The sequence below is a fragment of the Pseudopipra pipra genome, chromosome 5, assembly GCF_036250125.1.
Source record: "Pseudopipra pipra isolate bDixPip1 chromosome 5, bDixPip1.hap1, whole genome shotgun sequence".
NCBI lineage: Eukaryota > Metazoa > Chordata > Aves > Passeriformes > Pipridae > Pseudopipra > Pseudopipra pipra.
The window spans coordinates 72,526,584-72,814,941 of record NC_087553.1 but is presented as its reverse complement, the minus strand read 5'-3'; the positions used below and the strand labels follow the sequence as shown (position 1 = coordinate 72,814,941).

General features: G+C 46.1%; 2 protein-coding genes and 1 long non-coding RNA gene across 8 annotated transcripts; 1 reads left to right on the top strand and 2 right to left on the bottom strand.

Annotated features, from left to right (window-relative positions):
* Positions 1 to 24,776: 24,776 nt before the first annotated feature.
* On the bottom strand, positions 24,777 to 30,814 carry LOC135415316 (uncharacterized). Its single transcript, XR_010431079.1, has 3 exons — positions 30,468 to 30,814; positions 29,402 to 29,507; positions 24,777 to 25,468 (listed from the first exon to the last, which is right to left on the bottom strand). It is a non-coding gene; the product is annotated as an uncharacterized LOC135415316 (long non-coding RNA).
* A 94,056-nt stretch (positions 30,815 to 124,870) lies between these two features.
* On the top strand, positions 124,871 to 168,724 carry PODXL (podocalyxin like). 4 transcript variants are annotated; one of them, XM_064656584.1, is made up of 9 exons: positions 124,871 to 125,006; positions 154,304 to 155,170; positions 157,301 to 157,464; positions 158,593 to 158,676; positions 164,153 to 164,309; positions 165,169 to 165,227; positions 165,333 to 165,503; positions 167,052 to 167,108; positions 168,425 to 168,724. In XM_064656584.1, exons 1-9 carry the CDS (start codon positions 124,955 to 124,957, stop codon positions 168,614 to 168,616), a joined length of 1,803 nt encoding a protein of 600 aa, XP_064512654.1. In that variant the 5' UTR covers positions 124,871 to 124,954; the 3' UTR covers positions 168,617 to 168,724. The 4 variants fall into 4 exon arrangements, with proteins under 4 accessions (XP_064512654.1, XP_064512652.1, XP_064512656.1 ...); XM_064656582.1 differs by having other exon boundaries at positions 168,422 to 168,724; XM_064656586.1 differs by lacking the exon at positions 167,052 to 167,108.
* An 11,661-nt stretch (positions 168,725 to 180,385) lies between these two features.
* Positions 180,386 to 275,677, bottom strand: MKLN1 (muskelin 1). Of its 3 annotated transcripts, XM_064656579.1 has the most exons (18): positions 275,547 to 275,677; positions 261,192 to 261,261; positions 253,418 to 253,560; positions 251,932 to 252,020; positions 245,856 to 245,965; positions 241,860 to 242,052; positions 234,579 to 234,656; positions 233,299 to 233,364; positions 225,693 to 225,805; positions 208,787 to 208,999; positions 206,811 to 207,032; positions 205,113 to 205,242; positions 197,073 to 197,220; positions 195,956 to 196,070; positions 194,087 to 194,226; positions 192,064 to 192,166; positions 183,848 to 183,902; positions 180,386 to 181,926 (listed from the first exon to the last, which is right to left on the bottom strand). In XM_064656579.1, exons 1-18 carry the CDS (start codon positions 275,642 to 275,644, stop codon positions 181,805 to 181,807), a joined length of 2,208 nt encoding a protein of 735 aa, XP_064512649.1. In that variant the 5' UTR covers positions 275,645 to 275,677; the 3' UTR covers positions 180,386 to 181,804. The 3 variants fall into 3 exon arrangements, with proteins under 3 accessions (XP_064512649.1, XP_064512651.1, XP_064512650.1); XM_064656581.1 differs by lacking the exons at positions 251,932 to 252,020; positions 261,192 to 261,261; positions 275,547 to 275,677 and having other exon boundaries at positions 241,860 to 242,055; positions 253,418 to 253,557; XM_064656580.1 differs by lacking the exons at positions 251,932 to 252,020; positions 261,192 to 261,261; positions 275,547 to 275,677 and having other exon boundaries at positions 253,418 to 253,557.
* Between the last annotated feature and the right edge of the window lie 12,681 nt (positions 275,678 to 288,358).

The window sequence follows — 288,358 nt, the reverse complement described above, 5'->3', positions numbered from 1 at the left end:
CTGGCTGATACTACACAATTTGCCACAAGAATGCACTGCTGACTCATGTGCAACCTCCTGGCTGCCAAAACCCTCAGCTCCTTCTCTGTAAAGCTGCTTCCCAGCCAGCTGGCACCAGCCCACCTCGTTGCACGGGGTTGTGGAGTGCTAGACACAGGATTTTAATCACGGCTTGAGCGGTAAGAGCAGTTAAGAGCCCTCACATTTCTTTAAGTTCTCTTAATTAAGGGCTAATTTAACTTTCAAAGCTTTGTCATCTCTTGAGATCACCTAAGGAGTGGCGTGTCCTGAAGCCCAGTGGTGCCCCCAGACCCCACTTCAGCCCCACAGAGTTCACATCAAGTGCTGAGGGAGCTGCTAAAGCACTTCACAAGAAGGTTCCCCCACCAAATTCCAGGGGGCATTGCTCAGGTGTGTGCTCAATAATGATGTCCCTGAGAAAGAACATGATTTTCCTTCAGCACAATAAACCCATTCCAAGCCACAAAGAAGCACAGACATTCTCCCATCTTATCTCCCAACAAGTAGCAATTTTTCACACAGTTGCTATCAGGCAGACTGGTTTCTAGGACACAGATGCATTGCTTGCTCAGGCAGCCAGAAGTGTCGAGGTTGGAGTTAATTGCAAATTGATTGAATGGAGGTTACATAAAAAAAATTATTCCAGAAGTTACAAATTCATTGGGTGGGTTGAGAAAATGTTTTGTGCTTGTTCAGCCCCTCCCATCCAAGCTCTCTGTTAATGTTCAGGAACCAACAACTGATGCTGTCTTTGTGTTGAGACATTCCACATTCCCACTCTTCACCAAGGGAAAAAGCTAAGCCACAGAGAAACATAAAACCATAATGTATCCCCAAAAATATTAAGATATAGTATCTTGCTCCACCTTGAGTACAAGTACCCACCTACCTCAAGAAAGGTGTCCTCTGGAATAACTCAAAGAGCTGCCTTGATTCAACAATATATTTAATGTAAATATGTGAAGAATCCAGACCAGTGTTTGTGCATTTTGCTGGATAACAAACAATCTTGAATATCTAGAGGACAGTTAACCTTAGTGTGTACTAGGTTTTGAGTGGTTTAATAACTCACTGCTTATATCTCCTCCCTTTTTGCCTGATGTGGCACATCTCTTAAATAATCTCAGCTTTAAATTATATCCTGAGTTTATTAACCATGACATCAGAGAGAAAACCATCCACTATCATCTTTTTCCTTCCTAAGGCTGAAGGTTTCTGCCAAGTCATCTCAAACTCTCTTCTTTTCTATTAAAAATAAACTCCACTGCATTAACTCCACTCCATTAACCTTTCCTCTTGGTTAAAGGTTTCTAAACCACTCCAGGGGCTGCTGCTTCTTCTTGTTTCATCCTGCCTTTAATGTGAAGTGAGAATGAGAAACAAGAGGACAGGACAGGGATGGAGAAGCTTTTCAAAGTTTATCAGGAAATGCAAAATTTTACAACCACTCAGGCCAGTTCTCAGAGCTAGGCCGGGATTCTTCCTTATCAGGAGGAGGAGTTGAAACTGTGCTAGAACACAATAAATGGAAATAAAGGTAGGCAGCCCTCAGCTAGACCATCACAGCACTGCAAACCCACAAGGCTCATCCCAAGATGCCCACTGTGGGTTGAGATTCAGCTCCATCAGGTGATGCCAGCCTATAACTCCATTCAACCATAAGCTTTTTCACAGTTTAAAGAGAAAAGTTGGCCATTGTTCCTCGTGGGAAGTGGAGCTTTAATGCTGTGCCTGTCTTTAGGGTTGGGGTTAGTGCATAGTGTAGAACGAGCAGCTGTTTTTCCCTGCGTGGATTCCATCCCTTAGCAAATCATTAATTACAGAACATGATGTTTCCAGCCCAGGTTTGGCCTGACCAGTGTTCCTGGAAAATGAGCAGATTCCAAGGAAGACTTGTAATTTATAGGTTTGCAATAGGCTGATGGATTTAACGATGATAAATTAGCAACTCAGATCCCTGTGTGCAGTTCTGGCACCACTTGATGATAATAATGGGAAAGACTGGGGAGTCCTGCTCTGATTTCTGGACAGAACTACAGAAGTAAAAGGATTCACAAGCTCTGATGCTGTACTAATATCACTGTCCTTGAACAAATCACCTCAAGGAAGATTTTACAAATGACTCTATTGATGACCGAGAGGGCTTGGCTCAAAGTGTGGGGCAGATTGAGCTGCTCTGAGAACTCAACCTCAAGTTTCACTAAGGGCTTAGAAAGCTGGACCTCAGTTCTCCAGTGAAAAAAAGTAAGTGTCATCCTCTTCCTCCTCAACCATAAATCCTTTTTGTCTGACTGAGTTAAATATTCAGTCTTAGAAGGGTACTCCTCTTCTGCTTTGTGAGTGAAGAGCAGCTACCACAGTCTCAGCCAGGACTTCTCTCAGGTACATTTGGACCAGTGGGTTCCCACACCCCTAGGTGGCACATGGGGACTTGTCAGAACATCTCACACATGCAACACCTGCCACACCTCCCATGACCTCACAGCAGGACAGCCACTTTTCAGGTGTGACCACTGGACACAACAGAACCTCATTTCACCTCCCTTTGTGCAAAGCAGAAAGAGAAACCCTTAATTTCTTCTCTGATGCGCAAGACTTCTGACAGAGGTTTCTGCCCCACACAAATATTTCTCATTGCTTCGCAGCTCTGGGCTCAAAGCCATTGCCATGCAATGTCTTGCTGCATCACTAGAGATCCTCACTGCCAGACCACCTGTACCCACCCAGGAGACAAATGTCCCCATTCTTCCCTGCTCCTGGGGGGCTCTTTGAATCTCATCTTGGTGGTGAAGCCAAGCCCCAGCTCTCCCCAGCAACAGCCCTGCTGACAGGGTTCTGCAATGGAAGCTCATTTTGGAAACATTGCTGAGGTTCAAGATCAAGACCCAGCAGTTTGCTCTCCAAAGGCATTGAGTGACTTCATTTGATTTAATGATAATTTGTTATATTCATTTCAGCAGCACAGGCTCCCTAAAGTGATGATCTGTGTTTTGCTAACAAAAAGGAAGACGTCAATAGACATTTGGGTCCAAAGCTGTCCTTTGACACAAAGGAAGTTCTGCTGCAAAGTTAATCTTATTCTCAGTTCTTTGGAAAACGAAAGTAACATGTTTTGACTTGCAGTGTGATTGATATTTTTTTCCTCATTAGTTTCTAATCTCTTTGTTAAGTGCTGGGATTCTTCTGTGATAACTCTTGCCGAAATCAATGGCCTGTGGTTTGGGTTATGGAGCTGTTCTCTCCTGCTTTTAAGTTTGTGGCTTGAGAGCATCTCCCCCTGGTAATGACTGGGAGATAACTTTAGTTTCGGAGATCCTCTAGAAATGAAACAGCAATGTAGGAATTTTCAGGAATAAAAGGCATCAGCAGAGGCAGCTCTTTAACTGGCACAGCCCATACCCACAGCCCATGGCTCATGAAGTCAAAATTCCTTCTCTCCATTCTAAACCAGAAGTCATGTCAGGAGAAAGGATGAATTGACTGAGAAGCTTTTATTCCCTTAAGTTCTTAGCTGAAATATTATGGCTCCATCGAATCCAGTGACCAAATCCATCCCAAGCATCCTGAAGGAATGTATTTCACCTCTTCTTTCCGTGCTGTTTGCTGCTGTTACCTTTTCCGTTAGAGGAATTAACGGCTGGAAAACAAAATATCTGTCTGGTTTATCAGCACAAGACTGACCTAAATATGCATTTGAGTATAAAATAATGAATCATTGTGTAAGAACCCCTCAGAAACCAGACCCTGTGATAAGTGGAGAGGACATTGCAGCCAGACAGAACACGCAGCATCCTCATTTCCCTGGGAAAAGTGCCACCTACAGATACTTCCTATCATCACTGTTAAAAACCATGCCCTGACATTTAAGTTACTGCCAGTGATTAGCTAAAGTTGCAAAGTCCCCAGCAAGGCATCCACTTTTAAGGTCAGCTGCTGTGAAGATGACTTGTGCCTCCAGTAGAGGCATTAAGGACGTTCTCAGACAGGGCTGGGAAAGCTCATCTGCCCGTGTTTGCTTTCCAGCCCATCACTCACCAGAATGGTCCCTCTCAGCTCGGAGGGAAAAGCAAACGATCCTGCAAATTTAGATGGTGAGATTTTATGCAATTGCCCAGGTAGCATTAAAGCAGCTCAATTACCTGGAAATGTGATTGATGATGCTAATGGGCCCTGGTCACAAGCCTGTGCCTGCTTCTCACATTGCCTGAAGGGGTGGAGGGCTAATGCCAGGGGGACTGAGCTGCCCCACCATCCAGAAGATGGGAAGATCAAAGGTTGAACGGCATATCCTGGGCTTTCCATGCACACTTGCACTCCAAGCCGACTCCTCTACCTTCCCTACCTCTGACCCTGACTTAGAATCATAGAATCCCAGAATAGTTTGGGTTGGAAGGACATTAAAAACCATCTAGTTCCATGGGCAGGGACACCTTCCACTAGAGCAGGTTCCTCAAAGCCTCATCCAACCTGACCTTGGACATTTCCAGGGATGGAGCATCCACAGCCTCTCTGGGCAACAGCTTCCTCAGGCAAAGATTTGCATCTGGAAAATGAATGTGCCAGTAAAGGGTTTGAAACCCAAAGGTTTGTTGCCTTTTGGAAAGCAAAGACTTCAAGTATATTCTCAAACAACACCGCAGGGACAACTTGCTCACAGCCACGGAGCGTTGGTGATCTATATTTCATACTTGTGATGTTCTCTTCAAACAACTGACAAGCTCATTTTCTGGCTCCTACAAACAATTATTTCAGTTTGGATTCAGCCATTTTCTCTCCCTCCAGCTTACAACAACAGTTCTTGGATCATGTCAAATCCACAGCACCCTGTAAATTATAAATTACAGCGGTAACACCACACATGTCCGTCAATGCCAGAGGGCTCCTTTCTTTCTAAGCTATGTTTTCTTAACTTTTCTTAGAGATTTTTCACAGACACATTCGCAGGAGTTTGGGAAATAGAAGGATGAAGGTCTTACCCAGGTGAAAGTAAGTCCCTCTAGATGTGCTTCCAGAAGGTCTTGGTGAATTCAGACAACTTGCTTGAGTAATGTTTCCCATTATAGACCAGGAAGGAGGTCCCAGAATATTTATCAGTGCCCCACATTGATGAGACAGTAATCACCAGAAGGAAAGTTCAGAAGTCGTTCCATTGTTTTCAGAGTTGACAGTGGGAAACATTTTATTTTAAAATATACTTCAAAGAATTTAAGCATATCTTGTGTTTGTTTAGTTTTGCTTCACGTTCTCTCTTTCATTTTATCTTTTGCAACACTAAACTTTTTAAACATCTCCATTGTGGAAAAGTTCTAGGTTAGAAGACTTAAAATTTCCCTTTCTTCTTTGTTTTTCTTCTTCTTTTTTTTTTTTTTTAATTTAGCTATTTCCAATGAGAGAATCAGTTGGGGGGGGAAACCCTGTTAAAATAAAGTTTTTTAAAAGGGTGTGGAAAACCAAGACAAGATTACTTCTTGTGCTAATCAGGAAGCAGAAGACAGAGGAAGGAAAAAACAGCCCTTATTTCAAAGCTGAAATAATTTTGAAATTTGGAGACTTTCTGTAGTAGGCTTCAGAAGTCTTTGATTTGAAAGGTCATTTTTGTTTCACCAGAAACATTGGCAAAGAAAGGTGTTAATGAGATAGACAGACAGACATACACTCAAATTTTATTTGGATTTATATGTATACAGTATTATACTGATTTTGCTGAGGCAAATAATTCTCTGCACTGGGGAGAACCAGACTTTACATTTTAAGACAGGAAAAAAACAGGCAATCACAATTAAGCAAACTCCTGTTGTGTTTCCTCACTGATTTATTCTGCAGTGAGCTGCCTTCTGACTCTGGTATTTTATCAGGCGAAACAATAGTTCAGCACCACTTTTCCTGCGCCTGAAATCCCAGATTATAGCAGAAAAATATGTCAGAATCCCATTTTAGCCAGTGCTCTGTGATTCCCAGGAGACTCACCAGCCTCACACAGCCAAGCAAGATACAATCAAGGGACCCACCTCCTGCTGCAAACACACTTTTTATGGGGTTGGGGGCTCCAGAAGGCTGAACAAATACGATATTTTTATTCTCTGTCCTGCAGTATATCTGAAAATCAGACCACGTGGACAGCACACAGTCCTAATTCCCCACACAGGACAACAATACAGAGGAATCAAGGAAATGCTCAAGGCCTCAATGTGAGATACCTGTGTTTGAAGGTGTTGCCTGTTTTCATCCTTTCTGGAAGGCAACCAGTGTTCCTGGGTACAGGAGCATCCTCCAGGAGCCCAAGAGCAGGAATGTGGAGTCAGAGCCAAGGGCCATCCTGGCTTCTGCCTTCTCTCTGATGCTGAGAAGCAACATGTGCCTGAGGAAGCATGTTAAGGACACAACCCCATAACAAGTCTTAAAAACAGGGCTCCATTACCGTGTTTGTGCCAAAAAAATGGAGTGTTTTGAGACTTGGAGGTCAGTGATACAAGGGGAAAAAGAAAAAGCCTTAAATCTCTGATTCCTTGAGGAAGAAGAGCTCAGTTGTCTCTGCATCTTCCTTTCAAACATCGATGAAACATAGTGGCTGATTTTAGCCAAATACCACTGAGACACAAAGCATCTTCCAAGTTTTAAGGAGAAGGAGCAATCAGGGAGAGGAGAGACTGATAAGAAGTGTTTGGTTCCCCCCGAAATGAAGTCATGCAGTTCTTCTGGAAACCAAACTCCAGTTCTGGTGTCATGAGACTACCTGTTTTTGATGAGAAAAGTGTGATTCATCCACAGAGAACTGCTCACACTTTTGTGTTGTGCCACATGTCCACCCCTCCTCCCACCTCACTTTTATTTTGCAATCTCTTCACTTTAAGTACCCTGGTAGATCTCTGGATGAATATTATTGCAATACACTGCTGCTGCTAATCTATTCATCATCCCTTTTCTGAGACTTATCTGGGGATTTAAAGTCTCCTTGATTGTAATGATCTTCAGGAATTAAGGGTATAAAGGAGATCTTAAAGTCCCTGATGCCTTCTAGGCATTTTTGTATCTCAAAAAGGAGTAAACATCAATTATGCCAAAGAAAAAATGTATCATTAACTCTTCAAATGTCCACCTGGACTTGGTGAAGTGGAGTAGAAATTTATAATACTGGGAGCTGAGAGGAGAAATTGGGTGACTGGGATAACCAAGGATTAAAAGGGAACAGTTTGACCCTTGGTCAAAGTGACTTGAAGGACTTTGGCCACACATGTGTGGCAAAATGCACAGACTTGAATGTCAATTGACCCTTTGTGTGCCAATAACCACGACTGCAGCTCTGCCCATGCCCCTGAGAGCTGCAACATCCCCTGATTTCTGGATTTCAGACCACCACTTCCACCATCATCATCCAAACACTGGGATGGGAGAGGAAGAGCATCATATCCTACACTCACTGTCCTGACAAAAAGGAAACCTGATCTGCTTGAGCAGGTTTGACCTTCTGGTTTATAGTGAACCATACGGGGATCCCAGGGAAGGAACAGGGATCAGGGAACATTCACATTCCTCCCCCAGTTCTCATCTGCCCCAAATAAGATTTCATCCACCTTTTTAGAGCTCACTGCTTCATCCCTCAGTGGGATTTAGTAAAACAGAAGCTGTGAGTGATTCACAGAATCACACAGAGACAGAATCATAGAATAGCTTGTGTCAGAAGGGACCTTAAAGATCATCCTGTTCCAACCCCCTGCCATGGGCAGGGACACCTTCCACTAGACCACGTTGCTCCAAGCCCCAACCAACCTGGCCTTGGACACTTCCAGGGATGAGGCATCCACAATTTCTCTGGGTAGCCTGTGCCAGGGCCTCACCACCCTCACAGGAAAGAATTTCTTCCTGAAATCTCACCTCAATCTCCCCTCCTTTAGTTTAAAACCATTCCCCCTTGACCTATTACTATCTACCTGTGCAAAAAACCTCTCCCTCCTTTTTTTATGCTTCTTTAGGCCCTGGAAGGGGCTCTCAGATCTCCCTGGAGCCTTCTCTTCTGCAGGTGAACACCCCCAGCTCTCCCAGCCTGGCTCCAGAGCAGAGGGGATCCAGCCCTTGGAGCATCTTCGTGGCTTCCTCTGGATTCACTCCAACAGGTCCATGTCTCTCTTGTGCTGAGGAGCCTGGACTTGGACACAGCACTGCAGCTGGGGTCTCATGAGGGCAGAGAAGAGGGGGACAATCACCTCCCTCAACCTGTCGCCTACTCCTCTTTAGCTGCAGCCCAGGATGCAGGTGACCTTCTGGGCTTTGAGCACACACTGCAGGCTCGTGTCCAGCTTCTCCTCCATCATTCCTCTTCCCCTGAGCCCTCCAGTCCCTCACTCAGACCCACAAAGGTTCCCCTTGCCCCATACATTTGACAGGATTTCAGCATCCAAGACAACCAAACAACATTCCCACTTTTCCTTCCTCACCCCAGCACAGATGTTCTGCCTCTGTGCACGACAAGGGCACATCTGGGATGCACTTGTAGTACAGGAAGCAGCAGACCCACAACTACTGGAGCTGGTTTTGGAGATGGGGGTGGAAGGGACTATTTCTCTGATTAAATCAGTGGGGAAGCTCCTCTGAGAGAAACCTGAGCTGAAATGGAAATACCAAACATCTGGTTATCACTTCTTTTAGATATATCCTTGCTCCTTTCTTCCCCCCGGGGAAAAGCAAATAATAACAAAACCAAAACAACTAATAACCTCAGGTTTAACACAAGAAGATAGAGAGTTCATAATTCCTGCCAGATGCTTGGGTGACAGGGTCAGAGATGAGCAGACTCATCTAGAGAGGAAAGATTTGCTTTCTGAGCTCACAGGGCCTGGAGTCCCATAAAAGACCATATGCTCAGGCAGCCACAGTACAAGACACAGGACCGGTGTCTGGGGATGTCTCTAATTCTTCTCCCTCTCACTTTTTTCCCTAGTGCTTAATCCAGAAAAATAACATCACCCAAGATTTTTTTCCCTATTAGCAAACTGTGAGTCAGACCCTTTGCACTAAGGTAATAATTAGCAAACTCTGCATTTAGTAATGCATTTCTAGGTGTGCTGGAAGGGCTTTCTCTTGTGAAACTCTCAAAAAATACTGGGAATACAAACACTTTAATGCAAAGGAGAGGTCTTGTGACAGTCCCATATGGAAAGGGAAGGTTTTATGGCAGAGTGGTTGATGAATCTCCAAGGAGCTGGTTACAGGTGGTGACTTCCAGGGATGGGAATTATCCTGTGTTTGTTAGGGCTGAGGGAGAGCAATAGGTTTGGAACATACTGAGGTGCCTGAGCTCCCAGTCCTGATCCAATGAGAGTTGCCAGTCTGAGAGGGTAAAGGCAGGTCCTCTTTTACTTTCCAGTCTTTACAAGATCATATTTGGGAGGACTTGAGCCACAGTGCATCTTCCTCATAAATAAAACCATCACAATTCAAACAAGCATTTCCACAACCTTTCTCTCCAGTGCCCCAGAACTGTGAAGAAGCCAACACTCCACTTGAAATTCTGAAGGCACAGGCCATTAGTTTGAGCTCCAGGTTATGAAGGACCAGGAAAACTTCCCCATCTCCCAGTCCTGAATCCTCCTAAGGTGTAAAACCAGCAACAGGTCAGATCGTGAAGGTGCAGGAATCTGTATTCACTTCCCCACATGGCCCCAATTTCTCAGTGTAACCTTGGTCAGGCTGGAAAGAAAAAAGGGATGGAAGTCCCCCTATACCTGCTTTATTTATTTAGACAGTTCTCTCCAGCTTTCTCTTCCCACAGGGACAAACAACACCCATCACACCGTGCACCCAGACCCAGACAAAGCTCAGTCCTCCACTGAGGCAAACAGGAGTGAAAGATGAGGCAGTGCCAGCATGGACTGTGATACTCCAGCTCATCACATCTAATCCTTAACATTCCTTAATAAAACCTTCCAGGTTTCCCTTTAGGGTGGATTTTTCTTCCTCCTCAGGGACATCTCATTAAGCTCCTTTTTTTTTTTTTCCCTCCCCGTGCTGCAAAACGTTCCTTTACAATAAGGTCAGGAAAGAGGAGGATTTTTAGCTATTGCTTACTTTACAGACCATTTCTCATTCTTCCTAGTGCTCCTGGTAATACTTACTGAGAGACAAAGCTATTCATCTTAGCACATTCCCAGCCAAGTGTGGTTTGAAGCAGTTCACTGGCACTGTCAGAAGAGATATTACTCGCTATAAAAAGCTGCCTTATTCCCTCAAGTTGCCGCACTCAACGCGTGACCCTTTTCTGCTGAAAGATTGGCACGATGATTGCTTACTCCTAGTCACCTGGAGCTCTTCTGGCTGCAAGACATTTTATTGAAAATCACATTGTACCAGTCAATCACCCTCCCACCACCATATGCCGCTCTAGCAGGAGTCTGTTCATTGTGCTTGTTAAACTGCGGGTTGGGTGACCTTACGAGGAACACCATCTCCACGCTCTGCAGAGGGGTGGTGGGAGCAGCTGGGACAACTTGCCTTGAATGCTTTCCCTTGTAAACTTCATGCTTGTTCTTCTTTGTCCTGTTCACAGGAAAATCCCCCCCTGGCTCGCACTTGTTATCTGACGGCAGCAAAAGCTTTTGTGGTCATTTCCAATGGGGTGACACTTGGGAGATGGTGGGACAGCCAACTGACTGGATGTATTGGTCCTGAAGCTGGGTGTGCACTCCTTTTGGAGCCAGCAAGCAGGAATAAAGAAGCGAGGGAAGATCATCCCAGTGAGCACCTCAACCTGCTTTGGAGCAGTAAAGAGAAAAGCAGGAGGTGGGATGTTCACAACATCTCCCCCCAGGCCAGGATAAGGCTCTCATTTGAGCACTGGGAAGACTCATGACAGCCCTAAAGTCCTGGAAAGAAGGGCTGCCACAGCAAGTTATGTGTGCCTCTTCTTTGAAGGAGACACTTTCTGCAGTATTTCTGTCACACAGGAGTTTTATAATAAACCCACTCAGTTTATCTCCAAGACAGCTTGGATGTGACAGCAATTTTCCTTGCCTTGACGCAGATTGCAAAGGTGTTGCCTCAGATATCAGTCTCCATCCTTGAAACCAGGACAGCTTCCCCATGCACATCCTGCAGGGATGGGGCACTGCAGAGCTGTCTGTAGTGAAAGCTCTTGGTTTGCTGTGGTCACTACAGATACAGTTTGTAAGATCCACCGTCATCTTTACAAGGTGAGTAGAGTCGTAGTTTTTTTTGTATGGCAACATCTCAGAGTGTAGTTTTGGTAAATCCACATACCTTTATAATTCAGTCCAGCTTAGGTTTGAGGAAGAGACTAAAAATACGCAGAGTCAATGCTCTCAGGCACATAGTGGGACTGTTGGGGTGTCCTGTGCGGGGCCAGGAGTTGAACTCGATGATCCTTGTGGGTCCCTTCCAGTTCAGGATTACTATGACTATGACTAAGCATCTGCTAACCAGGGTCCTAGATCTATAAGAATCCTGCCTGAATCCTACCACAGCCTTTGCTGAGTAAGTCTTCTTGTTCCCCAGGCTTTTTTATCTGCTTTTTCCTCTCCTCTGCCCTCTGAGATCCCTCCTCCCATTTAAATTCCTGCTGATGGTTTTACCTATTGGCACCGGCTCAGTCCTGCCCTCTTGCATTCATCACCTCTTGCCCTGAGGCTGTTCCTGAGCCTTGAGAGACAGCAGCTACCCCTGGAAAGGTTGGAAACCAGCCTGGGGACCGCCACATCCAGTATTTCCTTGCTGGTTTTACATGCACAGTCACAAGGAGAACTGACAGCCTTGGCTCCATGCAAATCACAAATGCACATGCATGTACAAGGAGCCTGAGCAGGCAAGTAATTACCCAAAGGAGGGAACAGGGATTTATTTATGTGCCCAGAGAAGATGGATCTGAGCACCCATGGGTTTTGGAAGGATTTAATAACTCTTTCTTGGTACAGGAACACATGCCTTGTAAAGCCAGCAGTCATTTGAGCTGAGCAGTCACGCAGGCAGTGACTTGATTACTGACTTGCCAGGGCTGGTGCACAGACAATATCAGGCTGTGCCTGTGCTGCTAAATAAAGCAGGACAGGGATCATCTCCTGGTCCAGGGAGCACAGCTCTCTTCCATATAACTAAACTTCTTTTCCTCACACCAGAACCAGGCAGCCTTGCCCATCCTGACTGATGGGGTGCCCTCAGCCTGTGTTATCCCTCAGGCTATGCTTGGATATAGGGTGTGACAGTACTTAGCTGATTTTGGTCACAAACAGTGCCACCAAGCACACAAGCAAAGCCTGTGGATGGCTGTAAACAGCACTTGGACCAGTGCTCTGGCCCTGTTTGGTTGGTTTAGGAATAGCTTTGGTGAACATCACCTCTGGCCTGTTCTCCTGCTCATCCCCATCTGGCTGCCCCAGCCTTGCTGCACCAGCCTTGGGCTTTCCTTGGCTACAGAGCTCCAGCTGTGCCCCCAGATGTACTCCAGCTGTGCTCCCAGATGTGCCTGGATACGTGTCTCTCAATGGGGAGATAAGCACACTTAAAAGAACTAGCCTCATATCTGAGCAAACCTTATTTTTTCCTGATCTCCAGACAGGTCTGATATCTAAAATATCTTCAGACAACAGGGAGCCATCAACCATCAGGTCCTGTTATACTGCAGTCAAAAGGTGTGACCCTTTCCTGCCTTGTAAGAGCAACAAGTTCCCCCAAAACCTTTTCCTGATCAGTTTAATACGTGCTAAGACAACATCTTTACCGTGTTCTTCCCTTCAGATTCCACTGAACCCCTTACCTGGAATGTCCAAAGAGTTGTCACTTGCCACCACTCCCTCCTGCTCCCCAGGGAGATGGGTGTGCTGTACTGCTGCCAGCAGGAAGCACTGGTCACACCTTGGTTCTGCTATTGACTTTCTGACAGAGCTTGGGAAAACAAGTCCTTTCCCCCTGCTTTGCCTGGCTTAATTCCTAAGACAACCCTTTCCCTCATGCACTCAGAGTCTTTGGTTACTCTCCAAACAGCACCCAGAACCCACTTTTGGTGCTTAGAGTAGGTTTTGGGCCTAAGGGTCCTCTACCTTTCTGCTACCAGAACACATCAGCTCATCTGGACTGGCATTATTTGGGAACCGGTTAATTTTGAGGGCTTTTTATTTGTTTGTTTGTTTTCCATATGTTTGCAGTGAATTCCATTTCCTGGTTCTAAAACAAACGTAGGAATTCCAATTCTTTTTCTTCAGTATCCTTATTTTAGTTTTGTTATTTCCAGACTTTCAAAAAGGGAAATAAGAAAATTATTTTCATGATACCGAAAGCAACTGCATCGTTTGTTGATAGGAAAGTGCAAACAGACCCAAGCAGCAATGCTTAGACTGAAGTCCCCCAAGGACAGGAGAAGCTCTCTCAGGTGTCTTCCCTCACATCTGCTACATGGTATTGAGCCAAAGCATGAGCCTGGCCATTGCCTTCATTAACTGCTCATTAACTGGGTGATGTAAAGGAACAAACAGGTTCATCATGTGGGTTTTGTACTTGGACCCCGAGTCTGTGTTATGTGGGAGAGTCTCTTTAAGTTGTAGATCAGCTTTGGGTCTGGACCAGGGAAGGTCAGTGAAGGGAGAGAGTGGCATTATCTGACTGTGGCAGCTAAAAGAGCCTCTCACTAACCGGCAGGAATCCAACCCACCATGCGGACCTTCCTGCCCGAGAGACACAGGGAGCTCTGCCCTGAGCAAAGCAGGAACTGGGGAGGCACATTTATTATTTTATTGCTTGCACAAGAAATGAAAATATTATTAATGAGTGTAATTTATAAGCAGGGGAGCAGACAAAACCACGCTTGGAGCGGGCTGCTGTGCTCTGGCTCAGGAGGGCAGGGGAGGAAGCGATGGGTAGATACCGGCTATTGTGTCTGGGCTTGCAAGGTTACTTGTTCTGATAGAGCTTCATTTCACATCTATCTGAGAAAACAAATTCCCTTTCAGGCCTTTTCATAATGAAGAATAAAGAGGCCTATTGTTACAGAAAGCTAATTGTGATTTTAAGCCGTTTTCTGCAGCCGAGCTCGGTGTTGCTCTGGAGCAGCCGGTGAGGTCGGGCTGCTGCAGGGGGGGCAGTGCAGCCTCCCCTCTACACCTGTGGCTACCAACAGAGAGATCTATTTGCCCAGGACTGAAAAATCACCTTCTGTGACAACTCTTAATGTTGTATCAGGAAGCTGCCTTGATTTTTTCCGTGGTGGAGCTTCTGTTATTGTCTCAGCACAGGGGTTCACACGGTCTGCAGGGACCATGCACTGCTGCAGAGATGTGACTTCCACTCCAGCTGACACATCAGGGTTTTTTCCCTTATTTACCCAAATTCATGCACTATTTGGCCTGCTCTGAGGGACAGGTAATGGTTAAAAAACTTACTGTGCTTGACTGTCTCTCCTAAAATTCCATTATATTCTTTAACGTTAGTGGAGCTGAATTATAGTCAGAAATGTTTCAGCCACGTTAGAGTGGTTTTAAGACAATTTAGAGTCAGGAAATGTTACCCAGAGGGAATACAGGAAGAGCAATCATTAAAGATGCTTGTCATTAGACTTTTAACCTTCGTGCTTTCCCTGTCTCTCCCTACCAGGCAGCTCCTGCAAGGATCATTCTTTCTACAGCTTGTTCATTTATCTCTATCCTTCTGGTCTGACTGAAGTCAAACACCAATTAATGCTATTAAAGCAGAGCTGTTATGTAGGTATCTTCAACAGAAGCTTCTTCTCCCTGCTGTCTTTATCCCTTTTTTGTCTCATAAAATCCCGGCAGTGTTCCCCAGACAAACTTCATTTTCCCAAAGTACATCAGGCAGCCTGGATGTGTTTTGCTTTTCCTGGTGACCCAGTGTGACAGGTCAGTCTGCTGCCAACTAAGCAAACAGGCCATCTGCCAACTCCACCTTCAATAGTCTGGCCAGCATCCTAAATTGAGGGTCAGATTCCTCAACATCAAAACACTGGCTTAAAATTGACTAAATAAAGATTCAAAGTGATAACATGGCCTTCTTTTATTTGCATCCTGGATTTCCACCATTAAGCTACACTAGGATAAATATTTTTCAGGCTTCTAGAAACTGGGCAGGGCAGACCATGAACCATAAAAATCTCTGTCAATATGAGAAATTTTTTGCAGGTTTTTTTTTTATTCTTATGCAAGTATTATCCCTGAACCACTGGGAACTTCAGAACAAGAGAAATCTTGAAATACTCACAAGAAAGTCAGTGATGACTTTTTGCTTCAGGTTCCTCTCCTGCACCATTGCCATCAGCAAGTTTTTAGGTAGATTCCCACATGATTCCCTGGCAGCAGAGTGCAAGTCTCATGTCCCTGAGGAGCAGAACCAGGATCTTGGATAATCCATGCACCCCTGTGAACCAGGACCAGCCTCATTTTTCCCATCACTAGGCATTTGCATGGATGAAAAGCAGCACCCAATTATGAGACATAGAATAAGGACAGTTTGATATCATTGCCCTGGAAATTTCTCCAAGGATTTCTACCACACTGTGGTCATTATTTTCCTTCCCCTCATGTATGATCCAAAAGATATTTTGGCTTCCAAGACGAGTGTTTCAAGATTGGCTGAATGGTGCCAACCAGATGGTACCAGTCCATCTGATGTCAAAGCTGAGTGTGTTTTCCATGCATTTTGGAAAAGTTCATCTGACTCTTTTAAATCACTTCTGGTCTCTGGGTGGTGGTCAAGCCAATAAACCTGACTCAGCTGGAGCCATCTCTGGATGGCTTCACCTCAAAACTGGAAACTCTTTAATGCTCAAAGGTGGTTTTTTTTCTGTGCTCTGGTTCCAGATAACATCAAGCCTCAGGAGTTATTCTGACATCTCTTCAGTCTGGGGTTGTCTCTTATCTGCTCCAGCCTGCAGCCAGTCATATCTTCCACATGGGGTCATGTCTCAGAGGAGCTGCAAAATGTAAGAGTGGGGAAAATCAAGAACTGGGAAGAAGTTTCCTAGAGAAAGCCTTTAATCCTGTAGCTTTCTGCACTCAGGGGAAGGTGGTAAAGAAGCCTTTCAGAGTGGAGAACTAACCAGATGAGAGAAGCTGAGACCTTTGTGGAGATCAGTGTTGACATTGCTGGAAGAGGGAGCACACCAGTGATGAAAGGATTTTCTTCAGGAATTATATCTCCAATCAAGGCTCCAGGCAAAAGGGAGACTTGACATCAATTCTGGAAGTACAAGTCCAACCTGACATGGCTGTGCTGCTTTTCAGCTTAGTTTGTGTCACTGCTGTAGGGCACCAAGTCGAGTTCATTGAAGAAGTGAGTGTGGCTTGGATGGAGGAACCACAATGAGACACAATAACTGTGTAGAGACACTCCACCTCAACAAGGCTTTAACCACCATCAGAAGTGACCCAAGATTCTCCAGGTCCTGCAATGACCCTGTTTTGTTTCCCATTGTCACAGACTTTCCCCAACTTCATGGCTTCATCTCACCTGAGTTGCAGTTGCTTCCAGCAGCAGGTTGTGTGTCCTCTTAAACCACTCCACCTTGTCCCTCTGTGGTCTAAGGCTCATCAGAGTCAAGAGAATTGTCTTCCTTGGCTGAAGATGAGACATAATTCATGACCCACCACAGAGGCACAAGAGACAGTGACACAGGAATTAGGGTGTCTGGATCCCTTTCCCCACCCTCGACGTGGGGGAGCCCAGTTGTGGTTCCTTCTCCATCTGAAGAACCATTCCGACGTCTTGAGGGACGGGGAAAGGGGACTCCAGCGCAGGGGTTTTTCAGGCCCCGAGCCTGGAGGGGAGAGGTGCTCCCCCCTCCCCCCACCACCCACGTGGCCCCATGGCAGGCACAGAGACAGCACACCGGGCGTGGAGAGGAGGCAAGAGAGCATTTATTGGTGGGGATGTCACATTTATAGGGTTAGGGAGAATCACAGGTTAACCAATTAGAAGTCTCAAGGGGCTTACAGGAACACCCAATCACAGGAAGGGGTTAACAAGGACCAATGGGACACCTCAGGACACCTTTCCCAGGACATTCCTGCATGGGAGATAACAGTTGCTGTGGGGGGTGTTGGGAAGAAGAAACACGTGTTTACAAAGATACCACAAAGAGCCATCCTAAGACATGTTCAAACAAGTTTCTCATCAGACTTAGTGCTACATCCCACCCTTTTTTATTCCTTAAAGATGAATATGTCTTTATTGATATATGGATTTTAAATTTACCCCATTCTCTTAGTGTCTGAGGGTGTCCCTATAAAACAGAATTTAAAAATGTTTTTATTGATGTATTCATAAACAAGTTTTTCACTTACACAAACTTCCAATTTACTGCTGAACCAAACAAACTACTTATTGCTGTTAATTTTAGTTTCATTAGAGTCCAAATGGTTGTTTTCTTCTGTTTCTCGGAGGCAGTCCTGGCGTCCGGAGGGGGGAGCGGCGGCGGCTGCTGTCTCGGCCACATGGCGGGACGGGGGGTGCTGTGTGCGGCAGGAGCAGGGCGCAGGCGGGATCGGCGGGATCGGCGGGGGCCGCCAGCAGCGCCGGGGTCTCGTCGGGGCGGCGGTACCGCGGGTGTCCGGTCCGGTCTGTCGCGGGGCGGGGTGCGCCCCGGGCGGCTCGGCCGGTGGGAGCTGGAGCGGCGGGAGCGGGGCTGGCTGATGTAGGGGCTTCCCCAGAGCCGCGGCACTGCGGGGCCGGCCCGGGGCCGGGAGCCGCGCAGGGGGATTGCTGCGGAGCTGTTTCTAGCAGCTTTAACCCTTTTTTCGCCATGCTGGCGTGGTCTAAGTCCCTTGTTAGAAACGGGACTATCTTTAAGGTTAGCAAAACAGTCTTATTAGATGACTTGCGGATGGAATTAGATATGTTCTTTAAGCTTTCTTTTTCTCTCTTAAAGAGGCATGCACGCTTCTTGTAGTTACAGGTTTACAGGGGGAGAGGTTTAGGGAGTATGCCGAAGTCTGCTTATAAGGGAATATGCCGGGTCTGCTCCTTACCTGAATGTCCTCAGGAAGGTTGAGGTATTCAAAACAGGCTGCTCTCTTGTGGTGATGCCGTCTGCTAATACCTTGACGCTTAGACTCCGGTCCACCGTTGAGCACGACTTCGCCCCAGTCTGTGCGTTAGGACTGCTCTAATCTTCACAGAAGAGTTCAAACAATCTTGGCCTTCACCACGTGGCACCAATTACGGCGGATTGAGGGGGATTGGGGAAGACTTCGGGGCGTCGGGGAACACAGATGTCGCATCTGCGCCTTAGGAATCACCTATCTTCATAGAAGAGTTCAGTAAATTCGTTTCCTCACACGGGGCACCAGTTCTGGATCCCTTTCCCCACCCTCGACGTGGGGGAGCCCAGTTGTGGTTCCTTCTCCATCTGAAGAACCATTCCGACGTCTTGAGGGACGGGGAAAGGGGACTCCAGCGCAGGGGTTTTTCAGGCCCCGAGCCTGGAGGGGAGAGGTGCTCCCCCCTCCCCCCACCACCCACGTGGCCCCATGGCAGGCACAGAGACAGCACACCGGGCGTGGAGAGGAGGCAAGAGAGCGTTTATTGGTGGGGATGTCACATTTATAGGGTTAGGGAGAATCACAGGTTAACCAATTAGAAGTCTCAAGGGGCTTACAGGAACACCCAATCACAGGAAGGGGTTAACAAGGACCAATGGGACACCTCAGGACACCTTTCCCAGGACATTCCTGCATGGGAGATAACAGTTGCTGTGGGGGGTGTTGGGAAGAAGAAACACGTGTTTACAAAGATACCACAAAGAGCCATCCTAAGACATGTTCAAACAAGTTTCTCATCAGACTTAGTGCTACAAGGGTGAGCTGGAAACTTCCTTGATCCAGGTAACACAGTCACTGAGCATCACCCTCAAGCTGTAAATCCCAGGACATCTTTGTGTTAGGCTGTTCATCCCGACAGATATTTAGCCCCAACATCTTTCCACTCCTCTTCCAAACCCCATTTGCAGAGCAGTGAAAACCAAGTCTGCTTTTACACATGAAGAGCAAGTGTTGAGACTTTTATTTCCTTTGGGAGCTGCAGCAGGAAGAGAAACAGGAACTGGCAAAATTTTGCCAGCTGAGAATTTGGTTTTGAGATTTAACCAGCTCTGCTAGAGGAAGGTGTCCATTATAGGAGGGGATGGATCTGTCTCCAGATCAGAGAGGAACTCATGCTACGAATTATGTTTATCCCTGCCATTCTGCAGGTGGATGATTTTGGAGCTAAGGCTTGTGCTCTTCCCATCTCTTCTATCAGTACAGACAAATCCTTTACAGCTTTTCCAAGTTCCCACCAACATCAACACAGAGATTTGTGGGAGGTTCAAGGGTCATCTGAAACATCGCTGAACCTCCTCGGGACTTCATTTCTTCATCAATACCTCTAATCTCACAGAGGATCTTCATTCCTTATTCCAGGCAAGCAATATTATATCATCAGAGAGGTGGCATGAGCACAGGCCAAAGTCATCACACTCATATTGGTGCCATCAACAAGCACAGACAGAAAAATCAATGCCGTGCACTTCATGCCTTTAACTCCAGATCCACAGTGACCCCTTCACAACCCTCCCTGTTCCCTGGAAATGGAGACAGACACCTCCCAGTAGACTGGATACCCCTTCCCAAAGCCCCACTCCTGTGAAATAGAAAAGAAATCAAGTTTGTAAACACCAATATATCTGTAAGGTGAGAAGCAAGGAGACAGAGGCTTATTTAAAATTAATGTCAGCCCAAAGGACGGTTGTCCTGTCCCTGTGGTTCCTTGTGGGGTCAAAGGGGACAGGACTACGAGCAGGACTTTATTGTCTTCCCATGGCTGAGTGTAGGAGTTGTAATTAAAGCAGCTGCTGATGCCAATCTGAGTGTGAAAGGTGTCAGAGCTGCCAGGTGAACTCCACCTCAAGAGGTGCCACAGCTTGGTACAAGGGTTTTGTAGCAGAACTGGAAGGTGGAAAATAAATAAGGGGTGTCTGCTAAAGGGAATTCAGTAATTCCTTCACTCTCCTTGTGGATGGACGGGTTTTCCTTTTTGGTGATCATCTAATTCCAGACACTGGACCACTGTAAGTGCCCCCATGGTCTGGGTGATCTGTAGGGTATGACAGCCTGCAGGAACTGGGTGACTTCCAGGATCAATCTGTTGCCAACACCCCTGCTGGTGTAAAAGGACATGATCCCACTGGCACCAGTGGCTGAGGCAGCCTATTACCTAAAGAAAAGTGATGAGTTCTGGGCTTGCCAAGCCTCACAAGCAAAGGTGTGTTGGAGATGGCCACCAAACATCCTTCCACACACTCCCTGGCACTCCACTACCTGTTTTCACAGGCACTACTGCTTGTAAAAAAACAGGGGTTATTGACTCCAGAACCATCTGAGCACATGTTTGATGGTCTGCTTCAAGCTGTCTGGTCTCAGAGGCACTTAACTCATCTAATGTCTCCATTTTGGACATCAAAATGCCATTTGCTGAGAGAATTGAGATGATTCTGGATCTTTCAAGGGGCTATTCCCAGGGATATTTTTAGTCCCTGTGCAATATACTTTCATTGTTTAATTCTTATCCTCCCCAAATCTACTTCACCTCTAGAGCAAATCACCATCTTTCACCCATTTTTCTCTTCTTCTTTGTCCCTTCTCATGTCAGGAAAAAGAGACAATACTTCATCTTTCTCTTCCAGGTTTAATTTTTGCACAGAATGAAGGGCTCTTCAGATTTCTCTCTCCCTGTTTTGTAGTTGGCCTCTTCTGCCTGGGCTAACTGAAAACCATTAAAAGTATCAAGTGATTCACAACCAGCACTTGACAGAAATAAAGTCACCTCCTGACTGCCTTCCATTCTCTGGTGGCATCCACGGTTTTCAAAAGCAGGCAAAGTACTGCTTAATATATCTCCCTCTTTCTCCTTCATTTTCCAAGAGTTTTGATTCTAGTGGGTCTCTTAAATGTTCTGCTCTTCACCTACAAAGTGTTTATTTCTTTTGCTTTGTTCTAAGTATCACGAGCTGCTCAGAGACCCATCAGGTGTGAGTAGCTTGGCATAGGTTACACTTTTCCCTTGGTGTCCAAACTCTCAGCTCTGCAAAGCAAAGGGGATAATATGGATTAACAAACTCGTCCCAGAGATCTGTGGTGAGGACAGAGGTCCCCACAGCTGATGAAGATGAAAACCATGAGCACCACACTGGGCGTACAGACCAGCATCACATCAACACCCAACAACTTCTTGGGGGAGATAAATCACAGCTCTACCTGGAAGAAATAAAGTAGAGATTTCCCTCCATCTCACCTCAGCCTGAAGGTGTGAATGAGCATGTGATGGTCATCACATCTAGCACAGGAATATAGGAAAATGACCCATCAGGACATCTGCTGCTCTTCCCTACATAAGGTCCCCAGCCCACCCCTCACTCTGCTGCCTCCACTCCTCTCTGCTCCCCAAACCCACCTTTTGTAATGCAAAATAACAACAGGCCTTGTTCCCTGCCTTGCCTGCTTTTCATCTGAATTAGAACTCTGCTAATCTCATTAATGAGCTCACCCTGGTGCCACCGTGTTCTTTGGATGCCCCCTAACATCATTAGGGACTTATCCAGGGAAACAAAAGGACATTACTCCATGCAGGGAATGAAGAATTAGTGCAAAGGTGGGGGGTGCTTTGCAATTGTCCCCGTAATCACTTGTTTGTGTGCAATTAGTGGCTTTAATCTCCATCTCATTGCCACTGCAGCAGTTTGCAAGTGTGGGTTTGGGTGTCTGCAGAGGTGCAGAGACATGCAGGGGACAGCAGGACACAGGTCAGGGGTGCACCAAAAGAGGTGAAATGTGTCCAGAGGACACGAAAGTGGAGTGAGGAGGTCTCAGAGTGGGCACAAACCAAAATATTTCAGCCTATCACCAGCTGGGGTGTAAATCAGTGACAGAGCAGAGCTGATGAGGAGGCCTTGGAAGGGACAACAGAGATTCAGACCATCCTCCCAAGGGACACACCTGGGTACAGCTGAGCAGGAACATATGGCAGGGACATCTCGGAGAATTTCTTCACAGAAAGGGTTGTCAAGCACTGGAAGGGGCTGCCCAGGGAGGTGGTGGAGTCTCCACCCCTTGAGGTGTTCAAGAAATCACCAGTGCTCTGGTCCAGTTGACAAGGTGGGGATCGGCCACAGGCTGGACTTGATGATCCTGGAGGCCTTTTCCAAACTAAATGATGGAGTTTATTTATGTCCCTTTTCCTTAAAAAAAAAAAAAAAAAAAAAGAATAGGGGGGATATTGAATATCAAGGAAAAAGAGGGGAAAATAGAGTCAAAGAAGGAAAAGCCTTTTTTTACACCACTTTAACAAATTCACCTGGTTAAATCACTATCCTGATATGTCACTGAGCTTCCAATTTTAATACAGTTTGACAAGCACTTCTGTGAGCAGAAGCCACAAAGTTTGGTTTCTTACAGAGATTAGTCCCATGGCTGGGTTATCTCACGTCTAATAGTGTCTGAATGTACTTTTCCAGTACTCTCAGCCTGGAGAAGAGAAGACTACAGGGAGACCTTAGAGAAGCCTTTCAGTACCTAAGCGTACAAGAAGGTTGAACATGGACTTTCAGAAGGACATGGAGTGAAAGGACAAAGAGGAGTGGCCTTAAATTGAGGGAGGACAGAGTTAAATTAGACATTAGGAAGAAATTTTTTACTCTGAGGGTGGTGAGACACTGGCACAGGTTGTCCAGAGGGGTTGTCAACTCCCCATCCCTGAAATGTCCAAGGCCAACCTGGATGGGGCTTGGAGCAGCCTGGTCTAGTGGAAGGTGTCCATGCCCATGTCAGAGGGTGGAACTGAATGATCTTCAAGGTCCCTTCCAAGTCAAACCATTCTATGATCCATGATTCTCCCCAGCAGTACCACTGAATACATCAATACCAGCTTTAATTCCTTTTCAGCTCCTAATTTTCCCAGGGCCACACTGTGTGATTGTCCCTAATACCTACTGGGGAAAGATGCAACGCAATTTGATCCATCTGGTGGCCAAAAAGGAAAGCTTATCCAAAGTCATATAATCAAACACTGGTATCCATATGCCCACCCAACCCTGCTGTTCCCATCTAATCCACTGATAGAACTTCCACTCATGAATTCAGCTGTTTCTACCACTGACGACTCTGAAAAAAAAATCCTTTTCATCTCCCTCTCTCTTTTTTCTTTGAGATTATTTGTTCCTACTTATCCTTTCAGGTAACTTGAGAAAGGAAGTTTCTTCATATCTCACCAGATTTGGAACAATGCAGATGAAAATGTTTTTTCTCTTTCAGTCTCTCCTCCTGAGAGACCTCCTGGGGGCCCTTACAATCGTTCATCTCCAAGCTTCTGGTGGCATCTCCTTGGGGCAAAGAAGAGGGAAGAGATCCTGTGTTTTGCTGTTGAGATCAAGCCTGAAGAAGTGAGGCATCCCAGCACTGATCCACTACAACCCAACTTCTTGTTTCCAGTCTGATCTTCCCAGAACCCTACATATTGTATTTTTAGTATTATTTTAGGGCCTGCTCCCAGGACACAAGTGTATTTGTCACTCAGTGGGGCTGCCAGCATCAACCACTTCAGTATTAATGTTGCTTCATCTCTAAAGTGAAACTGTGGAGTGGTGGAGTGTGGTTTTTATTGAGTTTTTATTGAGTTTCTGGGTTTGATCTGTCGGGGCTCTGTGATGAGGGGAATGTGTGTGGCTTTGGCTGAGATCAGAACCACAGCAGCATTTTGTGTATTGATTAACTGAGGGAATTGCTCTGGCTTGGCTTTTTAGCCCATTGTAGAGGAGTTTCCACACTACAGTCTCACGAAGGTTTGCAATTTTGGGGTAGCAGTGATCAAAGCAAGCTTGTTTTAGCCAGAATTTCAAATGGAAGATCCATCCCCAACACATCTCTCCTTATAATCAAACATATGGGTTTATAATTTTGGGAAATTTTGATCCCTGGGACAATTTCTCTAGAGTTCTTCATGGTATAAGAAACAGTCAGTGTTTTTTCAGTGTAGTTATTTATGTGGGTACTTCTTGCAGTAGTTTGTTAGTCAATGCTTAGCTCTTCAGGTGGTTTCCTTTATATTCTAAAACAATATGGAGATGTAAACTTGCCATGAGTTCAGTATCAGCCTGACTACAGTAAAATGTTTGAGAGGGTTTTTTCTGAGAGTTCATGATGCCTTGTGAATTCAACTGAGAATAGATTTGAAAAAAAAAATTAATAAAACCCCTAAAATCACCAACTTCTTCCTCAGTTTTCCATCCATGAAGGGAGCTTCACAAACAACTAATCCAGAATTTGGCACAGAAATCTTAGAGGGGAAAAGGCAAGAGGGAAGAGAGGAGGGACAGAGAGAAAGATGGGTCTGTCTCTAGTGCGGTGGGATGGACATATCAACATTAGAGTAAATGGTGAGCAGTTAAGCCATCAAAACACAGCTGTAAGTGGGAGGTAGGTCTACTAAAGTTAATTTTTCTCCTGGTGGAGAGGCATGATATGTACCTTGGAGCATATGGAATGTCACAGACCATTTTAGGATGTGTTTAGAGGTCTGGGGATCCGTAGGGGGTGTGCGCACCCAGAGGGGTGTGAGCGTGGCACAGCTCAGACACTCTGTACACAGACAGTCTGAAGAATATGCTTTTCTTTATTCAAGCTACAATTACACTGCCCCTCTCCAGTTCCTCTCCAAGTGCCCCCTCCCTCCTGAGACGGTGCATTAAAGCATGGGAAAAGTGATACTTAACATTGAAATTCATCATTAATTCCTCCGTCTTTTATTGTCGTAACATGAGCCATAATGAACTCTTCCTGCACTGATGTCCATTTGGTGTGTCACTTTCCCTGGAAGTGCTTCATAACTTAGCATTAATTAATGGTGACTTGCTGCAAATTGTGTTACAGAGCTGATAGCACTTCTGGGTAACTAAGTGTCACCAACTGCAGTCATCAAACTTGCCGCGGTCGCCGGGCGTCGTGCAGGATTAGCTGCTGGATCACACACCAAGACATCCCTTTTGGATCTTTCCGAGGAAAGGAAGGAAAGTTCATGGCCTGGGAATTTAACCTGGTTTAATTCTCAGCTCTGCAATCAACCTCCAGCATGGCCTTGGGCAAAACAATGAAGGCATTTGGACCATTCCAGGGAGCCACAGCTGTGGCTGCAGAAGGACTGGGGGAGGTTGTAACCCCAGGGTTTGAGTGGTTCAGCCCTGTCCATGAGCCACCCTTCTCCTCCCCGGAGCTGGCTGCACTTCCATGATGTCTGCAAAGTTCTTCCCAGTTGGAAAGGTGCTGTAGACATCAAGGTGTCTGCACTTCATGGAGCTTTGACTTCTGAAGGATCTGCCTGACTTTGCTCACCTGGACTTTGATATGTGGCTGTTCACTCCCAAATCCAGCTGGGTGCAAGTCCTTCACTGGCAGCTCAGTCAGGGGAGTTTGCCCTGAAGTTACACAGAGAGAATAACAGAGTCACAGAATCATTTGGGTTGGAAGGGACCTTAAATTTATCATCTCGTTCCAACCCCCTGCCATGGGAAGGGACACCTTCCACTATTCCAGGTTGCTCAGAATCCCATCGAGCCTGGCCTTGAAGCAGCTCCTGAGGGACAGATTGCATCCACCCTGTAGCAGCAGTGGTCAGTTATGACCTGTCCTACCATCTCTCTGTGTGACAAATCCACAGCTTCATGCTGACTGCACACCTGTGGGGCTGTGTTAATTCTGCTGCTCTCCTGGCTTCCAGAACAAGGTGCCCTCATCCAAACAGATAATCATGAATGGTGTTTGGCCTATGCCAACAATTCAGATTTTGTAGTGCTGAGACCCACGACCCAGAACTATTAAATTTATTAGAGTAGATAAAAACTGTGTCCACCACCAAAATGCTACACACAGTCCTGCAAGAGTGAAATACTGACAACTCTCTGAGTGTACTACTATATGCCGGAAAGCAGGAGCACCAGCACAAGCGATCCAGCTGTCTGGATACCCTTCCAAGGTCAGGTTCTGGTGCTTTCCTGAGCTATCTTCACCACTGACAGATTTATTTCCTTCAGACCCCTTTGTCACCAACACAGTTCAGATCACTCAAAAAAAAAAACCCAATAGGATTTTACTCCAGAAGGCAAAAAGTCACATTTGGCTGGTTATTGAAGGAGGCTGAAGGGAAAAGCTCGTTTGTAACATCTACAGTTTTGATATCAAGGGCTAAGACTTGGGTTAGAGATGGAGACACCCACATTTAGGTGTCTCTCTGTAGGTATCTCTGCTGAGCTGCTTGTTTGAGCTCTTGGGGTGGCCACTGGAGACTTGGTTGATGGTGTAGAGTCTGATTATAGAACAACTTGCCTAAGACTAAAAGATAAAATAAGAGGCCAACTTTCATCAGCAATACGAAAGACAGTAAGAGAAAAAGAAGTTTAATTTTTTCTAAGCTAGAAAAATCTGTTTATCAGTTTGAACTGGGCCTTTTGGCTTAACAAGACTGAGCTCCAGCCCCAAATTTAGCACTGCTGTGTGCTTTAAATATAATATAATGCTAAACAGGTCTGTTTTCCTCCGAGAAGGGACTCAAGCATCCTCTTCACAGATATTAAAAATGCAGGGACAGGCTGGTGTTTAATGAGTTCACTTGCAAGGTACTAAAGTCGGCTACCACCTGTCAGTGTCTTCAGATGTGCTCCTCAGCCTTAATTAAGAGCTGCTCTCTGTTTAATTTCATTCCTTCTCTCCCCAGCCCCACCTACCTCCTTCCTCCCTCTTTGGTTTGCCCTGTTTCAGAAGACAGAAACCAGCCCCAGAGAGATGCCTTCCAAAGTCAATCAAAAATTAATTTCAGGTGGCAGCTGAGTCACAACTTCTCATTTATCCATCCAAGTCTGGTGAATTCTCAATCTTCTAATCACAGAATAGCAGAATCATGGAATCATTCAGCTTGGAAGAAACCTCTAAGATCATGGAGTCCAATCATGTCCTCAGTTGTCAACTCAACCCCATCATCACCATCATTAAATTGTAGACAACCAAAACATTCCTAAATATACAAGGATGCCCCAGTGCCTCTCCTTGCCTGCCTTGTCCCTCTGAAGAATTTATTGCTATCCATTGCAGCATTCCAGTTGAGTGAGTGATCCCATCATGTTTCCATGATGTTTGTCATCCTTTTCCACGGTGCTTCCAGCCCCTCCTGTTTGCTGCCCATCAGTGGGACAAAAGCAGCCAGCCAAGCATGCAAATCAGATTAACAATTCGCACCTTTGTGAAAGGGATTAGCTGCTCTGCCTGCTGTGGATGCTCGAAGAAATCAATCTGCATCTGTCAAAACCTGTAACCTTACTTGTGTCCCTGACTCCATACTTGGGTTGGTTAAGATAATAATAATTAATTAACAGCCTGCTTTAGATTGCATCTTCTCCCGTATGGGATTAATCTTGTATTTCCTTAGGGAGCTGATTTTCCAGGCTGGCTGTGAATTTATTCTCTGCTGCTGTAATACATGATGGTGTTTGCATGCTTTCAGGGTCACAGCTACAGCCGGGAAAGCATCGGAGTTAAAGCAGTGGAGCCGGTTTAGGATTGTGTCCAAATCCCATAAATGCCACATGTGACTTCAGATAAGTCACTTAATCACCCTTTTTCATACCCTATATTTACCAGATCAGTCAAGGCAAGCGGATTTACAGGGATGATTCATCCCAAAAAAGGGCCAAGGGACATCGCTTCTATTCCTGACTCCACTCTGAAACTTCGGAAAAGTCACTTTACTCGCACCATCCCGACTTCCCAACTGCAGAGGGAGGGCAGCATCTGCTCACTGCTAAAACCTGAGGGACAGCCCTCAACCAAGACACTCTCTCACAGATATTCCCAGCCTTTGGAGAGGTCAGCTTTGTGGATGGTGGCTTTGCAGTGGGATATCATGCCTCTGATTTCGAGGAGGGAGGTGTCACCTGCGGGGAACAGCTCTAAATTGTCAGTTCCCCTGAGTAATGATTAGGTTTGAATTAAGCCTTTTGTACTGCAGGTAGGGATAAGCCTGAACTTCTACAAAGTGGAAGTAAACTCTTCTCTGGGAAACCGTCTCCTGCACGTGGTAAGGAGGAAGGAATGAATAAACCACATAAAACTCACAGCAACACTTGCAGTGCACTGTGTGGTGACACTGCAAAGAGGAGCCTCTCCAAGCCCCATTTCCAAAAAAACCCAAGACAATTATTTCATTAACTGAGATAATTAACTGAAGTATTTTGGCAAAACAATTAAATTTTCTGTACCAATGAGCTCTCCCTCTTTTTGCTTCACTGTTGACCTTGGCAGAACAATCCCCCCAATAGTAAGACAGCAACCCTGTCTGGGAGGTGCAATCTCCTTTTTCCTATGCCCTCTTGATGTGACAATCAGTTTGAGGCCAGAAAATGTCATCTTCCACAGCACAGCATCCCATACCTTGCAAAGCTTTTCCCCATGGAAAGAGTAGAAAAAGGGAAAGCGGAGGGAGAGGCAGGGAAATGCCTGTGTGGTGCCCAGTGTGTTTCTTCAGGTGCAAAAGGGAAAATCTCCACTATCCTACTCCCCCATCCCCATTTTTCCTTCTTACTGTAGCCACCCAGTACAAAACCTCCAAGATCTCCTGCTCTTTACCATGGTGGTCAAAATACAGAGGCCCGGGGATGTGAACTACACCAGCCTCTGAGATACCCATCCTAGGACTTCTGAGTTACCTCACAGGTTTCCAGGTTAGACTTTCTGCATTTCCATTCCACCTGGTGTAGAGTGGGGTGGCAGAAAAAGGCTGAGCAGCCTCTTTGGAGATACTCTTGGCATAAGGAATGGTCTTGATGGTGGAGTCTGGAGCTCTTCACCATCAGATTTACCCCATGTCTCTTTAGAGACACTTTGGGTGAGGGAACTCTGCAGCACATCCTTGTGGTGGCTGGGCACATCCTTGGCCACACAGCAAGTTTTCTTTTCCAATGTGTGCATAACATTTCCATCAGAAGTTCATTTTCTGTGTATTTAAGCTTTCAGTCTCTCCACTCAAGGTCTCAGCTGCAGTGCTGAATTCCTAAAATCACTTGAACAGTCCCAAATCCTCTGCTTCCTCTTCTTCCATGACACCCTCCCAAAGGAAGACTTGTTTCAAGCATCTCACATACCAGGAAGAGTAGACAGGGAAATTCAGCTCCATGGTGCTGCTTTTCCATGAAAACAACACCCACCACCTCCTGTTTCAGCCCGACTACTGGTGCCTTTTTGTCCTCTATTTCCTCCCAGAAGGATCCAGACAGTGCTGCAATTGAAGTTATCACAAGCCTGACTTTTCTGGCCTTGAACCTTTCTGCATGCCAGTGACAAGACCATCTTCTTCCTCTTACCACCAGCTGGTCCTGTTGGCCTGGGATCAGCAAGAATCTGCTCCTTGATACACACATGTGGCTTCTGGAATGTGTGTTCCCCTTCATCTGCAGACACAGAGTGAACCTGCAGCAAGACAAAGTTGGAATGGGGTGGAAATGCTGGAGGAAAAGGGGCAGAGCAGGATTTGTGATGACAAAATTGTAACTTGGGTCAGACATCAGGGAAGAGCAGAGGCCTGAGGGAAGTCCTGGGCATACTCACACACCCCAGCAGCTCCTGAGACTACTTAGACCTTGTCAAGCAAGGAATGACATCTCCCTTTGAGCAAATGTCTGTCTCTGGAGCCCCGGTGACGGCCCGTCCGTGTCCATCCATTAAGCAGTTTGTTATTGTGACAGATGACACGGTGATTGCTCGGTATGAATTGCAATTACTGTCCAAGCACAAGGGATCTAAACTTATAAACAGGCAGCTTTAACTAACCAACAATTCTGCTCAGAGGGACGGGTCTCCTCCTGGGAGTAAAAGGCTCCTGAGATTCCCATAGCTCCTATTCCAAAAAGGGATGTGTGCCTGGACAACAGCAGGGCTGGGCTTTTGTAGGAAGAATGCTCAGGTGTTAAACAGAGAGGATATTTTTATTTGTTCCTTTGCCAAGCACTGAGAGAAACAGGAGTACTCCTGGACTGGAGCCACCCCACTCAATTACCCCACAGGCAAACAGGGAAGGTCTCCCCCACCTCCTTTCCCCACACTGAGGGAATCAGATGCTAAACTCCAATGGAATCTGGAAGAAATTTGGATGAAAAAAAAGTGCATGAAATCTCTGATTTGGGTGGGTTTAGTCCTACAAGGTCTCCAGTCTCAAATATACTCAGGGGTCACCCCTCAGCCCCCTTCCTACGAGCTTTCACTGCAAGCCACAGGAGGGAGGGAATTGCAACCCTGCAAAGCCAAGAGCCCAAGGATGTCCCACAGAGACACCCCAGAAGGTTCCCATATGGTTGGATAAGCTGCTGGAACTGATTTCCTGGCAGCAGCCACGGTACACACTTGGAACAAACCTGTCCCAAAGCCTCTCACCTCCCTCCTGCGTGCCAAGCACAGCTGAGCCGTGGCCCTGCCTCAGAGCAGCCCAGGAGGAGCAGATGCCAGCACTGGAGCTCATCAGCAGACCTGGAGGTGAACTGGGAACTGCTTTGGTTGGACACAGGTAAATTCTCCAGCAGATAGGAAGCCTTCTTTTATGGAGAAGAGTCTCTGCAGCACAGGGAGAGTATGGACACTGTAGGGTCTTCTGATGGGCTCCTTCCTCAAGCAAACCTGTAAAAAAGGAGATGCATCCAAGCTGCCAAATGCACTTGCAGACACAAACAGTACTTTTGGGCAGTACTTTTTGCTGTCTCAGACCCAAAGGCCTGAGTTTCATCCCTTGGAGGAGTGGTGAGCCTACTCATCAAACAAGAATGGCAGGTCCTTGTCCCACCTTTCTTGTGTCACACATACCACACGCAGGCTGGTGTTGAAGGGTGACAGAAGCACTGAACATGGAATTGCAACCCCTGAGTGGTTTTATCCTGCTTACCCCTCGCCTCTCTCTCTGTCTTCTCAAAGGCCCATCTGCAGTTCAGCCCCCAACCTTGTATGCTGCTCATGGTCATGGTGGAGATGGGAAGTGACCTCTCTGAAGCCTCTGCACAGCCTCCAGCACCGACTCTGCTTCACCCTCTTCCTCAGCCTTCCTTCCTTCTTTGCCCAAAACACAATTCCTGGGATAATAATTGCCAGACAACATGTGCACAAGGAAGTTTTGTTCTTTGGCCTGATGCCACTGCTCTTTAAATTCACCTCCCTCAACAACTCCTTTCAGAGGCTTTAACTGGCCAGACAGTTTTAACCTCTTTCTTGTACTGTGCAAAGTCCACTGCTTTGATTTGCCTCGTGGGATGGGATTCATCTCACCTAATGTTTGATGTCTACCACGTTGATTGTCTGCAGCTGAGCTGGTCACCTTCTGCTCCCTTTATAGTCTGCAGAGAGAAATAAGCCCTGCCAGGACATGAGTCATCTGACCTATTTGAGATGTCTACTTTAGAATGAGATTAATCACGCTCTGGAAGCACCTGTTTTGCTCCAACTAAAGCCTGAGTCTAGACAACCAGCTCAGATGAATTCAACCTCAGTGTCTTTTTAGGTGATCATCTCCCCAGCATCAGTGGCTGTAATGAACCCTCCAGCAATTTTCTCAGTCCTGCTTTAGCCGAGCTGTACTTTGGTCCATGCTGTGTGATGGCAGCTAATGATGAGCAGTATGACCTAATGAGAGCAAGGGCTGCTGTTGTCTCCTGAAAAGAGTTTTCTGCCCTTCAGAGAAGGCGTGTGAAGGTACCAGACGAGACACCTGCACTTGGGTACTGGACATGGGTAGATTTGGGGGTATTTTTGTACTGCCCAGATGGTGAGGATCCTGCTCAAACAGTGCAGAACAGACATCAGAGAGCAGAAGTAACTTAAGGGTATGTTCAAACTGCAAAATGTTGAACATTCTGCTGGTGCTTTCTCTGCTTTTCCCGACAGTGCAGTCTGTCAGGGTTGAAACTGGGAAGCAGGAGGAAATCCAGAGCCCCAGAGCTCAATATGCTGTGGGGAACATCTCCTTAGACCATGGGGTGTCCCAGCCACACAGCATTGTGCTGGCCATAAACACCTACACAGACAAGCTTTTGAAGGAGCTCCAGTGTTGGAAACAAACTGCCATGTGCTGCCTTTATGTTCCCAGTCTGGATGGTGCAGAGAACAGGACACCCCAACACACACCTACTGAGATTTCCAGTTGAAGAACTGCAGCCAACACGTGTGCTGATTAACTGGACTGAGCCCTGCCCATACCTAAAGCATCCAAGGCACAAGATGAAGAGCTTGGAACCACACAAATGCTCGGACATGCAGGTGTGCCCTCATTCCTTCATGTATGTGAAGAACTCAGGCAGCATTTGTGTCTAAATACAGTTTGACTCCAACAGTACTGAGTCTGAGCTCGCAAAAAGGCTTTGACCTCTACTTAATTAATAAAGAAGATGTATTCTTGATGTATTACTTGCTGTCAGCATCCCTGCTTTGATATAAATGAATTTAAAGGGAGAGTGAGCTACAGTAGGATCAGTGCTGGAAGCAGGATCATGGAATTTGGCTTTGGGGTCAAGTTACAGGTTTCATTATGTCATTGATTAATGAGTATCACAGAATCATAGAATGGTTTGGGTTGGAAGGGACCTTAAAGTCAATTTAGTTCTAACCCCCTGCCATGGGTAGGGACACCTTCCACGAGACCAAGTTTCTCACAGTCCTGTCCTGGCCTTGGACACTTCCAGGGATGGGGCAGCCACAGCTTCTCTTGACAACCTGTGACAGGGTCCCACCACCCTCACAGCCAAGAATTCCTTCCCAGTATCCCATCTAACCCTCCCCTCTGTCAGTTTGAAGCCATTCCTCCTCATCCTATCACTCCAGGCCCTCATCCATGGTCCCGTTCCAGCTCCCTTGGAGCCCCTTTAGGCTGGAAGGAGGCCTAAGGTCTCCCCAGATCCTTCTCTTCTCCAGTCTGAACAACCCCATCTCAGTCTTCCTCAACCACAGGGAGAGTCTGAGCCCAGCTGAGTCTGTACTTGGTGGTTTTGACAGTCAAAAACTTGCAGCAAATCACGTCTCCTCAGCTAAAAAGATAAGATCCTCATCCTAGGAGCGAAGAAGAGGACTGACATGAAGTTTATCTGGGAAGAGATCTCATCACGTGTGAGGGGAAAAATGATGGTGGCAAGAGGACTCACCACATCTTTTCCCCATCTCCCTGAGCAATGTGGAAGCAAACCTCTCACCAGTGGCATTGGACCCCTTCTTGCATCTGCTCAGAAGTGCTCCTGTTGAGTGGGCATGAGCTGTGTTAAATGCACATAATTTATTGCTCTTGCAACCAGCCACGAGCAGGACAACACAGGAAACGAGGTTGAAATGCAGACACACACCCAGAGAAGTGAACTGCCTCTCTCCTGGCACTCCAGGCTGTTGCTTCCTGGGGAGGAAGGGAATTTCCCCTCAAGTGCCTCACATGGGCTTGTTCTCCACTTGCAAAAACAAAGCAACATTTAACATCAGACAAAATCAGAGACTGGGAGCACAGGAGTGGGGCCAAGGGTGAGATGATGTTTTGTGATATAGTGAAGGCTTGCAGCAATCTCAGTGTTCTGGGAGCAGATAGGATGGGAAAGGAGATCTCCTTCTTATAGGAGTCACTCACCCATTTGGACAAAATATTATTTACACAGCAGGAGATGAAGAAGAGGCCGAGTCCCTTTGTCCCAGAACTTGGCTGAAGTTTCAACACAGCCCTCAATAAAAGCAAACCAGTGCTGGTGACTGCATCTTTCTCAGGAGCAAAAAAATCCAAGCTAAATCAGCCAACTTGCAGTTATGCTGGTCCCCTATTTTATTTTTCATCTTTTCTTTCAGGCAGGAAGGGGGACCTGAATGTCAAAATGCAGGGAAATATGGAAGAAAAGGAGTAAGAGGGTTCAGATTGGAAGAGAGCCGGTAAATATTGTGGCCATGGGCAAGGTCTGAACCAGAATACTCTGTACTGAGCAGGAGAGACAACACTGTCCATCCTAGAGCTGCAATGATTTAATCCATCACTGAGGAAGCTGCAGAGGGGAGACAGGAGGGAAGGATGTTTTCTTTATCACAAGAACATAATCAGACAATATTTCTGAGAGAGCTCCCCTTTCTTTACCCCAGAAAGGGCTGAAGTACATCTGCTTTCTGTTCTGTTTTCCCTGCTTTTATCAGAGGACTCCAAGCGAAGTTCCCTCGGGACTGACAGAGCAAAGCAAGAAGCATTTGAAGATGTTTTTTTCCACTGGGAATATCTTTTAATGTCAAAAATAGGCTTTGGCCACTACCCCATCCTCTTGGGGCTCCTTCATCCACACCTACATTTGCACTTGAAGGTGCAGATTGCCTCTGTTGTGCTGACAAGCAGAATGCTGGCTAACACCAGCAGTTCCTCTCAGAGCCTGTTAAACCGATTTGTCTGAACCCAGTGAAGTTGGGCAGTGAGTCATTTCACCTCCATCAGCACCCTTTGGATCCATCCCTACGTTTCTGTGCTTTTCATGCCAGTTGAGGTGTTGCCCCTGCCTTGGGGGTGTCGGGGAGGTTTCTTTGACCTCCGTCCAGGTCAGGATGCAGATGCTGTTTACCAGCTCTGAGGCTCTGCAGAAGCTGGGAACCAGTGGCTGTGCCCAGCAGTGTCCAGGTGCATGGAAATCTGCCTTCCAGCACCGTCCTCCTCCTCCACAGCCACTCCAGGCAGGAACTTTCACTGCATTAATTAGTCACTGTTTGCTCTCTCCAGGTCTCCCGTTATCACTGGAATACTCATCTAAATCATCTAAATCTGATGGCCAAACAAATTAAAACTAATGAGGCCATTAGGGTCACATTAACAAACAAGGAATATGGGAGAGCTTCTGGAGGAGGTTTTGCTGCCAGACTGGGCACGTGCAGCCGGCAAAGCCTGATTTCCAAACAGCCTTGGAGAGAACGGGAACAGATGAACGAGATGCAGGGATGATCCAGTACCAAATCTGAGATGTGGCAGGACAAGGTTCCCTGCCGCCTCCTGGGGCATTTGATAATGGCAAAGGTGGTGGGAGCAGCAGGTTTGGATTTGAGTGGATAGAGAGAATTTGGCACGTCAGGGATTCTTGTCCCAGTTCCCTACACGAGCCACTTGACCTCTGCTGGTGAACGGATCTGGTGCTTCAACAGAGACTTCAGGCAGAAGGTCATCTGACTAATTCCTGTGCAGGTGGTTACCCAGCCATGAAGCCAAGGAAGCAGAGGGAATGGGATGTGAAGCCAGATGCATCCTCTCACTTCCGTGTCTTTGCCTACAGAGAGGATGCAAAGCATTCCTGCTGGCCCAGGAGCCCACTTGGAGGGAGGCTCTTGGAAGAGCCAAATTCAATGGGAAGATAAAAACCTACAGAAGAAATACAACTGATACAGAAGTGGGGATGGCTCCTCTAAGGGGATAACAGACCACAATAGAAAGCTCATCCATGCTGAGATCCATCCTGTCCTTCAGGCACTCACCCATGGGAAGTGCCAGTCCCCACAGCTCCTTGAAATCGGGGGAGAAAAGCCAATGCTACCCCTCTGAGACAAGAATCAGAGTATTCCTGCTCCTCTTCTGCCTTTGAAACACAGATGATGGGTATCATGGAATCATTTAGGTTAGAAAAGTTTTTTAAAATCATCAAGTCCAACTGTTAACCCAGCACCACCTAGGCCACCACTAAATAATGTCCCCAAGTGTCACATCTACATGTCTTTTAAATCCCTCCAGGGATAACTTCTCTGGAAAGCCAGTTCCAGTCCTTGACCACCCTTTCAGGGAAGAAATTTTCCCTAATATCCCTTCTAAATCTTCCCTGGCACAGCTTGAGGCCATTTCCTCTCATCCTGTCCCTTGTTCCCTGGGAGCAAAGCCCGATCTCCCCCCCAGCCCTCCCCTCCTGTCAGGAAGTTGCAGAGCCAGAAGGTCCCCCCTGAGCCTCCTTTTCTCCAGGCTGAGCCCCTCCAGCTCCCTCAGCCCCTCCTGCTGCTCCAGACCCTTCCCCAGCTCTGTTCCTTTCTCTGGACACACTCCAGCACCTCAATGTCTTTTTTGTTGTGAGGGGCCCAAAACTGACCCCAGGATTTGAGGTCTCTCACCAGTGCCCAGCACAGGGATGGGCACTGCCCTGCTCCTGCTGGACACACTATTCCTGATCCAATACAGGGGCCATTGGCCTCCTGCCCCTCTGGGCAGACCCAGCCTCATGTCCAGCTGGTCTCACCAGCACCCCCAGGGTCTCTTCCAGCTTTCCAGCCCCTCTGGCCCAGCCTGAAGCTGCAGGGGGTTGTTATGACCCAAGGGCAGGACCCGGCATTGGCCTTTGTGAACTTCACACAACTGGTCTCAACCACTGATCCAGCCTGCACAGATCCCTCTGTAGATCCTTCCTCCCCTCCAGCAGATCAACACTCCCACCCAGCTCTGTGTCCTTGTGACTGTGCAGGCTCTACCTGCTCCCTGGCCCTGGGCATTTGGCATTCAGCTCACACCCAGCTCACAGGTTCTGCAGCAGCTGGAGGAGAGAGGAAAATGCTCTCTGGCCTGTGTGTGTTGATCTTTGCTGCAAAGCTCATCCCCTGTGCTGCAAAGACAGCCCCTCCATGAACAGGGCATCCCCTCAGGGAGCAGCCGTAGGGATTTTCATGCTGTTCTCACCCCAACCCAAAGAACCTTGTTGTCCTCTTTCCCCTCACCTCACATCGATGTGATTCCTACAGATGAGGTGGGCTGGGGAAGTGAGCTGAGCTCCTCCACCTTAATTCACACCTGCATTTAAATTAAAAAGAAAAATTAAGACAAAAAATGCTAGTTCGGCAAAATTTTATTCCAGTTCTTGCCATCAGCCAGATCTAAATGCCTGGCAATCTTTAGGAGCACAAGCCTGGCTAGGTGAGCAAAGAGAGTGGCAAAGAAAAACAGCAGAATTTTAGAACAAGTTGCTAAAAGTGAGGACTGCAGGGATTTAGAGGAACACAGCTCTCTCAGCTCCTGATGCTTTTGCTCCCTTCAGCTCAGTTTTCTTGGCTTTCTTTGCCTGCTTCCAACTATTCCTCGGCCCCAGCCAAGGCAGCAGCTGATCAGTACCATGACTTGGTAGAGTTAATGCCAAAAACTGAGTACTTTGAGCTTCTCTGAAGAAAAAAATACAGATATTTAGATGGGGGGATGCTGAAGGTAACTGCAGGAAAAGTGATTTCTGCCTAAGCAGCACAGGGTGGTCTCTCAGAGGAAGTGACCTGAGGGGTGATGGTATTTTAAAGGATCTTAAACCAACTATCTGAGTAGAAGGGGCATCTGAGGACCCACACAAGTGTTTCAGAGCCTTGATAAGAACCTCTAGACACCTCCTTAGGTGGGTACTCTGTCCTTCTCTGCTCCTCCTTCTTCAGACATCACACCAAAGGGGCAGCTGCTTGGGAAAGGTGGGACAAAGGCTTTTAGGAGAAGGTACAGCCTTAAGCAAGGATCAGAGAGCAAGACAATGTTTTGGTTAATGTGTGTAAACAGTGACCCTTGACAGCCACATGCCTGGATCTGGGTGCTCAGCAGTGCCTTGCTTCCCAGCAGCAATTTGGAACTAGGGGGATTTGCTCACTGCAGAATTATTGGATACTGCTGTGTTTCCCTCTTGTGGAATATCGGGCAGAAGGCTGTTGTTTCCTGAGATTTATTTATTTTATCTCTTTATTTTGCAATGAATTTCTTTCCTGCTGCAGAGCTGGCACAGAGGAGAGATTATTTGCCATTCAAGCTGGTGATATACCCACCACATAACTTCCGTGGTGTCATTTCTGTCTTCTTGGATGGATGAGGGTCACCTTTAGGCCTTCTTTTTGCAGGAACAAAGACTTCAATGAGAAATTTTAAAATGTATTTCCCACAAGCATTTATGCTAATGAAGAGAGCATTTACAGAAATCTCTGAAAAAGAGCACTGAATCATCCCTACTTGTCTTGTTTTCTGGAGATCATCCAAGACTGAGCTAATGCTTGTTTCTTTGCAGGGCTAGAAGGTCTTAGAACCATCTCCAGAGGTTCTTCTGCTTTCATAACAGCACTTGGAATCTATGCATCGACCAACAAGTAGCAGTGATATTTTTTGTTAATGAAGTCACAGACAACCTTGGTGCTTGGATGGCTCAAGTGATGGTGTCTAGGTCACAAAGCTCTTCACCTGGGTGCTACCAGCCCAAATGTGGTCTCAGGTGATGTAAAAAGAGGAAGATGTTGTCATCTCATGATAAAAGGGTGACATTTTACGGGACACTAAACAGCTCTTGGGTTGACGGTAAAGAAGTCAATAATAGGCAACGGGGAATGAAATCATATCTCACTGCCAGAGGTAGTTTGTGGCTTTAAATCAACAGCAAGGCTTAAAGGTGAGCTGATACTAAGGGAAGAATTTGTAGGGGTGACATTTCCAGAGACACAGCAGAGAATATGGGAACTACATATCTAGAATGTGTGTCCTTCGTACAATCACGGAGTGGTTTGAGTTGGAAGGGACCTTAAATATCATCTAGTTCCAACCCCTTGCCATGGGCAGGGATGCCACAAAGAAGAGCAGCTCCTGAGAGGAGCAAAGCCAGCTTCCCCCAGCCATCAGCATGAAACACCCTTCCAGGACTTTAACTGGCAGAAAAGCAACACAGAGTTTAGAGAATTTGTGAAAGACACCAAACCTTCCATCAGCAACTCCACGTGCCCTCAGCCTGGTGCATGGCAGAGCTGTGAGGAGGGTTTGATATCTGCCTAAATAGCTTGTCCCAGCTCCTTGGCAACTCTAAGCAAAAAGGAGGAAGACAAAAGAAATGGGATGATGGGAGAGAGAGTTAACTTTGAGGCTGTGTAAGGAATAACCGAGCTGGGTGTCATTGTGCTGCACAAGTGACCTACTTTCTCTTTATCTGGCTTATCTCTGTTTGCATTGGTTTATTGATGGCAGGAGATACTGCTAAGTGAGTGGTGCTTCCAGCATACAAATGAAGGTCGAACGCAGCCCTTCTGCCCGGGGAAAAACTCTGCCAGGGATCAGGAGCAGGAGCAGCGCCTCCACTCCGCTCCTGTCAGTTAGCCGGCTAATGCAGGGAGGGGATGGGCTCCCAGGCAGCTGCCGGGGCAGTGCTGCTGCTCTGCTTCCTGAGGACCAGGCAGAAATCAGGCAATGAGCCCTGAAGGCGCATTGTGAGAGGGAGAAATGCTGGTTTAGTCCCACTGGTCCAGCTGGGGTGGAGTTTTCCTTGGTCATTCCTTGAGTTTCATCAGGCCGGGAGAGCACAGGGAGGAAAGATAGCTGCTGGATAACAGCAGCTCCAAGTGTAATACTGTATTCTCCTCTATAAGAGGCACAGGGAGCTGGAGAGCACCTGCATGTTTCTGTCTCCCATTTTCTGGCCCCAGTTATGTTATCCTAGTGTTGACATGGCTCTCCATGTGGGAAGGAGGCTGTGCCTCTACCATGCTCTTCATCTCTCTACAAAAGCATCCACCTCTCCTGTGAAGACTGTACAAACACAGGACCCAGGGCCAGGAAAACAGTTTTAGGCAGAGTCCCTGGTAGAGCTTTGGCCAATGCCACCAGCACTCTGAGGGTCAGTGCTCTGGCAGGGTTGAGGAGCTCACATTTATGCTGCCTGAGCCCATCAGGCCATGTGATGAAGGACAGGAAAGGGCCATATATGTGGACATAAATATCTGTCCTCTGTGCCCTCAGCCTCAGAGCACGTGCCCTGTTATGTGTCACTATGCACATGCCTGTGAAAAGCTTCTTTAGCCACATCAAAAGTTTCTTTAGCCCACATGGAAAGTAAACAGACTGTAACACCCTTGGTGCCACAACTCCCATGCTGGTGCTCAGCATCCTTTTGCCTTCCCACAGGGATTGAATCCCTACTCCAAGCCAAATCAGACTGGCAATCACTGAGACCAGGGATGCAGCCCCACACTCCTGCCCTCCCCACACTTCCCTCACCTCTATCAAGCATCAAGGAAGCACCACGCTGGCTCCACAATTTGTTTCCAGGTTCCTGCTCCCCACCTGCATGGGGCTGGTGCCAGACTTGGAAAAAGCTCCTCATCCTCCCCTCTCCTCCTCCCTTTTCCCTTGCAGGAGAGAGCTCCTGCCACACCTGTATTTGCTAATCAGCTCACAGCAGGCTCTGTAATTGCCCACGAGAACACACGGGTGCAGATGTGGTGGGGAGACGGGGGCAGGCACAAAATGAGATTCTTGTTTTCCAAACAGACACCAAAATTTAATTACAGCCTCAATAAACGGTTATTAAAACCCTCTTCGCTTTGTTGTTTTTCTTCCTCCCATTGTCTCCCGGCCCTGAGCGTTATTGAATCATCAGCTCCTGTTGTCTTGTTTGGATGCTTTCAGAAAAGGAGACGATGCAGAAAAACTGCAAACACGGTTTGGACCCAAATATTATCTTCCCTCTCTCTCTCTCCTCCCTTTTCTTTTACCATAAATTTTCCCTCTCCTGATAAAGAGAGATAACAGAGAGTCATCAACCATGTTTTCTGACTTTTGGTTCCCAGTCAGGCAGGACACAACACTTTGCATGGGAGAAGGGAGGAAGGGAAGGTTTGGGAAGGGAAGGTTAGGGAAGGTGGGAAGGTTTGGGAAGAGAAGGTTTAGGAAGGGAAGGGAAGGTTTGGGAAGGGAAGGTTAGGGAAGGTGGGAAGGTTGGAAGGTTTTGGAAGGGAAGGGAAAGGGAAAGGGAAAGGGAAAGGGAAAGGGAAAGGGAAAGGGAAAGGGAAAGGGAAAGGGAAAGGGAAAGGGAAAGGGAAAGGGAAAGGGAAAGGGAAAGGGAAAGGGAAAGGGAAAGGGAAAGGGAAAGGGAAAGGGAAGGGATTTGCTGCTGCCTGGAGGGCAAGGTGTCCCTGTGAGGTGTGTTGGAGCCCAAAAAGGCGCACAGCCTGCTGTAGCTCTCCACAATGGGCTGATCTCCTCATCCCCTGCCAAGTCTGAAGCTCCTCAGGTGTTTTCATCCCAAGGAAATGTCTTCTTGCCTGAAGACAAGGAGCATCTTCCTGCTCTGGGTTTGTGCAGCATTTGGTCCCACAGGGCCCTGTTCTTTTAGGTGACCATAATAACCCCATCAGCCATGGCAGATATCCTGTGGGAAGGTCTGGATATCCCTTTTCTACAGCCCTGCTAATTCTGAGGAGTTCAAGTACTCCTGGTTATCTGCAGAAACAACTTGCAGCTTCCCTAGGGATTTGTCCCTGTTTTACCCTCAGGGTATGAGTAAGGATTGCCATTCCCACTGCACTCCTTCAGGGAAAGGAGGAGAAAAAGTTCTTCCCAAAGCTGGAGGCTGATCTTGGTGCCTGGGAGGATTTTTTGCTGACTCCACCATCCCACCTTCCCAAGGACATGGAGAGGTTGTTGCTGTGTCTCCAAAGGGTCCCTGCACCTTTCCACCCCAGTGTCTCTGTGTAGTTCCCAGCCCTGATCTCTTCCTCATCCTGCCTCCCTAGCAGCATGTGCTCAGTGCCCAGCATTCCCAAGCACTGCAGCATGGGAAATGACAGGACTCCTGGAGTTGCTGGATAACAAACCAGCCACACAGACATCCCCTGCCACCACATATCCACCTTGGGGTGCCAGGTTCTCTAGTTATTTTATTCACATGATAAATAGGAGACCAGGCACGAGAATGGGAGCTTTCCTTCCTCCATCTCCCTGCAACACTCTGCCCTCAGCAAGAGCACTCCTCCCTCCAACCTGTGCTCCAAAGCTGTACTCAAAGAGTAGGAGTTAAATCCTGTCCATGTCCGGCTTTACTGGGAGGATGTTCAGGGCAGAGGGCACTAGGAAAGCTTTGCTGCTACCCCAGTATTCATTAGCACACCATGTTAGCCCTGGGCACGCATCAAAAATGTTAATCAGATGTTTCCCCCTTCCCTCCTCCCGGCTTTAATCCCCCTCTGTCAGGATCACTGAGGGTTTGACATGTGCACCCCAAGCTTGGTACTATCTCTGCCTCCATCAGGAGGAGCCTGTGCCTGAGCTCCCCTGCTGCCCGCTGGGTTTTCGGAGTTGATTCCATCTCCTTCCTGCATAATCCCTGCTTGTAATTACAAATACCAGGCGTGGGGGGCCATCTGTGGAGATAAAAACTGCCCTGTTTGCTGACCAGAGCAACCACAGTTAGCTCCAGCTGTTTGCCAGCTCTGTTGCATAAATCCAAAGGGCCTAAAACTGTGTATTTACATGGCTCCTTAACTCCCGGGCTTTCTACCCTGGATGGAAACAAAAAGGTGTTTATTTGCACAAGCCCTGAAGCCTGTTTGCCTGTTACATGGGTGGCAGATTTATCTCCATCCTGTGCATCCCTAGGAGCCAAATTAAAACACATGGAGATGAATCCTGAGGGTGGGCAAGGAGACCTGAGTTCAGATACACCCTCCAGAGAGCAGCTTCCCATACAGGAATTCACACAGGTAGTGCTGGAGAAGATTTAATCTGGATGAGAACATCCTGGAAGAGTGGGAGGGAAGGGTCTTGGCACAGTAATAGGATGAAAACATAGATGTGAAGTGCAACAGGACCACCCTAATGGGATGCTCCAGCTGCCCAAAGCCTTGGGTTGAATTCACTTCCAGGAGGAGATGCCTTCTTCTCCCACTGGCCTTTTAAGACTCAGCAGAGTGTTGACCCCAGTGGTTCTCTGAGTTACAGAATCATCAGTCAGTTGGTTCCCCATCTCAGTTACTCCAACAGACCATGGTGGGCCCTGTTCTCTACCAGGTTTCACAAAGATACACCAGAACCCATTTCTGCATCACCCAACACATTTCTGCAGCCACCCACCACATACTTCCAGTTTTTCCCAGTGCTCCCCCAATTACCTGCTGGTATCTTCTTTCCCCACCCTGGTACCAGACACTCCTTAAGGTGGACTGATGGACCACAGTACCTTCCCAGGCCTGTTTTCCCAGATGTGCCTTCACTTAGCTCTGCTTTGGCACTCAGACAGAACGGAATCATGGAATTGTTTAGCTTGGAAAAGCCCTCTAAGATCATCAAGTCCAACCACTAACCCAGCACTGCCAAGCCCACTATTAAACCGTGTCCCCAGATGCCACATTTGCATGTTTTTAAACACCTCCAGGGATGGTGACTCCACCCCTGCCCTGGGCAGCCTGTGCCAGTCCCTGACAAAACCTGTGGTGAAGATCATTTGACAGGAGGGGAAACATTCATTATGGGCAACAGTGTGCCTTCAGTGTGGGCAACAGTGCTTGGGCAGTGCTTTTTCTGTCCTAGGAACCAAACTGGGACTGGGCATGGCACCAAGCACCAGCCCACAGTGTCCACTCTAGTTCATTGTTGAGCCTCCTGAGACAGGTGAAGGGACCTGTTGCTGCTCTCACAGCCTCAGTCAGACTGGTCCCTTTGCCCTCAAGGCTGCAGAGCAAACTCTGGTCCGTTTTATTTACCAGCCTCAGATCCCTTGGAGTCACCAGAGATGTCACCTGTGCAGAATTTACAGTGTCAGTTGTCTCATCCTAAAACAAACACGTCCATGTGGCCCAGTGGCTCACACCCTCATCCTGCTGATGGTATTAATGAGATCCCTCTCATCTATGGTGGGAACACAAGTGCCAGCTCACAAGTCGGAGACATTTGATGAGGTGAATCCCACTTTGGCTCTCAATTCTGTCCCAGGCTGCCTGGAGATAACACCAGGATCCATCCCTCCATCACCCAGCTCCCCTTCTTGGCATGGTGAGTGGACGGCCCCTGAAAAAACAGATGTGAAGTACAACAGGACCAGCCTAAGGGGATGTTCCAATTCCCCAGACAAGGTCTTCTTGTCATGTTGCACATCACAGCTGGGCCTTGGCTCTTGCTCCTGAGGGCAGAAGGAGGCACGGATGGGCAAAATAGACTCCAAATCAGACCCAAGGTGCCCCCTCCAGCAGCTCTGGAGGCAGTGAGTTCACAACTCCTTCAAGTGGTTTTCAGAGAGGACCCTACACCAGAGTTTCTCCTCTTTGCAAAGATCTCCAGTTCCTGACCTTCCCCATGTCCTTCCCCAGCCTCTGAAATCTTTTCTCCTGCCTATGCTGAAGGAAAATTCCTCTTGCTTTTGGAAGGGTCACTGTGTGAGCAGCAGAGAGATGACAGCAGCACTCTGAGCAGTCACCAGAGATGTTTCCCAAGCATTCACATCCCCTTTCCCCCTCCCTTTCTCCACAAGTTCCAGTTCCTTTCTCCTTTATCACACTCATTTCCGTCCAACTATTTATTGTGCAATAGCTCATTACCATTCCTCCTAGGACATCTTTAATAAAAGCCTATGCTTGCATATTAAATATTAAATTTATAAGATGTATAATCCTTCTAATTAAGTTGAATTTAATCTAGAGCTCTAAATTAGAAGGAAAAAGAGAGTGGGGGAAAAAATAAGAAGGGGAAGGGAAAAAAAAAATCAGAAAAGCCAAGCATGGCACAGAATATCTGTGTGTGCCAACCACCCTGCAGTGACATTGTCTGCCAGCAAAGACCAAAGGGCTGCCCACCACGGAGATGAGAGAGGGCAGAGGATCCACAGAGCTCTTTGAAGATTCATTTCATGCCACTCACAGGCAGCACAGCCAGCGGCGAGGTGTCCACCCATCACAGGCCCGTCCTGGAGTCTGACAGACCTGCTTTCCCCTCCTTGCTCCACCACAGGCTCCCTGCCTGAGCCTGGGTGTGCAAAAAAAGGTTCAGATACACAAAGAGACTTAGGAGCCATGTCTTGTTTGAGGCAGAGTTTAGCTGCCAGCAAAATGATTCCGAAAGCTCCTGACTTTGGGGAGTTTTGCTCCACGTGACTTTCCAGCCTTTGGATTTCATACAAAGTTTGGCTTCCTTATAAAAATTAGAGAAGCTAATCCCAAAGAATTTGTGTTTTGCCTGAGTCCTGAGCTGCAGTGCCTGCACACAGGGGTAATTCCAGTTCCTCCTGCAGCCCTTTCTCAGTGAAAGCACCCAAGCCTCGTGGTGCTCGGTGATGGTGAAGGGCCACCTTGCCTGGCCTCTGTCCACAGAGAATAAGAGAGATCAGCTTTTCAGACATTCAGGCTGCAGAAGTCCTGTGGATCTGCTAAGAGCCTACAGCCTGGAAAGCAATGGGATCATGCCTGGATTCTTCAGGAATGGAAGCTCACAGAATCATAGAATGGTTTGGGTTGGAAAGGACTTTTAAAAATTGTCCAGTTCCACCCCCTGCCATGGGCAGGGACACCTTCCACTAGACCAGGTTGGTCCAAGCCCCATCCAACCTTGCCCTGAACACTTCCAGGGATGTGGCATCCACAGATTCTTTAGGAAATCTGTGCCAAGGCCTCACCACCCTCACAGTAAAGAATTCTTTTTTAAACTCTGACTTTTGTTCCTTGATTTTGGTATGTTCTTAAAACATCTGCATTTCCCATCTTACCAACCCCGCAGTGATCCAACTGCCTTTGGTAAACATACTCATGAGTTTAATACAGTTCCTGAACACCCTTCCCAGTTTTTTTCCATAGGGAAACATGGGATATTTTAAAAGCAAAAATAAGGTAACCATCATTCTTGGCCAGAAGCTGGAGAGTGGGGAATTGTGCTGTTCTGAGCAGAGTGTGTAAGTGCCAAGGCACCTCTGCCCAGTAAAAGCAGTTTTGAAAAGGTGGTGAGTGGCTGGGGATGAGAGAAGGGAAATATCTGGCAAACTGAGCACTTGCAGTGGGTTTCCTGGACTGTGGATGTCCACCAGTACAGCTGGACAAATAATGTCCTGACCTCTCTACACATCATCTGGAAGAAAACTCCTCAGGGATGTTCCCAGCACAGCCAGGCAGCTTCCAAAGGTTGTCCCCAACACTGCTGGAGGTCACCAGAATTCTTTCAGCACATCAGAAAGCAGAGGTGATTAGGATTTTCCCAGACTCCTCTATCAGTGTTTAAAGATAATCCCACCAGGACACTGGTGGCCCATCTAGAGACACATTCTACCAAGGTGCTCTGAGCACATCTGGCAGCACTAGAGGAGTTAAAAAGCACAATAACTGCAATGCTGAGAAAAGGGAACGTGAATTATCTCTCCTAACAACTTAATGTTCCTTCCTACTTACTCAGGGAACAAAACCCATGGCCTGCAAAGCGTGGAAAACTCTCCTCTTGTTGACTGCATTACACCCAAGTCGGGCTCTTGCCTTTTCTCTGTTGGTAGAAGGCCCTTGCAGGGCCAAAAAGAAAATAACATACTTACTGGCATTTTCTTCAAAGTCCATATTGTATGCATTGCTTTTCACAGGGAATTGGATTTTCAAATTCACAGACTCTAAAGGTCAAGGATAACAGGCTATCAGCATTTAATATGCATTCCAGGGAAAAGAAAAAACTATAAAATTGGAAAGAAAGGCTGCATGAAAATTCATTTCCAAAACCCCCCAGATCAAAACATCTCTCTTCCCTCCCCGTGAATTGGCATCTGCTCTTTGTTGTTGTATCTGAAATGTATTAAAAGTTTCCTGCCAGCACCATGGCTAAGTCAACATCTGTAGCATTGATTCCTGACACACAATCCTGAAGGTGAGACAGTGAGGAGGGGGGTGGGAGCCAGGACTTTTGTTCGGCATCAAAACAACAGCAACAGCAACAAAGCCCATTGTAGCTCTGTGTGTGTTCACGTGCCTGTTAGAGCTGCTGGGGTGGGTTAAGGTGTTCAAAGAGAAAGGAGTTTTTCAGCACAGATTTCAAACAACTCGCTGCTGCAAGACTGGGAGGAGCAGAGGAAAAGAAGAATACGAAGCCCTAAAGCTGTCTGTGTTCTCATTTCAGTCACACCAGCCATCCTCAGGAAGGGCAAGCAGCTACCTCAGGTTTTGCTGCATGCCAGGGATGAATGAGAAGAAAAAGGAAAGAGGAAGGAAATTTGCTGAGAATCTCTTATTCTTACTAATTGGATGATACCTTCTCCATTAGTAGGTTCCAGAGTTAACACCCCAGAAAAGGTTCCACATTGTCTTGCAGGTCTCAAGCACTGAAATAACTCCCTCCCTCCTCATTTAAGGAATTCCTTTTCTCTTTAAATTCAACATCACCTAATTCTAGCATTTGACAAGGTAGGTGTCCAAGCTGAACAGTTACTTAGGGTCTTTTGATAGCAGATGGATGGAGACAGAAGGTTTCTAATAACCAGAAGGTTATTAGCCCAGCTGGAGGACAAAAACTTTCCCTGGAAATGCATTGGTTTCTCCACTACCTCCTCCAGGAGCTCAGACAACTTGCTTAAACTAGAAATGTTGCTTTTCAACAGCTGAGAAGGGCCTCTCCCTCTGAGAACTGCCCAAATCCTGCACTCCCAAGCCTTGCTTTCACCAGAAAAATCATTCTCTGCCTTTCCATCAAAACCCACACTGTAACAGACCTTTCAGCACCACTTCCCACCTGAATCACCTCATTCCCCTGGATCAGGGACACACACACACACAGACTGATCCCAGCAGTGGAGCAGCACCAGAACCCAAACCCCAACATGAGTGTTGGGGTGCCACAGGTGCTTAATCATCTTGAGTTAAGGAAGGAACAGAGGCACAGGGAAAAGAATCCCAAAGGCCCCTTCATCCCCGTTCACAGCCTTATCTGTTGTGCCACATGTCCCATAAAACATTCAGCTTGAGGAAAACCCATTGAAAATGTGCTGAGTGACATCAATGCCACAAACTGCCCGTGGTGCTGAGTGACTCACTGTGACTCAATCCGTGGTGCAGGGAAGGAGAGGGAGGAAAACTTGATTGGAAAGATTTCCCAGTCACCCTTCCCAGTCAGCTGCAGGGTGGGATCAGTCTGCCCAAGCTCCCCTTGTCTGAGCAAGGATGTGCTTGGGAATCACCCACTCTCCTCCAGCACAGGAGCTGCTGGCATAGCTGGCTTTCGGTCCTAGAACAGGTACATTATATTCCCTTGGGATTTCCCATCCTTTATGGCCCCCAGTACCATGTCAGAAGGAGTTCTGATGGCTGCACATCTCATGGGCTGGGGCTCTGAAGCAGGGCTGTGCAGGGCATGAGAACCAGCTCTCCTGCCACCCACAACACTTCCCTGCAGGAGTCTCCTTTGGGTCATCTCTGAGGACATCCAGCTTCCAGGAGGTGACAGCTGGGTGTTGCTTTCAAGGGAATTTTGAATCTGTGGAAGCTCGCTGGTCCCATCCATCTGGGGCTTGGCAGAGAGCCCCCTCCAACCACTCCTGCAGTGGTATCTTATGGCCTACAGAGAAAACAACCCCAGATCCCTTTGGAGAGAGTCCAGAGGTTGTTTGCATAAGAAATAGTGGGATCTGAAAGAGTCTGAGTCCAGCTTGCTTTGTAGAATCAGGGAATATTCTGAGCTGAGAGGAATCCACAGGGATCATCAAGTCCAACTCCTGGACCCGCACAGGACAACTCAAAAAGTCACACCAGGATATGGTCCAAATAGAGACCACTGAGCATTTCCAAATTGAAAACATTGTCCAAATGCTTCTTGAACTCTGTAAGTCTTAGTGCTGTGACCACTTACCCAGGGACTCCATTCCAGTGCCTGACCATCCTCTGGGAGAAAGAAGAACCTTTTCCCAATACATGATATGTCCTTATACACAACATTTCCTGGGACACACCAATATCAGGAGTTGCACCAAAAAAATCTATCATTCAGGTGTAACCAGTGGGTATAAACATCTCCTGGTGTCCACCTAGGGGAGCTGCTTGTCAGTCCCCATAGACCAGGACATCATGGATAGCTTGGGCACAACAGGGACCATGTGCTTCACTTTTCCTCTTGCCCCTATGGATCCTCGGGAGAAGGTCAAGGCACTCCTCAGTGTCATTATCCACAGCTACAAGCAGGTTGGCTTTGCCAGCCCATCATCTCCAGCAGCCTGTACCTCCTCCCCATGGAGGACATCCCTTCTCCCTTCCAGCATATATGGCAGGGTGCCTTGAGGTCTCCACAGAGAAGAGGTTAACCTGCCCCTCACCAGGACAGAGCCAGACACCCAAAATCAATCTTTCAGCAGCTGACATGAATTAAGCCAATTTCTACATCAAAGCACAGGAGAAGCTGGTTGCTGTTAAGGGAAAATTTATGAGGGATCTCGGGGGTTATTAGATTGGAAAGGCTTGGAGGGGTTATTAGATTGGAAAGGTTTCTGCTTCTCCAAGATCAAGGAGAAGCTTCTGGACAGCAAGCCTACAGCTCAAAACAATACCTTGTGAGGAAAGGAAACTGCGACCAAACTGCTGGAAAAGGGTTAGAAATCAGCTGCAGTCCCACACAGGGAAGGTCTGAGGAATGAGTTGGGCTGGATTATGTAGCACAGGGCTCTCCAGGGCAGGAAAGAAACAGCTGAGGGTTTCTGAAAGCTTGTCTGGTGGGATGGACTGATACAAATTTGGCCCCATCATGCAAGGACTAAGAGTTTCCCAGTGAATCACTCAGACCATCAGCACAGCTCAAGCCAAGGGAGTTGTTTTTTTTCAGATTCACCAGAGGAACTTTTTGTCTCAGGAGACTGGGTATTAGTAAATATGTAATTCTGAAACACACCCAGCCTGCTGCTCCATCTCCAGTTAGGCAAGTCTGGCTGGATTCAGAGTTGACATTATCAGACATGGGGATATTTGATTCAGGAAAATACAGTTTATTCAGGAAAAGTCATTTATCTCTCTCACTCCACATATTTGCTTTGAATTTTGCCTGGTGAGATAAGTACTGCCTTCTTCAGTGACTGAAGTCAAGAGGCAAAAAAACCCCACCAGCAGTAAAGGAATGGTCCTGAGCACCAATAAATGTCCAAAACAACACCTCAGTGTGCAGAACCAGGCCAGCCCAGGGGCACTGACATCCCATTTGGTGTTTCAGCCATTGCCTGCTGGAAATGTGCTCCCACCTTACAAAGTGGAGGAGATCCTCTCTTCAGCGATGGAGGAAGTGTTTTAATTCACCTCTTGGCAACTTTTCTCTCTGGTGAAGTCCACACCCTTCTGTGATACAAACTTCCTCAAAAAGCAAGGTCTGGTTGTTCCAGACAGACACCATCTTTGCTGCCTTAATGCACTTTGTAAAGCCTTACCTGGAATGGAAAAGAGAGGAAATCCATTTCATCTCCATTTCCTTATCTCCAAGATGTCTCTATCCTGAAGATAAGTCTGCCCAGGCTCCTCACAGGCACTTCCTCAGTTTAGATCCACATCCTTCTCTGTGCTTTGCTTGCATTCACTGTCCTCCCACATGGCTTTCATCGGGTATCACAGGTATCCTCTTCCAGGGCATCAGGTCATCAAATTTTTGCCATTCATTGCCAGTGTAAGTGGTCAAACTTATGAAAGGTAATTGGATATATCTGAAAATGGGAAATGACAGGATAGGCAGAAATTTGGACTCCTGAGTAGTGGCATTTTCACCACATCAACAGAGACAGTGGGTCATTTTGGGAGCGCTCTGGTGGGCTCATGGTACAGGGAGGTGGGATAAGATCTTTTCCCGGCCTGTGTTATCTGCATGTTCTGGTTTCTTGAGGTTACCAAAGAACCCTGAGGTCCCCCAAGGTTTTCTGGGACTATGAGAACACTGCTGGACATCTCAGTGTCTTCTCATGACTGTCCCCAGGTTTGGTTCTCACTGGGTGAACTGCATTGGAGACAAAGAGCACGTCAGGAGCTGAGCACTTCAGATAAAAGCCCCAGGGATAAGGCTGTAACCAGGCCCTGTTGGAGAACAGCTCTGCCACAACCTGCTCATGGAGCACATCACTGACCCCCTGTGTGCCTTAGGAAGGAGGATGTCCGTTTTCCCCTCCCCTTCTCTTGTCCCCATGGGGTTTTCAGGGGGGTGATGCTTCCTGCTGCCTTTGTGTGCCAGGTGCTGTGCTCCAGGAATGCCTGAGACTCTGGAGTGCTGCTGTAATTTCTGCTGTTACAATTAGTGCCTTGTACATATGGTTTAGGCAAAGGAAGAAGTTTAACCCTTCCACTTCCACATGAAAAGCCACCACTTTTAGTGGAAAGTTGCAGGCTTTATGCTGGAGTGTCTGATGGGAATAGGGAAGGACCACGGGCATTGCAAACTGAAGGCTGGAGGTAGGCAGGTGGTAATTGCTTTGGGCTGACCAAGGATCAGGTGTCTCTTCTCTGTCTAAACACAGGCATCCACACAGATTCCAGCCTTGTGCTTACCATCTGCTCTGGAAATGCTCCCTGGTGAGCAGCCTCTCCTGCTTTCTCCCCTCTCATCATGGAGGCACAGAGCAGACTGAACCAGAGATGGTTTCCCTGGTTATTTCCTCAAGAAGAATGAGGCCACAGATGTTCCCTTATGGACCCCTGGCACTGTGTCTGGATCCTGCTTGAGTTCTGCTTCCTACCCCAGGTTTATCAGAGTTGGCTCCCATCACATGTAGGATGAAGGACACTAAGAGGGCATCATGTCTGCATTGCACAACTGGCCCTAAACATGCAAACCTGGAACATCTCAGCTCCATCAGACCCCAACACAGTCCTTTCTTTTGAAGGAAGCACAGGACCTGCCTCTCCCTGCTCCACTGCAAGCTCTTCCATGGCAGAAGGTGAGGGATAGAACCATTCCCTGTGCAGCCATCAGCAGAGAGCACTGCCATGTTATGGGGCCAAAAAATGCCTGGTAATCCTTCCCCAGACACCCCTCTCATGGCAGCCAGAAGTGCCTTTGTACTGGGATTTGACTTTCTTTGGGAAGCAGAGAAACAAGTGGCAAAAAGTGTTTTTCTTTTGCTTGGGCAAATGGGCTTTTTTCAGTTGCCTAGTTTTTTTTTCTTTTTTCTTTTTTTTTTTTTCCTGAGCAAAGCACAGTCACTCCCTGCATACTAAGCACCCTGCAGCACTCTAATTATCCACTAGCACAGACAGCCCCTGCTTCTGCTGATGGCTGGAGGGAACCACTGGGAAGGCAGGCAGAGATTAGAGGGAGACTGTGGGCAGTGGGAGTGGGATGCAGCATCCAGCCTAGGAGGTCAAGCTGAAATCCTTCCACAGCATTGAATAGCTGGGAGTGGAGTCATGCTGGAGACAGGAGGGATGCCCTGGGTGTACCACAGTCTTCCTGGAGGTCTTGATTGCTCCTTGAGGGGTTGCAAATCTCTCCCATGTTGTGGTGGATGATGATGTGATGGTGGCAGAAGGCAGTGGAGCCTCTCCTGCAGGGTTTTGGGTTAGTCCCACATCCCACCAGTCATTCACCAGTAAATGGAGGCTCTTAAATGCTGAGGACTGGGACATGATATTCCATGACCTCACTTCAAATACTGAGTTGAGTTTTGGGCCCCTCACTGCAAGAAAGACATTGAGGGGCTGGATCCTGCCCAGGGAAAGGAACAAAGCTGGGAAAGGGTCTGGAGCAACAGGAACAGCTGAGGGAGCTGAGGGGGCTCAGCCTGGAGAAAATGAGGCTCAGGAAGGACCTTCTGGCTCTGCAACTCCCTGACAGGACAGTGGAGCCAGGTGGGGGTCAGGCTCTGCTCCCAGGGAACAAGGGACAGGACGAGAGGAATGCAATCATAGAATCCCAGAATCATTAAGGTTGTAAAAGCCCTCTAAGTTCATTAAGTCCAACCTAGTTGCACCAGGGAAGTTTAGATTGAATATTAGGAAAAATTTCTTCATGAAAAGAGTTATCAAGGATTGGAACAGCCTGCCCAGGGCAGTAGTGGAGTCACCATTCCTAGAGGTGTTCAAAAGATGTGTAGATGTGACACTTGGGGACATGGGTTAGTGGTGGCTTTGGGAGTGCTGGATTAATGACTGGACTGGATCATCTTAGAGGTCTTTTCCAACCTGAATATCTCTACAATTCTATGGGGAGCCAGGAGGACTGAACTGAGCAATGGGCCACCATTTTTTGATGCTATCCCATGGGAGTTTTCTTGTGGAAAAGGTGTGTCTATTTTCAGGAATGACACCTCCAAAACACCCAGGGGCACAGGTATTGTGGAGCTGTGGGACAAACAGCCAGGAACTTCTGTTAGGGAGTTGTTCTCTCATGCTGACAGGTGAAAAGCAAGGAAAATTGGGCCATTTTTTCTCCTCTTTTCTATTCCTCAGACAAGACAAACTGGGTTTCTGCAGTGATTGTTTCTCATTTAATCTGTCCAGGTTCCTAAAGCTTTTATCAGGGCCCTACTGGGGTCACATAGGATGCTCATATACAGTCACTTCAGAAGAGGCCTAACACGTTTCCATTCAGACCAAAAAAAATACTGAAATGAGGGAACTCAGAGCTGAAATCCCATCAGGTTTCAGCCAAAGGACCAGAGAAGGGAATCCTTCTTTGTAAGAAACTCTAAATTGTAGTGGGTGTCTGCCAGAGAAAGGCAAGTCCTGCCTGCAAAGGGGGCATGGCCAGAGTCCAGTTCTGTGTGATGAATGTTTTCAGAGCAAAGAGAGCCCTGGCTGAGGCAGACTCAGACCCAGGAGATGATGGACTCTGTGGAACAGGGAATAATTCAAGGCTAGAAAGGACCTTTCAGACCACTTTGAGCTGCCACATTGCCCATAGCAGGAAATTGCAGTCACTGCTTCTTGCATAAACCATGTTGATCTCTCCAGAATTTCCTTCTACATCCATTTCTGACTAGGGGACAGCCCACAGTCCCTTGCGTGTGAGGAATGCAGTGGCTTCTTTTACAGGTTATTCTGATAGTCTCAAAATGAATCTTTAAAATTATTTCCCTGTATTTCTCATTTTCATTTTATTATGTTCACGTCCAGGAAGCAGCAACTTTGCTTTGCCATAAGAGAGGCACGAGCAGGACACACTGTGGTTTGTATCCTATTCATTAGTCCCTTTAAAGGCATGATGTTCCAAATTTTATGCCATCTACAGCTTTGATTCTGATAATTAAGTCTTGGAAGAACCTTGAGATGTGTTACCATGCAGTGCCAAGCCTCAGTCCTGCCTGGGCTCTTCCAGACTGGTGTGAATCTAACCTGCTGTGAGATCCCTCCAGTCTCTCCCAGACCATCTCACCCAGTGTCCCCTTAGGATATGATTCCCATATCTTCATCTGAACCTTCCTTGATTGTATCGTAAAGCTTCCCATGGAGAAAAGCACATTCCTTTCCTTTCTGTGCTATTCTTCAGCAGATTGAAAGGTGGTGTCATGGCCTCTCCTCAGTGGATGAAACACTCCTAATTCCTCCACCTTTCCTCATGGACAGGGAGCCCTGGGATCACTCTCCTCTTGATTTTCTCTAATGGGTCCATCTAAATGTCATAACTGAGCTGAAGGCCTCGCATTGATCCATCAAGGAGAAGAATTGCACTGAGATTAAGTAACCACAAACAAGGCCGTGGCAGTCAATCTTCCCTCCACGGAGGCATCAGGAGGGTGAACTGTCAGCTAAAATACCTCTGACCATTTTAAAACCCAAAGAGATACATATTTCCCTCTTCATAACCAGCCTTGCATGATAGATCCGAGCTCCTGTTTATTACCCTGGCGAGAGCAATCTACTGCAGTCCCAGCAAATGTAAAACAGACTGTCTCTTCTTTCTTTCTTTCTTTTTTTTTTTTGCTTTCATTTTTTTCCTTTCTTTTTTTTCCCCCTTTTCATAAAAGCAATAAGCCCTGAATAATCTCAACATCACCATTGGCTTTATTGGTTAATCAAAAGCCTTTTTTCCCCTTCTGAACTCAAGCCAAGCTCTTAACTTCATATTTAATGGGCAGATATTTTCTCCAAATGCTCTTTTTTCGTTCCCATAAGCTAACTATGCTATGGATAATGGCTCCTTTTTCCTGTTGAAGTGGGCTCTTTATCTACCCATAGGTTCCAGCTGATATAAATCCCTCCTTTTCAAGATGTGTAGACAGACAATACTCCTAAGAGGGAGACAGCAGCATCTGTCCTTGAAACCTCCCCCTTGGCTATTTTTCTTTTGTTTTTCCCCAGCCCATATGAGAAACAGAATTGTTGCCTTTAAACAATTCTATATGTATATACATACTTATTTTATTATTTATTTTACATATATGTCTATGTTGTTTATTTATTTATTTTATATTATTTATTTATGTGTTTTCTGCCTAAGTCCCAGCGAATATCCTTCACCAGGCCTGAAAAGACCTCACACTACCAAGTTCCAGACTTCTTGGGAAGCAGAGGACACCCCAAAAGACCCCTCTGCCACTCGAGGTGGGCACCAGCACCACAGTGAGTGGGTTCCCAGTGGGTGCCAACACCACAGGGTGGGCTCTCAGAGCAGCATTTTAAAACAGAGCAGAAACAAAAGTGTCAGGGAACAGCTCTGGAACAAACAAGTTCCAACCCAATCTGTGCTGGGCAGGGAGTTACCAGGAGGAAGGGGTTGGATAAGGGACCTTTGTGCTCATCCAAGTGCTGGGTCCTCGCTCAGCTCCTTGCACCAGTTCCTTTTACTCCCTTATCCCACTGTCCAGCCAAAGCCACCCACACATCTGTCCAAACACACAAGAAAAATCTCTGGGACCTTCTTAACACGAGAATTCCAGGGATAGATCGCCAGCCTGGAGAGCAGTGTCACTGCTGTGCTGTCTGGATAGAGCACATCAGCCACCAAACTTGATCTGGCTGAACCCCATCTTGGGAATTCTGGGCTCCAAACTGTCTGACTCAGGCTTTCACAGGCAAACAAGCAATGAGAATATCTGTGCTTTAGGTGGCTTCAGAAGCACCAGCCTTCTGCAAAAGAGCACTTCATAAATGAATGTTTTTCACTCACAGATTATTTTTTTCATCTCCTGTGCCTGTGTTTTTTCTGAGCTCATTACTGGCTTGGCTGTTAATCCCTTCCGCGACTCTATCCCTCATCTTCAGGGGCAGTTTAACAGTCCCTCTGCCTGTGAAAGGGCCTTCAGATCTGGGATCACAAAGCATTAATTATGGATCTGCAGTATCAACTCCGTGCCACTTGCCACATTCACAAGCTGCCAGAAATCAATGGGCAGTTTGTGAGAGCTGCTGGCTGTGATTTAAGGCTCCTTCACAAGGAGGAGTTGGGAAACCTCTGCAGGACTTTTGGGAGAGAGGTCTGGTGCGTGGGAGGTCACTGATGGCTTGTGACACCACTATTTGGAGGGAAAACCAGATCAGCTCCATTGTGGGGCTGACTTTTCACTTGAGTATCCAGGGATGAGCAAACACTTGGATCTGACCCCAGGCAGAAGTATACCAGCCCTGTGAAAGTGTGGTTTCACAAAACCACCTGAACTGGTCTAAAAATGCCTTGACCTTTCCCCTTCCTCACTCAAACCTCGCCCCTGTTGTCAGTCTGGCCCTTGCACAACAGCTCAGTGTGCCAGTTCAGGTCTCTAAAGGGGAATAAAATAAACCCAACCAGGAAAAAACCTGGCTTTCAGGCAGGTTAATGTCTTGAACTTGTCCAGCTCATGGCCAGGCAAACAACCACACCAGATGAGACAGAAGGAAACCTGTTGATATTTTTTATTATTATTTAATGTTGTTCTGTTCCAATGCTGCCTGGGGTCCTCACAGAGCCCCTCCTGCCTTGTGCAAAATGCTGCCCAAACCCTTCCCAAACTCCAATTCCAGCTCTCCAAGGCAGCTCCCAGCCCTCACAGATAATACTGGGAAAGGTTTTACAGCACGTGCATGGCCAGATAAAAAAACTGATGGTGAATTCAGGACCAGAAACCAAGTCTCCTGTGTCCCCAGCATCTTTCTTCTCCTCCCAAGGTTGGTGGCAGTGGGTCCCATCACTGTGGCAGCCAAGAGGTGTGTGCAGGAGGATGGTGGAAGAAGGCGCTGGACGGTGGTGGGAGATGATCTCTGGGGTCTGCCTGGCAGAGCTGCTTGGGCGCTGCAGAGCACAAACCTTAAAGGACTTGTGACAAACTGAGCACACGGTGCAGTCAGACCAAACCCAGAGGGTGTTGCTGCCCTCTCCTGCTGAACCAAGGACCCACCCTCTTCCTTGCCAAAGCCGAGGTGCCGGTGGAGCAGGGGCTTGGTCACAGATGTTCAGGTCCCTTTGCTGTGAAGCTCCCAAATGTAACATTTCTCCAAGGTCTGCTCCGCACAAAACCACCCACTGCCTTAGTTAAGCATCTGGGGGGAAAAAAGCAGGGGCCAAACGACGGGAACCCCTTGGGTACATCGTGGAAAAGGGAGGAATTCCACTGCAAAATGCTGCGTTTGATGGTGACTTTGCTTGTAGCGAGGAAGCAAAGTCCCATCTCCTGTCCAGCCGGGATTTCTCCTCACCTCAGCTTTGTAGTGAGGTCCCCGGGACAGGTCCGGGGGCCTTCTGAGTGTCGCCAGTCGATGTGCCCCAAGGAATGGCCGGGATGTTCCAGGAGGAGGCTGAATTCCTGGGTGGGGGAAGCCACCACCTTGTGCCTGCCTGTGCTCTGCGCAGCACGTTGCTGCCACCGTGAGTCCAGAGGCATGGACTGTATGCAGGGAACAGAGGCACCGGGACACCTGTGAAAAGGTTCTAAACGATCCCTTAGAGCAGGGACTGCATTCCCCTCATTCATGGGATAAGGAGCTGCAAGAAGAACCTTGCTCTAAATCCAAAGGATGCCGGTCTGCCCACCAGCTTTGCCTGTGTCCTCCCTAACTCAGGCTCTGGACCACCCTGACCTGTTTTAAATGTCTCAAAAAAACAAAGGAGGCTGTCCCACAGTTCAGAAGAAACCTCTAGGCAGACAATTCTGGTATCCCTCTCTTTCTCCAAAGAGTCTTGCTGTGTTCTCGAGGAGGAAGAAATCCCTCTGAGGAAGAGCTTTCCCAGACCTTCCCCTGTCCTTGCTCTGCCCTGCTCAGCTGTCTCTGATCTCAGCTCATAAACCAGTTCCTCCAGGCCACTCACACACATGTGGTTCTCTCCACTGTCCCCTTCTGTTCATGGCTGTCCCTCCCTCTGAGACCAGTGTCTGTGGTGGAGCACAAGGGTCCAGCTCCCATGGTGGAATCCAGAGCCTCTGAAGGAACAAGACACCATGACTTCTCCTGATCTAGAACATCTTTGGATAAGGCACAGTCTCTGAGAGTGAGCTAGAAAGGAAATCAGAAAAGCCTCGAGGATTTTTTCTCCTTTTAACAGCATTATTTTAATATATGGGATTTTTTTCTTTACCTTTTTAATCCTGAGGAAGATCAGCGTGGCAGGAAGCTTTTCCTTCCCTGGGGAAATATTCCTCTGGGAGGTCAAAGGCAGAAGCTCCTGATGCCTGCACAGCCTTTAACAAAGAGCCTCTGGTGGGTTTGTAGCAAAAGTGCTTCTCCTCTCAACCATCCAAGAGGCATTTCAGCTACATGCAGGTAAATGAAGAGTGCAAATTAAACCAGGGCTAAGAAAAAAAATCATCCATCCCTAAATATTAGTCCCTTCACACTTCTCAGTGTTCAGTATTGCAGCCCCATCACTTTTCCAGTCACCCGGGGTGTGAGGCACATACAAACAGGACAGGAGAGATCAAAATTATTCCTAATACAGAAGGCAAATGGGGAGAAAATCATAACCTTTCACATCAGTCTCAGATATTGTAAGAAAGCAGCAAAAAGGATTTAATTCAGTTCTGCTTTTCCTTCAGAAACAGCCCTTAAACATAAGCACTACCTGTGCTGATTTACCTGGGAACATCAATTAAGCCACTGATTTGCTGTTTTCCTATTAATCCAATTACTTCATTAGACAGAAGGGTTTAGTGAGGGAGCCTTGAGAGGTTCAGTACAGATAAGTCTGGAAAAGCTCAAATACATTAATGACATGCACCCAATGTTCAGGAGACAGCTGCTGGGGGAAAGCCTCCAACCATGGAGCAGATCCTGGCACCAGCACAGAGCTGGGGCTGGTGGCTCTGCAGGGAAGTGGACGTTCCTTCCAGAGCTCTAAAAGAATTCTTCAGGTCTTCTCTCCACCCTCTCACTTGGCTATTCCCTATTTACCTATGGAAACCTCCAAGTAAACCACTACTCTGGCTCCTACCAGAGCATCATCTCAGGGTCACATTTCCTGAGGCACTTAAAGGCAATGTCACCAGCTCTGATGGCTGATGGCTCTTATGGCTTTCTGAAAGTCTCAGCTACTGGAGGCAGGTGAATGTTTTCAGACTTTCAGATTTATTTTTTTTTTCTCTTCAAGTTTTTGGCTTCAAGTTTGTGGTTATAGAATCACAGAATGGTTTGGATTGGAGAGGACCTTAAAAATCATCCAATTCCAACCCCCTGCCACAGGCAGGGACGCCTTCCACTAGATCAAGACCCATCCAGGTTGGCCTTGAACACTTCCAAGGATGGGGCAGCCACAGCTTCTGTGGGAAACCTCTTCCAGTGCCTCACTACTCTCTGAGTAAAGAATTTCTTCCTAACCTAAACCTGCCCTCTTTCAGTTTAAAACCATTGCCCCTTGTCCCGTCACTATTTGCCCATATAAAATATCCCCCTCCCTCCCCTGTGTAAGCCACCCTCAGTTACTGGAAGTTCACAGTGAGATCTCCCTGAAGCCTTTTCTTCATGCCAAACAACCCCAACTCTTTCAGCCTGTTATGGTGAAAAGGCTGGGAATTTCAACATTTATGTGTTAAAGATCAGTTATCAAGCACCGATAGTTTGCTGGGTTCCGGAGGAGAGGATGCTGAGCACTTCCTCTCCTTTAGCCATAAATCCTGCTGGGAGTGGCTGCTCCCACCAAAATTACAGAGTGTCACTTGGTTCCTTCCCTCCCACACAGGAGACTTGGAGTCCACTGCCACGAAGGGGTTCCTGGCCAAGACACTGCTCAGGAGATCCTGGATCGGCTCCCTCAGGCCCCATGGCAAGGAAATTGCCTGCCTGGAAACATTAGGGCTTCTTTGATCCCAGCAGCCCAGCATCCTTCTCCCACCTTACAAAGCACCTGGCAAAACATCCCTGCTAGTACAACATGGATCTGGTGTCCCAGCTGTGTCTGACACAGGGTCCCAGAGCAGGAAAAAGGCTCTAAATATAGGTGGGAAGAGGGGGTAGGGACTTAAGGGGGTGTCCCCTTCAGGGCATGAGACTGGACTGCCTTTGAAAGTCAACCTGAGCAGCTGTTTAGCTCAGGCAGCCAATTTTTCCCTCTTGCTTGCACTTTCACAGAGTGTTTGGTCTGTCTCTGCAGAGAGCTTTTATTGCTGAGATGGTTCCTTCAGCCTGGTCTCAATTTGCTTTTAGACTAACAAGCAATGTAGCTGCAAATTAAAAAGATGGAAAACAACAATAACCAAAGCTCTGCCTCTCTCCCCAGCCCTCCCCACCTCCAAGAGGATGCTGAAAGATCGAGAAGTGAGTCATTGAAAGATCATTCCAGGTCACAGAGACCTTTTCCTAATGCACTGTGAATAGAGGAAGGAAGGGTTTGTGATTGCGGTGCTGGGCAGGGACCTGGGCTCAGATCCCCACTTGGCCACAGGCTCACAGTGTATTTTGCATCTATTAATTGCACAACTCCAGGGGATTAATTTTTACAAAATGGGTAAATGATTCCCCTCCTTCCTGTCTGGCTGCTCTATTTAGAAGGTTATGTCTTTGGGGCACAGATTGCCTTTTTGGGGAGAGTACAACACGAAAATACCCAGGCTGTGTCCATCAGCAGGCTATAAATCACAGCCACAATGAATAGTGTGAACTGCAAGAGCATAAAACACTCTTCCCTGGCCAAAAACCACCATTCTTTATAATTTCAGCTAAAAGAAATTTCACTTTTTGGCATTGGCCATTTCCAATTGCGATCTCCCGGGAACTGGGATTGTTGAACTATTTGTAGGAAAGGGTCTTTTCTGAGGGAGCACAATCCTGGTATCTAAAGGAGGATCACGCTTTGAGCATGGACTTAGTTCCTCAAGTCTGCACCAAAAATTGTGAGCTCAAGGAAAGATTCAGTTGGGATCCATTTTTTGTAGAAAAGGGAGATAATTTGAAGCCACGAAATGTGAGTGCAGGTCAGTTCTCCATCCCTGCAGAACCAAGGGTTTTAAACTGAAAGAGGGCAGGTTTAGATGAGATATTAGGAAGAAATTCTTTACTCAGAGAGTAGTGAGGCACTGGACGAGGTTTCCCACAGAAGCTGTGGCTGCCCCATCCTTGGAAGTGTTCAAGGCCAACCTGGATGGGGCTTGGTGCAACCTGATCTAGTGGAAGGCATCCCTGCCTGTGGCAGGGGGTTGGAACTGGGTGATCACCACCACCAAATGGAGGTGACCAAGGGAACACTACGATGGCAGCTGAGCATGAAATGGGTGTGAGCTGGACAGAGGAAGTGGAACTGCTCGGGAAAACATGAAGGGGGTTGACAGGTTAACGGGCAAGAGTGTGGAGTTAAAATATGAGGTGGCTGGGAAAAGCTCCTTAAACAGTCTCTTGGATGCTTGGCTGTTTTCAAAGGGAAATGCTGGAAGCAGCTGTTCTTGGAGATATTTTCAGCTCTAGGGAGGCCAAATGCTCTAGGACATGCTGAGGGGAACATTTGCATTAGCTGGGAGGGACAGCTCTTTCCCATGTGTTATTTATCTGCTTTGCTCCTCTCCCACTAACACTTTCTCCCTTCCTGGCTTTGAAGCCCAGTTGTGTAGAGAATTATCCCCCGGGGTTCCACAACCCTCCACATCCCTCAGAAGGGGAGTTTCCAGAGCTGAGGCAGCGTGCTGAGCCTCAGGACAGCACAGCTCTTGGGCTGGGCCATGGACATTGCTGATGGATCTACAACCTCAGGAGTTCTCCATGTCACAGGACAGGCCAGAGAAGTTGAAAAACAAGAATCATAGAATGGTTTGGGTTGGAAGGGACCTGAAATATCATTCCAACCTCCCTGCCATAGGCAGGAACATCTTCCACTATCCCAGGTTGCTCCAAGCCCTGTGCAAGCCGTTGGACACTTCCAGGGATGGAGCAGCCACAGCTTCCCTGGACAACCTCTGCCAGGGCCTCACCGCCATCACATAGAAGAATTCCTTCCCAATATCCCATCTAACCCTGCCCTCTGTCAATTTAAAGCCATTCCCCCTTATCCTGTCACTCCAAGCCCTTGTCCCAAGTCCCTCTCCAGCTCTCTTGGAGCCCCTTTAGGCTCTGGAAGGGGCTCTCAGGTCTCCCTGGAGCCTTCCCTTCTCCAGGCAGAACACCCCCAGCTCTCCCAGCCTGGCTCCAGAGCAGAGTTACTCCAGCCCTATGATCAACTTAGTGCTCTCCTCTGGGCTTGTTCCAACAGGTCCAAGTCTTTCCTGTATTGGGGGACCCAGAGATGCCTCTGAATGGGATCCTGATGATGATGCAAAAGAGAAAGGGAAAGCTGGGGAACAGAAAACATCTGCAAATCTTTGCCTCTTCCTGTGCACACGACCAGTGCTGTGCATCCAACACACCCATTTCAGCACCTCCTCGTGGGAAGAGGGCAAAGGGTTTTGAACTCTGACTAACTCTTTGTTGGAGGAAGAGGGAGCATCTTCATTTTTCTGGGGGGTTAAGTGAGACACAGAACACAGAGCACTGAACCCATGTTCAGAGAGAGCTTCACCCTCTCTCTGAATCTCAGCAGCAGATGAGATCAGGAAACAGAGCTTTAAAGGCACTTGTCAATATTATCTACACCATCCACTCTGCTCAAAGCAAAGACCCTCTATGCCCCTGTTATCCCCAGCTATTCCCAATATCTGTTGTTTATTTCTTTTAGAAGACTCAGTGTTAAAAGCCTCCGATTCTGCATTTTTCCCCCCTATTCCTGGATCTTAATTAAGTTAGATGAGCAGCAGGTACATTTCCTCTCACCTTTGCTTTTCTTTATTCATCTTGAGGACAGAAAAAACCCAAGGAGAGACACAGAGTTTTTTAATTGTCCAAAGATACCACTGACAAATTGCTTAGTTTTTGCTGCCTCTCAGTTTCACTGCTGTTGGGTTTGTTTTTTTCCTACAGAAGAAAAGGCCGTGCCAGAGGAATATTTATGAGCCTGCACAATGGGGAAATGGCTTGTAAAAGTATCTACAGCAAAGCACAGCACAGACATGTCTATTTGCTAAGGAGCAGGACCAAGTTAGTGAATCTCAGGAGCCACTGATGTATGCAGTAATAGAGTGAAATCAAGCTCCAGAATAAAATGTGCAGTCAGGCAGAGACCAGAATGAAATGCCATTGCAGGATACAAATGAAAAATTATCAAAGGATAAAATGAAACCCATCAAAACACAATGTCCTTCACTTTGTTGTTTTTATTCTAATTCAGAAACATTCGGGTTTCATCTCCAGCCAGGCCCTAAACAGAGGCAGGCTCACATGTTGTGTTTCAGGCGTTCTTTCCTCGCTCTTTTGTTCTTCTATTTTTCATTTTAATTCAATTTTTTTTTTTTTTTTTTAAGTGAATCCCAAAAAGGAAAAAAGTTCTGCCTTTGTTTCTAATCTGAGCAGTTTGCCCTTTGCCTGCAGGCTCAGTCCCCAAACCCCAACCACATTCAGACCTTGCTCTCTGACCTCCCACATCCCGGTGGCTTCGCCTTGAGCATCCTTATGTTAAGCCCAGAGCCTGTCTTGAGACAAGAGGGGCTGTGTAAGAGAGATATCCAGGCTTTCTTTGCTGAGAGGAGAATCCACCTGGTCCCTATTCTCTCCTTTCTCCTTTGCCCTCCATCAGGACAATGTTTAAAAGTGTAATTGCCCAGTTTTAAACACTCCAATGTGTTTTCTCCCTTTGTCATGGATAACAGCTGCTGAATGACCAAGCTCTGCTCTGAGAAATCCCTGCCCCCTCGAAGGGACTTGCAGAGAGGAAATCAGTGGCTTTTTATACCACTATGCAGTGGTTTTTTAACCCCTTCTGCAGCAATTAGGCTGAATCCTTTATTGAAGCCCAGGATTTCCAGGACTGGAGACCAGTCTTGTAGCACTAACAAACACTGCTGCTGCCTCTCCAGGGCAAGGAGAGGAGAATTAGCTGTGTTGTACTAACAGAGAAGGCAAATTATTTGCTAGAGGTGATTTAACTAATCAAGCACATTCAGAAGATGCAGATGTCCTTTTCCCTGTCAGTACATCACCCAGGATGTGGGCTCAGTGCAAACCATGCTTGAAATGTTGGCAAGCAGCTCTGGAGCCGTGGTTTGGGTGATTTTCAAAGGGGTTTGGGTGATTTTCAAAGGGGTTTGGGTCTGTGTTACATGTGTTACCTGCTGCAATGTGTTGCTACATGTGCTGTTCCTTAAGACAGCCCTGGGTGCTGGATGGCACTGGGGTTTCAAGGACATGGCTCTGCATCCTTGGCTGTGCTGATCTGCTGGATCCCCAGGAAAACAGTCACCACTGGGGTTTTGCAGGGATATTTTATGTGGGAATTTCTGTCACCAGTTTGTCCATGGGCATTGTAAGATGGGAGGAGGCTGAGATGGTTTGGGCAGAGCCCTGGTGGGACAAACCCCAAAACAGTGAGTCTTGTTGAGCAAAACCAAAGAGATTTAGGGAGTAGATTTAGATTAGATATTAGGAAGAAATTCTTTACTGTGAGGGTGGTGAGACACTGGAACAGCTTGCCCAGAGAATATGTCCTGCCCCAACCCTGCAAGTGTCCAAGGCCAGGTTGGACAGGGCGTGGAGCAACGTGGTCTAGTGGAAGGTGTCCCTGCTCATGGCAGGGGGTTGGAACAAGATGGTCTTTAAGGTCTCTTCCAACAAACCCATTCTATTATTTGGAGGAAAAAAACTCTCTGCTGTAGAATGTGGGAAGGTTTCCAAGCCTGACTGCTGAGCAAAGCTCAGAAGCTTCCGGGCGTTCAGCAGCTTGGCTGTTGGATGGGATGTTGTCCATCAGACACAGAGAAACATTAAAAGGCTCTGATCAGCACATCTTGTTCCAGCTGTAACTCAGGCCGGTCATGCTACAACTCATCACAGAAAATCTCAGTTGAAATCAAGGGCTAGAATACATGGAGTTTTTTCCTATCAAGGTTTTGCCCTCGGGGCAGTCAGAAACATCATCCCAGAAAGTTCCCAACAGCCACCTCTCTTAAAACATACTTCATATATTATTTTTTCATAGTAATTTCTTTGCTCTTCTAGCTGAGACATTCTGATATTCTGCTCTCTTTGACCACACAGATCATTTCAAGCACATATTATTGCGTTGCTATGGTTATATTAGGATTGCAGTTTGCCTTTGTATTTGATTCAAACCCAAAATGAGTTCTTCCTACATAACCAGTTTTCTAATATATAGATATCACAATTGTAGGTTGTTTTGTTTTGGTTTTTTTTTAGCCAATATCATTTCAGCACTTCTGTGTAATAGGAGGGCTGATGTGCCCCCAGTCAATGCAAAATTCAATTCATTCTCTGAAGGAAATTTTATAATCAGTTAAAATTTACCTGCTTACCATTAAGGTGAGTAAAATTAAAGAAGATGAATGCTGTTTGAAGCACAGAAAATATGATATTTCCAAGAGAACACGCTCCTGCAAGAGTGCATAAGATGAATGGGGAACACTTGTTGCAAAAAAAGGTGGTCAAACTATTCAAACCCTTTTCATTTTGGGTTAATTTCTTAATTAACACAAGTCCCAGCATTGGATTTGGGAGAAAGACCAATTTTTGTCAGAGATTCAAAATGCTGTCCCTTCCTGCTAAGGTGAAAATACTCACAGAGAGCAGCTGTGATACTCCTGCAAACATACTGGAAAAAAACCTTGAGGAAAATGTGACTTGGCAAACCCAAAACCCCAAAATAAGTCCAAGAGAAAGATGCTGATAAAAATCTAAAAGCCTTTAAGTCAGGCTTAAGTCAGGCTTAAAATGAAGGGTACAAGAAAAAATTTTAAGCACCTTTCCTGTACATCACCTTGGCGAGGGAAGGGAATACAGAAGCCTCACCACTGACAGTTGTTGCCCATCACAAAATCTTCCTCATTGCCTGGACAGCATCGTTCCCTCAGGAATAGGAGATGCAAGGACATCCTGTTCCATCTGAAGGGAGCCCCTTATCCACCAGTTGCTGGGGTGTGGTGGTCCCACCACCAGCCAGAGTCCATCAGCAGGGCTATTCCATCCCAGGGTTTTTGGAGGCTTTTGAGGGTCTTGGATGCTCCTCTTCATGCTTGAGGGTGGGGAGGCCCTGGGACAGCTTTCCCAGAGAAGCTGTGGCTGCCCCTGGATCCCTGAAGTGTTCAAGGCCAGGTTGGACAAGGCTTGGAGCAACCTGATCTAGTGGAAGGTGTCCCTGCCGATGGCAGGGGGTGGAACTGGGTGATCTTTAAGGTCTCTTCCAACCCAAACCATTCTGTGATTCTGTGGTGACTGGTGTAGTGCAAAATCCCAGTATCCCTTCTCTTCTACTACTGCGGCTCTGGGGTGCTCAATTCCAAAATCTCCCATCCCAGCCTCCCTCGAGGCCCTCTTTTGGGACCAACGGAGATATAAAACAGGGGGAATCAGTGCAGGAGGCACTGTTCAAGGCAGTGTTGCTTTACTCCTTCCCCCATCTCCGCTTCTTCCTTCTCAGTCAGGAACACACGAGCACAGACTCACTCACGAGCTTCTCCTGCCCTCAGCTGGCTGCTCACCGCAAGTGCCCAGTTTCCAAAATCGCAGCGATCTCGGTCGGCTCGGTTTGGGCGAAGAAATCGCCTCAGCATCACTCAGGGACTGTTCGATGCCGTCCCTCTCTCCAAACCTGATGAACAGAGGCACAACCAGCGCTGGGAGCGTCGCGGTGGAGAAAGGCTGAGCTCTCTGTGACCCGTGTTAACTCTTAATTTCAGTGTCACAGTTGGCAGGGAAAGCGTTGGAAATGCAGAAAGAACTTGTCAGACAGAGGTTTGATTTGTAAAACGTCGATGGTAAACACGGGAAGGAGTGATGTACTCTTGATAAGGGTGGTGTGTAGTGTGGGATCCCAGACCTGTGCAGGATCAGCTCCTGGGCAAGAGGAAGGCAAAAGTTCCTTCCACAAAACAGGATGTTTAATGAGGTGAGTTACTCTGGCATTGCAATCATAGAATCATAGAATATCCTGAGTTGGAAGGGACCCACAAAGATCCTCTAGTCCATCTCCTGACCCTGTCCAGGGCAACCTCAGGAATCCCACCATGTGCCTGAGAGCATTGTCCAAATGCTTCTTGAGCTCTGGCAGGTTTGGTGCCATGACAACTTCCCTGGGGAAGCCTGTTCAGTGCCCAGCCAGCCTCTGGATGAAAATCCTTCTCCTGATATCCAGCCTAAACCTCCTCTGACACAGCTCCAGCCACTCCCTCGGTTAATATTACTCAGACCTTGAACACATTTACAGCTCTTATTTTTGTCACTTATGCTGTTATTTAGTGTCACTGTGATGCCATGGGGCTGAGAGGACACGGTGTACCCTCCCAGCTGGTTGCAGGTGCACACATAAATTAGTTTAATGACATAAAAGTAACTTAAAAATGGGGTTTTTTTAGAGCAGATCCCTGGAAAAATGGAGTTTTGCCATGGTGAGTTGTTTTGAAAGCTTGCTGAATTAGGTTTCTGCACTAAAGCTTTCCATGGGTTGTTTGGTAAAAGGAACCTGATAAACTTGACACAGTCAGAAATCAATAGTTACTACACCTTCAAACAAGCACCTCAGGGTTCATTTGTTTTCCTCCCAGCTCTTGGGGCTCCCATGCCCCCCACGTGTGAAATGAAGATCTTGCTATGCTCCTCCTATGAGCATACCTGGGTAACCTGTGGGGTCCTGACCTGGGTTCTGCCATTTCTAAGGACTCTCACACCTTCTCCAGATGTGCAAAGTATCATCCCTGGCTGATTCCCCATTTCTACAGAGGAGAACTGGTGGTTTTTCCTCCTACATAGACCTCATCTGAATCAGCCACAGAAGGGTCCATGTGTTTGGCTGAGCTGCTTGGTCACCCCTCTGACACCCCCAGGCACCTCTGCAAAGGAACACAGATATGTTGCTGTGTAAGAAGCAGCTGAGATCCCTCCTTCCAGCTTCCCAGTCTGGGATTGTCACCAAGGAGAGGGCAAAATTTATCAGTGTTTAAGGAGCTATGGGTTATAGCAGGAGCAGCTGCCATCAGTTTTCCAAAAAGTATGTCCTTGATCACCTCTGACAGCACCTCCCGTGGGAATGAGCTGGAGATATCCCAGCTGGAGGAGAAGGGAGGAAATTTAAAGGTGTCCCTGGGGAAAGCCTGGCAGGAGGGGGCTGCTAAGGAGGGGATAAAAGCTGCTCCACTTTGATAAGCAGCTGTTGAAACACTTCCTGGTGATGCTGTGAGCATCTTCATGGTGGGGACAGGGGAGCTGCTCAGTCACACTGCCAGCAGGACCTGGGCTGGTCAAGTGTCTATCATGGAGAAAGGTTCATTGTGGATGTGGAGAGGGAATCTGGCCTGGCTTCTCTCTGGTCATGCTCCCAGGAGGTAATATCAGACATGCAGGCAGCTAAAGATGCCTGAGAGACAACAGTGCAGACATTTGGGGCCAACCCAAGCCTCATCTCTCTCTGGCCCGAGCTTCTGCAGAGGAGAAATCACAGCTGAGCTTTCTCCAGACCAGGGCTCTCTGAGAGCATTTTTCCTCAGGGTGGTGAGGCCCTGGCACAGGTTGCCCAGAGAAACTGTGGTTGCCCCACCCCTGGAAGTGTCCAAGGCCAGGCTGGACAGGGCTTGGAGATGGAGCTCCTGGAACTTGGAATTAGGTATCTTTAAGGTCCCTCCCAGCCCAAACCATTCTGTGGTTCTCTGGATTTTGGAGGTTTTTACCCATGTCTGTTTTCAAGGGAGCAGTCTGCCCTCAGCAACGCAAGTGGGAAAAAGGTGACACCAATGAACTCCAGCAGCATCATGAGGAATCCTCCTTCACTGCCCACCCAGATGGGGTCAAATGCAAAGAGCACAAGCTCTGACAGACAGAATTACAGGGCAGAGCATGGCAGTGCCTGGTGTAATCCCTGCCCTGTGTTGCACCTGCTATTGGAGTGGACGGAAACACAGTTTAACATTTCTCAGGGGATTCAGGAGAAAGAATAACTCCTGCAAGGAAGTCCTACAGCTCAAGACTCATTCCAGGGACAGGGGATGAATTGGTCCCAGAGCCCTGATTGTTCCCATGGCACCTGCTGACAAACCTGAGCCAAGGTGGACACCTGATACCCCAGGACATAACAAGGTAGCAGGAAAGGCAGATGCTGCACAGGAAGTTCAATATCTTTGGGGACACAAGGTGGTAGCTGTGACCTGAGCAAGTTTCCTCATCACAGGCACCCGATGAGATGTGATCTTGCTTTGCCCTGTGAAACTCTTCCAGTGTGTTTTTGGTTGGTTTGTTTTCTCTTTGGGTTTTGTTTGTTTGTGGTTTGGCATTTGTTTTTGTTGGTGGGGCTTTGGTGGGTATTTTTTTAGTAATTATTTATCTACTTTTATTTGACTAACACTAACCTGGAGTTTTGTTTCTTTCCTAGACAGCAACTGTGTGAAGTTTGGGAAATGAATATTCCTTCACTCGCCTCTTCAATCCCCAGTGCCCCTGCTGCGAACGCAGATGCGACCCAGGGAACGCCCCTCCAGAGTTTAGGTTTCTCCGGGAATCCCCTAAACTTGAGAAAGCCAGACGTCAGAAAGGGATGTTTCGTTAAAACCACCACGCGAGGGCAGCCTCTTCCGCCTTCCAGGGTTAAAAATCTTCCCAAATCCAGGATAAAAGGCTCTTTAGTTTGTTTGAGTCCCCTTGGTGATGATATTGCCCTGGTGGTACTGGCTGATTTTCAGCAAGAGATATGCAAACCCAGTGATCTTAAAGGCCCCTTCCAACCTAAATGATTCCATGATTCTATGAAATATTGTCCTACTATTAAAAAAGTCACCACAGGTCTTCCAAAAAGGATGCCTGGAGCGATAGGAATATTGCTTAAGGACGGTGTTACTATTCCCACACCTCCAATTGTGACCACTGAAAGTGTGGGGTCAATGCAAACAGGATGATTGTCATGACTGATGAGCAGTGGTTGTGTTAACACTCTGTTCCTGGGCGAGTCATCTCCAACAGGCACAAACCTGACTCTTCCAGCTCTTAGACCAAAGGCCACTATCTATAGCAGAGAAACAAAAGCTGATTTTGCTCCCCAGATTTATCAGCTGCTGTTTGATGGAGTCCCTGCTGGATGGGGACAGAACATCTCACTGAAGGGTTAAATCACACACGTTTTTCCCAGGGTAAGGTCCTTTTCTGCTGCACTCTTGATTTGTCCACTCACATCCCTGTGGAAGTAAAAGACCTGCCTTCAAAAAGAGCCAGAGTGGTTCCTTTCAGTGGCTGTAGCACCGCTATAATCCTGCTGTGTCCAAGCTGGTGCCAACCTTGCAGCCCAAATCTCTGGAGAGAGAAGGAATAGCAGTGACTATCATTAGGTAAACTTATTTTCATGAACAACCCTTAAAGACTGGTCCCAGATTTCTCCCTGGGGTGCCTTTAAAGAAGCTGATGAAATGTTATGCTTAAGCTCTGTGTATATGATTTGCCTCTGGAAGAATTCTTCCTTCACATCTCCAGAGAGAAAGGAGTTTTCCCATGAACTGAGCCTTCATCTAGCAAAGCACTCAGCATCCTCCCGTGCTTGCCACAATCCAAACACAGCAGATCTGCCAAAAAAACAGAACCCAACCTGATGAACTGTCACAGTATCATTTGACAGCATGTAGAAGCTGAATTTGTGCATAAAGTCAAGTTTTGAGCCTGATTCCCCAGTGCCTCAGCTCTGCAGACTGTCCCAGCAAGTCAATCAGGAAGATTATCAATTTACACCCACTTTGCTTGAACATGAGCAATTGCCTGAGTATCAGAGCAGTACTGAATTTGGCACCAGTCTTAACATATTAAGCAAATTAGGAGCTGGGATAAAAATCATTATATCTGACAGAGCAATTTGTGCATCAGAAGATGGTGTGGTTTTAATTCGTTGGCAAGAAGGAGGGGGAAAGGGGGTGCATCGAGTCGCTGCAAACCTGAAGATAACTGGGTGTGGTTTATTGTGGTGCCAACCCTTCCAAATGAGGAATAAATCATCAGGCAACTGCCACTGATAGATAAACATGCAAAAGAAGAACTGGCAGGGGTGTTTTTGCAGAGAGATTCATCCTGTCATCCTGGCACCACGCTGAGGGAAAATGAGGCATGGGCTGAAAGCAGATTAGCTCAGGACACCCCAGGAGTGGTTTGTTCAGGCTGAATGAATGGCTGTGAAAGTCTCTCCTACCTGACATCCTCATGGCTCAACTGGAGGGGCCCACAGCATGGAGAGATCTCCAGGGTGGGAGTAAAGGCTGAGGGATGGAGAGCTGACTATTAGCATTTCTTTGATCCAGACTGGGACCTCAAATGAGAGAGATAACACCTGATTTTCATCCTATCTACTCTTTGTCTGTGTGGGAGGACATTTATCAGTCCAGGATCATGGAATTCTAGAATCACAGAATGGTTTGGGTTGGAAGTGACCTTAAAGATCATCTTGTTCCTCTCCCTGCCATTGGTAGGGACACCTTCCACTAGACCAGGTTGCTCCAAGCCCCGTTCAACCTGGTCTTGGGCACTTCCAGCTTCTCAGCTCCTCTGGGCAACCTGTGCCAGGGCCTCACCACCCTCATAGGGAAAAATTTCTTTCTAACATGGAATCTAAATCTTTCTCTTTTAGTTTAGAAACGTTCCCCCTTGTCCTGTCACCATCTGCCTGTACAAAGGCACTCTCCCTCATTTTATAAACCCCCTTTAAGTACTGGAGGGCCATGCTGAGGACTCCTCAAAGTCTTCTCCATGCTGAACAACCCCAGTCCTCTCATCCTGTCGAGATAAATGTTGCACCTTATTTTCAGCCTTTTGGAAGGAGGCTGTTTACAGGGGCTGCATCACATTGAATAGGTTCTGCAAGGTGGGATAGAACTCCTCCTCTAGTGAGCTGCAAAATTTGGAGTCGGGGGGGAAAAAAGTGAAGTCATGAGTTACAGTATCACCATAATAAAGGACACAGAGGACAATTCATAAACCTGCCCAGCAGAGCAGCTTCTACACATCTTATTCAATCTTCTGCCCTGTTCTTTATGCTGTCCCTTCAAGTCTGAGACCCCACTGAGGGCAGCTTTCAGCCTACAGTGTCGTGATGGGAAATCTCTCTGAGGGTCAATTCAGAAACGTCCTCTGACAAAGAGGACACAGGAGGCTGCCACAGCAGCTCTCTTTGATTTAGGGGATAAAATAACCTAGAGCTTGCTCAGAGGTTAATGTTCTTTATGGAGGGATGGCAAGCAGCACCAGGGCTTTGATGAAAGTTGTGTCAAAACCTCTGCAGTACCAGGTGCTTTGAAGAGGGACAGTTGAGTCGGACAAGACATCAGCAAGTTCAATTGAAGCTGCCCTGTGTGTTAGAGCTTCCTCTCAGCTCACAGGGACCTGAAAGGAGCTGAGCTGCTCCTGCTTGGCCAGGGGTTTTCTCCTGCATTCAGGGCTTGTGAGATGTATAAAAGGGGAGGCAGGGATGGCCAGGTACGGAGCAACTGCTGAGATGTGATGCCTTGGAAGGCAGAGGGCATGACCAGGGAGGATTGGCAGCCAGCTGTTTTCTTCAGTTCTGAACAATGATCTTGAACAGGTTCAGTCCACCTTTCTCAGACAGGCTGAGAGAGTTGGGGCTGTTCAGCCTGGAGAAGGGAAGGCTTGGGAAAGACTTTAAAGCCCCTTTCAGTGCCTAAAGGGGCTCCAGGAGAGCTGGAGAGGGACTTTGGACAAGGGATGGAGGGAAAGGACAAGGGGGAATGGCCTAAAAACTTACAGAGGACAGGGTTAGATGGGATATTGGGAAGAAATTCTTGACTGAGAGGGTGGTGAGGCCCTGGCACAGGTTGCCCAGAGAAGCTGTGGCTGCCCCTGGATCCTTGGGAGTGTCCAAGGCCAGACTGGACAGGGTTTGGAGCAAGCTGGGATAGTGGAAGGTGTCCCTGCGCATGGTAAGGGATTGGAATGAGATAGTCTTTAAGGTCCCTTCTAACCCAAACCCTTCTGGAATTCTATGATTCTCCAGCCATTTCCTTTCCTCCATGTTTCATGTGAAATAAATATCTAACTGAGAGCTTTAGGGTCACTGTGTTCACCATATATACACATGTAGTAGCCTTGAAGGTGCTCTCACAAGCACAATAAATCCCTTTCACAAGAGGATGACATTGACTGATGCTGTTCAAAACCACACCCCATTTATATTAAATTTTATTCATTTTTTTGTTTTAAAAACTGCCTTTACATTTTGATATGAAATGTGCATCTAGGGCATATCCTGTGGTGCCTGCTGGCCAGAGTGAGATCCATCCAGCCTCTTGTTCTTTCAGAGATCATTTCCCAGCAGCTGAGATCAGCTCAGTTCACATTCCTGCCTGGCACAATTAATCATGGTGTCAGGCTCACCAGGGCAAAGCACTGCTTCACTCAAAAGGGAAGAATTACAGAATATCCTGAGTTGGAAGGGACCCACAAGGATCATCAAGTCCAACCTCTGGCTCTGCACAGGACCATCCCCAAAAATCCCACTATGTCCCTGAGAGCATTGTCCAAACGCTCCTTGAGCTCTGGCAGCCTTGATGCTGTGCCCACTGCCCTGGGGAGCCTGTTCAGTGCCCAACCACCCTCTGGGTGAAAAAAAAACTGAATAAACGGGCATATTCAGATAAACCTCAGCTAAGGCAGAGTAAAAGTTTAGAATTTGATCAACAAAGAGCCAGAGAAAACTTGTTTTGATGCAGAGGAGAGAATCTGCAGCATTTTAAGCTCCTACTCTGCCAATCAATCCCTGTGCATCCAAGCACTGGAGCAGAAGGAGCTTCTGCAAAAGACCACAAGGTTGTATTTCCAGGCCCTGTGACAATGCACGTGGATGTGGTACCTGGGGAGATGGTTTAGTGGTGAACATGGTGGTACTGGGTTAATGGCATTAAAGGCCATCCAGTTCCAATCCTCCTTTCATGAGCAGGGACACCTTCTACTAGACCAGGTTGCTCAGAGCCCTGTCCAACCTGGCCTTGAACACTTGAGGGATGGGAATCCACAACTTCTCTGGGCAACAAGCAAGCCAAGGTTTCCTTTTTCCTTCATCTCCTGACACCAAAGGAGAGGAGTTGTTCCTTTTTCTTCTTCTATAGCCAACATCCTTATCTTCCCCACACTGCAACCTTGGCCAGACAGAGGCTGGAAGGAGAAGGCCTCTGGAGCTGTATAGCTTTAGGAAGCATCTAAAGCACCTCTACATCATCTCAAAGACACACCGAAGCTACACAGACCTCAAGAGAGATCTCCTTCTTTTAGGAGAAGCTGGCTCATGCTCTATGCCAGAGGAGGTGGCAAATGAAGAAAGAAAAACACTGTAACTCTGTGAACTCATAAATCACCAAAGTCCTGAAAGAGAAGAAGAGAGAAAAAAAAAGAAGTGACAAAGTAACAACCCAACGTGGCCTTTCTGGTTTGCAGATAAGCACGAAGTTTGGCAGGAAAGAGATTAGGGCTTTTTCCAGTGGACCTCGCAGTCGATAATCCCCACAGCAACAGAGCCCCGGGCTGCAAACAGCCACGTGTTCCCCCTGCAGAAAACGGGAGAGACCAGGGGGGGAAACAGGGATGGGGCAGGGACAGCTCATGATTCGTTCTGCTGCCTCTAAGGGAAAGTCCTGACTGATCCCCTCCACACACCAGGGCTGTCCTCTGGAGAAGCGTTTTCGCTGTCTTTGCTGATTCAAAGCTTTTGGAACCCCTGTGATGCTTCTTGGGAAACTCCAGCCTCGCTCTATCAGCTCTTGCCAGCAGCCAAGAGTCGTTATGGTTAATGACAGCAGAAAACTGCCAATTGCAGACACGAAGAATTAAGTTGTCACCAACATTTGAAGAATTAAGTTGTCACCCACACTTAGAAATCAACGTTAGACCACGGGAGGGATGGGGGAGGAAGGTGACAGTTGTTTGATATCTGCATCTGCAGCCTCTCACACTCTCCACAGCTCCTCCTTGGGTGGCCTAAATCCATCCTGGAAAAGAAAAAAAAAATATTATAAATAATTATTTTAATATCAAACTAATTTTAGAAGTAATTTAAATAGTTAACTTTCTAAGAGAGTCATGCTTCATGTCACCAGAGATGCCCAAGGTCCTGTCAAGGACTCAGCTGCTACCCCAAAGGATGCAGGTCTTCCATGGGCCTTGTGTCACATCTGCCAGTCCTGCAGGTACCCTGAGACATCTCCAGTGGCATCAGACAGCTGGATTCAGTAGCTTGGTCAAGATCCTGCAGTTCTTCCTGGGACACCAGGAGAACCAAAGGAGGGACAACAAATGTCACCCAGGTACCAAGTGACAGGATGAGATGGCCTCAAGTTGCACCAGAGGAGGTTTAGATTAGATATTAGGGGGGAAAAAATCATTGAAAGGGTTGTAAAGCATTGGAACAGACTGCCCAGGGCAGTGGTGGAGTCACCATCCTGGAAGTGTTTTAAAAACTGTGTGGATGTGGCACTTGAGGACACGGTTTAATGGTGGTGCTGGGTTGATGGTTGGACTTGATTATCTTTAAGGTCTTTTCCAACCTTAACAATTCCATGATTCTGTGAAATTGAAAGGACCAGGAATGGTGCATAAACACAACAATAAATTCAAGCAGAGGGAATTTGAAGGAGGTGAAGAGCAAAGTGTCCTGCTCCCTGAAACATCTTCCCACTGTCCACCACAGCTGAGCCTGTGGGTTCAGAAGGCTAAGGGAGAGTCCTGGATTTGCAAGAATCCTCTAAAAGCAAACATCTTTCTCCAGGATATGTGCTCAGGGCTGGGGGATGGAGAAGAAAAGACCTCATGACTCCAGGGGGAGCATCTCAGAAATAGTGTAAATCCAAGGTGAGAAGTGCAGCTGGAACTGCACAGGAGCTTCTGGAGAAAGAGCTTCTCCCTCTTTGTGCTTCTCACTCTCACTGTGAACACAGGAGGATGAACCCTCCCAAAGCCCCTTCTCTCCATCCCCACATGCCTTGGCCATGGTGAAATTCCCACCTCTACATCCCAGTGGCCTGAGGAAGCCAGATCTTCATCCCATCATTTCTCACATCCCTGACTTCCACAGGTGAAAGATGAAGCAGTGACAGGGAATGGGACTGGGGACGGGACCTTCCACAGTTTGGGGGGTATTTTGCTATCAGGAGCTGATTAGTTTTGGGCAGAGCTCCTTCCCAGAGCACTCCTTGGACCCACAGTGGGGAGGGGGCTGCCAGGGGCCGTGTGATCCCTGATGAAACAAGAAGGAAGTGGTAACCTCGATGACATGACAGTCTGTGGGATGTCAGGTCACACTCTGTCCCCAGAGCAATCCCAGCCCTCCAAAAGGCACAGATGGCTCCTTTCTGTCCTCTGACCTCATTGTTTAATCTGACCTGATCCGGTGCCGTAATCTAAGGGCCATTTTAATCACCACTAGGGAGCTGGGATTGTTTCCCTGGGCTCCACCCTGAATTCCTTCCCTCTGAGGGCACACGCAGGGCCCAGATTCCATCATCCATCTGCGGGGACACTCTCAGCTAAGTCCTGTGTGGAGTCTCCCTGGGGGCTGCTCCCTGCTCACATAGAGGGGATGTTGCTGCTCACAACCATCACCATTGTCTGCAACGACAGGAGATTCCCATTCCTTGAGGTCTGCAGAAGTTTCGCCTGCAGTTGCTACAGGTGCTCCCAGAGAGGTAACACATCCCAACCACCCGTCCCAGGGGTTTCTAAGACCCTTGGTAACTTTTGATCAAAGCTTCTGTACTGTTGGGGAGGCCCTTTGAAAAGATCTGCTTATTAAGGAAACGGCCTTGATCACAAGGTTGTAATTGTAGAATCCTAGATTGGTTTGGGTTGGAAGGGACCTTAAAGATCACCCAGTTCCAACCCCATGCCATAGGCAGGGACACCTTCCACTAGATCAGGTTGCTCCAAGTCCTGTCCAACCTGGCCTTGAATTCTTCCAGGGATGGCAGCCACAACTTCTGTGGGTTTGCATCATGACTCTGCCAAAGAGCCCCTGTGCGTGACCTTGGTCAAGTCACTTAGCTTAAGTCACTTCACTTAAACTGTGGGAAGCTCTTCCCAATTTCCTGCTCTGCACTGTGTCCTGGTTCTGCTCTGCCTCCCTGTTCAGATGAAGGCAGCCACAGGTGATGCCCAGCCCATCATGGGAAGGCAGCAAACAGAAGCTGCAGTGATCTCCAACTGCTTTGAAGATTACCACCTTCCTCCCTCCCTCCCTCAGTTCTCTCTCTGTGAAGGTCTCATCCATGCCTGTCCAGATCTAAATCCATGATCAGTGCAGCAAAGAAGAAATGGGCAGGCACAAAATTGTGTTGAACAGGGCTGCACACACTGGTGAGTCCCAAATTGCTGCACCCAAACCAGGTCTCAGCCCACACTGTAGGATTGGTGATGGTGCTGCCTGTACCCAGGCAAGTATAGCCATCTACACAGACACACGTCCTTCCATAGAGCTAGAGAGGATTTGTTCCACACACTCCCCCCTGCCCGTGGCCTCAGAGGGTGGGAAGGGGCCTGGAAAGGTCACACAGTCCATTCCATCCCTGCCAGGCAGGATCAGCTCCCCTGCGTTCTCGCTGACAGATGTTTGTGTAACCTGCCCTCAGAGACCTCCCGTAAAGGAAGCCCCACATCCCCCCCAGCACCTCCTCCTCCTCTCTCTGGGGTAGCTCAGAGGATTTTCCCACGCTGTCCAAATTACTCTGCATTACCCTGAGCTCCAGAGAACCCCTCTGCTCTCAGGGAAGGCAGTGGCTGCAGCTCTTTTCCCAGAAACAATTTGCTGATACCTTTGCATGTGGGAAAAAATCCATTCTAGGCTGTCTTTGCCTCACATCAACACACAGCCCCTAATTCACATCCCCATCAGCATCCAGGAGAGGATATGGCTCTGCCAGGCTCGGAAGTGGTCCCAGCTGTTGTTCTCTCATGGCTCAGGGTCCTGTTTTCCCTCAATCTGTGAGAATAAAACATTAGTTCTTCTCTGTCCCTACCCCAAGCTAATCTGGGGTGGCACTTACTCAGCTGCCTCGTTCTGCACACTTTGCCCCACTGTGGTCTCCCCAAATCTTCTATTTCGATAAATTTTGCCTCCACCTCGTTCTGTATGCCTTGCTGAAAGGGTACTGACAGCTCTGCTTGATGCTCCTGCAAGGAACAGACCTCCAGTGAAGGTGGACATTGCACAGAGAAAGTCCCGCTTCTTAAACACCTTGGAGTTTTCCATCCTCTCTCCGTCCACCAGAGATAATTTACTCTAAGATTAAAGATGCTGGCAATTAGCAGGCAAATATCTTTGTCCAGAGTGATGGAAAAGCCTCTGGCCAGAATTTGAGATGACCCTTTGATATCTCAGTGTTGATCCCCATCTGCTGTTTCCCACCTCAGGACCAGCATCTCCTCTTCCCCCAGTTTAAGTTTTGCCTCTGCCTGTGTTTAGAGGACACTGCTGAGACCCTTCCCAAGACTTTTCTTTGCCTTCTGATGGTGAGATAGTCATATTTTGCCATTTTTCTCTGCAATGTAATTCTAGGAATTCCAAGACACACCATCACTGCAGCAGCTGGGACTTTACCTCAAAAACACACAAGTGATCAAGTTGAAAGACTTAAGACCACCAGTTTTTTTATTTCCTGTGGTAATACATTGACTTTCTTGCTGAAACAATTTTCACTGCAATATTCTACCAGTGAAAGTGCTCCCAGATGCCTGAGCTTAGGCTGCAGATTTGGCTGTGAAACCAGGTTTCACAAATGCTCCCAAGTGATTTTTCTATAGAGCTTGGAAATCCTGAAGGGTTTTTTTTTTCTGTGTCAAGTTCACTTTATTTGATTTGTTAGGCTGAAAAGCAAAAATTAGATCTCTCAGAGGCCCTATTTAAACAGTGTTATTTAAATATGCTGTCAAGTTGGTCTCAGTACTGCTTGAGAAATACTCCTCTGCCCCCTTGGAAAGCTGTGGTTTCAAGGGATTGCAGACAGGAGGATGATTTCTTGGTGCAATGCACCAAAGGATTTAAATGCTATGTGCTCTTTTAGTTCTGAGGCACCTCTGAATTAAGAACTGATTAAAGTTTGGGGATTGTTTTGTAACATAATCACTGTTTTGCAGGGACTGGTGCTCTGCCAGGGCTGGCTGCACCGGTTACACCCTGGGCATTCAGGCATCTCGGGCTTCTGGGACTGGGTTCTTTTAAAGGGAGATGTGTTCCATTTGCAGAAGGGGGGGTTTTGTGCCACTCCTTCATCTCTCAGCCCTGTGGTGCAGTTTGTATCCCAGGTGTGCCAGGCAAGATGCAAGCTGTGCTTGCAGAGGGGTTGGTTAAATCATAGAATCATGGAACAGTTTGGGTTGGAAGGGACCCTTAAAAGCCATCTAGTCCAACCCCCTTGCAATGATCTTACATTAGATCAGGTTGCTCAAAGCCCCATCCAATCTGACCTTATTTGTTTCCAGGGATGAGGCGTCCACCACCTCCTTGGGCAACCTGTGCCAGTGTTTTACCATTCTCATTGTAAAAATCTTCTTCCTTATATCCTGTCTAAATGGAACATCTTTTACTTTAAAACCATCACCCCTTGTCCTATCACTACAGGCCCTGCTAAAATGTCTGTTCCCATCTTTCTTATAGGTCCCCTTTAGGCACTGGAAGGGGGTCTAAGGTCTCCCTGGAATCTTTTTCCCCCAGGCTGAACAATCCCAGCTCTCCCAGCCTGGCTCCAGAGCAGAGGGGCTCCAGCCCCTGGAGCATCTTCGTGGCCTCCTTCAGACTCACTCCAACATCTCCACATCCTTCTTATATTGTTGACCCCAGAGCTGGACGCAGCTCTGCAGATGGGGCGTCACCAGAGTGGAGCAGAGGGACAGAATCCCCTCTCTTGACCTGTTACCACACTTTGACGCAGCCCAGGACATGGTGCAATGAGCAAACCAAGCTCTCAGAAACCCCAGGAACAACTCCCTCCTTTCCCTGGCTTCCCCCACGTGATTCCAGGTCAGCCTGTCCTGCCACACCGTCCAGGTGTGTCCCCTACACGTGGGCTTGTCCGTGTTGAACAGACAACAGCCACAGGGCTCCTGCTCCCCCCTCTAAACAACTGATAACCTCCACTGTGGCCTCAAATCACCTCCCAGCCCACAGCACATGTTTTTCTCCGCTTGGTCTCCTCCATTTCTCTGAACCGTATCTGCTCTCGCATCGTGGTGTTTACGTTCTTCAAAGAACTGGGAGCCGTTATCCTATCTTGGCCTTAGTCATAGTTTGGCCAGGACTTATACATTTCTTTCTCCTTTTATTTTCTAATCTGCCCTCTCAGGTCTCTGCCTCCAGGAGGCTGGTCTCACAGGCTGCTTGAGTTTTTCTGTTTGTCTTGGAGCGGGAGCAACTTTTTGAAATCCTAATAACGTAGGTTTTGCAAAGCTAAGCTGCGAAGCAAGAGACTTTCACACTCAACAAGCTCACAGGTGGCAAAGTGCCATGGGACAGCTGTTGAACTGAAGAGGGATTAGAGGAGCTAAGTGGGTGCCCTTGAGCCTTAAACCCTCAGTCTCTTCCCCTGAGGGGTGACTAACGTGGGCTGCTGTGCACACCCTGACACAACTCAGCTGTCCTGATAGTCCGGATCTTGTCAAGAAAATCCTGTGAAAACTGCATGAAAAGCACATCACAGGGCTGTAATGGGAGGGCAGTGCCTGCTCTGCAGCCCCCAGGCCGCAAGATCAGCTCGTGCCTGAGAAATGTGTCTTTTCCTGGGACTACAAGAGATTGGCATCAGCTGATGGTGTGGTAGAGTCTCACCCCTTGTCAGTCAGGTATCGACCTGTCAGAGAGGGTCCAGAGGAGGCCACGAAGATGATTTGAGGTCTGGAGCACCTCTGCTACAAAGACAAGCTGAGAGAGTTGGGGTTGTGCAGCCTGGAGAAGAGAAGGGTCTGGGGAGACCTTATTACGTCCTTCCAGTACCTAAAAGGAGCTCATAAAAAAGATGGAGACTTTTTACAGACCAGACAGTGATAGCACATGGGGGAATATTTTTGAACTCTAAAAGTTTACATTTAGATGTTAGGAAAAGGTTCTTTACAATGAGGGAGGGTGGTGAGGCCCTGGCACAGGTTGCCCAGAGAAGCTGTTGCTGCCCCATCCCTGGAAGAGTCCAAGGCCAGGTTGGACGGGGCTTGGAGCAACCTGGTCTAGTAGAAGGTGTCCCTGCCCATGGCAGGGGGGTGGAACTGAATGATCTTTAAGGTTCTTTCCAATCTAAATAATTCTATCATTCTATGATGAGAACATGCAAACTGGCTGGAAATCAGAGCTCATCCTCACAGCTCATCCCAGCCTGTCAGATCTGGCTGGTTGAGCTGCTGGAGGGAAAGTTACAGGAGGAGAGAAGGAGGGAATCAGTTCTACAAGTCCATCCCTCCTTATGTGAGAAATCACAGAACGACGGGACCAGTTGGGTTTGAAAAGCCCTCTACGATCCCAGTTCCAAACATTCACCCAGCACAGCCAGGTCACCACTGAGCTATGTCCCTAATGGCCACATCTCATGTCTTTTGGCAGGATTGGTCAATGACTGACGGGAATAACATGGGAAAAAGACTCTTCTCATTTCAGGATAAGGCTGGATCAGACCCCAGAGGAGTTAATGAAATTAAACCACTGCCAGAAAGCACTGAACCAGCACAGCCCCTGGGATTTGGGTTATGGTTTTAGGCTGCCTGTGACATTATCAGTACTTTCTGTCCATGCAAACTGAAACCTCTCACTGCTCACTGCAACCTCCTTCAAGTTTGGAATGGATGGGAAGCTGAAATGAGAGCAAATGGTATCTGGAGGTCCCCTCTCCTACGTTGCAGAGCAATGACTTTTGGTGGCACCAGCAATAGGCAGAGGTGGTGCAGTCTTGGCACGGCTGTGCCACTCAGCCAGGCCACAAGGAGCAAAAAATGGCAAAGAGCTGTGTCAGGGGAGGTTTAGGATGGATATTAGGAAAAGGTTCTTGGCTCAAAGGGTGGTTGGGCACTGAACAGGCTCCCCAGGCCAGTGGGCACGGCCCCAAGGCTGCCAGAGCTCAAGGAGTGTTTGGACAACGCTCTCAGGCACAGGATGGGATTGGTGGTGTTGTGCTGTGCAGGGCCAGGAGTTGGACTCAATGATCCTTGTGGGTCCTTTCCAACTCAGCATACTCTATGATTCTGTAAAATATGATCCCTGTAGACACTGTTTGTCTCCCAACCCTCATAAAAATAAAAGCAGGCAGGAGGGCACTGCAATCCCAAGGGAAGAGCCAGGACAGGGTCGTGGGACAACAGAAATCCCTCTCTTGGCTCATCACAGACTTGTGTTGAGACTTTGGCCAACTCCACTGCTCCTCTCCATTTTTTTCTGTGTTTCCTTTTGTGTTGTTACACTGGAATTTTGCAGGAGGGTTCCTCTGTGGGCGTGTGTGGGTGTCCACATGTGTGTGCAACATTCTGAGGTCTCTCAGTACAATGGCACTATAAATTATATCCTGTCAAATTCTCGGAGTGGTGGTATTGGCAGATTCCTCCCTCAGAGTCTTTGCAAAATAGCTACCTGTGAAATTAAATTAAACATTGCTTCTCTTGGGGTTTAAACAATACACTCCCCCTGACTTGGGCTAAGGGTTTCTTTGTGCTGTATCACTTTATAGATTAAACCAGTGCAGAAAATTAATTACATTTTATTCAGTAAGACTTTCTTTTTTTCCTCTTAGAGATTTCAGATTTTCAATTTGCAGAGAAAACTTATGGGGGACCTCACGTATGTGAGGAATGTAACCTTAAGATCTGGTTCCTGGTACCTGGTCTGCTCTGCTCCTTGGATCTGCTCTGCCTCCCACAGCTGATAAGAGCTCTGCTGGGTCTGCCTGCCACGCTCATTCCATTACTCCTGACACTGCCTTTTGTCTCTGGTGGGCCCTGGACAGGCACAAATCAAAGCTGTCACATCCTGCAGAGCCCTGGTGTGGCCCAGAGTGCAGGGATCTCTGAACTCTGCCTTGTGCAACCATTTATTACAGGCAGGAGAGGTGTGGGGCAGAAATTCAGATGCCTTTTTTGCCTTGTCCCCCAGCCCCAAACACTAACGTTGAAGGGTGAGTTTTCGCAGCACTGCACTGGCCCAGAGCTCTTTTGGTGGTCCAGGGAGTGCAGCTGGGAGGGGAAGAGCAAAGCACGACCAAGACCTTATCATAGCAGGGATTTGAAGGGCAGAACAACCTCTGTGAACACCGTTTTTTGTCCTCCAGATCATCAAACCTCAGGTAGAGACCCCGAAGGAGTGTGTGCATGCACACATACATACACAAGTGCACAAATACTCAAAATTTCTCCTTCAGGGATAAATACAAATCCCTCTGTCTCACTTTGCCAGGCCCTTTTTCAGTTTCTACTCTCGCTGCTGTAACTTGAAATCTTTTTGGAAGCAGTTTTCTCAGTGAGCTCAGTGCCCACCTGCACTGCCACCACACTTTTCTCCATGAATCCTATGAGCAGGGAAGATGCAAGAGCTGGCAGAAGGCAGTCCAGCTGGAAAGTTTTCCAGGGCTGGATTTGGCCAGCACAGGTACCACTCGGTTCCAGAGGTCACTAAGCCATTGCCAATGTTTTCCTGAGCTGGCTCAGGGAGGCTCTCTCTGAAGTGCAGAGGGCAGCACTTTTATCTCCTGCAGCTGGCTATCTTTAGACAATTTTAATAAATCAGTGGGATTAAAAACATTCCTCCCTCCAGCCTCCTTAGAGGTGTTTAACCCAGTCAGGCCATGTGAGGAGGAGGAGAGCTTTTGAAAAGTGATTGCGTTAAACAGGGAGGTCTGGGGGAGTCTGCAGTTATATCCTCTTGAGCAAGTGTTAAAGGGATGGTGTCAGCTCCCAAACCACCCTCTGTGGGGAATCATACACCACCCTCTGTAGGGAATTATACACCACCCTCTGTGGGGAATTATACTTGTGTCAGCCTTAAAGAAAACAGAGGTGCCAGGAGCCGTGCACAGAAAGAAACCAGTGTATTTGTCTCCACTGTACATTATCTCCATGGAACAGTGTCAGAGATCTTCCTGTCATTTATTTAGTGATGTGAATCATTTCCAAAGTTCTCCCCTGTAGAAGACACGGCACATGCATTTGTTCCTTGATTTTGGCACTTCGGGAAGTTTGTCTGGAGATCTGGAGAGGGATAATGCCTTGGACTTCTAGTGAGCAAAGAAGAGGCAGAAACTGTCCTGGACAAGGTCTCTGACCCACCCAAGGAAGTCCCTGCTAGGTGGTTATCCAGCTCCTGTCCTTCTGCTCACCTGACCTGTCAGGTAAAACAGCTCCACAGGACACATCGACAGAGCTCTGAACAACCTGATCTCGTGGAATATGTCCCTGCTTATTCCAGGGGAGTTGGACTAGGTGACCTTTAAAGGTCCCTTGCAGCCCAAACCAATCTATGATTCCATGATTTTAGGACCCACAGTGCCCTGCACAGTGTGGCAGCATATTTCTGCAAAACAGCCTTTGAGGAAAAATCCCCCTTTATTGCCATTGTAGGGACACAAGTCCCAGCCTTTGCATCTGGTAGACCATGACAGAAGTCCTGAGCTTGACACTCCACATTGTTCCCCAGGGAATGGTGTCACTGGAGTGACAATTTGCCTTGAGTCTCTGCCATCAGGGTATTTGCAGTCTGGTCCACACCGAAGACCTCCACAAACCATGACCCTGAGCTTGCCCGGCCATCTCTAGGCATTATCTAATCATCCTGTGAGATTGTTCCCTAAGGAAATGTGCTTCCCTTCCCAGCAAAGCCTTTTCCACTGACAGAGATGGAGCACTGGTGAATTGAGAGGTGCAGAGCTGACTGCAGAGACCTGTCACCTTCCTGCCTGGGAAGAAAAAGCTGCTCAATGTAGCTCTTTTCCCACAGTTAGGACACAACATTTCTGACATTTCTGAGACCAAAGAATGTTGAAAATTCACCAGTGTTTTCTTCTCAGAATACACAGCATATGAAATAACTAAAACTGATTTCACTGGGATTTAGAATCTAATGTTTCACTCTTTTCAGTACTTTTTTCCTAGATATTCTCAGTTCTCTACAAACAAAACTCAAGGACTTCATACAACAGTCCCAGTGGCTGAGGATGAACAACAAACACTAACAAAGTGCATAAGAATTTTCTGGAAACACCAGCCATGGGGTTGCTACCTCAGTTTCCCCTTTCCCTGCTTGCTTGATATACCATCTGATGTTTCTGGTCCATGACTATCCAGTGACATGGAACGTGTTCTGCTCCCACTTGCCCCAATAAGCAACACCAGCTGAATTTTTCCTTGAGCTCAGGGTACATTTGGAGACTAAAATATGCTTCAGATGTTGCCTCTGCAGCAGCACTTGTATTTTTCAGGTGGCTGCAAAAGGGGATACAGCCTTGAAAGGGCAGCTGTCCTTGTTGTTGCTGTCGTACAAATGGGGTCCTAAGGGGTCCAGCAAGCTCTGAAGAGCTGCAGCACCACAGTCACTAATGCAGAAGACAATAAGCAGATTTAAAATGGAGGAAAAATGTCATCTGATGGCATTATTTGTCTGTTTTCATTGCTCATTGTTCCAGGTTCATGCTCAGCTATTGTACACGTGCCATTGAGGACAGCAGATCCAGCTCTTGTTTTGAGTTCTTACCCCCAAGGATAAAAAGTGCCAAAACTAAGGTTGCAGCTGCCTCTGTGAATGCAGAAGAACTGTCAAAACCACATCTCTGTGTATAATAAACTGCTGCCAGATCCAACAAATATTAGAGGGTTGCACCATGCAAACTGACTGGGAGCAGGATCTCAGCATCACTTTTCCTTGGAGATCTCTAATCCAGATCAGTCCTCAGCGTGGAGCCCAATGTGATTTCTGAAGCGCTTTGTAGTAGAAGATCACATCCTAATTAAGTAAAGGAATGAGAAAAACCAGCTGCCCTCCTGAGCAGAGACCCTCCTTACAAATCTGGTGTTAGCAGGAGGAGCAGGAAGATGCCAACAGCTGCACGAAATCACTGTAATTAAAAAAGAGAAAAAAAAGAAAATTTTCCAGTAAGGAGATATCTGGGGGCGTCCTGCAGTGGGGAAAGGTTAATTCCAGCCTCATCTCCCAGCTGGCTCCACGAGGACAGAGGTTAAAGATGAAGCTGTAACATACACATGTCAACACAGCTCAGATCTCTGCCTAAGTCATCTTCCCAGAGTCTGCCCAAATAAACCTCTTCCCTCCTGTTTGGTGGAGAGAACCCACCTCCCAGCAAGCTTTAATGGAGTTAAAAAATAAGTGTTATTAAATATGAATGTTTAAGAGGTTGTGTCTCCACTTGAGACGTCTGGTCTCATGCCTTGGAAGACAAGTATTGAAAAGAGAGATCCCTTGGGGGCTCCCAGCTAGAGAAACTTCTGAAAATAACTGGAAGCTGAAAAATATTTGAAGGGGGATATTACATGTGCTTGCCCTGCTTGGACCTCTCCCTTGGGGTCTTCTTGGCTTTCCTCTTCCAGACAGGGTTAGGAAGAGGTGGAAAATCTGGGGGAAAAAATCACGTTTAAAGGCCAGGTGCTCCTGAAGGTGTCCAAGGAGCTGGTAGGCTGCCAAAGGGTGCTCTGAGGGGAGTCCTGGCTGGACAAGAGAACAGAAACTGTCCCTGTTGCCACTGGGATTTCCCACTCTTGTTTGCTCCCTTGCCAAGGCTGAGGTTAAAAAGGAGATCCTGTTATTTGATGAGGCCTTGGAGGAGGAAGGTGTAAATACAAAGGTGAAGGAAAAGAGCAACCAGGAACTAAAACAGAAGGTCTGGAAGAGTTGTGGCTCATGTGATGCACTTCAGAAAGAACACAGAGCAGAGGATGATGCAAACCATTTTGTGAAGACACTCACATGCCTTGCAGGAGCTTTTTTTTTCCCAATATAAACTTCCTCTAGGGTGATTTTTGGCTGGCTGTGGGTTAATACACCTGAGGAATTAAATACAGCCATGAGTCCACTTACACAGCCCAGTGATAACTATGACATAGAATCACAGAATCACAGAAGGAGGGACCTGAAAGACCACCTTGTTCTACCCCCTGCCATGAGCAGAGACACCTTCCACTATCCCAGGTTGCTCTGAGCCCCATCCAACCTGGCCTTGAACCCTTCCAGGGATGGGGCAGCCACAGCTTCTCTGGGCAACCTCTTCTTGTGCTTCACCACCCTCACAGTGAATAATTTCCTCATAATATCTAACCTAAACCTGACCTCTTTTAGTTTAAAACTCTTTCCCTTGTCCTATCACTATCCACAGATGTAAGAAGTCACTCTCCCTCTTTTTTACAACTCCCTTTAAGTACTGGAGGGCTGGAAAAGGGGAATGGTTTAACTCCCTGAGTTAGCTCACCCTCAAAAGCATTTTAGAAAGATGCATCACTCTCCCCTATTTTGATGGTAGTTCCTTCTCTCAGCCCCTGTCCTGAAGTTCTTTGCTCCTCACAAGCCTGGTGCCTCATCAGAACCTCAGGATCTGCCCTCCCCTATATTCTCAAGAATTCCAATTTAAGTTTTGGGTTTGGAAGTAGGATGGGAATGCAGGGTATACAAACATGGATAGTCTGAGGAGAAGTGTGTAAGCCATGGAACAGACTGAGCTAAATCCTTTTGAGACTTCAGAGCAACATAAATCTTACACCTACCTGAAATGTGATTCCCTACATGGGGGGTCTGGGTGACCTTTATCTCCAAAGGTTTCCTGTTGGCTCTCAATCTCTTGTACTCAGAGCTTTGGACAGCACAGGGAGTGGATTTTTTCTTCCTTCAAAGATTTTGTAAAAAAACCCCCAATGTTTTAAGTGATATTTTCCTTGGAATATGCTTGGATGATTTTTCAAGTGACCAATTTTTTCTTGCTTTGTTGATGGAAGTGTTTTGTTAGTGTGTTTTCAGTGTGGGTTTGTTTGCTTGTTTGTTTGTTTGTTTGTTTTGCAAAAGCCCCAGAAGAGGGAAGGGGGACAAAACAAAACGAGATAAACAAAAAATATGTTTTTCACCGTCTGAATTCTCTAACTGAAAGGTTTAGGGAGATAATTTTGGGGGTGGTGGTAAAAAAAATAAATGTTAAAAAATTAAAAAGCTGTGGCTGTGGGTGAAGTGTTTGTTTGCAAAGATGGGAACTGACTTTTGAGCAGAGGCTGTAGGGATATGGCAAGGGGTAATGATTTAAAACTAGAAGAGGTCAGATTCTGACTAGATATAAGGAGAGTGGTGCATATCCCACATCCCTGGGAGTGTTCAAAGCTGGGTTGAATACGGCTTGGAGTAACCTGGTCTAATAGAAGTTGTCCCTGCCCATGACAGGGGGTTGGAATGAGATGATCTTTTAAATTCCCTCTCAACCCAAACTATTCTAAGATTCAATGATTCTATGAATAAAACTCAAGGAATCTTCTTGGAGGATTCCCTTCTTATTCCCTTAAACCTGTTTAGCTGATCAGAGTGGATTGAGGACTTCCACGTGGTTGGACCCTATCTTTCATCCCCAAAATGTAGGATAGTACAAAGTCCAAAGAAGAGTAGCCCACCCTAAAATCTTCACAGGGATACATGATCCCAGATGAAGAAACTATAGGGGAATACTGTTGGATGAGGCTGGTGATGAGTGGGAAACATTCCTTTCTGTGCCACTTAGTTGTGCCACTCTGAAGGCCTGATATCACCACAGTGCCATTTCCAGGGTTGGCTGTCCCAAAAGCAGGGGCTAAGAGGCAGTGACCCTTCTGGGTCAGTTGTGATTGGTGAAGTCTCCACACACAGCAACTGAATTGGGATAAATGGTGAAAAGATAGGAAGTTCCCCTCCAGGAACCACCAATATGTGGGAAGGGCAGCGATAAGAGAAGAAAAAAGCTCTGTACACCCTCATCAGGAGGTGGTAAACCTTGAGTACTCACAGCTGCTGTAAACAAGTTGTTACATCAGACGTGTGCCCCCTTTACTCCACATTCCCTCCTCTCTCTTCACTCCTTCACTATTCTCATTTATCCAGTTTGCTTTATTCATTATTCAGCTATTTTAATGTCTAACAGCCTGATCTAGTTGGCAGCTGTGCAGAGATTCCCACCAATATCTTGTTGTCCCACCAGTGTCTCCTGGAGGACAAACTCAGCTTCCAACACCTGCCCTCTTCAGGGCTTCTCTGCCATGAGGTGGTGAAAAGCCACACACCCACACCTACCACCTGCATTTCTCTTTTCCTATGCAACTCCCTTTTGGTCCAGCAAGGAGAACTGGCCTCCCATTCCTCAGTCTTCCTTGGATGCAGCTGTGGAGAAGGACACAACCTCTCCCTCAAGATTTGGAAAGAATTGTGTGCTGTTAAGAGGAGGGTTGTGGCTATCTGTTCCTTCCTTCCTTCCCCTGGAAAACCTGATCCTGCCCATTCTTAGCCCACCCTTGGCAACCCAAGCTGTAGCACCAAGAAAGGAATTGGAGACACCAAGTTAGAGACATCTCTGCTGCCACCCTGAGGTGCAGATTTTGGCCAGGTGCAGATTACCAGCCTCTCTGTAACCTCCCCTCTCTCTAAGTACAATGATCAGACCAGTTTGAACTGAAGGCTGACGTGATGCAAAAGGATGTGGGGGGACAATACTCCTGCAACTCCTCCCTTGCAACACAACGTTGGCATTGAGTGGAGATCCACAGCTCCCTTCTTCCATCCCTACCCTGTGATATCACAACCATTCTCAGCTTTCTCTTCAATTCTGCGTCATTTCTGTTGCTTTTCTTCAAAAGAAGGAAATAGAAGGTGTGGGTTTGGCTTTTTTTAATTATTTTTTATTAAGTACTTCTTTGCTTAGCAAAGCAAGAAGTGAGAACTTGCACCAGACGAGCACGAGTAATGCAGAAAAACAGCAAAAGAAACAATTCAATCCTCTCTGAGAAAACAAGTCTGAGGCAACCTCTGGGAATCAAATAAAGTGCACATACACACGAAGAGCAAAAACCAAACATGCTGCATATTAATTCAAGCCAACTGCTTTTTCAGAGTAGAACTCGAAAAACATAAACAAGTTACTACAAAAACAGAGGAAATTGGCTGGCATTTCCCAGTCTTCCTTTCACAGCTTTTGAAGATGTTTGATAAGAGATCCTCTCAGTCTTTTGAAGTCAGGGATAGCCCAATTCCAATGCCAACTGAAAGGCAGAGTCATCGTTTTCAAAGGAAATAATGGATTCCATCCCTGGTACATAAAGACCAGACTCCATCCTATGGATCACAGCTCCCCTTCCAGTGGGATAAAGCAGATGAGAAGGTGCCTGAGAGCTCCCAGGTGGAGAGTCTTTCTGGTCAAGGGGACTGGTTAAAGAACAAATGCTCAGAGGAAATGGACTCAGACCCTGAGAAAGTGGCCCCTTCTGAAGACAGACTTTTTATCATGAGCATGACACGTTCAATACCTGAAGCCTTTTTCAGCCTCAAGTCCCGGCAGCAAAACCCCATTTCAAGCAGAAGTCTGGCTCCACCACTCAGCTATTTCCATTGATTTTCCTTGGCAGCTGCATAGATATTCCAGGGACTTGGGGCCACTGAAAGGGCTTAGCTCAGCAGCTCCTAAGCTTTAGGAAACCTTAAGGTCATTCAGAGTGGTCTGCACACACACAGACATACACAGGCAAGCTGAACCCTTGTGTGCAAATCCATAGATGTTTAAACCTGTCTTGGCATCTTCTCCTGGGGCAAACAAGCAGCTGTCTGGGCAGCAGACACAGCCTGAACATCTCAGCTTCTTCTTCCCCCTGCCCACAACGCAGTGCTGACTCAGTGTCATTGTCAGGATGCCACATTTTCTTCCTCCTGGAGGATGGTACCCCTGCAAAACAGTTTAGCTGGCAGATAAAATGACTTCTGGGTTGGATGGATACCCTCCTAAATACCTCTGTGTGACTCATAGAGGTATAAGAGAGCTCAGCACAGATATAACCACTCCCTGTAATGAGCACATGGTTCTGCTGAGGGTGTTTGTGCTCTTGCCTGGACTGAGCTGATTGATCTCCACTCTGTTCCATGGGGGTTCATTTTTTTAAGCCTATTTCCGTGGCTGTGCAGATAAAGTCTGGGTTTCCAAGTGTAGGCAAAGCTGTCAGCATCTCCTCTTGGTTGCTAGGCTGACCAACCACCGGTTCCTGTGGAAATCAAGGGACAAAGCTCATAGAAATTTCCCAAACTCATCCCAGGGACATCAGGCTCTTGGTTCCTCCTGGCTACAGTAAGAATGTGTCTCAGAAAGTGCTGAATAAAACATGCCAGTGAACCTCCACTTTATATTCCTAGTAGGTGATGTGTTGTCCTTTCTTCCTGGTGCTGGGTTAACAGTTGGACTCGATGATCTTAATGGTTTTTCAAACCTTATTAATTCCATGATTCTTCTAAAGTCATTAGCTCCTGGTGTTGTGAGTGTTTGTCTTACTGGTCATTGGTAAACATGAAAATCAGCCTTCAAAAAAACGTGGTGACAACTGCATGACAATCTTTGCTGCCTCTGTACTTCAGACACCAATTTAAGACCTCCCTTTTTCAGGAAGCTCAGCCCCTTTGCAGTGCTTCTGTTTTATAAGCAACATCTAGAGTTAATAATGCCACAAGGAGCAGAGAGAATCCATGAGCTCCCTCTTGACCTTTCGTGTGTGATCCTGTGAGCTGGCTCCTGCCAAAACTCGAGCCAAGAGCAAACTGCCTTGTACCTGACAGATCTGCTTCTCCCTAAAACAGATTTTAGGGATTTTACCTGACCAATAAGGCAATCCTTTAGGTTCCCTGCACAGAGCAAAATGGGCAACTCCAGAATTGAATTCATCTCGTACTACAACAGATGGAAAAACCTGTGGAGGTGAGCTGATCCCTACAAGTGTCTGTTCCTCCCCTTCAAATATTAAGGCAGCAAAGATGACCTGATCACATAGAGGAGTCTGAATTTAGTGAAAGCAAAACTCTTACCATTGTCCTGCCAAAACTAAAAGCCCTTTTTCTTCCTAAGAACTTGAAATTTTCTTGTAGTGCAGCCCTTGGAGATCTCTGTCAGGAAGAACAAGGCAGAATATTTTTTCAGGGTGCTTTGTTTGTTTGTTTGTTTGTTTGTTTAAAAAGCAACTTTATGCCAGTTGGTGTTACAAATGTGCTTTTTTTAGCAGATTGGATGGGGAGGTCAAGCCACAAGTCCATTGCCATAAATATTTCTCACCCTCAGCTGATGTTTTGTCAGGAGCTGGTTAAAAGCACTTTTAAGGCTCAGAAAGAGCTACACAGAGGACAAAAAGCCTTTAATAGGGACACATCCTTCCCAGGGCTGCTGGGAGGACCTGTGCTCAGGAATGCTTTATTCTTGGAGGAAGTAATTTCCAAAAAAAAAAAAATAAATGAGGAAGGGTGGAGTCACTAGTACAAGCTCTGATGTTATAAATGAGTAAAACCTCTTTCATTAACCCGTCATTTGATCTGCAGCAACAAACTACCCAGATTTGTGCCCTTAACACACAGGGGTTGCCAGGGCTGGCTCAGGCCACTTTTCCTGGTGAGAAAGCTCACCTGGAATGTACAGGTGAAGGTACAACCCACACCTGACCCCTCAGGATGTTCAGCACGAGGCACAAAGGCACTTCCAGTCTTACCTACAACCTGCACTGCCTGGGTTAATTCCATTGCTGACATGGACAGAGGAATGGTCTGGCTGAGAGCTTGGCTTTTGAGGCACAACCTGTGCCAACACAGGTGCACACAGGAACCCACAACTCCTGATCCTCATCAATAATCTCTCAGCACTTCAGGAATGTGGGCCCAGAGGAGGCAGTGAGGAGTACAAGGCTGGCACAACTTCTGTCACTGCTGCCCTGTTAAAAGGCTGCTGAGCTCTGACTTTGAGAAACTAAAGATCCTCTGGGTCACTCAGGAATACAGGAGGTAAAAAGGATGCTCTGGGAAAAGATAATTTAGGTTTCAGGCTGAGCAAGCCTGAGGAAGGAAGCTCTGGGAGCCATTTGAACTGGGCTTTGCTATTTGTTGTGCATTTCTTGTCTAACTAATACTACTCATAAGGCTGGAATGGGTAGTAGCCAGAGAGAGAGTATGTTTTCACTGTATATGAAAGCATAATAAAAACAAAGCTTGCTCCCAGAAAGCTTTAGAGACTTAGAAAAAATGTTGTTCATATTTGAGAAGGCAGAAGAAGGATTGAAAAAGAAAACAATGACACCCAGGAGTAAACAATAGATGGAAGTAAGTAAAAGTAGGAGATGAACCCAGGTATCCAGGCAACCCATTGCTTTGTCCTCTTGCCCACTCTGGCTGGCAGAATCAAAAGCTGGAGGAAGGGAAGGACTGGCACATGACAAAAATAGGCAGATGTGATTTTTGGGAAGGACACCTGTTTGCAGGAGCACCAGGCCTCCTTATCTCACTGATGCTTCTGTTCTATGAGCACAATTAGGCACTGTCCCCTCCTACCAAAAACATCAAAAGCAGCAGAAAACCACTGCCCTCTTTTCCTGTGTTTCCCAACTCCATCCATTTTCCCCTGACATTTGCCATCAGAACAGAGTGTGCAGTGCAGCCACAGAGCCCCCTGTGATGGACAGCACTTCGTCCTGTTACGTGTTTGCTCTGCCAGAGATACAGCCCTGAGCTGGGCAAGGAGCAACAAAGAGCCCATAAAGGAGATAATTTATCCTTTTACCAGACACATCCATGGAGGCAACTTATCTTCCCCTTCATCCACCCAGAGCCAGGATGTGGCTCTTATCTGTCTGTAAACCAGGCAGAGTGCAGCGTGTTGCCCTTTAAGGTCAACCTGTTGGGGGAAAAAAAGGAGAAGAAGTAGCATTTTTAAGCTTTGGTTTTTTCCTAGCAGCTTGGGGGTGTAGGACATGCCTGTCATCATGGCAATCCCTGGGAAATGGGAACTGTACCTGCCTTTCATGCTCCTCTTGGAGATTCTATCCCAAATGTTTGAGCTCTCTTTGCTCAGAGCAAGCCCAGAGGAGGACAAAAGATGCCCAGAGGAGGCCAAAAGATGCCCAGAGGGCTGGAGACTCTCTCCTATGAAGAACAGCTCAGAGTATTGGGGTTCTTCAGCCTGGGGAAGCAAAGGCTCCAGGGAGACCTTACTGTGGCCTTTCAATACAAGAATGGGGTTATCAGATGAAACAAGACTTTTTACCAGGACAGTAGTGACAGGAAAAGGGACAACAGCTTTAGACTGAAAAAGGGCAGATTTAGGTTGAATAAAAGGAAGAAATTCTTTACTGTGAGGGCGGTGAGGCCCTGGCACAGGTTACCCAGAGAAGTTGTGGCTGCCCCTGGATCCCTGGAGGTGTTCAAGGCCAGGTTGGATGGGGCTTGGAACAACCTGGGATAGTGGAAGTTGTCCCTGCCCATGGCAGGGTGTTGGATTGGATGACCCTTCAAGGTCCCTTCAAAGCAAATCATTCTCTGATTCCATGGTTCCACATACAGGGAGCTGGACAATACAGCCAGTGGACAAAGAGTTGTGACACAACCTCTGCTAACAGAAAATTCTGTAGTGGTTGAGGGGAATCACATTCCTCCCAACCCTGACTCTGTTGACTATAAGTGGAGCCTCAGTGCCCAGCTCAGAAGTGGCCTCCAGTACAAAAGATGCCCAGTTCAAGTGGGGTGAATCCACTCTTAAAGCTATGTCAGATGAATCCCACCCTGGTGACTCAGAGAGAAGGAATTGCATTAATACAGGCATGTGTGATGAAGTATTTCCTTTCATTTCTCTTCCAGTCTGACTCCTGGTCATTTTAGTGGATGCTTCTTAGTTCCTGTGTTATGAGTAACAGTGAGTAACCATTTCCTACTCACCTTCTCTGTTCTTTACACACTGTTCATAGTTCTAAAATGTGATTTCAGGAAAGAAACTAGAATGATTCCACAAAAACGACATGGATACACTGCAGATTTAAGCAGCTCCATGCTGTTACTTTCTGGTTTGTTCATTATTCCCTTCCAGTAATTCCTAACATTCAGTTCCCCTGAGCTCTGATGCTGAGATCTCTTTTCTGAGTGGAAATAGCTACTCTAGAGACCATCACTGTGTATAAATGTTTAGGGCTGCATTTCCCACATGTGCATTACTTTGCATTTACTAACACTCACTTTCACCTGTCTCTTTGTTGCCTGTTGTTGAGATGATCCTACAACTCCTGATGGGAATATTAGTCTCAATTACCATGAATAATTCTGTGTCATCAGCAAATTTCAACTCTTTTATTGTCAGTCTTTTCCAAATCATTTACAAGTGTGTTCAAGAACACAGCTCCCAGTGGAAAACCCTGCAGGACCCTCCTGGCAATGTTTTCCACCATCAAAACCCATCAATTCTTTGTTTCCTACCTTTTAATCAATTAATAATCTACCAGAGCAATCAATCCCACAACAGTTCATTTTTTTTGACTCCTCTGTCGAAAGACCTTGCTGAGAACTCTCCCAGTTCCACTACACCAGCTGGATCATCCTACCACGTGTTCACAGAGTCCTTCAAAACAGTTTGATTTGGGGGGGGATAATTTCTTTAAAATAAATTCTTTAAAATAAGTGTTGCCTTTTCCTCAACATGTTGCATTTAGGCCTGGGACTGTGGAAGCTGTTCCTTCTTGCAGATTCCACCAGTGAGTTTAATACAAGTCAGCATTACTTTCCCAGGTCCTTCGTGGTGCCCTTCTCAAAAATTCACAACACAATTGCTATTTTATATCCCCTGCAGCTAAGTCTGATTGAAGTGACAAGCTGCACATCACCATTAATAATACAGTATTTTTATATCTCCATTCCCCTGGAACCCTTGAATCATGTTTTCCTTTCTTTTCATTGATTTTTTTATAATTTATTTTACTAACCCTTCTGTTAGGAATCATTCCTTTGATTGACTTACTCCCTCTTCTTCCCCGAGATAAATGTTGAGGTAGGAACCATCTTAAACTACTCCACATTTAACATGATTGGAAGAATTCACCAAAACTTTCTGCTGCACATAGTGACCATCTCTTCCTTGCACATCTCCTTTACTCCAGTCATAATTCCCATAGAGTCCCTGACAGATTCTTGTATCAATAAATTGGAGTAAGGTTTTATTAATATTTCATTCCTTTAGTGAAATGTTTCTTAAAATCTTTTTGGGCACACTTTATCGATGCTTCGTGTTAAACTTCCAGATATTAAGTTCTTTCTACTCCTCATTTCTCATTTAGGTCTTTCAAAACATTGTCTTTTTGCTTCAATCACTTTTAGTCTTTTACTGGCCACTTATTTATCTAGATTTAGTCTCTTTCAAAATCTTTTAAGCACATGGTATATATTTATTTTCTGAGTGTCCAGCTGGTTGTCTTCAAAGTATTTACTGTACCATCTATAGGAGTTTTGCATCTTTTTCCATTTCTTATAGATTCTTTTTGAAAGCTTCCCCCTTTTGATTAAGTTAAACCCCTTTTGGACATAAAGTTTCATTAGTGGACTCTTTTTCTTTTTCTCCCTCGCAAATATTTGAGTTTATGTACATTATGTCCACTATCACAGTACAGCACAGGTTGCCTTTGGAAGCTGCTGGAATTCCCAGGCTTCAGGAACAAGGAAATAAAATCCTGTGATTCCTCCTGTGCCATGTCATTCTTTGCATAGTTTCTTTTTTAACCACTTTTATACCTCTGACAGAGAGCAGAAAAAGCACTGGTCTCTGACAGACATTGATAAGAGCACATTGGGGCATTTCCAAGGACCATCACTCAATCACAGCCTGGTAAAAGCTCTGAAAGCTTTGAACATCTAGTCCAACTTTGAACATTTCTAAGGAGATTCTGGAGCTGTTGCAATAGTCAGTCATGCCCACGGTGAGGAATTGCACCTTAAATCCAGCCAGAATTTCCTTTTCTGTAACTTTTTACTTGTCTCTTGCCATCTCACTGGTCACCTGAGGAATGTCCTCTCTGAGCAAAGTCCATCTCCATCTTCTGCATGAGCCTCATAGTCTGCCCCTCCAGTCCACACCTCTCCAATTTGGATATAAAGGCACTGTGAGACCATGTCAAAAGTCTTGCTCAAGCTGCTCTTGCCTGTCTGTAGAACCCATCAGCTCATCCCAGAAGTCCAAGAAGCTGTCCAAACACAGTCTGTTCTCAGTAAATCACGCTCACAGTCCCCTTTTTGTCCTTCCTATGCCTGGAAACCGCTTGCGTGGGGACTTGCTTCATTATTTTACAAAGGACTAAAGAAATGTTGACCACATTTACACTTCTCGGACCCTTTACCTGCCCCTTTGAAGCTGAGTGTGATGTTTTCCTTTTTTGCATCTGGAATTGCCACAGTCATTCCAAAAACCTCCCAAAGGCATTGACAGCTCCCTCATTCCCCTTGAATGTATTCTCCTCTGTCTCATGCACTTGTTACCATCACAGTCCCTAAAGTAACCCTCCTCTACTCTGGGTAGTATCTCTTTTCCTCTCTACAACACAGGTAGATCTGGGAAGTTTGGAGAAGAACTTGCCAGTAAATACTGAGGTAAAGAAAGCACAATGTGCCTCAGTTATTTCCATATAAAGAGTCCAACAGAGTTTTGTGGCAGCAGAGAAAGCAGCTGCCTCTGTGACCTTTTCCTGGAGCAGTTTCAGTCAGAGACTCTCATTTTTAAGGGTGATTTTTCTGCATAATGTCATCATCATTAGGACAGAGTTATGGGATACCTGATGATGATATCAGCTGCTTGTTTTGGAGCTAAAGCTGTTTTTCTTGACATGTTGTGCAAGGCCCCACGCTCAGTGAATTCTAACCCTTCCCACAGATGTCAGATGTCAGCAGAGCTGTGTTTACAGAGAGCCCTACCATGGGTCAGCCAGCTCTGATATTGCTGAGTAGGGGGCAAGAGGAAGAGAATCCTCTTCATCAGAGCTGCAGGACAAGGAGTCTCATCCCTCAGTTACCTCTAACCCACAGTTCAGGATTAAAACCCAATGTGCAACAACCATATGTTGAAAAATAATGTGCAGAAAGCTGAGCTGGAAGAGAGGAGGAAGGAGTGTTGCTGAAGTCCATCCTGTTTGATGGTTTTGTAGGATCAGGTTCTTACTTTTCTGTAACTCAGTCCTTGCTCCCGGTTTGTCTTGTACCCCAAAGCAGAATCCAGCTCTGAGTTTGCACAGGTTAGGACTGACCTCTGCTTGCTCAGAGAACCATGTCTAACCAACCACTAACATGGGCCAATACTAACAAGAGCACAGGTACATTTTTAACCTGTTCCTTTTTCCACACTGCTAAGCTCCTTCCTTTCCCCCAGCCCCAGTATTTCTGCCTTAAATCCAGCCTTCTCCTGTTGAGGCTCTGGTCACAGTGAAAACAGCCTTTCATTCCTCTGCCTCCCCACATGCCAGCCTCCCTCCCCTCCCTCTGCTCCCTATAATTTACTTCTCCCCCTTCATTGACACAGATGGGATTTTACTTTTAAACAATGTTCCACCATGTACCAGTTCCCCCTGATAAGTAAACTCAGTCCCAGGGTGACTCAGCTCCGGGGCATGCAGGTAATTTCTGCAGCTCCCTCCCATGGCATTCCTCCCCAGGGCCTGAAACATTCCCGCATTCTGGATGCCTGTGTGTGCCTTAGGTGACTGGATAGTCTATTTTCACCCTGCAGAGATGTAATGTGCAGATTTAACAGAAGCCTTCAGAGCTGCTCTGTATTGAAAATCCCGTAGTGCCTTCATCAAAAGTGTTCAGAAAAGTATTTCCCAGTTGCAGCCAAACACCTGCCAGCAGGTCTGTGTTGGTGCTGCTCTGAATGCAAGATGTGTTTGTGGTGTGATCCATCTCCATCCCTCAAAAAGAGGCCTTCCAGAGCCCCTCTTTGGCCATTCCAAGGTACTGATATCACACGTGGATCACTGAAGACAGTGTGACGGTCAAGGATGGGCTGGATGCTCAGCAAAAGGTTTGGACTTAAATGCTGGCTCGTCCTAGCAGAGAGCTAGGTCCTAGATATCCATAGAATCATGGAAAACACCTCCAAGATCATCAGGACCAACCTTTGACCAAATACCACCATGCCCACTAAACTGCAGAATCATAGAATCATAAAATGTTTTGGGTTGGAAGGGACTTTAATGGCCACCTCGTTCCAACCCCCTGCCATGGGCAGGGACACCTTCCACTATCTCAGGTTGCTCCAAGGCATATCCAACCTGGCCTGGAACACTTCTAGGGATGGGGCAGCCCCAGCTTCTCTGGAAAACCTGTGGCAGTGTCTCACCACCCTCACAGTAAAGAATGTCTTCATTAGATCCAATCTAAATCTCTCCTCTTTCAGTTTAAAGCCATTCCCCTTTGTCTATCACTCCAGGCCCTTGTAAACCATAATGCAAAGTGCCACATCTACCCATTTTTTGAACACTTCCAGGGATGGAAACTCCACCATATCCCTGGGCAGCCTGTTCCAGTGCTTAATCACTCTTTTCAGTGAAGATATTTTTCCTAATATCCAACCTGAATTTCCTCTTGCACAGCTTGAAGCCAACCCTTCATCTCTGCCCCATAACTATCTACACATCCATTTATGCTTCTGAATTTTGAAGATTTCTCTGTGCCTGTTTATGAGCTGCCTCAGCCCTCAAGTGAGTGGTTGAGGTGAGCTGGAATAACACCACTCCAGGACCCTGCCAACACAGACAGACAGCACTACAGAAAGAACTGTAGCTTTTTATTCCCCAAAGATATGTTCCTCTTGTTCCTGTAACTGGAATCAGCTCATGGAAGGAGCACCAGGCAAAGTGTCCCAGTTAAAGTAATAATTCACTCTGTGGATCCGACGGGTTTGCGTCAGGATTACGAAGGCAAATCCAGACAGTTACAAATCTGTGGAGTAACAGAGTGCTGATAAAAGGATAAAGGGAGGAGGATCACATTCCTCCCAGCTCCTCGGGCTGACAGTGCAAAAGCAATAAGAACACCCAGTGCTCTGTTCAGATACACAGAGTCCTCAGCCAAGCGAGTCTTATCAGCTGGACAGGGACCTCGTACCTCCTCGAGAACCTCACTGAGCCAGGTCACACCTCCGAGGAGTGATCCCCATCCTGGGATTGTTTCTGCTTTGCAGTGGAATGATGCAGCCCCTGGGAAGCCATTCCTTCACCTCCTGGTCTCTCCTTGCAGTAGGACTGGCCATAAAGGTCAGCATTTCTCAGCTGGGCACTTCCCTGTCCCAAAAAAAAAAACCCATTGGATGGGCTAAATTACCTTTATTTCTTTCCTTCCTTCTTTCTCTCCCTTCCTCCCTTTCTCCATTTCTTTTTTCTTTCTTTCCTTCCTTCTTTCTTTTTCTTTCTTTCTTTTTCTTTCTTTTTCTTTCTCTCTTTCTTTTTCTTTCTTTCTTTCTCTTTCTTTCTTTCTTTCCTTCCTTCCTTCTTTCCTTCTTTACCTTCCTTCCTCCCTTCTTCCTTTCTTTCTTTCTTTCTTTGAAAGTACACTGACAGCTCGTTGTTTTGACTCCTGGAGTTTGGGCTTAGAATACTGACAGATTTCCTTTTTTCCAGTTGCCCAAGTCAGCCTGTATGTGGAGAAGGGTCAAAAATATACTCATTAAGAATTTATCTGAAGGCTGGCAGATCTAGATGCTCCAATCCAACCACAGAGAGACATCCTCCTCCAGACAGAGTTGTGCTGATGAAAGCACTGCTGGAAGGTACCACAGATCTGCTTGTGAACCGTTCAGAGAAACACTCTCAAATTTAAAAAAAATATATATAAAGAAATGTATAAATAAGTTGGAGGTGTTAAAAACATTTTTTTAATTCGTTTCCAAATTGAAATTTTGAAGTGCTAAATTGCAAAAGTGGTTGCGATTTTAGTTGACCTTTCTGAAGAGTTTGCAGGGATAAGCAAAAAAAGCCACCTGATTTCAAGTGTTTAATTTTAAGACAAACCCAAAGTGATGACTCAACCTGATAGGATTTTCTGCCTGCTTTTCTATTTCTGTGAAGGAAAAAAAAAATGGAAAAAAAAATTCGTATCGGTTCAACCAGTATCAGTATTTTGATTTTGACTGACTACATTTTCTGAGAACAGCTTCTGAGCCAAAAATTCTCCCAGGTGAAGATGTAACACTCATTTTGACACCCAAGGCTGATTAACTGATGACCACTGGACACTGTTTCTCTGTTCTTGTGGAGATCACTTGCATTTAGATGGGTATTTTTGGCTAATATTTATGAAAATGGGAGATCTCAATTCAGAGATCTCAAATCATCAACAACAGAATCTGAAATCCCTCATAAATTCCCGTGACATCCCCCTGTGTCCAGTCTGCTGTGGGTGACCCTCTATGGACACATCTGCATTTAGGAGACCTCCAAGGTCTTCCAGAGAAGGACCTTGATAGTGAAGATGGGCCTTTGACCCCACTAAAGAGCCTGACTGAACTCCCAAGCAGCAGATATTTTGCTTTATTTCAAATTCATTTCCCATTTGACTCTACTTATTGATTTTCCTTCTAACCAGAAAATCTCATAAGCTGACTCCCTCCAAGCACTTAAGATGCACCAAAAACTGTGCAAGTGCTTAAGAGCTGTTGGCCGTGTTTGTTCTACATTCCAAGAGGAATCACTGACTTCTCACATTCCAACTTAGCCAGGTTCAGCTGCAAAGAGGAAGTGATTCTTAAGGAAGAAAACCAGGTGCACCAAAAGGAGTTTGGATCTGGCCTGGTTACCTCCACACACACTTTTAAAAAACTAGGCCAGAGTTCTGGGATCAAATTCATGAATCTGTTTAAATTTTACATTGCAAGTCCATCTGGAGAGCAGGAATGTCATGGCAGTGTCACCAGTCCATGTCCCCAATACCTGAATTGCCACAATAAATCCCTGCCAAGTCTCCCCTTAGTGTCTTTTGAAAACAGAATAGTCTGAATACACACTTAGTGTTAAACTACTTTTAAAATATTTATCCATTGTGGAGGAAAAACTTAGTCTGCAGCTCTGCTGGGGAAGATATGATCAGCTGTTTGGAAAAAGGTTATTAGATGATCTTTTGGGTCTACTAGATGATCTTTAAGGTCCCTTCCAACCCAGATCATTCTATGATTCTGTGTAAAGGTGGTGTCTGCTACCACTTTCACTCCCTGCTTGGTCTGATCAGGCTCTGGAGGAGACACACAGAGGCAGAGTGCTATTTGCCTGGAAGAAGCACAACATCAGTGACTATTTGCTTTACTTTGTGCAAACAAAGGGAAGATTCTTGCTCTGAACCTGATTCTTGGTCCCTTTCAGCATCCACCTTGCACACAGCGCAGACCCAACCCTGCCTCGTGCATTAGCAAGGGGATAACAAGGTGGGACGTGCTTTATGAGTAGTCACAAAGAAATATCAAGGCCCTAAGGCTCAGCTTTCCCCATCTGATGGCTCACAGCCCATTCCAGCAAACACTCAGGTCACTGCAGTGCTTGGCAACAATGCTTGGCACAGGAATTCGATGCTGATCACACCCTCTGAGCTTCCTGCAGCCGCTGGCACAAAGCTAACTCCCCTGTGCCAGGGTAGCACAGCAGCTCCCTTGGCCAGGCTTGAGTTTTTGCCCTCAAATCCTCCATTTCTCTCACTTAGAATCACAGACTGATTCGAGTTGGAAAGGAAAGGAAAGATTATCCAGTTTCAATCCCCCTGCCCAGGGCAGGGACACCTTCTGCTAGACCAGGTTGCTCCAAGCCCCATCCAGCCTGGCCTTGAACACTTCCAGGGAGGGGCATCTTCCACCTCTCTGGGCAACCTGTGCCAGGCCCTCACCACCCTCACTGCAAAAAACTTCACCCAAGGGGAGACCTTTGGGTGTGAAGAAGAATTTTTTACTGCTCCATCCTATGGGAAGAGGCAAGAGAGGACTTTAGGTTGGTGAGTTCACTGTTCACTCCCTTGCTTATTGTTCTGCTCTTCTCATTACCCAGCTTTTGTCCCCTTCCCCAGAATCTCTCCATCCAACAAGTCTATAAGGTCTCACATCTCTTTAAAGCTGGTTTGAAAACAGGCATTTCCCATTTCCCAATCTTCTTCCTTGAAGTGTTTCCAGTCACCCGATGAACGAGGACAGATAACAGCCCCACACAGCAGTTTTGTTGTGTTTCTCCAACTCCAGGACAGCAAATTGGGGAGCATTCTGGCCACTTGAAGACTAAATGTCATTGTTCCAAATTTACAGGCACAGGAAAGGCAGGGTGGGCATGTGCCTCACCCAGATCCCCCCACAGCAGGAGAGCTCAGCTCATCCAGCCCCTCAGCTCCATGTCAAACCACAGTATTCCTTGCAAGACCTCCTACCCTCACCATTAAGCATGAACACTTTGTGGCTCCTTCTAGATGTTTCCCTCAACCATTAATGCACATTTTGGATCATGGGGGTATTACATGTCTGTGGAATATGTTATGCCTTGATTCCCCCGAATTTTGAACTCACTTGCATTTATTTCCTGTGCTGCTGTGATTATTATTTCATCAGCCTCCCCCAAAACTCCTCTTCTGGGTCCACTTTTAAGCCACATTCACAACATAAAGTTCATTTTGGCTTTGTGTCCTTGTCTCTGAGTCTCTCAGGAGGTTCCCCTTGCAAGGAGGGGGTGTATGGGTGGGTGTAAATTATTTCCTCCTCATGAGGCAAATTTTCTTTGACTTCTGTAATAAAAATCTGTGAAAGTATAGACCAAGTCTCAGTGATCAATGTGTTCCTTTTATTTTTACATACTCATGTACCAGGAAGGGCATCTTTTCAATTTATCCAGAAAGAAACCTCTTAGCAACTACCTTTTAGTTTGAAACCTCTTTCAAGTAGCTCCACTAAAACAAAGGTTCGCTTTAACAATGCATTTCCTTATGTTCTTTAACTCTCAGGAGTATGTGATTATATAATGAAAATCCTGGCTAAACAAAAAGTTTATTTTAAATGGAAATATCTATAGAAATTGTCAAGAAGGATGTTCCTTCAAACGTCACCGCTCTTGCCAAAAATACATCTCCACTGGCATTGTATGATGGCCTCAAACCCACGGGAAGCCCTCTGAGGATAAACAATGCACTCCACTGTTCTTCCAGGCTGCAGGACAGATGGTAACACAGGAGCTGTTAGCCATGGATGAAGGGAAAAAAAATCAAAGGTCCTGAGAACTCAAAATAATTGACATGTTGGAACTTACCATAAGATAAAATACCTCAGTTTCAATGCTTCACCAGAATTGTCATGAACATCCTCACCATTTCAGGTTCAGTAGGCTGCCTGCTGGAATATTTTGCAAGTGGATTACTGTATAGAGAGCAAGAGTTTTTTTGGATGGCCCTCTGTGAGATGTCTCAGTGGGCTGGATGATCTCTGCAGTCCCACAGCTAGTGCAGCCTCAACTCTACACTGGGCAATTCTTCCCGGTCAGGACTATGGAATTTACTACCCAATCTCTTAGGTTTATGATTCCCTAGGTGTGTTGGATGAGTTTTGGTGGGTTTGAAATTTTTGGGGTGGTAGTTTTGCTTGCAAACTGTTCAGAACTGAAAATCTTATGTTTGGTTTGGTCATGAAAGCAACATGGAGAAACATGATCCTCAAGCACCTGAAGGAAGCCTTCAAAAAAGATGGAGAGGGACTTTTACAAGAGCATGTAGTGACAGGACAAGGGGAAACAGATTCAAACAGGAAGAGAGAAGGTTTAGATTAGATATTAGGAAAAAAAATCTTTACTGTGAGGGTGGTGAGTTGCCAGAGAAGCTGTGGATTCTCCCAAGCCTGGAAATGTTCAAGGCCAGGTTGGACAGGGCTTGGTGCAACCTGGTCTAGTGGAAGATGTCCCTGCTCATGGCAGGGGGTTGGACCTGGATGATCTTTAAGGTCCCTTCCAACTCAAACCATTCTGTGATTCTATGATTCGATTAAAATAAGTGTCCAGTGCAAGTGCAGGGGTGTGTACATCCACATGGCAGTACAGGGAATTTTTGCCCCCACGACTGGAATTTTCTTTCAGTGAATAAATAGAGACCCACAGGCATCACATCCCCATTGCACCAAACACCTGCTGAAGGAGTTTTAAAGCACATTGCAGCAGTTCTGACTTAATCAGTGGTGCCAAACTTCCTGACCCAACAGCCTTTTGGCTTAGGATCCACAATGACAGAAGTCACTGTAACTGTGAGGCATTAGCTTTCCTCAGCAGAAGGATTTGAAAAATAACCTTATCTTCCCTAGTTCATCTCTATCACTCAAGATGACTTTCAGTGCCACAAATACTCTGGGAATATCAAGAGTTCCTTGTCTCATGTCCACTAATTTCAATGATGTTTCTAATTTAAGCCTAGAGAGAGAGTCCTAAATGACAGTGAGTTACCCAACCACAAGCAGATGATTTAAGAGCAGATGCAATGATCTAGTTCTCAGAAGTTTCCTCTCTTCTGCCTGGCTGGTGAGTTCAAGATATCCTACAGGATGCCAGTGGAACAAGTGTTTCCTGTGGCTGAAATCAAAATATGCCTTAGAACCCTGTCCACGATACAAATTATGTTTGAGGTAAACTCTTTAATCTGCCAGAGGGCAGATTTAGGTTAGATATTAGAGGGAAATTCTTCCCTGTGAGGGTGGTGAGGCCCTGGCCCAGGTTGCCCAGAGAAGCTGTGGATGCCCCATCCCTGGAAGTGTCCAAGGCCAAGCTGGATGGGACTTGGAGCAACCTGGTCTAGTGGAAGCCGTCCCTGCCCATGGCAGGGGGAGTGAAACTGGATGATCTTTAAGGTCCTTTCCAACCCAAACCATTCTATGATTCTGTGAAACAGCTTTCCAAAGATCATTCCATCTAGTTGGGCCTAAATCTTGGCAAAATAGTATTTTTTTTTTTTTTTTTTATAAGTGAAGGGGAATCAGCTGCTCAAACTTCCCAGACCAACAGGCAAGGGTTGGGAGTTTGTGAGATCTGACAGACTTCAGATGGTGCTTACTGTTGACTCATGTTACCCGGTGGTGTAGGAGAAATACTTTTTGCCATCTATTCTCCCCCATATTCACTGGTTTTCAACACTAACGACCTCCCCAGTAAAAACTGGTCAAAACCTTTCACAGATGTCTCCAGATTTTTCAGTGGTGTTGTTGAAACAGAAGAGTTTGCCCAATATACTCTCACAACTGGCTCGGGTATAGCCCCAAGGATTAACATTCTTCACTTTCTTGCCTTCTTCTCATTCCCTTCATCCAGGAGAAGAGGTGCCAGAACCTCAAGAACACTCTGCAAACATTTAAGATCCTTTTGGATCATCATGACTCCCTCCTGAATCAGAGTTCTTTCAGCTTGACACACTTGCTCCCTTACTTTCAGCTCTTACTTTCACACTGAAAATCATCTCACTCTGTCCCATTACCTGTTCAACAGCTCTAGAAAGCCATATAATTCATTCCCTTTTTTTCTCTTCCCTCTTCCTTCTTCTGACTTTTCCTTACAGTTTCTAGGTTTCCTGCTTCCCTGTCATCATTTTTATACCACTTGAAATTATAGCACCCCTAGGCAATACTGTCTGGACCTTTGCCTTTCCCTTGTCCCAGATGATTCCCACTTCAGCTGGTTTTCTCCAAAAAAAAAGATTGCCTTTGTTTGGGGAAGATTATGACAGAGAGTTTGTGTCCAGGTTGGACACAAAATTTCTAGGAAGAAGAGGCTGTGGTAGGAATGACCTTGTGATGTCAACCAGAGTCTCGAGTTTGCACGTCAACTCTGAGGATGTGCAGAGGGTGTCACCCAGGACCAAAGCCATCCACACCCAAAATATAAGTGTCACTGCAGAAGGAGGCACTGAGATGCTGCTGCCTGCCCGGGAACACTTCCCAGGGTATCTTCCCACCTTACCCAAAACAACTGGGTAAACCTGTGGTAGGTTCAGTGGCACAGCAGCCACACCTTCGGGAAAGTAGCCACAAAGAGCAGAATTGTCTTAGAGCAGACTTGTTGAGGAATATCCAGGTCACAAAAAGCAATTCCTTTCTGTCTTTGGGTTATCATGGCCAGTCTTCTGCTGTCCAAAAAGACAAGGCTCTTCTCTAATCCCTTTGTCACAGTGGTGAGCCCCATGTAGACTGTAGGTGTTACACAAGGCACTGGGCACCTCTGTTTAGGAAACAGAATCCCAACTTTCACAGCAAAGTTAAGTCACCTGGTGCTACTAATGCCAAGGCTGTGGATTCTATCCCTGGATGGACCATTCACTGAAGAGTTGGACTTGAAGATCCTTGTGGGTCCCCTCCAGCTCCAAATATCCTGTGGTTCTGTGGGTCTGTCCTTGGGAGCTGGGTATCTAAGCTCTCATGAAAGCCAGTGGAGACTGCGAGCTTGACTAAACTGAGCTCTGGTATCAGCTGAGATGCTCTAGGATATCATAGAATCGTAGAATATCCTGAGTTGGAAGGGGATCCACTAGAATGATCAAAGTCCAGCTCCTGACTGCACAGAATAGCCTCAAGAATCCCACCGTGTGCTTGAGAGTGCTGTGTTTGAGATACAGAAAGATTGCAGATGTATCAGACACCTCACAGAGACAACTCAGATGGCCCAATAAACCTAGGATTAGGCAGCTGAATCCCACCTACTGTGGGTGGCATGGGCAAGAGTCCACAGTAATGCTCGGCTTGAGGAACAAGTGGCATGGAAGAGGGAGGATACCTGCTCTGGACAAGCTTCTTTACCAAGGGAGCAGAGACAGGTCAGGAATACCAGACATTATATGGGATTAGTTTGCATAGGCAGAGACAGTTCCCAAAACAAATCTGGTCTGGATCTCAGGGTTTTGGGGGGAGGGAGGGGCTGGTCCAAAGCAGTGGCTAATGGCATGGCCAGCTGTGTGCTGAGCCCTTTCCTGCCACTGTCACCATCCCTCCTACCCCACCTCCTCCTCCACAGGGAGCTCCTAAACCTCAGGGAGTGGGAACCCACCAGTGGTGTTTCGCTGCTGTTTGTCAGGCACCAGCAGCCCCCTGCCAGCAGCGATGGAAACTAAATATAAACTGGCTCGGGCTCCCAGATTTCATTATCGAGCTCGGAAGAGGAAACACCTGGAGCGAGGGGAGGAGGGGCCGAGCACAGCCAGCTCTGGAGCTTGCAGGGAATACCCGCCCCAGAGGCACCGGCGTTCCCATCACAGCCCCGCAACAAATAACAAACAGATAGTTTTCCATTCCGGTAGCACGTCCCTCCGGAGTCACTGTCCGACCTCAAGCTGGAATTGCTGCAGCAGGAGCCGGCCCATCCTCCAGCCCCAGGCTGCCTGCAGGCTCCTTAACGCCGAGCTCTGCAGGTCCGTCTCTCATCCAGGGACTTGGAGAGGATGAGCAAAAAACACTCTGTCCACCTGCCAGCCCTTCGTCTTCTGCTGGGGTTTCTCTCAGGGGGACAGCGATGGCTTGCAAAGGATGGCCCCCCAGTCCACCGTCCCCACCACCACCTAACTCGTGGCGTTTGCCTTTCCTCCCTCCCCAGCCACCTCCTCCATCCCCATCCTCATCTCATCAAAGGGCTCTGTGTTGTGCCTCCCGCTCCCATAGAGGTCGGCACCACAAATTATCCTTTCATTCCTGCTGTCGTCCCCTCGGCACAGCACTGAAGTCCCTGTGTCCTCTCCCTGCTCTCTCCAAGTTCAAAGCTGAAAGAAAAATAAATTATATTTTGGTTTTCCCCCTGAAAAACAGTCCACCTGCTCCGACTTTCATCCCCCACCCCGTTTTCTGCCTTTCCTTGGTATGTTGCCTGTTCTTACAGGAAAACATCCCCAAGGAAAGGGATCAGAGGCGGTGGGGAGGATAATATAGGAGCCAGCATCCATCCAGACAGCTGCTCCTGCTCCACCAGCCAGCAATAAAGATTTTGTTTTCCTCTCTCCCTTCACATGCTAATCACCCAGCAGTGATTAGAGCTGCAGCCTGACTCTAAGGGAGAGAAACAGAGCCGAGGGGCCGGGAGGAATTTTTTCAACGCCGAGCAGAAAGGGGGGAGAAATTGGGGAAGGGAAAACAAAACAAAGCAGCAAAACGGAGTAACGGGACTTGAAGAAGCCACATTCCTTATGGTTGGTCACGTCCATCCCTTTCAGCATTCAATCCCAAAGTGACTGGGCAAGGGGCCCATTAAAGATCCCTATTTTCTTATTAGTATTCCTCCTTCCCAGCCGGAGGAGGTGGCGAGGGGGGGAAAGGGAGATGGGAGCAGGTCTGGGGAGGGCGCTGGGAAATTCCTGGCATTTTTCTGCCTTTGTGTCTGGGGGCTGAACTGAAAGGGAGGGATGCCGGGCTGCATTAAGCCTCCTGCCCCCTCCAGCAGAGAAGGGATTGCGCTCCCAGAACTGAGAGCCTTTTTATCCCCTTCCATAGACGGCTTCCAAGAAAACAAAAATACAAATTTGATGGGGTTTTGAGGGAGACACAGCTCTCTAGGGAACTCTGAGTTCTCCCTGCCATCTCACTTGGTAATCCTGACTCGTTTTGATTCCTACGGGAAAGCAGATCTTCTCCTTACATCCCTGAGGGCTCAATCCCTTCATTTTTTCATCTGGTTTCACTTCATAATTGCTATTTGATGGGGCTCCCCTGCCTTCTCTTTTGACATGATGCTACACTGCTTCCTTTCACTGTCAGATCCCAGCTGGTCACATTCCTCAGGGAATAACGGCCACTCAGGGAATAACCACTGTGGGGCTTAGCAAAGCCTGGTCTGAGCCACCACCAAATCCCCCAAATAACTAGGGGTGGATAAAGAGGGAGAGTGGGAATGGAGGCATATTCCTAGAGAATACTATGAGAATTGCAGTAACAGGTGACCTCCCAGGAGCTCCAGCACAAGGATGTTGATCCAGAGCATCACGTTCATCTGCCACCCATAGACCTGGCATCCATGAAGCCTTGTAATCCTTTTTCAGTTTTATTCATGCTTCTGGTCTCCGCAGCATCCTGAGGCAGCAAGAGCCACACCTGAGCTCTGCCTGGCTTTGTCTTGGCTGAGGGACGACGCCCAGCTGCAGGAGGCAGAGGAAGGAGTGAATGTTCCTGCCTCCTCCCACTCCCGTATCACTCCAGATGCTGTGACCCAGGGGCAGTTCTCCTGCTCAGCTTTCTCTGCTGCAGACAATGGAGTCCCAGTCTATTCCCTGGGTAGTGCTTACACAGGAGTCATTCAGGGCCTAGGATTGTTCCTGGTGCTTTTACCTTTTCCAGCACTATTGTGTCCTGTTGAGGTGGGGGATCAGCATTGTACACTCCATGCAGGGCCTCAGTGCCCCAGAGATTTACTCAATGCCATTGTGGGGTTTTTTTTAACATTATTCTTTTCTCACAAGCTCTAAACTCCTATTTGACCTTTCTGACTCTGGTGCAGTGATGACTTTTCACTCAGCTCTTTCCAGCTACCCAAAGACATCCCCTCATTTGGGGCCTGTGTATGATTAGGCTACCTTTTTTCCTATGTGCAATCTTTAACACTTTTCAGCATCAAAAATGGGCTGTCCCTTTTCCCTCTCACTTCCTGCAGACTAGAAAATCCTCCTTCAGCAGTTTTTCCCACTGAGCTTTCAGTTGCATAAATCTCTACTGGTTTCATTACTCACCCCCCCCCCTTTGCCAGATCATCCCTGAACAGTCTGAGCAGAACAAGACCAGAAGAGGCCAACCAGCATCACAACTCTACTGGGAAAACCAGCCATGCATGCCTGTTCTTTGTTCCCCAGCTTTGAACACTTAATTAATCTACTGCAGCTTGTGAATAATGATGATAGGATAGTCTCTCCAGGAATTGGATCTGACCCATGTGCCAACTCGCCCATATTTTTGACATGCAAAAGAGGCCAGAAAGCTCACAGTGGAAGGGTGGCCTTACTCCTGATGTTCAGACTACTTCTTTCTGGTGGTCATGAGGGAGCAATCCCAAGAGAGGCCTTCCTTTAGTACATATTATCCCATGAGAAGATGAACGTGCCTAACAGCATGAGACCTGAGCATTGAGATAGTCATAGAACCATAGAATGGTGTGGGGTGGAAGGGATTTTTAAAGAAATATCCAGTTCCACACCCCTGAAATGATTGGGGACATATTCAACTAGACCAAGGTGCTCAAAGCCCCATGCAGCCTGACCTTGCTTGTTTCCAGGGATGGGACATCTACTACCTCTCTGAGAAATGTATTCCAGTGTTTCACCACCCTCATTGTAAAAAACACCTTCCTTATATTTAATTTAAATTGACCCTCTTTTTGTTTAAAAGCATCACCCCTTGTCCTATCACAACAGGCCCTGCTAAAAAGTTTGTTCCCATCTTTTTTATGGGCCCACTCTTAAGTATTGAAGGGCCACAATAAGGTTTGCCTGGAGCTTGTCTTCTCCAGGCTGAGTTCCCTGAGCCCTGCCTGGATTGATTTTCATTGGAGGAGTCCTCTCACCTTATCCCAGCCATCCTACCTCAAGGACACGTCTCCAGTCCTTCTCCCCTCCTCCATCTCCCTGACACCAGGAGGGGAAAATGTGCGGGATTTTACGTCATGGAGAGCTATAAACTGTGTCCAGATCTGTCCCATGGAAAGAATTACAAGGGGTTGACACATCCACACACCATCTGATAGCTAAAAATAGGGAGTGTCCATCTGAAATGGCCGAGCCCCACCTCGGCGCTCCCCTGGAACACCCAGTGGGATGTGTGTTTGCAGCCACACAATGGAAGATGAGGAATGCTAAATATAGGGAGAGTAAATATAGGGAGAGCTGCTCTCCAGCACGGGGAGGTGGGGTGGAATATGTGCCGTGCCAGGAGCTTGGCTTTTGGCTATTAAATAGGAGGTGACAACAGCCAAGGAACCCAGGCAGGAAGAACTTCATTTATTCCTGGATACATGCTGGCTTGTGCTTCTGTGTCCTGCCAAGAGTGACATCAAGGAAACAGGGAGCTCTTCACCACCTCCTGCTCCTCTCCTTCCCTAATCCTCTTTCTGTTTCTGATTGTTTTGCAAGGGCCAGTTGTCCCTTCTGTTGACCATCCTCAGAAGACGCACAACCACTGGGTAGTGAGATCCACAGAGAATCTCCCTCACTCATTGACAAATCCATGCCTCATCTCAAAACCAGAGCTCACTGGAGAGGAAAAATTCCCTGCCAGAGGAGGTTTCAGGTTTCCATTTTCTTTCTCATTATTTCCTGTGATTATTCCCTGGTGCTATTTAATGAGGAATGGGTAGTCCAACACTGCCTGGTGCTGTAGAAGCCCAAGAAGCAGATAATGCAAAATCAGTGATGTCACATCTAAGTAAGTAAAGAGAGATCCCAGCTTGGGCTGGTTACCACTGCAGCTTGGCTCTCTGGTTCTCGCTCATCTGAGGTTCAGTGCTCAAAACAGACAACTCATTTGGGTACCCACTCACCCAATTTTGAATGTGAGTTCAGGCCCACCATATTTTGTTTTGTTATCCATTGAAAATGGTCATAATATTTCCTGTTTTCCAAGTTTGCCTTCCTACATGCTGGTCTCAAATGCCATCACATGCAGACACGTTAAAGAGACAAAGAAAGCAGGGTTTGAAGAGGACAAACAGACTCCTTTTGGAGAAAATGGTTCTTTTTTCGTGATGCAGCCTGTGAACAATAATGTTACAGCATCAACCTGTTCTTTAATCCAGCATCTTGAGAACAACATTAAGGGTCAACATCTGGGTTTGTCATCTACCCTGTGACTTCAGTTGCTTTGAAGGAGGTGAGGCTCTTCCTCCAGGGAAGGTTCTCATGGGACAGCAGTTGTTTCCACATTCCTTGTTTCAGAGAGGCTTTTTCCCATTATACAGCAGGCAGTTTGCATTGATGCATACGAAGCTTTATGCATTAACTGATGATGTTCCCCAAGTCTAGGTAGGAATTAATTTCCTTCTCAAGATCTTTGAGACAAAAGGGCCGGAAGTTCTTCCGAGGTTACCTGACTCTTCCCAGTGCTGCAGCACCCTTATTACCCTTGTGAACCCACCCTGCTCCTTCCACCCTTCCTCCTGGGTGCTCCAGGATAACACCAGATAACACCCATGGATGGGCAACCCTGCCTTCACCAAAACTATTCACAGGTCATCTCAGTGCTTGAGTCCCCTGTCCAGAGGGTTAGAAATACAGAAATACAACAGGCTTAACATTTGCCTTGTTGACTTAGGATCCTAAATGTTTCCAAACATGAAGGAAGTTAGTATGGCACTACCTTCTGTGGCATGAGATGATAACTGTGCCTCATCTAACATTACCCACAACAAAGAATAAACATCCATGCTCATCCCTCTGTTTATTCCACCCAGGGCACTGTCAACTTCTCAGACTGGGGGTGGGAGTTATTTGCAGGGAAACATCTCCATCTCCACTGATTGGAGAGACCCTGAATGGAGAGACACATTTGAAAATGTCCAGCTGGTGGTGAACCAGGACCTACAGGAACTTCACAGGGGGACACAGAGCACTCACTAGCTGAGTGTTGCCTAAGCCTGTCTTCCCTTTGATTGTGACCAAGAGACTGCAGTGTAGATTCCAGTTCCACCCTGCTCTTGGCAGATTTGGGATCTAGCTCAAATCCTGGAGTAGGTCACTCAGACCAGGCATGAAAAGCACACCCTCCTTATCCTGATTTGCCAAAGCCATAAGCTTGATCCGTCATCAAAGGAATCTCTGACACAGTCACTGCTGGTGGTGGGTTTAGCTCTAGATCTTTGCAAGCCTGATGGGAGGGAATTGGAGGTTTTCTTTGAGTGGATTTGCCATTTGCTACCAGGAAGGTCAACCCCGTTCAACCTGCTGGAGAGAGGTCAAGGTCCTGTGTGTCCTTTGGCATCTTTTGCAGATGTTCTCCTCAGTGGACTGTAGCTCGCTCACACACAGGATGTAGGGACATAATGACAACTTCCTCTGGTCCCAGAGATTTCAGCAAAGCTCTCCCCACACCAGGAGCATTCCCACCATGTTCATGGCAGAGGTAGTGGTCAGGCTGGAGCAGGTCCAGCCCAGCCCCCTCTTCTTCCCGGAATTTCCTTTTATTGTTAATCTCAAGAGTGTGAAACATAGACCACATCTGGACTGCTCTTCTGGACATTCAACTTTCTAACCAGCAACCCTTTTCTGTGATGTTTGTTCCCTTCTCTGGAAAGAGAGATTTTTGCTGCCTCCTTGGCTCACTGTTATTCTAATTGATTCAGGAGGAATTTCTCTGCTTTGCTGTGCCCTACCTTGCACTTGGCACAGAACTGAATCCTGAAAAACCCTCCATGCCTCTCTGCAGTGTCTTCAGATCTTCTGCCCTTCTGTGTCCACACACCATTGCACAGCTTGCTTGGCATAAATACATTTCTCAAATGCAGAATCATCAACAAAGCAGCCACATCTTTTGCCTCCACGAGCACAGGATGTCTCTCTGGACCCTTCAATAAATTCAGTGTCCATTTGAGACAGCCCTGAGCAGCTTCCAGCTACTGCTCCATAAGGACTTATGCCTTCTCTAGTTACTGGGACACATCTGTCACTGTGGGTGAATGTCCAAAAAACTGAGGGTTTGAATCACATCCCACCCTTCACTTGTGCCTCAGAAGTGGTCACATTTCCACACAGGGCAGAGGAGGGTTGTTGGATGTGATGTGTTCCCTTCCATGTTCCTAAATCCATCCTGAATCCTCATGTAACTGGCAAGGTCTCTGTTGCAAGGACTCCCAGGGAGAGGAGACCAGGCCACAAGCCACAGATCATTGGGTAATTATTGCCCAATTTGTTAATTTTCTTCTTTACCCCTCCACTTTGGCTTTTGACTCTCCTCCTTTTTTACCTCAGTAGAGCTGCAGCCCCTCAAAGCTGCAGAGCAGGGGGTAAGCAGGGGTGTGCCTCTGACTGCTGCAAGTGTAGGGGTGCACTTGCAGAGCTCCCTCCTTCTGGCTGCTGAACCTCAGAGCCAAAACTGACATTTTTAGGGCAGAGCAGCTCCCCTGACATCACTGCCTGCATCTGTGAGCTGAAGCCTTCCCTTTGCAGGCAGCAGAGATCTGAGGCACTTGCTGTACGAAGCAGGGCTGTGTCTGATGGAAAATATCAAGGTGAAGAGTTGTGAACGCTGCTAATTCTCCTCCACGAAATGCCAGCTCCCCAGGTACCTAATTAACATCCTTAACCCAGCCTGGAGGATGTGGTTTTACCCTGTGCTGGAACAGGGATGCTCTCCAATGCCTGTTTGCACAGCATTGAGCAAAAGTCAGGTTTGAATCCATTTGAGCTTTCTTAGATCAATCCAAATCACAAGAATGAACTGTAATATTCCTTAGCTCTAATAAATCCCATTTCATTGCCAATGTGCCAGGCTAAAAGAAGAATTTCTTTTTACTAGGTAGGAGGCTGCAGGCAGATTGCCTCCAGGCTGGCTTGATCTCAAGTGGGTGAAGTGTTTGCACAAAGTCTCCTGGCAAGAATTTCCCAGTGTCTGGGCAGTAGGTTTGGAAGTGGCTTAGGCTGAATCAACAGTGACTCCATGTTTGGGGTGATCTGGGTTAATAACTCCTGCCCAACTTATCCTAGACCTGAGTGCCAGAGAAGTTAAAGCCATCACAGATGCCAGTACCCGTGTGCAGCAGGGAAACCTGCCATAAACCTTTCCTAAGGTACACCCAGGTCAGCACTTCGCTGGGAGTCCTGGCACCAGCAGGAGGGAGATGATGACAGGGTCTCACATCCTCAAGGTGTTTTCTTTCCCAACTGCTTGGAAGGCTCCGAGGTGTCTTTTCTTTTGCAAACACCACGCAAAATTGTCACGCTGGGGGCGTTGCTGATGTGGGCACCTGCACAGAACTGCAGGACTGGTGAGGAGCTGACTGCATGGAGATTTCCCCTGCTATTCTCACCTCCTTTTCTCCTTTCCTCATGACAAACCTTGCAGATGCACTTGTCAAAGTATGTGGCTGCTCTGCTCTGCGTTGTTTTTGTCACCAGCGAAAGGACAGGGACACAGGGGGGTGCAGAGGTAGGTTGGGCTGCATTACAATGAGGGAGTGAAGGGAAGGAGTAAAGGCCAAAAAAGTGCCTGATAACTGTTAGTCTGCCTCTCCTGAGTGGGCCTTGGCATCCCCTGGGAGCAGTGCTGGCTACCTGGATGTTTAGTGTGTCATGTGTCTGGAAGACGCTGAACATGATGGAGTTGCCTCCAGGAGATGGTTAGGGGGTGTCTTGGTGCAAGTGATCTTTGAAGGACTTTGCATGTCACACTGGGTCTGGCTGCAGCAGAAAGAGTCCCAACCTCACCAGTACCCAGGTACAATTAGTCCCTATTTTCCCCATTCTCATAAGCAAGCTAAATTCAGCAAACCTCCGGCTATTAATTGTGGTGGATTCCTTTGGAACCAGAGATCTAGAGAGGCCTCAGCTGTGTTCTCCTGAAGAGTTCAGTACTTTCACCATATGTTGTGACACAAGCAGGAATTCTCCTGTCTCCTCTGCACTTCTCCAGCAGGAAAATTCAGGACTTATATATCCATCCTTATCAATCTTCTGATGACATAGCATCCACCTAAGCCAGACTTAATTTATTCTCCTGTCCCAGCCAGGAGTCACCAGCTACAGTTGAGATCCATGCCAAGGAGTGAGGCTGTATGTCTTGCTGATGCAGTTTAGCTCAGTTGTCCATTAGCCAGGCCAAATCAAACTGAAACATGCTGTGATTTGTCCTCAGCTTTCTGGGGCTGCAGGGATTTCAGGGAGGACTTTGTGCAACCGATGTCCTCCTGTAATTCCCATTACTGCTGATGAGAGTGATGCATTTCCACTAACTGGATGAATGTCCTTTAAATTAGGCTTCACTAAAACATGGGAGTAGGGAAATAAAAGAGAGGCAGTGTTTCAATTAGCTTCCAGTTTGTTTTCAGTCTTGTCTCTGAATAGGAGAGCTCCTTATAAAGTATTTAAAAAACCCACACTATTATGCAGGTAAAAGAGCAAATGAGTTTATATGTACAAATCTTCAGTTCTTGGAAATAATAACATGTATTCGTTCCACTGCATGTTCTTTCTTTAAATCTCAAAACCTTTCATAGATCCAGTCCATGAATTAATCTTGTGTTATTAATCTTGTTAAAATGCAGGATGTAACTTAGAGCTTGCATTGGGAAACTGAGGCGCTGGAAGAGAAAAACACATGTTAAAAACTAAACCAGCATCACTATTAGGGCTGAGACCTACGAGTGGGGTTCCCCTCATCTGGCTGCAAAAAGTAACTCATCTGTCCCGGCTTGGGTTCCCACTGAAATTAATTCCCTTTTCCAAAAGCATATTGCTCATCTTAATCTACCACAAGCAAAGACCAGCATAAGGATTGGAGGTACTGAGGTGACACGGGATTTACAACAGCTCTGCCATGCTGATACCCCAGAGAGAAGGTTTTGGGGTGGAAGGAAGCCAGCTGTGGTGATCTGTGTCTCAGCAACCCATAGCTGCTGCACCAGACACAGGGAAGAACCAACCCCACAGAGGATATTGGAATGGGGAAGAGGATATGAGTTTTTTGATAGTACTGAAGGAAGTGGAGGGGTCAACCACTACTCTGGGACATGAGGGACATTTGACCCCCTCTTTACCCTTTATTTTTCTGCCATGTCTAAAAAAGCACATGGAAAAACAGGAGGACACCAACTGAAACACTTGAAGTCCGGGACAGGGCCGGAGAGACAAACAAACAGGGATTTTCCCAAGGCAACCTGACTCAACCCAGCCATTAACCCTCTGCTCCTCGCTCCCAGCTCACTCCAGTGCTCAGCAACCCTCACTGTCCCCCAGGCACCCTCACAAAGCCCCAACCACATCCTAAATGCTTCATGGAGGGGATCCATGGAGCCAAACCACTTACAACAAGCTCTGCCCCTTCCCCTTCCCCAGTCCAGGCTTCAAACAATTCACCTCATCCGCAATAACTCAATGAGTTTTGTTATGACAGGGCAATGCAGTTAATGGAGAGTGAAATTGGAGAAGAATGTGTGGAAGTTGCAGCTTTTATCTCTAAAACAAATAGTGAATTCCTCAGGGCTGCTGCAGCCCCAAAACAATGATCCAGGCTGCCGGAACTTCGCAGGTTGCCCTGGTAACTTCCAGGATGGTTTGGGGCAAATCCTTGTCAAAGTGGGAAGAGGAGGCAGCAAAGCCAATGGGAAGAGATGTGGAGTTGGTGTTTGGAGAGCAGTGTGTGCCCAAGTGGCCAGCACAGAAGATATTTAGATTGGAGAGACATGCTGCACTCAAGGATCATCTTGTGAAATTCCCGCTGAATCCAGATCAGGACTTCAAGGAGTTTCCCTGCTCCATCCAGAAGGAAATAATGTTGGTACATTGTCCAGCAAAATGGAGCAATCCATCCCAAATTTATTGTAGAGGTCTCCTACTGGTCCTTCCCAGTCCACAGACCTTTTCAAGCGTTTGTGGGGAGGATGAACAGAGTGGATTTTGGAGCAGGAGTGATCCTCTCACTCTGGGCTTGAACAAAGAGACGCCTGTTTTGCTCTTCACAGCTTCCCAAGGTGGGAAAGCAGAGAGGGAGGTGCTGAGCTCTTCCCCCTGTGATCCAGTGACATGTAGGAGTGATTCAAAGCTGTGTCAGGAAAAGTTTAGACTGGGCATGAGGAAGCATTTAATTACCAAGAGGGTGGTCAAACACAGGAACAGGCTTCCTAGAGAGGTGTTTGATACCCCAAGCCTGTTCAAGAGGCATTTGGAAAACACCCTTAACAACAGAGTTTAACTTGGTCAGCCCTGAGCTGCTCAGGCAGTTGGATTAGATAACTGCAGGTTCCTTCAAACTGAAATATTCTATTCTATTCTATTCTACTTAGCTGGAGACACACAGAGTGACAGGTATCAACCAGTGCCTATTTCCAGCAGTGGAAAAATGCATCTAGCTGCTGGCCTGTCCCCCCTAAAGGGCTGTTTGCTTTTTTTTTTTCCTGCACCTCTTCCTCTTCCCTTTTAATACAAAACCATCAGGCGAGCCCTGTATGAAGGACAGTGCATGACAGACGTGATGTGAAACTTCTGGATGTTTCTGTGAGCCACCCTTAGCCCCAGTGGGGAGAGGTTTGCCCCTCCACATTCCCCCTTCTAATGCACCTGCTGTCCAACAGCCATCAATGTCCTTGTGCATCCCGAGGAAGGCATTTCTAGCACCTGAGGTGCCTCCAGGCACCTCTATTCAAACACCTGCACTTTTCCAGTGACGATAATGAGCTCAAACGGAGATCCCTACAACTATCCTGGAGACACAGACACACAGATGTGGGTGTCTTGGTTTGGACCCGAATCCACCCACAAGTGGGTTTGTTTGTCCATCTGCATGTGGTTGAGGTGGTGACCAACCTCCTGGAGCAGATGCATTGCAGGAGGGTCGGCAACTCGCTGAAAAGGAGGTTCCTCCCTTTTTCTTCTTCTTCTTCTCTTAAAAAATTAAACTCAAGAGAATCAGAAATTACACTTTTCTGAACAGCGAAGTCCAAAGCAAAGTGCAAGAACAGAGATCCTTCCAAAAAGGATCACAGTTGAGATCAGGATATTATTTCAGAGCTGAAGTCTTTAGAAGTCTTTGACTAATACCTATAGGATTTTTGCCTCTTCATCCTAGGAGTTCAGGAAAAGACAGTTGGCATTGTGAGGGGTATCCTGAACTGTTCTTAGCTTTCTCAAGGCAATTCCTGCTCCTGAGGCAAAGCTGCATTTTAGTTCCTCCTGGGTCAGCTCCAGGCTAAGGAACAGACTCCCACATGACACTGCTGACTCCTCATCTTCTGAAATACAAATACAAACGTCAGACCACAGGTATTTTTGTCTCTTAATAAAGGGAGGGTACTTTGAGGGGGGTTTTTGGGTTTTTTTGCTTTCCTTCCTGAAATAACCACTTAGTGATCCTCACCCCAGGAGCCCACGTGCTGTTGTTCACACTGTTGCCCACGTCAGAGGTATCGGCTCTGTGTGTGTCACCCTTCATCCTCCCATCTTAACCCCGAATTTGAATTCCAAACGTTATTACTTTGCGCCCGACCGCACAAGGAAATGGGTGACGACATCCAATAAAACCGGATTACTGGCAAGTTGAGTGATCCTAAGCTGGATCTCAACCCGAGGATTTTCCTGCTGCGTCGCTTTCCCCAGTCATTTGCTGTGAAAAGAGGTAAATATCGCAAGGCTGCCTGGAGACGTCAGCCAGATGTTATGACGAATCTGAACACAGCTGAGAAGGAATTACAAGATAAAACTGTCATTGGGAATTTATCCACCAAGAGCAACTCCTGCTTTATGTTTTCTCCTCCTTTGCCCAGTTTACTTTTAAGTTGCAGAATAAAATGGGGTTTTCATACCCCTTTGGGGAGACGAAAGAGCATCTTGGGATTTCCTCGACAAGGAAATCTTGTATCGGGTGAAATCTCCCTCCTCCTGAGGCCATTTCAACCCAGCTGACTCACATAGCTTGAAACCACTGACTCCCTGTCCTGTTCTCTCACAGTCTTAGACAAATATTTAGCTGGTACACACAGAAACAGGCACATGTCAATCTGTGTGCAGCGACAGGATTAAAAATGATACCTGACCGACTTAAGCCCGTGAGATTTTTAAATAATAATAATGTTAATAATAAATTTTAAAGCAAATTCCTATTTTTTGCCCCCATTTCTCAGGCAGGTGTGCAGGCCATTCTCCAAAGGGTTTCTCTACACCTCAAAGACATGACTTTCATGTTTGGAGTTGAAAGCAAAAGCTTTCACATAATTTCCTGACCTTGTGATGTTGGTATTCAGGAAAACCTCCAGAGCTGGGACACTCGTGACAGAGCTCCCAGTGAGCAGTGCTGCATTGGGCATCAAAGACTGTTTACATCTCTCTGTGAAACACCTTTTTGACCTCCCTGGAAGTGCCTAGTTTCCCAAATTAGGGCTTTTTCTGACGTTTTCCCAGACTGATGGTAAAACATTGGTGCGGGATATGCTTTAACAGACCCCCAGCTTTTGAAGCAGCCATGCCAAATATCCCTTTCTCTTTTCCTTCAGCTGCTCATGATTCATAGCCCTGATCTGACACCCTCTCAGTAATTATCCCCTTTGAGGCAGAGGCGAGAGGCAGATCCTGAGCCAAAGCCTGTATCCTGCAAAGCAGTGGGAATAATGCAAGACCTTTGTGCTGCCCCCTTGGAAAAGGGAAGCTTAGCACCGTGTTTCTGGATGAATCAGTCTTTCCAAGAAGTGGAGACTCTTGGAGTGCCGTTCTTTTACCCACCATGGCAACTGCCAGCAGCCAACACTTGCAGCAAGGGAGGAGCAGCGTGTCCCACAAGTAAGTTGAGAACTGACAAAACTCCCTGCGTAAGTGCCAGGGTTATGATAATTAAGAGAAAACCCACATCCCAAATTAGCAATTTAAAAGGATTTAGGCATCAGGTGCTCAGAGGGTGAGGGTCCCTTCTCCCTGCATGAGGCCAAAGGACCAGCACAGCCCAGATCTGCTGATGGGACCAGCCAGATGGAATTCTTCTCCTACCTCTCATTACAAACATTGCACAATAAAACCAATGGCCGCCAAAACTAGGCTGATTTTTAAGTGGATTTCAGGTCATTTTGTTTTCCTTGGGTTTTCCCTGCCAAAGGAGCTCTTCTTCTGTCTGTCCTCCCCACAGCCATCATCCACGGTGGAGATCTAACCCTGGGGAAGCCCACCTCCCAGGCACTGCTATCCCAGAGTAATGTGCCCTGGGATATTTTTGCAGTGTTTTGTGGGCACTGGTGCCATAGGGAGTTTGAAGAGCTCAGCATTCCCCCCCTCCTCTCCATCCCAGGGACACTGCTATGCTGGAGCACCTCAGATTTTCCCCTGGGCTGCTTTGACTCGGCAGTTAAAACCAAAATGTGCTGATTGGGAGAGTGTGTGTGTGTGTAAATGTGACCTGTTATTAAAAATACTCTGCAGGGGGAGAAGAAACTGCCTCTCTGATATTGGCAAGATTGATAATGTGCATCAACGTGCTCATTCACTTATTGCAGCTTGAGTTTCCCAGGTTTTAGGGGCTGTGTAATGCAGAGTTGTAGTAAGAGGAGGTGAGGCTGGGCTGAGGCACAGGGAAAGTCTCTCCACTGACTCAGAACCCAAAATCAGGACAAGAAGCCTTTTCTGGGGACAAATGCAAAGCAGGTAGGGAGGGTGAGCCAGTCAACCCAAGCATCTCCTTATCTTCTCAAAGTGACCTTGCAACAAGAAGAAAGTCCACCTTTAACTGAAGGCATCAAGAAAACTGTATTTGAAAAGTCCTTTTTGGAGGGAAGGTTATTTTTGCCACCTCTGGGTCCTGGCTGGGAAGGTTCCTGGTTTAGCTGGATCTCTCAGAGCCAGGAGAGGGATTCAGTGCAAAGCTTTGAACTTATTTTTAGTTTCCTCCCAGCTACAGCCTGAACATCAGAGAAAAAACTTTCAACACCCTTCCCTCTTGCCACAAAAAATGCCAAGATCTGATAATAATTTTGTCCTTCATACTCTGAGCATGTTGTTCCTTTAAGACATTCCAAACAAGAGCAAATCTTTCCTAGAAATCATCTTGTGAAAAGGTACACTCACTGTGGGGGAGAGGAGGGATCAGGGGGATTTTGTACCATTGGGGCACTGTGTGTGTGTTCAGATGGGTGAAAGTGCAGAAAGTGATCCCAAATTAACCCAAAACTCCAAAGAAACCCCCACTCATGGTGAGAATCCCAAAATGAACCCAATCTAGATGAAAATCCCCAAGAAACCCACACCTGGATGTGAATCTGAAATCAAACCCCAAACCCCCATCCAGATGAAAATTCCAAATCCACCCCCAAATGCTCATCCTTATAAAACCCACAAATTTTCCCTATGCAGGCAGAAATCCCATATTGATCCCCAAGTCCTCATCCAGATGAAAATCCCAAATCCTTATTCATGTGGGTGGGAATTCAAAATCAACCTACAAACCCCCATCCAGACAAAAACTTACAATCCCTCACAAGTCTTCCCCCCAGTGAAAACCCCAAATTCACCCTGAACTCCAGTGAAACCTCCCAGTTCACCACTATGCAGGTGGGAATACCAAATCATCCTCACTCCTGCCATTCCAATGAAAACCCTAAACCCTCCCCAACCCCCCAGTTCCAATGAAAACCCCAAACCCCCCTATGTTCCCTTTCAAACCGCCCACCCTGACAAAACCCCCAAATCCTTCCCAAGTCCTCATCCTGATGAATATTCCAAATCCCCTCCATGCAGGCAGGAATCCCACCACCCTGATAAAAATCCCAAATCCACCTCTAAACCCAGTGTACTCCCCAAATCCCTCCATGTAGGTGAGAGCCCCAAATTCACTCCAAACCACCCTCACAACAAACCCCCAAATTCTCCCCAACCACTCAATTCCAATGAAATCCCCAAATCCCCCCATGTAAATGCAAAATCCCACCGAAACCTCTCACCCTGACTAAACCCCCAAGTCTCCCCGTGCAGGTGAGAACTCCAAATCCCTATCCCAAAGAAACCCTCCATTTCCCCCCATCAAGCCAGGAGTCCCAAATGTCACCCTGAAGTCCCCAATCCAATGGAAACCCCAAACCCATTGAAACCCCTAAATCCCCCCATGCAGGTGAGAACCCTAAATCCCCCCAAACCTCCATTCCAACAAAACCCCTAAATCCTCTCCAACCTCCCAACTCCAATAAAACCACAAAATTGCCCCATGCATTTGAGAACCTTAAATGCTCCCAAGCCCCCATCCTGATGAAAACCCCAAACCCAGTCCAAACACAATGAAGCCCCTAAATGGCCCTATCCAATTGAGAACACCAAGCCCCCTCCCAAATTCATCACAACCTCATAATTTCTATGAACTCCCCATGCTCTCCCCAAATCGCCCACCCTGACTAAAATCCCAAATCCCCTCATGCAGGTGGAACCCCAAATACAATCCCAAACCCCAATCCCAATGAAAGCCCCAAGTCTCCCCACGCAGTTGAGAACCCCAAATCTCCCCCATACCCTCATCCTAAAGAAACCCCAAATCCACACACATCCCCCAATCCCAACGAAACCCCCAAATCCTCCCATACCATTAAGAACCCCAAATCCCTCCCAAATCCCAAACCCAACGAAACCGCCAAATCCTTCCCAACCTCCCAAATCCAATGATACCCCTAAATCCCCCCATACTGCTGAGAACCCCAAATCCCCCCCAAACCCCCGTCCCAATGAAACCCCCTAAATCCTCCCCAACCTCCTCACTCCAAATCTCATGCAGCTGACAGCCCCCAGCCCCCCCAAACCCCTATTCCAACAAAATCCTCAAACCCCTCCACACAGTTAAGAACCCCAAATACCCCCTCACCCCAAAATCCCAACGAAACCCCCAAATGCCCCCATGCAGTTGAGAACCCCAAATGCCCCCATGCAGTTGAGAACCCCTAATACCTCGCACACCCCCATCCTAACGCAACCCCACATCCCCTCGGCAGGTGGATCCCCCTCTCCTCATCCCCCCCTCCATCCCCATCCCACCGCTCTCTCTCCCCGCTCCGGGGGCGGAGGCGGGGGCGGGTCGGGGCCGCTCCGCGCCTCCCCCGGCGGGGAAAGGGGGGGCCCGGGCCGGGGCCGGGGAAAGGGAAGGGAGGGGAGGGAGGGCAGTGGCCGGGGAAGGGAGGGAGGGTGGGAGGGAGGGCATCTCCCGCCCGCCCCGCCGGGATTGAGCGCCGGGAGAGCGGCGGGACGGCCGGGAAGCACCATGCGGGCTCCGGGGCTGCTGCCGCTGCTCCCGCTGCTGCTGCTGCTGCTCGGTGAGTGCCGCCTCCTTCCCCGCTTTTTGCCCTCGCCGTGCCTTTCCCCCACCTTCCAGCATCCCTCGCCTTCTCGTCCCCCTCTGTTTTTCCTTTTACTATCGGCGAGTCTGGAGGAAAACGATCCAGGGGGGGGGATGCTGAGCGCCCACCCGCCTCCTGAGTCCGGCTGATCACCCCGCTTAGCCAAAACCCGAGCGCATCCAGCCCTCCGCGGCAGCGCAACTTCGGGTGCAGGAGCCGCAGTGCTGGTTCGCTCTGCAGCGGGATGAGCCAAACCCGCTGCTTCCCGCTCGCATCCCTGCCCGGGCGCTGGGGAAACATCTGTCTTGGGAGAGCGATTTTTTAGGGTCCCATCGAGCAAGGGGGGGACCTTGGGTTCGGCTTGGTGCGGCTGTTCTTGCAGTGGTCCAGCGCTCCGGGTGCTGCACGTACCGAACACGAGCCATCACCTCTGACCGTGGAGATGGCGTGGGAAAAGAGTGCGGGGTGGGGGGGAGAAAGCAATTCCCTGTTGGAAGTTGATGGAGGAGTTGGAAAAAGGTTAAACTGGAGACCCCTCGCTGTGGGGCAGCGGTGGAGCCGGGCGGAATGTGTCGTGTCGGGGAGGTTTGGGAGTGGAAGCAGTGCCTGGGGTCCTGCGATGGTGTTGGGGTTCAGGGTCTGGTGGGTGATGGAGTGGGAGCTCTGGCTCTTTGGTGGGGTGTATTGTTGGAGAGGTGGCCAAAAAAACACATGGAAAAGTAGCAGGGAAAGGAAATGCACTGATTCTTTGGGAAGTGAATAAAGGTAGGGAGGAGTGGGGTGTTTCTTCCCTGTAATCAAAGAAGACAAGGGAGGTGGGAATCTAATAAAATGAAATAGTATAAAATAAAATAAGAAAAAAAATAGGAGAAGGTGAAATCTTGCTCCAACCCCTGTCTCCCAAAAGAGCCTCTGCTGAGCTGAATGTGCTTTTATTCAAGGTAACAAAAGCTGGAGGAGGCTCCGGAGGTAAAAGCACAAGTGGAGGCAGGGCCCTAGGGATTTAACTGTGGGGTGAATTCCCAGAGGTCTGGCTGAAATCTCTGCCTGCCTGGTTTTTTTCTGTTCCTCTCATGGAACTCACGGTGCCGGGGGTTTGGTGGGTGAGCAGGTGTGAGCCCCCATCTCTCCTGGATGCCAAGGTGGGCTTGAAAAGAGATTTCTCTTCCCCTTAAAGCTCAGGAAGGTTGAGTGTCATTAATATATTGGCATAAAGTAGGAGCAGTTAACACAATTTTCTTGTGCTGGACAGAATTTAGCTGAGTTTAGCTGACTTTGCCTTCTCAGAAGGTTTTGTTTTGTTTTTCAGAATGGGGCAATAAATACTCTGGGCTCGGGACAAAACAGGCTTTCAGTGGGAGGATGTGGGGGGACCTGTTTCTATAACACTCTCAAGCGATCCTATTACACCTTTCTCAGAAATTAATTAACTAAATCCTTGAAAACAGCATTTTCTGTCATTCGTTGCTGCTCTTAAGTTCTGAAATAAGCTCCTTAGAGATGCTTTTATGTTGCTCGCTGGGTATTGGCACCAGGATTTTCTTCCTTAGGGGCCAAAACAGGCATCCCAGTTTGCTGGGTGTTTGGGCTTGGAGTCTCAAGGCTGATATCTCTGCAATCATCTGAGCTACTCAAAGCTTAAAATTCATCTTTTTTTCCCCTCCTTAAATGGGAAGAAGTTGAGTCTGTAAGTGAAACTGCAAGATTTCGAGTATCTTAAGAAATCTTAAGAAATTGGGATGGTGCCTGCATGATTTGCTCTCCTTGAACTGGATGTGAAATGGGTGGGTGAGCGGGAAGTTGGGATTTTGGAGTATGTTTTTGGAAGGTGACAACCTCTGTGCGTGGGGCAGAGCAGAGTCAACGCAAGGTTACTGAAGTTTTTTAAAGGCAGCTCTTTTGGGCACAGCTATTTCTCTAGAAATACTGACTTCCAGGCTTGTGGCATCCCAAACCCCGGATTCTGCAGAGATTCCCTCTTATTTCCCTCCTTAAATCAGGATAAAATCAGCTTCAGACAAGAGTGTACAAGAGATGCAGCAAACATGGCACTGGGCAAATAACATCTGTAAATTCAACCAACCAGTGAGTGGCTCAGTTACCCATTACAGTGTCTTCATGGGATATTTAATTTTATTTACTCCTTCCCCATATTGCGTCTTGTATTCCCACATATTGCGTCTTGTATTCCCACAGGGGGGTCTGATAACAAAATTGCATCAGGAAGAGAAAACCAATTCTTTTTATTCACAGAGGATTCAAAAGAGCCACAGCACAAACCTGTCCTGGGGGCAAAAAAGAACAGGAAGGGGCTTTGCTGGAGATCAACCCTTCCCCGGATCAAAACAAACCTCAGATTGATGGTTTTTAAATCCTTGTTGCCAAAACACTGCTTTTCATTCCCAAAGCTGGGCTGGCTCCCTGGTACTGGGAGTTCCCTGGTACTGGGAGTTCGTGTTTGTAGAAGACAAGCTGTCAAAGATGCGCATTTTTAAAAAACCATTTTATCCCTTGAATACTAATCCTGACACGGGAGGAGGCAATTTGGGGCCATGTCTCCTGGAGAAGAAAAAAAATGGTTAACCTGAGGGTTTCAGAATCAGCAGCGAAGCAGAGTGTCTTCTTAATATATTTACTGTTGGAGGAACTTTGATAAGATTTTTGCAACCTTTTTGCAGGCTGTTTTAGCAGTGCGGTGTCTTCGATTCCCCCGTGGCAAAGCAGGCACAGTAATAGTAGCCTGGGGCCTGTTTGGAAGGCTTAATTAAAGAGTTGTTTGTAAATCATTTGAAGATCTCTGGATGAAAGGAACTGGAACCATGCAATATGCTGATTTAATTCCGGAGAGTTGCTCTAAAGGTTTGTGACAAGGAGGTTGGTGATCATTCATGTTGGCGGTGACGGGAGACCGGCTGGAAATATCTGCTCTCAGCATTTCTAGGGAGGCTGGGGTTGCACTTTGGTTATTATTTACTTTATAAATCATGTATTTTCTCTCCCCATTTGGGGGAGAGAAAGTTCTGGGGTGTTTTGGGGCTCAGGCCATGGGGAGTGATGGAGGTTATCCATGGCCAGTGAGGATCCCTCTGCTGTGCTGCGCCCCTGTGAGCGCAGAGAGGAGCTGCTGGGGTTTAGGTACCCCAAATTTTGCCCCCTTCTCCATGATGCTGGTCTGGGTGACCTCTTTGCCCTGTCCTCAAGGACCCACTGCAGTACCCAGAGCCCCCCCTGGGGGCTTTGCAGGGCTGGGGAGGATGGGGTGAGTGGGATTTCACCCTTATTACAGAGTGATGCTCTGTGGAGGTGAGATCCTGCTGTAACATCTGCCTGTGCTATGGGAGCTCAAGCACCAAGCCCAGGTGCCTTCAGCTTTATCTCCAGGGGGTCCAGGCAGCAGCAGGACCAATCACATAGCAAATCCACCTGTGGATGCACAGAAATTCCTCCCTTCCCACTGCTGATCTGATGGGGAGTGACACAGACAGAAACACGCAGGTTGTGAGCCTGAGGATCCGCCTCACCCTCAGTTCTGCTCCCAGCCTGACAGCGCTCTTGCATGACCAACAATCACCCTCAGCTCCGAGGGCTGAACACCACAGAGGGTTTGAACTCTGCAGGAATCCAGGTGGCCCGGTTTGGTCCATTCCCCATGTGCAGGAGTGTGAAATCTCCCCAAGCCTCCGAGGAGATTTCACGCGCTCCTGCCAACTTCCTTGTCCAAAGCCTGTTTACGTGCTCAGCTTCTTCCATAACTGGCCCATCTCCACCTAAGGATGTTGTTTCTGAATTCTTGCAATGCCTGCCCTTTCCTTCACACAGAGCTCCTGAGCAAACCTGGCCTTTTTTTTCCCACTCTAAGCCATGCAGAGTCATCTGGCATTTGTTGTTCTTCAGCTACCTGTGCTCTGTCTGCTGCAACCCCCAGGGCTTTGCTGGATACTCCACATGTCAGAGAGCAGTTCTTTTGGACTTGGAATTCCCAAACAAATCCGCCAAGTCTTTCTCTTGCAGTTTGTGAGACAGCCAGGCTCAAGCCTGATTCTGCATGGGAGTCTTGCAGGTCCCACTGCATGGTGGGGTTTGGGGAAGTGCCACCCATCTCCCCCCAAACCCTCTCCATCTGCCCTTGGGGCTTAACCAAAAGAAAATCCCTATTTTCCTCCTAGAATTACCTGGTGTGTTGGTGTCCCACAACCCAGAGTGAAGGTGCTTTCTCCTGTTATTTTGGAGGCTTGGGAACAGTTTGTCTGAGCTTCATCAGGTTTTATGGCTCTAATGTATATTTGTTGTAGAGCTGTGCCGCAGCCTTGTTCTCTTTGCTCTGGAGATCCTTGAGGAAACTGGGTGGAGGTAGGAGGGATGTGCTCTGCCCATATCACAGCTCCAGTTTAGAAGTGCCTAAATGTGCCATATCCAAAAACATGTTAATATTTGTGCTAAACAACCCTGTCTGAGAAGGTAGAGCTGGGGAGAAAAATACGATCTTCCCTGTTACTGTACAAAAATCATATATGAAGAGCTGAAAAGCTGTTTAAAGGACTGTGACAGAGTTTCTGCCTCTGTCTTTCCTGTTTTTTCTTAAACTATGTGCTGTTTGGTGGAGAGACCGTGTGGTGACTGGTCAGGGATGGGGAGAATCTCTCAGCTGGGGCTGCTGCAGGACAAAGAGCAGTGAGAAGTGTTCAAAAAACAACTAGGCGTGGTGCTTAGGGACCTGGTTTAGTGGTAGACCAGGCAGTGTTAGGTTAATGGTTGGACTCAATGATTTTAGAGGTCTTTTCTGACCTTCCATGGTTCCATGAAGTTCTGGTGAGCAGGGGACTGAAATGCAACAACAGCTTTCCATGGCCAGAAGCAACCGCGCGACGCTGCAAGAGCAGAAGGCACAAGCCACAAAGAGGGTTTTTATCATGAGACCCACTAAATTTGGAGCTTTGTGCTGTGATTCAGGAGGAGCTGGTGTCTTTGCACTGCTTGTTTTCTACCCCTTTATAGTGTGACAGCCTGGGGCCACCAGATGCAGTGGTATTTTTCTTCAAGGTGAACTTCCCGGGGGTGGGTATCAGTGTCCTCACCTCCTTCCACAGCCAAGGCAGAGAGTTCATCATAGAACCACAGAATGGTTTGGGTTGAAAGAGTCATTAAATATCATCCACCCCCTGCCACGGGCAGGGACACCTTTCACTAGACCAGGTTACTCCAAGCCCCATCCAAACCGGCCTTGGACACTTGCAGGGATGAGGGCAGCCACAACTTTTCTGGGCAACCTGTGCCAGGGCCTCACCACCCTCTGAGGAAACCTGAAGTTCCCTAAAGGATGATTCAGTCTCCTTCAAGTTTCTTGGTGGCTTTGAATTATAAATAATGCTGGAAATAGTGAGTGTCTGGGAGAGTCTTAGAAAATGCCAGTAGTAATGTTACTGCTTTCTGGAAGTGCAAAACTCTGGGGTGGGTTATTTTGGGTGACTTTTTGGGGGGGTGCATGGACATATTCACTTGATTTGAGCCCCAGTGTGTCTCAGAGTCAGCTTTTGGTACCAAGTATTGCTCCCCATGGAAGTGGTCGCAGCACCAAAGCTGCCAGAGTCCAAGAAGCATTTGGACAACACTCTTGGGCACGTGGCAGGATTCTTGGGGTTGTCCTGTGCAAGGCCAGGAGTTGGACTTGGTGATCCTTGTGGGTCCCTTCCATGTCTGAATATTCTGTGATTCTGTGAAATCCTTTTGGAACCAGAAAGTGCCAGGATGCCCCATCAACCCTAAAGAGAAAGAAAACCCTCTCTCCTTCAAGACTCGGAGTGAAGTTGCTCCGAACTCCAAAGGCACCAACATCCTCCAGTGCCTATTTGCTTATTGAGCCCCAGGCCTTGTTGATGAAGGTTTTCTCATCACTAAATGTGTCTGTTTTGCAGATCTCTGCAGCTCCTGCTGCTCTGCATGTTGCAGGCACCTTTTCTGTCCCGTGGAAAACGTGTGTCTCACAGCTCGCTTGGCCGCAGGCCAGGGGCGCTCAGCAGGCACCGGTGACACTTTGGTGACAAAGTATTGCAAGGAGACAGGGAGGATGCAAACATCTTGTTAAAATTAACTCAGTGTGGCGCCTCAATGCCCTGCAGAGAGCAGAAGGGGTGAGGAAGGGGAATGAGCCTTTATTTTGGGCTGAAGCACCTGCTTTTAGAATGTGCATCCACAATAAACCAGCTGAGGGAAGGCGACGTTGAGGTTTGGCTTTCAGCAATGGCTTGACTTGTGCATAACGTCCAAGGTTCCGTGTCCTGGTGTAGTGCTGGGGCTGGGTGGTGGCAGAAAGGCACTGGGCTCCAGTTTGGGATGAGCTGGCTTGTGGAGGAGGGGAAATCTGGGAGTCCCAGTATTGCCAGCTCTTCTGTAATCGGAGACAAGTTGCTTCTTCCTCCTACTGAGGGACCCAAGGTAATGCCATGTAGGTTCAGATATTTACCCAGGGTGTTCAAGGTTGGAGCTGAGCTGTTCTTTAATTCAGCTGCATCCTCTGAAGGCAATTTAGATGTGTCTTGGGCTAATTTGTCCACTAGAAAGGTTTGTTTCCATATATGCTCCTCAACATGATCCAACGTTGCACCAAAAATATCCAGAATCTGCTCCTGGAAATACTTACCATAGAATATACTGAGTTCTAAGGAACCCATCAGGATCATTGAGTCCATCTCCTGGCCCTACACAGGACACCCCAAGAATCACACCGTGTCCCTGCTGTTGTAGAACAGTGTCTGTATGTGCTTAAAAACATCAAAAAAAAAAGGTGTGTTTCAGGATTTGGAAGAACGTCTTGGTGGTGGGTCAGGAGTGCACCCTAAAGGCTGCAAAATGAAAAGGTAAATAAGAATATGATCCTTGGGTTTAAAATCCAGATCTGTGTTTGATGCCAGGTTCAGGACAGATCCTTGGAAATAGGCAGATGGGATCTGTGTTATAACCTCCTCAAAAATGGAAAAGGGAATTTTTTATCTCTGAGTTGGTCCCATTTTAGATGTTGCTTTGAGGTCCAGTTGATATTCTTAGCATCCTTAATAAAAATTGCATTAATCCAGAGCCTTTTTCTCTGTCTTACAAACTCTGTGTGCAGGGAGCTTTGGTCTGAGGCCACATGGCTCATGAGAGTGGTGAAAGGCAGAAGGAAGGTCATTTTGCAGTGGAAGAATAAGGCCTTAGTTATTAATGGCAAAGGCTGAAATTTTCTCTTGCAGCCTTAATTGATTTTAGCAAATTTAACTGGAAGAGAAGGGAGAAATTGGCTTAGAGTTATTAAGCTGTAGTGCTTAAATATATATTAAATCTATTGTAGAGAAATGAGGAGACAACCTTGTCAGACATTTATTCTAAGTGGCTTCTGTTAGATGAAGGCAAAGAGAAAAATGCCAGATCTCTAACTTTGACAAAGGGGACTTGAAAGGCTCTTCAGAAAGATTTGGAAAAACTGTATTTGAGAAAGTCCTTCTTTGAAACCTAATAGCAAAGACCACTTTTTTCTTTTTTTTTTTCCCTCCTCCCTGGAGTCTGAAGGCAGGAGAGTGAGATAAGACATTCCACCACGTAGGCAAATGGGGGGGGGGGAAAAAAAAAAGGAAAAGTTTAAATGATACTGCTGCAGGCTGAGGGAAGTGGAGAGCTCTCAGGGTGACCATTATATGCTGCTTATCAAGATACTGCAAGCCTTGGCTGTGAGAAAAAGCAGAGTAGAGTTAAGGAGATGCTCTGTGCCAGCAGGGATCTGGTTAGCAGTGGTTGTGCTGGAATAACATCAAGTAACCAAGGTCTTGGGGATAGATAGATATATTTATGCTAAATAAGCAATAAAGTTGTCTTGGTTGGACATTTCTAATTTATTAAGCAACAGAAGAAATGTTTAAAGCAAGGGTAAAGGGAGCAAGTTTCTACCAGGTACTAGGCCAGCTAATAAGTAGCACCCTCAAACCAGGCTGTGATTGCTCCAAACCAGCTTTCTCATGAATGCATTTTTTCAGTCATCACTCTCTGCTGGTGCCCTGATTTGGTTTTGGAGCCTAAAGGAATAGAAATAACAAATAAATAAATACAAATTTGCTCCCATGGGTTTCTCTTGGCAAAGTGGAGAAAGTAGCAACGTGCAGTAAAAGCACAAAACGGCCCCCTCGTGTTTTTTATTTTCCTTTTTGTTATTTTTTCCTTCTAATATGGGTTTCATTTTTACCCTGATCTGGCTGTGAGGTGTTTGTGCTCTCCACTGCCTCCTTCTGAGGCCACATGAGTTTATACCAAGTCCCAGCAATGCCATAAGCCCCCCAGAATCCCACGTGGCAATGAAAAGCTGTGATGTGTGTGCGGCAAATGGGATGAACCAACAATTCTGGGGCTCCCAGAAAAGCCTCATCCAACTGAGAGACAACAGGGCAAATTATAAGCAAAGTGGGACATGGCATCACATCAGCTGTGAAGTCAGAAAGCAAAAATCACCCCCTCGAGCCCATTTTCCAAGTATGCAAGAGTTAATCTCAGCCCATCATCACTTGGGGTAATTCCTATGCCAAAAAGGCCATGAGAGGTGTCAACCTCTTTGGCATAAGGAATAAATTTTCCTGTCCTGATCAGTCGTGTGGAATATTGTGGGGGAAAAAAAGTTTAGAGATTAATACAACACTCTATTATAGAAAATTATTTTGTTTCCTTAAAACTTTCCCAGATGGCTAAAAAAAGCCCTCAAGGCTCTCAGTCTGTGTGATTTTGGAGGCTTCTAAGATAGTTCCTGCCTATGAATGGCACCAATAAATCCCCATTAACTTCATTCAACGGGAGGACGATCTTTTTTTTTTTCTCATTAAAACCTCACAAAGGGTTCAAAACCTCATTTTATGGCAGGGTGCTTTGATTTAAATTGATGTGGCTTAAATTATGAATTTTAATCACGACTTAAAATACGGCAGGAGAAAGTCAGAATTTGAATGATTTGATTTTAATCATGTTTTTCATTTACAATTCATAGCTACATCCCTTCGGCAGGGCTAATTCTCCTCATTGTAAAACTTGGAGATTTACAGCCCACTCTTGCCTTTCAACTGTGTTTTCCAACCAGGTTGACACACTCTTGAACATATTTGTTCAAGCAATTTTATAGCCTGATGCCTCTCTCTCTTGATTTCTAATTTATGCATCTCCAAAGTCTTCCTTGGTAATGATGAATAAAACTAATTTTGGGTTTATTGGTGGAAAACGCTCTTTGCTTGTAGAGGAAATTGCTGTTAAACTGACAGATGCAAAAACAGCATTTAAAATTCCTTTAAGTCACATCAAATAACCCAGGGCCTGGTTACCTAATGAATAAAGTTTTCAACACACTTTTGAGTTCAGCGCCGAGCAATTCACTGAGCAAATCTCAAGCTTAGCGATGGGGTTTATTTCATGACTGAAATGAATTGTTTCATGTCCCTCGAGGATTCTGAACAAGTAGGAGTTGTTCCCTTAAAATTCACTTCTACTGTTTAAAACGGGAGAGGAAACAATTTTATTTTTCAGCTGCCAGTTTCCAATTGTTTTCGCAGCTCGGAATTAACTGTGGATGGAGCGGCTGGCTGTGTCTCCCCTTGGTCTGCAGAGGGAATTTCAATGGATAGCTGAGGTTTATATGTGTAACTTCTGACAGAAGAACCCCATGCTGAGTGTCTGGATACCCTGGATATCTGCCCATAGTGTGGGCAGAAGGCAATTAAAGGAAAGAGAAGCAAAAATTAACGAGGCTTCCTTTAACTGGCTGCCCGTTTTTTGTCCTGCATCCAAATCCAATCCTGTTTAGTGTTAGAAAATCCAAGTTCCTCAAGTGCCATGAGTACCCTGCTTGGGTTTGGTCTTACTGAAGTATATTTAATTTTTTTTTTAAATCTGGTCTTTTACAAATTAGGAAGAGATTTGGCCTTGACAGATCGTGGCCCATGGCAGGGAGCACACCCATTCCCAATAGGACAAGCCCAGACTGGAAAGATCCTTCTTGTGTCCAGGGGACCAACATAGCCTAGCAGATCCTGGTGGGCCTCCATCCATTCACAGTGCATGCCTATCATGGCAGTTTGGTGAGGATGGCAGGGATAACCTGAATTCCCCCTCTTCTTTCCCAAGTAAAACACTACTCATGGACAATTCCACAGAGCCTGGTGAATCCTGGATCTCCTCATCCAGCCTATTTTAATGCATCTCCTTGCTGATCCAACATGAGACCATTTTATCCAGCAAGTCTGAGAAATAAAACTTTACTATTTAAGGCAACAATCACAGGGGGTGGGAAAAAAAGAAAATAAAATGATCTTGAGATGATTGTGATGCCACTCCTGCCATCACTGCTGTGCCACTGCCAGTGACATGGGTGTTCTGTTTCTGCCAGAAAACATCAGTTTAGGCTCATAAAGTTCCCTGATAAGCTGCAGTTGAACCCAGCCTAAGGTGGAGGATGCACTAACAGACCCTGGGCAAGACCCTGCAGCCCTCACTCTGCGTTTGATTAGCCCAAATCCCTCTCAGGGTGTTGGGAGGAGCAGCATCCCATGATGGCCATGGGAGCCAGAGGCTCTTTCATAGTGAGTGGTTCTCCAAACCCGGCCTATAATTTACTATCTCACCCCAAACCTTATTTCCTGTGGAGTTTTCCAATCAGGAGAATGGGGTGGTGATCAGCAATTCCTAATGAGGGAAAGGATGGTCAAAACAACCACTCCTCTGGGCTGCACAGCGAAGCACAAAGCCTGTCACCCACCACTGCCCACGTTACCCACTTCAGGTTTCTCCAAATCATGGCTTCAGTTTCTGGGGGTGATTTAGGGCAGCTGAGCTGGGGGGAAAAATCTTTTATTTTGGCAAAGCAAGTGGCACAAAAAGAAGAAAGGCAGACCAGTGGGAGGAGGGGGAAATGTAGCCATGTAAGGTGGGTTGGTGGCAGGAGAAATAGGGGACCCCATGGTCAATATGTGTGTTGTGTGGTCCTTTATGAATGCCCTTTAGAGAAGGTTGGGGGGGAGAGACAGAAATCCAAACTGATAGGATGAAAAAGTGAAGAGATTGTTTTCTGCTTTAAAAAAATCCAATTTTTTGTGTGCTGCTGTTACCCATCTGGCCACGGGTGTGCTGGGTAAAATTCTGGGGGGTTTAAAGGACTTTTGGTGGCACAGGGAACCCCAAGGGAGCAGGGCTTTCCCTCCCCTGATCACATTAGGAATGGGATTACAGCATCTCATCAGCATCTTGCCCCACCAGCAGCTCCTGCAGAACCCTCTGCTTGCTCTCACTGGCCAGTGCAGAATGTTCCAGCATTGCAGGACATAGTGTGGACAACTGGATAGGCCTCGAGATGGGTGGAGAGCCCCAGCACGATGCTTATTGGTGAGAAAGTTGGGGGGACACTGTGGAGAGAGGGTGTATTTTGGGCCAGACCCAAAGCTCTGGAGGGTGTGGCTGCTGAGGTCCCACTGTGCAAACTCTCCGTGTGCTCTCACACAGGAAAACCCCTCTAACAGTCCTGATAAAAAACTGCAAAATGAATAAATAATAATTTTTAAAAATCGGAAAACCACCAAAAAGACGCCGCGTGTGCCTTGCGGGTTTGAGGAGAAGCGCTGGGGGGCCGGCCGTGCCGAAGGAATGCCGGCTATTTCGGGGCTGTGTTTGTGTTTGAGCTGGCGGATGAGGGTGGCAGCTCCACTCTTTGTCTTCCGTGAGAGCATTTTGCGTGTCTGGCAGGACCACTCCAATCTGATTAGGCGGGGGCTCGCTGGAGGGGGGGTGACAGCAGCGATGCCGGGATGGATGTAAAGCTGCTTTCCCTGGGAGCAGGGGCTGCCCCGAGCCTGAAACACAGCCCAGTTGGCCTTTTAGGGAGGGGTTCCTCATAATCCAGCTCAGAAGCAGTTTTGGGGCACGGGTTTATCTCTGTCTTGGCTGGGAAAATTGGTACCCTGAGGCGCTGGAGGAAGAGGGTTGATAAAGCAGATGGTGAGTGGGACTAGCACTGGGAAACCTCTGTAGGAAAACTGGCTTTGAAGCCGGATTTTGGAAAGCACTTTGGGGATTCACTTTATTTACTCCCATCCTGAAGGCTGACGCTCATCACAGTGGGGGGCTCAGGGAAGGGAAGGGTAAGAAAAGTGCAGCCCGTGAGCTGTTCCCGAAAGGATTTCGGCTCAGTCTGAGCAGGGGCACTCACCCTACTGAGGGACAGGAGAGAGAAGGGGTAATAAGATTTTGCCTCTGCCCAAATCCGGCAAGACCAGATGCTCACAGCCTGTGTCTGAAGTAAGAAGTATTCCTGATGCAGGAATTTGTTTCACAGAGGCAGGGAAAGACCCTCGGATCCCTCAGCTCCTGTTTTTAAGCAACAACTCTGTTCTTTGCTGAGGTGGACAGATGTGCCTGAGGTGCCTGTGGGCAGATTTCCCATATTTCTCCTCACAAAAGGCTTGTTACAGGAGCTTGGTGACACCTGGACCTCTCAGGACTTTCCAAAGTCTAAGAGTTGTACGTCATCCCAGCCTGCTCAATCCATGGATTTTTCCACGAAACTACCCAGAGTGGGGAAAGGAGGAGCCCTCTCCTTGATAATATAGATTAGGAATAATGCATTTGTTTTGTAGCAATGAAGAACAACTTTTGGAGCTGATTGGGTTTGGATTTGAGCCACCTTCCCAAGGGTGAGGGTCTAACATACAAAGGTCCTGCTGCTGTAACTCATCTCCATCACATTCCCTTTTCTCCAACACTATTCTGCTCCCATTTGGGAGATCTGATCCAAATCCAGCAGCAACACAGAACTTGTCCATCTGCTGCATCCCCCCCAGTCCCAGAATGCAATGCCTGGCTTCTAGCATGGGTGTCCCTTTTATTTTGCTACTGTGCTGTGCAGAAATTTGCTGGACAAAGGACTTGGTGCTGTTGATCTTCAAGGTTCCTTTCTGTGATTCTGTGGTGATTCTGTGTCAGGTAAGAGGGGCCAGGAACATGCCTGCACCAGAGAGCAGTGTCTGTAGTAGGTAGACTTGCAAGTTATTAATTATTTAAAGCAAACAGTTACCAAGAATTTAAAGCAACCAACAATCAATTACTGAGAATTATCAATAATCACTGCTAGAAGTCATTGTTTGCTTTTGATGGCTCAGCTCTTTCTTGCCTCCATGCTCAGCAGGCTCAGGGCTTGCTTTCTTAGTGGTGTTCAGCAGCATTTTGTCCAGATAATAATTTCCAGAGATGTCAGGATGAGGTGGGGCTCGGGGCAATGGGAGGGTCTTTTTGCACAGCTGATTGTGCTTCTCCAAATGTGCATTTGAAATCTGTGTGTGGATTTTTCAGTCGTCACTTCTGCCCTTCCATAGTCAGGGAAGCTCTTTTCTTGTATCTCATAAAACTGGGTGGTTTCTGCAGCAAATCCATGCTTTGATTTGGCTAAGGGTCACTTGCAAACCTGACAGGGCTGTTCATGTAGCTTCAGCCTTCCCCAGTGTAGCACATCCCCCAAGTGGGGCTGCATTTGCTCTCCCTCCAAACTCCCCACTCCTGGATTCCAACCAGCAGCACCCACTGAATCCCAGCTCAGTGCTCTCTCCCTCCTCTGCTCTGCCGATGCCCTTCTGTGGGTCCAGTCACAGACCTGACCTGCAGTCCCTGCCCTCTCTTCCCATCCCCAACCCCACTGTGACTCCAGCTCAGTTTTCTAAAGGAAATGTCCAAGCTGACATGACGGAGTTTCACTGCTGAGCCAAAAGCAGGATCTGGTCTCTGCTGTCTGGGGAACAGAGGAATTTGAATATTATCAAGCCCAGCCCCACATCCCACCCCTGCACCCAGAGCTGCTGGTCACCTCCATGGATCCCCTGCAAGGTGGGAATTCAACCTGGTGTTTGCAGACCTGATGGCTGCTTTTAGGAGAAAGAGGAGGATGATTAACAGCAGGGAGGGGATGCAGCTCCTTCTTCCTTCCTGCTTCCTTTGCTCCCTCCCCTTGCCCTGCCATGGCCTGCCCTGCAGCACAACCTCCGGGCACTGCCCTGGAGAGAAGGGTTTTGGTGGCAGGGAGATATTTTGATGGCAGGAAGATGCCAGCAAAGCCCTGAGCTCAAAAGGTGACATGGACAGGGGTCTTTTCCAACCAGGCCACTGCGGGTGTAGGTGTTGCAAGCTTTCCTTCCCATGAGATATCATTTAGGATTTTGCTCCCTAACCAGTGAATCTCTTCATACTCAAACTCGCTACCTGCACTTACCTGTCCAGGGAGTCTTTGAGGAGCTGAGTATGGCCACTGTGTCATGCTGCATTTGTATTATAGATTATATTTTTTGGCTGTGGTTTCTCAGCACGCAATGCCATTGAAACCCAGCGAGTGCAAAGCTTTGGATCCCCATCCCGGTGACATCCCGCAACTTCCCATGCTCTTCTGCTCAGCTGTAACCACGCAGGAATCTCACTCCTTGCTGGGCTGCTGGGTGGACAACATTGTTCCCCTATTGAGTCATAACAATGAGGTCACTGGGCTGGAAAGACAATGTCATTCAGCAGCCAAGAACCCAGCTGGCTGATCCCGGTTGTGTCTCATCTCCTATGACAAAGCCACATTTAATTGACTAATTAAAGCCTTTGCAGGCTCCATCTTGGAAGGGGTGAGCAAAATAGGCATTGTTCTTTGTCAGCATTAAGTCAGGCCAGTTGGTCGATTAATAAGCAAGACCTTTCTTCCTTCTCCACTTTGCTACCTGCTGTGGAGGCCTGGATTCCTGGTCCTGGCAATGGGAAAACATCCTCAGAGACAGCCCACCATGTGTTTCAGGGCAAGCTGTCCGAATGAGGACCCAAGGACCTCAAGAGAGCCCAACCAAAGCCCACTCTGCTCTGAGGTGACCCAGCTCAAACCACTGTTGTGGACTTTTGTGAAGCCTTTTGTTGAACACTCAATATTTGGGGTTCCCAGCTCCCTCTAGGAGTTTGATATTGCACCCAAACCTGCAGCACTGGGGTGCTCCCATACTCTGTACAGCCTGCAAAGACAATTTGGTCCACTGGCTGTGGGACAAAAGCGTTTTTCTCCCCATTTATGGGTCATCTTTCCCTTTATGCACATTTTGGGTGGTGCAGGCCGGGTGCCCACAGCACAGGCAGAAAGCAGGGACATGTCCAAGAACTGGCACTGTCCACAATAAATCTCTGCTTCCCTCAGCTGAGCACTCCTGCAGTGCCAGGGCCTTCACCACTCTCTGGATGAAGATGTTTTGAGCCCTGAGACCAACAGGCACTTCTGCTCTCGACATTTCTTGCTCTTATTGCCGATCCGAGTAAGATCATCCTGAAAATAGCGAATAAATGTGCCCTAAGGGACCTTTCAGGGTAAGAGCTGTTTCGTGCTGCTACGTTGCCGTTTCCATTAAACCCTCATTTTTCTTTTTCCGCCCTCAATGTGATTGTCTTACATCAGATTTATCTCCTTTCTTGCTGCCCAGGCCCAGCTGAGCAGGGTGTATGTTTACCACGGCCGGTGTCCCAGCCCTAAAGCACAGCAGCCGCTTCTTTTGAAGAACATACAAAGCAAGGAAGAGGAGCAATTGTTTGGGAGGAAGTTGAACCATAATGTAATAGACTCCCATGGGATTTACTATTAGTAATTATTTGTATTGCTCTGGCACCTCACCAAGGTTGGGGCCCCGGTTAGAAAGGTGCTGGACCAGCCTGTGAGTGAAGACAGTTCCTCTATCCAAAAACTGTCCACTCTTGCATGTAGAGATGGGGAAACTAGGACAGGGAGAGGTTAAGAAATGTAATGAGGTTTATTCTGGAGAGTTGTGGCTGAGCAAGGGTGTGAGCCAGCACATAGTGCTTCCAGGAGCATCCTTCCTCTCTGGAGGTAAATCCTAGAACGTGGAATCATAGAATGGATTGGACTGGGAGGGACCTTAAAGCCCATCCAGTTCCACCTCCCTGCCATGGGCAAGGACACCTTCCACTAGACCAGGTTGCTCAAACCCCATTCAACTTGGTCTTGAACACTTCTCTTAGTAAAAGGCCACTGAGTAATAAATATGCTGTGCTGGAGAACCTTTCGTTGGGACAGCACTGAAAAAGATCATCACTCACTGTTCATGCCTTTAATCAGTGATTCCTGTGATCATGTGTATTATTTTAAGGAGGGGAAGAGCAGGAGTTGTTGAAGAACACAAGTTCTTCAAATAGAAACTGAGTCCTAGTGGTCAAGAAAAACAAAATAAAGCAAAACAACAACAATAACAAAAAGCTAAAATGGATATTCTTTTTTCTGTAAAACCAACTGTTAAATAATGAGGCAATTATGAATTTGCCAACAATAGAAGTTGATCAGATTACAGAGCCTGTAAAGCCAGATCGTCACTGGAGCCATTTGGTGGGAAAGAAACTCAGTGCCAGACAGTCTTTAAATAGTTTTGAATAGGAGGGAGGGTTTGCTGTGTCCTTCCCTTCCTAGGCTCTCCCCACCTAAAGAATAGCACTGAGCCTCCTGCCAAGTCCTCCGTGTCCAGTCAGTGCCCAAAGGCTCAACTCGCAGGCACAGCTACATAAATATATGTAGGTGCATATGTACACATGTGTGTATATATAGAGCTCCCAGTTATCCAGGAAGACCCCACCCTGAGGGAGGTGTGGGTGTGGAACTGAAGAAAAAAAAAGGTGGGACCCAAAATAGCACCGACACACAAAGGATCCCAAGGAAATGTGGAGCTCTCCTCACGGCATTAACAGGAAATCTCTGGGCTGCTGGCTCGGTAACCCCGGCTAGCCAAGGTCATGGGGGACTGGTCGTGGTGGGGGGACAGATCCTGACATCCATCTTCTGCAGAAACATGGAGTGAGGGGGAGTGGTGGCAGCTTGTGTGTCAGTGAAGGTTTGCAGGTGTCCCAGATGCGCCCACAGACGAACCTGTCCCCAGCACGGCCTGAACGACCAGCAAATTCTCACTGGGGGGGGAGTATTTAGCTAGGAATCACCCAAAAGTTTACTTAGAGAGGTTGGGATGCTTGAGGAGGTCACCAGTGCCTGTTGGATGTGGCTCCTACGTCACTTGGCATCAGTCATGTCTTTCACCCCGTCACATCACGGCGCCTTTGAGTCTCGATAGACCAAAAATCACAGAATCATAGAATGTCTCAAGCTGGAAGGGACTTATAAGGATCATCCAAGATATTTCAGCTTATCGCCTTTGGGTCCATCCTGGCTTGGTGGTGGGTGACGTGTGAGATGGGCTGGGGGAAGCAACATGACTCACGACCCCAAAAAAGGTCAAAAATAAAGTTGCTGCTGGAGGGCGTAAATTTGGGCCGACCTGTGACTCACCAAGGGTGCTGGGAGCACAAAGGAGGGTGAGGCTTTGGGTCTTATCGTGTCCCCACCATCTCTTTTCCGCTGGTCCTTTCTGCCCTCGAGGTGGGCGAGCAACCTCTGAGTCCTGCCCAAGCCTGGCCCTGGGGGTCTGGCCACCTCCTCACCAAAAACCTCGGTGGCAGGAGCAGGCAGAGGCTGCTGAGCGAGGGCGATTCCTGCTGTAAATCTTCGGGAGAGGTGGAGAGGAAAGGGAGGTGCAAGGAGCAGGGGACACTGTGTTGCAGCACCACAGTGGTGCTGTGCCAGCACAAACTGACCTCCCAGTCACCCAGCTCCAGTTTTTTTTCCCCTTGTACTGAAGCTGCCTGTGACCAGGCTGAGGTCTCCTTATTCCTTTGGGTTTGGAGTATCTCCTCTTCATTTCTGACCTTCAGGGCTGCAGGTTGGACCTGCTCCATGCTGGGCCTGCAACAAGTGTCAGCCTCCAGCTGAGGGTGGAATCATCTGTATTGATGGCACAAGTTTGGGCATGAGATCCCTGCTGCTAATGCCAGCTTTAATGCCCCTCTGTGGTCTGGCTTTGCTGGGCTGTGAGATCCCAGGGAAACCAATAGCCCCTATTTGGTTTTGGGGTTAATCCTTTTCCTTTAAGAAGTGACCCCACCACAAGACAGGGCATGTTCCCTCCGCTCCTCTTCCTCACTGCCAGATTAGTGGGATACTCATGAAAAGTGGGGGCTTTTTGGCTGCAAAACCTCTCCACGGGAGCTCTGCTCTGCAAGAGCCCTGTGGCCCTCATCCCCCATGGATAAAGTCTAGACACATCACCGATGCTCGGCGCCCAACTGGAGTGACATGAGATGTGACAACTCCTCCCCGGTGCCCGCCAGCTGGCAGGGCTTCAGCTGGCAGGATGAGTAGCTCAGGGCCAGCTCCATCCCTGCGTGGCTCAGTGTGAACCCAAATACGAACCCAGCCAGCTGGAGAGGAGAGCAAGGCGATGGATTTCGTGTCCCCGTGCCCCTCAGCAGGACTGGGATGGTGAGCCCACCTTGCCCCTCTGTCCTCCTGCCCATCCTGTCCTAGAAGACAGTGGGTGATCCCACTGCCCTGTGCATCCACTCCCCAGTCCTGTGGGGACAGTGCTCTGTCCACTCTCTCCTTAATGTCCTGTTTTCCTCCACGACAAAAACTGAGTAAAACTGAGCTCCAGGGAGACCTTATTGTGTCCCTTCAGAGGGCTTGTAAGAAAGATGGGGACAAACTCTTTTACAGGGTCTGTTGTGATAGGATGAGGGGCGATGGTTTCAAACTGAACAAATTGATTGTCTAATCAATTTAGATTAGATATAAGGGAGATATTTTTTATTGTAAGGATGGTAAGATAGTGGCACAGTTTGCCCAGGGAGTTGATAGATGTCCCATCCCTGGAAACATTCAAGGCCAGGTTGGATAAGGTTCTGAGCAACCTGGTCTGGTTCAAGATTTCCCTGCTTGTTGCAGGAGGTTTGGACGGGATGGCTTTTTTCTGGCATCAATCAGAGCTTTCCATGCCCAGGAATCACAAAAGGCCAACCTCAGCCAGGGAGGCAAGTGTGCCCCGTCCCTGATGTTTGGTCAGTGCAACATCTGGGAGCTTTTTTCTGCAGGGACCATCACCAGATTTCTCCTGAATTAACTTCCTTAAACTTCATCAGTTCCCTCTCGTCAGCTTTCAGAGCTGAGGAGACTTTAATTTGATTTAACCTACTTCATTTTGGCTAAATTAAATAAAGAGTGATTCGAAGCTGAAACAAGAGTGGCCACCTGGTGGGTTGTGTGCACTTTGACTAATCCACTCTGAAATCATACCTCCTTTTAATTTTAGATTAATTTTTCTGAGTACCTCGGTGTAGACAACCCATCAGGCTGAATAAAGATCAGTTCCTGTCTCGCGGGCTCACGTCCTCCCTCCTCCTCAAGTTGTCTGGAGCGAAGTCCTCCAGGAAAAGCCAGCCAGGGAGGATTCATCTTTCTGGGGTGGGAAGCATGGGGAGGAACTTTTGCTATGTCTTAATGAATAAATCTGCGTCCCCAAACATCTCCACTGGTGAGCAGCAGCTCCGCGGCGGGGCTGGAGAAAGGAGGTCAGGTCCCCAGGAAGGGCTGCTGAGATGTGACAGCTCAGCCCTCAAGAGCAAAGCAGATGCTTTGACCAAGGAGCATTTAGTGTTGGCTTCTCCAGAGCTCTCCTTCCCACCACCCTGCCAACAGTTTCACAGCTCCTTAGTGCTGGAGTCAGTTCATGGCCCAGCCTTCAACTTTGGAGAGAGGTGGTGAACTCCTTCAAACCTGAAGAAAGATGGTGAAGCTCCCTCAACCCTCTGAACCTCTTCCACACCTCTCTGAACCTCCCTGGGGTTCAGAGTGAGGTGGTGAGGGAAGCTGGGTGGTCTCCTCATGGAGCCAAAGTGGAATTGTCAATCTGGTAGCTTTAATCTTCTCTCCATCCTTCTTATGGACCTGAGATTCCTCTCTAAATTCACACAAATCTAGACTTTTCATCTATTTACTTTTTGGTTTTAAAAAGGTTTTTTTAGCATTTGTGTTTACTTGACAAAAGCCTGAAAGAGCATCCTAAAGACTTACAACATTGAAGTTATGCAAGAAAACCCCCGGATATTCAGTGTATAATCAAGTCATGTGGTCTTAAGAATTTCTGCGGATTTCAGTGTTGTGTTGATTCTCTTTTGAGACAGAGGTACCTGGGCTTTACCTTGCTGCAGAAAGACTTTTCTGGCCCATTATTCAGTGTAAATGCTGAGTTTCTTCCAAAGTCCTGGGTGACTTTTGCAGGAAAAGAGGGGTCTTGGGGCTGAATGTACCAGACATGGTGTCCTTCAGCTGATGGGTGATTGATGCTCAATCACTGCCACAAATCCTGCTTCAAAGCAGCAAGGTCATCACAGGATAACTCCACTCTAATGGCATAAAGGACTCAGGAGAAGGACAGGAGCGTGGCCACATTCTGTGCTTTGAGGGTCTGGTCAGGCAGGGATGTGAGGCTTTTTTTGGCTCGTGCTCCCCACGTTTCCGCTCCAGCGGCTCCGCCACCATTTCCTCCACGATGAGGTGTTTCTGTTCAGGCTGCAGAGCCCCCAGTTCATTTTGCAGCCTGGGAAAGGTGCAGGACTGGAGCCAAGCCCCTTAAAAATCCCATCAGCTCCTGGTGGAAATAGGATGTTTCCAGGCTCGGTGATCAAAAATGTCTGGGGGTGGCGTGGACAGAGGGGCGCGCGTGTGTTTGTGTTTGTTTGCCTCCCTGGCAACCTCTTGTGAAGGATTTCAGAGCTTTCATTTTCCACAGTGGTCTTCCTGTCTCCTTTTGATTATTTTTTCATCTTTCCCTTCACTTCTTAGACAGCTACAGATTTTCCATGAGAAGAATCGTGGAGACACAATCCCAAATAGGATGTCCTATGTTTATCCTTAAGAGAGGCTGGACTGGTGCTTCCTCCCACTGCTGGCATTCCTCACCTCTGGCTGGGGCTGGCCATGGGATGGAGCACGGCCTGGGATTAGACTTGAAGATCCTTGTGGGTCCCTTCCAACTCAGCATCTTCTGTGATTCTGCGATTTGGGTGAAACGTGTCTCTCGTCACAAATTTCTGGTAAAAACAATCTTTGAGGGGAAATTCAGGAGAGCATGGCATGGAAGACATGGCAGTTCCAAGCATGGCATGGAAGACAATTCAACAAAGTTTTCAAGAGGGTGGGAGTGAGGAACACTGAGATACTCCTGCTCCCTCAAACCCACTGTGTGGTCATTAATTAGTGCAGCAAACAAACCCATTTCTGCCTCCCCAGATGTGGTGTTCAGAGGCACCAAGGGATCAAGGAGGAGATGTGTCAGGGCTGCAGGGGAAGAGGAGTGTGGGGAGATGTGCCTTGGGATGATTATTTTTAATATTTGTCATCCTTCCAAATGAAACAGCAGACAAGCTGAGCTGGCTCAAATACTTGCAGAAAGAGCTGATGGGGAATTTGTTAATGAAGCAGGTTTCTCATCAGAAAATGCCGGTTCATCAGAACCTGGATTCTGGGGACATATGTGGCAGTCCTGGCAGGAAAAGTGTATCAGGCTGTGGATGGGTTTTTTGGTTGAAACCAAAGAGGTTTAAAGGCTACTGTGTGAATTAAATAAAGTCAGGCAGATCTAACAGGAGAGACAGAGCAGCCAAAGCTTGTGTGAGGTTTGGTTCAAGTCCTGCTTCCTGGGCTTCAGGGTTACCTCTACTTGGTAGAAATAGGGACAACTTAAATTTTTCCCAGTTCTGGAAGCCAAATGGCTTTTGGCTACTGTAGGGATGTGACTGACTGCAAAATCCTGCAGACTGGTAAGAGTCCTCAGGATGATGCTGAAATACTGTGGGGACATGCCCTAAATATCCAGCCAAGGGGTATCTCCAGGCTGGCAGTAGAGGAAAAAGCCCTGGATGCTCCTCTCCATCTGGAGATGAAGCAAAATTGCTTGGGGCTTGAAGCACATCCACTTTGCCCACCTCCATGTCCAGCCAGTAAGGGTTTGTTGGGAAAGTCTTCCAGAACAGAGGCTGTGGGGCAGGTTCCTTTCATTTGACAGCAGAGAAAAGGGCAATTGTCAGCATTATTGCCTTGAGCTCTCTGTCACTTGCCTGCAAGATCTAAACAGCAGCAATTTGAAGAGTCTTTTCAACAGAGTCTTTTCACAGAGGGGTAAAGAAGGTTCCCTACTGAAAACAAACCCAATGGCTTTAAATCAGAGTCCAGGCATCCTCGTTTTAGAACCATAGAATGGTTTGGGTTGGAAGGGACCTAGAGATCATCCCGTGGGCAGAGACACCTTCCACTAGCACCAAGTGCTCCAAGCCCCATCCAACCTGGCCTTGAACATGTCCAGGGATGAGGCAGACCCAGCTTCTCTGGGCAACCTGTGCCAGGGCCTCACCATCCTCACAGTAAGGAATTTCTTCCCAATATCCCATCTAACCCTGCCCTCTGGCACTGGGAAGCCATTCCCTGTGTCCTGTTCCTCCAGACTCTTGTCCGAAGTCCCTCTCCAGCTCTCCTGGAGCCCCCTTAGGCACTGGAAGGGGCTCTCAGCTCTCCCTGGAGCCTTCTTTTCTCCAGATGAACACCCCCAGCTCTCCCAGCCTGGCTCCAGAGTATCTCTGAGCATCCTCTGGACTTGCTCCGGCAGCTCCACATCCTTCTGATGTTGAGGACCCCAGAACTGGAGGCAGTTCTGCAGGTGGGGTCCCACCAGAGCAGCATAAAGGGGCAGAATCCCCTCTCTTGACCTGCTGCCCACAGTGCTTTTAGTGCAGCCCCTTCCCAAGTGTTACTGCAGCACTAATTAGGTCTCATCTTTAATATTTTGCAGAGCAATTCTATCTAAGCTGTTTTGCAGCAGTTCTTATTCTGGCTGGGTTTTGGATAGGATAGACATCCCTGCCCTGGATAATTGGATTAGAGTCTAATGCTCTGGCAGCTGCTGTTGGACCTTTCCCCATTCCCCATTCCCTAACCCAGGAAGCCAAGTTGGTCTTTGGCCTGGGTGAAACTGTTTTATAATGCTGATGGTGAGCCTGGCAGGAAAGGGGTTGGGTGATGCTGGTTTGGAAGTGCATCTTATGAGGTGGAGAGTGCCATTTTTCAAGGGTGAAAGGTGCTGTGTACACTGACAGCATCCTCATACCACCTCCCTCACCAAAATCCCAGCAGGCAGCTCAGGAGGACAGTGCTGTTTGGATCCCACCTATCCCTGAGCTGATGGAAGGGAGAGAGCCCTCTGCACAGGCAAAATTAAAAGCCTTGTGAGGTATTTGCTCTGGTAGCCCAGCTTAATTCCAGGATAAATAACACTGCTCTGTGATATTCTGCCAATCTGATCGCTCTCACAGTTTCAAAAGGAGGTGACAAATTTCCTGTCCTCTGCAGCGACTGGTCCCTGCTCCACCTCAGACACGGCTGCATTAAAACACTCCTTTTGCCCAGGAGCTTCTTGTGATGCAAAGACAAGTCCAGGAGCCTCCTCACTGGCTTTGGCACACGCTCTTCCCTAGGAAAGGCCATCCCTGGAGCCTCAGCCCCCACTTTCCCTTTGATGAACTCAACCCGTTGCCCCTGTTCAATCAGGAAAGGCTGCAAAAAAGGGGGAGGAAAATAGGAACTTCCTCGGGCCTGGCTCACATCCCTTCCCCTTCCCCGGGTTGCTCAGGCTCCTTGGCTTTCTCATCCCGCCTTGGGAGGAGCAGGAGCCGGCTGGCGTAAGGCTCTGAGCCGGGCTCAGCCCGCCGGAGTGGGGTGTGTCACCCACCGTTTCCTAAGTTATTCTTTTGAGTTTCCTTTTCTCACTATTAATAGAATTTCAGCCAATATCTGAGCTGTTGCAACAAGGCGGATGGGGGAGGGGGGGGAGAGCCGGGGGAGGCGTTACCAAAATAGGAAGCGGGAAGCTGTTGGGCAGGGAATTAATCAGAGGAGCTGCGTGGAGAGGGAATTAATCGCTGGCTTCGGGTGGGCTGATGGGAGGATGGACAGGACGTGTCCTTTCACTTTGTGTTTTGCACTGATTTGATTCTCTTTCTGTGCTCCAAGCCATGACCTTTCCAAACAAGCTTCTCCCCCGAGCACCTTCCCCAGCCTGCAAAACACCACGTACCCACTGCACCGAGGTTACAACCAGAGCACGGTTTAACTGAAAGAGAGAAGCTTTAGATTAAATATTAGGAAGAAATTCTTCCCTGTGAGGTGGGGAAGCCCTGGCACAGGTTGCCCAGAGAAGCTGTGGCTGCCCCTGGATCCCTGGAAGTGTCCAAGGCCAGGTTGGATGGGGCTTGGAGCAACCTGGGATAGTGTGAGGTGTCCTTGCCCATGGCAGGAGATTGGAAGTGGATGATCTTTAAGATGCCTTCTAACCCAAACCAGTCTATGATTCTGTGATCAGTGGTGGTGCACAGCAGCTCAAAATTCTGCCTGTAACTGCTGTTGCAAGGAGCTGTGTTGGCACAGACCAGCACATCTTTCCTTTTACATTTGGGGTGGCTCTTCAAATCCCATCAGCTCCTGACCAGAGAACTCCCACACCAGCCCCATCCAGGAGCACCCACGGTGGCACTTCCAGCCTCCCAAACGCTGCTCACTGCGGGCCAAACAACCCATCTGGATAATTAGCAATAAGGGAAAGTTCTCTCCCCTCTGGGGCTGTCCCCATCACAGCCACACCATATCCCAGGCACAGTCATGGGATGCACATAACCGGACATGAAATCATGTTTATGCAGGGGACTCATTTCCTCTGGGCTGTTTGGCCGCCGTGCTCACGGATGCGCGTGTGGAGGGCTCACCCTCTCCTCCTGTGGGTCTGCCCCACTCCCAGCACAGAAGGTTTGGGTTTTCTGAGTGGCCCACGTGAGAGAAGAAGTGCAGACCAAAGCTTCAGACTCACTGCAACCAGTGCTCTCAAAATACCCTGGTATATGCTCTATTCCTCTCATTTTCCCCCAAATGACGAGTTGGTGACGGTCCAAAAAGTGAAATCAAAGAAGTGGCCTTGTCGTGCCAAAATGCAGCCAGGAAGGTCAGGGGCAGGTAGTATTTTTTTTCTGCCTTTTGGAAAACAGGGTGAGGGACCCTGGCTGAAATTCAAGTGAACTTTCTTTTGGAAAGGATCTCCTCTGGGTGCAGGGAGTGATAACTTGGAGGATCTCCTCTCTCATGGTATGTGTTAAATCCTTTTATCTCCGTGAAGGGGTCACTTTGTTTCCTGCAAAAAGACTTACTGTATCTTTTGTGAGTGATTTTCATGCTGAACGGGCACTGAACATAATCCTGTCCTGTCTGGTTGTTCTTACCACCAGTCTGTGGTCACAGGGCTTTTCTCCTCCTTCAACCAGATCCTTTTTGATTCCTCTGTTGAGCACATTTGTCAGGCAATACTGGCCACCAGCCCAGGCAAACAGGGGCTTGTTACCAGTTATTACCCCTGGGTCCACTGGCAAAATTTGGCACAGGTGGCCAGTGAAGGAGGAAAAGATAAAAACATCATTCTCTGGCATTTAAAGGGATACAGTACATGAGGGAAAACAGTGACTCCTGGGATTCTTGTGCTCTCACTGCTTGTTCTGTATTTGTTTCTGCTTTGGATTTACGTTTGCAATCATTTTGCCTAAGCTAGGCCTTCTGCAGGTGGTGAACCTGCAAGACACCAAAACCATGCAATTTTTCTAAGTAAAATACATTTTTCTCCAGTGCTGCAGTGAGAGAGTCCCTGGGCAAACACCTAATGTTGAGCTCAGAGCAATAAAACTGCAGAAGGGTATTGAGCCCCGTGACTGCAGCAGCACTTGACTCCTTGAGCAGCAGTGAGAAAACAGATTAATCTAATGCAGATGCAGAGAAAAGGTAAATTTGGCTGAGAGAAAGGTGCCCAAAAACCTGCAGCACAGGTGTGGGGATGGATACAGGTGTTGGTCCTCTGTGGAAGGAGGATTTTACCAACTCATAGCCAAAATCTCGCCGTTGGCTTGTTGTGAGTCCAGGCCACAGTGCTGCACATTTTCTTGGAGTGTCAAGTTTGCAACCTGCCTGGATTTCTTCTTCCTATGGCTGCTGTTCACCACAGCTGCTGCATTTCAGCCAGCAACAGTCATTCTTTAAAACAGTCTGCTTTGAGACAAGCAATCTGTGGAGGAAAAAAGGGGGAAAGGGAGAATTTGGTAGCAGCCCAGCTGAGCTGGGGTGGAGGTTATTAAAGAAACATCACCCTCAGATCAAGTTTGGGATGGGAGGTCCATCCCAATGGACCATTGGGAGGTCCGGTGGGACCATTTCCAGTGGTCCCATCCAGCCTGATAGAGCAGGAGCAGGTCTGTATGGCCACTTACCAAAGAGATGCAGGTCATTACCCACCAGAGGAGAGTGATTTCTACCTCTGTGACACTAAGCATTGCCCGAGTTTAGCCAGGGCCATGTAGTAGGATGTATAGTGTCCTACTTGCCCATGTGGTTGGCACCCATTGAGTCCATCCATCCATCCATCCATCCATCCCTCAATCCCTCCATCCATCCATCCATCCATCCCCCTCCATGGTTGCTCACCACTTCCAAGTAGGAGTGTGCTAACTCCTCAAGTTGCTTAAATCCCACTTAAATCACTGGTCCTGGCTTAACGAAGAAGAATAAATTGGTCTTTTAACATCTCTTGACCTTAGCAAAGAGGAAAACCAGGAGTGGATGCAGAAAGATAAAACACCAGTAAGTTTTGTGGGCATCAACTTGAGTCTTGGTTCTTCTCCCAGTTATTTTTTTGGGGCAGTGTCACCCTGTGCACCTCAAAAGAAGCCCAGCTAGCACACCAGCCAGGGCAAGCCTGGAGGATCCCACCAGATTCCTGCATCCTTTGCTTTGGGCTTTTGCCTCCATTTCCAGTTTAAAGTGGTAAAAAACTATCTGCAGCTCCCCAGGTCGAGGCGGGGAAGTGCTGGGGCAGGGATCCTGTTTTCTTGGACCACCAGGTCCCAGCTGGCCACTGGGCCTGGCCCAGAGCCAAAGCACAGCCCCTTCTCTTGTGGACAGGGTTGAATGGAATTGTCTTTCTGACTTCTCTTTGGTGCCTGTGCTTTCTGCCTCTCTGGGATGGGGCTGGGGCACGAAGAGGAAGCGAGAGCAGTGGGTGATTTCCCCTTTGCTTCCAACCCTTTCTTTATTTACATCTCTTTTATGTATTGTTTCTACGTTTAGGGGATATTTTTGCTTTACCTCTTTTGTTGTCAACAAAGTTTTACACCCTATTTATGGGACAGACCCATTTTGTGGCTCACTGGATGCCTGGTCTCTCTCTAGTGATGGTGCAGCCATCACTGAGGATTCAGATTCAAGGCACACAGGTTGATAATAAAACTGAGGAGGTGGGTAGATCAAAACTCCCTCCTGTCTTTGGCACTTGGGGTTTATCTGCCAGATCCCTGTGACGGTGTTTTGCTTCCTTACCTTTCCTTCTCCTGCAGACAGCAGTCAGCCTATAGGAAATATGACTTATCTCCACAAAAGCTCTTTTCCTGCAGATATGATGGAAATGTTCTCTCACAAGCCAAGTGTTTCCTAAAATAATTCATGCTGCTAGTTTCAGTTAAATTCACATCTTAATGGTGTTTCCAGGAATGGGAATGGCTGCTCCCAGAGGCTGATGGGGAAACAAGAGTAGGAACAGTATTTCAGGAGGAGGTCTGCACTTTTATGGAGTGACAGGACAAGGGGGGATGGCTTTAAAATGACAGAGAACAGGATTAGATGAGGTATTAGAAAGAAATTCTTCCCTGTGAGGGTGGTGAGGCCCTGGCACAGGTTGCCCAGAGAAGCTGTGGCTGTCCCATCCCTGTAAGTGTTCAAAGCCAGGTTGGATGGGTCTTGGAGCAACCTGAGATAGTGGAAGGTGTCCTTGCCACAACAGGAGATTGAAACTGTATAATCTTTAAGGTCACTCTCAACCCAAACCATTCTATGATTCTCCTGAAATGGTCAGGTAGTTGTATTAGCAGATCATTACAGGTCCCTTCCAACTGAAATCTCCTCTCCTCTCCTCTCCGACCCTCTCCAACCCTCTCTGACCCTCTCTGACCCTCTCCTTTCCATTCCACGGGACCTCAAATCTGTTGCAGCCTCCCCACTCCAAATCCCACTCCTCGAGTCCTTCTCAAACATAACTCCACCACGCCAGGTCCTGACATGGTGGGGTTAAGTTTTCCCATCAGAAACTTGAGCTTTCATCAGGCCCCTGACACACAACCAGTGCTAATGGGCAGGTTCTGTGAGAGCAAATCCTTTGCTGTTGTGCCGGCACGGAGGAACGAAGCAGATCTCTGGAGAGCAGCATTAGGCTGCAAATCAGATCTTGGAAGTGTGTCTCCTGTTTGGGAGGGTTGGAAATAATGTACAGATGCTTCATGAAGGAAAAAAATAGCATTCTTCTGTACAGTCACCAAATGGAAGACACCCCCCCCTCAAAATCAGGTTGTTGCCTTGACTCCGGACAGATCCATGGATAAAGTGGCTCAGTGCAGCCTGCGGTTCCTGAAAGGTGAAATATTGGTCAAACCTTTCCTGGGGTGAATTTGAGCAAGAGCCCAGAGCTGGTGGTTACCACGTGGAGAAATTACCTCTGCAGCAGTTGATGGAGCTCCTGCAGTGATTACAAGCAGAAAAATAGACCCAAGGTTTTATATTGGTCTAGCAGTGAAAGTACCACCTTTTAGAGCTGTGGGATGTTGCAGAGCTCTCTGCTGTCAGAGGGTTCTCTCTTGTCAGGAAAGCTGTCCTTCAGCTGAATCCCTCACTGAGAAACAGCTTCATCATCTAAGAACTTAAAGTATTCTTCAGAAACCAACCATAGACCTCCTTATGTAGGAAAATGGGAGGTAGTTGTTTGGACTCGATGATCTTGGAGGTTTTTTCCAACCTTAATGATTCTTTGATTCTAAGTGTCACCTAATTTATCATCATCGCTTCAGGGATGTAAGAGACCCTCATAACAGGGCTGGACAAACACACTCGGCACATCCCTTGCTGGCCTCTTGTAAGGGCTGGATCTGCTTCATTTTGGGAATCACTTGCAGGGCTTTGCATAGAAGCTGGTGGACCTGCCATGTGAGAGGGACCTGCCTTCTGGGAACCAGCAGGTCTTGTCCTGCTCACACTTTGAAGTCCTGTGAGTTTGACCACGTTTGTCATGGAGGTTCCTCGGGTCTCCTCCTCACAGTGATACCAGAATGTGGAATTTGATATGAGTTCAGAGAGCACGAGGCAAGCCCCGAGTGAATGACTCAGGGTTTATGGGCAGCGTTTATTTCTACAAATACCTGTTCTGGGTGGAAACCAAGGGCAGCTTCCTTAGTTCACGGTTTATCTTGGCATTTTTACTTTTCCGCAGGTGCCAGCTGTGAGGATGATCCAGCTCCTGCAGGTCCAGACGGAAGTGACACCATCACCACGACCACAGGCACCAGCAAGGCACAAGTGACCACCCCTACAAGCAGTGCAGGAGACACACCACCCGAGCCTAAGTCACCTACCACAGTTCAAACGACCACCACAACAGCCAAGCCAGAAACCCCTGCACCCTCTGCCACATCACCCACCGCTGCTCAAGGCACCACCACTGCAAGCACTCCGAGAACCACCCCATCCACCCCTGCATCATCACCTACCACAGTGCAAGGGGCCACCACCACCGCCAAACAGGGAAACCCAACACCTGCCCCCACCACATCAGCCCCCAGCTCCCAGCAGGCCGGCTCTGCAGCCAGCTCTGGAGCATCCACAGCCAGCCCTGCTGCAGCCCCCGCTGCTGCCGAGCAGCAGACCAGTCCTACGGGCAGTTCGGGAAGCTTGGGGACCACCACCACTGCAAACCCTGTCCTCACTCATGTGAGCAGCCCTCCAGCCACCCAAGGAGGTTTAGGGGCTGCTGCCACATCCAGGTCAGATGCTCAGGGAGGCCAGCCTCCGGATCATTTGGCCAGTACCACTGAGAGCACCGGAGTCCTGAGCAGCAGTTCTGCCCTTGGCCCCAAGGACCATGCCCCTTTTTCTACACATGTCACCAAGCAGCCTCATTCTTCTTCCAGTTCTCCAGCCCAGGACCTTGCCTCTTCCACCAGACCTGGAAGCACCAACCCTTCTGTTACCTCTTTAAGTGGATCTCTGCCCCTCCCCACCAGTAAAACATCTCCAACTTCACCACCTGGCAGCATCCACAAGAGCCCAGAGGCAGCCACCACACTGACTCCTGGAGCAGGTACTGGAAGATGAGAACCTTGATTTCTTGTGCTGGGAGGCCCTTTTGTGGTCTTTCCCTTTGTCTACCCTGAATACCTCCTGTCATTACGGGGTGTCATCACCTCGTGTCATTTTAGGACTTCCCAGCCTAGTTGTCTCTGTGACATCCTTGCATTTAGGTCCCTGTTGCCGTCGGCGGAGGTCGAGTCAGTGCAGTCAGTGAAACTCAAGGCAAGAATCAACTGGCAAAGCATTGACAGTGGCTTTTGGATGGACTAAACAGTGCCCAGGGCACCATCAACTGCAGTGACTCGATCTCCAGTGACAGCAGACGGGGGCCAGCAGCGATGGGTTCAGGGGTGGGGACCGACGCTGCAGAGCTGGTGAAACAGTCTGACAGCACCCGGAATGTTGAGTGTAGGAGATCCCTAGTACAGCTGACAGCTTAGTGAAGGCTGTCTGGGCATGCACAGCAAATGAGCTTTAGATGACTAAGGAGATTTTGTGGCTAAACTCTGAGTCTGCAACCTCTAAAAGAGTCTGAGCACTTGGGGAGGACATTCTTCACTGCTGCGGGAGGGGTTTGGCTGCTGACTTCTGTCTAAGCAGCATTAGGAGTGTCCATGTGGTGTTCAGGATCTTGCTGAACACCATTAATATGTTTTATCTAGATCTCTGGAGCTTTACAGAGTCATGTTAGTTACAAATGCCTTGCTGGGGCACAGTTTAGTGTCCCCCTTGGCATTTTCTCTGGTAGCATTCCCAGGGAAGGAGTCACCCTGTGGGAGTGTGAGAGCTCCATGGAGCCTTCCAGATTTGGCTGGGATTGTGGGTTCAGCTCCCATTTGGCTCTGAATAAAAGCTATGATGACACTGAAGCCCTTCATCATTTTCCCCTGGAGAGTGTCATTCTTGAACCAATTTCCAGTTACCTGGAATAAAGAAGCCACTGTAAAACCATCTCCATCCCCTTCAGCTGTTGGCATCACTGAATGGGCCAAGGTCTTAATCCAAGACCATCTTCACTGGATTTGCCTAAGTCATGTTTTGAGCATTTTAGCAGCCATAAGGAGGTGAAATGAGTATCACCATGAAGAATGTTTCATTCCCCTCCTGCTCCACAGGACTGCTCTTCATTAAAGGATGATATATGAAAACATGTTAATTCAAATTTGACCTCAGGCATTAAGCCTGAAGAGGTCTAAAAAACCCTTTATATTTAATAACTAGGTGAGGGAATGTAAGAGAAACAGATGGCTTTGGAATTAATTCTCTCCTGGAGCCTTCAGAATGTGTCTGGGAGAGAAATATCCCTCATCTTTTCTGTGGAAGAGGCAGGAGTCCCAAAAGCAAACAGGCTGTGAACATCCTGTGGCATTTTATTTCTCTTTGTCATCATCTAAGGCTCAATTAGGAACCCAGGGATGAAGATCCATGTCTTCAAAGGGAACAGGGGAGGCAGGAGGCTGCTATGCTCCTTGCACTGCTCCCATTGCACACATAATTCTAAGATGCTCCAGACCTTTACAAAATCTTCTGAGGTCCCTCAGATCTGAGACACCTGCATGAGGGTGGTAGACATGGGGCTTGTGCCCTTCTGGAGTAACAGGCAGGCAGGACACCCCAGGCTGTCTCACTTAGCACCAGGCACTACTTCTAAACATGTCTCCCTGGACTTCTTCCATGGAGGTGCAGCCAACAGAGGCTGTGGCACTTCATCCCCTCCTAATGGAGGTGGTTGGGAGATTTTGGGTAGCTAGGTCTGCCTCTGTTGAGGAAACCTTCACAGAAGACACCCCAGATCAAGTGAAATGAATGTCATCCCATACTTATTTTTTAGGGGATTACCCAGCTACCCACACACAGCCATCACAGCCTTTGGGTTCAGCTCTCCAGAACGCTCTGATGGGTTTCAGCAGCAGAAAGTAAAATCAGGAATTATATTCTTTCCATATCGAAGTTAATCTAAAAAAATATAAATAAATTAAAAGGAGTAACCCAAAGCCTCTCCAAGCTTTGACACAATGATCCTCAAGGCAGGGCTAGAGCTGAAAGCTTATTTTCAGCTGATCCCTAACAGAGCTGTGTCAGCTGTATCCTCTGTACTGTAACAGTGTCTCCCTGCTTGTTTTTTTTTTGGTGCATGTAGAGGACTCAGACCAGAGAAGCCACGATGTTGGACCTACATCAGCCAAACCCACCAGTGCCTCCCGGGGCCCTGACAGTGCCCAGCCATCCCCCCCAGCCCCAGGGGACCACACAGTGCCCAGCAGTCCTGGCCACCAGCACCTGAACACTTCTTTCCAAAATGAGGTAATGACACCTGTGGGAAGGTGGGCACTCTGGAGTACCTGTAAAGGTCATTTAGTCCCATCCCTTTCTCCTGTAGCTTTCCAGTGAAGAGACACAGAGGATGGAGGTGAAGGGGAGCATGTCCAGAGAAGGGAAAGGAGCTGGGGAAGGGTCTGGAGTACAAGTCTGATGAGGAGCAGCTGAGGGAGCTGGGGGGGCTCAGCCTGGAGAAAAGAAGGCTCAGGGGGCACCTTCTTGCTCTCTACAACTCCCTGACAAGAGGTTTTAGTGATGTGGGGGCTGGTAATAAGTGACAGGATGAGAGGAAATGGCCTCAAGTTGTGTAAGGGGAGGTTTAGATTGGATATTGGGTAAAAAAATTCTCTCTGAAAGGGTGGTCAGGCTTTGGAACACCCTGCCCAGGGCTGTGGTGGAGTCCCCATCCCTGGAGGGATTTAAAAGCACTTGGGGATGTGGCACTTGGGGAGATGGTTTAGTGGTGGCCTTGGCAGTGCTGGGGGAATGGTTGGACTGGATGATCTTAGAAGGCTTTTCCAACCTAAATGATTCAATGATTCTGAGATTATGGTCTGGGTGTTGAACAGGGAAAGAGTGAAATTTGGGAATGAGGGAAGCATTATGGAGAGCAGAAGCTGCCTTGGTGTGAATTTGGACTTGATGAGAGGGCAAAGATCACAACTCAGCATAAACAGCACATGGATGATACCAGCAGAAGGTGGTTTGGGAACTTTGGGGGGTCTCAAAACACAATTCAGGATAACCAAAGTGCTGGGAAGGAGATCCTGTTTCTGGATGATCATCTTTTGTGGGGCTGGGCTGCATCACAGTTTGCTGGCATGGATCTTCCTACTCCCCATGCAATTCCTGCTTTACCCCATACTGCAAATCCTAGGCCTGGTCTGGGAAGGGCATTAGCAAACATTCCATGGACAGTTGTGTCAGTCATCTGTGAAAACCCTTTCCACATATAAAGGGCTGAGTGAAGGGCTCCTGGGCCTGTCTCGTGTCCATAAAATGGAGCAGAGCTTTTGCTGGGATATCTCCTGGCTTGGGGCAATTAAATCAGGGACCAACTGTCCTTCCAACCTTTCCCAGCCGTTGAGAGTTGCTTTTCTTCTGTCTTTCCAGGTCATCTGCAAAGATGCTAAAGGTGCACCTGTAGAGGTGCAAAACAACGGGCTCACCATGTATCTGAAAGAAGCCAAAACCTGTGTAAGTACCACCTTTTTGGACTTCCATGGAGGATTAGCAGCTGAGTTGTGAGGGGAGATCAGCTGCTGCTCTGAGCACGTGAGAAAATGCTCAGAAATAAGAGTAATTTCATCCAAATAAGATGTGACCAATGTAAGGTGGTGAATGCAAACCCACGCTCAGCAGTGTCAGCCAGCGGGGGATGTTGCAGGAGGAGAAGAGGCCCATGTGGTTTTCCTCAAGCTGAAGGACAAACTGAGGCCACAGAGGTCTTACAAAAAAGTTAAATGGGAAATTTTAAAGGGTAAATCTTTCCCTGCACAAATCCTGACAGAAGAACTTTTTGCCTTAACTGAGGGGCAGAAATTTTGTTCCAAAACGTAAGAAAGGAATGTGGTGTTGCTCCAGAGTTGTTGTGTAGTTGGTGAGACCTTGCAACCTCACACTGGGTTAGGGCAGCATCCGACTGTAGAGCAACTGGGAAGCACTGGAACCTGGAGTTTGGGACTCACTGTGCTCCTTGATGCTGTATCAGCTCTCACAGAACCCTAAAGTGAGAGCAAAAAACTCCATTTCATTTGTTTTGGACCCTGTACAAGACCAGGTAGTAGCAAAATGTAGTGCCAAGGCTGGGGACAGGCAAGCCCAACACAAGTCTGCACACCAAGACCCCTTTTGATGGGTCTGCTGGTGTTCCTGAGGGATATTCACCTTCAAAGTGGTTCTTGTGGAAACTGTGAGTCTCCTGTACTAGGGAAGATGCAAAATACTGATAACTTCTAAATAGGATGAAGTTTTAGGCTGATGATAAAGGGGAAGAGACGCCATTTGGCTGGTGAGGTCCTGACAGGACACACCCGAGCTGTTGGGTGGGGCTCAGGGGTGGGTTTTGGCATTATAATGCCCTGATTTCTGACAGTCTAAGCATCAGAAAACTGGCATTTCAGGGATGTGGTCACAGGCTGTGCCATGGGCAGGGACACCTTCCACTAGCTTGGGTTGCTCCAAGCCCTGTCCAGCTTGGGCTTGGACTCTTCCAGGGATGGGGCAGCCACAACTTCTCTGGGCAACCTGTGCCAGGGCCTCACCAACCTCACAGCCAAGAATTTCTTACTAACATCTAATCTAAATCTCTCCTCTTTTAATTTAAAACAATTCCCCCTTGTCCTATGACTCTCTTCACCAAGTGAAGCCACACTGTTCATAAAACCCCTTGAGACACAGGCTGAGACGAGCACAGTCATTCCTGCTGACCACAGCAGCTCTGGAAATTCCCTGTGCCTTGGTGGTGGCCCTGCCTGGCAGCCCTGGAGAGGGCTTGGACCTCCTGACAGCACCCACGGTGCTCCTGGAGGAGGGGAAGCACCTGCTTCTGCTGCCATCTCATGGTCATCACCTTCTTACTTGGGCTGCTGCTGGCTGAAAGTGCTCCTTGCCCACACACCCAGAGAAGTGATGGTGCTCTCAGTGTTGCTGTCAACACTGAGGATGACTCCAAGGGGGGACCTTATTACCACGATGCCCCAGTTTCTCCTGGGACCACCCCTTTCCCCCTGCAGTGTTTGGACGTGGCTGCAGGTTTCATGCTGGGAAAGCTTCTTGCCAAATTTTATACTGAATATAGAAAAAAAATATTTAAAGAGATTGACAAAACCCAGTTTTGGAGCCTGAGATCAGTTATGACTGTGCTGGTGTTTAATGCTTCCCTCTTCCTTGTGGGTACAGCTATGGAGCCGCTGTCCTTCCCATGGCTTTGCTGGAGGTTTTTTGGAAGCACTGGTGAGTTAGGGAGTGGGCAAACATCTCAGCTTGGCCTCATCCATCACTCCTCTGTGCCCACTCCATCGGGCAATGGAGTGTTGGAGCTGGTGAGCAGCGAGTCTGTCGTCCCTTTCCCTTTGATTCCTCTGGTCTTAATAATGAGCTGAATCACTGTTAGTACAAAATGCCAATTATGCCTCAAAACAGCCACAGAAAGGCTCCAAGGGTGCATCCTCCCACAGCAGCGCCCTCCTGGGCTGCCAAAACAACTCCCATCAACCTTCCACTCGTTGGATTCCTGAAAATTGCGACCGGTTTTGTGCCTCCTCAGCGGAGCAGATAACAGAGAAATGGCACTATGCAGCTTCCCTGCTTTGTAGGCCCTGGTAAACATGTCCCCAGCCAAATCCTGACAGCAAAGTGAAAAAATCCTTTGCGTTTCACAGCCCGTGGGAAAACAGGAAAGTGTGTGCTATAAGGAGAAGTGGCTCCAGAAACGGCTCCAATCCTGAGCCAGAGTTGGGGCGGCGTTGTGCTGAAAATTCAGATCCAACAAGAAGCCAGGGGAGCATCGAGGGCAATGTGGGGGACCAGTGGTGGGGGACGTGTCCAGATCACACGTGGCAAGGGAGAAGGCACTGTGCAGCCACTCACCCCATGGCTGGGCTCGTGGGGCAGCAACATTGATGCAAAGACCCCAACAAACAGTTGGGACTGAACCCAGGAATTGTGGACGTTTCGCCCCATCACACCTCAGTTTCTCCAGTAAATTTAAAAATAAAAAGGAACTCAAACTGTAAATAATAAACAAAAGCCAAATATACAGTTGGTACCACTTTGTGGATCGAATATATTTTATGGGCTGGTTGGTTCCCTGCATCCTTCCTCTTCAGGTGATGCTTTGAACCAGCCCTGAACAGTTTGGTCCATGTATCCCCCACCCTCTCCTTCTCCTTCCTTCGATTAGAGCAGAATCTTAATGGTTTTTTTAATAAGGCTTATTAGCTTGATGCTTCACATTCCACAGGATGCCTTTTCCCAAGAACTGGCTGTCAAGTATTTTCAGTTGGGTTTTTGTTGGCTGCTTAAGTAACTCCCTCCTTGGAAGAGATGGATGTACGGATGGGTGGATGTACAGATGGGTGTTCTGCTCCTCATCCCAACCCCAAAATGAGTCAGGTGAAGCAAGAGGTGATGATGTCAGAGGTGGCTGGTGCAGCCCGAGCTGTGGTTGTGCCACATGACCCTGTGGCCACTTCCCAGGGAGTCACTGGTCCTCCTCCATCGTGTCCCCACCGGGTTGTGGATGTGCCCAGGGAGCTGAGTTGGTGGATGCTTGGGAGAACCTGCTGCAGTGGGGGTTGCAAAAGCAACAGCAGGAACACCTGACCTTTACTGAGGGAATTTCTGTGTGACACCCACCAGTCTGGGCACAGCAGGACATTGCCCGGAGCAGGTGGAGGGACCCCCTGACCGAGGAGGGTCGTGGTCCCCCTCGCCCTGTCCAGCTGGCGGGGCTGGTTTGTTGACTCAAGTGCTGTTACCTCATTCGGGGATGTTGGTTTTAGGTCCCCGCCAGTGTGGGAACCGGATCCGAGCTGCTCGGCAGCGCCTCTCAACTCCGGCCAAGGAATGCGAGCGGGGAGGGGAGAGCTGCCAGGGCATCCCTGCCGGCTCAGCGGCCTTACCCTGCCCCTCTCCAAGCCTGGAAAGGGTCAGTCCCTCCAGTTCAGCCTCGGAAGGGGTTTGGGCGCTGCTCACCAGCCGGCAGTGAAGTGGTTTTGGTGCTCAGTTGTGTTTTAGCCTCGCATCCAATTTCCTTTCCCACCCAAGAAAAAAACATTTTAAAAGCTTTTTTTTTTTTTCCCCCACAGAGTGGTAGGGAGAGAAGTGGGTTATTAAGGGCTGGGGGAAAGCAGAGCTGCGGGGGAAGGAGGATGCAGGGAGGCAGCAGAGGCTTTCCCTGCCTCTGCCGAGCAGAAAGCGCTGCACAGCCAGGGATTGATAAACCTCAGGACATTCCAGGCGTAGGAGCAACACCCAGCGTCCAGACGTGATAAAACCACCGCCACGACCAAGCCACAGCCCCCTCCTCCCTGTCCTGTTGGGGACCAGCTTTCTAGGGAATGCCACCTCCTCTTGCTGCCCCGGGGGCAGGTTTCCCATGCAGCTCTTTTCCCAGGAGCGCACCCGGGATGGTACAACTCTCGAGAGGCCCGAGGGAAGTTTCTCCCGGTGCGAAGTGAAAGGACAGGCGAGGTTCCCGGGGACAGCGAGTGCTGAGCTCACCCTCGCACTGTACCCGGGGCCGGCCTTCCGCCCCGGCAAGTGCATCCTGTCTCCACTGACTGCTTCCCAAATATTTAGATAAGATGGGGTGAGATTAGGTGCCTTCCTCAGCCGGGCAGCTCCCATCCTTGTGGTGCAGCAGGCGGGATGCTGCCGGCTGCCGGTGGTGTTGGAGAGGGAGGGGAAGGTTTTGGGGGGAATGGAGCTGGCAGGAGCAGAGCCTTTCCCATCCAGCCACCTTGTTTCAGCACGGATTGAGGAGTTTTACACACAGGACTCTGCAGGCAAGACCCTGTGCACGAGCACCTGCGCACAAAGGAGCTGTATATGCAGCATGTTCCATATAGGACCTGTGGAGGCCAGGTCTGTGCATGGAATCATAGAACCATTAAGGCTGGAAAAGCCCTCCAAGATCACTGAGTCCAACCACTAACCCAGCACTGTCAAATCCACCACTAAACCATGTCCTTTAGTGCCACATCCACGCTTTGTGATCTGTGCCTGCAGGAGGGTGATGGTCTCTGGTGAGCTCCCAGCTGCTACAAAGCGCTGAGCAGATACAGAAAGCCTCAGGAATATCTTAGAGGGACCATGGGCTCCACCTTTACCACTCCTCCAGTGCTGACCAGGCTACTCCCCCCAGGGACACTCCTGCTTGCCCAGAGAAGCTGTGGATGCTCCATCCCTGGAAGTGTTCAATGCCTGTTTGGATGGGACTTGGAGACACTTGGTCTAGCAAAAAATATCCCTGCCCATAGCAAGGGCGTGAAACTAAATGATTTTTTAAAGTCCCTTCCAACCCAAACCATTCAGTGACCCATAATTCTATCCAAAAGCAAAACACTGTCTCTTGCTCTTCCCCATGGAGAAGTCAGGAAGCTCTAAGGACAGGGACCCGTGTTGGTGAGGACAGATGGTAGAAATGCAGGTGGCAGAAAGGCTGAAGATGCCTGTGGGGGAACAGTGGGGCTGCACAGCCCTGCCCTGCTGCCACTGTGGCCCCTCAGCCTCCCCAGCCCCCCCGCCCTGCTTCCCTCAGGGACCTGCTATTCCTGTAACGCCGAAGGCTGCGGCTCACAGATAAGGCTGGTGCAGGGCCCCGGTGAGGAACTGCGGCCAAGAGCTCGGCTTCTTGTAAAGAAACTACTTTTAAACTTTTCCTGTTCCCTGGGAGGGTCGGCAGCAGCCAGGCAGTGCAAAGGGATGAGGGAAGATCACAGAATCACAGAGGGAATTTGGTTGGAAAAGACCTCTGAGGTAACTGAGTCCAACCTGTGACCGAACACCGCCGTGTCGACTAGACCATGGCACCGAGTGCCACATCCAGTCTTCCCTTGGAGGGGTCATTCTTAGGAGATGGGACATCTCCCATCGCTGTTGAAGGGGAGAGGTGTTCCTGGGCAGTCCCTGGGTGGGGGGACAGTGCTGACCCTCGTTGTCCCCACAGGCTGAGTGGAGGACGGCGAGCGCCAACATCTCCTTCTTCGAGAGCTTGTGCTCGACGGGCCGGCACACGTTCGACGCCAGCAGGGAGAGCTGCACGGTGACACTGCTGTCCCACGAGCCACAGTCCCAGCGCTGGGACGTGCAGGTGGTCCTGCACCGTGAGTATGACCCCGCCCTCCTGCCCGGAGTGGGACAGGATGGGACTGGCACTGGGGACCCTGGCACGGGGATGCAGGTGGAGGCTTGGCAGAACCCTCAGGTCTGGTGGGGCTTGGCCAAGGGGCTCTGTTCCTTGGGCTGCCCCATCCCATTGGCTCAGAAGACTCCAGAAATGAGCTTTTCTCTCCAAGGAAGGCACCAGATCCCTCTCCCATCCACGATGCCTAAAGGCAGGAGACCAGTCTCCAGGATGAAAAATTCCTCCCAAGTGGTTAAAATCCAGTGCCCAGTTCAAATCCTTCCCTAAGGGACCACAGAGGGGAGTTTCTTGCCCATGTCACAGCCCTTTGGGGAAATCCATCTCAGCCCTGGGATGCCCAAATGTTGCTTTAGGACCAGGGTGCCAGGCAGATGGAGACATCCTGCTGCTGTAACATGAAGACAAGGAAGGTCTGAGCTCCATCCCCCCCTTCCTCATCATCAGGGCAACCTAACCATGCATTAGGTGGGGAGTCCAGCCTCCAGCATCTGACCTAAGGCAAGGCAGCCAGGCACTGGGGACTAATCCTGCACTGCTCTGGCATGGCCTGAAGGAGCTGGTAACAGCCCCTCGTTGGCCTCGCTCATAAATCATCCACTGGAGATGCCCCCAACCCCCTGGGGCTGGGGGATGGTGGGGACTGAGGGTTGTCCCCCTTCCAAGAGATCCTGGCTCCTTGTCTGGCTGTGAAGCACCTAAAAGGGTTGGCTTCATGCCCACACATCTCCAGAAAGAGGATAACCCCACAGACCAGAGGATGGTGGCACGACCTTGCCCCCCCCCGCCTTGTGCTCATTGCAGCCTCTTTCTTCCCCCAGTCCCTTTGCACCCTGAAAACATCCTCGAGGAGCTGGAGAGGAAGGACAAGTTAGAGCAGGTAAGGGGGTCCCTGCTCACAGCACAGCTTCCCCAGGGCAGACGTGCCCTGAGGTGCATCAGTGGGTGGGTGGCTCCGGGGCCTGACCTGTCCCTTGTGTGGCAGCTGGGCATCAGCATCGCCAACGTCACCAACGACAAAACGGAGAGGGAGGCGATAATCGACGAGTTCAGCACCCCCCTGATCATCACCATCGTCACCCTGGCCGGCTCCCTGCTGCTCATCGCCGCCATCTACGGCTGCTGCCACCAGCGCTTCTCCCAGAAGAAGGACCAGGTGAGGTGGCAGGGGGTGGGACGGGTGTCCCGAGACCTTTTCATCCCCCTCAGGAGATGGAGGATCACCGGGGTTGCCGTCTCTGCTGGTGGAGACATCCTGGCTCGCCCAGTGGGCACCACCCTCGCTCAAGGGTTGCCCAAGTGCTGTGGGTGCTCCTGAGGGGCAAGAGCTGCTTCTTTGGGGGGGAAAGCAGCCAGGATGAAAAGCAGGAATAGGAGAGGCCGGGCACTCATCCCTGCTGCCACCCAGGGCACAGCACAGCTGGGCAGCACCCTTGGGTCATAATTTTGACAAGAAAGGTTTTCTCAACCCAAAACCCCCCTCCAAAACCACCTATAACCCCACAAAAAAATTCTTGAAATGAGAGTAGTGGGTCTCAGAATAAGCCTGTCCTTATGAGTAGTGGGTGCCCAGAATCACCTCGATGCCTTCCCAGGGATGCCAGGGAGCCCGAGGCTGTGTGCAGGGGGGGAGGGAGGAAGGAGAACATCCACAGGAGGGCATCGACCCTGCACAGCTCAGCCTTTGTAAGAGCTGGGCCAGGGCCAAACCTCAGAGCAGCAGCAGTAGGATTTAAGGAAGAACAGGACATGGAAAACGAAAATAATGTAATTTTTATCTCAGGAAGCAATTTTGGGTGATTTTAGTGCAGCATCCACCTGCAAGGACTGACCATTCCCACACCCTGTGGCACTGGCACCAGGGTTTTCATTGTTCCCAGCTGCTCTTGCTGAGGATTCAGCTCCAGAACAGAGAGAAACAGAAAGGGAGGGGAAAAAAAAAAAAAAGGATAAAATCAAATTATGTAATCAGGGTAAACCACCCTCTCAATGAAGAAGCAAACCCCTGCATCCTACTTCAAGTCATTTCCCCCAAAACCAGTTCATCCTTCCCTAGGGATCCCAATCTTTGCCCCACAGGGATAAGGCAGCCTTTGCTTTAGATGCAGTGTAAAGGAGGTGAACACAGGAGGCAGGAAAGAGCAAACCAACACCAGCATCAGAATTGCCTGTATTTACAAGGCTTGATTTTTTGGGGAAAAAATGGGGGAGGATGCAGGACCTCAACAGATGCTTGACCTGCACTGTGGTCCCCTTGGGTTTTCATCATCCCTTGGATGAAATCTCCCTGACTGGGATGAAAAATATCCCAGCAGAGACAGGGAGCAGTATAATAACTCTTGCCCCATATTGCTCAAAAAACAGGTAGAAAGAGGGTATTTTTAGTGATGGGAATGTGTGTCCCTCAAATATCCTGGTGCAGAGGAACAGGTACCAGTCCCAGTTGGATGTTCCAGAGGTAAATTCCCACCAGGCACCGGGTAAAGCAGCGCCACCAAAGCAAGGGATGCAAGTTCCAAAAATCAAACACATTTCTCCTTCCTGGCTTTGTTTTTGGGTGGTTTATTTTGTTTTCCTCCTGCTTCGTTTCCAAAAATGATTTGAAAGTTTTTTTTTTTTATTTTACTTTTTTTTTTTCTCCAACCCTCCCTCCCCTCCCCTCCCTCCCTTCCCCCCTCCGTTGTTTTCCCTTGGAAATACCCAGCACATCCACCCTGATCTCCCCGGGTTTGATGATGGACATGTGGCCCTGATCTTTAATGTGAGTTCCAACACAGGGGTCGGAGGGGCGGGAGCTGCATCCATAACACCCCCAGCTCTCACCTCCGGCGCTTGGTAGGGTCCAGTAGCTTTTAACAGGACTAAAGCCTACTAAAGCCCAGCTTAAAATCCCCCTTCCCCTTGCTGCATGGCCAGGGGGTGCCTTGCCACGGCGGGAGAAAGCGCTGCCCGAGCATCCATCCATCATTCTGGGGGTTGGACCAGCAATCCCACAGGGAAGCAGCCCCTGGGAGAGCCCAGGTGTGTCCTCTGCTTTCCACTCCACCGTCCCTGCCCACATCTCCCCTGCCGTGAGCGACCCAGGGGACCCCCAGCAGCGCCTCTGCAGCCCCTCTGCCAGTGCCAAGCCCTGCAGTTTTCCTTCATCATCCCTTTCCTTCTCCATGGATTCCCTCCCACGCCTGTCTCCTGACATTTACTAGGAGCACTGTAATAGATCAAGCTGTAAATCGAGGCAGATTTTAACAGGGGTGCCCACTGAGAGCTTTACATTCCCCAGAAAGGGCTCACCAAGGATTGCAGTTCCCCACTGAATCCTTCCAGGGAAGGATGGGGATGAAGGACCCACTAGGAGCCCTGCTGTCCCAAAAAGGGCTGACCAAGGACTGCAGTTCCCCACTGAATCCCTCTAGGGAAGGACAAGGATGAAGGAGCCCAAGTGGATGCAAAATTAGGATAGGTTGGGGGTCTGCCAGGGGATGAAGGGCTGAGTTGGAGCCTGAAGCACATCAAAGGACCAGGGTGATCAAGTGCTTGATTCCATCATTCCCTGCTTGGTTTCCACTGAGCTCCAGGATAAGGAGGGACGATGCTTAGGGAGGGGCAAGAGCCAGCAGCTTCTGCAAGGTGGGAGCTGCCCCTGGGTCAAGGAGGAGAATAATAATAAAACAGCTAAAAAGGGACAGGGTGGGAGAAAGGGGAGGGGAAGAGCGGAGTTGAGTTAGGCAGGCAGGAGTTGGGATGCAGGGTTGGGGCAAGGCAGCAACACTCAACCTCTTTCCAAGGTCCTGAGTGGACCAAGCTGAAGCTGGCAGCTGCTCCTGGAGGTTTTCCACATGTCTCTGGCTGCTCTTTCCTCCCTCCCATCATTAGCAGAGTCTTTCTCTTGCCAGCTCCATGCTATCCCCTCGCTGCCCCCCAGCCTCAACCTCACTGTGAAAGTCCCTATATGTAGTTATATAAATCTATAGGGGCAGCTGTCACAGCTGCCTGGGGGGTGACAGCCCCAAGGTGACATTCACAGTGTGGCCAAGGTGTTTTCCAGTGGGGTTTATGGGTTTTCTTTTCTCGTAGCAGCGCCTGACCGAGGAGCTGCAGACCATGGAGAACGGCTACCATGACAACCCCACGCTGGAGGTGATGGAGACCTCCTCCGAAATGCAGGAGAAGAAGGTGAACCTCAACGGTGAGCTGGGGGACAGCTGGATCGTTCCTCTCGACACCCTCATGAAGGAGGACCTGGAGGAAGAGGAGGACACGCATTTATAGGGTGCAGAACACGATCAAGCAAAAAACGACCACCACTCCCCCCAAAAATCCCCTTAATCCTTCTACACACGCACACACAGCTCCAAAATAAGGCAAAATCCACCCCCCCCCCCCCAAAAAAAACCCCAGAAAATTCCTTAATGGACTAATCATGGCCCCTTGTGCCACCACGTGGGTTGCAGGACGGAAGAGGAAGGGGCATAAGACACCTCTGGGGCACATCAAGTCACGACACTTTGGTGGCCACATCAAGACAAGCATCCTCCACCCCCCACCCACCTACCACACCAGAACTGAACAGCCATGGGCAAACAGGGGGGCTTTGCTCCTGAAGAGCTGCTGGTGTCTCCTCCCATCCCACATCCAACCACGCCAACCGCATCCTCCAGCTACCGAGTGACTCAAAACTGAAGAGAAATAAAGCAAGTAGGATGGGAGAGGGAGCAAATCCAACAGCAAACCAGCAGCTGGCAACTACAGCTCAAAAACCCCTCTGTTTAGTCATCACTCTGCCCTCCCCAACATCCAGGTATGGAGTGGAAAAAGCTGGAAAAGCCTGTTCTTTTTGAATCCAGTTTCCATCCTTTCCCCAGAAATCGCCGGCTAAAACGCACAAGAGCCCCTCGCTGTGCCGTGGGCAGGTGGATGCATCCGGACCCAGCAGGATGGGAGGGATGCAGCAGTGCCAAGTGATGCCCAGCCCTGTCACCCAGGGCTGTGGAACAGATCCTACACCCACGTGGAAACCAAGAGAGGTGCAGCAGCTTCTTGTGTTGATGGGATGAGATAGGGAAGGAGAGGAAAAGGAGTAATTCCTTGAGTTCGTCCCTCTTGGGAAGGGTGTGGAGATCAAGAGCGATGCCAGGCATAATGTTGGGGGTTTCGTGGTGTGGGAGGCCATCTCTGGTGCTGCATTTCCCTACACAATGATCAGTTACCTTCCAGGAATCATGCAGCAGCACCTCATGGCCTTCATCCATCCTGCAGGAGACTGTGGGTGATGTGCCCCACCATGGTTTGTGATTTTTGTGCTCATGTTTTCCTGCCTGAGCAGCAGAAGAGGTAAAGGAGCAGCAGAAACACGAGCCAGGCAGCCTGGTGGCATTCAGGCTTTTCCACCTGTACAGCCCTTGGTGTTTCTTCCCCTTGAGGTTTGTAAGCTCAGCCCAAGCTCTGAAGCTCTTCCTCACAAGCCAGTAAACTAACAGAGACCTGCAAAGCAACTTCCAGCACAGCAGCAAGGCTGGGACTGAGATTTGTCCTGCAGCCCTTGGTTTGTCATCCAGGTCTCCCTCTGCTCAAGTCTACAGAGGGGAAAAGAAACCCATGGCTGGACTGAGGCTGTTTCTGGTTTTCTGTTCCCCATCACAGCTCCTGAGTGGCTCTAAAAGGATGGGGAGAGTTTCACACCTTTGCACTGGTGCCAGTGAAGCAGCTCAGCACTGGCAGAGTCAGGGACCCATCCTCCAGCACACGGGAAAGAGAGGAGAGGACCAGAAGGTCACCTAGGTGAGCACACCTCCCACCAGGAGGATGGTGGTTGTCCCAAGCCCCCTGCAAACCAGAGGAGCTGCAGGGAAGAGCAGTGTCCAAGCACTGCTCTCCCTCTCCCATTTGCCATCAACTGTGTACTCATCATGTGCACAACAGGGAGATTTCCTTCGGGCTCTGCTACCAAGTCAACACAATTGGGATCCGCTCCCATGGCTGCCCTGAATGAGGGGAAAAGCACAGCCAAGCAATGGAAAGCTTGGAGAAATCAGGTCGAGTTGGTCCTTGGGAGTACTCAGGAAGCAGAGGGTCGGGGTGGTTCTCTCAGCCCCAGGACAGGCAGAAGACACAAGAGGCTCTTCCCCCTTCTCCCCTGCACCGAAGGGCAGAGTCTGAAGTGTTCAAAACCTTTCTATTTTTGTATGTAAATATTCCTGCTATTCATTAGCGATGTATCCTGCACACCTCACTTACCCGTGCACTGCACTATGGGGAAGTCATTTTGGAGGGGAGGGGAAATAAAAGCTAAAATAAATACCAAAAAAAAAAAAAAAAAAAAAAAAGAAAAGAAAGGAAAAGCTAAAGGCCAGCCTGGTAGGGCATCAGAATTTGACAGGAAGCAGGAAAACACCTCTCGCCCAGGTAACCCTGCGCCACAGCTTTGTCCCTGCTCTGGCAGCATAAAGCTCAGCTCAGTAACGTGGCCACAAGGCTCAGAGAACCGGTCTGGGTATCCACAACAGCTTCCATGAGTGTCTTGGCTTCCCAGTTGCCCTGAGAGACGAGCAGCAGGTCGGTGACCTCACCTTTCTGTCCTTCCCAGACAACAAACAGCAAAAACATGAGGCAGCAGCAACGCTGTGGTTGCAGGGGCTGGTGTTCCATGAGGACACCCCTGGCAGGGCATCTCCAGGCAGTCGGGCTTTGGCATGTGCCTAAAGATTCCCCCTTCCCAGCAAAGAGATGCCGAAGTGCTTTAATGAATCAGGTCCAAAGACTTTCCAGGAGAACCCTACAAAGGCTTGAGATCAAACAACCTTAAATCTTTCCGAGCAGAGACCAGTGAACTGCTCAGCAAGTGCTTATAGTGATTTATATTTGAATAGGAATTGTACATTTATTTATTTTTCCAGACATCATATTTTTAAACCACTAATATTTTATAGTAGATTTTCCTTCCCCTATTTAAAGAACTATTTCCACAGGAAAAGAAAACAGTACTTTTTTTTTTTTTTTTTTATGTTGAGAACATTCTTTTTTGGAAAACAAAAAAAAAAATCAGGTAGGAAATGCAGCAATGAGCATCTTTGGCCTTAACCCTTCCCTTTGTAGCTGTAGCCATAATTGTTAGACCAAAAATAATAAATAAAGGCATTTCCTCCCTCCCTGCCCCTCCTCCCTTCCCCACGCTCCTCTTCTCTCCCCCAGAACAGCTTTAACATCCGACACGTTGTACAAAGAGATTATTGCTCTTACCTTTGGGAGAGAGTTTTACAAGCAGCTCAGAGGTCCTTGCAAGAGACTTTTCTATTTTCAGATTCACAAGGAACGTGTAAATACTTTAGGACCATTTTATCTCCCGCTCTCAGTGCCATGACCCAACTGATGAGGTTGAAACTGTGACTGTTGCCTACAGAAGACACACAGAAGTCATAATTCATAAGGGACTGGAGAAGGAAAATCTAATTCCCAAGGTGGCTACCTGTTGAACCTTGCACATATACTAGAGCTCTTATGTACTGTGTAGCAGCATCTCTCACGGGGACAGGAGTCTGATTTACACTGGAATTTACTGAGGAACTGGATTGTAGAGATTATTCTTGCATTTTCCTACAAATATATTTTGAAAGCATCATGTATTTCTGTCAATAAACATTCTTATGTAAAAGACTCGTTTCTTGGCTGAGTGAGAAGGGGGTGGGCAGGGCTTGTGCTCCAGAGCCACAACCTTCTGCTCTGCAGATGTTACATGGGAAGACACTGAACCAGCAGGAGCAAAACCAACCCAGACCTTCATGGTAGTCAGCCATGGAAAAACTGGCATTTTTCCCATGCAGGAGGAAGTATGATAGCAGTGGAAAGCTTATCTTAATTTATAAAGCAGATGACTCAGAGGGGTGGGATGCTGGGTTGATGCGGGTGAGGGCAGCCCCACCACGGCCAGAGCACTTGTTTGAGCTGTGGGTGCCTTCAGGCTCACGGAAGGAAGGGAGAGGGAGCTCATCCTTATTTCTGCATTTCATCCCAACTCACTCCTGGTCTGCAGCCTCTCCTCACTCTCAGGTCAGGCTGTGGAGGAGGGAATCAAACCTCACATCCGTGAGCCGGGAATGGCATCACTCGAGGGCAGCAGCAGCGTGGGCAGTTCATCTCTATTTGCCTTCAAGTGCCCAAAATAAAACATTTTGTTCCAGGTTAAGTCTCTGCTCATGTAAAGAAGAAAAAACCAAAAAGGACTTTGGTTTAAGTCAAATATTAAAAATCAGTGGTTTGCAGCAGCCTATATTCTAACTCTGTGTTCCTCCTCAATAAAAGTTGTTGTAAATGTTAGGAACACACTGGATTTATGGGATACGGACTCTGCTCACCAGTGATGTCAGGGAACAAGGCCAGACGTAATGCACCACTGGTTTCACAATTTCTCCACCACTACAGCACCTTCACAGACATTTTTCCATTCTCAGAAGTGATATGTGAACAAACAGACCTTAAATAAACACCCTTGCTGGCATATACATTTTTATTAAGAAAAAAATGAACAAAATACATTCTCTCCTTATGTACATTACATACAACATAACTACATTGGTAGATATTCCTCGTGTCACTCATTCATTTATGTACAGCATGGGGCTCACACACCAACCCAGAAATCATCAAAGATGATTTATGCCAAGGAAGAAAATTAACACTCCGAGCTGAACAAAGATCATCTGTAAAGAAAAGGGTGGGATGGGGAATCACAAGAGTCCAGGAATGATTCTTGTAACCACCACGGGCTCAACACAGGACTAGTCAATATTTAACTTGCCTATTGAAACACATGAGCAGTTCACAGTGTTCATCACCCCACGGATGCTCCTTCCCAGCCCAGGGCTGTCCACACCCCTCAGCTCAGCTCTCCTGTGCTCAGGTGTCTGAGACAACAACTGCAGGACAGACACCAACGGGAATTCAGACGGACACCAGAGGCTGCAGGATTGCTGTAGAGAGGCAAATGCTTCAAGCTGGCTGCCAAAACAGAACAAAAAGGGCCAAACTGTGGACAGGGGGTGGACACTCACACTTCCAGAACTATGTAGAGATAACCAGCTTTCGGGGACCACACACAGGATTAGAGGACGAGCTAATGAACACTGAAGGTCCAGACAAACAAACCACCACACAGTACAGTGCTACCATCAGAGTAGAAGCAACAGCTCAACAAACAGCCAAAAGACCCACCACCCCAGCCAGGTGATGGTGCCCAGCCAGCTCACTGCTGTTTGATCCCAAGCTTTCCAGATCCTGTCTATGCTATCAAACTCACCCAAGAGGGATCATGGCAACAGTTCCAAAGGGAGAAGGTTTAACAAAGCTCAGTACTCCAAAATGAGACACGGTGCATCTCAGCATCTGAATACACCAGATGCACACCACCACCAGCCCCACAAGGACAGGAATGTCATCTCTAATTAACAGGGAATGAGCCCACAGACTTTGATTCTCTGCCCCCTCAGCAAAGTGGTCTGTGCAGTTTGAGGCCTCCAAGACCCAAGACTCCCATAAACACATTTGTTTGTATAATTAAGTTCGTTTCTCTGGCTTATGGTCTCCCCACCGTCCCCTCATTTCCTGCTGTGGAGGAGGGTGTGCTGGAAGAGAGCAGAAAATACAGCTCTGGTAAATAGTAACAGCTACTAATAACAAGGGGCTTGTTTTCTTTTCCAAGATCCAGCACAGCAGCTTCTGAAGTGAAAAGTGTTTCACACATCTAAACATCAACGGGAGGGAGGGGAGGAGGGATAGGAATGACGAGGGAGAGATGAAGGCAATATTCCCTCACCACTGCAAGTTTGCATTCCCGGGGACCACAGCAGACAAGAGAGGAAACCAAGTGAGCAACACAATAGTTTTCCATTTTCCCCCTAAGAGATGAATTTTTTGTCAAAACCTCAAAAAAAAAAAAAAAAATTATCACCAACCCAAAAAACTTCTCAGCCTCTAAGTGGTTTCTTTAAGGAACAGACCCTGTTCACATGCTGCAGCACTTCTGTATTTAGTGAAACACTGAGTAATTGATTGAATCCCTTGGTTACTAAGTCAGGATATTTAAAGTGTATCTTCTCATCACTGGGGAGAAAAACCTATCCACTGGCATTTGGGATGTGGAGATGACTGCTACCACCAGAGTCACTGTTGTGGTCTGGCCTCCCCCCCCCCCATTAATTAAAAAGCACCTGATCTCCCTTAATCTCACTGGCAGCTTTCACTAGAAAGCTCAGAACATTTTTAGGTTTTAACAATCTCTTAAGGCAGCCAGAGCTGATGGTGCTGTACCACCTCTGGGCTGTTGGAGCAGGGTTAAGCCCATCTGGCTTTCTTGCCATCACTGTGGAGGGACTGGAGAGAGAGTAAAATCTGTATGAGTCTCTCTGGTATCCTTGGGGTAGAGGGAGGCCAAGCTTGAGGTGAAGCTCCAGGACTCCAAGATCCTGGTATTGCATCACTTCCATTGGAAAAAGAGCCAGGGAATCCGGCTCACATGAAAAAATCAGGTGTAAACAGGAGAACTACTTGTTAAAGAGTCTTCAAAGTCCTTCCACAAAGACAGATCACATCTTACACACCTACTCACATGAGCCACTGCTGTGTTATCCCTAAGCATCTTTCTCTTCCCATTCCCCCTGCCCTGCTACACTGCAGAAATAAACCAAACCCCCACCCCAATACCAGCTGCTTGCCTCCACCAGTGAAAGATTTGGGGTGATGAAAGCAGGTCCAGGAACCTTGGACAACTTGAGGGTTGGTCTCATCACCCTTTTTCTTCTGTTGAACAACTACCACCCTCTTGGGGCCAAGAAAAACAAACCCTGAGACAGGAGGGAAGGCTTATGACAGCACTGAATGTGGGGTCATGGAGGGGCACAAGTAAATCATGCTGCAGCGGGAAATCAGCTCCCACGCTTCCCTGTCCTTACCCAGAATGAAAAACTTCCCTGGAAAGAACAATGAAGATCACAAGGATCCTCCCTGACTGTCCCAGAGGCAGCAGGAAGGAGTTTTGCAAAGGAAGCAACTGGAGGATGGTGTGACATGGAGAAACTGCTGCCTCAATAACCACCATGCAGCTCTAACCTCTAATTCTTCAGCTGGTATCCATTAAACTCAGGGAAGTCTGAAGGCATTTTAACAGCAGTGAAAAGCCACACAGGGAAAGAAAAGTCAGAGTAAATGGGGGAATAGCCAAGGAACCATGCTTTCATCATCATATCTGCTCGTGATAAGATTTTCCTTTCAAATTAATAGCAAACCAAAAAGTCCAAGCAGATAGAGCCAGTTTTGAGCCATTCACTCATATTCCTGTTTTCAGGAATGAACTGTGATGCCATGCTGGAGCTGAACAGTAGACTGATTTCTGACAGCACTCACAGTCTCCAGGTCACCAGTAAAAGCTGTGCTGACTTAGAGCAAACAGCTGGAAGCCAGGACAACATGTAGTTCTGTCTGCACCAAGTATAAATTAAGATTTCAGAGTACCCAGGTGATCCACTGACAGCAGCTCCAGCGAGCGGCTTGGAAGCAGAGCACTGAATTTGGGTCACAGCAAGTGCCTGGAGTTCAACCCTATCAAATTCAGTCCATGAAAGCAAAGGAGACAGCAGCAATGTGTTACCTTCAGGATATGTGTCTGGGGAAGATGCTGCCTTGCAGATCTCCACACCTCAGCCATACAGCTGGAATTACATCCAACCCACACAAACAGGTTCACATATATAACCAAAGCACACGTGGATAATCCCAAACTCCAGCCAGTCCTCTGACCTCTGCCAGGAATGCCAAAAGGATACCTGCTGGCATTCCCTGCGAGGTTTTCCTGGGGGACTCTCCAACAGCAATAAGCAGGTCATTAACTGGCTTCCACTCCAAAACCACACTTGGATCCACTGCCTACAGACAAAAGCATCTGGAATCAATTGATCCAAGTGCTGAGCCATGGACTGTTATCATGGTTCCAGTACAGTAAACCTACTTTTTCCACTCCAACTTTTCATTATAATAGAGGCTTTCAGTAAAAAAGGGATTTTGCCTATAAGCCATTACCACAACTCAAATCATTTCCAGTATAACCTTTTCCATGACAGGATATGATCAGGTCTCCCATTCCCACAGGAGTTTTAGATGCACTAACAAGCTTCTGACAGCACATTTACATTTCAACACTATTTACAGCTTATATGCTACTACAATCTAGACCAAGAACAAGTCATATAGTTGTTCTTAAACTCTCCTTTCACAAAATAAGACCCATTTCCAAATTATCACATGTACTTATTAAAATAGGCCAAGCTCAGAGTTTCTATAATCTTCTCCCTAAATCAAAACACCAATAATTTTAATTTTTAACTGGGCCCACCTCTGTTTCTGTAATAAATACAGCTATAAAACAACACAAGCACTTCCAGAGACATAACATGAACTGCTTTTACTGTCAGGACTTCACTTGACAATAGCCAAACATTCCTTAACTCCGAGCCAACTAATAAGCTAAAATTCAAAGCATACACGGGGACTCAAGGTTTCACAAGACATTTTTCCACTTGTAAAAACAAAGGGACCGAATGGAATCGTATCTAATGATTTCTTGCCATTTTCCCCAGAAGTGGCACAGCGTTCCACCCACAGAATTACTGCCTGCACAGAGGTGGAGGCTGCACAGAAGTAATTCAAACTACAAGCTTCACTTGATGAGCTCTACAAAAGTATTTCTTTCTCAATTCTGAAATACAGGAGGCAGCAAGAAAACTAATAATATTTGTGTTACTCTCCTGCATTTGAAACAAGCAGCACTGACGCTCATCTTTTTCACAGTAAGAGCAGCAAAACAAGTTTCCAAGTGCTGCTCGGGGCACTGCTCTGAAATCCCTCACTCCCCAGTGCAGGTTGGCACGGCAGGGCCAGATCAACGTACGACTCCGTCACACAAAAAAACCTCCCTTCGAAAAATTTGCACACATCAGGAAAATGATTCAGAAAGCAGCTGTTCCACAAAGCCCTGTGGAAAACACTCTTCCAGACTCGTTACTGGGCTTTGGAAGGAGTCTCTTCTGGAAGAAGACACGGCTAATGGAGACCTGGACGCTCGCGGTTGCCAATTAAAGGAACACACGGATGAGGCTGTGGCATTCCCTGGCCACCAGCCCCACACCTCTGCCACCTTCCTGCAAATAGGGGGGTCCAATTAATTTGCTTACTGACTCCTCAATCATTAAATTTTAGTCATTAAATCACGAATTTCCAGGCTAAGTTGTTATAATCAATGACTCAAAAAGTTTCAGCAATTTCACTTAACCCTGTCACTCCAATTCACAAAGGGAAGCTTTTCTATGCTCTTTAGGAAAATTCCCTACTTTCACTCTAGTTGCCACTGCACGAGGCTCTACCTTAAAAAAGATTTAACAATTGGGTGTTCCCAGACTGATTTTCCAAATTTAGAGTAAGATACTGCTAACATTATGTTCTGGTAGGAAGCTTCATCCTGATCCCTGAGCTAGGTAGAACATTCCTGTGTTCACACAGAGCCATCCTGGGCAAACAAAAACCAAATTCCAGATGTTTATTCACACAACTGGATCTGACTACCTTAACTACACATACAAGATGCCATCTAGGGAAAGGGCAAACTGAACTTTTCCAAGACAAAGTTCTCTTTCCTCATTATACTCAGCAAAAGGAAGAGATGATAAGAACAAACACATCACAAATATCTTTTAAAAGAGACAGAAGATAAAAACTACAATTAATTTCAGTGAACACTCTGCATCACCCTTCAGGCCTCCCTGGGATCAATATTAATCAATGGGCTCCTCAAAAAAACATGGCAAGAAGGTGGCTAAGGTCTCCTAACTTTTATCCTCTGTCCTTCTGCCACATGAAAACATTCTGGGTTATGCTGTAAGAGCAGCACTTGCTTGGAGAGGTCATTTTGGGAGAACTCTTAAGAACTTCTACCTTGTGACTACTTGGAGGGGTTGTGTAAAACAAACATTAACAAACTCAATTAATTCTACCTAATCCAAGTGACCAAAAAAATCAGTTCTGTAGGGCTTTATTTCTCTAAGAAAATGTGTCACTGAATAGGAACAATATAAAGAATAATTTCCTGTTTTCCAAAGAGATGATCTACTGAATGATACTGTAAGGGCCACTGTCAGTGAAGAACTGAAGTCATGGATCTCAAAGGATATTAAGAAAGCTAAAACAGGACTGAAGTCTGGGTGTGTGTATCAAGTTTATCCCACCCTGACTTCCTCCAGCTTTAAAAGACCTACCAGAACCTTGCAACTTTGGCTTTAAAGACCCCAGTCCTCGTGAATGAGTCCCTCTCTGACAAGGAACGACACCTTCCTCTGCAATACCTTATTTACAAGTTAACATGGAATTTACAGATAAAACTACTGTAGTGCAAAGATTATGTGGTGTCAACTTCATACACAAAGTCACCTTATAACCTAAGGTAGAGGCAAATAGAGTATGTTTGTCTTGCCTAAGCTAAAAAGCAGCCTCAGACACAGCCTGCAAGCGGTGATGGTGAGGTTCGAAGGCTTCTCACACACAGCTTGTGTATTTATAAACCTGGCATGCACTGGGCTGTGAAACACTTTCAGGTGGCTGTTTTCAGATCCAGTGGGTTTCTTTTCTGTTTGTACTTCGGGATTTCTGTAATGAGCACATCTAACGCTTTCCTGGAATATCACCAGTACCTTTAAAGATCTGCATGCAATTAAATCCATGGCTGATTTTGAAAGGAAACTTGTACTTCACTGCACAAGAATTTTTGATTAGGTTTTAAAATCAGGCAATGCAGCACACACCAATGCAAAAAAATCATTTAATTTTGATTCCTAGCTTTAAGGACACAGGAGAAGGAAAGACCCTCGGCAAAGCCACAAGAAGACTTTCCTTTGGCTTAACCTCTCTGGCCACATGGTGCCTCTGCTGCTCAACAAATACTCAGAGGCTGAGCAAATATTTTCTGCTGGTTAATCACCAGCTGCCATCCATGAACTGCACTGGTGTGAGCCCACATCGATCCGCCTGGGATAAAGGCAGGTCAATATTTGATCATCCTGAAGGGCCCTCGTTAACTGGGACTGTCAGTCCTGCAGAAGCAACTCCGACAAACCATCGATTCACACGGCGCTACAAAACACAGAGCCGAGGCTGCCAGGCTTCACAGGCACCCCCCCCACGCAGAGGACAACGAGTTTGGATCGAATTTCTGTGACACAAATCAGACCTGACACCATGCACTGCTCACCACCAACGCCATTCACAGTTTTTGGCAATCCTAAACTTCTCCTGTGCGCTCCAGCTACGTCTATCTTTTGGCTCCACATGTGGTCATCCAAGGTGGACACACATAAAAATTTATGAAGAGCCTGGCTGATTAGAGAACTGTGACAAAAAGCATTTAATACCTGACTGAAGCTGGAGGACACACAGGCAATGAGAGCAAGTGATAAGGGAGCACAACAACACTCACATTTTACGTACTAGAGGGCTGCAGCATTTTGGCTGGTTGCATTAAAAGTGATCAGTTCAACCTCAATGGAAGCAACACCCCAGCTGGAATATTCCTCTGATATCTACATTTGTACTGCATAAACTCTAATTAGTTAACAAAGCCTCAGCACAGGTAGCACATCATGAAGCCCAGCGGTAACGTAAAACTTTCCACATCACTGGAAAAAAAACCTGCCACGTTCCAAAGAAATGATTTCATCAGATTTCATTTCCTTCACTGAGTGGAGTCTTCCCCAGACATGTGATTTGCCATCCACTGAAGTGTACAATGTCTGAACGGTCTCAAGTGACAGGTTAAAAACACTGCTTTGTACAGTCCTCCCTGAAGACAAGCAAAGCCCGGCCTCTGACATATTGTTCCTTTCTAAGTGATTAAACATTAGTTATGAGGTTTTTTTAAATTTATTTCTAACGTAGCAGGACTACAAAAGTCACACAAAGAACATGATAAAGAGGCAATACAATGCAATCAAAGCAAGCAGACACTCGAGCTCTGAAAAAGACACTTGACCAACTCTTTATTTCAAGAGTCCATCTTTGCAACACAAAGGATTTTCCATCAGGTTCAACAGGGGCCACGAGGCCTCAGCGGGTGCAGCAACGATACCCAGTTGGCATGAACATTGCTGGACATAAAGCTTTGCAGTCTCATATAAATATTTACATCTGCCAGTGTGTACTGAACACTCACTGACACCAAATGCACAGTTTCTAGTGCTGGGTATGCGTGTCCTTCATTCCACTTCACAGTGCAGCACCAAGCCCTTACAGTGTGTATAAAGAAGGCTTTCAGCGAGGAGGAAGAATATATTTTCTATACATATGCATCAGCTGGCTTCCAAAGAGATTTATGCTAAGAAGGCCTCCTCATATTCAGATCTATGTCTAAAATGCACTGATGAGTGAGCTGCACTGTACAGGAAGGGACAAGCTGCTGGGAGCAACGCTCTGCACACGGACACACAGACAAACGCACACAGAAGCACATGGAAACGAAGACAATCTGCTTCAGAAATCCTACACCCAACCCAGGGTCAGGTTGCAGAGGTTTGGGGGGGGATGTGGTGGAAGACCCAGTTCTGCCGGGCTCGCCGAGGACCCCTGTGGTTTCCCAGCAGAAGAGCACAGCAGCAGAGAGAGCGATCCCTGAAAAGGGGCCCGTACGGCTGACGGCCATGCTCCCGCTTTCCAACGGTTTCTCTGAGGTTCCCACTTGCCTGCCAGGTTTAAGTGGAAGGCTCCAGAGAACAGAAGAGAGGGATGTAGGTATTCAGCTTAGATCGAGTCTCAGATGCAGTTAGACACGACTGTCAGCTTGATTCTGGGGCGAGGAGACAGACGCTTTGTAACACGCGCTCGCCGCCCCACGACACAAGATTACAAGACTCAAGACATAAATTACTTTTACCTCAATGTGTGCCAGTGTCCTGCCAGCAAGTTATTCAGCTGCTGAGGATGGAGTTGTAGCATAAAGCAATATATCATGAGATACAGATGAGGAAAGAAAAACTTCTCCCCCCTCTTCCTCAGGAAACCCAAAATAAAACCCATCATCTTTAATCCCAGATAATTCACAAATCTCAATTTTCCCCCACAGGCAAAAAGATCACTACATGACTGGGTTTTATTTTTTTTTTCTTTTCCCCCCACCTTTTCATCTTACATTTGCTAACTCAAAATCCAAAGTCAGAAAAAATATATATATTTAGTCAGAAGTACGTCAGTTACATTTTATTAACCTACTCCAAGGGAAAAGCTCCAGGGATTCACCATACAAGTATAAAACCCCTTTCAAACACCTAGGGGTTACTATATTAACTTCATCCCAGCAGTCAATCAATGCAGTAAAAAAATTAAAATACTGAAAATGGATGCTTTTTTTCCTCTTCCACGTGTCCAGTGATTGCTCCGTTACAGCGTGATGAGGTCCACCAGGTTGCCTTTAGGAGGGGTCATGTTGTCTGGAAAGAAGTTGACTAGTGTGTCAAACAGCTGAGTTCTCTGGGCATACGTGTGGTCAACATCTGAAAATCCTGGGGAAGGAAGAAACAGGGAAATTGAGTCAGTTCTCCCTATTCTAAATGCTCAGTGGAACAGGCCAGTTGTCCACCTGGGATCGATGTTAACAGTCTGCTACTTCTGTCTCCACTAACAAGGCTGCCAGCCCTCCACCCCCCACTGCTGTGTGCACATACACACAGAGTTCACGTCACCCCAAGCCAGCACTGCCATCAAAATGCCATAAAAAGTAATAAGCAAATGCCTGTCAAGCTCATTGACAGCCCTGAAGAAACGGAGTTCTCAGGGGGCTGCTCTGATGTCCCAGAAAACAGAATCTGTGCAGCTATTTTTATTTGGTGCCTCATTTCTTCTGTCCTCAGGCCTTCCTCGTTATCTTCACTGCCATAACCAGAACTGCTCCTTGGATTGCTTGGAGTTTTCCTTGAGACAAGTCCTGCTGATGGGTAAGAGTTCCAAGTCAGGTATTTACTCACTGGAGTTGCACAGGGGACCTTGGCTGCATCTCTGCACAAGGGAGCTTTGCAAACTGGGTTTCTGAAGTGCTGCCTCCCAAGAGGGGAGGGTTTGGTCTGCATTTTTTTATCCAAATCATCACACTTAAGCCATCAACAGCAAGAACAATAGGGCAGGCACACAATGATTTCCTCTGCTCTGTGTTACTTCTATCACTGGTATCTCCAAGGAATGCTTTTTCATTCAGTGAACTCACTCTTCAGTTAATCAAAGTCAACCAAGTTAATCAAATCAAGGAGGGCTGGGGTTTTTTGTTTTATTTTAGAAGCACTGCTTGACATGTGCATCCTATCTGTAAAGCCAAACTCTGGATAAAAGTACTGAACTGATTCAACAACTAATTCATCTTCTACAACACTTAAAACCAGGGAAAGGTTTTGAGGGTGGTGAGGCCCTGGCACAGGTTGCCCAGAGAAACTGTGGATGCCCCATCCCTGGGAGTGTTCAAGGCCAGATTGGACAGGGCTTGGAGTAACCTGGTCTAGTAGAAGGTGTCCCTGCCCATGGCAGGGGGCTGGAATGAGATGAACTTGAAAGTCCCTTCCAGCCCAAACCATTCTGTGACTCTACGAAAAATCCAACTTTTTTGAAACATCTGTTTTCTTTCTTTAAAAACAAAATTAATTTCACAGGATCAACTAGATGTCTTCCAAACCACGCCAGCTCAGCAGAGCTTCCTCATCCAGCCGGGCAGACAGTGCCGTGGGCTTTTTCCTTCCTTCAATTTCTTATGTTGGGAATTCTGCCTCCATGAAAAACTGAAGTCGTCCAAACTCTTAGCGAGAGCTCGGTAACGTGAGGACAACCCAGCACTACAAGGATGTGAGTTGTGCCTACAGCCTTCCTATAGCTCTCCCAGGAGTAATCTCTGAGCTCTGTAAAAGAGTTAACTGGACAGAGGAGCGAAACAAATCATGGCTTTGGCTCAGCCCTCCTGTTTCCAGCCCTTCACGCCACTGTTTTCTTCGCTCTTGACATTCTGCCCAAAGAACTCGTTCTGCAAAGAACAGGGCGAACCAAACTACTCCAGGAATTGCAGTTATCACAGCAAACAGAGCTGTAGCCATGCTGTGAGATTCCAAAGTGACATGACAGGAGGTGCTTTATTCTGACCAAAGCTTCTGTTTACTTGGGTAACAGCAACGGATCAGATGTAATAAGACACACAAAATGATCCCGGGAGGCACTGGTTTAAAACCACTGATGTTGACAGATGTTTTAAATATGGGCTCGAGGCATTGGACACTGGTCATTATAAATAACCTCTCAAATGGCTGGGTAGTGGCACTTTGCATATTCAAAATGAAAAAGGGCCTACAATGTTCATAGGAACTACAATATTTGATATAAAATCCAGTAGAAACTAACAGCAATTATCAGATGGAACATCACATAATTCCTGTGACACACAATACTCACCAAGAGTCGTGAAATCTGAGCCAGACTTAAATAATGCTGAGGCAAGAAGCTGAAACTGCAGAAGAGGCAAAAGAAGAAAGAAAGAAAAAAGTGTTATTAACCACACAGGAAAAAAACCCAAAAGATTCACAGAAGTCCAAGTGGCTTGAAAGTTGCTGTGTTTTCTCTGCACAGTGCTCAGAACTGCTGTGCCATACACATGAATAACAGCAGCAGGCACTTTCACATGAGCAATACAATTTGTCAGCTTGGCACAAGTCAGATGGTTTTTCCTAGAATTAGAGCAGTGTTGATGCAATGAAAGGTACTTGACTGAGAGCTCTAAAAATCTCATTTTTTTTACATATAGTTTTTTGCCTCTTTGGCAGGTATCACAGAGCAGAAGGAAGAGTCCCTTCCACGCAGTAACATTCCCAGGGATTAACATGGTACAGGCTCAGCAGGCAGGGATTAGATAGCACAAAAAACAGGGGAACTGCTGGATACAGTTGGAGCTGGTGCAGCATGAACTTCTTGAACACAGAGAAAGCTCTGCCCAGAGAAGTTCTGGATGTTCCTTCCCAGGAAGTGTTCAAGGCCAGGCTGGATAGGGCCCTGAGCAATCTGATCTAGTGGGTGCCATCCCTGCCCATGGCAGGGGGTTAGAACTGGATGGTCTTTAAGGTCCCTTCCAACCCAAAACATTCCATGTTTCTAATGGTATCAACCTTTCTGAACTGTCAGAGAAGCTGATATCATAAACTTAAGGCAGTATCTCTTAAATTAAAAATAAAACTTCTTTGGGAACATCAGAATCATGATTACAAACGTTTGAAGTGACACATTCATGGGTTTATTATCCCTTAATATCTCACTGACGGATGGTGACCTGTGTCATCCTCTGGCCCAGCTGCTGTTTTCAGTCACCCCCAGAGCAGCAAAGCTTAGTGCTTTGTCATGTTCCTGTAAGGAATGAGCTGATTTCTTAAAGGCTTGGAATCTTGTGTCTCCTGTGTGTCTTTTCAGCACACAGCCCAAAGGAGAGAAGAGGGGGGAAGAATCAGGATAAATACGTTCAGGGAAGGAGTGGAAAGAACAGCCAGGGATTACAAATCCATCGGTTTCATTTCAAGAAAAAATGGGAACACAGACAATTTGAAAGCATGAAGGAGTGGAGAAGGTGATGAGTAGCAGCCAATGTGAGTTTGGCAACAACAAGTTGTATCACATCAACCTGATTTCTTTTATAGGCAGCAGGTCCTATGGATGGGACTTGGCAATGGACATTGTCCATTCTGACTTTCACAGGAATTCTGATGCTTTTATATGATATTTAAAGCCAAATTATCAAGGCATCACCCAAATTAAACCAACAGGGAAAGGCAAACAGGTCAAATAACTTTTCTGTGGGTGGCCATCAGTGGTTTGACATGAAAATGGAGCCGTGAATCAGGAGTGATTCATGTGTGCCCTGGGGCAGCACTATTCTGGGTTTTCAGTCACAACCTGCTTGGCAGGACAGGGCAGGATCACTGAGCCCACAGGCCTTAGACCATGCTCAGACAGACTGACAGCATGGAGCAGACAGCCTTCCTACTGTTTTTCCACTAAATCCAGTTTAAAATGATGGATCAAGGTGTGTTTCATTAGGGCCAAGTGCAAATCAACACCAACAGGAAAAATCAGTGATACAAAACAGGTGCAGAGGCTCTGTGAAAATGCACCTAGGAGTTACAAGAGATCAATTATCATCCTATTGTAAAACTGGCAAATGCATAGAAAGTGCACAAAGAAGGAGCAGGATCTTCAAATAAATCAAGTATTCCTGCTGTTATCAAGGCTTGTAAGTCTCCTCTACAACAAGGCACCCACTTTGGGATGCCCTATATCAATTAGAAACATAGGAGGAAAGTGCTAAAAAAAAGATTTAGTGGTCTCAAAACCAAGTTCTAGGAAGAAAGTTCAAAGGAGTCAGGGCTGCAGAAGATGACAGAACAATGACCAAGGAGGAATCTGCCAAAAGTCACAAATGCAGAAAGCTGCTACAAGAAGTAAATCTACACCTAAGTGTAAGAAGCTACAAAAACACTTCAGCAAGATCAATTTCGATGTGGCATCAAGGGCAAAACCAGTCTAAAATAAGGACTGTGGTGTGCTGGAGTAAGTTTACATCTTTTGGAGAGGGTGTCCTGGGAAGGTGTAAGAAGAGGTTAGAAAGATACAGGATTGACAAACTCCAGAAGAGGGGGAGAGGGTGATTAAGCTCCCTCTTGAATGTGAGGCCTGGTTATCCCAAATCACGAGTGACTGCAACGCTCCACGTGTATTTTCCTGCAAGCTTAATTTCCCAGAGTTGCTTGGCTTCCAATCAGCAACATCCTCAAACAGCTGCCCAGCAGAAATAGCTCTAAAAGTTCCAATAAAACCCGTGGCTAAATCCATGCTGCTTCTGAGAGCAAATGCCATGTCCTGGCCACCCTTCCCTCCCACACAATTGCCTCAGGGGCATGCTGCCAAGGCAGATGCCACATAATTCCAGAGGTTTCCTTTCCTCCCATAGCAATGCCAGCAGCCTTCCCACTGGGAGCAGAAAGCCACACTCCAGGCTGGGGCTCAGGTGCCCAACTAAGAGACCATATAACCAGGATCCAACTTGTAATTCACTGAACTGAGACTAAAAATCCACTGAAAAGACCTTATGCCAAGTATTCCAGCCTCATCTGCACCAGGAAGGATGGATTTTCATGGCTACGAGTTTCTTCCCCTTAAAGCTGGAAAGAAGTATCTTGTTTCCTTCTGCACTGATGACACTGCACTTCAGTTAACCTTGAGGTTGTTTGTTTGTTTGGTTTGAAGTTAAGTTTATGTATCAGCTCGCATTTAAAAAGCACTTTCTGATAGAAAAGTCAAGCACGGGTTTTAAGAACATCAGTTACAGACAGTGCTGAGCCTAAATTGGTTCACTCTGCATTTGCATTACAATCCCAGCTTGATGTTCTCCCAAAGGATACCTTTTTTCCCAATGCATAGGATAGTTACTGCTTACTCAAGACCACTCCTTCAGTTTTCTTAATTGTTATTGTAACAGACAGCACTTTAAATTCTGATTAATTTTGGGTTCCCTCTTTGAAACTAACAGAAACTGATTTTTCAAAATAACGTTATGCAACAACTTCTGAATTCACAGAAAAAGCAAAGCCCTCAAGCAAGTCACACCTGAGATCTCTCCCATCAGGCACCAGAATGAAACACTCAATTAATGACCATCTAGGAAAAACAATTTGCTTAACATCACATGGCAACTCTGTTACAGAGGCAAGACCAGAATTCAATTATCCAGCAGAAGCATCCAACTGCTTTAATCACACACCACCCATTTTCTTCTGACAACCCCTCTGGCTCACTGGCTTCAACCATTCCAAATAAAGCCTGCACTCAAAAGACAAGTTTCCTTTGTTATACAATTAACTTCTCTCTGAGATCCAACCCACCTTCTGAACTGAGCAGGGGTTCCCTGGAGAAAAACAAGGAACTAAAATAAGGCTGTATTAGTTATATCTATTTTTGTATATTTGCTGCACACCTCTGCCTCTGGAGAAATGAAATGGTTAAGAGGGAATGAGTAACTCCTGTTTGGGATACCTGGTAGGTTGTTTGAATCAGACATAATTCCTCCTCCTCCTCCTCCATAATGTGAGTACTCAGATCACAGTGCAAACCAGTTCCTCAGCTTTGCCCAGTTCTCTGGGGCTGGTGACTCTCAGCACAGGCTCAAAGAAGCAAAGAGAGGCTCAAACTCTTTGAGGACGGAGCCGTCGCTGAAATTGGGAAGGCTGAACACTGTTTTTCTAAAGGCTCCTTGGCTCCAAAGCCTCTGCTCCTGCAGCACTCAGGCTCTGAGGCTTTACAAAGAATCACAGCAGGACATGAAGAAGAGAAACAGGCTTTTCTTAGCTCCTTCTTAGAACTATTTTTCCCATTTGGGTTTGAATTTTCCCAGAAATATCAGTCTAATGCAGACTCAAACAATACTTTCGGGCCCCGCTGGCTTTATCTGTCAAATTTATTAAAGACAAGGTTTTAAGAATGGAAAGTATGAAGCAGCCTTGAATAGGGGCCTCCAGCCTGGGTCTACAAGCAAGTCAGGCCTCAAATTGGCCTCCAGGTCCTTGCTCTTTCTCCTACTATGCTCCAAGAAAAACATTCTGCAAGTTTTCCTTGTGCTTGGTATCTGTTTTACAACAGTCATGGGATTGAGCTTCATCAAGTCACTGAATCTCCATGTACAAAACCATCTTGATCTCCTTTACTTGGAAAGCACTGGACATTTTTTTGTATCATCTTGATTTCTACTGTAGCCCATTTAAGAGCAGCAAAGTTCTGGGTATGATTCCTGCAGTGTTCAAGGAACATTTTAGCTTGGTACATGACCTGCTGATGTTTCTGTGCTTTAATAGCACCCATTTTTCCTGAAGTACACAACTCGGAATTCAACTTTTTATTTTGACAATCCTTTTCTCTTTAAAAGCCTACAGCTGTAACTATCATCAAAATCTGTGTGAGAAAGAGGAGAACACCCATGCCACCAGAAATTTTTACACCAACAAGTGACACTTTTATAGAACTTTAATCTCTTAAATCACGGACAAAATTCCACATGCTCTGGGGATCTACCCTCCTTTACACACAGGTGTCAGGGGTATTAATCCACAGTCAGTGAAAAAGATCTACTGATCAGGAAACCCTGAACTGACTAAAGGGATTTTAGGTGATTCCAAGCAGAATCACAGTTAAAGAGAACTGGATCTGCATTTATGGGTAGAGTTGCTGGCACACAGCCTGTGGCTACTAAAACAGGCACCCTTGCCATACTTGTTACTTGCAGGCATCTACTTGACTTTAGAATAATAAAAAAAAGTGAAATAAAAATATAATACTATTAGCATCCCTAAAATTCACAGCAATGGAATGAAAATCTGGGGGTATGTTTCTACCATCAATCATTCATGCTACTTTAAACAAAATTGGTTACTAACGCCAAAGTAAGTTTCAAGAACAGTCTGTTTGTTTTCCTTGGCATCAAACTCCAAACAGCTGAACAGACTTGTCTAACTAAGTTAGAAGGAATTACTTCTATTACAAAGCAAGCAAACCTCACCGCAAGGGGAAATTCTGTTTGTAATGGTATATAACACCACCCACACCTCAGTCCAGAAAACATGAAGGTCTGGTCTCCAGGAGAACTATTGCACAGGGTTGGGGATAAAACTGTTCACCTTGGTCCTTCCCAGATTTAACAGGAAGAGGGAAAACAGGCAGGAATTGCTTCCCTATTTGCCACAGTAAGAATTCTTACAGCCTTCCATGGCTGCAGCCAGCACGGAGCACGTCAATCACCTTCAATATTAAAAGACAATCTCAACTACAAATAAAGGCAGAGCATGGAGGTGTCTGGGCTGAGAGATACAATCAAACTGGTGCTTGAAATTCGATATGGAATCCAAAAAGCCTGCGTCAGTCCTTTGGAAAGCACAAGAGAGCTGTTTGAAGATGCAATGCCAGAGCAAAAAGCCAACTCGATGTGATAACCGGAAGGTAAATTGACGTCAACTGGAAATACATCCAGTCAGTACCAGCCCAGCAGCTGGCTCAGGGCCACAGCCCTGCCAGATCTGTTCCAGGGTAAAAAAGCTTTGGAAGTAAAACCTTTATGACCAGCACAATTAATAACTAAAAAAAAAAAAAAAGGAACAAAACCCAAACAAAAAAAAAATTGTCCCAAAACCAGTTAAATGATTTTTGGAGGTCACTGGAATGGAAGCTTTAATTCTGCTGAATGGTTTGTGTTGATCCGATGGACCAGCACGACAGACAGAAGCTATTGGATTTTGTCTGGATCAGACATCAGGCCTGCAGAGAAAAGAATCCACAATATATTCACTCAGCTGGACTGAGCTATCTAAGCTCACATGCTGGATCACTGACGTCCAGAACACCAGTGTGCTCTCTGAAAACGGGTAAATCTTTTTCAAACATTTTTATTCTATTTCTACCTTGTAAGATAAAGGTGTTAGATTCCCCCAAAATCTCCGAGGAGCCCATGCAGGCAGGTAAATTCCTCATTCTTACAAGTTGGACAAGTTGAACACTGTGCACTGAACTGGGAAAATGAAATGTAGAATATTAAAAGGCTTTCCTGTGCCCAATGTGCAGCATTCTACGGCAGCTCCTTTGGTCTGTGGGTGACAAGAGGCAGCAGGAATGAGGAGAGCAGCTTGCTGATCACACCACAGAGATTTTTCTTTCAGGGAATAAAAAGGCCCAGCCAGCCATGAGGTGCAAGATCTCTTCAGGAGTAACTGGCCGAAGAGAGACAGGCCACCAGCACACAGGAGTGACATGGAGAAAAAGGGAGAGATCAGAGAACACAGGACAGGGTCTTACAGGAGTGGAAGGGAGCAGAAGGAGAGAAAAGAGCATCAGAATGGGAGTCTGTACACTGTGGGTTAGTACAGGTTCAAACAGGAAGAAGAAACCTCGAATCCTGTGTCCAGTTCTAGGCCCCTCACAATAAGAAAGACATTGAGGGGTTGGAGCATATCCAGAGAAGGGAACAGAGCTGGGAAAGAGTTTGGAGCACAAGTCTGATGAGGAGCAGCTGAGGGAGCTGGGGGGGCTCAGCCTGGAGAAAAGGAGGCTCAGGAGGGACCCTCTGTCTTCCTACAACTCCCTGAAAGGAGAGTGGAGCCAGGTGGGGGTTGGTCTCTTCTCTCAAGTAATAAGCACCAGGACAAGAGGAAATGGCCTCAAGTTAAGATTGGATATGAGGAAAAAGGTCATCAAAAGGGTTGTGAAGCATTGGCACAGCTGCCCAGGGCAGTGGTGGAGCCCCCATCCCTGGAGGGATTTAAGGGACGTGTAAATGTGGTACTTGAGGACATGGTTTAGTGGTGGCCTTGGCTAATGGTGCCAGGTTAATGGCTGGACTTGATATTAGAGGGCTTTTCCAATCCAAAGGATTCCATGAAAGTGTTACTACACTGGTACAAGACAGTGAATAACTGGGGAAAAATAAAAACATAAATATCTCCTTTTTCTACCCTAAGAACAGCACAATCATCCGTTGTCTTTCCTATGCTAGAAATGACTAGAAAGGATGTCAAACAACTTGATATGGGACAATTTAAATGAGAAACCACGTAACAGAACACACAGACATATTGGATCAGATGTTTAGAAAGGTTGACCAGAATTTATGACAAATGTGACCAGTTCCAAGATCCTGATAAGAGTACACATTTTTTTCATAACTCTAACCCTACAATTCTACACTGTGCACACACAAGCAGAATATTCTCCCCCAAAAGCTTTCAGTGTCTGTATAATCTTTTTTTTATCTAAAGTAGCAGCTTAAAACCACCAGATTAAGTGATTTAATCCAGGGAGCATGGAGTAGAAATGCCCATTCTCCTATCACGATTTTATAAAAGGAGCTGCTGAATGACTTCCAAAGTCACTAAGGCAAGAAGACAGTAAGAACCATGGAGTTTTCCCCATCTCCCCCACAGGAGCTGAATGCACATCTTTCCATATGGAAATTAGTGATGAAATCAAATCAACCACTTTATGTGTCACTTCTCACTATTTCTTTAATCCGTTTTGTAAAGTGACACGTACTGCGGTGCTGGAATCAAAACAGGAAATGGGAACAAATTCCTGGAATAAATAAAAAAACATGCCTACTGGATAATATTCAAAAGGCAGAGGAAATAAGATTTTAAGGGTAGCAAGCAATGTATATATACAAATTACTTCCAGAAACACTGATCACCTCAGGAAAAACCTCTTTCCCCCTCCCAGGAGCTGCTGAATATTGACAAGCCAAAAGGCAGCATGAATAAGTTTCTACTCATTTTCTACCACACAACCAACTATAGACTTGTGACATTTCAGAGAGTTTACAATTCAATTAAAGCTCCCAAAATACACACCAGTATGCTGGAATTAAAACAAAGGCCTACTCTTCACCCTTAGGGGTACAAAAGCTGTTTTATCCGGACCTGCAGGTAAATGACTGTTTCTAAAGCAAAGTGAACTTCAGTGGGGAGAAATATGTGATAAAGCATTGGGCACTGTAGAGCTTTTGAAAACTGAATAAAAACAAGGTTTAAGAGGTTCAAAATTTTTACTGAGAACAGTTTAAACTTCTTTAAGACAAGGATTTGTTGAGCCCTTACCTCTTTTGTCTCCTCGGGGTCCGAGTGATCCACAGTCACATACAGGTCATTCTGCAGGTACTTCAGTGCACTAAGAGGGTCAGTCTGAGCTTTTTCTTCAAACCTGAAGAGACAGAAAACTTGAGCACAGCCACTTCCTTCAGGGCTAAGTACTACCAGTTCTACAAAGAGCAAAACCCATCTATCAAAACCAGCATTTTCAAAGAAAACCACCTTAGTGGCAGCTCAGCCTGTAATTTGTGGGAATACAGACTGAAACGTGGAGGAGGATTTTTTTGGGGGGTGTAAGGGAGTTACAAGAGCAAAGCATCACACTCTTACTGAAAATATTCAAAAGCATACGTACAGCAAGTTCTTGATGTATATATATAAAACATTTTAAGTTTGTTTGGTTTGTAAGGTGTGAGTAGCACCTCACGTGAGTAGCACAGTTCAGACACAGGCAAGCCCTGAGCACTTCAGTCCCAGGGATATTTATATCCCACCTCTGGAAAGAGCACAGGTACCTAAAAATCCTGTTCACCACCACCATTATTTCCCCATTGTCTTTCAACAAAGAGAAACTGTAACTTCTGTGAATTCCCTGAAGAAATTAATAGAGCCCTGAGAAAATGATTCTGGGCTCAACATCCTCAGTGAGCAGAGCTATGACCCTGCAGCATTGATTGGGTGCATAAGCCTAAAAAGGATGAAGTTTAAAATGATCTTTTCCCTTCTATTACCTATCCAGCCAGTGCAGCATCATACTCTCATCTTCTCATATTGTTATTGTTTTGTTTGGGTCATTTACTTGGCTATTTATATCACACTGGACATGTGTAGCCCAAATTTTGAAACTGGCTAAAGATGCAACTCCAGCCAAGCACCCATCACACCTCAGCTGGTCAGGTTTGGCTCCCTCACAGGGAACCCAAAAATGAGGGAGCATGGTGCATAAACCCCAAATTTCTGCCAGACAATACACAGCAACACTTCCTTTGAGTGCAATTTAAGCAAGTAAAAACAAATACTCCAGAGCTGTCCCTGGAGGCTGCACAGCTGCATTTCCATACCACCACATCTGGGTTTAATAAGCCTCCCAGATAACTGGGCAAGGCCTTTATTAATTTTTGTAGGTATTCACATCTACTGTGTGGCTGATCTTAAAAGGCCCCATCCAGCACAGTGGTTGTGAGTTGAGTGCAGAAATTTTCTTGCAGCCTCAGAGGTAAAATACCATCAGGAAAACCTGACCTCTCAGCTCTTGGCAGAACCTGATAACAAAGTATTCTCCCCAGGAATGCAGGGAGAGCTATTTATTGGCTTCAAATAATTTGCTGGGTCTTGAAAGGCTGTTTTCTGCTGCAATTTCTTGACTAAGGCAACACCCTAAGCTTGATTTTGAAAAGCTGTTGCCCTAAATAGCAAATATAAGGCAGCTCTGAAGTATGCAGAGTGCAAAAAGCGTTGCTTTGTTGAATTCTGCCTAAGTGAGCTCTTTCAGGAGTTTCTGAATGAGAAACTCTGATGACGTCACCACAGTTGAGTCTCAGATGTGCAAAGGCATCCAGCCCCCAGACTTCATTAGCATCCCTGTGAGCTGTTACTATCTCCTAGCACAGTGTTTCCAAAACATACTCCATTTCCTTGGGAGGTGACAGCACCAAAACACATGTTGATGAGCAGCAGACTGAAAAGGGAATCTAAAAATTCCCCATGACTCCCCCCACACCACATTTTTCTAGTTTTAGAATAACATAGTCAAAGCAGAACGAAGTTGATTTTGTACTTTAGTTCTGCCCTGCTGCGTTTTATTAAAATAATTTTAAAAAATAACCAAGAAACCTGCAGACCATCATAGCACAGCATCATAGAATGGTTTGGTTTGGAAGGGACTTTGAAGATCATCTACTCCATATAACCAATAAAATGACATTTCCCAAAATGGTATAAGATATTCCAAGTTTCACCAACTTAAAAAAAAAAAAAAAAAAAAAAGGAGACATTTGGAAAAGAAAATTGCAAACCACCTTTGTTTCCATACCTGTGCTTTCTGATGAGGTATTTGCAGTGTCTTAGCAGGTATTCCTTTGAAGGTCGACAGAGCTTCAGAGACCAGAAATCATCTAATCTCATCTTGGGAGAGCAGGATTTACCAGGATTCCCTCCAAATAAGTAATGAACCTAAGGAAATGAGAGGCAGATCAAAAAGGTGATTGATTGTGTACATGCACTGAACAAGGACAATTCACTACGTCAGTAGCTTTGGAGAGGTTTATTCTTGAGGGAGAAATTCTGCCTTTTAGTCAAGTTGCTCCATCTTTTTATTAGCCTCATCCTGTCCCTCAGGAGATGAAGAAAGTTCTCTTAAACCACTTACATTTGAAGACAATAAAAAAGCTGCACTGTTAGAACCTACATCTAGCAGATTCCTGAGGTATTTATAAACAAACATCCCAAACCCACACACACTCTTTCTTTAGGAAAAACCTATGAGCATGATAGATCCTTAAGCACCAACCAAGTGAGTGGGAAGTCCTAAAGATGCTCAAAGTAAAGTGACAGCAAGCCCAGTCCAGCATAATCCTGGGAGATGATCAACATTCCCACATGTCCCATAAATTCTAAAGAGCTTTAATTCGACTTGTCTGTCTCTGAAATGCAAGACTAGACTTACAGAGAGAGGTAAATTTCCACAAGAGTGAAGTGTTACAAAAAGGACTGTTTATTTCTTCACTGTATTTTTCTTCCCATCGTTTGGTAATTTCAGACTCTGAACTGTTGACATTAAACATGCTACAAAGGATCTTCATATACTGAGGTTTAACAAGTCCAACAGGCTACCTTTCCCCACAGCTTTAAAAATAATCACTCAAAACAATGTATTCTGCATCCCACTGCTGTAGGCTCTCCTTATTTATATCAGAGGAGTTTAGAAAGGTCATTGGAACAGAGGTTTCTAAAAATAAAGACTCTTCAAAACAAGCACATCAAACAGCTCGTCAGATAAAGCTGGGCAACTGCAATGATTTAGCAACCTTCAGAGTAACTTACAAAATACTACTCTCAGTCTCAGGGTACCTTACAATTAGAAGTAAAGGCAGAGCAGTATTTACAGTCAGTGTTACAAGTCTGTGAAGACAAAAAGCAATGCAAGTTCTCCATATGGAATTTGCACCTATTCCTCTTTCAAATCCCCCTTATCCCCAAAGTTTTGGGCTAGTTGGGTTTTCCAGATTTAATTGCCATCCCAGTGAGTGCAAGACTAAAATATATTTCTGTTCATCAATTCAGACTAAAAAGAATTTCTGGAAAGAGTTTAACTGGAAAATATCCATGAAAGGTTCAGTAAGTTTCTCACAGTAACTTAAATTCATGGGTTGATGAATTTATGAACCTAATCTGTGGGTTTGTGCTTTACTGGTTAATATGCACAAAACCCTAAGTTTACTGAGCAGTCAGGTACACTAAAACCAATTTTAAGTCTATTTTTAAGTCTATGAATGTGTCTGATAGTGCTAAACAATGACAGCTGCTTCTGACATGCAGGGCCCAGTCAGGCACCTCTGGTACAGAAGATTCTTAACTGAGATTAGTTAATTCAGATTTTTCCTAGAAATGTTGGTAACTGAGACCATTTAGTCACTAACAGATTGTGAGATTAAGTCCCAAATGAAGATTCATTTGTTTTGAAGTGTGAGAACAGCTCTCGTATCTGCTTCGTAGTGACATAAAAAGAAGCTCAGCATTTTATTTCAAAATATGGGAAGTTAAATGAAAGTTACTCACCATATTAATCCAAACATTAGCACTAAACAAAAAACCTATATTAATTGTACCATCTTTGAGGAAACAACTGCATCTTAAGAGCTGTAAGACTGAAAAAATCATGTATTTATCTGGACCCTCATACCTTGTGCAACTCATCATACACCAGCTGATGGGCAAACCTTGGGCAGGGCTCCTCTTCCTGGAGGCTTTTACCTGGATTCTCTTTTGCTGCTTGGTCATTCTTATAGACACATGACCTGAAATACAAAGCAGTAAATAATGGTTAGCAGGACTTAGAGGAAGTAGGAAAAGTTGCTGAAAGGCTGTAAGGTACAAATGGTGTATAACACCAAAGATTTTCTTACTTCTCTACATGTTGTCCTCTACTATCCCACCCCCATTCTTAGCTCTACAAAAGAAACACATCCAACAATCAGAGGTCACCTTGGCTGAACACAGTCCTCAAGCACAAGCCAAATAAAAAAAAAAATTCTAAAAAGTTATCTGTCATGAGCTTTGGGAGTATCTTTAGATGTTACATTATCTGCCCACAGAATTGTCAGCATGAAGTATTTTTTATTATGGAGAAAAACATCTTGGACTCAGAGCTTTAGACCATGGATTACAGCAAAGCTGTAATCACTTAATCAATCACTGATTTCCAAGCAGACTTAAGTTTTAACTGAAAATCCATTTTTAGAAAACAACATTCACACCTTTCAAAGTGATTGACCCCCACATTAGAAGAGACCTTGAATACAAAAACTCTGCCAGCTCTGAAAAGGGACATTGGAAACCAGAACACAGCAAACAGACCAGGATATCTTTTCTCAGAATAGTGGATATGCCTTGGACACTTCTCCATCACCATTCACATGCACCAGTTTTCCTTAGTTTTTAATAACTGGTACCACGTACCAGTTATCAACTGAATCACTATTATCAACTTACATTTGACTGAATTTGCTGCACTGATGATGAATCCTGGCCTTGAGCACTTCCTACAGGAAAAGCCTTTTATAACTGCTCACTTCCCCTTGTCCCCTCCACCTGGCTCCAATAATTCACATGGTTTCTCTCTCTCATTTGGAAGATTATTGCCATGGTGTATTTAAAGACTATAGGGAAAAAGAGGTGCCTCAGGGGAACTTAGTTGTCTTCAACATCATCATTCCAGGGTCAACAGAGGTTACAAGTCCTTGGGAGACAGGATTGCTTTCCAAAGAAAGTCAGTGTAGAAGTTAGAACTTATGACTTACCAGCTGTTCCTCACAATGTCATAAATCCAGAAGGAATTCCTTACATTCTCTTCCCGCTTCTCCTTGTCTTTACTGAGCCCTGACAAGACGTGGATTTCGTTCAGTTCCGGATCAATGGTGGCCCTTTGAGTGAAACCTGTCATTGGAACTGACAAAAGAAAATAAAAGTTACACGTTGGAAATAATGGAGGACTCGGGAAGGGATCCAAGCATCAGGCAAATGCATTTCACTCTCCCTGCAGCTCAGCAGATTATCATCCAGAGGCTGAATCCTTCCCTGCTAAAGCCAAGTCCACTGCAAATTCTCTTCTTCCCTTCTTATCTGTGACTCGTGGAAGGAAACAAAACATTCTGCGAGCTGCTGTTTCGTAGAGAAAGATATGGAGAGAGTTATTTGTGAGACTACAAATAGCTCAGAAATGAGGATTAAGCTGCCTGAACAACAGAGCTAAATGACCAGATGACCCTTGCAAATATGAATGGAGTTATTTTGTTATTATCCATAAAAGGAAGCATTGATTCCAAAAAGCTTAACTGCAAAAGCTGGGAAACTCCAAAAAATTCAGGATGAACTCATGATGAATTCAAGATGAACTCACAGCTCATGGCCCTGCATTGCTTACTCCAGGATGAAGATGCCAAGGAAGACTTTTGTATTTTCCAAATAACTGTGGTGCAATTACCAAACTATTCTTCTGTTCTACCTTCGGATCTGGAGACATGGTGAAATCCTGCGGATTCCAACAGTTTTCATCACAATTCCCCGAAAAAAGGTCAGCAAATTTGCTTGGCAGTCCGTTTTGTTTGTTGTATAATTCCCCATTTCCTGTTTCCCTAGGCAACCATCCTCCCAAAATGTATTTGGGAAGGGCACGTGATCTTTGTTTACAGATCCTGTTTGTCTCCTTTCTCTTTCTGGGTCAGTTCACAAAGGCTGGTGAAGGTTCCTGGCCTTCGGTCAAGATTTTGGCATGAAAAATTCTCAGAACTCTCCTATTTTGCAAATTCTTCCTTGCAATTAAACTAAACTGCACCCACGGCCTAGAAAACGGGCCCTAGGCTAATAAACCATTTAATATTGCTGTTTCAGAAGACACAAAATGGTATTTTGGAAGCCCATTCCGTCACAGGTTTCATTCTCATACCTCACTCTTTTCATTTCCTAGGCCAGGAAAGTAATAAACTAATTAAGAAATTCTGGGTAGAATTTGGTTTTCTGCAATTTAAGGCTCTCCTGAAGCGTTTGTTCACACCACAGAACCCAAGCATTTCTTTAAAAAAATTAAAAATGGTTAATTCTTATGTAAAATTAAGTAGAAACTGGAATATATTCAGATAATTCATTCTCAGCGTCCCATTGACAAAATCCTTCCTTGTGTTTTCACAAACCTGCCTAGTTTGACCTCAGATTTTGCCACAGAGTTTTAAAGGAAAATTATTCTTGTTTAAAAGCAAATGGGTGGCAGAGAAGAGGAAAAAAAATCAGGGAATAAGGCTGGAACAATGACTACACACCTTGTTTTACCTGCAAACCACAAAGACAGTAATTTAATAATTATGTCTTTTTAATAAGAAATGAGAACTGAAAGTCAGCCCATAAGGAAATTGAGAATAAAAAGACAATTATAGACTAAATATTGCCAATTTTTGAAAAGTATCATGTAATATGCTGCTGCCATAGTCAGGGACTAAATTGCTGACCCAGAAGGATTCAACTCAAGGCCTATTTGAGACATTTCTGGCAGCAGAGCCATCTAAATTTGATCAGCAATGCTAATGTAGATGGAAAATGTCTTTGCAACCCTATCTGCTGCTTTGAACATTTGAGACCATGCCGGGAATATTAGAAAAAAAAAAAAAAAAAAAAAAAACAAACCATGCAAACCTTCAGAGCATTAATACCTCAGGCTCATTGAAATGAAAATTATTATAATCATGAGGAAGACGGTCCTTCTATTACCACTGATACCAAAAGCATCTGAAACTTGTCTTTGGAAGTCCCATCCCTCCTCCTGAAATGTTGTTAAATAAATGAATGTTGTATCTCGTTTATGCTCGATTTCCTGAAGCTGAAATTATTATTTAAATAATGAAGGAGGGAAAAGCTGCCAAAGTTCAGCGCTGCTGTTTTTTTTTTCCCTCTTGATATTAAGAACAGAATTCATCTGCAGCAACTGCAATCAAACCTCAATTCAAGTCAAGTAATTTCAGGCTTCCCTCAGTCTCTTCTTGACTGTTAGAAATGCAGAATGTCTAGAAAAATAGCAGAAATATAAAACCTTACAGTTACTAAGGGCCTAAGACAAGGAGCAACTTATATAAAACTCTGTGACCTATCTAAGCAACTGTGTAGAAACCATGTTTAAGCAGTGCCTTAGGCTGGAAAAAGTTCACATCAAGTCTTCTGCAGAGGAAGACAAAACTAGAAAGTTCAATGTAATATGATTAAAAACCCCACAAGACAACAAAAATTTGGTAAACAAGTCCCTGAAGATAAATAGAAAATAAGACAAGATACTACATAGTGAGCACGAGACGCTGTGATGTTTTAAAACCAACAGAAAAAGATGTTTTCCAAGAAAGTCTGATCCTTGACAAGAGCAAAAGGGCTCCATAAAATCCTCAGGACTGAAATACTTCCACTAGAGGGTAAGAGAGGTTCATCATCTGCAAGCACAGCAGGCTGGCAGGAAATGCTGGATATAATTCAAACGAATGCAGTCGGAGTATTAGACAGGGACACGGGCTGGAAACCTTGGAAAAATACTTGGGATATTTAGGTAACAAAATGTACGTTGGGAAGGGAATTTAACTGAACCAACAAAACTGAACCTATAAAAATGAACCTGCAACAGTGGCAGTAACTGACTGCTTACAATGCATTTTGTTTCATTTTAGGACTTGGAGGAAAAAAATCCTTAACAACAAGGGGTGAGAACCAGAGCCCTGCATGACCTGCTGTTTGCAATGTATTAGATCCAAGGGGTGAATAAAGTGGTAGGAATGACCTCCATGGGAGTTCCCTCACTTCTGCTTCTTCACGGAGATGTAAGATCAGATTTGGAGCAAACCTGCACTGATTCCACACCTTTCAGGGCACCTCTGGGGTCAGCTGTGTGCAGCCAGCTCGAGGGACGAGGCAGTGACTGAGGGCTAAGGTCTGTTTTGAACACTGGCCCGTGTTTACACGACTTTAACTTGGCTCCTATGACAACAGATCACTTTGAAGAGGAAAAGCTGTAGAGAGAAACCACTAAACACAATCCCAAAAAGTCTAGTAGATGGTAAACGTTTTTCCTGTGCCTCTGCATATTTTTTTTCCCCCTTTAATCTTATCAACCAGCCCAGGGTAGAAGGGCAGTAACTAACTGAAAATAAGAAGTCTGAATCCTTATAGTATTTTAATTTATTTTTATACAGTAAAAATCAAAAGCTCATGGCCTCAATATCTGAGAACAATATTCAGCCACACGGGCCTCGAGTTCGCAGCCAGTTACATAAACAAGCAATAATTCCTGAGCAAGCTTCCATGAGATGCTGTGGAGCACTGTGCAATGTAATTTCCATTTAAATATAACACATGGGAAAAGCTTTTCTCCGAAAGCGACACCTAATCGTGCAACAGCCACATTCCCACTACCACAGTCCCTACATACAGGAATTTATTGGATCACAGTGATCATTTCAGAAAGATGAATATTTTTTGGCTCTTGTGTGCAAACAGCCACAGTCGTTTCTGGCACAGCGCTGGCTGCTGCCAGTATTGAAGCAAGAAAACAGCTTTTACACAGAGACAGAGCTTGAAAAGCAGGAAATCGGAGTTCATGGAATCCTAGGATGGTTTGGGTTGGAAGGCACCTTAAAGACCATCCAGTTCCCACCCCCTGCCATGGGCAGCAACACCTTCCACTATCCCAGGTCCCGTCCAACCTGGCCTTGAACACTTCCAGGGATGAGGCAGCCACAGCTTCTCTGAGCAACCTAAAGTGGAACTAATGGTTTCAAAGATATTCTCATGGCACCAGACAGAATTTTGGAAAGGAAAGCTCATCTCTCACATTGGAGGGAACACTACGGCAAGTTTTTAAACACGCTTTGAAACGCGGCAATGGCAAACAAATTATATAAATTTATAGTCTACAGAGCGTGTCATGAAGGGTAATTAAAGGAAGCCTTTTAGTGCCACCTGAGTTATGAAACCCTCAGAACATGTGATGCCAATCCCACTGCAAATGACTCGCAAGTACCTCCCTCCTTGTGATGCCTCGTGATTACAAAATTGGGAGAAAGCTCCATCACATGGATATTGCTGTTCACCAGAACCTGGCGCTTCCCAATGGATTAATTTTTCAAAAAGTGGTAGGTCTGCAAATTACTCCATGGCATTCCTTGTAATTCCTATAAGATGGAAGCAGCACCTCCCCTGAACTCCAATGTTGAGTGACAGCACACAGGCCAGCTGTTGACACAGCAAGATAATGATTATCCTCTTGGATTTTTCCTGATGAGACTGCACCTGGCAGCCTGCCAAGGAGCAGCTAAGGAGACCATCCGAACAGTTTGGCTGTCATGTTGCCAAAGCAACAATCCAATGTCCAATGCTCAGTTCGCTCTGAGTTTTTGGAAAAAATAGGTCAGTCAGTAAATCTGAATGGAATCCTGAGCTGTGGTATCTCTGCAGGGCATCCTTGGGATTTGAAGACTCTCCACTCTCCTCCTCACCTTCACAGGCAGAGGAAAGGATTTTGGGACTGAGAAGCACCTCACAAGATGAAAGCAGGCACAGTCCCTCACAAAACAAAAGTGCTTCCGTGGCCAGGGATGTGCTGGCCATGGCAAGGTAGATCCTGCCTGAGCACAGGCAAAACATGTCAGGTGTCACAAACAGGTGATCAAAACAGAACATTCCAGCTGTTTGGCTGAGCTGGATCCTGGCCATGCTGCTGTGCTATTTTGATTCAGGTTTTTCTGACTTTGCCTTGTTTCTAACCATGCTTTCCTGGGCTGAGCTGTGTCGCCTCTGTCCGTGGTACTTATCCATGAAATTCCCCATCCATCAGGTGCACAGTTCTGTATCTGGAACAAGCACCTGCCCAGCAAAACATGCAGAATCTTCACTGTTAGCTAAAAAACTACTTGTAGATTGCCCAAAGAACCGCTCCACCATTACAAGGAGCCACAAGAAGGTTTAAGGCTTGTTCACATTTGACTTTGGACATTATTCGATGCCAAGGGATAAAAGGTGATGTGCATTCTTGTGCAGAAGGACATTCTCCCTCTGACCAAGAGCTCTGACACACCACCTGAGTCAGGGTCAGAGAGGATTATAACAAGAACCTTGACCACAGTGTTCCCATTAGCTTCCTTAGACATGGAATGACTGTCCATGGTTAGTCATGGATTGTGCATTAAGCGAGTCAGAAATAGTCATTCCAGCCCTGGGGAGACACCTGAGACTGGTGGCATCTCTAGACCCCCTCTGTACTTCAGAGGTACACTCTGGAATATCTTCTTGGGGCTTGGTGGGGATTTTTTTTGTTGGTTGTGTGTTGTTTATGTGCTTTTTAAAGTGATTAAGAGTATAAAACTGCCTTTCCTCCAACCACAGGTTCTATCCAACAGTACTAAAATTCCTCCAGTTTGCACCACTACTGCCTTCCTTCACATCCAACACATCATCACAGTTCCATGTCTAAATTTGCTAAAATTACGTCCTTTACTCCAAGTTAAGAAAATTTAACTGCTACTTATCACTCAATATTTTCAAACATGTCAGCCGTACACAGAACTGCTTGAAAGATCAACATCACAGGCAAAAACAAAAGAAAAGAAACAGCATAAATCTCTCATCCAGAAGATGAGAGCAGCAAAACCAACACATCATCACCACAGTTTTATAGCATTGCAACAACTCTATGTTACTGATAATCCTCAGTGATACGTTTTACTACTTTTAATAAAATCTTCTCACTACTCCAAGAGATACTCGAACAAATGCACAATTAGGTTCTTTTAGAAAGGGTAAAAATCAAAATAGCTCAACTAAGAATAGAACTGAATGCCACATGTGAGCCAGGAACAAAATGTAATCATGGGACTTTATAGGAACATTTAGGTCAGGCATCCTCAACTTGACTCATCACACCGAGCAGCTTAAAACTTCACAGCGACCAGGCAGGGAATCACTTTGTTCAGACAGATCAAAATGGTGCATCAGTACCTAACAAGAGCACGATAAAGACTTGCTTTTTTGGGGTGAAAACAGTGCTGTCAACATTTGCTGTCTGAACGTAGCAAGCATTTTGTTCCCTTCCTGTTAAAATGCAAATTATTCCAGCATTTCCTTTCAAAAGCAATGGAAATGTTCAGATCTGTTTGTTTACTCCCTGCACACAGGAGAACAGTAAACTGAGAGATCGACTCGTGAATTATGTCCAATGAGTCATTTTCTTACCAAAAACAAAAAAAGATCTTCTATTCACCACTTCAGGGCCTGTGGGAATGGGGAGGAGGGCTAAAAATTATAGTCTCTCTTACTCAGCTGAGCCTTGCAGTTCATATACTCTGAAAAGCAGAGCTCAGTGTCTTCTCCAGCTGTTAAGACAAGCTCAGTATCTTTAAAATCTGAAGCAGACACAGGTGTCAGCTTAAAGCCACGTGTTTTAAGGCTTCTGGCTACGAAGAAATGTAGTTTGACAAGATCAAAATGGCAGAATGCTGGCAATTTCCTGGAAAAAAAAAAATCAATTCTTTAAAAGCTCTGAGGATAACAAACAGTGCGTGGGTGTGTGTGGAGCAGCATCAGGCAACACGCAGGCACCTGAATAAAGGAGATTGTCAACAATCCAAGCTGGTTCCTTCTTGGAAGCACTCAAGTAAATAAATGACTCCAGAGAATAAGAGCTTGGGTACTTTTCTCCCTTGTTGCCATAACTAGATTAACAAGCAAACAATAACTCGTAACCATCAATAATTCACTTCAAACATTCAGCAAAATTACTTGCTAAAAATGAAGCCTGATCAGAAGAAGGAAGGCAGCCTAAATTCAAGATAAATTAGCTTCCTGGGATTTTGGTAACTGGGAGAAGAGAAAACAAGATCAGGACTGAATATAAATAATATTGAGAAATACTCCCATGGTAGTACACAGTGAGACTCCAATTTCAAATTCTGAGTTGTATGATGAAAATCAGGGTATTTGTAACAGGAAAATGATGTGTTTATACAAGCAGAAATCCTTTTTGAAGAAACAAGAACATTTTTCTCTGTCATTTGAGGAGAAAAGGTATAAAATCAGTTCTTTATGGTTATGTTACAGGCCTTTTGGGTGTTTCTAAAAGATTTCTGTCATACAGAACTCTGCCTGGGGTATACAGCTCCAGTGGTATGAACCAAACAGAGCTGAAGCCTTGCTCCCTCCTCCTACCTTTTTTTTTTTTGGCACTTCCTGATATTTGTTACAAATGTAACAGGACAACAGGTTAGTCTCCTCTTTCTGGTCAGCTCCTGTCAGCCAAAGAACTTCTGTCCCTCCAATTCTCTGTCTCTGAGCATCCTCTCTGCCTTTCTGCATCTCAAACCAAGCAGATTTTATGGTATCTCTCACTTAGCGAAAACAGAAAAATAAAGATTTACTTTCTCCTTTCCAGATTTAAAGAAAAAACTTCTTTCAATTTTTTTTTTTTTTTGGTCTTTGCTAGAGTTTCAAGAGGTATTTTTAATTCTTATTTTGCTCTTTGTTTTGTTTGTTTTTTTATTCTTTTGAGGTGCTATATGGTTTCATGCATCAATTATTTGTATTGAGCTGAAGGTGGTGAGTGTCAAATGACAGAAAGGACAGAAGAGCTGGCATAAGTTTAACCTAAATACTGTGGAGTTTACTTGGGTATGGAGGGCTAGTTAAGGATGCCAACCTGATCCCACAAGACACTGGACCTGGCCTCTCACCTATATATTTCTCCTTTTACAATATTTCACCTTTCACAACTTATTTCTCATTTGTACCAATGGAAAGAAATGCTTATGAAGATCTCCTCTTACCCATCCCTGAATCTTTCTTCGTGCCATCTGATATAATGTCCACGTGGTCACTGTCCACATCATAGCTGAAGAAGTCATTCAAGTAAGTCTTTGATCTCTGGCCACCAAACACGTACAAGCAGCGATTTTTCTGGAATGAAGGGGGGGAAAAAAGAAAAAGTCTTTACAAAATTCAAGGAATTATGTTGGTCAACTGTGACCATTAATCATAAAATCACAGAATGGTCTGTCTTGGAAGGGACCTTCGAAATCACACAGTTCCAATCCCCTCCCATAGGCAGCGACACCTTCCACCACACCAGGTTGCTCCAAGCCCTGTCCAACCTGGCCTTGGACACTTCCAGGGATGGGGCAGCAATCAATGAATCAAAGAAGAATAGAGATGTTTCTTCTAAGTTTAAAAATCATTGTAACTACTGTAGCCCTGCCTCATCTAGCTTTAACTCCAGAACATTAAAACACCAGTTCACCTTTCAAGTTTAATATTAAAGAATTAACAGTCCCTGTGTCTAAAACCCATCAGATCATAATTTCACTGTTAAAAACAGGACAGGAACAAGAGATAGACTGTAGGAGAAACCCTCCAGGTACCAGTACATTACTAAGTTCACAACAGGCAAATGGCAAGCAGAAAGCCAAGAATAACAGGTTTATTACTTCTTTCAAGTTTGCCAAGTGGAAAGTCTGTAAGAGGCAGATTATTATTCTTTCAAATGGTTGAGAAAACAGAAAAGGACTTAAACTTCCACGACCTGTGCTTACAGAAACCAGTATTCTTACATTTATCACAGACACACACTGGAAAGATTCTCAGGTGCCTGTGCAGAATTTTGTGTTGCAATATGTTTTTCATCAGATTTTAAAGAGCTATTCAAAACCAAAATAAAATTGAAGGCTCTGAAAGCCCAGTATTCACTCTAAAAATTCTGATCTTTCATTGGAAAGGGAAAGAGAAACAAATTCAGTAATTTCTTCAAATTGGTGGGTTTTGAATTGGTGGTATCAGTAAATAATGTCACAACATTAATTTTAATTCTCATCTCCTGAATTCTCCTCTTTAACTCTCTTCTCTTAAATAAACATGTGGTTGATGAACACAGCTGGAAAGGTAATGGAAGGTGGGGTTTAATGCCTAATACTAAATAAAATGCTATACACACCCCATCCCACCAACTCCTCTGCTTTTCCATCAGGCTCTGGATGAAGTGCCCGTTATTCCATCTGTGCCCAGCTGTCAACAGCTGCTCAGGACAACAAACTGCAGCAGAGTGCTCAGCACCATGGGCTGTGAGGCCTGTGCAACTCGATGCACACCTACTAAGTCCCATTCCAGTAAGAGTATCTATTAGACCAGAAGCTTTTAAATTGCTCTACCAACTTAAAAAGAGCAATTCTTTAAGTCAAATTTAACCATAGCCTTCGGGACTATTTACTATTATTCCACTAAAATTAACTCATTAAAACTCACCTTGTTTTCTACTTAAAATATTACTCAGCTGAACTCATGAAAGCCCCAAGATTTGAATTAGTACCTCCTGCACTTACCGAAGCAGCACCAGAATGTCCAGAACACAGAACTGAGTGAGACAACACACCCCTCAGACGATTAAAGAGCTTCAAATTTGCAAGAAAAATCAAAAACAGATGTTCTCCTTAAAAGTCAGGCATCATCAGTCAAAGCAGGGCGTGGATACTTACAGAATGGAACAACATACAGTGTCCTATCCGGGACTGGATATCCTCGGGTCCAGCATTGCAGGAATCCTCTCGCAGAAGTTTCCACGTCTGGCATTGGCAGTCGAAAGCAAACAACCCACTGAACTGTGGCTCACTGGCTCTGCTGTCATCCACACTGCCATTGCAGGTCAGGATTCGGCCTCCAAAGGTATAGATCATGTGTTTTTCAGAATCCATACACATCTGCAAGGACCAGAGAAGCAGTTTTAAGCCAGCACATTGAAACTTCAACACTCTGAGGTTTAAGATTAAACATTCCTCTCCTGCAAGCCACACCTAAGTTAGCGCTCTGCACATCTCCTGAGCCTCCAACAAACAGGGAAGAACACACATCTGCATGGTCGTCAGGTATCAATCTCATAAGATTAATTTAAAATGTAATTTCTATGTGCTGTTTAATAAGGAAAAAAAAAATAAGTGTACCCTTTATCACCTACGAAAACTTATCTCTAGCTGCTGATTTCAGGGAAAAATATTTTAGAGTGTTTCACAAGAATCCACAGCCAGAGAGTTAACAGAATATCACCTTTGGCAATGGCTGTGCCAGGGAAAAATTCAAAATCCCTGCTAATTCAGTGCCCACCACTTGGTCAACGCAAAAATCAGCCTGTGATTTGTTACTCTGATTCCATCCCCAGCACACTTTTACTGTTACCCCCATTACCTGAACACAAAGGGGCATAAACCCAGCCAAAGATTCCTGATGGGACTGCAGCAGAAATATGTTTTACCCCCAAGTCTGACTTAAGTTTATGGCACACAAGAAAAGCACTGCAGCACAAATCAAACCAAACTCCCTGACTCCAGGTGATGTTTTTCAGACAGAGCATTACAAAACAGCAGAGGGGGGGGGAAGCAAACCAACAGACAAGATTACAGTAAGATAGAGATGCTACTCAGCAAAGCCTACACAAAACACCTCTAGTGCAGCACATTTTTGAAGGTTAAATAAAAACTGCTATCGCAGTAGGTGCTGAGGGAGAGGAGAGGAAGAGCTGCAGATTGATAAAGAATTTAGTGAGGACACAGGAGACGGCAAAGGGAAAAAAGGAACCATTTCAGGAGACAAACAAGGTACCCAGAGTGGCCTTGCCAGCTGACAATTTCCTTGTGCCTCTTCCCCAACACCTGGAGACTGGTACTCGTTATTAATAGAACAGAAAGACTGATTGGCTTTTGTTCTGCAGACATGGCGTATCTTTAATTTTCGGTGTCAGCAGAAAGGCACATTGTGCTGGCAAACAACAGCTTTGGTTACAAAACAGCCAGCACCAATAAAACACATCTTGGGCTGCCTTAAAAATGAGCCCTGATGTGCTGTTTCTTGGCAATGCTTTATAACAAAATCAATTGAGAACAAAATACCTTTTTCCAGTAGACAAAAGCCAGTGAAAGCACAACATAAGTAAAGCAGTTGTCAGTCTGCACACGTGGACAGGTGTGGCTTTTTAAGGGATTAGCAGCCACTCCTCTAAGGTGTTTCAGTCATGACAAAGCAAGCACATAACTTAATTTGAAGGAATAACCAAATTTTAAGGAATCCTGCTCTTGTGCTGGCCTCATTCCAGCAGCCAGCTTGGAATATTATTCCAAAGGTACCAAGCACAGCTTTCCAAGTTGCTCCCCAATGGCCTGGAGAAGGCAGATCTGCAAACCCAGCTCAAGGAGGCTGATTAAAACCAGATGAATCGTGCTTTGAGCTTTAATAAAACGTGTCTTAATAAAACGGATTTGTTTGCAAAGGTTTTTATGATTCTTCTGACTCAGTTTGATGAGAATACCAGCATTCAACAGCAATGCTGTTAGAATTTAACTGAGGGCACGTCACACCCTCCTCACCCCTTCTCTGGGTTACCTGGTGCAGCACTTCTAAATCACAGATCAAAACTGACTCTCCAGCACCGAGACCTTGCAGGAGGAGTGTGAGTGTGGCTGACCTGATGATCAAACACCAGCTTGGGGCCTCCATCAGCTGCAGTGTCCTCGCTCAGTAACATCCAAGTGTTGGTGTCAATGTCGTAGCGATAGAAGTCACTTTTCAGGGACTTGCTGTTCCTCACGGAGGAATCCAGATAACGGCCCAGCGTGTAGATCTGCCTTCGCTGGATGTCAATGCACATCTTGTGACAAGATCTGGCACTGGGACCACTCTAAGAGAGAACAAGATCACAAAAATCAGGCAATGATAGATTTAATATTGCTCCGGGGAGGTCACTAAGGGTAAATACGTATTATCAGCAACTAGAACTCAGGAAAATCTGCTTGTAATCAAAGACAGGATTAATACATAAGTAACTATAAGAAGACATCCCATTATTTGTCATTTAGAAAGACACGAGCAAAAACCTTAATGCACTTGTCACAACAGACTTGTGACTTGGATCTTTTTTGTCAGATTCCTTAGAAAAGTTTCCTCCAGAAGTGATTCTCAGAGGCCTGTGAAAGCTACTTGAACTTTTAAAGTAACAGAAGTTGATGCACATGAGAGGCCAATTAAGATGTCACAGCCTATAAATAACCACACAGGAAGAAGATTAAGAAGTGCTCTATTACAAGAGCCTCTGTTTTATTAATAGGCTGTTTTCTAACAGATCATAAGCAGACACTCCCACAAGCAATCACATCCCATAATGGGTCTGGGAAGGTAACAAAAGCACTCCCTGTCCTTCACAAATAGATATGGCCCTTCCAGCCTCCAACCAAAAGAAAGTTTCCCACGGTAAGCAAAGCTGCCCTGAGTCATGGTCTTCAAGAGAAACACAGAGAATGCCCCTGGCAAATTATTACAGGCTAATCCACCCAGGAGTGCTCAAGTTAAATCAAGGAGTGATTTATTCAATGACATTATGATGATGATACACAGTACTGGGCAGTGACCTTTCTGCTCCCAAATCTAATTTTAAGGGCCTTCATACACTTATCTTGAAGCATGAGGAGTGATATTCTGGTACTCAAAAATACTGGAAATCAAGATGTGCAGAGCCTTACTTGCAAAATATCGGACAAAAGAAAAACATGGCATCAGGAGTACAGATCAGTTCCATAGTTTATTTAGGCTTACTTTGTATAATTTTGGCACTTCACAAACCAGGATGCCAGAACAAGGCTGGCTGACCTGAGAGTCTGGAAACCAACATGAACACGGGGAAGATTTGAAGTGACAAAGGAAGGTAAGAAGTGCAGAGGACTGAAGTATGAAAGACCAAAAGGTGTGATCAGCAGGTAGAGGGAGCGGATTCTGCTACTCTACTCTGCCCTGGTGAGACCCCACCTGCAGAGCTGCCTCCAGCTCTGGGCTCCAACAGCATAGGAAGGACATGGACCTGATTGGGTTGGGTCCAGAGGAAGCCACAGAGATGCTCTGAGGGCTGGAGCCCCTCTCCTCTGGAGCCAGGCTGGGAGAGCTAGGAGTGTTCACCTGGAGAATAAAAGGCTCCAGGGAGACCTATGAGTGTCTCTTCCAAGACCTAAAGAGGCTCCAAGAGAGCTGGAGAGGGACCTGGGACAAGGGATGGAGTGACAGGACAAGGGGCTTCAAACTGACAGAGGGCAGGGCTAAACTGGATATTGGGGAGAAATTCTTCCCTGTGAGGGTGGTGAGGCCCTGGCACAGGTTGCCCAGAGAAGCTGTGGCTGCCCCTGAATCCCTGGAAGTGTCCAAGGCCAGGTTGGACAGGGCTTGGAGCAACCTGGGATAGTGGAAGGTGTCCCTGCCCATGGCAGGGGGGCTGGAACTGGATCATCTTTAAGGTCCCTTCAAACCTAAACTGTTCTATCGTTCTATAAAAATAATCTATTAAAAACTACAGAAAAAATAAAGATTATACAAGTAGGCAAACATGTAGCAATTCACCATTTATTAGGAAACGTAAAGCCACAACAAATAATCAGCAGAATATTTGTTCCATGTTCTCCCAACTACTGATTTATGAAAAAAATGTATCTTCATAATTGTACCATTTCACTCCAACAATTCTACTGAAATTTAAAGTATGCTGATGGAACGTGCATCACTAAATTGGATAAAACTTGAAAGGAAGCATTACATCTCTGTAGTCAAAAGCCTTTACTATTCATCTTACAGAATTCAATTTCTCAATTAAACAATGGTTCCAGGAAACTGTTTACAATAGCTCAAAAGACAAAGTGAAGAGGTGAACTGAATTGTTCATATTTTGTAAATATGAAGCATTATGTCAGCAATGATTACAGCTCTGAGGATTAGTTACTTCATGGTAATTAAGATAATTTTCTTTTCTGAAAAAGAAAAGAAAAAAAGAGTACTGATAGCAGTGAAATAGTACCATAAAATCCTGAAATGCAGCAATAGCTCATTCATTGCCTTTGGTCACATGGAAGATGATAGGGAAGGCAACAACATAATTTACTTTGTTACTAGAAAATATAAAATAGTACCTTCCAGAGGACCCTGTTCCAAACACACGGGGGAGTTTCTCTGCATGAGAAGCACCAATTTGTGTATTCACCAAGGCTGCCCCTGACTCACAAATAGGTCACCCCAGTATGCAAAGTCCATCCCAAGCCCTGCAAGCTGGGACACTGAAGGATATGGCACCAGCCCTCTGCCAGCCAGCACATACTTGCCTTGGCACAGCTGCCCTGTAGGTGAAATGTGAAGACCCACCTGTGCTTTCTGACCCTCTGTCAGGTCACTGCAGTTTTTTAATTGAACCAGATGATTTAAGTATCATCCCCTACTCCCTCACCTCCTTTGTGTACTAAAGTAAATTCTCCCCAACTTGCTCAAATAGCGTTCTTTGGCTGTTTGAAGAATAAATCTCCAATTTAGCCATTTGAGACCTGCCTTGCCAAGAAAAGCTGCATCATCAACCCAAATTTGTCTGAGTACAGACATGAGGCTGAGACACTTCACACACAATACCCGTTTCAAGCCATTGGCAACGACACCACAGTTGCTACACCAAGTATACAAAAAAAAGAATTTCCTAAGACTACACTAAAATGAGAGAAGAATCAAGGATAAATACCTACTTTCTTGAATTATATCCACACCACATCTCACACCGTAACAGCTCCCTTTTTAAAGGGCTATTAAGGTTTTAAGATTGATCATTTCATCAAACTTCATCAGCTCGAGTTCACTCAAGAACAGAGCCTGCCATAGTGTGAACTACCTCTTGTAATAAAGAAAACTTCATCCAATTCAAAATCTGTTCTCAAAGAAAACTGAAGTTCTGCCTGCACACCACTCACCACATCACATGGAACCTGTCAAAAGTTTCCTACTGAACCTACAGGTTTACTAGTATGAGTAAATAAGTCCATCAACAGTGGTACACGTTGGTTTGACATTTGAGGCAGAAGAGGGGAAAGGCCAAATCTGTGTTCACTTGAGAACTACTCAACCATGGAAGTCCTTGTAGTACGAACATACTTCAAAGGGGTACACAGAGTCCATTTACAGAGACACTGCAAATGACTAAAAACACTTCAGGGCACATGTGGTTGCGTGAATCAAGTGCCTGTGGGTGGCTGTGAATGTTCATCCAAAGACGTGTCACTCCATGTGGTTACAAGAGCAGTCTGTCTGGACAAAGAACACACTGCCACAGCTTGTCATGGACAGAGCGTCCCACCAAATCCAAATGGGAAAGTTTGTTGGTTCCACAAGTGACCCTTTAAAAGCAACAAGTGAGAAGAATGGCCCATGACAGAGATGACTCACTCTAACCTACAGCTGAAGAGATCAACTAGTGAGAGAGCAGGAGAACCACCTTTTGTCCCCCTTGCCAGGATGGTGGCTGGTGACAACCCATGAATAGATGTCCCAAGATGAGTGGATCTTACTAGAGATCTCTATACCCTTCTTCACATTCAGGCCTTATCACCCAAAAAAACCCTGCAGATACACAAAAAGTACCTACTGTACTTGTTACTCCTCTAAACATACTCATTTCCAAACATGTTTGCAGCTAATACAGACATTTTTACCTGCATGCTTGTAACCACAAGAAAATATTAAACACACCCAAGTCTTCTCAAGCAGAGCAGAAGGTAAATCACAGTTTTGACTAGTTGCTATTTATCTGTGGTAGACTGCAATGACTTGGGTATTTTGGTGAAAGTCCTACTCAGGACCCAAACAACATAGGAACTGGGCAATTGCCCAGAGAAGCTGTGGCTGCCCCATCCCTGAAAGTGTCCAAGGCCAGGATGGATGGGGCTCAGAGCAACCTGGGATAGTGGAAGGTATCCCTGCCCATGGCAGGGAGTTGGAACAAGATAATCCTTAGGGTCCCTTCCAACCCAAACCATTCGATGATTCTATAATTAAGTACTTTTCTTTAGATCTGGTTTCTTCAAACTGTTTTCAAAGTTGTTCACATGTGGAACCCACACTTTTGCAGATGAAGCTTTGTGACCTGACTGACTGAGGTAGCAGAGATGTTACTTCCCAGAGCTCATCTTCAATAAAACAGACTCTAGTTAAAGCCACATCCAGCAACAGTGCCCAAAGGACCTGAACAAACACCAGCTTGGGGGACTCCTTCCAATTCTCATCAGGAAGCTCCTGGCACACACACACTGCAGAAACCACACGTGAAAGAGGCTTGTGACTAGGCTAAGTTCTTATTCAGGTGGCAAGCAATGTGTTAGGCTGCCTTGGCCAGTGCCTCTGCTGCTGCCAAGGCTGGGATAGCAGCAGGAAAGCATTAGCATATCACATTTCTAACCTACAGGACACCAAACAATACCAAAAACTACTGAGCACAGGCACTGCTGGGTTTCTGGGGAACTCAATAAGTGCCCACACGGAGCCAGGACTAACCTGAACAAAGTGGCTCTGTGCCACCCAGCCCCACCATACAATCAGCACAGCACAATAACAGCTAAGACAGATTAAACAGCAAGTGCCACAGCCCCCTTTGGAAGTGCCACAAAATCCCAAGCTTTATGCCCTGCTCTGATGCTCTTCCTCAAACAGGTTGGTCTTGACGCAACTCCTCTGGTCTCTAAAACACAGATGAGGCCCTGATGAGGGTGGGATGGTGAGGAAAGGAAGAGAGTCTGTGTAGCCAGGAGTACTTAAGACAGGCTTTCAATCCTTTAAGCACCCAGGGCCAAATAGGATTTTTAGGTTTCGTCAGTGCTACACGAAATTCAATTGTGCAACGCCAAGTGAATACACAGTATACTTTATGAAAAGCCTTCTCAACATGCTAAGCCACTTTATAAAATCTAATTAGAGCTTTCTTCATTTAACTTGCAAATGCTGAAAGCAATTATCCCACTTAAGGACTAACTTACAAAACGTTTTCAAAAAGCAACACAACAGCAGCAAGAGACAACACTGCCTCCTTAGAATAATTGATTTGTTCCTATACAGGAGAGAAAGGATTGGGACTCGGTTCCTTAGGGCAGGGGCTGCTCAAATCACTCTTTATGCCAGAATCAGCAGGCATCATCTTAGCAACAGCATCATGGCATGCTCTGCTAAGGCACAAACATGATAGCTTTTATTTTTTTGGTTTGTTTTTAAATAAATGTCCTATGAACCTCCTCTAATGTGAACATGACCTCAGGGAACCAGTTCCACTCCCCATCCCACCCTCCCAAACAAATACTGGGGGAGCTTGGCTTCTTTTGGTTATCATAACCTTTTGCAAATAAAGGGTTTTCAGTTGCAAGAAAAATCTGTTTTATTCAGACCAATCCAGATGAAAAACCTCAGGAGCAAGCCTGGACCGTGTTCAAGAGTCAGGGAAATAAAAACAAAGAACAGCTGACTAATTCTCCGCTCTTGGTCCTGTAAAAGACTGAGTGGAATGTGAACACTGCCTCCAGTATAAAGTTCAAAAATAAGCGTCATGAAGTAAATGCTCTTGTCCTAAAGCAAACTGGGACGAGGACATAAAAAGACACAAACAACCTACTTTGTTTCCAGTCCTGAGAGCAGCCTGTCATGCAACAAATAGTCCCTCCTGCCTACACACAACTGCAGAGATTAATTGCTCTCATTTCCTAGTTTCAGAGTATAATTCATATCCTCCTCCACCCCCCCCAAAAAAAAAAGAAAAAAAAAAGGGAAAGTTCCCCACAAACTTGAAAATGAAAGGAAATGCATATTATTCTTGGTATTCATGCAAGTCCATGTGCTTTAAGATTAGAGCTTGTTAGTGCTTTATCAATGGCAGTGTTCAGCCAATGCTCTCCCAAAATGTTTAAACTGAGCTGTAGCAAAGACTTGCTTTGCTCTAGATGGGCACTTAATTCAGCAAGGGAAACAACTGCAGCCATACACAACATACAAGTTACTCGCAGAAGGCATTTTAAGTTTCTCATAACCTAAGGGTGCTAGAAACATAACAGAATCATTTTATCTACTGGGGTTTTTACAGTAGCATAGAGGATTTGTATGGCCCATCAGCCCACACCATGAAGCAGAAGGAGCAGAAGCTGATATATTCTTCCTATCACCCACAAAATCACCCACCACATGCCAGGAGCACCAAGCCAGGAGAGGGAGGAGGGTCCTGCATGTTCAGTCACACAAAAGGAGCATCACAACCACGCTGATGACCAGGGCAGTCCAGCACTGGCACGTGGCAGGGCTGAGACCCATCTCTAAGGGTTCCTTCGGCAGGCAAGACCCTCCCACAAACAGCACATCCCAGCTTCCTGCTCTGTATGCTGGCAGAAATCAGTGCCACCTGATCTCATTTGATGTCCAAAACCTGACAGCTCCAGCACCAGAATCAAAAAGCTTCGGATGTCACATGAGGTAGATGCTGCAAAGGGCTGAACCGGGACCTCAAATGTTCCCAGGAGAATAAGATGGAAGTTTAGCTCCAAAAAATATATTCTGGATGCTGTTGTACAGCATGAACAGTGTACACTCTGTTCATGCAATTATTCTGCAAATAATCCCTGAAGGTGTTCAAAGTCAGGTTGGAAAGGGCTTGGAGCAACCTGGGATAGTGGAAGGTTTCCCTGCCCATGGCAGGGGGTTGGAACTTTGTGATATTTAAGGTCCCTTCTAAGCCAAACCATTCTGTGATTTTATGATAAATGTTAATGGTCACAATTGACCAACATAATTTCTTGAACTTGGTAAAGACTTCTTTTCCCCCCATTGTAGGATTCTATGAACTTGCATGTTCTCAAGGAATATTATTTATAGCAGGTACAGCAGCCTTCAAATACCTGTTACCTTTATAAATAGTGGCAAGAATATCACAGAATCCTAGAATGTTTTGGGTTGGAAGGGACCTTAAAGATCATCCACTTCCAACCCTCTGCCATGGGCAGGGACACCTTCCGCTATCCCAGGTTTCTCCAAGCCCCATCCAATCTGGCCTTGAACACTTCCAGGGATGGGGCAGCCACAGCTTCTCTGGGCAACCTGTTACATGTAAACTATGTTCTGCCAATAAACATTTAGGGAAGTCTAATAAATACATCAGAACTGGCTAAGAACCACGACGCTTAAAACTCCCCAGGACCAGCACTGGAAAGTCATGGATTTACACAGTTTCTCACACAAGAGAGTTAAGTGTCTTAATGAAAATATTAGATTTGGATATAAAAAAGTTATAATTAACCATTAATAAGTCTATCCACAGCTAAGACAGAGAAGCCACCCTCGGTCAGGCAGTTGACACAGTATTTGAGCTATGGCTAATCTGCTTAAGGGTGCCCTCCTACAGCGATGCCACGGGATAGATTTACCAGCAAAGTCCTTTCTGGGCATCTGACTCAGACATGATGGAGCAGATTAAACTCAGAGGCAGCTTTTAGCACACAGTTTTGTGTGCACATCTCTGTAAGGTGGGAAAACAAAACAAAACAAAAAATTAAACAGGATGAAGCTTTTTTTTTTCCTCCTTCCTCCCTATAAAAGCACACACACACATTTGGGATAGTCCTAATTTCTCACTGTTGATTCTTGGTGGCCTTGAGCTGAGCCTTCCACGGAGAGACCTTCCCTGCTTAAATTAGAATTAAAAAAATAAATGGCCTGATGTTCTATTTTTGAAAGACGGTTCAATGAGCTTATAAGTCAAATGATCAGGCTCAGAGATCATACGACACGATCCTTATGACAGCGGTGGATTTGATGACCCTTGAGAGCCCTTCCCTTCCAGTCCTACGTAAGAATTTACTCCAAGTGTTTGCTCCATCCCTCAGGGATCAGCACAGGTTTATCACGGCCCAGGCTCAGTGCAGCACATGAACATTGCTATGAAAACGGAGAGATGTTTAATGTTCTATTCCCATGAAATTGTTATTTTTTAGCCTCCCTGCCAGCCTGCCTGCAGGAATAGCTCATTTCAGAGTATTTTCATAAAGGAATGAAATAGCACATGATCTTTTGGCTTCTGATGTGCCCTGATCAAGGCACCTCTAAAGACAAAGTGTGTCCTCAGAACTGAGCTTTCCACAGCACCAACATTCTCCTTTGACAGCTGCACTGCACAAGTTCACCTACTCTGCAGAAACAACTTTGGCAGGTGATGCCAGTGCAGGGAGCCACATTCCTGGGCCTTCTGAGCCCTCTGCTCTCACACCAAGGCATCATCAAAGCCTTCCAGCAATGCATAACACCGTGGATCTCATGTTGCAGTAAACCAAGACATCTTACAAGCAAGTGGAATAGTGGAAAGGGGAAAAAACTCCCAGAGCTTCAAGTATGCAAATAGTGTGAAATAATTTGTGGTCCTTCAGAACTTAAAGGGAGGTTATAAAAAATATGGAGGGAGACTTTTTACACAAGGAGATAGTGATAGGACAAAGGGGAATGGTTTTAACCTAAAAGGGGAGACAATTAGATTAGATGTTAGGAGGAAATTCTTCCCTGTGAGGGTGGTGAGGCCCTGGCACAGGTTGCCCAGAGAAGCTGTGGCTGCCCCATCCCTAGAAGTGCTCAAGGCCAGGTTGGATGGGGCTTGGAGCAACCTAGGATAGTGGAAGGTGTGCCTGTCCTATGACAAGGGGTGGAAGTGGGTGATCTTTAAGGTCCCTCCCATCCAAACCATTCTGTGACTCTAATTTATTTGAAGAAGGCTACAGACAGGAATGTGTATGAAGGTCTTGTCTAGGCTTTAGTTTACAGTCAAAAGTCATCCAGACTAAGTGATTCAGCTTACAAATGCAAACAAGAGCAGTAGCTGAAACCTTGCAGCAGAAGGACATAAATTCTGTGCTATATCTAACAGAAGGGACAATTTACCTGCAAACCAAGCACTGCTAACACTGGTGAAATGTGAAAAAAAATGATAACGTCTTAAATTTCATCAAGTAAATCACAGTTTGCTCCACATCAACTGCTCAGCTTTGCTTTCAGCAACACTGATGAAATCTAAGGGATGACCCACTAGAGAAATACAGGTTTCACCAGCTCCAAGATGGGCCCTCAGGACAACGTCCCTCGTGTGCCCAGTTTAACTAACCCCATTAACAATGGCAGGATGTTGAATGAGGTCATTCTTGCATGAACCACAAGGTCACGCTGTCCTCTCATTACCAGTAACAATGGCCAGCAAAGGTCCAGCCAAGAGAGATTTTTCCACAGATGCTGAGACTCAGTCCCACTCACAGACCAGCAGGCTGATAACAATTAACTAGTCCTTTATAAACTGTTTAGCCACAAAGATCAGGGTGCAGCAAGGCTACAATTTTGGAAGTTGTCTGGGTTTCTTTTTTAATTAATTGTCCTTGAAAAGCTGGTGATAGACAAACATTAAAGTCTAAGTCTAAATCTTCTGAGTGCCACAGGCTCTCAGATGTTTGTGACAAAGTGAAGACAGAGAGTAGTTTGCTCTCAAAGGTGTTAGAAAGTCATAGAAGTGCCTGTTTAATCTCCTAGAGCCCAACAGTTCCTGAATACCATATCAATATGTACCAATAACAACTCCATCACACACAAGCCTTGGAAAATTCAAGGATTAAGTCCTATTAAACACACTAAGCTCTTTCAGGTAGGTCTGAGAACTCAACACATCAATGCACCATCCATTCTGCCAGTCTCGAGACAGTCCAGAAAGCTCAAATCCCTAATTAGCTCCAAAACCCAGTGGCTGAAATGCTTCAGTAGCAAGGTCCACGAAAACTTACTATACTTTCAAGCATGTAATTATGCAGACAATTTAGTGAAGGATTTGTCAATGCTACTACTTGAGACCGCTTCCCCTGTGTTACCATCTTGGGGTAACTGCTATTTCTTTAGGGATTTCAGTATTTGAACAGCTTGAGGAGTGTTAATGTAACAAAAGTCTCTCTCAGTGTAGCTGAAATAAGAGACTATTCCCAAGGTGAAGTCTACTGGTGTGTGAAGCCACTTTCACTTTGCTGGCAAGAGAATAAGCTTTCCTCCCACCTTCTACCTCCACATATTCTCCTGTTTCTTTCAAATCCTTTTTCTTCATCCCTTCAGTGTGAAATGCTGGGGTCCAGGGATTCCAGCTGGTTCATCTTATAGGTGCATATTTCTGTGTCTTCAAAAGCCAAAAGGATATAAATCAGAATTCCCCGTACCAGTATCAACCTCTTCACTAAATGTTCACCTGAAAATTTTGTAATACTTCAAACATTTGATTAACGTCCTCTTCCCTGAGATGGATCCACAGCCACCCGAGCAGGACTGCACACTGCCTCATCTACAATTTACAGGGAACTGCAATATGCATTAGGATGATGCAATAATGTCCTAATAAAGTCACATAAGTAAAATAAAGTTCCATTCCAGACCAGGGATCAGAGCATTAAACTCATCATAAGCTGCAGCTGAAGTGGTGATTTTTATCAGGACATAAATGCCACAAATCAGCTCTGCCTGACGCTTCACTTCAAGGACTAAAAGCAGTTTTACTTTGCAGCTGAAGGCTTTATGATGACTTGGAAATTCAGATGTAATCTGGAGACTGGCACACACAAGTTCTGGGACTGCCAGAGTTGTGCAACCTCCAGAACACCAGGCATAATCCATTTATTTAATACTCCTTTCTCCATGAGCGTGACTTCAACATCAGCATGTGGAGGAAAGGGACCTCCACTCATTTAAACACCTGGTGTGAGGAGTAACTGAAATTTGGCTGGTTTTCTGGGCTTTTTTTAATGCTGGGAGCAAGAACTAGAGGCACCTAAGTGAGGGAACCGAATAACTTAAGACCTGGAGCTGTTTTCAAATATGGATGATCTTTTCTCTAAAAAAATGTCAGAGTTAAAAAAAAAAACAAACCACAAATAAACTAGGGTTAAGAGGACAGAACTCCTTAGGCACATAAGGTAGCATTAGCACATAAGTTATCTTTAAAAGGTGAAAACCTTTCCAAAAAGTTTATTCCAAAATAAATAAATAAAAAACTGAGGTGCTGCTCCCTCAACGGGGTGTTTTTGCTTTAGGCTGCCTAAGTAGAAATCACTGGAGACGTCAGTCAGGCATATCTGAAAGTCTCTCTCTAACATTCTCTTGAAAGAATACTGGCTTAGAACATTCTAAAACCATTATGCTACTAAGCAGGGAGGAAAATAAGCCATTAGCCTGCGATATTTAGGATCAGCCTGGGATACTTTTCACTTGGTTCACTTCAGCATCTGTCGTCTTTGTCCCTACTTTTGTAGGCATTTGCACTATTTAGGAAGTTGGCTCCGAGGTATGTCTGCAGTATCCAAGTTTCTTTCAGGGACAGCTGCTTTCTCCCTATGTGCTTTTGTGGCACCAGGCATCTCGTTCAACTGAGCATCTGTACAACTGCAACTGCTCAGCAGCAGGACATGGCACACTCAGTGTATTAGATCTCGAGTCCGGAAACATCACAATATTTGAAACAAAAAACCCTCAAGTTACTTAAAGTGTCTTCCAAACTGTATCACCATCTGTGGGAAGAAGTCAATATTTGAGACTAGTTCAATTCCTACACTTAAAACAGCACAGGGTAAAAGCCTGACACAGATAAGCTCATGTATTGCTGCATCACACCCAACAGATCAGTCACAAACTCTTACTTCTGTGGTAATATGACACTGAAAGCTTTGGGTAAATTCATCCATGTCAACAAATGTACAGAAATGCATGCAGAGATTGGAGAAAATTTAACTGGAAATACAATAGCAGCTGAATTTCCCCCGGCTCTCGCCATTAGATCTTTCTACACTTGTCAGCTTTTACTTGCAGCATCCTGGAAAAGCACTTGGTGTTCACTGCAAACTGTCACCTCACAATACACCCATTTTCTAGATCATTTTGAACCTACTGAACAGGAGGCACTTGTTGACCTACACTTTCCTTCATTGTGAGGAAAGATTTATCCTCTCAAGCAGTTTAAACCATGACAAGACCTTCACTTCTACCTTTGGCAAGAAAACACTTAGAAGTTTTTGAGAGAAACACAGTGTCACCTGAATTTAACCCATTGACACAATTTTCATGTCCTTCAGAGAGCTGAGTTGTGAGCTGGATCTTCCCTCTGAAGAAGCCAGAATGAGGATGAGTCAATGTACTGTATTTACAAAAAAGCACTACAGAAGGTACCAGTTGATGCAGTGACACTGTTTGAAGGGAGAGCCCTCACCTCTTGTCTCCAGGAAATCCTAAAACAAGGTACAAGAATGGCAGTGCCATACAAAGTATGTCAACATCATCCTTGCTTTAGTCTCATTTATCTCATCTCCAGAGGCATCAACATCCCTCAGCATTTTGATCCTATTTCAAAATCCACATGATTATCAATTTACACCAAAGGAAGTTTTTCCTAGACTTAAAACTCTCCTCTTGTGCTGAATTTCACTAAATTACTCTTCAAAAGAGAAAGTTGCTGCTTGGAAACCAGAAATATTAGACACCAAAACACACACATTAAGTTTCTCTATTAACTGACACTGGCCTAGAATCAAAATGCCCAAGGAATGACAAGGTGTTTTTTTTTTTCAAAACTATTTATTTCCTAGTCCTGAAAAGGTCTGCTGATATACAACCTCTAATAAACCTCAGAGACAATGGCATTTGTCACAACATTCCCCCTGGTTCAGGGTAAAAACCTTTAAAGGCTCAAACTAAACATGTTTTAGCTGTGCCTCGTGCCAACTGATTCAGAGAGCTGTCACAGATGCCACAGAGGAGACAGAAGTTGAGGGTAAGTTGAGAGGTCCTGAGATGCTCCATGGAGCATCTCCTTGGAAAGATGCAGGCTTGAGGAAGGTCTGGAGCATGAGTCTGATGAGGAGTGGCTGAGGGAGCTGGGAGGGCTCAGCCTGGAGAAAAGAAAGCTCAGAGGGCACTTTCTTGCTCTCTGCAACTCCCTGACAGGAGGGGGGAGCCAGGTGGGGGTCAGGCTCTGCTCCCAGGGAACAAGGGACAGGACAACAGCAAACAGCCTCAAGTTGTGCCAGAAGAGGTTTAGATTGGATATAATGGAAAAATTCTTCACTGAAAGGGTTGTCAAGCACTGGTACAGCTGCCCAGGGGAGGGGCAGAGTCCCCATTCCTGGAGGGATTTAAAAGCCATGTGGATGCAGCACCTGGGGACATGGGTTAGTGGTGGCCTTGGCAGTGCTGGGTTGACAGTTGGAGATGATGGCCTTAGAAGGCTTTTCCAACCTAAACTATTCAATGATTCTGTGAAAAAGAGTTATGGAAAATTAGCTTTGATGGTCTGTTAAAAAAGACAAATGCAACAACAGGTGACAAAGAGAGACCTCACTGGCAAATTTTGAAAAACAGCAGCAAAAGTGTTCACTAAAGTCACACAACCTTTTCAAGATGCATTGCAACAGAAGCTCTGGTACCTTTATCCCAAAAGCATTCCTGTGCATTATCCCCACAATAACACTGGATAAGACGCAATTTTTACCATATTCTGTTCTTGCCCAAGCTTAATTATTGAATGCCTAATTTAACCACTGTCACTGATTAATTAGAACAAAAGAGCCAGAAGCAGAACCAGTACAATACAACAAAACAGCAATATTAAGCTCTACTGGAATCTACCCTGAATATTTTTTAAAATTCCACGTCAACAGACATTTCCTTTTTGCAAATTGTTTGTGAACAGTTTATGTCCCTATTAGAGAAACATCTGGAGTTTTTGTTTTTGAATTTTCTTCTCAACATTTGAGATTGACCTTTTCATTTCTAAATCAGGTTTTATCCAGATTTTTTTGGTGTGGGAATAAAAAAAACACCACCAACAAAAAAGCCACACACACACACACACAAAAAAAAAAAAAAAAAAAGACAAAGCAACCCACTGCTGGCTTCCAAGTACTGTATCTCAGTAGGTCACCAAACCCCTGGACTGTGGCTCAGCAGTTCTCCTTCTGAACAACACTGCAGATCATATCACAGAATCATGGAATGGTTTGGGTTGGAAGGACCTTACAGGTCATCTAAGCTGCAACCCCCTGCCATGGGCAGAGACACCTTCCACTAGACCACGTTGCTCCAAGCCCTGGCCAACCTGGCCTTGAACACTTCCAGGGATGCAGCAGCCACAGCTTCTTTGGGCAACCTGTGCCAGGGCCTCCCCACCCTCACAGGGAAGAATTTCTTCCCAATACCCCTTCTAAACCTACTCTCTTTCAGTTTGAAGTCATTCCCCCTTGTCCTGTCACTACATGCCCTTGTCCCCAGTCCTTCTCTGGCTCTCCTGGAGCCTCTTTAGGCCCTGGAAGGGACTCTCAGGTCTCCCTGGAGCCTTTTATTCTCCAGGTGAACACCCCCAGCTCTCCCAGCCTGGCTCCAGAGCAGAGGGGGTCAAGCCCTTGGAGCATCTCTGTGGCCTCCTCTGGACTCACTCCAGCAGCTTCTGATGTTGGTCCCCCAGAGCTGGAGGCAGCTCTGCAGGTGGGGTCTCACCAGGGCAGAGCAGAGGGCCAGAACCCCCTCCCTTGGTGCAGCCCAGGATATGACTGAGCTTTTTTGGGCTGTGAGTGCACACAGCCGAGATATGTTGAGCTTCTCCTCCACCAACACCCCTCCCAAGGTGTTCTTCTCAGAGTTGCTCTTAATCCATTCTCTGCTCAGCTTCTATTTGTTCCTGAGATTGCCCCAGTCCACGTCCAGGACCTTGCACTTGGCCTTGTTGAACTCCACGGGCCCATGTCTCAAGCTTGTCACAAAGAGTCCTTATAGAATTCCCTTTCTAAAGCCACCCACATTGCTTCACACTTTTCTCTTGTATGTACATCCTCAATACATTCAACTATCCTCCACTCTTTAAAAATTCCTCTATCTTCCTTCTTCTCACTCCTAGACCCTTCCCATCTTCCATTTGGGTTTCCTGATCTTCCATTACACCCTGTAACTTTTTTCCCTCCAAAATCCCTTTATAGGCTCTTCATTGTATCAGCTCACATCTCTTCTACTGTGTCTCCTCCACAACCCTCCTTCTGTGTATCCCTCCTTCCTCCCAACCTGGTGTTAGCCCTGCTAGAGTCAGGCATGAGGAACTTGAGGTGAAACCATCCCAGCCAGACCTTCTAAGCTTTACAGAAACTCAACTTGATGCAGCAGGATCCCAGTAAGAAAGGAAATGAATCCCTTAAACACCAGACTGACCCACACTGGTTTGTGCAGGAAGAAAACACAGTAACCCCCTTTTCAGGAAGGCCCTACTTCATTCCATCCTGAGCACAACAAATGTATGTACTAAACAGTACATAAATATAAAAACTTTACCTTTACACATCTCTGTTATGATAGAAATCAGAGTATCATGTTCAGTTTTGTTATTGCCCATTTTGTAAAGGATGTTACAAAACAGATTTGAAGGCAACAGGAAGTGCCTTACTGTGAGATTTTATTTTTTTTTTTCAGCACAGGCTCTTTGTCCTACTTGACTGCAACCTCTAAAAACCTTTGCTGGGGGAAAAAAAAGACAATATTAAAGAGTTATTTAATCTCGTACGGAAGCTCACAAAATTAGCCATGACAAGGAACTGGGAAAACACAAATGAGAAATGAGACATTTTTATACTTTTTTTTTTCCAAATAGTTGAAGAAATTAACTCATGAATTTCTCAAAAAGTGGTGGATTCTTGAATTTTTCACACCTTCACGAAGAGGCTGCAAGAATCTCCTGAAGTTATGCTCTGACAAAACAAGTAACGAACTCAAGACACAATAACCACACAAAACTTGGACATTTCACAGTGCACAGTAAAATGAACTGTAGAAGCCAAAGCTCTTGGACTTTTTTTTGTTACCTCCTATAACCCAAGCTACATTCATTTCAGTTTTCATACGTCAAACACTGAGCAAAACGGGCCAAAGAAAATGGCCCAAATGAATTCCACGAAAGCTCTTGGGGTTGTGTAGCCTTTGGCAGTTACCCCTGTTCTCTAGAATTCCACCCGTTAGTTGTCCCTTTCGACTCATTTTTGACAGAAGCTAAAAAAATAAACAATTTGTTTCTGAAGCTCAACACCAGCATTGGGTCTGAGAGGTTTCTTACCAAGTTCTTCTTGGAACCTTCTAGTGGGGGGTGTCCCTGCCCATGGCAGGAGGGTTGGAACTGGATGATCTTTAAAGTCCCTTCCAACCCAAACCATCCTGTGATTCTGTGATAAGTCTGGTTGTTCAGCCATATAAAATTACTTAACTCATGTTCCACTCGCTGAGCTGATTTTTGGCCGATCGTTCTGCTTTTGAGAAACAAACCTTTCCCCTCCAGGAATTTTAACACTTCAAAGCCACAGCCAGCTCACATTTTCCCCATGTAAGCATTTCAAAAGTCTTCAGAACTTGAAGGTCTGAACTCGGTGGCTCTCACTGCAGCTGCACTTCAACACAAGCACTTCAGAAGGGGCACTTTCCTGGGCAACAATTCATGTATTTTTAACAATATGGATGTTTGCAGAACTTACCTCTTTCTCAGTATCCCTGGATATGCAGGTCCACTGGTTTTCCTTCACACTGTATGCCCAGAAGTCAGCCAGATCCTGAGTTCCATCCCAGCCACCAAACAAATAAACAGTTTCTGTCAAAAAAAGGAAGGACATGTTAATGTTATTTGAAGAAAACATTTTTAAACAGGCCAATACCTACAAAATACCTGTGACAAACAGACAAACTATCAGAAGAGTAATTTAAAACAATTTTTACTTAAAACACTGCTCCTTTTTGAACAGAACCAGTCACCAAGACAAAGAAATGTGGTTTGGTTTAGTAATGGAAGTTTTTAAGATTGATAGTCAGCCAGTTCTCAGAGTCATTTTCTATTTCTACATTTACATAAGAGGCAATCAAACCCACAGCCTTCTGATTAAAATTCCAGACAGACAAATGAACAATATTTAACATTTTGGATCCTGTGCACTTAGTCTATCAATGACATCTCAGCTTGTACCCTGTCTGGTGCAAGATTTATACATCAGCAAGACTTCTGAGATAGGAGCAGCAAAGTTTTTCTGTTTAGTCCATTCCCTTAGAAAGAAAAATCTACTTCAATTATGAAATCTTCTTGAAGGGAAAAGCCTTGCATAAAGGAACTTACCTGATGTCACAAAAGCAAGTAAGTAGAAGAGTTAAAGTCAGTGTTTCAGGCCTGTCACCTCAAACCCACAACTGCTCCATGCACAGCAAGACCAAAGGATTCTCAGACTCACTGATAAAACCAGATGAAGTCTCTGAACAGGGGAAGCATTTAAGGAAAGCCTCTGTTCTGCCATGGAGAGATAACTAAATTTCTCCCATTATAGAAACATCACTATCTAGTCTCAAATGCTGAAAATACTTCATTTTTGGACTGCATTAAAACATAAACACAAAGCCAAGTCCAAGAAGAACAAGCCCCTCAAGACCTGTAGAGCTTTGAAAAAGTCCTTTAAAATCCACAAACCACTCCTATTATGGAGGTAATGGCCAATTTTTAATCCAACAGCAATTAAACAGCAGAGTTAGAAGCAGGATTACAAAATAGGACCAGTCCCTGACCCTTACCTACCATCAGGATAGTGGTCATCACCATGGAAAGGTTACCCTGGTTCATTAACTTTAATTACCCTTCCTCCTGGACTCAGGGCTCCCAGTGTTCCCTGCAAAGAGCAGGTCCCTTTGTGCACATAAATTCTCACAGCTCACAAAACCCACATCACCACAACAGCTTCATTGATAGCTGAGAAAAATAAAAGATTTGGCACCGGCTAAATATCCTCCTGGGGCCTTGCCAAAACGTCAGGCCTGCCTGGAAAGGCTTTGTTGGCTCACATGAAATTTAATAGCAAACCTGAATGAATCTGATGAAAACTCAGCTTCTGAGAGTTACCTACACCAAGCTGACAGAGTGAAACAGCCCATGAGCACTGAGGGAGGAGCACAACCACCCAGCTGGTGCCACCGAGAGCATCCCCAGAGTGACACTGGGAACACAAGGGGACACCAACGCTGTGCCAGGCTCCATTTCCATCGTGATGGAAAACTGTAGCTCACGCCAAAGAAAGGCTCCGTCACTATCTAGACCCAATGACTATCATTTTTTGGTTTTATGCCTTCCTGCAGAACTATATACATATTTTACAGGAAGTTTCTGTACTGAAAAGGAGCATTTTTTTAATGCATAAATGCAACTGTTGCTGGTTACGTCAAGAAAATAATTTTTCATAGTTCTCCTAAATTTTGCAATGGTTCTCCCATGTTATAAGGAAAAAGTCAGTTGTTTGATGTTATTCATAGATAGTTTTTAGTTGGTTGGTTTTGAAACTTTTTTCGATTTCCAATTTTTTTAAAAGTCAAACTTCAGTATGTTCCCCAACCAGAATCACCCTTCTGTTCTACCTGTTAATTCAGGTTTTATGGGAGGGTTATTTTTCCGCCTTGTACGCAGAGATCCAACCAGGACAGATCCAGGATGCAATTCCCACCTCACCAACATATCAGCAGATACTCAAAAGAAGAGGGCAGAGACCACAAACTCCAGACACAGGAGTGGGGCAGCCAGAAGGGAGCCCAGGAATCTCACACCAATATAACTATTCCTACTCTGGCAGCACTGGGGAACTCAAGGAGGAAAGGATTTCTCCCTCTGTATCCAAGCAATGTGTAACACAGCAATAGTGATGCTGCTTTATTAAAGCAAGTCTCTATTCTGCTTCAGGGACAGAGAAGAATTTTCAAACCTACCTGCAAGGCAACAAGAAAAAACACGAAAGCAATTATATTTACCCAAAGCTTTCACCAGCTACGTTTAGGAAGTCAAATTTCTCCTCCAGCATTTTCACTGTATTTCCTCTACATTTATTTCTGAATACAAATTGAACACTTTGAATTAAATATGCTCTGTGGATATTTCTAAACTGCTTGCTCAGACAAAAATGTTTCTGTAATATCTGAATTCTTCTCCTCCCTTACTGTCTGGATGACTAAAGGGTGCCAGGGCACTCCTCAAATTAGAGGACACATGTTCCCAAAATTCAACATATTTCCTGTCAATCTCTCATTAATTTTTATTTTTCAGACAAGTATGTAAAGCATCCTCCTCTAACCCCTGTGAAATACTAAATATCCTGGGGCAGCTTCAGTCCAGGTTCATTTATGTTCTCCAAGACAGCTGTCTATTAACTCCACCTTCCCCATGTAATGAAATCCGGGGTGGGATTTTGGTACAAGTGGGTCTTCCTCATCTGACCAGGGTGTTACATGGCAAATTGCTCTGGCCAGGCTGACAAAAGCTGCTTGGTGTGCCTGAGCCTCCCTGTTTTACCTTCTAATACACAGGCACACTGAATACATTCCAATCCTGGTGACATATCTCACTACATGCTTTAGTCAAATGGTATCTCCATGTGTCTGCTAGAACAGTTCTCCATGAAATATGAAAGAATTATGGACTTACAACACCTCTGCAAGTCATCTGATCCATCAGTCACCTCCCAAACCTCTTACAGCAGGACCAGGCTGCACAGGGAATTACTTAGTTAAACTCTATCTCCAAGGATGGATATTTCAGTCTCAGATCTGCTGCAATGACTGATTATCTTCGTTACATTTTTTTTATTCCTAATATCTGAAATAGGGAGTTTCCCATCCTGCCCTTTGTCCCATCCCTCTGCCCCCCCACCCCAAAATGAGTGTGGCCACCTCCATGCCCCCACCAGCTACGTGAAGACAGCTCTGAGACCCTCCCACGAACCTTTTTTCTACCAGCTGCACAAAAGCAGCTCCCAAAGCAGCTCCTCACACATCACAGGCTCCAGCCCTGACCACCTTGGTGGCTCTTCAGTGACTCTCAGTTTGACACAATCCTTATTGTCCCAGAGAGCCCAAACTGGGCACAGGCACACTCCAGATGTGGCCTTGAGTACTAAAGAGAGGAACATCCCCCTCCTTAACCTGCTGGCCATGCTCCTGCTGACACAGCCCAGCAGGAGGTTGGTTTTCATCACCACAAGGACACACCACTGGTATCTCAAAAGCCTTCTATGAAAAGACATCACTTCCCCATGTAGAACCACAGATTCAGTCATGTGCCAGCAGCACTGTCCACTTTGTGAGGGGCACTTAGAGCACAAATGTAAAACCAGACCCAAATTTCTGTGCAGTATCACACCCCTCAGTTTCTGAGCCACAGTTCAGCATAGATGTTGGCTGGATCCAAGTTTTTTTTTCAGGCTAGGCATAGAGTCTTCCTCTCAAATGTGAAAGCACCACGAAGTTGAGTAACCTCCAGGATTCAGCAGCTGTTTGTGTTTCAGAGCTTAGAAGCCATCTGTGTTTTGTTTCAGAGATCCCTTCATCTTGTACACAAGTCCTGTCTTTAAATATCTTATGGATAACAGTGTTTTCCTCAGGCAAAACAGCATCCTTCATGTCTGCTGCTCTCTCTTCATCTTTTTCATCTTTCCATGCTGCTTTTGAACCAGCCGTGTCATTTCCACCGTGCTGCCCACACATACCATGGGCATGCTGGGCCCAGGGCTCTGGATCTCCCTGTTTTCCCAACCTACAGCTTTGTTCTCACTTATCCAACAAAAGGAGGAAAACAGAACTCCTTCCAGCAAAAGGAAAAGCAAAATAACGTACAAACAAAATTAGAGCAGTCGCACTTCGGTGAGTGAACAGAGGTAACAAATTGATAAACACCATTCCACTAATATTTTCCCCTCAAAAAACTATTTCACTTGCCAAAAAGAAGAGAAATAGAGACCCAAGAAAATCATCCTGGTTGTTTTGCTATTGTTTCTACAACAGGCTCATTGGAAAACTTCAGCAGGCTTTAGCTTAATGGACTGAAAGCTGGAAGTTGAAAAAAGCAGGATATAACACAAGATTGTTTTAAACAGGATGATTTCTATATAGTCTATAATTCTGTTACCAGAATAAATTGTGTATCTTTATGGACTGCACTGTAATTCACAGAAAACTGTGCCCGTCCTATGAGGGCAGAGGAGATCAATTCCATCTTATCTATGGAATTATAACCCAAATCTCCAAAACACAGCACGTGTATTGCTCTAAAATACTGATGTTATTCCTGAAAGCTTGAATTTGGCAATTCATTTATTCATTCCCACTTTCTTCCAGAATAAGCACTGGAATTTTGAAATGCATGCCATATCTGAACTATAAAGAGGCCTGGGAGGGCAGACTCAAAGTTCTGTTAATAAAGTACCAATGCCAGATCCCAACATCCTCATCCAAAAGTGCATTAGGGCTCGATGCCCCTGGGAACACAGTTCCACACACAAGCCTGTGTTTTACTGCTCAAGTATTTCACCAGGGCCTCCATAAACAGCCTTCCATGACTGACATTCAGCACACACCACTGTGTTCCTGTGTAGTTTTGGGGTTGCTTGGAGGATACTTTTGTTTTAATTTATGTACCTGGGTTGTGACTACCCAATTACCTCCCCTTCCTTGTATAAAAGCACAGAGAACTCTCCAGCTTCCCAAAGGGAGAACTCCATGAGACCTAGACCTTGCAGGAAAAAGCAGGAATAACATAAGCCTTCTGCTTTCATTTAGATTCTAGAGCTTTCAAGTACCTAACAGTGGTTTCAGTTCTAGTTTATGTTTCTGCACGTGGCTACCAAACCCAACCTCCTAATTCTGCCATCTAGAGTCATTCCAGTCTTGAGTGTTAATATAACTAAAAGCATGGAGGGCATTATGAGAACCAGTAACTCTTCATTTTTAATTTATTTTTTATGTAAGAAAACAAAACATGCTAAAAGGCAGCTTAGACCAAGTTAGACTATGTCCTACCTGAAACTTATAAACAGAGTCTCAGTGACTCAATGCATCATCAGGAATGTAAGATCCAGCTCAGCTGCTTCCCAATCCATATCCTCTATCCTAACACCAACACATGCATCCAGCAGGCTCAGTGCTATTTACCAAATTAAAATTAAGCATATTCTTGTAGTCAGCAATGACTGGTTAATATTTCCTTGAGGTTAATCAAAACACAGAACTACTTGTAGCTCAGTTATAGCTACAGCAGGTCTGGCCATCAGAGATGGAAATTTGCTTCCAACACATATTCTACGTGACATGAAACTTCAGAATCTCCTTACAAGTATGATTTTGGTGTTTCACTTCATTTCCGAAGACTAAAGTTGAAGAAAACATTCGTTTTTGAGAAGGACCTCACCTCTCTAACAAGGAGTGCAAAGCGAGATGATTTTTCAGTTGCCAAAGAGGAAAAAAGAAAACACAACTCAGCAAGTGCGTGGGTAAGGCAGGGAGGATGTCTTTGAAGGAAAGAGTACACCACTGCTCCTTTTTCCATTAACACTGGATTTGCTCAAGGTTAGCCAGGAAGCTTTACAGCTCCAGTCTGTAAAACACATCCTGACATAACTGGCTCAATTCCCATCAGCTCATTAAAAACTACCTATATTCAAAAGGAAAACTCCAGCAATCACCAGTGGCTGGTTTTAAGGATAACAGCTCCAAGAACTCCCCCTGGCCTGTTATGACCCAAACTAAATGGCAATACTTATAATCTCAAAAACATTTTGGCTTGTACAAGCCTCAGTGGACCTGGATGCAAAACTAAGAGCAACTTCCCAAACAGCCCACAGAGAAACTTTGGGAAGGTATCCCACCACCACTGGACAGAGCTGCAGGAAGAAAGGGTCAGCATGAGAGGGGGAGATCCAGCTCTCCTACACTGGGACTCCACCCCTGTGGGTGCTCTCCAGCCACTTTTGTGCAAGTGAAGAAAAAAATATATATATGTATATAGACAGATGGTTTTTATTGCCTTATTAAAACAGAGTGAAAGGTGAAGTCCAAGGCAGATCTTACAAGGGCTTAAGAAAACCAACAGCAATGGAAAGGAAGGCTCACACTACCAGGGATATATTATTTTCACAAGGTCTGATGGACTATCATTTCCAAGTTAAGGATCACGTTACTTCCAAGCTCTAGTGAAACACTCACTGTCTACTTATTCCCGAGGCCACTAGGGAGCGTTCCCAGCCTCTCTGTAGGGAAACACCAGCGATCCTCCAGCAGCGTTTTGTTCTAATCAATCTCAAACCTCTTCCACCAAAAAAAAAAAAAAAGTTTGCTTTCATACACAAAATAACTTGAGTGCTTCCTCCAGAGCTGTAACTACACTCTGAGCACAAGCCAGAGACTGCAGCTACATTTTTGCTTGTTCACTATGACTTAGCAAATTACTCCTGAAGGTGCTGCCCTGTCACATGCTCCAGTCCCGTCCGTGTGACCACAACAGATACAGTCACAGGCACTTTTCTGCCAACTCCCTCCATGCCACCCTATATTCCTCTCCATTAATCACACCCTGATCTTGTTTCTCCTTTCCCCAGAACAATCCTCTCACTCATACAGCAAAGTTTCAGGCAGATTCTTTCCTTATTTTAGCAAGGGCTGACGTGCCACGGGAATCTGATTAAATTAAAGCAAGACAAAGATACATAAAGTCATGGAGAACAACTATCACTGGAACTGTTACTGATACACAGCCCCCTTTCTTTTCTGTGCAGGTTCTCTGAAGCAGAGGCTGAACCATTCTTTAAACTGCTACAAGAAACATTTTTTGTAAAAAAAGTCTAACAAATTATATTTAACAGGAGTTTCTTGCACACTGTGGAAATTAGAAGCCACTCCAACCAAAATACAAAGAATGTTTCAACACATCAGATCTATTGCTGGAGCTCTATTCCAAAGAGCACAGCCTGTAGCAGACAAGGGAAATTATTATCCTTAATTTCTCTTTTCTTGTTTGAGCTCCTGCTCTAAGAGGGTAGGAGGGACAAAAAATAAAAACCAATTGTTCTTGGTTTCTTAGTTAAGCCAAAGCAATGGCTAAGGCGTAACAGAGAATTAATAGGGAAGAAGGGGTGGGAAAGGCAGTTGGAATATAGTTCCAGAGAGAAAGCAGAGTATTAAATCCAGCTATTAGAAAGTGCAATTTTTTTGCCTCAAAACCTGAAAAAAACCTCAAAACCTGGAAAACAGAGGATTAAATAATTAAGTTAATTAAGAAATGTAACAACTACTCACCTGTCTGCACATCTATAACCATCTGATGGCCACCTCTCATCCCTGGTCGACTGTCTTCCCCATCACCTTCAAAAAAGAGGGAGGAGAGGGTTTTCCATTATGAGATTTTTAAACCAAGGAAAGGTACAACCTCAATACAGAAGCAGAGCAACTTAGTAACTCACCCTTCTTTAAGCATTACCTTAAAGTTTTCATTAGCTTAACACTTTTCCCAGGTAATATTCTTCTGTGTGTTATAAAACTGTAAGAAGTTTTATAACGAATTATCTGGTGACTGACAGTACAGAGAGCAAAAGTTTATACTCTCCTGCAACTCTTGAGTACCTTGGAAAGGAACTCCAGAGTTCCTGGAGCCACATAGGTGCTCACAAAAGAGCTCTGAGCCGTCCCTCCAGCTCTCCAGCAGTGAGGACACAGACAGCCTCTGGCTCCTCTTCCCTCTCTCCCCACCTGAGAGTTGCCTGAGGGCTGAGCTGTGAGAACAGACACTCAACTGACAGGGTAATGAACCCCTGGGATGGGAGCAAGGAGGTGATGGAGAGACACAGCACAGCTGCCTTTGCAACACTTATCCTCACACATAAGGGAATCCCAACTGTCCCATTAAAGCTGCTTTCCAACCTCTTTAGATATCTTAAGCTTTCAGGACAGGTGTCATCCACGGGAAGCAACACTAGCAAGATAACCCGTGTTCTGTTGGAAGAGATACCTGCTTGTATTCCTGATAACCCTTCCCAAGGGGTTTGGGGACACTGCTCCACACTTGGCAGTTGTCACCCTGGATCCTACATTTGCTGTGTGACAGTGAGTTTTGTACTCTGTAGTCTGCCTTGAGAACAACACAGAAAGATTCTGCAGTTTACATTTACTACATAACACATAAAGACTTCAAAAGATCTCATTCAAAACACACCCTGTTCAGACAATGTATTTATTTGTCACTCTTGGTTTTGAGTTTGAGTCAATTCCATTCATTAAATCCAGTAACACAGATAACTGTTCTCATGTTTAACCTATATCCTGAGATTTGGTACTGAACTGATGATCTGTCCTTGAAGTTACTGCAAGTATTCCTGCAGTCTTCCTTCCTCAACCAGAGACCAGGCTGCATTTCACTGACTCTGCAGACAAATGCAACTTTTTCACAGAAAAAACCATTCCCTAGAAAACCTGTCCTAGAGGAGCCTTTCTTGCATCAGCATCATTTTCTTGCTCAGTATTCTCAAAGGAACAAGACAGAACTCACGTACTGCCAGTTCTATCTTAAGAAATGTCCTTACCTTTGGTGCTTTTGGGGATAATCTGCCCCCAGCGAGGTTTGTACTCTTGCTGACTGATATACTGATTGAATAAGCCATCTGCAAAACAAAAATGTTGCTGGATAAAGCATTTATACTTCCATTATAGCAAAATCACTTTTCATGTGGGTAACTTCAGCCTTACTCAAGCCAGTTTGCCACTCCAAAGCCTTCATGTTCAGTGAATGCGCCATTATATGTCAGTTAGTTTGTTAAACTTTTGTTAGTTTGTTAAACTTTTGTTAGTTTGTTAATGAACTAAATGTGAAAGCACTAAAATAAAAAGAATACTTGCTACTAGATCAATCAGGAATTATCCAGTTTGCCTGCCAGGTCATGCCAAGTGTCTATAAATCTCCAGTGTGGTGTATTTAATTAAGAATAGAATCCCTACCCCTTATTTAAGGAAAAAGGAAAGTTGCCAGTGCATATAAAATTCAACCATTTTAGTCCATGTGAAGTTAAAACTAGGTCAGACAGCATCTCTGGAGCTTCATCTGAGAAGAAAAGGGAAGTAAAGCAGATTGTTTAAATGCTCCGATATGGGACAAACGGGCACTGGATGAAAAACAAAATAATAGTTTACATTTTCTTCAGGGAGTTAAGTGAGAAGAGAAACACAAGATGTGTCAGGTCACGGGGCAGATATGCCAACTGCAGCATTTTGGTGAGAAACACCAACTCCAGCACTTTATCCACACTCCCCTCGTGCTTTCCTCTTCCCGGTACACCTTCCACACGCCACCTCTTCAGCATCCAGAGGCCAGCTCCTAATTCTGGTTCTAGGTTATCAGTCTATCACATAAGCATTCATCTTTTGAAAAAGAGATTCAAAACACCCACGCCCCCCAGGACTGCTCTTCAGTCTGGGAAGGGCTTGGCAAACCTTTGGGGAACTTGGTGCTGCTGATCTTCAAATGTCTCCTCTAAAAAAGCCACCTCACCTTCTGCAGGCACAACAAACTCTCAGGCAGCACTGCTGTCCTGGCTGCATCCCACCCACCACCTCAACACACAAGCCCCTCCTGACAAGTGTTTGTGCTGCATTTATGCATTGCCTGAAAAAAAGAAGGGAGTTCAGGCAACCAACATCAAATAGTTTTTAGTTCTTTTGACCACAGTAATTTCGGCTTTGAGGTAAGAGTTTAACAGATGATGGATGCCTCTGTTTATTTATAGAATGATCCTTACTGAACACATTCCTATTTATTTACAAAAAGGTAAAAATCTTTGCTAAGCATGACACAAGGTTCAGAGAATATTTTAAAGTGTTTCCTGGCATCCTGTAGTTTGTCGTGACTGAAATCCAGGTTTTAATTAAACCCCAAGCCGGCAAGTATTTCCTGGGAGAAGATGAATGCTCTAAATAGAGACCATCTAATAGGAAAACAAGGGCACTCAAGAGCTCCTGAAAGGTGCTGAGTTTGGTCTGAAAACACAGAACTTCCATAAACTCAGCTGTGCAAGTTTTTCAAAATAAATACTCTGAAAACAGGGCAGGTTTTACTTTCACCTCAGAGCCAAAACCATCAGCTCTCTCCCCGCATTAGGTAATCGAGGAAAGCCAGAAGTTTGCTCAATGTATGTAGAAAGTGGTTTATTTTGGGTTTAATAGCAGGGTTCTTAACTCCCACTTCTTCAGCATTTATGAAGTTGGGACAACACACGAGAGGCTTGAAGCTTGAGATCTCATAAATTCTGATTCAGAAAAGCCAACTCTAATAGAACAAATGCATGTGCTGTAAGAAATCCCATAGTGACTCAGCCACAAACCCAGACAGAAACGCAGCCTTTTGGTTACTGTTACAGCCCTGGGTCTGCACGACACAAACCAAAACCGTATTTTCCCCGATGGCAGCCAATAGATAATTGGACATAAATAGCTCCAAAGGATGAATTACACCACATAGGATCTGAAAGGGTCATTTAACCTCTCTCCCATGCTCAACACCCACAGGCTGCACTTGTCAAGATACGACACTTCTCCCCTACTGTGCCTTCAGCCTCTTTTAATAATGCTTCTTGTCTTCCATGGGACACTGGTTTGGAAACACTCCAGCTTGCTTCCCAGAAATGTTTCTTTCTGCGGGGAGCAGTTCCACATTCATTCTACTTGTATTGCAAACCAGCAGCAGCTTGTTTTGGAAGCTGAATCACCACCTGTCTGACACCACCAGGGACAAAAAAAAAAAAAAAAAAAAGAAAAGGAGGATTTCTAGGTGGATTCTGCACCCGATGCCAGACCTACACCAGCGCACTCCTTATGTTCCTTGTCAGGATGGCTCTGCTGACCAAAAGGTCTCCAAAGCTTCTCCAAGGACCAGATCTAGGCCTGCTCAGCTTTGTCAGCTGTTCCCAATGAATCAGGAGTTTAAAATAAATTTCAAGACTCCCAACCAAAAAAAAAAAAAAAGAAAAAAGTGTCAAGTGGAAGTTTTTAAAGGAAGTTTTCCTTCACTCCAGAGACCTCTCACTTCAATGTCCATGTTTACTAAAATTACAGACAAAACCTTGCTCTGTACTATTTTCAAGCTCTTCTCAGCAAGTCATGACGCATTTTGGATGTAACAACACGAAGTTCACAGTGGTTAAAGCTCAGTAAATTCTGCCACTCTGATAACCCAAGCCTTTATTTTGCCAGCCAACTGCAGGTTACCCAGAAAGGATTAGGACAAACACCATGGACAAAAATATTAAACTTGCTAAAGTCAATCAGGAACAAGCTGTATTAAGTTTGGGGGTTTTTCAGACAACACATCTGCAGATAGGATTACTAAAATCTATTCACTTCACTGCTAATGGCTGAAAAAACTTCAGAGTGATCCATAATTTATAGGAGTTGGGGTTTGGATTTTTTTGATTTTTAAAGAATTATGACTTTTCTCAAACCAAAGAAAAATACCCAGAACACATCCAGCCATTACTTGATAATTTCTTGGGAGAAACAAGGAAAAACATGGTTTTCTCCAGCCTCAGAGCTGTAATATTTTCTTCAACTTTATTCTTCACAAAAATGAAACTAGGTTTGCTCTCAAGTCCCTATAAGTTATCCCTCTTCCACACAAACCCTACCATTTACTTAGGACAGGCTTTGGATCCCTAGCCAGCCCTTCCCCTCCATATATCTGAGCATACAGAGCAGCAACCACACTTTCTCAGAACCAAATCCAAACAATATTGGATGGCAAAATTAAGGTATACGAGTCTGTCTAGAGCTCCCAGGGGAATACAGTTGTTCCTGTGCATCCTGTTCCTGCACATCCCGAGTTTTGGGAGACGTCGGAGCCTGCAGGCTGTGCATCACTACTTCTTGTTTGTTGTGCAGGGCTCACTTGTCACCAGATAAACACATGTCACGCCCTGACACGAGCAGTGCCACAAGGAACACCTCAGTCCCTGGAATACTAATACGAACCGAGCAGATCTTCCATCCATTCCAAGCAGCTTTCCATGTCTACAGGAGCTGCAGGCAGCTCAACTAAGTAATTTGCACTCCACATACTCTCTTGCAGGAATATTAAGCAGATTTTTTTTTTTCCTTCAATAATATAGGCCCGAGAGCTATAGGAACGGATCCAAATGCGAAACATTTGAACCGAGTCTGTGAACCAGCTGAGATTTAAGGGACCCTTTTCTTTTTGAGAGGAAGTCAGGCAGCTGCCAGAGTTTCCATTTGCCCGTTTTCGTGTAACGCACGAGTCAAAAGAATCTGCGGGCGAAGTGTGGCTGCCTGCCACCGAGCTCTCAAAAGAAATCATCTGGTGATGTGAGGTGGAAGACAGCGCTCGTCATTAGCAATGCAAAAGAACAAGAGTTAGCTCTGCCAGCGCTAATTCTTGACCACCTACTCTTTTTCTACATGACTAAGCCTATGGAAATGGCCCCGCGAGAGATGCAGCGCGTCGCCGCTTTTTCAATACCCACCACTGCAAAGACCGGCCTCTCCAGGAGACATTTTAGGCTGAACTGAGTGTGCAGTATCTCTGTCAACCTCGCTGCACTTCTGTTTGTGCCTTTAAGGCAATGAACTCCCAGATCAGCGAGCGGTCAGGAGTTCACATATTCATGCCCGGCCTGCAGCAGAACAGGCCGCTCTTTGAACGATTTCAGGGATAATTTAAGGATCTGTATGTCTCAATTAACTCTACACTTCAGCTACACTACACAGACACGGGACCAAAGTTAATCCGCTTTTATTTGGAAAAGCAACACATCAGAGAGAGGAGCTCAGTGGTAAGAACACCCACACCTTAGAGACTAAGCAGCAGCTACGGAGACTTCACAACAGAGCTGCTAAGAAAGTAAAATGGTAATAAATCATCGTAGAACAGCCCAGGTTGGAAGGGACCTTAAAGATCAACCAGTTCCAACCCTTATGGAAGGGTCAGGTCCTTATGGACAGGGACACCTTTTACCAGACCAGGTTGCTCAGAGAATGCTGAGGAGCTTAAGATATGCAGAGCAGACTAAGGACAGTGGAGCACCACAGGGAACAGCAGGTAGGAAAACTGCAGAAGAACCTGCTAAAGGCTGAAGACATATACTCCCATCCCAACCCACCAGCACCAGTTAAGTACCAGTGATATTCAACACTTTGACTGCCACCTTGCACAACTCCTGACAAACTATTCCAGCTGCAGTTTTGTGGTTATCAGTAGAGGTTTGTCCTGTCCACTGTCCCATCACAGCCTGAACAGCTCCATGCCCGGGTTTGCCATGAGGCAGCACGAGCACCAGTGCCAGGGGACACAGTGTCCTGAGTGAGGGCACAACTGACCCAGTTAGGGAAAACCTGCAGTCGTGTCAGCTTAAAGCAAATATGGGCTGCAGCCTCCGTGTCTCGGGATAGATGGCACTTCCCTCCGGAGGGTGCTGGGAGGCGACAGAGCTCAAGAGCTGAAGGCAGCATAAAGAATGGCAGGAGGATGGGGGAAGGAAGGTTAATATATTCCAAGACAAGCAAAATCATTAAGGATGACCAACAGAGCAATGGGAGATGTGCACGCTGACATTTAATTTCAGCTGGCCAGGTGCCGGATTAAAGTGCAGCAAAATAAACACCCTTCACACATATTTTTCTGTCCCTCAGATGCAGTGACAAAACAATGATGCTCTTGAAGACTCTCCTGCTAAATTACCCACCGTCTGTTGCGAGCAAGACATGTTTCTGTACTTGCTGGAATAAAAAAAGGACTGATAAAACAAGCTACAGCATATTCCTCCCATTTGCTTAAGGGTTGCTGAGTTCCTCAGCCTTCCTAGAGGGAATGATCTCAAGAACCAGGGAAGCAGGACTATCCACATCAAATCTGACACTGAACAAGTGTCTGTTTGTCAGACAGAAGACTGCAGGTCTTGTTTTGAACTACCAGGAGAGTCCTTTGCCAGTACTTCCAGCCCTGGAAAAGCTGAGCACTGTGGACAGCAACCCCGCTCTCAACATACACCAGCTCAGCTCCAGTCCTAGGGGAAAACTGCTGGATGAAATAAATGTCAAATATTAAGTAGAAAAGAAATAAAGATATAACAAAATAAAAAAAAAGTTACAAACATTCACTTCATTAGTGCCCAAGAAAAAAAGTCCATTTTTGAGGGAACTTTTTCAGCACATTCTAGACTTTGAGTGAAATTCTATTCGAGTTCCTACTCCAGCCTGCAATGAAGTGGAAAGAGGAGGGCCTCCAGGCACTGAGATTAAGTCACAGCCAAGGTTGTGCAATGATAAAATCATCACCATCAGCACAGAGCACTCCTCTGGCTGCTGTAGCATCCTGGTGGGCTCATCAGCTCCCCCAGGCACTCGTGTCTTTGCGACACAGACAGTAACAGCCAGCCACAGCTCCCTGCTGCTTTTCCAGCCTGCAATCCTCCCTTGCCCTTAAGATTCAGGAGGAAGCTGCCAGTTGCACAATGTCCCTGCATTGCAGGAAGCTGTTCACGCTCCCATCCCAGCCAACAACACTCCACGGGCTCAGGAGGGCAAGGATGAACGCTGTTCTCAGTCTCAACACTTGTAGCTGCTCCTGGAGCTCAGCACAGGGCAGGGCTCAGCTGCTCTGCCTAAGAAACCTTGAGCCAAACACACAGAAAACCACTCACTGCAGTTCTGGACGACCTGTTACAATAAGTTCCCTAAAACTGTGCTTAGTTGAACAGCTTAGTCACAAAAAGATGGTGGATTTTCATGGAAGGCAATTCTTGATTTTAAAGCTATCACTGCTATCAAATTCTCAGAACCACTACCAACTTCAGTGGTACAAGCCCCACTGCTGGAGTCAAGCAGGTGCACCACCATCTATCCAAAGGTATTACAAAATGACTGATTAGCCCAGAATCAGATAAAAACATCTCTGGTGCCAGATATCCATGAAATTGGTTCACTAAGTCCCTGACTCTACTGGCATCAGACACACAGTTCTCCTCTCATGCCAGCACAAGTGTCCCATGAGGAGTGACTGCACATATTCAAACAGCACTACACCCACAGCCAGGAGCACCACTCTTTTATCAGACTGCAATCCAAAACCGCTGCACAGGTCTTGAGAGACACTTCAGTGCAATAGCCCAACTCTTTCTGCATCCCATTTTAACAACGGAAAGTACATCTCCCTCCTTTTAGGAGTTGAGAGCTGTTTATACACCATGTTTTTAAGTAGAAAGGTTCCAAGTAAAAGATTAATAGTATTTCCAATGAAACCAACAAGGTCCTGCTCTGCAAGGGAAAACAGGCTTTGCCTCTAGTCACTGACTTCCACACCATTCTCCAAGGATTATTTTCCCCATAAGAAAAAACAGCACTCTCATCCAGATACAGATGAAAACTTCTGCCTGAACACCAACTTGGTGGCAAGTTCCAACCAGAAACCATGATCCACATCACCACGGAGAACTCCAGCTGTCAGCTTCCCTGCTCACCACTTCAGTGACTTTCCTGATAGTCAAGCCCACCCTCAGCTTGCCAACACTTACATGAAGAACTTATCTTTACCCACTCAAGTGCACCTCGTTGTCATCTCTGGGGGAAGGAGACTCCAAAAGCAGCAGTGACGAGACATTTCATGACTGAATTTTTAGCCTTTGTCACACAACACACTCACAAGCCCAAAAGCTGACAGCACACCACACCAGACATCCAGCAGCACACAGACCAGCCACTTCTACTACAAAGCACATTAACACTCAAAAAAGGCAATATTTCAATGGGGTGTTTCTTTATAATTAATTTTTTATAGTTAACATATCAGACTCCTCTGAGCCTCTTACCGTTCACAGCTTTTTCTATCAGTTCTTCACAAGCATCAAAGTCTCCCTTCAACACCAGCTTGTCGTGGAGGTCTGTCAACATGGGGTGCTCCAGAGCAATCTTGGTTTTCTTCTGCAGCGACTCGAAAGCCTCAGTGTAGTTGTGCTGCCGAAAATGCTTTAGGCAAAGGCGAATGGCTTCCTGTTCACGGTACTACTGGAACACAAGAAAACCTATGAGACATGTAGATTTTTCCTTCCACCAGCACTGCTGGGAGCTACCTGTGAACCTGGAGCAGGATCTCTTGTCCACGCTGCACAAATTGCTCGCCAGCTCACAGAGGAATGCTGTGTGGATGACATTACAAGCTGTGCAGGCATTTACTTTCCAACGGTATAGAAGTTATACAGCTTGGTATCATCCAATTTAATGAGCGTAGAAGAAGAGAGTGCACAGTGTCCCAGATCTCTGGAGTGACCATTAGTTCCCCCCCATCTGCTTGGCCCTGCTGTTCGAGGCCTACACGAAGCGCAGAGCAGGAAAAAGCCTTCGCTATCAGCGTTACATAATTTGATTGTATGACTCTTACATAACAAAATAATTTAGAAGAGTAAGTAGGTCACAGCTTTTCTAGGAGCAGAAGGAAAAAAAAAAAAAAAAAGCCACAAGAATAGGAATACTTGCAATGACCACCACTCCTGCAATGGAAAGGCTGAAGGCTGGCCCCAAATCCTGCGGGTTCGTGAGGGTTTTGGATCAACGGCAACAAAGATTTATGTGCACAGCAAAGTTTTAACTTCTAAATATTCCCCTGAATCTTGAAGCAGAACCTCTCTGAGCCACAGCTGCCCATATCCCACCTGACTGTGGAAAGGGGTGACTAAGGTGAGAGAAACCCACGCTGGGTCCAACATCCCTGCACAGACACGTGAGGGAATAGTAAACTCTGAGTAAGACCCACAGCTTGTGCTGATAACCGACCAAATCTTCCACTGTGTTTTCAAAGCTGCCAACAACATGCATAAGGAACACAGATTTTTAAGGTGATAAGTAGCAGAACCACTTATTTTAAATAGACTCTTCAAACCTAAATTCTAAGGCATTAAAGAAAAAAAAATAAATTTCAATTTCCATCTTTAACACGCAACTACTGTGGTAAAAAGCAAATGTAACTTTAAGCAGCTATAAGATTGATTAAATTACAGACAAGAGATTTTAATCCTAAGTGGACACTACTGCTAAAAGTGAAGTTTATGGTATTTAAATGAATAGAATCTTTGTGAAAACCTGGAACTAACACTGACTCTCAACAAAAAATTAGTGCTCTCAGAATAATGGCTCGATAGCAAGAATTTCACAAACTGAAGCGGCTAAAAAGAAACACGGCCATGTGATATATTTTTAGTTCTTAATCCATCAGTATTTCACAGCTGCAAATAGCCAGAACTATGCATTTTTAGAAAACCAGTTCCCAGCCCACATGAAAAAGGCCAAGGACACGTACTGATAAGAATGCAAGGCTGCAGCAAAGGAGTATTGAAGCTAAAACAGTTTTACAGCACAACTGGCAAAAAACAACTGTTTTTTTGTCTTTCCAACAGATATCTAAGACACTGTCTTTAAGAAATGTTCACTTACATCAAAGCCAAAACCAAATTAGATCCCTGTTGTTCAAAGGGATGGCAAGCAAAAGCAGAGCTGCACACCAGTAACAACCAGCTTCTGCTTTTTCAGATCCTCCAGTTTAGAAATTAGGCAAAATTCAGACTTGCTGTATTTCCACTGAGCTTGGCTTCTAAAACAGGGAATGACTGCTGGGTGCAGGTTGGCCACTCAATACCATAGAAAAGTTTCTATTCAAGTGACATCATAGTACTACTTCAGAAGTTAAATATGAAAACCTCTTTTTTATGCAAAAAGGTGTATAAAAAACATGTAAAAGGCTCCCTTATAAATGCTGTCATACAGGTTGAAAGAGATGACAACCCAAATAATAGCTCTGATCTGAAGCTGTAAATAATTCCTATGGTTAAAAACGTAACAGCAGCATGAGACCAAGATATTAACACTGTCAAACACACTCGTAGAATTAAAAATAAATTCATGTGCTCCTTATTAAACACTTTTTAGGTGCTGAAGTTTGCCCACTCTTCAGGAGAAAGGGATAAGGCTTTTGTGAGGCAGTAGGCTGAGCTGGACAGCAAGGAGAAAGCAGTAGGGGGGAACTGAGGAGTGTGCTGGCTGCTTTCAGTCCTTATCCCTTACCCCAAACTCCACTGCCTGCAGGAAAGGGAGGTTTTGCTGGCACACAACAAAAAGGACAGGCAACTTCAAGCAGAACCTTCTTCTCATCTGATGTCACAGGCAGTAAAGAAATACTAGATTTCAAAGCCTCTGAGATTCCCAAAAACACGCATGAAAATATTCACAGCAACTCAAAGAAACAGGTCAACCTTCCTGCCTTTCCCAAAACATCCTTCTATGTGGATCCAGCAACAGTGGCCTCTCAGGGTTGGGAGGGAAGAGAACATTAGTGGCACATGCACTCATCACCAAAAACTTGGCAGCTGATCCTAGCAGAGCCCAGACCATCATGACTAAGTCTCTGCCTTGCTGCTTTGGGGCTCTCAAGCTTTAGGAGAACAATGCTGGCACCCCCTGAAGAAGCCGTCACTACACTCATGCTGACCATGAAAAGTGCCGATTTTGTGGGATAAGATGGAAGAAAACAGATGCAGACATCATCATCAGATGGCTCCTAACCAAAAAAAAAATACAAATCAGAGCTTTCTGCTTGCAGCAACTGGTCCAAACTGCCAGACACAGCACCACGTGCAGAGGCAGCAGAGAAAACCATCAGCAGCTTCTGTCAAGTTGACTCTTCAGAAGTGGACATCGATCATCAGCTGACTAATGACCACACCACCACTGGGATCATAAAGCAGCTACAGACAACTTGTAGCTTTAAATGCAGCTTGTTAGGGCTGCATTTAAATCCTCCCTGCAGAAGCTTGTGATGCTGGTTTAAGTGGGTATGAGCCAGACACCACGGTCACACATTTTCCTCACTGCACTGGCAGCACCATGAACTGGTGAGAGAGTCTCACTGCTAATCACACACAGTCTCTATCCCCTTCTAAGCTTTTCCTTTTGGAAGCAGAGATACATTGCTCCACTATTCAATCTTATTCAGCTGGGAAGGATGTCTCCTCTGCAACACAATATGAATCTCATTAATTGTTCCAGAAGATCCAGTGCATAACATGCAGCAACAAAACGAATTCTGGTTGTCAGTGTGCACTTCCCTCCCACAGGAAAGGCGTCTCTTGTACTCAATTAAACACTGTTTATACAAATAACGTTTGGAACCTTCTGAACTATCAAAGTGACAAATGGCATAAATCATCTCATCTCACAGTCCAGCAGCATCGGCCCCACTCTGTTCCAGAGTGTTCAGCAAAAACACAGAAAGAGGGAAACAACAAAAGTGTAAGGAGCTGCAACAGGAAAGACACCAACATGGATTCTCTTTAAAACAAGCTCATTATATACCCTGTAACAAAAGCTGCACCTCTAACCCAAAAGCCTCTGCACTCACGTAGCTCTACAGACTGGCATCTTAAAAGAATGACTAATCAAAAGGCAAAAAGAGAGGGGAAATGGAATCTGGTTTTGTCAAGATTCATTTCCCTTCCAATACAAATACTATTTTCCTAATATTGTCCCCTTTGAGTAAGTGTTTCTTTGTTTTATGTTCTTCTTATGGTGTCTACGTGGCAGGTTTTTGTGGTGGTTTTGGGGTTTCTTGAGAGTGTTTTGTTGGTTTCTCAAAGAGAACAAGCAGATGCAATTCAAAAAGATTCCCTTCGAGTCAAAGTCAGCCATGTGGTCTGAGTTTTTGCTGGTTCTGATATTCAAGGAGTGAAAAGGTCACATCAATTCCAGGAAGACAAGTTTCACAACATTCTGAGACCGGGAATCTTCAAACAAAAAAGGCATCTAAAATGCAGGCCTACCTTGCTGTACCAGTTGAGGCACGGCTGGACCACATCTGGATCATCAATGCCATTAAGTTCAACATACCAGATACTAAAATTGAAGCTAGGCCCCCAGGACAAGAGTGGAACTGGAGAAGAAAGGAAAAGGAGAAAAAGGCTGCATAAACATCAAACAACCCCTGCATTACACAGTACTATTGCAACAGAATGCTCTTAAAGGTTACACAAATTTCAGTATTTCAGATTTGACTTAAGTTCTAGTTTGTTTAACTAAGCTTATGAAAATTACTGAATACATCATGCTCAACTTGTCATTTAAAGCAACCTGTGCTGAGCAACATTAACACAGCAGATCATTACAAAGCAGAAGCTTGCTTTAAGCAAAAGAACAAAAATACTATCATTTAAAACAGCTCCAAGAGGCAACAAGCTTTGACAAGGCTGGGAATCACGAGCACACTAGCGACAGTATTTGCTCCTCATAGTACATTTATTTCCCCATTTGTCAGCAACAATTATTTTCCCTAATGGTGAAGACAAGAAGCTTGGGTATTTTAAATTTTACAAAATTAGTAACATCTGCAAGTTGTGGAGGAGGGAGGGAGGGATAACTGTCAGTTCCCAATTTAAAAACTCTAATTTTTTTTTTAAAGCTTTAATCTGTGCAGGTTTATGCTGAAACTATTTTATCTGAGTATTGGAACAAATGTACTTAAAATACTAAAGGACCCATGAAAGACATTGCAGCCTCTCACCTACAGCTCCTCTACCACTCTGGGTTAGTATCTGAGGCCTTGCACTGATCTCAGGATTAATCTGCAGGTTAAGACTTGGTTCTGCTTTTTGAAGCAGCTCCAACTCCCCGAAAACTCGTGTGTGAACTCTGACTCCTAAAAACTGCAGTGAAATCAAGTGGTTTCATTTCAAATACTTTTGTTTCCTTTGTATTTGACTGTAACTGATAAACAGGAAAAGGCAGTATTAGAGGTGAATGTGCAGTTACCAGCAACAGCAAGGAGTCCACTACCTCCTCCCTTCCACTGTTTTTGCCACAGAGAAATTACTTGTTGTCTTTCAAACCACTATCAAATACCACTGAGATTACTCTGTTGAACTAAGGTTTTTCTGACCTACTCCTACTCCATGAGGGAACAAAAAACCCCAAGCTTATCAAAAAGTTGTTCCTGAGCTCTTAAAGGTTCTTAAGTATTTATACTTCAAACAAGCTACATCTATTATTTTCTGCAGTGTGTTTGGGCACAAAGCACATGCTCAAACACCTGATTTTCTTGAGTTTTAGAGGGTGTATTTACAAACCTATTTCTAAAGGCTCATTATAACTTCTGGGAACAGCCATCCAGAGTAAAGATTTTTTAGAAAAGATCCAAAGAGACTTTGTATATGCAACTCTTAACTGACTTTAATATCCATAAGTAGGTACTTTCTATGTTACAGCTCTCAAATCATCTTTTCCAAGAGCTTATTTCTACTTGATTGTTCAGCACACAAAGCAAAGCAAGATGCTTTCAGAACAGGTCCTTCTAGGTGCATGTTTGTGGAGACAAGAGAGATGTGAACTGGTCAGAAAAACCACGAGTCACCTGTCTCCCATCCACAGTCCACACACACTCTGCCCAGGAAACTTCCTTCTTGCTTACTTTTGTCCTCCACACAAGGTGAGTGCTGCCAATATGGTCCCTTAATACCACAAAACATTCCTACTTCTAAATCCAAGCACAGAGATCAGTTTGATCCTGGATATCCTCCCCATTAATGCAGCAGACTGAAAATACCACATGTAAGGGTAACACCTTGGGTCTGTCTTCAGACCTGAACACACAGACCAGACCAAACTGAAGTTAAATCCGATATCTGGTCAGGTACAGAGATCAAAGACCAGCAGCTCACTGCACTGACACACTGAACTAAACCACAGACCACCTCAAATGCACCCAGACCATGAATTTCCTGAGGTGAACCTGAGGCCAATTTCCTCACACCGAGTTTACTGGGTGAAAAACCAAACCAAGTACTACCACCTTCTCACCTCTTTTCAGAGAGCACACAGAGGTATCCACCTGTACTTCTCTTCAGCAGTTCTCCTCAGAACTTCAGTGAGCTTCTCCCAGAAAAAAAAAATAACAATTCATCTCTTTGTAGCCAACTACAACACCAAAGAATATACTGGGGTGCACAGAAGAATCCTGGACAGCTCTCACAACCACCAAAATGCAAAGCCATCAACTTGCTGACACTTCTCCTCCCCACAGCTAACTCAGCTTCCAACAGTCTTTTTTACAAAAAGGAAACAAAACACCAGAAATGGTGATTTTAACATCAAGACTTTCATGGTGCAGCCATCTATTCCAAGGAAAGTACAGATATTAAACTGTATAGGGAATGCAAGGCAAGTGCCTCCCTAGTGCTGAAAAACTCTTCCCCAGACAGAGAAAGCTGAAGCTGATCTTCATCAGCTCCTCCATAGGAGCAGGAAAAGAAACAAAGCAGAAGGGTTGAAAATGCAATGTGATTTCTACTCCAGTTCAGCAAATTCAAGTGTTCTGCTGGATCATCTCCCCACTTTTTATCCTCTCCTCTGGCTCCCAGAAGACCCCTCTCACCCTTTTTTTTATCCCCTTCCTTTTTGAGGTGTGCTCAGCTCTTCAGACAAATGTCCTGTTAGAGCAGCCAAAATCTGACTAAAACCTGGAAGGAGGAGACACTAAGTGCAGCAAGGAAGTAGTTTTTTCCTGCACATCTTTGAGGTGGAAATACACTGCAATCAAAGGTGTTAAAAGCCCAAAGCTACATTATTCCTCCAGTTTTTACCATAAAGTCCCCTCAGCATGCCTGTTTTTTTTCTGCAGGTACTACAGCAATCCATCCTGAAACACGTGTAACTGTTCATAACAGTTGAACTGTCACTCCACAGTGAGAGGAGTCCAGCAGAAGGAAAAATAATAATTAAAAAAAAAAATCAATATCCTTCTAAGAAGCAGAAGGCATCTGAGTCACTTAAACAGTTCTTAATCCATACAAGGATGATTTTAGGGGATACTTCTCAGTAATAGCTATGCCTAGACAAGGACTGTGACTCTGTATTAGAGGAGACAGTAGCAGAGGCACTAAAAACAGCACAATAAGTTGAAATACCTCTCACAAGGTGATTTCTGTTTCCCTCATCTATAGGCACAGACAGACAGCGTATGCTTTTAAAAATTAAGAAAACATCCATGAAGAAAAAAATTGTTACAGATTTGTTACACCAAAGCTTAAAAATCTTGAAGCCTGGTTAGCAAGTCCCATGCTTGTAATGAACTGGCATGAGAATTACACCTAGAATTTTTCATCTTTCACTGCAATCAGTCTTTGCACCTTCTGCTTTCAAGGACACAGCACAGAAAAATCTCTGCTTGGAGGAATCACAAGAGCAGAGCCAAAAACAAAGCTCACAGACATTAAAAAGATTATTTTTTGATATTTTGTCCAGATAAGTATCTTCTTCCCTCTCTCCACTTCTGTAATGAGGTGCTACATGAAATGTAAAAATTACCTGTCAAGTAGGTCAAAAGCTGCACAACTGGGCATTTCAGTGCTCAGGAACTGAAGTTGAACTAATTAAACTAACAGAAGTGCAAGGCTTCTCTTGACAGGAGGAAAGGGATTATTCTTTCTGCTTTCTATGAGCCTGAAACTTTCTTTGATATGAGAGCAATGGAAGCTGTAGGACGAATTTTACCCTCTCCCAGATCAACCCATGCCAGGTTCCTCCTGCTCTGTCCCTCCCTAAAAACCTCTCTGTATATTAACAGCGCTGCTGTAAGGTCTCTGTGCTGATCTGCAGAATTATAAAGCAAACTCCTGATGCAAATGCTGCCCAATGCCAATGCCTTTCCCAAAACCCAAACCTCACTGATCACAGGAACTCTGGTGGTGTCAAGTCTCCAAGAGTCCGAAAGGGCAGATTTTGGCCTCGTTTCCTGGCAGACTGACGAGGAACACAGCACGGTGCTTGAAATTTGGAGTTACTTTGGCCAACAGCTTGGAAATTCTAACAAACTCAAAACATTTTCAAGCTGTGAATCTGAAAAATAACGGAATTTCGTAACATTGTTTTGCAGTTGTTTCACAGCAAAAAACACTCTCACAATGTCATAGACAAAGTGACACCAGCCATCAACCTGAGGTTTTCACAGGTTTTGGTGAAAAGATCATTTCCAGTTCTGTTCTAGCACAGGAATTTCTTCATGGAAGGCAGCCTCAAGATAGAGCTAAAGGACAACTCATCTCAAGCTGTAACTGGTGAACAAGTGACTGCTCAATCCAAATCTAATACTAATGTATATCATATAGGATGCTGACTCATGGAATGGTTTGGGTTGGAAGGGACCCTAAAGATCATTTAGTTCCAACCCCCTGCCATGGGCAGGGATACCTTCCACTAGACCAGGTTTCTCCAAGCCCCTTCCAACTTGGCCTTGAACACTTCCAGAGATGGGGAGTCCACAACCTCTCTGGGCAAACTGTACCAGTGTCTCACCTCCCTCACAATGAAGGATTTCTTCCTAATATCCAATCTACATCTACCCTCCTTCAGTTTAAGGCCATTCCCCCTTGTCCTATCACTACCTGCCCTTGGGAAAAGAGCTACATGAAGATCCCATTCCAACAAAACAAGCTGCTCATTCCATGTCAGAGAAAAAATCCTGGCAGTAGAAATTAATCAGCATTTCACCATTCTAACAAGCTTCAGCTTAGTGCTACACTTCATTACATCAGAACACACTTTCCTGGAATACAATTTACACACTCAGAGAAGAAGCCAGTAATCTCTGCACTGGCCCTCTTAGCCCTCCAGGAACTACTTGCTGCTTTTAGCCCCTAAAAAATAACATTTCCCAAAAACCTAATGCTGGAAGCTTCAGAATAAGAAATTAAAGAAAAAAAATAAAAAAATTATTTTAACTTCCCTTATGTAGTCAACCTTTAACTCTAATCCTCTGCTACTCTTGAGGTTTCCTAAAGCCAAGTGCTACAGATGCTTCCAAAAGCAGCAGCCAGAAACAAACCCAAAGAACAACCAAATCCTCTACTTCTCCAAGAACAGGAAACCCCACCGTTTATGGCACACAAATGATTCCTGGATTCCCAGCCTGAGGCTTTCAGTTCCTCAGGCAAACAGGAGGAGATTCAGAAAGCTGTGTAAAACACACCACAGCAAAGGGTTCCCAGGGTGCCCCTACACAGCCACTATCAGCTGAGTCTTGGCAAAAGAATTACCCAACACATCAAAACACTCTTAAATTCATCTAAATTAGCCAACAGGATCTTTACCTCCTTTTTCAGCAACTACCTCCTTCCCCTATTTTTAACCTTAAACATTTAGTTTTAAAACCAGTCATTCTTGTACTATCTCAGTAGTTAGGAAGGGGAAGATAAATTTACTGAGCAAGCCAAAAGGCTCCAAATTCTTGAATTAAATCCAAGAACTAAGACTCCTGTTCTCTCTGGCCTGCAGGAAGCAAGAAAGAGATCCTCACCCCTGCTCCCATCACACACCCCCACGCCCCCTCAGCAATCCCCTCCAGCCAAACCAGACACCAGGGGTACAATCCTTCTGGTGGCCCTGGATGACATCTTTACCCAGAGGTGAGACACAATATTAGAGTAGCAGGAAGAGAACAAGGGAGGCTCCTGCTGTTGCTTTATGTGCCACAAGCATGTTTGAGAATGAAAGGTTTCAAGCTTTTTTCAAACTTTGACCAGTAATTAGCTTAATGAGTTATTTAAAGCTCTATACAGCAGTTTATAGGAGGACAGGAAGCAGCTTCTCCCACAATGAAGTTGACTCAACAACTGTATTTCTGAAAATTAACTCTGTTTTGCTCTCACTCCCCAGGATTTAAATTATGAAGGTATTATTTCTTATTAACAGGACTTCACTGTGTTCCAAATCTAACCAGCCTACAAGATGATGAAATGGAACAGCTATTGTGGATACTTTGCCTGAGTACAATGAAGTCACGAGTGCCAAGACCGGCACATCATCAGAAGAGATTATTTTCTACTCAGAATGCTGAAAAAATGCATTTACCTATCTTAATGAATCGACAGGGGAACATCTGTTCATCAATTTTATGCTTCAAGGTGAATGTTTCTTTGTTATAATCATTCTTTAAGCCACTGTGGGAAAAAATAAATAAGGTTACTAAATCTTACCTTGTATTTTAGAACTAGCTAATAAATGCAATCTAGGTCATGCCTGAAACACGAAGCTTGTTTCATATCACTCTGAATCATAAGTACACGTGCTGGACCAATGCCTGGGCTGTTCTCCACCACCTTGTATCTCCCTGGGAGGCAGCACTGGGTGGTGATTTTGGGAGGGAATTGACTTTGGTTCAGTGCTGCTCCCCTGCCCCTGTGACTTCAGCCAAGGATCTGCTGAACTGAGCTTTTCCATTCTCCAGAGGGAGAAGGATCAAATCTCAAAATTATCACCCTGACAAAGTGCTTTCTGATCCGTTTATGGGCATTACTTCATAAAAATATCAAATATTTAGTAGAATTTATCAAAAATCTTAAGTTCATTTTTACTGAAGATGCAAGTACAGGTCCCAAAATGAGGATTTTTATTAAACTTCAGCACAAGTGAAATGACATTAGATATCAATAATTATCACGATACTAAGACCTCTTCCCTCACAGCTGTAGGAGCAATAAAGGCAAATTGCAACACTGGTCTATCTAAAGAGGGCAGAAGGGTGGGAAGGGTTGTGGATGGTTTCTATATGGTCATGAAGAATACCTGCAACACAGAACTTCCCATGTTTCCCCATGGCTATTCTGCTTGGCTACAGATGATGTACGCCCATACATTCCTGGAGGTGGACTTCTCTTCTGGAGGCCTCCCAAAATAGACTAGTTCTTGCTTCTCTTGTACTCCTGGATATTTAACTCTCATTTCCCTTTCTGAAACAGCAGAGTCCTTAAAAGGCCCTTGCAAATTTACATTGGCAACTACTCTGGAGTTCTGGATAACGTGAACAGCCAAAAGGCTCTTTCTTCAGTCCTCATCCAACCCTAACTACCAAATCCAACTAAACAAAGGAAAATGCAGTTTTTTCCCATTTGCCTGTTTAATTTATTTACCCATTTGAGGAAAGGCAGAGCAGATGACTAGTTCAGATCTTTACAGCTGCAATGAGGTTTTTAGGGAGCTTACTTGGGCTTTTAAAAGCTACTTCAAAGTTACGCACCTGGGGAATCATTTCTCTTGTGCCTCAAGCACAGGGAAGGAAGGAATCACAATCCACCAACGCTGCACCCTGCTCTCAGCTCTTCCAAATCCCCAAATTCGCTCTCCACAAATCCTCTGTGGTTAGAGCAGGATCAGGAAGGCTTCCTGAAGTGAGTGTTGGGATTGCTGCTCTGACCTGACCGTAAACATGAGGGCAGATAATTGCAGGATCACAACCACAGCTCTGCTCCGCTGTTGGCTGCGTCTGCTCGGGAACCAGGGGGGAAGAGCATTTTGGTCCAGCCTTTACAGTTCCATAGCTGATGGAATCATGTCTTACCTGGATAAGAGATCTGTCATATTCTCCTCATTCATCCCACCAAAAACTTTAAATTTCTTTAAATTGCAGACGTGTGTTTTCTCATATTTGCCAAACGTGATGCTCTGGACTATGGCAGGTCTTTCAAGTTTCAGAATCAAATACTGTGGAAGAGAGAACAGTGGATTTTAATATTAAAGCCAAGGCTGCAAAACACACTAAGGGAGAAGCATTACAGCCTCCAAAAATTCACTTTCATTCTTTTAGCTTTGTAAACCGAAGATGCAACTTCTCCATTATTATATTTTCTTATTTGTACTGGAATGAAGAAAAGGGTTTTTTAGGAATATTCCTTTAAAAGCAGTTTATCCAGGAAAAAGATGTGGTTGAACTATCTATTCCTAGCAATTCTATTCAGGACTTACATACGTTCCTTTAAGTTGGACGCAAGACTTCCTGAAATCTGGCAAATAGGATCAAACTACAGGGAGTGAAGATTCAAACGCCCACCACAGCCTGAAATGAAACCTAAACTGAATACACAATTAGATAAATACAGTATGTTCCACATGCTAAGAGAACATCAAATTACTTTTCCTCTCTGGGCTGTCGCTGTTTAACCACTGAGCACAAAGTTTGGTGCGTGGAGAACACAGGAACCAACTGCTTATTAACCATCCCAAATAAAACTGAGCCACTTCGTGACAATAAAGGGTCTTTGCACAGAAAATGATGAAAATACGAACTTGTGAACATTTGCTGCCCTCTTACACTGTGGGGACACATCAGTGTGTGAATAGTCAGGTGATTTATACTCAGGCTCCAGCAACCACCTTCACCGGCACTACTGGAGGAAAAGGGCTGTTCCCAGGGAAAAGCAGGTGCAGGGAAGCATTTGCACCATTCATCGGGGACCACTGAGCACCTTCCCCACCAAACAGGTCTTGGAGGGACTGCAGAGACATCCTGTTTTGCAGAACATGTGGAGTTTCACACCTGAAAACAACGCATTTAATTCTTTTCCCTGATTTCTCCGAACTAAGCAGAGCACACGGGGAACCGAGGCAAAGCGCAGAATCACAATTACTCATCGTGCTGGATTTTGTTACAAAACCCATCAGGACTCCAGCACAAGTAGATCAGCACAAGAGCTGTAGGACACCTCCCACCACAGGCTCTGCTGGTGGCCCTGTCCCTCCAAGCAGCCAAGCCAGACATGACACCTTATTAATACTCTGCTTGATGTCTTTCATCGACATCAAGCAGAGTATTTTGCATGTGTGTGGCTGCTTTCTGTGGATCCTGAGTAGAGACTGAGCAGTCTCCCTATCAAGTGCCACCGACATCACTCTGCTTAGAACAAACAGCTCCATCAGTAGGAGAACCTTACCCTAGAAGTGTAACTCCTGGGAGAGAGAGAAGAAGAACAAACTTGCCCATCCGTTTAGTTCTCAGTCTTTCTGTCTCAGCCCTACAGAGCTACTAATTCTTAACCTATGAGCAGGACTGACATCACACTGGAGAGCACCAGGATAAAGATGGGATGGATAAAGGTTCCCAGCAGCTGGTGCCCACTACATTCACAAGAAGCTTAGGTTGAAAGGAATACTTGTACATACAACAGTTGCAGATGATGCAGACTGGGTAGGTACCTAACAGAAGATGATTTACTGCCAAAGATGTTTCCAGCAACTCAAATTTTTTCAGAGTGAAGAAAATAAACCAGTGTCAGCACCACGAGGGTACAACAGAAGAATGCTTTGGTGCATTTCCAGATTTTTCTTAATGAAAAATTCCTAGTTTTGTGAAGAACACCATCCACCTAAATATCAGAACCCACTGTTAGTTTAACCTGCAGCAAGCCACACTTTTGTCTCAAAATACTCCCTAAACTTCCAAAAAAACCTCCTGAAGTTATATAAAGAAAATTGATTTTCTAATGCAGAGGAGAGGAAAGGATGAGCAAAAGGACAGTCCTGTAATGAGTAAGGCAGTACTTGATACATGGCACAGCCCGCTGCCAAAATTCCCATGCAGAACAGACAGTACACAACGTCTAAGAACTCCTCCCACACCATCATATCTTCCCTGCAGATTTCTCCCGAAGCTGGAAAAGCAAAGCCAGCACTACCAGCAATTGCAATTCTTAATCCTGCTGGAATCCCAAACCTAATGCCTGGGCCATGAACACATACTCTCTCAAGTACCACACAAGACTTGCAAAACCTTGGCACAAAGGTCATCCTGTATTATTCAATTCTTAGCCTAAATTATGGGAGAGAAAAGCAGGACTCCACTTAAACCCTTTGTGCCCCTAAGGGAGCAAAGCAAAGCAATTACTCCACAGGGCCAGCAGTGATTTCTTAACCCTACAGATTGAAGGGAACTCCACAGCCCTCCTTCTCGCTTCCACACATCCCACCACCTGCTGAGTCACACAGACCCCACAGAAAATAGAAGCACAAAAGCTAAACAGAACCTTTTTGTGAATTTATCCACTGACTGATATGGAAACTAAAGACAGGTTTGCTTTAAAACCCCGTACCTAGGTATGGACTTCTGTATTTTTTAATGCATATACACACACAAACTGAAAGACTTTTACACTGAAAGAAGGGAAATTTAGGTTAGATATTAAGAAGAAACTCATTACTGTGGGGGTGATGAGGCCCTGGTACAGGTTTCCCAGAGAAGTTGTGGCTGCCCCATCCCTGGAGGTGTTCAAAGCCAGGTTGGACAGGGCTTGGAGCAACCTGGGATGGTGGAGATGCCCCTGCCCATGGCAGGGGGTTGGGACTGGATGATCTTTAACATCCCTTTCAACCCACACCATTCCACGATTCTATGATATATATAAAAATACAGACATAATATACTTTTTGGGTTTCTAAACACACACACTGCTGCCACTCTGTGGGTACCAGCTACAAATCTCACTGATGTTGAAAAAACACTTTGCCTCAAGAGCTGCAAACAGCTGGGCTGCATGGATATTTCTGGACTGCTACCAGGATTGTAGCCACCACAGACTATTCTCTATGGCTTTGAAAGAAGTGGCAGAACTGTATGTAAGACCAAGTGATTTATTCAACCTGGAGAGAACAAGTCTGTGAGATTTCAGGCCAATACATACACCAAGATACTTGACACTTTTCCTATTGCAATAAGCAACATCAGTACATTTAATGTCCACGTATTCATGCAGTATTCCAAAAGTCCAAATTATAAACTCAAGAGTTTGTTTGTTAAAACAGGGCACAAGGACACTAACTGGAATAACTGAGCAAAAACCTCAGCCCAACTGTTTAAGCCTCGAACTACAACACTTACAAAAGAGATGCTACAAAATATTAGAAGAGTAAAACTTCTGGTTTATGACTCAATGTATTGGTAAGTGAAGATGCACAAAGAGTAAAGTCACGTGTAGCACTTCAGCACCCCAACAGCTCATTACACTGCACCCAAAATAAAGTAAATTCAGCCCTGTCACACTGGGAGCTGCAGCAAATTCCAAACTCTTTTGAAGCTCTGGTCTGTGCTACCATTTGATGACAACCATATGAAAGCTTCTGCATCGCACAACTGAGCGTAAATTTTATTAATGTACTTTACATTAATTCCTGATACAATCTACTGAGTAGGATGGAAATCAAGAGAGGAAAACTAGTCTTCCCAGATGCAGAACCAATTGTGTCCACAATGCCACTAACTTGCTACATATGCTCTTCCAGTATTCAAAATTCACATTTCAAAATCCACAAGGTTGGAATGGGTTACCCAGGAGGTGGTGGAGTTACCATCCCTGGAATGGTTCAAGAAATGACTGGATGTGGCATTTAATGACATGGTCTGGTTGATGAGATGGTGTTTGGTCAAAGGTTGGACCCTATCTCAGAGGTCTCTTCCAACCTATTTGATTCTGTGATCATTATACTGAACCAGATTCCAAACTGCACTGCACGAGCTGCCTGTGCAATTAGAGTCATGCTGTAATTTATTAATTTCTTTCTCTTTAAGCATTTTTTTATTATGGAGTAGTGAAACTTGTACTGCAGGTAAAAATAACCACCACAACATAACAAAATAACAGGAGCTGTTCTTGTCCATGACACAAACCTCCTGATTGCTTTTCCAATTAAGTTGGTGGCTAAATAAAAATCTATCCTTTTGTTCTACACATTATTAATCAAGCCACTCAGGGAAATTAGATGCTGTTCTGTGTCAGACCATCACTAGAATCATCAGGATGAGCCTTTATGACAGAGCTGTGGTCTTCAGCATCACCAGCCTCATTGCTTCACACTTCCTATGTAAACTGAAAACTGGATTAAAAATAGAGCCATCAGCCCTCTCCTGCTTGAATAGGTTACTACATAACAGGTTTGTTATTAAATATATAATTTCTGGGTCATCTATTTCAAGACTCAAGAAAGATATCTAATTTAATAAACAGAAAACCAGCTGTCAGATGTATTTCCTTTCACTGGCACTCATTCATAACCAACTGGTGGCTTTCAAGGCCATGAGAATTACTTAACTCTACCATACCCATAAAGCCAGGAAAACCCTTTACTAAATACAGTCACGTGGCAGCATTTCAAGTGTCTACACTTCCACTTTCATTCTCTTCCCTTCCTCAAAAAGGTTTGATACAGATTCCAGCACATTTACTGCATTTTCATGGAGCTACTGAACACATTTTGAGGTTCTTACCTACGTTCTTCCAGCTCGTGCTCATCCCAGCAAGAGGAACATTGTGAAAGGAAAGGTGCCTGGGGAGGTTTTGTTTCACTTTTCACTCAACAAGGGAAGGGAATAAATCAATGTTTAGGGATTCACTCATACTTCTACCTCTAAGGCAGCACAGCATCCTCACCCCGGCAGGGAATTGCTAAGCCCTGACGTTCAGGTGAGACACTGACGGGACAAACACGAGCGACTGGAGCTTATTAAACCATCTCCCAGCACGTTCCCGTGAGCAGGGCTGACATGAGTCCCTGTGCTGTGCCTTAGCCCTGGTTTCAGCCCATAAAGTTGGGAACAAGGAGAGCTTTATTTCCCTGAGTTTTTGTTCGCTTCCTCTCCGGACTATTATGGCCACCCACACACTCCAACAAATGCGTCACCGCACAAGTGACCAGTCTTTAACTGAAGTGCTGCCAACACACCACCCATAAAATGAAGCTTTGCAGCTTCATTTTCCATAGGATATGTGATGTTTATTTGGGGGATTAAAAGCTATGTGTATATATCAACATTTCTTGGAATATGAACTACTCAACTTCTAACACAGGAACTGATTTTGCCCCAACTTCTCTCATCACACTCATAATTTGGTCACCCACTGTTTCAGTCGAAGGTTTCCAAGCTAAGAATCTGCCTTAAGGACTTCAGACACCTGGAAAAAAGAAGGAAGCACAGTACCTATGTATAAGTTTTAGCTGCATTTAAATGTGGCAGTCTTTCAATGAGCAAGGTGCAAGAATTACTCTGAGCAAAATGCAACCAAATCTGAAGTTCTTTTGTCAAGTATGAGACAACACAAATGGGAATTGTTTCTATATACACAGAAATAATAAAAACTGCATTCTTTGCATCCAGGCCTCTTCTACAAATTTTAATTCCCAATTCCCTCTTTTCAGTTAATTTTTCAACAGAGAAATTAAACTGTCAAAAAATGCTTTACATGGATAAGCTCAGGTTGGAAACACGAGAATTAGCTGAAGTATATATGTACATAAAATATAAATATACATGATATTATAATATGATATATTCAATACAAAGTATATATAAAGTACTTTACATAGTATATGGGCACTGCAAATACTTCATTTCTCTCAGCACTCAGGATTGGGCTTGCTGAATCCAACTACATAGCATTTTATATTCTCACTGTTGGATACAGAGATTCAGTAAGAGGAATTGAGCAGGATGATCTTTTCCAGTCAGGCAGACAGGTTTTCTGTTGGTTTTGTCTTTAAATAACAGAATAAAACTTAAATACTGTCTTGCCAATCTTGGTTGCAACTACTGAGATCAATTTTTCCCAAGTCAGACTTTAATTCTGGATACCTAATACATGTCTAGATATGTGACACACAGGTAGATAAATGACAGTGTTAATTCATCTCTCTCCTACCAAAAAGGTTGGTTTAAATGCCTTGCTTAGCATTCAGAGCAGTGCCCAGTTCTCCAGGGCTGGATTCAGTCGTTCTGCAGCAACATCTCCATTCGGGTCACGGCCAATCCACATAAAATTTTTGGAAGACATCTCTTTAACAAGCTCATGTGGTTTGTACAGAAGTCTGCCACTCTAATTATTACCTGCTTAATCTACATGTCTGAATACAACCCTCATCACTGCTTGTCAGCTTGGAGCACAGGTTGGGAATATTCTAAAGCACCCATTTACAAGAGGTTCCTTCCCATTCCACAATCAGATTTTTAAAAGCAATAAATACTCAGGATGGCTCAGAAAATGAAAGAGCAAATTTGAGCAGCAACTAAAAGTACACCTCAGATGAAAAACCCAGTCCAAAACCACACCACAAAAACTGACCCTGCCTTGGGAACAAGAGCACCCTAAGAACAACATGTGCTTCCTGCACGAGAGGAAGGATGTACAGACTGGAATAGAACCCAAGCTCAGCATCCATTACCCTGCAATCCATAGTTCCTAGACAGACTAAAACTGCTTCAGGCCATGGATTAAGCTCCTATGCTGTTTATCAAAATAATTATATATTAAAAAAATCAAATTAAAAGCAGTATACGCACAGAGGCATCAAGAGAATAAAAATTATTAGTCTTCACAAGCAGGTTTATGAAACATGTTAATGGAATAAAGAGGACAGTTTTCCATCTCCTCTAAAAAATCTCCCACTTTTGTAGACACAACTACAGAGAAGGATTGATCAGAAAATCCAGATGAAAGCTCTTCAGCTGGACAGGATGACCTGCTGCTCTAAGGAGCCACCAGTGCAGACTATCGATTTTTAACACACCTCCGAGGTAAAGCAGCAAGATTTACCTGGAGAAAAATCCTGTGAGAGTTCACTCATGAGGAATCCTTGGATTAAATAAGCAGATAAGCAGAACTCTGCACGAGAGAGACACTGCACAAGACACTCTGCTCAGTGCTTTAAACAAAAGAATTTAAAAACAATTCAAACCAGCAAGAAACATAAGAAATACAGAAGCTGATCAAACAGTATCAGAGTAATAAGGTGCAGATCTAACACAAAAAAAAAAAAGGATAACACATTTATTGGAGAAAAAAATAAGCAGAAAAGCATTTTCTGGATAACCTAAAACCTACTTAATAGCGAGAAAGCAAATAAGATGCTAAAATCAATACAAATCTTATTTTAATAAGGTGCTTAGCCAGCAGAAGAGGTGACATTGGTGTTTCTTTAACCAGAGGCTACATTTCTAAACGTGCTGTTAAGGAGAAACAAACACAGGCTCCTTAGATCTGGGATTCAAGGCCAAGAACCTACAACAGCCTCCAGTAGTGCTGACAAAGGGGGACCTCACGCCTCATTAGCAACTTAATCTCACCATAAGGTTCCATTATTTCCAGCACGACCACGACTGCCAAGGATGAAACCTGAAACTTCCCCCGCAATGAAGCATTTCTTGAAACATCACAAACTGCTAGAAATGTAAATACCTGATGTACCAACAATCTGCATTTTACTCAGAGGAGGAAGCCTATAAAAGCTGTCAACAGCAGCAGCATGCATTCAAAATAAAAATTCCAGGATATATTAAGTTGTACAACACGGCTTACCTGGGGGGGATAATTGCTTTCTGAAGACCACCTTGAGGACTGATCATTGGGCTTATCCACCAAGATATTCCTAAAAAAAAAAAAAAAACCGAGAAGTCAGAATTAATTTAAACAACAGCCACCTATTTTACTTCTCCAATAAACCTGTTTACATGCAGAGCAGTAACATTCTCATGCAACCACCTAAATCACCAGGTAGAGACTCGGGTTCTCCCCCTCATTGTTAAAAGTTTTGTACATCACTATTTTACAGGACCCATCAAAATACGCCCCCGAGCCTCGTGGTTGAGAAACGGAGCCCCAAGTTGCGAAACAAAAAAAAAATCCAAATTGTGAAACAAATGTAAAACAGATGAATTACAAGTCTGTAATGAAGTGGAAAAAACGGGCTCATTCACCCCATCGGGGTAAGAACTTCTCAATAAGGTTAGTGATGAGCAGTGAGAGGGTTACTAAGCCAAAAACTGTCCTTTACTAGACAGGCAATATTGGAAGGGAGAGAGAGAGAGCTGTTAACCTACTTAAGCTTTCCTGGAGGGTGGAAGATGACCACCTAACTCATGCCAAATTTTAACAAGTATTTTTCATGAGCTATGAGCCTAGGACAACACACAAGAAAGCAGAAGTTCAACCCTTCAACCAAGCAAAACTGAGCTGCAGTTTGGAATAGCGCAGTATTTATGGGGACTAGCAAATTCAGAATAGATTTTTTGGCTAAAATTAAACAGATTCATCATGACAGTCACATGACAGGTCTGCCTCCTCTCCTAATAACAATGCAGTAAAGTTCACCTCCTAGATTAAACTAAAAAAAAATAAATAAAAAATAAAAAAAAAAGCTAACCAAAAATCACTAAAATGTATATAATTATTGGCGAGGTGACAATGCACCACCTGCTGGACAGGCCTTATGAACTCCACGACATCCAACTAATGAACTCGTCAGCTCATAAAACTTATGTAAAAAGAAGGAAACTCATCAAAAGGCTTATGCCATCTCCATCTGCTGTGTAGGAGGGAAAGAACACGAGCATCTGGATTACTACAAAGGGCTGGAGGAAAAAGCACTGCCGTGAAAGCTCCGAAGGGAAGGAGGTTAAGTCAGAGGTTGAGCACTAAGAGACAGAAATCAGCTCGCTCTTTCCACACCGGGCAGACCGAAATCGCTGCTCTAGCAACGGTATCCAAGCAGTCCCTGCTGTGACAAGGGAGACAGCAAAGAGCCAACCAAGGCTGGGTGGCCTCTGAAATCCCAACGTTTTCCAGAGCTGGTGAAGTGGTTGTGTCCATCTGCAGGCTCGGATCCTCAGGATTTTCACACAGCATGGGAACAAAACTCAGGTTTCCCCTCTGCCTTCAGCTAATTCCCACCATGGCATATTTATTGACACAGCAATGCCAGCGCTGATCCAGGGCTGCAGGTACTTTATTCACCCATTTCCAATGGGGAAAATGCGATGGAACAGGGTATGGACAAACACTGCCCTCCTGCTCAAACCCCATCAAACAGGGAACATCAAGCCATGGATCTGCATAATTAAACATCCATCTACTTTGCAGTACAAACAATCTCTCAACTCCAAGAGAAAACCTAACCCCCATCTTTAATTACAACCAGGACAAAACCAACTAAACCAAAAGGGAGAACTTCTGAGACACAGATTTCTAATAAAAGCTGCCAGTCTCCGAGCTAAGTCACAATTAGAAACCACAAGACACTTGCTGTTGAGAAGATTCATACCTGCACTCTCCTAGAGCACGCCACAGGCAAGACAACATGGTATTTAATAAATTCTTAATGCCTTTTTCTATCTGGGGAGGAAAAAAAAAATGCTAAACTTGAAGATATGTATCTTAAATACTTAAGGGATATAAAGGCAGATAAAACTAGATAATGGCCTTTCTCCTTTATGGAACTTTATCCTAGAATGCAAGAAGACAACTTACCCTACAGATTATATTTTATTTATGATGCCATTACATTTGCTTAAATACTGGACATAAACTCTTCATATGTTGAGCAACAATTGCAGGAATTGGCACTGTTACATGGTCAGATAATTCCCTGCTGGAAAAAGGCATTTTATACCTGGGACAGATCCCAAATATCGTATTTTTAGAAGGAGATTTGTTTGTTTCTCCAGGTCAAAGATCAATTTGCCACAACCAAAGAGAATCTCAATCAACACAGTTAGACAAGATAAAAATCCTTCCACAGAGAGAGAGAAAAGAGACAGGCAGTCACACAAAATTAAGGCTAAAAAGAAATGTGAAAGATAAAGATAGCAGTGTCAATGGAGTCGGAAATGTTTAAAATACGTGGGTTATTAATTTATTAGGATTAAACAAACATTGAAGACAGAAGTCCATACGTACAAAGTCAATTTACCAAAACAATTTAGGAAAATTTATGGGCTTGGAGGAATTCAAGCATTCCATGAGCCATGAGACAGTAAGAAACAAACAAATTCATATCCTAATGGCAGACTCCTTTTTCCATGTAAAGCCCTTTTTCTGGACATCAAACTCCCACACAATACCCGGGGGCAGGCTTTGCAGATATGACACCTAGATTAAAATCTGAGAAACCTTAGAAGTGAAAATTCCATTAACTCAACGACTTTCCATGTAATTTTCACAAGGTACTAAAATAAAAAAAAAAAAAAGGTATTTGTAAGCCCTCGAGCTACACAAGAACAGAAAGGTTTTACACAAGCTTTTCCTGCGAAAAAAGCAACCCATTAAATGTGGTTTGAGATAACTCCTAATCATCAGCTGTGGGTACAGGATCGAGTCTCTCACAAATCTCCAGCAGTGCCAAGAGGGACCATCCCACCCACTCTCTCCACCAGCAGCTATAATAAAGATTTGCATAAATAACTTCTTTAGTCAGATCAGTTCTCCAGTCCAGCTCATCGCCGGTGCCGGCACCACCAGGGATGGCAAAGATGAGCAGCTGGATCCGGACGAGGGGTTCCCAAACTCCCAATCCCCCTCTCCCACTGGAAAAATCAGATGTCATGATGCCTCTGCTACTAAAAGCTAAGGAGAAGGAGCCATTTTCTTTGCTCCACGAGCAGCACCGTGTCCAGAGGTGGCACTGGTGTGCCTTCATTTCCTAACCTGGCTGCCTGCAGGGCTATTAACAGCTCGGCCTTACTGAAAGTGCTCCCAGCCCTAAATAAGTGGATGATTCTGATTTCTCCATGCAAAAAGTCCTTCTGGCAGAGCACAGGGCAAGGTTCTTTTTATTACCCGGGCAGACACTGCCCTCACAACTGCTGGAAGTAGATAATTTTTCCTTTCACCATCCCAGAAAAAACGTCATATCCGTTGTGCCAACTGCTGGTTGATCTCTGCTGGAACAACAGAGATGACCCCATGTCTGGGGACTTCTCTGAAAAGAGCTCTGCATGACAACCACAAAGGGAGAGTTTTCCTTTGCTCTGGGGGGGGAAGGGAGAAATAAGATGACTTTGCAGAACACGCTGCAAATTAGGTTTAAGGCTGCTATAATTTGCATCTAACCTAAATATTTTCATGAAGCTGCTATTAAGAGAAATCCACGACTTTAGGAACGAGCCCCTAAGAACAAACAAATCCCAAACAGTCGCTTTGCTTGGCACACTCACGTGGCTCCTCGGAGAGCAGCTGTGCAGGAAAGGGCACGCGCGTCGCCAAGAGCACTTGGAACACGGACAGGGCTCCCCTGGAAAACCACAGAGGTACCAGGCCATTACACTGCAAAAAGCATTTGGAGTGCTAGGGAAACACAGACTAACTGAAAATGGGCAAAATACTTGCTCCAGGGTTGTTTTTTTTTCAGTTTTTCCTACAACCATCCCAAAAGGGATTAAGGGAGAACACGGCAACTGGATTACACGGACTAGAATTTCCACTAAGGCCACCGTAAGAGGTGGTGGAGCAACTATTTCAAGCATGTGGAGCCATCACAGCAGCCAGCACAAAGCATCCACGGAGATACTCCTGCCCAGCCAGGACACTGGAATGTACACACAGTCTTAACCAAGAAAAACAGGGGAAAAAAACAACTCGCCACCAAAAAAAAAAAGTCCACAGATGTGGAAAGAACTACGGATTTTTTTCTCCTGCAACTCGCAGAAACTCACTGCAACTAATGCTGGTTTCAAACCAACTGACGGGGATGTTTGAAGGCCTGTGTGTACCTCTGGCTGTCCCCTAAAGCAGTTCAAAAAAAACTTTTTAGATTCTCTTACAAAGTTTTTCTCCTTCCTATGGGAAAAGTTCTCTGCTTAAAATGGCAGAAGGATGTAAGGACATGAAAATGTCTTGGTTGAAACGCAGCAAAACACACACAGTTATTATGCAGATCCATTCAGGAAACAAGTTTTTTGGGGGTTTGGGTGCTGTTCTTTGGGTTTGCTTTTTTAAAACTCGGGATTTCTTAACCCCACAGGAGGACCTCCTGCACAGCAAAACAAAGCTTGAGTTAAACATGTACAAGTGTGCACTTTTAACTATGATACTGTGATGAGATTTGCCAAGGGACTGCTCAAATTTGCTTCATCTCCTCAGCAGTCTCACACAAACATCCAGAATATTGTAAATTCACTTCTCTGAAAAGTAAAATAGCTTAGCAAGCACGGCATAACAAAAATAAACTGAAGGATTTAGAAATCACCTTACAGAGATATCCTCATCAGATCACAGCTGACTATGCTGGACAACAAACTTGGTATTACTTAGCTCTGGCTAAGATATAGCTCAATTAAAAACAGGTTTTTCAATTATTTCTTTCAATTAACATTGTACTTTTTGGTTTTTAAGCAGCCTCTCATCACTGCCAGACCAACCAAACTGCTTCTTAAATGCAAAATGACACTGCTGAAGGCACTTCCAGTAAGGCAAATTACGAAGTACTTGTTTTTCACTCCCCCCACCTACTTAAGACTTCTTTAAACAAGATCTCTTTGATTCATCAGCACTTCCTCCTGACATGCCAAGAATTAAATGTTTACCAATAGTGACTAAAATTGCAGCAGTGAATTTCCAGGAAGTCATAGAACTGTTTGGGGTTGGAAAAGACTTCCACCATCACCAAGTCCAGCCATTCCTCCAGCACTGCCAAGGCCACCAGTAAAACCTGTCCCCAAGTGCCACCTTTAAAATCCCTCCAGGGGTGGTGACTCCACCCTGTTCCAGGGTTTGACAATCCTTTTGGTGCAGGAATTTTTCTTGATATCCAATCTAAACCTGTTCTGGCACAACTTGAGGTCACTTCCAGGTTCTCAGAGCCCGGTAAATAACTTCTATTCCAGTGACACTCCACAGCCCTAAATCACGGATTAAACTTTTGACTGTATGGCAGCACTGAGAGCCCCAAATGCAGCTCCAGGATGGGAATATCAGTATTGGCACAGCAGAAAAAACTAACTGGAGACAAAATAAAGTCAGGCTTAGTCATGTATGTTGGTACCCACAAAAACTTCATGCATCACAGATGATTACCAGCCTAATTGTCCCAATATTTAGGGATCATAATTCGGATGCAATTTAACTGGTAAATGATGCTGAGAACCTTTAAGCTTGAAAAATTACCAAGGTTTGTTCTCCCTCTGCACAAAAGGGAACTTTTCCATGTACTTAATGTCTCTCTACTCTTTTACGTGAAAGTAACTTAAAATGCCAGAGATATTAGTGAACTCAGTGATTATAAGATCCTCTGGAACAGTTTCTTTTACTCATTTCATACTCAGTGTTCATTTGTACATGTCCAAGACAGAAGCATACCTGAAATCCAGCCTTTTAGCTTAGCCTAGGTGAGGTCTGAGGAAGCTGCCTGAGTAGAAATAAATCCCTGGCTTAATAAAAGGACCAAGAGTAGCGTGAATTCTGCCCTTCAATAGTCAAGGAAAAAGATGAAGAGATTAAATTCTTCAGCTGATCAGATTTGCAGCCAACAGATAAAATATTGGAGTAAAATTTGCCAGAGTTTAAAAAAAACCCACCAGCCACGACCACTTGATAACAAAGTTCAGTTTTCATTTCATAAAATATCTCATAGCTTGCTGAAAAATAGTTTAGGTAGTGTGTGAGCAGGGGGATTTCTGCTGCCAATCACCAGAAAAGTCGCTGAACTTCAACTTTCCAAAACTTCCCCAGTTCTGGTGGAGCAGCTCACTTCAGTACTGCATGGTGCTCACTTCCCCCTTCCAAAAGCACTTGGGAAGGGGCAGATCCTTTACCAGAAGATTAGAGGATAGCAACGTCCACACAAATCCCTTGGGCTGTGTTTTGGAAGCATCACAGCCCTGGTGGAGTATTTTTGCTTGACTAATGCACATATGGAAAAATTTACCGAAGGCCAGGAAGTAGATTTAGGCCTTCCACAATTTCACAACATTGCAGGGATGCTCTTACATGCCACAATATTAGTAATATTTCCACTCAGAGGAAGCCACAAAACCAGACTAAGTTATTACATGTACAGATATACATTGCTAATGTAAGCCATAAACACATCTTTAACATTCATCAGCACCGTAACCTCACACCCAGTAAAAGTTCACCCAAAAAACTGATGCCTGTAAAAGAATTTAAAGCAGACCATGTTCAACAAAACAGACTGGAGCCTCCTCATGCCCAGAGTGACGTCAGGTTTGGAGATTTTTTCCACCAGAACTCTATGAAAATGCCTCTTGGTCCCAGGTGGGACAACCTTCACAGCTTTCCTTTCAAAATTAAGTTTCTCACTAATTAACTCAGGGAATGCAGAAGACAAAATACTGACCTGGGAAAATAAAGAAGTATATGTATATATGGTATACAAAATAAAGAAGCCTGTTAAGTGCTGCTTATTTGGGGAAATGCATTACAAGCCAAACATTTGCCCCTGGAGCTACATTACAGAATAATTCCTTATTTTGGGGCAATATACATAATTCATGCTGAAGGAAACAGCAGTTCCCAAGCCAGCATTACTTTCATATTTGGCAGCTTCCAAACCCTGTACCCAAAAGCAGGTTTTCAAGGAGACAAAAATGTGAGAGTTAGCAATAGTACACCACCATGAGAGAGCAGAGTGGGAACTCATTCAGCAATTCCTTACTCACGGGTCAGTTTACTGAAAAATCCAAATTTTTCCCTTCCATTTTAGCACTCTGTGTGAAGACCATCTCTTTACTGATACAACTTTCAAGTTCAGAACACGCTAGGAAATTGGTATTTAAATACAGTTGCAAGAGCCAAATGCTGCTTAAAGGAAAAGGAATCCCAGAAAAATACAGGTCACGTCCCAGAGCTTCAGCGTTTTTTCAGGCACCTTCCCAGAGCTCCAGGGTGACATTATGAACCCAGGAGTCTCGGGAGGAAAGGCAGGGAAGACCAAGGAAAACACCACCAAATTCAAACTGACCAGGGCACAGTTTTTCTCCAGGATGAAGATCCTGTTATTTGCCAGGAACAGCAAAACACTCCAGCAGAGGAGGAGCAAGTGCCATCAGCCACTCTGCTGCTGCAGCTCAAATCCAGACGTGCAGGCTGCTGTCCTCAACTCAAATAGATGGCTGTGCTCCTTGATTTAAATTGATCCAGGAAATAATTTCTCAAGGATTATGCACACTGACTTTCAAGTAATGACTGAAATAGCAACTACCTAAAGCAACAACCACTCTACATCTTCAGTGCTCCCTCCTCCCCTTCCAGTAACTGGGGTATTATGGAATTCAGGCCCAGCTGAACTTACAGGTCACTCTTCCCACAAAATTCAACAGGCAAAAAAGCACAGCTACATTTGGGTTTACAAGTTCATATAAAGTCAAGCACTGGCTTGCTTTAGAACATGATGAATGTGCAGAATTAGAAACTATATTCTTTGCCATGAAAAAAAAAAAAATCAAGCAGACTGTACATGATGTCTGAGCAATTACACTCATCCCAAGGAAAACTGTTTCACAGAGTGTTTTAGTCTTTAAGCCAGTAATTAGTCATCAGGAGCTGGAACACTTTTATTAAACTCACAGGCTGTACAGCCACATACAGGGCAAATGATCCATAATCTGATGATGTTAACACCTTCCAGGAAAATTGTACATTCTTAATGTTCCTGAAAAATGCCATCCCAGAATAGGCTGAACATCCAATACAGGTTCTGCCAGGTTGGTCACACCAGGGAACCTGAGCAATTAGCATTTCACCTTCATCCTTCTGCCAGTGAATAAAACTGTCTAATCTCTTAAGTAATGTCTATATTTTATCTGGGGCCCAGAGATTTCTTCTTATACTACAGCACTTGTGCTTCTACCTGGGAAGCAAGAGGTATCATAACTCATGATTCATCATAACTTCATAATTGTGTGATTTTTTTTCACTCCCTTCACCTCTCTGACATTTTTCTTTCTCACTTATTCACCTTATCAGACACCAGAGAAGCACCTAATACTTATGCATTGAATCTGTGCAACTTTATTTTCTACAGAAATGTTTTGCTCTCTAAGTACTGAATTTCAGCTTTTGGAGAAAAATCCTAAGCTACAGAAGTGACATAAACAATGGGAAAATGCCTGTCAGAACGTGAGATTGTCCAGAAACATCCAGAAAATCCACACAAACAAGCAGAGGGGGAAATATTTTCCACTGGACATTGAAAAGAACGAGAAGCAGAACTGAGAACATTTCTATAGACAGGGTTCAGCAGAGGGGAACAGAGTCGGGCAGCTCCCTGTTTTAGCCAGGGTTTGCATTCCCAGCTCATTTGAGGGAATGTTGGAAGTACTGATCAATATTTAAAGCCATCAGCAGTGACAGACCCAGCCCTGTGCCTGCTCACCTTCCCATATCTCAAGGCAAAGCAATCACAAGGAGGAAAGTGAGTTGGCTACACTGAAGTATTCAAGTAAAGCTATAAATACTGACAACTGAAGCTGAAAAAACTACATTATTGCTTGTTTGTGCAAAAAAAACCCCAAAGTCACAGTTCTACGACTAGTCCACCCTTTAGGTCTGGTTTAAATGGCTTTAAAAGGTCTCAGCAGAGGGTACCCTCATCTTGTCAGGGAAACAGAACTTGGGCTCAGGGAACAGAATATTAAAAATAAACCTTTTCATTAGTTATGACTAATCTCAGCTCAAACATGGGATTCTTCAAGACCTGGATGCATCTTTATGGAAATTTATGAACCTCTAAGGTGCAGATCTGAGTCCCTGGTTTCACATGACAGGAGGAGAAACAGGGGAGCTGGAGTTCAGGTTATTTTCCACATGAGTTTTTTTGTTTGGTTTTGTTTGGTTGTTTGGTTTTGGTTGGTTTTGTTTTTTTTTTTAATCCTTATGGACTTTACCCCCAAAAGTTTGTCACACGTGTTGTTCTCAGCGCTTTCTTACTAACGTTTTGCAGGACCTTAGATTTGAAAACATAGAAGAGTTTTTACTCTCTCAGAGTAATCATAATACAGAACTACATTTTAAACTTTTCAGGAACTTACTGTCACATCCTCATAGCTAGAAAGCAAAACAAAAAAAATTTGCTTTCTCACTTTAAAAGTCTATGAGTCACTCACATTTTACCATCAAAGTATCTTTGACTAAGTTTACTTCCTCCTGCTTTGATGGAAATACAGAAAACCAGCAAAAATACAGAATTATTTTAAGTGCATTTAACAAATCAGCTGGTTCTTCCCCTGCTCCAGTACACTTCCTAGGAAAGGGACAGCAGAGTCATCCAGCCTTCAGCATTTGACACCATTCACGGTGTCAAACTGGAAAAGACTGGAATTCTCAGAACAACTGAAGTCCACCATGAATTAGATAAAAATGAGTTGCAGTGAAAAACCGACACAATTAGGAGGCTGTAAATGGTATTAAATTATCAGCTAAGAAACCAATCAATTTATACTCTTAGTAACCACCTTAGCACAAGAAATAGTAAAACAAATTACCAACTAAAAATCCTAAAGTCAAACCTAGGAAATACACTGATTTTCCTCTATAGGGATTCTATACAGGAAGACCTGAATGACTCTGAAGATCTGAGCAACAGAAATGGGATGAAACTTCCTCAGAAAGGTATGTGACTAGTTCAACATCACAAAAGGCTCTTGTTAGTCTCTGAAGTGGGATTTCAGCTCCATAAAACAGTGACAGAAGGACCCAAGTGCATCAGTCAAATACAAAACATCACCAGTCACCTCCATTAGAAACCGGGGTCCTTGGATACAGTAATTTGGCAGTAGAAAAGGGTGCAAGACTGCCATGCACAGAGCACAGCACTTCACCCCTTATCCAACTCAGAGGAAGTTCAAACTGGAGCAGGTACAAAACCAGGATATCAAGTGCTTCTCTCAGAATGCAGAGTAAAAGCTTTTGATTCTTTTCCTTATTAAAAAAAAAAAAAAAAAAAAAAAAAAAAAACAACAAGCTTGGACAAAGGTGACATTACCTTCTATAAACTGTTTATCCCTCCTTATCCAAAAAAAAAAAAAAAAAAAAGAAGTGACTGAGCTCATCACTTCCTGCAGAAGTGCCTCTGCACAGGCAGAGCGTCTCTGGAAACACCAGATGTTTCAACAACAAATTTCCTCTTGGATCAATTTTCTTCCCAAAGGCAAAACCTCCCCTCAGTGCAAACTGAACTAGCCACTATTAACCAGACCAACTCTTTCACTTCTACCCACAGAGTTTTTAAAGTAAATATCCAAGTCACTGTTCCTGCTGGCAGCTACAAACCAACAGAGGGCAACTCCAGTGGTTTGAAAAACAGGAGAATGATTCCTTGGCAGACTCCAGAAGGATAATCCACACTCGGTGTTTGGAAAGGTCTTTGTAAACATGCAGGTAGCCACAGCCCTGGTGACACAGTCAGACACTGAATCCAACATCAATTCTGTGGTACCAGCACAAAATGCCAGAGGAGAGATGCCAGCATTCACCAGAGGAAGCTTCTGAGTCACTGAAAGAAAACTGGTCTTTTTTGATAGACTACTGATCCTCAACTAGAGCATGACCAGAAAGGCCTTTGAAAAACACTTCTAATTTTGTTTTCTTTTGCTTGGGCTTTTTTTTTTTTTTTAAGAAAAAGAGCAGTTATCAGATGGTTTCAGTACTCTGAAAAGTTTCAGCACCAGTTCAGCATCACATAACCAGATGTGATATAAGTCACTAGACATCTAACTTCTTTCCTGGTCAGCAGTGATTAAAGTTTTATATTTCATAACTTTGTTTTACATTTAAAACCATAGAACTACTTAAGAAGTGTGTTTAAATCATGCTTAGCTGACAAGCCACTCTGCTCCCCTTCCACAAGCACTTCTCCTGCACTACCACAACTCCCAACAACAAGCAGCAATATTTAGTAAGTTGTATATTCATTCCTACATCCATGAGGGCAGAGCCCCTCTTCTACTCCAAGGTCAAGTGGTTTCTTCCTAGTTAGACTAGAAAACTTTCTCAAACTTTAAACTACAGCATAACCAGAATTCTCATTACTGTGGAATCATTTAGGTTAGGAAACACATCTAAGATTGACTCCTTCCAAGCAAGCATCATTCTGTTCCTCATGTCAAACACTAAGACAAGTTTTAGCTCTACCTGCATGTCCATCCCATAGTATGTTATGTTCCTGTCCCAGCAATTTTCAAGTTTTCAATCTTTGCTCCAAAAAAATCCACCCTCTCCTATGTTCCTTCACACATTTTCTCTTTTTGAGAGTCTAATCTCAAATCACAGGTCGAAGCCTTTCCTTTCCATTTCAGACTGCATTTAAGCTCTCTCCTTTTTCATTCCCATGGGAATCAAAAGCTAGAAAGTAAAACCCAAAACTTTCAGAGCAGACAGCTCTGACAGGCATTAAGACCAGCATTCCTCAGACCAAGGTCAGCATGCCAGAGAATAACCCCATTCCTGGAATTACGCTGCTGAAAAGCCAATAAAAATTGTTTTCCCTGATGATGAGCACTTCTAAACAACATCTTAAAAACAGCCAAACGCAAGGTCATGCTTTGGAAAACACCAGCCCTGCTATAGGAATGGGAATTGTATCAGGGAAGGCAATGACATTAAGGACTTTGGGCAGCACTGCAGATGCCACGTGAACATTAAATCCTGACATGAGCCTGGAGCAAAAGGGACTAAGGGGAGCCTTGGAAAGGGGTGTCAAGGAGAAAGACAATACTATCTGTTTACATCTCATCAGTGAGATCAATAATGGACTGTCACCCTCCTGCTCAGGGAACAACACTTCAACACAGAGTTAAAAGCCAGAAATGCTGGTAGAAATAACCACAAGATGATCAGAGACCTGAAAGAGCCGCCGTAAAGTCAAGTTGTTTTAACAAGAAAGATAAGGGGATTACTTAATTATCACCAAAGATTATCAATTAGGAAAGAATCCACTTCTTTTTCATACCTAACACAGCAAACACAGGGAAAGATACAACAATAAGGAGTTCAGTTAAAAACTTGGTTTTAAAGGTTTGCTTCATTTTGGAAAGTGGAGATAATTGAGGATATTAATAATTAACAACTAAGGCAACTCTGTCACTTGTTGAGAGCGGGTGAGTTGAGGATACTTCAATCAAAGGTCAGTAAAAGCAGCACAATCGATGATCAGGTGAAGCTCTACAACCCACAATGACCCAGCTGTCCTATGATCCTAACGGTCCTCCCAAATTCCAGCACCAAGGTTGGCTTATCAAAAAGGTGTTACTGAAACTATTATACCTAAACCTCACTGTGGTCACTCCAAACTTCTCTGTCAGTCACTGGAGGAATTTAACAGGCTGTAGCTGAATGCCACGGAGCCAACTCTCCCACTGAGGATGTGATCAGGGTAGTACAGCAGCACAAACACATGGCTGTGAAGCACAGCTCCTGCCTCCTCCTGCCAACCCCCGAATTCCCAGAGGCAGGAGTTGAGGGCAGCAGGGGACCCCCTCCCCCAAAAGCCACACACAGCAGGTGACAGAGCCCAGCATTCCAGGTCAAGGGCAGGAGAGGACACCCAGCTGCCAAAAAACACAGAGCCCAGAGGCACCTGACAGCCCCTCACCTGCAGGGCAGGGGGGCACTGACCCTTCTCCCCATTTCAACCAGTGACTGACCAGCCTGTCCCACAAATGTCCTTCCCCCAAACCTGAGGTCAGCTTCACCTCCTTAGGTGCAGCTTTCCCTTGCCCATCCCTGGTGCTCAAGGCCCCCAAATCTGACCCTCCAGGCCCCCCCCACTCACTCATCACCCCAAACCTGCAGCCCAGACCCTCCACCCCAAACAACACCCCCAAATCTCTTCATCAACCACTTCCCCAAACACACCCCCCAGTGATGGGGCTCAGCTCTGTCTCTGAACCCCTTTCGAGCACCTCTTGCCCCCCAGCTCTGCTTTACAGACCCTCCCTCACACGAAGCCCCCCAAACCTTGCTATACAACCCCACATGCAGCCCCCCCCAAACTCCACAGTACAGACTGCCCTTCACACAAAGTCCCCAAACCCTCTTGCACAGACCAACACACACACATAGAACCCCAAACCTGCTCTACAGACCCAAACACACAAAACCTCCCTCAAGTCTGCTGTAAAGACCCCCTTCACACACAGCCCCCCAAACCCTGCTGTACAGACCTTCCATCACACACAGCCCCCCAAACCCTGCTGTACAGACCCTCCCTGACACTCAGCCCCCCAAACTCTGCTGTACAGACCCCCCTCACACAATGCCACCCTAATTCTATTGTACAGATTCCCCCTTTTACACAGCCCCCTCCTAACCCTGCTCTACAGACCTTCCCTCACACGCAACCCCCCAAACTGTTGTACAGCCCCCCCACACACAGCCCCCTTACACACACAACCCCCCAAAATTCTGTATAAGCCCCCAAATTACGCTGTAAAGACACACACACACAGCCCCCCAGACTCTGCTGTACAGATCCTCCTTCACACACAGCCCCCCATATTCTGTACAAAGCCCCAAACTCCGCTGTAGAGACGCCACACACACAAACCCCCAAATCCTGATTTGCGAACTCCTTTCACGCACGGCCCCCCAAACTCCGCTGCGCAGATCCTCACTCACGCACAGCGCCCCAAACTCCGCACAAACTCCCAAACTCTGCCGCACAGCCGCACACGAACACACCGCCCCCCCAAAACCCGATACACAGGCCCCTCCGTCACACACAGCCCCGCAAAACTCTGCAAGAAACCCCAAACTCCGCTCTACAGACCACCCCCATCACACACGGCTCCGTTCCCGCTCCCCCCGCCGCCGCCGCCACCTCGCGCAGGCCCCGCGCAGGCCGCGCACAGGCCCGGCCGCCCGGCCACCCCCAGACCGGAGCCCGGAGCGCGCCCCGGGCGCGGCGCTGGTGCCGGCACTCACTCGGGCAGGTACGTGGAGGAGAAGCTGCTCCAGCGGTGCAGGCTGTAGCCCAGCACGCGGCTCTCGGCGCCCACCGGACCCGCCGCCGCTGCCGCCATCTTGTTGTCAGCAGCGGCCCCGGCAGCGACCGCGGCGGGCGGGGCCGCGCCCTTAAAGGGGCCGCGCTCTTAAAGGGGCCGCGCAGGGGACGGGGGGGGACACACACGGCTGGGCTGGGCGGGACGAGCTGAGGGGCTCGGGGTGTGCCCCGTGGATCTGAAGGGCTCGAGGGGTTCAGGGACTGCCCTGAGGGGCTCAGGGAATGCCCTGAGAGGCTCAAGGGGTTCAGGAGGTGCCCTGAGGAGCTCGAGGGATGCCCTGAGAGGTTCGAGATGTTCAAAGCCCTGAGGGGCTCTGGGGAGGGGTGCCCCCTGGGTCTGAAGGGCTCAAGGAGTTCAGAGGGTGCCCTGAGGGGGACCTGAGCGGCTGAAAGGATGCCCTGAGAGGCTCAAGGAATTCAGGGGGTGCCCTGAGGAGCTCGGGGGGGGGGTGCCCTGTGGGCATGAAGGGCTCAGGGGGGTGAGAGGGGGGGCTGAGGGGCTCGAAGGATGCCCTGAGGGGCTCGAGAGGCTCAGGGGGTGCCCTGAGGGGCTGAAGGGTTTGAAGGATGCCCTGAGGAGCTGAGGGGTTCAGGGGGTGCTCCGTGGGGCTGGAGTGGGGTGTGGGGCTCGGAGGGATGCCCTGAGTGCCTCAGGGGGTGTCCTGTGCGGCTGAGGGGGACTGAGGGGTTCAGTGAATGCCCTGTGGGGCTGAGAGCTCAAGGCACTCAGGGGATGCCCTGAGGGGTTTTAGGTGGGCTGAGGGGCTCGGGGGGTTGCCCCATGAGGCTGGAGTGGGATGTTGATTACCAAAGGGGATGGCTCCTTTCCCAGCCCCGTGCAGGGAGGTGCTTGGGAAAAGCATCTAGGAAAACCCAGTGGGGTTTGATCCCACACTGGCTCCTGGAATTACAGACTCATAGAATCGTTAAGAGTGGAAAAGACCTTACAGATCATCAAATCCAACTGTCAACACCACCACCACCGCTTGCCCAGAGAAGTTGTGGATGCCCCATCCCTGGAAGTGTTTGAGGCCAGGTTGGGAGGAGCTCTGAGCAACCTGAGATAGTGGACGGTGTCCCTGCCCGTGGCAAGGGGTTTGGAACAAGATGATCTTTAGGTTCCTTCCAACACAAACCTGTGATTTTATGATTCTATATTAAACATTAAAGTATTCATAGTTTCCTCCTTTGCAACTGATGCTGCTGAATAATTCTCTGACAGCGCTGTGGTACCTCTCTGGGTCTCTGGTGCTGTGCTGCATTTGGAGGAATGCTCCCTTTGGGATCTCCAGACCTGGACCAGGTTGGATTTCAGTGCTTTGGACCACCATGTGCCCAGAGCCTGGCTCTGAAACCCCAAACACTGATGGGCCAGCACATAAGCTGGCGATTCTTTTACAAGTTTCTCTATTTAAGGTTGTTTAGGGTTTTTCCTGGAGAAGGGAGATGTTTTCACCCGGAGCTCCCACCAAAGCCAGGGGGAAGCTTGGGACATCCTTGGGGCAGCTCTGGAGAAAGCAGGGGAAATATTTTAAGACCATGGGGGAAAAAAAAAGCCAAACAAATAAACCGCTGTCTGTTGGAAATGACAGATTGGAGAGATATTATGAGGCAGGACAGCAGGATGCCTGGCTAGATTAAATTAGCACAAGGATTCTTTTATTTTTTTTCCCCCCTTTATTTTAGGAAAACTAGTGAGAATGTGGCAGCAAAATCTGCCTGTGGATGAAAAACTCGTTCCGCAGCCTTGAAGGCTGAACATCAACTGGGTGTTTCAAAAGCGAGGGGGAACAGCAAGCACTTCATCTCAAGACCCCTTCCCTGAGGGGGTTCTCAGTGTTTTCACTGGAATCAAAGCCACAGAGCTCTGCAACAACACCACAAAGTCCATGGATGAGGCACAAACATCCACATCTCCCTCCGCTGCTGCACTAACGAGGCTTTTTGAAGTTTGTGGGCTTCCCGTGGCATTTCAGACTTCACTTATCCAAACTTCTGCCTGCGGGCATCCCTCCTCTCCCAGAATTACCACAGGAGTAATAAAACAAATACTTTACTAATAATATACTCCCAACCCCAGAGGAAGAGACGTCACCTCGATGTTTGGAGCTTCACGAACAACCAGCACAAGAGGAGCAATGACATGGGAAACCTGTGACCTCTGAACGTGAAATTTAGGGGATTGAGAGTGGGGGGCAACAGCCCCACAGCAGCCAGGAAGAGGTGAAGGAGGAGGAGGAGGAAGAGGAGGGAGAGCCAGCAGCTCCCTGCCGCAGAGTGAAACCACCCCAGGATTTCTCTGCCCAGTATCCTGTTACCACTTGAATCAAGACCTGGATGCCAAGCCAGCGTATTTTTAGCACATTTTGGACTTAAAGTGAAGGGAATGCTGGTGAAATACGCAGTACTGACAGCCTTGGAAAATCTTTCTCCATCTGCAGCACAGGCAGCAGGGAAGGCTGTGAGGAAGCAAAGCAATCCTGAGCTGCAAACCGAGCCACCCCTCCCCGGTTTCTCCAGCTCAACCTTCCTGGTGCTGTGCAGTTACTGGTGGCTGCTGGAGAAGAGGGTTTTTCCACACTCTGAGTGGACGGAGCACGGTGGGGAGGAGTGTGATGTGCAGGGGAGCGTCTGTGCTGCAGTTTTGCACAGCCTGGAGCCTCCAGCTGAGCTCTCTGTATCCCAACAAGGGTTGGGATACACCCACACCCTTGCAGTGGTGATGGGGCCATAGAGGAAGGGGAGACTCAGAAAACACGAGTGTCTGAACCCCACTGTGCTGCTCCAGGTCTGTGCTGCATTTCCTGCTCTAATGCAACACTGGATCTGTGGAACCTGTGGAGCCCAAAGGAATCAATGTACCCTGTCCTACCTCCAGCAGTGACTGAGACCCACTGCTCTGGGGAAGAACCCCAAAAGAGGGCACTTATCACAGAATCATTAAGGTTGGAAAAGCCCTCTAAGACCATCAAGTCCAACCATTAACCCAACACTGCCAAGGCCACCACTAAAAAATGTCCCCAGATGCCGCATCCACATGTTTTTTGGACACTTTTAGGGACAGTGATTCCACTACTGCCCTGGGCAGCCTGTCCCAATGCTTGACCACTCTTTCAGTGAAGAAATTTTTCCAGATATCCAATCCAATCCTGGTGCAACTTGAGGCCATTTCCTCTTATCCCATCTCTTGTTACCTGGGAGAAGAGACCAAACTTCATATGGCTCCAATCCCCATTTAGGGAGTCGTAGAGAGTGAGAAGGTCCTCCCTGAGCCTCCTTTCCTTCAGGCTGAGCCCCCCCAGCTCCCTCAGCCTCTCCTCATCAGACTTGTGCTCCAGACCTTTCACGAGCTTCCTTGTCCTTACGAAACGAACACCTTGCAGAGCTGTCCTTCTCCTGAGCCCCTCATTTGGGACCTTACTGAAACTCTCCAGCACAATTCCCAGACCAGAGCTGGCTGGGTGGATCTGTGCTGCCTGTGGCTGACTGGTTTGTAAGGAAGGGGCCGTGGAGGGGAAGCAAGAGCTTCCCTTGCTGCAAACAGGGTCCCTTTGGCGATCAGGGCCCAGCCTTCTGGCAAGCTCAGAGGTCCCCGGACGGGTGCCTTGGACAGTAGCTGGAGTTGCTGGGAGAGACCAAGGTGACCACAAGAGATGTTCCCCACATCTCTTTGCCAGGGGGACAATACACACACAGCGTTCACGTGCTTGTCATCAGAAAGCTGGAAACCCAAGGGCAGGAAACTTGGGGATATGACAATCGTTTGTGTCAGCCTGGAGACAAATATCTCACACACACACACACCCCCCCCCCACATCAGGAACTTGTTCCTCTACCGCGCGTGTGTTTCGAGTTTCCTCATGCAAAACCTCGCGTGGGCGTTTGGATACGTAACGAGCACATAGTTCAGGATGAAAACAAGTTGCGTGGAAGAGCCAAGTAACGCCAGAAAAATGAAAGCAATACAAACAACAACATGGCAGGCGGCCATACCAGCCCGCTCGTGGGCCAGCCGGATCTCACGTACTCCCCGGAGCTGCGGAGCCGATCAGCTGTTGGAAAAAGAGACCTCTAAAGAACAGGCGGGAGGAAATAGCATTGGCAGCACAGGCCGCTGCATGTTTCCTTCCAAAGCAGGACAGAGCCAAGGACATCAGGCAGAGCTGTAACATTTGGGGGCTCGTGAAGTAAGGCAGAAACCTCAAGTGGGCTGCAGTTGTGTAAACTCCCATTGTTCTCGGAGCGGAAGCGCAGCGCTGGCCCGGCGGGGGATTGTCCTACCAGATTTTGGCGATGCTCACCTAACCAAGCTCCTTCTGCCTCATTTCACTAAATACATCGAGCAAAGTGGATAAAAACTCCTGCCTGCACCAGACCCAGGCTCGGAGCACCCTTCCAAGCCGAACACCTGCTGCCTCCCACAGCACCTTCAAAGGAAAATGCCTCTAATCACAGAATCCCAGAATATTCTGAGTTGGAAGGGACCCACAAGAATCATCAAAGTCTGGCTCCTGGCATCTCTTCCAACCTGTGGGCAAGGCTGGAGCAGGACCAGGGGAATTGCAAAAACTCCTCAAACTGGCCTCACTCATCTTCATCTCTCATTTTGATGACACGATGGAAAAAAAAAGCGGCAAAGCTCATTGAGACCCGTTTTCTGCGTGGCTGCCATGCACATTCACACTGAAGAGACATGAGAACAAGCCTCAAAACCAGATGATTTTATTGTTCGCTCCCTTTAGAGAGAGGGTTCATCTGTGCCTCCTTACGACATGGTAAAACAATACCTCCTTCCAGAAGAGGTAATAAAATACCTCTTCTGATCCAGGCTGTGATCCAAGCATCTGCTCCTGGGCTACGCACTCCAATACCTGCTTGAGTCCTCTTCACTGCCTCTTGCAGCATCTGTCCTTTGGTTGAAGGCTCACATCAGTGAAAGACCTTGCTGGCAATCCAGAAGACTGAAAGGGGCCTGAAATGCCAGTGCCTCCATACACACATTGCCATAATTCTCTGCATAAAAGCCAAGCTTTAAAGGGCTTGTTTTGCACAGCACAAGTGTGCATTTTTTTCGAATCAAGGTCAGTAACTCAGCTTCATTCACCAGTCTCCAGCTGCAAAACAGCATGCCCCAGACAATGGAGGAGAGTGTATGAGAGTCAGAAGATGCCTTTTAAGGGATGCAAGTGGCTCCGAGCCACGCTGGGGAAAGAAGATCTCCTTGGCACCCTTGTGTGCTCGGCTCCATCTGAACTAAAACAGGGCACCCGAGGGCAGGAAAAGCCGGGGAGATGGGAAGGGCAGCACAGATCACACTCACACTCTCTGTCCTTTGATAACATCATAAAATGTTAAGGGTTGTAAGAGACCTTAAAGATCATCTAGTCCCAACCTCCCCTGCAATGGGCAGGGACACCTCCCACTAGACCCGGTTGCTCAAGACCTTATCCAACCTGGCCTTGAATACTTCCAAGGTTGGAGCATCCACAGCCTCCCTGGGCAACCTGTGCCAGGGCCTCACCCCCCTCACAGTAAAGAATTTTTTCCTAATATCTAGCCTAAATTTCCCCTCTTTCAAAAGTACCCATTACTCCTTGTCCTATCACTCCAGTTCCTGATGAAGAGTCCCTCTCTGGCCTCCCTGTAGCACCTTCAGATACTGGAAGGTTGCTGTGAGGTCTCCGTGCAACCTCCTCTTTCCTAAACAGCCCCAACTTCCTCAGCCTGTCTTTGTAAGGGGGGATGCTCCAATCATCTTAGCAACTTCATGGCCCTCCTCTGGACTAGCTCCAACAATTCCATGACCTTCAGTTTTTTGGAAAATGCACTTTTCCAGCGTCACCCCCGTGCCACCCTCTCCATGCCCACCAGGGTGACGCGCTGCCGTGCTCAGCTCCACTCCACAATTCAACAAGCACTCATGGGAAGCAGAGGAGATCCTCCCAGTTGTGCCTCAGGCTAAAAATATTTACTCATCTCTTCTCCCTCCAGGCAGGTGTGCTCATCCCAGGCAGGGCTGCTCCTGCTGGGATGCACTTCCACGTCAGGCACAGGCTGCTTATCACACACTGCACTGCTTCTCCCTTTTCCATGCGCCCGGGGTGCTGTGATGATTTCTCTGAATCACCCAAAGAGGATGCTCTGTCCTGTGTTTCAGATGCAAAATGTGCCTTGGAATTCAATAGTTGCTATAGTGCCTAATTACACATTTTATGGAGTACTTAGTCACAATGGCTAGAGCTCTTGTTATTAGGCTTGGACTCCTTCTGTTGCTTTATTTTAAAGACATTTCCACTAAACATTTTCTCTCTACATTAAAAATAGTGTATTGCAGCATTTTCTCCCTCCAAAGATACCCCCAGTTCATGGAGCACCGATCACCCAATGGACAGTAGGAAGAGGAGAATTTGCAGCCTGCTTTTGTCACAGTGCTCCACGATGCGCATAAAAGTTGGCTCAAATGACAGCTACAATACATTTCCCAGGAGCTCCTGAGCACTGATCCTGGCAACAGCATGTCTGCAATTTGGAGACAACTCACACTGAATGCTTGGGGCATCCACACCTTCCCCTTGGCAGCACAGAGAAGGTGGACTCCTTGGATGCTCTTCCCAGAGGCTGATTCAGCCCATCACAATGGGACATGTCTTGGGTGAGGCTGAATCACTCTCCTGAGGTTCTGGTCTGTTTATGCACATTCTAGAGGAGGCTCAGCTTTAGCACAGTCAGTTGAGATGGGAAAGACAAGCCCCAAGCTCCTCATTGCCCCTCCAAATTGGAGAAATTAGAATTCAATTGGCATTGACTGGAAGGTCACACCCCACCTGCAGTGCTGTGTTCAGCTCTGGGGCCCCCAGTGTGAGAAGGACGTGGAGCTGCTGGAGCAAGCCCAGAGGAGGCCAAAGAGATGCTCCAAGGGATGGAGAGCCTATGCTCTGGAGCCAGGCTGGGAGGGCTGGGGGTGTTCAATCTGGAGAAGAGAAGGCTCCAGGGAGACCTGAGAGCCCCTTCCAGTGCCTAAAGGGGCTCCAAGAGAGCTGGAGAGGGACTTGGGACAAGGGCACATAGTGACAGGACAAGGGGGAATGGCTTTAAACTGACAGAGGGTTTAGATTAAATATTAGAAAAACTTCTTCCCTGTGAGGGTGGTGAGACACTGGCACAGGTTTCCCAGCGAAGCTGTGGATGCCCTATCCCTGTAAGTGTCCAAGGCCAGGTTGGATGGGGCTTGGAGCAACCTGGGAGAGTGTAAGGTGTTCCTGTCCCAAAACAGGGTTGTTGGAAATATGTGATCTTTAAGGTCCCTTCCAACCCAAACCCTTCTATGATTCCATGATTCAAGCAGAGGGATGTTCTCCACCCTACACAGTGGGATTGGTCTTTCCCCTATTAACCTCTTTTTGTACCCAGGTTTCTTCATCAGGAGAACCGAGCTAAATACTTAATTGCCTACTTTCTAAGGAGTCAGGCAGGATAATTAGCTAATGTTTGGGTAATGTGTCATAGGGTAGGAGTGCTAAGCAGTGTTGCTGTCAGCAGCACAGTGGGAAGTGAAGGACTCAATCTTGTTTTTCAGTTGGGAATGTCACGGTCTCCCTAAGTCCATTGTTCCTGTTGACTGGTTTGCTGAGGGCAGGGAACTTAGGCAAAGTGTTTAAAGGAAGAGGATGCCAGGGACAGCAGAGAGCTCTTTGTGGTCCAGAAGAACTGTCAGAATAGCTGGGTGGATTTTGGAAAGAGAAAACTGCCAATGAAGGCAAAAGCAGGGAATACTTGGGACTGCCCAGAAAGTCCTTATGTGTGTAACTGTGACATAAATATTCAACAGCAACATCCTCTGAGTAACAAAAACGCACCAGGGAAACTTTTCTTGCACTGCATTTATTGCAGTGCAGGCAGCGCAGTAGGAATCCTGGTACAGGGACCAGTCTAACTCACCCTGGGGATTGAAGTAGCCTCAGCCCAACAGAGATTTCACATGTTCAATTTTTATTATTCTGCAAATTACGTTATGGATGAACTTCACGCCCTTCTCATGTCCGCTGATCGTAATTGATGGGATTTCAATCGCACCTCCTTGAAGTTAAACATCTGAGAGACACTTTGGTTAATAGTTTGCCTTTCGGAGCAGTGCATTAGCTCTCTTGTGCTCCTGTCTGCTTAATTTAGAGCGAGTGGCCAAGAGTGCTGTAATTAAGGAAGGAGGAATCTTGGGCTGAAGCTCTCTGCGCTTTCAAATGACCAGCAGACCCTTCAGTGCCAGCTTGTTTTTTACAGTAGCTGGAACAACACTTTCCATGACTCACTACTAATTATGCTCTGTGTTTGCAAACAAATGTTTTTAACCTCTTGTTGTTGTATATGAAAATTATAAACCCACCAGTGCTGTCCCAGCGCCTTCCAAGGATCCACTGTCCCACCTCTGCAAGCCTGGCTCTTGCCAGGCCAGTCCAGGGTGGCACTTTCTCCCTCTGCCTCTTTTTTAAACAGCCCAATGTTTCTCACTCTCTCTATTTATTTCCTCATCCTGAGGACAGTCCCATGCTTTGATCTGTGCAAGAGATGACTTTTCCAGCAAGGCTGTTGGGCTCTCCCTGTTTCCTGTGGAGTGTCCAGCCACAGGCCACATGGAGATGATGCCAGCTCCCATCTCTTTTCCCTGGTGTTTGGTTAGCCAGCCACAGAGCATCTCAGCAGCTTCTGCCAACTGCTCTGCATCCTGTACAGACATGTCATGCTGGATCTCCACAGCCAGGAGCCGGGAGAGGAAAAACCACGGATAACCTGGAACTGATCCTCTCCACCACCAGCATTCTCTGATCTTTTTCAGAGAGATCCATAAGGAGTAATGCCTGACCTCTGGAAAAGGAAAGCATCCTTTAACTTCCCTGATGAAATGCACATCTATGGACATGGACATAAAATGTCCACATGCCAAACCCACCAAGCCATCCCAGCACTCCCTGGGGATAAATTGTGCCCAGTCTCCAAAGTCTCAGAAAGGCTGCTTTATTCCAGAGCATCGTTTCCTGTTGTGTCTGTTCCTGGTTTTATAGTAAGTAGGTGGAACTACTGGCAGCAGTTCTGGAAAGGGCAGGGCTTGGGGAAGGACGTCTCACCAAGGACACCCTCCAGGCCATGGCCAGATGCTGCACTTAAGACCCTCTTTGGCATTCAAGCACAAGTGCAAAATGAGGGGAACACACTACTCCCGTGAAAGGGGATGAATTTTCCTTCCACCGAGGACAGAAATCATATTCTGTGAAGGAACAAGCAAATTCTCTCAGTGCAACCCATTCAGGTTGCATTTTTAACTCCAGAGGTTGCCCCAGCACCAAGTCCACCCAAGTAGTCTCTGCACTGTCCAGAGCCCAAACCTTAGGGCTCCCCCCACTTTTTTGGGAGGGCTTGGGGTAACACATGGGATGGGGCTTTTTTTATCTACAGACCCAGAGGTTCTCGGTCCATTGCAGAACAATGTTTTGAGTTTTTTGGGGGGAGAAAGGAGAGCCACGTACCCAGCAGGAGGCTTGTTTCTCACCAAGCTCGACTTCTCCCGCCCCATAGGAAGCAGTTTCCCGGGAGCCACAGATGGGCGTGGACTGGTGCCTGAGCCGATCCACACTGTGTTAGTCTCCGCGGTTACACGGTTTTGCAATCTGCTTCCTGGGAAGAGGAGGGAGGCAACAGTCCTGTGACTGCTAAAGGCTTGGGATGGACTCGTGCCTACAGGCAGTCGTCTGTGTGGGCTTGGCAGGCAGAGCTGAGGTCTGTGGGATGTGGGAGTGCCATTCCCGACCTGCTTCCACATCCCTGGCTTGGCTGTGGGGCTCAGGGGCCTCCCTATACAGCTGAGAAGGAGGAGACCCTCTCCAGAGATGCCAGAGGCGGAGGACACACTACCCAAAGTCAGAGGAGAAGAGAGACGAGTATGATCCAAGTCACCACGTCCTTCAACCTGGGCACCAGGAAAAGTGCTGTCCAGAGTGTATCATCCCAACATGTGCTGGAATAAGGTCCCTCCTAACCCCATCCAGCACAGGTTTTCCCTTGCTGGCTTAGAATGGGACACAGAATGACATTAAATCATGTCCTGAAGTGGTGCTGGATGCCACAAGCCAAGCACATCCCAGTTTCTCCTGGTCCTGGGACTAACAGGAGGGACACCTGCAAAAGGCAGCTTTCCCTTCTCCAGTCTGAGCACTTAGCAAGGGACTTCACTTCCTGCACAAGTCATCCTGCATTCCCTGCTGATGTATCCCCATTTGCCCAGATTTACATGTGGAAATTCAAGCTCCTTGGTCGCTGCAGGGAGTGGAGGACTTTCCTTTGCATAAGCCCCAGGGTAAGAGCCTTTATGCAGACACTTTGTTCCTGGGATTTGTCTCAGTGGGGCCTGTCTGGCTGTGTCCTTCAAGGTGAGGTCCTGATCCCATGGGAGTCCTCTAGTTCACCCTCTCATCTTCCCTGAGGCCCTTATTTCTGCCCTTTGCCTTGAATTCAGTCATCTTTGTCAAGGGTGGTGAATTTGGCTCCATGTAAAACTGCTGTGTTGTAACCCCATTGAACATATGATGTACCCCAAAGCTATGGATTTGCTTGTGATTCCCAACTCCCTGTTTGCCCTGGATGTCTGGGGAGCACCTACCACCCATACCTGCTGCAGAGCCCTAAAAATGAGCCTAGGGGAGGCAGAACAGCCCTGCCTCCTCCAGCAGGATGGCAGCAGCAGACATGGCTCCCCCAGGGAATACACAGCTCCAAGGGTAAAAATAAGTTGTTCTGGAAAGGGAAAAGGGCAAAGCAAGCAAAGAAGAAAGAGTGAGTCAAGCCAGGTTTGCACGGGAAAGGGAAGGTGGGGGGAAGAGCAACAATACAACACTGAGCTGGGGGATCAGTGCTACAGAGCAGTTAGAGGGGGGTGAGGCCCAAGAAGTTCCAGAGACACATGTCTGTCTCTGGAGGATGAGGGCTGGAAGAGGTGTCCCTGCTCTGCCTGACATCACCTGGGTGGTGCTGGGGGGGGTGGCCACAAAAACCACATCCCCAGGGTTCTCTGAACCCCGTGCAAGGCTTTCCCCTCACAGTGCTGGCCTCACCGAGCTCCTCCCCAGCTCCCATGTGTCTCCTTCGCTGCTGACCCCATTCCATGATGGAGATCACAGCACTGGGAACACTGGAGGTGCCAAACCTGCGCACAGTGGGTGCTGGGGTGTCTCATGAGAGATTCAAACCACCCACTGCTGCTGCCTGTGAGACCTTGGCTTCCCCTCTGCCAGCAAGCAGCAGTCACACCTCTGTGTGGGCATCCAGAGCACGGGGCTGAATGTGGAAGCAGCTAGTGCTTAAAAAGAAGGTAATTCCAAGAAAAAGCTTGTGTGTATTAAGCAAGGACAGTGTGTACTCCAGATGGCTCAGAGAGGAAAAGAAGCAGCAGCAGTGACCTTTTATAAGTGATGGAAAACCAGGCAGATAGCTGTGAACTTGGAAAAGGAAATGGAAAGAAGAGCAATCTTGGAAATTTTTACCTGGCAATTCTGACTTTGGTCCTGAACAGAGCAAGAGGAAAGGCAGGGAGTGACATCAATCTCTGACCGGCTAAAGGATGATGGGATAACAAAAGTTAAGGCGTAGGGCTATCAAGGATCATAGATGGGGAGCTTTCCTATCACTCTATAAAATGAGTGGATGTGGGAACATATATCAACTCATCAGTGAGGAGTTTGATGTAGTGTCTAACAAAGCCATGTCTTTTTTTTTTTTTTTTTTTTTAATTAATTTCTCTTGGCTTGGATCTGAACATCTTGGCTGAACATCGCAATTTAAAGGTCCTCTCAGATGACCACACGGCGTCTTGACTCCTCACAGATAAGGTTTGATTGTTTCTGTTACTGACCCCGTCCCTCCGTTGAAGCCGTGGCCCTGCAGACGTGAAACCACTGCAATTCATCTGCTTCCTCCAACCTCGGTGCAGATAAGACTCGACAAAACACTGCATCCTCCAGGATGGAGGCGGGGAGCGAGAAAGCCAGAAAATGAGTCATCCCAGCCTTACGGGCAGGAATTGCCTGGATCTGCACCGTGCAGGAGGCGAGGAGCCGTGCAAGGGGCTTGCAGGGACCTGGTGCTGGTCCTGCAGGGATCCTGGAGCCTTCCCAAGGATCACCATGTGCTTGCATCATCATCATCAACACTTTAATCATAGAATCATTGAATGGATGGCCTGGGTTGGAAGGGACCTTAAAGATCATCCACTTCCAACACCCTTGCCGTGGGCAGGAACATCTTCCACTAGGTCAGGTTGCTCAGGGCCCCATCCAACCTGGCCTTGAATCACAGTCCCAGGGATGAGGCATCCACAACTTCTCTGGGCAACTTGTGCCAGGGCCTCACCACCCTCTCAGTAAAGAATTTTTTCCTAATGTCTAATCTAAACCTACTCTCTTTTACTTTGAATCCAATCCCTTGTCCTGTCACTCCATGCTCTTGTAAATAGTCTCTCTTCATCTTTCTTGCAGGCTCCCTTCAGGTACTGGAATGTTGCAATTAGGTCATCCCAAAGCCTTCTCTTTCCCAGGCTGAACAATCCCAATTCTCCCAGCCTTTCCTCACAGCAGAGCTGCTCCATCTCTCTGGTCATCTTGGTGACCTCCTCTGGACTCTCTCCAACAGGTCCATGTCCTTCCTGTGCTGGGGACCCCAGAGCTGGATGAAATTAAAAGACCCTCAATGA

What these genes read in the sequence shown, in the direction of transcription:
- PODXL (XM_064656582.1), top strand. Translation starts at nt 124,955, where the DNA reads ATGCGGGCTCCGGGGCTGCTGCCGCTGCTCCCGCTGCTGCTGCTGCTG. An exon ending in ACACTTCTTTCCAAAATGAG is followed by an intron (nt 157,465 to 158,592) that starts GTAATGACACCT and finishes CTGTCTTTCCAG; the next exon opens with GTCATCTGCAAAGATGCTAA. An exon ending in GGAAGGACAAGTTAGAGCAG is followed by an intron (nt 165,228 to 165,332) that starts GTAAGGGGGTCC and finishes CTTGTGTGGCAG; the next exon opens with CTGGGCATCAGCATCGCCAA.
- MKLN1 (XM_064656579.1), bottom strand. Translation starts at nt 275,644, where the DNA reads ATGGCGGCAGCGGCGGCGGGTCCGGTGGGCGCCGAGAGCCGCGTGCTG. An exon ending in CCAGGGATACTGAGAAAGAG is followed by an intron (nt 209,000 to 225,692) that starts GTAAGTTCTGCA and finishes GTTCTCTCTTAG; the next exon opens with AGTGGTCCCAGTGCCAGATC. An exon ending in GACATTGTGAGGAACAGCTG is followed by an intron (nt 196,071 to 197,072) that starts GTAAGTCATAAG and finishes TTTGTATTTCAG; the next exon opens with GTCATGTGTCTATAAGAATG.